Genomic DNA, 262,342 nt, shown 5'->3' with positions numbered 1-262,342 from the left:
TATTCACTAGTGAATAATGAATATTATTATTATTTCATAAACTCATTTATAATAAGTCGTGGATAATAGTATATTATTCAACGAGCATATAATGGTGGCTGTTATTCACGCGGATGAAGTTTATGACACGAGCTGCAGGCGAGTGTCATAAATCATCCAAGTGAATAACAACCATTATATGCGACTAGAATACTATACTTTATCCAGGACAATTAAAAAAAATTAGATAATATTATATAAGTTTCTAATTTTAATGCCAAAAAGAATATTGAACGAGTATAACGAGTAAGTAACATGGAAACAAAACATTGAAATTGTCTTTATTTTGTGCGTACAATCCCATTCCAAGCCGGTTTGAATCGAGCACAGCTCTTGTTTGGAGTTTGGGTCAATATATCAGTGGAAGCGGTGAATAATGAAACCATTATTCACTAGTGAATAATGAATATTATTATTATTTCATAAACTCATGTATAATAATCAAATTATAGACGAGTCGTGGATAAAGTATTTTATTCTAATATGTTTGTAGAGTTGACATTGGCGAGTAATTAATAACATAAGACATATTAATGTGTAACGCTATTTGTATTCATGCGAAAGAATTCAACTGACTTGATTAGGTTTGGTTACTGACTTGATCAGTTGACTTCACTCGCATACTATCACTTTGGAAGAGGTCCGAAAACATTTTACATAGAGCAGTTCTGTTTCTTCTTTAGTGGCTCTGTTTGATTTCAGTTCTATACCTACAAAGGGAGAAGCAATATCGCCAAAACTGTTTACACAGCAACATTAGAAGAAATCTTCCGTCAACTCGACTGGACCAACAAAGAATTAAGTATAGATGGGGACTATCTTAACCATCTAAGATTCGCTGATGACATAGTCCTCATTGCCAATAGTTCTGAAGAACTACAAGCACAAATTAAGGAACTAAATATAGCCAGTAATAAAGTGGGTCTCAAAATGAATCTAGCAAAAACTAAAGTAATGTACAACGAACTGGTAGACAGCAAAGACATTCGAGTAAATAACACAACACTAGAAATAGTAGAAGAATATATATATTTGGGGCAACTAATACAAAGCTCGGGATCTCTACTACCAGAAATTAACAGAAGAATTAAGTTAGCATGGAGTACTTATAGAAGGAACTCAATCATATTCAAATTTATAATGCCACTTTATCTAAAGAAGAAAACATTCGACAAATGCGTACTACCAGTCATGACCTATGCATGCGAAACCTGGACACTTAAAAGGGACATTATAAGGAAACTGCAGGTCGCACAACGCTCAATGGAACCAAATATGCTGGGAATAACCAAGAGAGAGCTTAAAAGAAGAGTGGATACGACAAAAGACCCAAGTAATAGATGTCTTCCACAGAATCAAATCCTTCAAGTGGCAATGGACAGGACACCTGGCAAGAAGGACAGACAACAGATGGACCATGGCATGGTACCCACGAGGAATCAAGAGAACTAGAGAAAGCCCAAACTTGACATGGAATCATGATATTAGGAAATTAGCAGGGATAACTTGGGTCCACATACCCAACAATAGACAACAATTGGGCCCAACTACAAAGAAGAAAAACTATCTCTGCCCTGGTGAACTCCACCATTCTAGAGATTTGTTGACTACCCATTGTTTTGTGGTCGTTCTTTTGACTACTTTTGCAAGTTCTGAATCTATGAATAGCATTGATGAGTCTCGTTTGCTTTGGTTTGTATGTATGTTTTCCCTCAACGGTAGATTAAACAGTATTCTCTAGAGAAAACCTATAGAAGATTGATATTTTGCTTATTTTAGGATGAATGTTACACTGATCTGAAAAGTGGAGCTGAAAGTGGTTGGGACTTCACATCCAGATGGATCTTCGACTCATCTGGTGAACCTAATAATGATCTAACCCAAATAGAAACAAGACGTAACATTCCCGTCGACTTGAACGCTTTCTTGTACAAATCGTTCAAGCAGATGCACTATTTCAACGTAGTTCTACGTCAACAGGCCGATGCTAAGTACTGGTTAGACAAAGCCGAAGAATGGAGGTATAATATGGAGAAGGTGTTATACGATCCTGAAGATGGAATATGGTAAGGTATTTATAAATAATACCTGTACCTTCGAATAAAAAGATAAAGGAAGCAGTATAATACTATCCATGTATTCATGGATGGCGATCCTTGACAGTTCTGTTTGACGATTCATCATAGATAAAGGAAACACGTTTAGATTGGAATGCTCGGCTTGCCGCCTAAACTTATAATTGTTTTGGAGCGCATACGTTGTAGGGCGCTGTTATGGCGGTTGCTAAGAACAACCGCCAAACAAGAACAGAAATAATTTTCTCTTGTCAAAGTCAGAATCTTCAAAAACTATAAAATCTTTCAAAATTTAAACCGCCCTCATTGAAAAAACCGAAAAGTGTTTAAAGTGTCCATTTTCAAAGCAATTAGTGCTGTCTTGTGAGTTTAATTTAAATTTTGTTTACTCAAACTCGAGATAATTGTTAAAAACTGGCATTAAAAACTTAAAAAACTGTGTAAACTGTGAACTGCAAAAACCATCGTGGATCTTGGCATAACGTCGGTGTCTAATGTTTCATAGGTATTTCACACATGTACTTATATAAAATAAAGTTTCTTATATGCAACACACTGTATTTTTTTTAAATTAAAGGAAAATAATAATAAATTTGAATAAATAATGTACAAATAGTACATATTTACATTGTCCCTATGTGAACTTTCCAATCTAAACTTGTTTCTTTTATCTATGCGATTCATTTAACACATTTGAATTTGAATTGAAATTTTATGGATATATACTTAATATATAATATACTTACTAATAATATACTTACTTATTTTATGGATATATTACTTATATTATTATTACTAATATATATTTACTTATATATTAGTAATTAGGATATGTCAGTCATTACTGACTTTACTGATTTCAGTTATTCTAAAGTCGGAAAAAAGAGAATGATGCATTTCCGCAGAGAAATTTTTATGATTTTGTTTTTGGGGAGGCTTCTACAAGAACAGTTAACCTAATAGAAATGCTCATTCAGCCGAAAGTGTCGGCCAAGTACATGCGAAAACTCCTCGCTTCGTGACGTCATTGTAGTCCTTGTCATGATAGTGTGTGTATTATTGGTTGCCGTATGCAAAACATTCATTATTTAGTTTGTTTATTTAAACAACTTATATGTATGCAATATAGAAAATTAACTGTATGAAACGTATTAAATACTCGGATAATGCATTTTTAAGAACAGCAGTTCCCAGCATTACCTTCTGCAGGCAGTCTTTTTAGAGTACTTCCTTATTTTGCTTTAAAATAATTAATAAACAATATCGTAGGCACTTAGTCACAATCCACAACACAAAATGAACATATTTATACATTCTATAACTCTAAAAACTTTAAAAACACCTTTTTCATATTTAAAATCGACAAAATAATTAACTCAAAATTTCTCAACTGTTATTTTTATACTATACGTTATAGGCAACCAATAATACAGACTATCATGACAAGGACTACAATGACGTCACAACTGTCTGCTGAAGCGCGGGAAGTGGCGGACGTACGTCTTATGAGGATGAGCAATCCTATTAGGCTTCTATATACTGGATGTTTTGGTGTTTTTTTTTATAAGCGATTTCAAGTAAAAAAACTTTACCCCATGCCAAAACACCATCCGGTAAGTTAACCAGAAAGGTTATTATTTAAATAAAAATAAGTAGTTTCCCTGAATTGCTTACTAAACAATTAAGGCTTATTGTTATTATCGTTCAATTTTGCGTAATTTTAGGTACGACTATGACCTGAAACTCAATAAACCGAGGAAGTACTTTGCCGCCTCTAATTTTGCACCTCTATGGGCTGACGCTATAGACGACGATGTCAAAAAAGAACGCGGAAATAACGCTGTAAGATACTTAAAGAAGTTCGGAATATTGGATTATCACGGAGTACCATCTACCCTATTTTCATCCGGTAATCAATTAATGTTGTATATTATTTTTTAACCTAAAAAAATTGTGTGTGCACTACTTGAAGTGAAACTTCTTACTAACAACAACTATTACGGTCAAGTTGGCTTTGATCCAATCTATCGTCATACCAAATTTCATTTAAATCGGACGATTCTTTCTAAGCCGAAGGCTATCCTTACCACTTTCCTTTCGCCTTTTGTGTTGCTTGTCGTCTCACTTGTGGTAGAGGTGGGAATTCTCTAGTTCCTTGGGAGGAACTAGTTCCTAAGTTCTAGTTCCTCAAGAGGAATAGTTCCTTGAACTAGGTCTTTAGTTCACAATAGTTCGCGACTAACATTGACATCCCCCTTGCTTGCTAATGCGTTTCGTTGTCAGTCAGAACTATTTACAGTATGATCTGTATAATTTTTATAATGTACGGAGATAAAACGAGACGTAATTGTGTATGTTAAAAACATATAGATAAGTTTTATTGCAGATAAAAAAAAATAAAAAAGAAACTCAAATCAGAGTTTAAAAAAATATATCACAAATCAATTGGAGCAAATATTACAAAAATATTACGAAAAATTGCATTTTTCCTCACTTCAAGCTTTTTGTTTTTGTCTAAAAATTCGGAATATCTACTTCGTTTTATAAGATATTTCTTAATTTTAGGGACCTAAAGTGAAACATTCCCATAAAATATTTAAAAAACAAACTAAAAATCAAAACCAGTATCCACGACAATTTTCTGTGGTAATTACGCCGCGCCGGCTGCGGCAATAGACAAGGCCGAATCCATCGTCGTCGCCTTGTATTATATCTCGGATCTGCCGACTGAATAGATTCCCGTGAATTAGTCTTTTAATATTTCCTCTATGTCCGGATCCGATAACATACGGCTGGCACTCCCCACACCTGCCTAGCATCAATCGCGCTGGCTGATCCATACGTAAACTAGTCTTTTATTTAGTTCCTCTAGTTCCTTTAGGTCCTGATCCGATAACATACGGCTGGCACTCCCCACTCCTGCCTAGCATCGATCGCGCTGGCTCGATCCGTACGTACCATAAACTAGTCTTTTATTTTATTTAGTTCCTCTAGGTCCGGATCCGATAACGTACGGCTGGCATTCCCCACTTCTGCCTACCATATAGGGCTACGCGCGCTGGCAGATCCGTCGCCGTCGCATATTATTATATATCGGTCACAGTCTCGATCCCGGAATAGGTCCTGAGGAACTAGTTCTTTGAGAAACCAGAAACTAGTTCCTTTCATTCCGGGGTGGGAACAGTTCATTGGAACTAGTTCGCTCACGAACTACACATCTCTAACTTGTGGTGTCACGGCCTTGAATTATTACACACATTCGCGCGCAAAGAGGTTTCACTTCGATAATTCAATTCTCCTAAGTTCCCTAGCTAATAATAATATTTTTAACTAAACGTTCTCCAACCCCAATAATATTTTTATCAATAAAAATCATAATACACACACCGGAAAAGTCTAGGGATATTACAATTTTATCCAGCCATCGCCAGTAATTTTATTATTTGCATTTCTAATATAATAAAATTAAAATAAACAAATAGTTTACAGGACGTATTGGAAATAAAAATGCGAAATTTACCGAATTTTTCAAATTTACCTTGATTTATATTGAACTCAAAAAAATACACACATTTTTTTTTATTCTAAACTGTGAATTAAAAGAAAAAAGATAAAACCATTTTTACTTAATAAAGGGTATGGCCTCCTCTACTGTTCATTACAGCCCTACATCGTCTCTCCATGCTCCTGATCAGGTTGTCGATCTCTTCTTGAGGTACAGCCTGCCACGCTGCATTCACAGCCCGAACCAGATCCCTACGAGTTTCACGAGGCATACCCATTCTCAAAATTCTTCTTTGGATCGCGTCCCATACGTCCTCGACGGGGTTTTTGTTTGGGAAGATGTTTAATTGATGACCATTGATAAACTCACTTACCACTCCGGCTGTATGAGGCCGTGCATTGTCATGCATGAGAATAAAGTTTCTCCCAAGATCATTGGCATATGGTAACACGACAGGCTCAAGAATTAAATCACGATATGTGATTCCTGTTAGAAACCTTTCAAGAAAAACGAGATCGGTTTTTCGGCCTAACTGGACTCCTCCCCAGACCATAACTGTTCCACCTTGATAAGGGTGCACTTCCTGAACATGTTCCAACCGAATAAGATTTCCCGGTTCTCTCCATACCCTAAGCCTTCTCGAATCCGGATGAATTCCAAAGCGTGACTCATCCGTGAAAAGAATATTGGCCCGTTGTTCATTCGACCACTGAACATGATCTTGAGCCCACAAATATCGTACCTCTCGATTTCCTCTCGTTAAGGGTTGAGCTCTCCAGGGGCGTCTGCTTCTTAGGTTGACCTCTCTTAATCTATAGCGAACAGTGTCAGGACTAACGGTTACATTATGTGTTTTCTGGAGAATTAAACTAAGCTCTGTTGCTGTAAGAGTCGGTCGGCGTCGAGCATTTAATTGTAAAAAATGATCTTGCTGAGTGGTAATAATGCGATGTCGTCCTGTGTGCCTTTCAGCAACATCACCACTTTCACGGTAGCGTGCACTTAATCGCGATATTACACTTTGCGTTGTATTTAATACTCTAGCTACGTCAATTTGGCGCATTCCAGCTTCGAGCGTACCCATGGCCCTTAGCATTTCGTCTCTGTTAAGATGTCTACGCTCCATAATGTCGTTTATACTAAACAGAGTTATTTGAATGAATTCTGGCCAGTTATCATAAAAACATAGCCAGTACAGGTTAAATTCGAATAATTGATGCTAGGTGCTTTTTATACATTTGACAAAAAATGCACAAACACTTCTGCAAATATCCCAAATTTAGAAATAACTAGTGTGACTACTTCGTTTCAATCGAAGTAGAAAGAATCGGCCTACAAATATGTGGTTGTTTATTCAAACACAAACTATCAAACACATTTATTTTTAACTTTAATAAAATGATATCCCTAGATTTTTCCGGTGTGTGTACTCCTATGTTTTGCATAATCTTATAAGGTACGATTCGCCTTTTATACAAGGTCTGGCAATAGTGCATCGGGCATCTGTGGCTCTTGGAATAAAAAACTTAGGAATTTTGTTTAAGTGCAAAAATAAAGTATGTACTAGGATGTATTTCAGGAAAATAATTTAACTTCTATAGAGTGGCTCAAAAAAGTGTGAGTGGATCGGGATGATTTTTTTTTAAATGGAACACCCTTTATATTACATATTGCATTTTTGGCTTCCTTTCAGATCGCTTTACATAATCCTAAGATATGAATAAATATATTTCGATAGTTTCAGAGATATTAATAAATAAATAAAAATATATATTTTCAACCTTTCTTAAAAAATTATTAAAAATACAAGAACTGTCCTGAAATCAAAACTATATTAGGTATTTACTTTATATGCTCTGTACTTACTTTGCTATAAATATGGTAATCGTAAATTATACAGGGTGTTCAAAATTCTACGTCAAACTTGCTAAAATATAAAATAATTTTTCTTCATTATTATAAATGGAATGCCTTGTATATTATTTTTTGATAGAGAATTAAAAAATGAACGTTTTTTGTATATAGAGTATTTCAACATTTTTAACGGTTTCGCAGATATTCGCGGTCTACTAGTTCATATGGCATTTTGAACAGTATATTTTTATCAAAGTCACCCAATGATTTTTCTCTGATATTTTACCGTTAATAAGAGCCATATGAAATAATACTGCGTGTACCTGCGAAACCATTAAAAATTTTGAAGTACTTTAAATACAAAAAATGTTAATTTTTTAACTCTCCATCTAATAAAAAAATAAAATACAGGGTGTTCCATTTAAAAAAACAAAGAAAAATTATTTCATATTTTAGAAAGCTTAGCGTAGAATTTTGAGCATCCTGTATGATTTAAGATTACAATATTTATAACTAAATTAAAAATAGACCATCTAAAGTAAATACCTAATATAGTTTTGATTTCAAGACAACTCTTCTGAAATATTCGAAATATATTTACTCATATCTTAGGATTACGTAAAATGATCTGAAAGGAAGCCAAAAATGCAATAATATAAAGGGTGTTCCATTTAAAAAAAATCATACCAATCCACTCACATTTTTTTGTGTCACCCTATAGAAGTTAAAATATTTTTCTGAAATACGTCCTCGTACATACTTTAGGCTTGCACTTAAACAAAATTCTCAAGTTTTTTATTCTAGGAGCTACAGATGCCCGACGCACTATTGCCGGACCCTGTATTATAGGAAACTTAACAAAGAACAATTCTAGAGATCTAATTATCACTCTAAATTTAATTAGTAATTAGTAGGCAGTAAAAAACTCCTGAAAAATAATAAGTTACTAAATCAAAGATATACGACTTTCAGGACTGCAGTGGGACTTCCCCAATGCCTGGTCTCCCTACCAGAACATGATCATATTCGGTCTGGAAAGATCCGGCGATGAAGAAGCCCAAGAAGTGGCCAAAATGTTGGCCCTTAAGTGGGTTCAATCCAACATTAAAGCGTTCAACGAAAATAAAGTAAGAATTTTTAATCTTGGTAATTCATATTTTCTTAGTAGTTATATTCTGTTCTTTGAATAAAAATATTAAAAAAGGAACATATCAAAAAAGGTTATCTTTTTTGTAGGTTATGTTCGATTCCTGTTCCCGTATTGGTTTTGGAAGCATCAGTATACCAAGTTATGGTATGGTCTTTTAACTGCTGGGCAAGCGTTTCGCTCTTCCAATCCTTCTTATTGCTCAATACTACATTGACATGTTTGTCAAAGTTGTACGTTCTTGGCATATCGTCCACTGGGAGTTGCAGGAGTGGTACTCATATCTTAGGATTATATAAAGTGATCTGAAAGGAAGCCAAAAATGCAATAATATATAGGGTGTTCCATTTAAAAAAAATCATACCGATCCACTCACACTTTTTTGTGTCACCCTATAGAAGTTAAAAAAAAAATTCTGAAATACGTCCTCGTACATACTTTAGGCTTGCACCTAAACAAAATTCTCAAGTTTTTTATTCTAGGAGCTACAGATGCCCGACGCACTATTGAACAAAGAACAATTCTAGAGATCTAATTATCACTCTAAATGTAATTAGTAATTAGTAGGCAGTAAAAAACTCCTAAAAAATAATAAGTTACTAAATCAAAGAAATACGACTTTCAGGACTGCAGTGGGACTTCCCCAATGCCTGGTCTCCCTACCAGAACATGATCATATTCGGTCTGGAACGATCCGGCGATGAAGAAGCCCAAGAAGTGGCCAGAATGTTGGCCCTTAAGTGGGTTCAATCCAACATTAAAGCGTTCAACGAAAATAAAGTAAGAATTTTTAATCTTGGTAATTCATATTTTCTTAGTAGTTATATTCTGTTCTTTGAATAAAAATATTAAAAAAGGAACATATCAAAAAAGCTTATCTTTTTTGTAGGTTATGTTCGAAAAATATAACTCAATGACCAGCGGTCAGTTCGGTGGTGGGGGTGAGTATCACATCCAATCCGGATTCGGCTGGACCAACGGCTGCATCATGGAGATTGTCGATCACTTTTTTCGAGTCAAAAAAAGAAGACATGTGGATATGCAAGATTAATATTACTATGCTATGTCGAGAGTTACTGATGTTTAATATGAAAGTTCCTTTTTTGAAATAGTTAAAGTTTTCAAGTAGTTTGTTGAATAAAAATAAATGTTTTTATAAATATATTTTTTCTACGATCGTGCAAAAAGTAGCTATTTTTTACACTATCTACTGTGTACTAAAAGTCATTTTTACACTAGTGCAAAAAGGCCAAAAATTTTTGTTCATTATCATGACGTCCATTTTTTTTACTAACATATTTTCGAAATTTTTATATTAAGACCGTGCCTTTACTTTTGGGCCTAGTCAACAGATTTATTAAGTTCTGGTCCCGAAACAGGCCTTCTTGACATAAGATTTGCTTCACCCAAGTAGCATCTATCTGACTTCGAACTAAATCTGACCTGAAGCGACGTCAGACTTTGTGCACATTTAGGTCGGGTGCTGGTGATGCGACCTGTGACGTCGCTTTCCTATTAAAAGCGACGTCGTTGGATCCGAGTCGGTAAATCCAACGATCTGTCGACGTACAAAATAACAACGTACCATTTTTATTAATTTCCCAACGTCGTTCCCACGTTGGCTTGCACGACGTACACCATTAAGTAGCATTTGCGACATAATGAACATTATGAACATAACCTAATAAAAAGTTTTTGTAAACAAACTTAATTTTTTTATTATGCCTAAAAAAACACTAAAAATGCATTTAGACATTCATCTACATTTTACAGAAAGAGGTCGAGGTTTTTGCAAAATAATAATAGTAGTAGTGATGTCTTGCCTCCATCCGTAAATGCTTTTTATCCGGAAGAGATGCTGTATTACACTGGGGCATCTTAATTTCATTTTTTAGCTTAGGAAACCAGCAGACCCCATCCTCCTCCGACATGTGAGGTTAGGCCATAGAGAAAGTTAATAGTTTAGAGAGTGGCAAATCGCGTGGTAAAATGTTGGGAGATTGCGCTTTTGGCGCCCTCTAGTTGGCTACAGGAACGAACTATGAAAGAGCGGGAGATTTAAATTATTATTATACTTATTATTTTTAAGGCAATTAGAGTGCCCTTAACCAAAAACAGTGAAATAAATGGAGATACCTACTCAAATTTTATATTATCACTAGTGTGTACCCGCGACTTCGTTCGCGTCGGATTAATCATTTGTAATGGTGATGATCAAGCAAAGCAAGAATTTCCATTAACATACAAACTAAGATAAAATTTTCTTACATTTATGTCAGCATGAGAAAAAACAATATGGCGATATTATTATATAACTTGGTATAATATTTGAGGGGTAGTTTCATCTCGTTGGAATTTGACTTTCGAAAAATCCGTTTGTCAAAAAATAAGCTTTTTTTCGTCAAGCAGTTTAAGCAGAATCGTGATTAATCAATTACCCAACTTTTGGAACACCATGTGTGATTTTTTAAAAAATTTCAAAATATGTAAAAAACAAAAATCAATTATGCGTGTCCAAGTGTTTTCCCGAAAGGCTCGCCGTATTTAAAAACAAATATTGTAATATTTGTGGGTCGTTTTCACCCGCTTGGAATTTGAAATTCGAAAACCCCTCTTTATCGAACCTCTACACCCCACAGTCAATCCGTTTGCCAAAATCAGCTTTAAACGTCAAGCAGTTTAAGTAGAATCGTGATTACTCAATGGTTATATTTTATGAAACACCCTGTATAAATTTTTAAAAAACCTTAAAATATGTAAACAACAAAATAAAATATACATGTTTAAGAGTTTTTCCGAAAAACTCACCGGTTTTTAAACAAAAAATATTCTAATATTTGAGGGGTGGTTTCACCCCTTAGAATTCGAGTTTCGAAAAATCCCTTCTTATCGAACCTCTACACCTCTAAAGTCAATCCGTTTTCCAAAAATCAGCTTTTTACGTCAAGCGCTTTAAGCAGGATCGTGATTAATCAATGACCAGATTTTTTCGAAACACCCTGTATACATTTTTAAAAAATCTTAAAATATGTAAAAAAGAAAATAAAATATACGTGTTTAAGCGTTTTTTCGGAAACTTGACCGTTTTTTAAATAAAAAATATTCTAATATTTGAGGGGCGGTTTCACCCCTTAGAATTCGAGTTTCGAAAAATCCCTTCTTATCGAACCTCTACACCCTAAAGTCAATCCGTTTCCAAAAATCAGCTTTTTACGTCAAGCGCTTTAAGCAGGATCGTGATTAATCAATGACCAGATTTTTCGAAACACCCTGTATACATTTTTAAAAATCTGAAAATATGTAAAAAAGAAAATAAAATATACGTGTTTCAGCGTTTTTTCGGAAACTTGACCGTTTTTAAATAAAAAATATTCTAATATTTGAGGGGCGGTTTCACCCCTGAGAATTCGAGTTTCGAAAAATCCTTCTTATCGAACCTCTACACCCTAAAGTCAATCCGTTTTCCAAAAATCAGCTTTTACGTCAAGCGCTTTAAGCAGGATCGTGATTAATCAATGACCAGATTTTTTTCGAAACACCCTGTATACATTTTTAAAAAATCTGAAAATATGTAAAAAAGAAAATAAAAATATACGTGTTTCAGCGTTTTTTCGGAAACTTGACCGTTTTTAAATAAAAAATATTGTAATATTCCACCCCCTTTTACCCCCCTTAGGGGATGAATTTTTAAAAATCCTTTCTTATCTTATGTAAACATCATAAAAGGAACCCCTGTGCAAAATTTCAGCTTTCTAGGGTCAAGGGTTTGGTCTGGGCGTTGATGAGTCAGTATCAGTCAGGACAGTCAGATTTATATATATAGATGATATTAAAGGATATAAATACAGCATTTATAATCGTTTTACACCTTTTTATTCAAAGTCTTACAAGCTAATATAAAATTTGACTATCTCCATTTATTTCACTATTTTTGGTTAAGGGCACTCTTAATTTTAATTTCCCTTTTTTATGGGAAAACGATTAAATGGAAAGAATTGAATGGGAATGGAAAGAATGACCAATTATTGTATTTTGTATTAATTTATAATACCCCTATTCTACTAAATATCTAGCTACATTGTACTTACAGTTAAATAGCTACATTGTACTAGTTATATACATATTTACAGTTTTATGATGGCTATTATTTCTTTTCATCGTGCTATCAATTGATTCGCCCGACTTGAGTACTATACCTCGAGATGGCTCCAGGAATTATTTATCTTTACAGGCCTAGAATATGAAGATTCACAGTAGAATTTTTGGTTTTACTGCCTATTAGAAACAAACCTACCCTCCTACATCAAGGGACATACAATTATGCCTTGTTCTCGGCCATGATATTCCTTCCATTCTATATCCAACATCCAACTTAGCAGACCTTCTGGTTCACAACAGGGCCTAGACTGGCCGGATGATATTTTAACAGAATAGCCCTTGATATCTCTTTCACACTTTCAATTAATAATTAAATAGGAGGGCTGGATGGTATAATTTCTAGAAAGAATAGCCTGTGAAATAAAAACTTCCTCACAAATTGGCAACGCTGGAGGTTAGCGTGTTCTTTCTGAATATGCTAAGACTAATGGACTAGTGTCGAAACACAGCTAGATGGACGTATTTCGGCACTTGCGTCGATGCGCTACAGGAACATTTGCCTGCGCGTCGTATGTCTTCTGGCAGTCTTTTAATTTTTCTGTTTGTCTATGGGTTAGGCTTAAAATGGCGTTATGTGTGTTTATTTAAATACTGAAGTGAAAGCAACGAATTTATATGGGTAAACTTTATAATACATCTTATTAACAATACAATGCAAAAAGTTTTATAAAAATTCGTTCACAGTAAGTGAATTCCGAGGTTTGTATCCCATAAGGGCTTAAAGCACTCCAATAACACAGACCATAGACATTTGTTTTAAAGATACAAAATAGAGGCAAATAAAAGAAACAGTGACTAATTTGTCAGGTAAGTTTAAACCCAACTTACATTTAATCAAATACTTTTTAAAAAAACTTCATTACATTTCAGAAAATTTACAGTTTTTTAGCTTGACTAAAACTAAAATATTTACTGATTAATAACACAAGTGCAACAGCAAATTTCCTTTTTTCCTGTTTAAGAAATTCACTATTCGTTTATAATATTATAACAATAACTAAATCTTTGTAACAGTAACATAGACTGTTTACGACTCTTAAAAGCCTACATAGAAAAATACAATACTGATAAATATAAATGTGGTATATCAGTAAGATAATAAATTACCATAATGATCGAAAAAAAAACGGCGTCATAGTAGCTCTTCAAATGGTAATCAATGATAACCGTAACGGTCGCACCAACATAAAATATTATTATATTGTCATTTCAAAGGCTACTGTGACGTGTTTTTCCGATCAAATACGGCATGTTATAATAATAAATAATGGCATATTTCTGTGTGTTTTCTAGCGATACTACAAAAATAATTTAAATAAGCAACTAGAATGGGCTTTACTATATTTTTTTCAAATATATTAGCTATTTGAAAATAAATTATAGATTTTTCTGTCACACTAAACAATGAAAATTTATTCCAAGTTTTAAATACCTCAGATACTACAAAAAATTACGTAAAATAATAAATAATCAGTACATTTGCTCTAGGTATCAAAACAAATATTTTTTAGCCCATTTTATAATTTTATTGCCCAGCAATATCACTCGTTTGAAATTGTATTTTGAAATTTTGATTAAAATACCTACTGAAAAAAAAATAAAACAAATACGACCTAAAATTAATAAAATATCAACGAAAAATGCAACTTTGCTGTGAAACTAATAAGAAGCTTCAATTGGTGATTATTATTAGTATTTTAGTCTGGTAAAAAACGGCAACAAAAACACATAGTCTGTACAACGATCGTTGAATGTTACGTCATATATTGTCTTGCTCTTTCTTTCGCGTGAAAACAGGATGAAATAGATTACACACATCACTACGGAAGTTCGGGAATCATATGCACATTGTTTCCAATAATCACTAAAGAATACGAGGACCAATAAGTCCAAACCGGAGACCAAATTGTTACCATACCTCCAAACAGTGCCGTAGCACATATTTTTCTTAACTTGGCTGCTTGAAGAGAGATTTATATCTAAACGTTATCGAACCCAGTGTGAGTACATATCAATGTAAAACCTCTGTCAGGGGGTAGGGGACTCAAAAAATCATTATCACAGAGCACCACACTTAGACGTTTATCCTTGTCGAAAAATGAAAAATATTAAATAAAATAAGACTGTGTTTAAGAAGTATAAGCCTTTATTGATTAGAACAAAAACGAAGGGTTTTTCTTTTGAGAAAATGGATTGGTTTGCAATTTCAATGAGTATAATTGTTTAATGAATTTTAACAATCCAATTGTTTTATTTTTCCGAGTGGTATGGCTTCCTGGTGTGACTTTTGTCTTTCTGGGCCTGAGGATGGGAATTAAATGAATTCCGAAACATGTCGCCCCAATTTTAAATCAAATTAAATTTTGAAATAAACATCCTAAAAGATTGTGAGTTTCTTGAGTTCCCTACCTCTCGTCAGAGGTTTTACATAGATATTTATATTTTTGATAAATGTTGTCACTACGCCTATGGTGTATGCTGCTTATTTAGGTGCTATTATACTAATTAATTACAAAAAAAACGTAATAAAATGTTAACAAAAGGTACAAAACCAGTATTGACGTATAGCATATCGAATACATATAATCTCAGAAAAATAATTATCAAATTCAATAAGAAAACGCGAAAGAAGGTGGAGTAGACTGTTTATTTACCTATGAAACTTAACTCCTGGCTCTTTTTTAACTTTACGGCTTTTACACTTGAAAGCTGAACTAATCACCATTGTAATAAAGTTTATACAAAGTTTATTAGACACAAGAAACTATTAAAAATCGCTAAAATTGTCGCTGGTGACACATCCGTTCCTCCAAAAAAATGGCGTCTAAGAATACAAATTCTGCTCTAGCCCGTATATTTTCATTACGTGTCCTTGTATTCTCTGTAGTCGTTGATTTCTAATAACTGTCATTTCATATTTGTGGTTTGTGGTTATGATGCTTGTTGCAAATTAAAAATCGACAGCGCAGTCAATCAAAATCTTTGAATAAGAAGACTAAGGAAGGAGCATATCAAAAATCTTAGGTACACCGCGATGGGCCTCAAATATGGCCGACTTAAATTCCGGTTTATCAGTGTCGTTCTAATTTTATTTAAAAAATGTAAAACTATGATGTAGGGTAGACGTGGGGTAGACTCAATAATTTGTTGTTTTATTTTACGTTGTGAATAAATGTTGGTAGTTATTAAAATTGTTATAAAAATATATAATTCTAATAAAAATAGATAAGTTATAATAAGTATTTATTAACACAAACATCCGATACGCTACTGAAGCAGGTAAGTCAAATTAACGTATCTAAATTCTTTGACAAGTAATAAATAAAAGCTAAAATGCAAGAAAAATATATAATTTAGTTAATTTAAGTGAATTTCATAAATGATCGGTTTACTACACGTATATATATTATATAGTCACTTACTAGCGAAAAGTTGTTCCATTATTTCACTCAATTTTTGCCGAGATCTACCGCACGGTACACAACCAACTATTTTAGAGTCTTTTTCGATAAATCGCGATAGTGTCACTGTTAATTTAAGTTCTGCCACAATTTCCATCTAGATTTACTACCTTTATACAACTATCAGTAGTAGAATAAATAATAAATAACATAAAATAAGCTCCGTAAAGACTGACAAACCCACAAAATTTCAAATCAAATTCAAATGTGTCAAATGAATCGTCAAACAGAACTGTCAAGTATCCCCACCCTAGAGAGCTTTTATGGTGGCTTTTCCGCCCACCATGCATGACTACATGGATAGCATTATGCTCCTTCCTTAGTCTTCTTATTCAAATATCAAAATAAATATTCGCTTATTATACAGGGTGGTTCGAACTGTATTCCGAAACTTCAGCAGCATATTCTGCAGATAAAAATAAGTAAAAAAGTTCGTATAAATGTATGTCCTAAAATGCTTAGTTTCGGAGATACAGGGTGTAGAAGTTTCATTTTTATTTCGAGATTTTCCAAATAATTTCTGAAGTAACGTCAATATTTGGATCAAATTTGGTGCCTGGGAGTTTTTTTGACATGAGAAATTTGATTTTGATGTCAGTATGACTTCTACTTATAGAGAGCGCCACCTACATATATGTTTTAACTGTTTTGAAGAGTAATAACTTTTCGTCCGTACCTGTATAAAACTACTGAGTGAAAAAATATACATTTTTATGATTCTTTACGTAAAAAATGTCTCTTGGTAAAAATCGCTACGAGCAACCGTTTAGTCAATACATGTCATTATTGACAAAAATAAACATTTTGAGTAGATAGTTATTTAACCTGAAATTATAAATTTGGGAACTTTTAATTTTTTAAATTAATCATCAATTTTTCTTCGAAAAATATATTATAAACCTTTCTGTTGAACTTTTGGCACAAAAACATTTCAAATTTATGATTTCGTCCTAATAGCTATTTAATTAACATGTTTAATTTATGTCAATGATGACAGGTATTGATAATCTAAATTCCAAATATGTTAAGAACCATTATTCGTAGCGCTTTTTTACTAAGAGACCTTTTTTACGTAAAAAACGTCGTAAATGTACATTTTTTTAATCAGCAGTTTTATACAGGTACGGATGAAAAGTTATTACTCTTCAAAACAGTTTAAACACATGTAGGTGGCGCCCCCTACAAATAGGGGTCCTATTGACATCAAAATCGAATTTCTCATGTCATAAAACAACCAGACGCCAATTTTCATTCAAATATTGACGTTACTTTAGAAATTATTTAGAAAAAATCGAAATAAAAATGAAACTTTAACACCCTGTATTTCCCAAACTAACAGCATTTTAGGACATACATTTATAGGAACTTTTTTACTTATTTTTATCTGAAGAATTTGCTACCGAATTTTCAGGAATACAGTTCGGACCACCCTGTATATCGCAAATTATAATCGTAAATAAAAATTTCGTATCGCAAATTATGAATCAAAACATAACTAAAATCAATTAAAGTCAAACATACTTACTTCAAATTAATAAAATCCGAACGCTCTCAATTACTAATTGCGGAACGTACTTGAAATATTCTAAAACAATATAAACTGATATCAGACACACCCTAAAACGGATATTAGATAAATACCTAATAATGACGTAACGTTGAACGATCTTTGAAGAGATTATATCAAAAAATTGTTTCAACAAAAGGTGCTTAATTGTGTGATCTAAACTAACTCCATTTATATTTTCCAACAGGTAAATAAATAAAATAATTTAAGCAAGGTTGATAGATAAAACGGATATTAGATAAATACCTAATAATGACGTAACGTTGAACGATCTTTGAAGAGATTATATCAAAAAATTGTTTCAACAAAAGGTGCTTAATTGTTTGATCTAAACTAACTCCATTTATATTTTCCAACAGGTAAATAAATGAAATAATTTAGGCAAGGTTAGATTACTAATAGAATTTTCTATTGGCTCTAAAATTTCATGTTAGTTTAGTACCTTAGATCTTATAACATGCATGGAAAATTCTTGTTGAAAACATATCAAAAATGAGAACCTCGAAACATATCAAGATCTTGAAAACGTATAAAATCTATCAATTAGGGGTAGCTGAAATTGGGGAAAGTTGCCTGTTGACCCACTAATAATCTGTTTAGTAACTGGACTTAATCATTTCCTGTCTTTTTCCACCAAATTTCAGCAAACGACAAAACATAGAGAAAGGAAACAAGTTTAGATTGGAATGCTCGGCTTGCCGCCAAAACTTATAATTGTTTTGGAGTGCATACGTTGTAGGGCGCTGCTATAGCGGTTGCTAAGAACAACCGCAAACTAGAACAGAAATAATGTTCTCTTGTCTTAAAAATTTCAATAAAATCTTACATCTGGCCAAAAATCAATTTTTGGTAAGATGTAAGGTCAATTTTCAAAGTAATTATTACTTTCTTGTGAGTTTAATTTAAATTTTATTTACTCAAACCCGTGATAATATTGTGAAAAAGTGGCATTAAAAACTTTAAAAGCTGTGTGAATTGTGAACTGCAAAAACCATCGTGGTTCGTGGCATAATGTCGGTTTCCAATGTTTCACAGGTATCTCATACAGGTAACACACTGTATTTTATTTAAAAAATTAAAAGAAAACAATAATAAATTTGAATAAACAATATTTGGCCAAATAATTCCGGAAAAAGCCGAACGGCTCCGAAATTATCAAAAGCTTTGGAGAGCGACCGTTGCAAGAATAGCGCCAAATAGTATTCCCATTGTCTTTATGACCACTTTCCAATCTAAACTTGTTTCTTTTATCTATGGTGACAAACTTTTAACAAAGATAAGTATTATAATCTCGTGTCGTTTCAGAGACCCAATGGCGAAAATCGAATTTCAAACACTCGGTATAGAAAGAGAGTTGTATGTAATAAGGAGTGTAGAGATGAGGAGAAATATCTCCTATGGGACTTTATTTGAAAAAGTGGTCACAAAAATGGGAAGAATAAGGGTTCACCAATAACCACAGTGGCGCTCATGACGCCTAAATCTAAAAAAATGAAAAGTAGCCATAGATAAAAGAATAAAAGTAACATAACCAAACATTACCCAAAAAAGCTTTGTTTTTATTTTTTAGAATATAAAACAATTTATATATTAGAGGCCCAGTCTATTGCTGCTGCTATACTTATCTCTTTTGAATCATTTCCTGTTGTAAAAATTTTCGACGCATATTTTAAATTTTAGGTTTTTGCTACAGCAGCGCCATCTTAAGTCTTCCCTTTTTATGAAAAGGGAATTTCCATACAGTTAAAATCTCACATGTAAGTTTGGATAAAAAAAAAACTTAATAAAGAAGTATTTAAAAATTAAAATAATGCTAATAGAAGATACGAAATAGTTTTAACCAAAAAACAACATATTGACCAAAAAACCAACTCGCTCTTTATTTATTACGCTTATTCTCCATTTTCTACCAATAGAATACGCTATAGATCACAGCAGTGGGACAAAGCAAAATTCTGGAAACGCCTAGAAATTGAAAATTCATCAATTTTTAAAGTAACTCGCATAGAAAACATCGTCTAGTCTTTCAGGTTGTGTTTTATTTCCGGTTCACTTTGTGACAATTTCCGGTTTGGGAGACGCTACTCTTTCCGCCGTCGCGCTGTCCTTTTTCTCGTTTTCCTTCGTACCCTGGCTCTGACTAGAAGCGGACGCGTGACTGCTGGACCTGGAATGACTAGCGCTCACCGGTGTTTGAATCTGGGGGGTAGGGGGGCTCTTGGTGCCACTGGATTGAGCAGTACCTGCGAATAAATAAAGATCGTGTAGGTTAGGGTGGGTCAAAAAAATCGACTATTTTTTTTTCATTTTATGTTCTGAAAAAAAGGTTGGTAGACACCTCAAAAAAGTTCTTTCCAAGTATGAGCTCTTCAAGAACAGTTAACCTAATAGGACTGCTCATTCAGCCGAAAGTGTCTGCCAGGTGCATGCGAAAACTCTTCGCTTAGTGACGTCATTGTAGTCCTTGTCATAACAGTGTGTGTATTATTGGTTGCCGTATGAAAAACCTTCATTATTTAGTTTATTTATTTAAACATCTTATACAGGGTGTCCCAGAAATAAGTGCAAATATTCTAACTGGTAGTACAGTTCAACCCCAGAAACACGCCTTTGAGGTTTTTTTTGCGAAAAAAAAATGTTGAAAATTTAAAATTTTTCTTGAGTTCGGCGGAACATAGTTCTACATTTATAAATTCATAGACAAATTTCTACTCAAAAAATTAGGAATGTTAAAGTTAATCTTTTATCAGTGCTCATTATTAATAATTAAAAAAAAAACATTAATTATTTTTAATACTTACCCTTTCAATGAAAACTTAACAAAAACCACTAAAAATTAACTAAAACATTACGTTTATGACGTTTACGAAAATCTTTGTTATGCTGCAAAATAACTTTATTTTGGAATAAATTTAATAAAATGATTCATATTATTCACAATCAGGTCACAAAAAGAAATTCCTAAAATGTTTATCGTAATTTAGAATTCAATTCAAGAAATTTAGAAAACAGCCCAACGAATAATCAGTTCATTTTTGTTTTGTTTGTTTTCTTTCATGTTTCTCTGTTTTATTTGAACCACTGTTTTACAAAACACCTTGAAAAGCGCACATTACTTTGAATACCTTTCTGAATGAATAAATGTTGAGAATTATTTTCTCTTATCGCCACTTTACGAACTACTTTCAATCTAAGAAAATACATGTTTCGCTCAACAATTATTGACAACGTATTTTGTTTTTTCGCTATTTTTTCGATGTATTTCGACAATTCCATCGACAGCCTAACCGTCAGCCAAGAACTGCCGCGTGTGAACTGGTCCTTTGACTCGCCGGTCGCCGCGCCGCCGCGCCGTCGTGGCGGGCTTGCGTCAGACGACGATGTTAAGCAACGTTGCCGTAGTTACAATAATTTCAAATTCAAGACATTCGAAGCAATCAAATTCGTATTAAATTTTAAAAATAAAACAGAGAAACATGAAAGGAAATAAACGAAACAAAAATGAATTGATTATTCGTCGGGCTGTTTTCGATGTATTGAATTCTGAATTACGATAAACATTTTAAAAATTTCTTTTTTGTGACCTTATCAATAACCAATTCATTTGTGTTTTGTTTGTTTCCTTTCATGTTTTTCTGTTTTATTTTTAAAATTTAATAAGAATTTGATTGCTTCGAGTGTCTTGAATTTGAAATTGTTGCAATTACGGCAACCTCGCATGACGCAAGCTCGACACGGCGGCGCGACAAAGGAGCAGTTACCAGTGATGCGCCGGCGCCGCTCTCTTAGCCGACGGCCGACGCGACGGTTGGGCTGTCCATGGAATTGTTGAAATACATAGAAAAAACATTTATTCATTCAGAAAGGTATTCAAAGTAATGTGTGCTTTTCAAGGTGTTTTGTAAATCAGTGGTTCAAATTGTGATGAGGCCTATATGAAAATAATCTGTTAAAAGCGGGGACTGTTATTTTAGTAGTTATTATAATAGCATGTACAAGTAAAGCAGCACAGTGAAGTGTATTTTAGTTAAGAGTATATCGAAAATGAAAACTGTCACAGTTACATCGATCTGTCATAAGTATCTTTTTTAATGTTGGGTAAGTTTTTTAATTTTACTTTTTTAACACATTATTAAACATTTAACTTTTAATTTATTTTATGTAATAATATCACAATCTTAAAAATATAATGCATCTCTGCAAACTCCTCAGGTGTTGTGATTTTATGACTTACTTTTAACATATACTTTTTTGTCCCTATGGCAACACAGTGCGTCGAATTAACTGAAATCCGGGCTTGATCCGGGTAATTCGATGTAGTTGGCGATATCTGCCGGCGGTTCTCAAAATGTTGCGATTATTTTTTTAAATTTTCAAAGTTAAATAACTCAGTTATTTTCAATTTATTTTAAAAATGGTAAAGAGAAAATATGTTTATTTTGACCAGATCTACCACCCCTTAAAATATCTGCACTCATTTCTGGGACACCCTGTATATATGCAGTATAGAAAATTAACTGTATAAATCGTATTAAATATTCGCGTAATAATAATTTATGAACAGCAGTTCCCAGTATCACCGCTTGGAGGCATTCTTTTACAGCACTTATATATTTTCCTTTAAAATAACTAATAAACAATATCGTAGGCACTTAGTAAGCACTTAGTCACAATCCACAAGACAAAATGAACGTATTTATAAACTTTGTAGCTCTAAAAACTTTAAAAACACCTTTTTCGCATTTAAAATCGACAAAATAATTAACTCAAAATTTCTCAGCTGATATTTTTATTAGTTTACCATAGGCAACCAATAATACACACTATCATGACAAGGACTACAATGACGTCACAACTGCCAGCTGAAGCGCGGGAAGAGGCGAACGTACGTCTTATGAGGATGAGCAATCCTATTAGTTTACCGTTTTTGTGAGCTCCTAATTTTAATCCCAATAGCCTTTCAGTTTTCTATTTTTTCCTTATTATTAGAAAGAAAAATTCATATCTCGGTATCTACTATTTGGAAAAAATATCTCGTCTCATGCATTTGTAGGAAATTCAATTCTCTACAAAAAAGGTCTCTTACAATTTTTTTGTTAACCTCACCGTTGGAAAGTTATTAAAGGTTGAAGTTTGATTATTTTAAGGCAGATTTCTTTTTTCTTATGAACTTTATAACTCGTTAACAAAAAATCAGTATGATATGCACAACTCAAAGTTTTGTAGGAACTTCACTGCTCTACAAAAATGGTTTCTTATGATTAGTCGATTAAATTAACCGTTAAAAAGATATTCATCGTCAAACTTCAGTACACTATAAATTTGCCAAAATAAAAAAAACTTTGTGATAAAATTTTTCGGATACCCTGACGAAAACTGCGCATCGAAAACAAAGATACCGACAAAAAAGACCACTTTCTTCAATAAGTAGTTTTCAATAATAAAATTTGCGGATTATAGCGTATTTTTTAAAATATTAAATAAAAATATTGATACTATTTGACATTGCGGATGAATTTTGACCACAGATGAACCACAGAACATGCTTATTTTGACAGGTGACAGACAAATTATGACAAGGTTAGGCAGTGTAGTATAACCTCTGAATAAGAAGACTAAGAAAGGAGCATAATGCTATCCATGTATTCATGCATGGTGGGCGGAAAAAGGACTCTAGGGTGGGGATCCTTGACCGTTCTGTTTGACGATTCATTTGACACATTTGAATTTGATTTGAAATTTTGTGGATTTGTCAGTCTTTACGGAGCTTATTTTATGTTATTTATTATTTATTCTACTACTGATAGTTGTATAAAGGTAGTAAATCTAGATGGAAATTGTGGCAGAACTTAAATTAACAGTGACACTATCGCGATTTATCGAAAAACACTCTAAAATAGTTGGTTGTGTAGCGTGCGGTAGACCTCGGCAAAAATGTGTGAAATAATGGAACAACTTTTCGCTAGCAAGTGACTATATAATATACATACGTGTAGTAAACCGATCATTTATGAAATTCACTTAAATTAACTAATTATATATTTTTTCTTGCATTTTTGCTTTTATTTACTACTTGTCAAAGATTAGATGTCAAAGAATTTAGATACGCCAATTTGACTTACCTGCTTCAGTAGCGTATAGGATGTTTATGGTTATAAATAATTATTATAACTTAACTATCTTTATTAGAATTTTATATCTTTATAACAATTTTAATAACTACCAACATTTATTCACAACGTAAAATAAAAAAAAATATTGAGTCTACCCCACGTCTACCCTACATCATAGTTTTACAATTTTTAAATAAAATTAGAACGGCACTGATAAACCGGAATTTAAGTCGGCCATATTTGAGGCCCATCGCGGTGGACCTAAAATTTTTGATATGCTCCTTCCTTAGTCTTCTTATTCAAAGAGTATAACACGCAATTTCGGTAGTATTAGTTTTTAATTAATTTGATCATTGTTATGTAGCTTCATTTCCTTATTTAACCAAAACTCTATATTTATTATACACATTTATCACACACATGTTTAGGACTAAAAAGACTAGAAAAAAAGTTTAAAACATTTCTTTGTTCATAGAAACTCAAATTTGTACAAATTTTCCCGAAACACATGAATATCTTTTAAACGGTTAATTTAATCGACTAATCATAAGTGATCAACAATATTCGCTTCGCAGATGATATGGTCGTGCTGGCTGGTAACATTCTACACCTTCAGAGCATGATAGACTGCAGCGTTGAACATAGCATGCAGTACGGATTACACATCAATGTTAACAAAACTAAACTTGTATTTTCCTGTCCTCAGAATTAATAAGGATCGTAGAACAAGTATCGTCCATAAAGTATCTAGGAGCCCTCGTTAACGACGCTTGCGACCCCAAAACTGAAATTGTAGCGAAGATCGAACAGGCCAGACGTACTTTTGCTTCCATGAAAACCCTCTTCCCCATCCGAGATCTAAGCCTCGAACTGCGCATACGTATGCTGCGTTGCTACATCTATCCAATATTTCTCTACGGTTCTGAGAGTTGGACACTCAATCAGACATTGGAAAATCGTCTCATTAACGCTTCTGAGATGTACTTGTATCGTCGTATGCTGCGTATATCCTGGATGGATAGAGTGACAAATGAGGAGATACTCAGGCGGATGGGCAAAAATAAAGAGCTCCTATCAACAACGAAGGAAAGGAAGTTACAGTACGTCGGTCACATCATGAGGGGTGATCGATACGAGGTGCTCAGACTGGTCATCAAGCAAAATTGAGGGCAGGAGATCAGGGGGAAGAAGGCGAAACTCCTGGCTTAAGGATCTGCGTCGTTGGTTCAGAAGAACATCGATCGAAATTTTCAGAGGTGCGGTTTCACGCACCATCATAGCCAGTTAGATTGCCAACGAAGAATCATAAATAATCATTTTGTAGAGCAGTGAATTTCCTACAGAACCATGAGTTGCTCGTATCATAACGATTTTTTGTTAATGAGTTATATATACTTGGAGAGAATTTTTTGAGGTGTCTCTACCAACCTTTTTTTCATAATATAAAATGAAAAAAATAGTCGATTTTTTGGTCCACCCTAGTGTAGGTCCACTCCTCTGATCCAATGAAAATCAAATCAATATTAATTAAAACAATTGATAGAACATCAACGAATATGTTTCTAAGACCCTATAACTATTACCTGACTGTATTTGCATATGATATTTGTATATATTCTCAGTGGACTCCACGATGCCCTGCGTCAGATTCAAGCTGCGCCCTCTAACGCCCGATTCTTTTGTTTTCGGTGACCACCAGTTTACTAGATTACCGACGATAGGTACATGCCTGATGATACCTTCTTGCCACAGCCTGTCTTCGTTCTCCTTCTGAAGGTCCTTGGTAGCAGTTTCAATGCCTTAAAATAACCATTAATCATCAAAATATTATTAATAAAAATACGCAAACAACAAATATTAGTCTTCAGTAAAATAAGTAAACATATATCACAAAGTCAAAGTAAAAAAAGTAGCCGTGGCAACATTGCGAACGTACATTCGTCAAATATATTGATGACGTGCAAGACAAATTTTATTGATTTTCCTATAGGAAACATCGCTATATTAAATCGAGATCAAAATTAACAGAAACTGTTTGAGATTTCTTTAACAATATCCTACCTTTTTTAACAATTTCGCTCATTGAATCCAATACCCTAGAATTCTCCTCTACCGACTGTCCAATCCTTAAGACCAGGTTTAATAACTCCTCCACGTCAGACTGGGGCGTCAGCATACCAAATCTGACGCACATTAGTCCATCCTGTCCCTCCCCCAAGGAAAAGGCGGAGTCTGTTGACCTTAACGCGTCGACAAGGGCGATGTTCAGATTGTTCAGTTCGTCTTTGGCTTGATCTGTCAGTAGTTCTTCCCAGCCTTCTGGACAATATCTTACACCTCCCATTCCTTAGAAAGATATATAAAATGTGTTAAAGCTGTTATAAACACCGCAGTTGTTTGTTAACAAGTTAAGAGCTTGGCGTTTTGCTTTGTTTGCATTAAATAGCTTACGTGTTTCTTGTAAAAAATCTGTGCCTGGACGTTGTTGAACTATCTTTTTATCAAAAAAATTAAATCGTAGCCTTTCACAAGTTAGAGACAGTGGCATGCTGCAGTAGCGTGTATTATGTCTATTTACGGTTTGTTTACATTTTTCCAGTATACCGATTTGGTCATCGAAACTGTGCGGTCTGGATTTTAACGTGTAAGACAGTGATGTAGACAGCTTAATGGAGAATCAAATGTATTAAAAAGAGATAAAAAAATGGGCCGACACATTTCTTCTGTGCGGTATTGCCGGATTTTGCATCAAAATTTCAAACCGCACAAGTAGGCGTTTACGAAAAACGTTGCATCTCGGGTTGGAACTTTATTTTTCACTATTAGCAAAGTTTACAGAATAAAATATAAGTTCGGTCACTTAGCATCGGCACTTTGAAAATCGCGTATCAAAAGCCAGAAGCCGCCTCGTCCGATACGCCTGACTTCGATGAAAACAGGAGTGGAAGCCGGGGTAAATAGACGCCGCATTTTTACCGATCGCAATGTGCGACAAGGTGCAGGGGAACGTGGAGTATTTCAAAAATACCTAATAGTAAATCTACAAAAGAAAAAATATACTATCAGTTTATTGGTGTATTACATATAAATATTTAGACATGGCAAGATAAAAAAAGATATAGTAAAAATAAAATAAATTTTAAAAACAAACACAAAAAATAAAGCTACACAATATCAACAGTAAATAATGTAAAAGTATATTACGTAACGAGTGTTTATTAGAAAGTGTAACACGAGTTATTTGAAAGTGTAACACGCCGTTTATAACGACAATTTTGACTCGAAATGTGTGTGGCATGAAATTATTCGTAAAAAAATACTTTTTCCAAATATACTAATGAGCCACCCTCTTTCCATTTGAAAAAAAATAAGATATGGTTAAAAATACCATTTGGGCATCTTTTAACCGGCCAAGACAAGACATGGAAAACATTAGACGATCAAATCTATTTTTCCCAGGACTCCTTGATTAAAGTTTTGTTTTTAAAAGAGTTATGACACTCAATATTAAAAGTTTAAAAGATTTTTTTTAAGCTAGAATGCCAAAAGTTGACATATATATTATGTCATTCTATTCAGAGTGTCATTTTTTATCGAATAAAGTAGAAAAATGCCGAGGTTGCCGTTTAAAAATCAAAAGTTGTAGTCATTTTCGGTGAAACCGGAAGTGACCGAAAAAAATTGAAAACGTTAATCAATCCTAATTTAGGTCATATACTAATACACCAAATCTCGTTTTTTTTATCTGAAAAAATAAAAAAGTTATAGGGATAAGCCACTTTTGAGACACACCCAGTATATGATTTTTCGTGTAAAAAAATAAAGTGTTCTTGAATAATTCTAATTAGATATTTTAAATAATTTTTTTCCAGTGGCGAAAAACTCAATATTATTTTTAAGAAATAATAAAAATAATTATGCTTTTTTTATAATAAACTAATAAATTAATTAACTAAGGCTAATGTGATCAGTACCATTTTGCAATGAAAATTAAATAATCACTTGAAAAATAATTCCATATGCATGCGAGACCACTCTGTAATAACGCCAAAATCAGAGTAATACGCCGAACGTGATCCGCCGTGTATGCTGGGTCCAAAGTCCACACACCAGTAATACACTGGGAAACGCGTGCGTGAAGCGGCTTTTGATACCTGCCGCCGGCACAAGTGACAGAACTTATATTTTATTCTGTAAACTTTGCTATTAGTTACTCATCTTACTATAGTTGTATTAGATTATATTTAGTTTAGATATATTATCATCATTTCAGTAGTATACATGAAACTTATATTTTTCTACACACATTTTCCTACAAACGTCAAAACCCGGCAACACTGTATGCCGCTTTTGATTTTGTCTCTCTGTCTGTCAACCGATCATTTATATTATTCTCTGTGAAACGCATTAAAATCCACATCACTTAAATTGAATAACCAGCAGGGTACGTTGTGTCAAAACAAATCAATGTACAGGGTGAGTCAACAATAGAGTAAAGTCCATTATCTCATTTGTTTCGAGGTTAATATAAAATGTTAAATATAAAAGTTATAGTGAAAGTTAAGATACACATTTTAAAATTATTATAGAGTATACAAGGTGCTTCAGAAAAGTGTGGCGGATATAACATGTGTTTTTTAAATGCAACACCCTATTTTTTATTTTATTTTTAGAGTCTGCGTAAAATTCCATAACTTTTTTATATATAATGTTATATACCTAAAATTAATAGTTTTTGTAATATTTCAATTTGTTTTAAACAATGTTAAATTGCAGTGTGGTAAGAAAATTGACAGTGGTGCCATTGTTTCTGAAGTTGGAGTACCAAAATTTGGTAGGAGAGATTTATAGAGATATATTATGTAAAGATATTTTAGTTAAGGTATGGTGGTACGATACAGGGTGTTCAAAATATATTTATGAATTTCAACTATTTAAATTTAAAAAATCTCAAATTTTTAAATGAGACACCTTATATATTATCACTTTTTCTGATAGATTTTACAAAACTCTTCAACTTTTATTAAATATGTCATATACCTATTTTTAATAGTTTGCGATTTATTCCAATTTTTTCTATTTTTACCCATATTTTTAATAAAATTACCCTATAAAATCAAAGTTATCGCAAACTCTCGATTTGGGAAGAAAGTGCGCATCAATAGTCTTCCTGTATAAGCTGTTGCATAATGCGATAGATAGTTCTGAGCTTGTTGCACATATAGATTATTTGGTTCCTTCTATATCGACTAGATCGCATAGAACATTTTATTGTGCTAGAGCCAGAACTAATTTGTTGCTTAAATCTCCAGTTTATGTCATGTGTAGCAATTATAACGTAATATCTGATAAATGTGATATTTTCTTTGATAACTTAAGTCACATAATTGCTTTAGCTAATAATATGCTGCACAGCGGTGTGATTTGAGTTTTTTTTTTGTTTATATAGTGTTTTGTTTTTATAGTTTGTTTATATTTGGATTTTTTTTGTTTTGTTCATCTGTACTTGGTATCTGATTTTTGTATCATTCACCTTTCAGTGCTTTTACTTCTGTTAATTTTAAGATTTAATTTACATTGATATGTTTTTTTTCATTTATTTTTTATTTAGAGGTTAGTGTATTACTAATTTATAGATATATATTGTAAAATTGTCCTATAATTGGTTTGTAACTGTTGGGCAATAAAGATATTATTATGTTCTTGAATCTCGGGCTTTCCGGTATTTAACGTAGTCGCGGACTTAAGTCAAGCGTCAACGCTTTTTACTGTGTATTTAAGACTTGTCGTGTAATATTACATGTGTGGAGGATAACTGTTTTTTGAATGGGTATATAAAGTTTTGGTGCAAGTTCAAGGCCTTTCAGACTATCATGTAATGATTTTGGGATCAGTCCTGTTGATGACACTATTATTGGTATAATTTTTACAATGTCCTGGTGCCACATCTGCCTTATTTCTTCTGCTAGAGGTATATATTTTTCAATTTTTTCAGTGTGTTTCTTCTTGACATTTTGTGAATTTGGTATGGATATCTCTATTAAGTATGTCGTTTTGGTTGGTTTGTGGATGAGCGTGATGTCTGGTTTGTTGTGTGGTGTGGTTTTGTCTGTGATTATATCCCGGTTCCAGTAGAGCTTGGCTGTCTTATTTTCTAGAACGTTAGCTGCTTGATATTTGTAGTATGGTGTATGGTAGCAGATGAGTGAATATTTCTTTGCTATTTCTTGATGGATTATTCTGCAAACATCGTCGTGTCTTTGGGTATATTGTCTGGAAGCAAGTATAGGGCATCCCCCGGTTATGTGTTCTATTGTTTCGGTTTGTGTGTGACATAGTCTGCATTTGTCTGTAGGTGTTTTGGGGTCTTTGATTATGTATTTCTGGTAATTACGTGTGGCGATGATCTGGTCCTGGATTGCTATTATGAAACCCTCGGTTTCTCCAAACAGGTTACCTTGAGTAAGCCATGCATTGGATGCTGCTATGTCAATGTGTGGTTGTGTTAGTTGGTTTGCATGTTTTCCATGTAGGGCTTTGGATTTCCATTTTTCAATTTTAGTGTTTGTTGTTGTAATTGCATCAACTGGTATGAATGCTTCATTGTTGAATTGTAACGGTGTACCTGATGTTGTTAGGTTAACAATGCTTCGGTGTAGTGGGCTGGTAACTGCTTTTTCTCTGAAATATTCTCTGAGTGTGTGTATTTGCTTGTAGTTCATGTTCTTTAGATCCATAAATCCCCTTCCTCCTTCTTTTTCTTTTTAGTGTAAATCTTTCTGTTGCCGCGTGTATATGGTGTATTCGGTACTTGTTACATGTTGTTCTTGTTAACCCGTTTAGTTCTTCTAATTCCGTGTCACTCCATTTTATAACGCCAAATGAATACGTCAGGACGGACGCTGCATAGGTATTTATTGCTTTCACTTTGTTTCGACCGGACAGTTCTGTTTTGAGTATTTGTTTTATTCTGTTTTTGTATTTGCTTTTTAGTTGCTGTTTTATGTTGGCATGCTCTAATCCTGTTTTTTGTAGGTATCCGAGGTATTTGTATGTCTCATCCATTTCCATATTCTGTATGATATTTGAGTCTTGTAGAATGTATTCTTCCTGTATCGAGTGTTTTCCATTTATAATGCTGTTTATTTTACATTTATCTGTTCCCAGTTTCATTTGGATGTCTTCACTGTATGTTTCTGTAATATTGAGAAGGTTGTTGAGTTGTTTTCTAGTTGCTGCATAAAGCTTTAGGTCATCCATATATAGCTGGTGCGAGATGGTAGATGGATGTGTGAGTGAGGATATTTTATAAGCATCTTGGGGCGTTTTGTTGAGTAGGTTCGATAGGGGGTTGAGCGCAATACAGAACCAGAGTGCACTGAGGAGTCACCCTGAAAAATTCCTCTATTAATATGAATTGGTTCTGTGTGGATGAGTTGTTTTTTCATTTTGATGTTTAGGGTAGTTTTCCATGTTGCCATGATTCTCTGCAGAAGTTGTATGATTTGCGGGTGGATTTTGTATATTTGTAGAACTTGTATGAGCCAGAGTGTGGGACGGTGTCGAAAGCTTTCTGATAATCTATGTATGCAAAATGTAGAGACTTACGTTTTAATTTGGCTTGAGTGTGTATTTCTGCATCTATCACCAGTTGCTCCTTGCAGCCCCTAGATCCCTGACAGCATCCTTTCTGCTCTTCTGATATGATGTTATTATTCTGCAGGTGAGTGTTGATCTTTGTTGTTATTATTGCCGTTAGTAATTTATAGGTTGTTGATAAACATGTTATAGGGCGGTACTTAGATGGGTTTGCAGTGTCCGTGCCTTTGGGTTTAAGGTAGGTAACTCCCTGAGTTAAAAAAGAGGGGATGGCTTCCGTTCCTTGTACAAAATTTTGAAATATATTCGTTAGTGGTTTGTGGATGCTTGTGAATGATTTTAGCCAGTTGTTCTGTATTTTGTCGTCTCCAGGTGCTTTCCAGTTGTGTGTCTTGGATATGGCAGCTTTGATGTCTTCTAAGGTGATTGTTACATTTGGCATGGCTGTTGTATTTATCTGCTTGTTTTCTTCTTCTGTTATCCATTGAGCTTCTCTGTTGTGTTCTACTGCTTGTGACCAGATATTTTCCCATATTATTATTATTATTATTATTATTATTAAAGTTGCCATGACAAAACAATTACTCATCTTTAACAACTAGCTTAATAATTAGTTAGAGTTGCTGGTATTAGTTAAAGTCAATTAACTTTACTTAAATAAACTAAAATCGCAGTCGTGAATTTCTTGGTGTATTTCTATATTATAAAAGCGGACACTTGGATTTTCCGTCGGGGCGAATAGCCACAGATTAAAATAATACTAGATTACCTAATAATAAATAATAATATAATATAATAAATATAATAACACATTGGCTAATTCATTTCAGGAAAATTTGTAATTATTATCTCTACCATTTATACTTATTACAATAAATTAAAGTAAAATTAAAATGTTATTCTTAACTTGCTTAACAGACAAGACATTTTGATAATTATTATTTTTTGTCATGGGAATCTCACCACACTTTTTTTTAATGAAAAATAAGTTGGCGTTAGCGAATTCAGAAATTGATTTTACTCTTTGGTTAACATTAACATTTTTCAGGACTGTCAAGTTGACGTTAAAGTTAAGTTATTAGGTGGTCGTCATTAATCATAAATAAAAACAGATTATTGAAAATATTTAATAAGTATTAAGGTATTTTACCGCAGATCCGAAGAGATTTTACTTAAAGGTATTTTATAAACTTTCTCAGTGAGAATATTAACTCCCCTGTTTCTTATATTTTAGTTAAAGAGACGTAAGAACTATAGGAAGTGAATTTTTGTTTTCATGTTTTGACGATATCTGAGAGTTCCTAGAATTATCAAGATTATTGAATAATTACGTTGTTTAATAAGTGGAATTAATAGAAGACTTGGAAATAGGATGATGCGTTTCATGTTATAGTTGATCACCCCATTTCTCTTAATTTATTTTTATTTCAGTACAATTAATCACAAATTGAATTGATGTGTGCAAAAACAGCTATATATTTTCAAACATCCTATTTAAATAGTTCTTTTATATACTGTTAAACTGTATCAACTACAAAGTCTTTAGCAAAAAGTTATAAGGTAATAAATTTCGTAGATATAATTTATGAAAATTTATATGTATATAAAGATTAGAACACAATCCTCTGAGGGAAAAAGAAATACTCAAAAACTAATTAAATCTACTTTATTAAAAATAACAACATTATTAAATTTGTGGTCACACTCCTGTCAGGAAAGCCAGAAATGTTTGTTTAAATATTAACTTATTTTAAAATGCCAGAAACACATCAGAATATGTCACAACCACAACTATAGGTTTAGAATCAGTACTAAATTTTATACCTAGTAAGTGATACGTCAACTAACAAGTACCTATAGGATAAAAAATAATTATTAATATAGAGTGTACTATACGATGTCCTGCTTATTTATGAAATGACTTTCCTTTCAAATGTGAGGAATACCAGTAAAATAAAACATAATTTTTGGTTTGGTTTGGTGTTTGATATTCTAACTACATCTATTACAAACCTTAAGTGCTTTTAGTGAGTAACTGTATTTTTTATTATTCTTTGTGTATCCTGTAAAGTAAAAAATATATATTTCAAGAAATATAAAAACAATGCAATAGATATCAAACAGATTCATAAAAACTACTTACAATTATTGTACATATTATATATTTCAAGTGTTATTTGATCTTTGGTCCCATTACCAACATTACCTTATTTAGATCTTCTCTACTAACTCAACTTTTAAACCTGTTTTAAACCTTCTTTACATTTTAAAACTGATTTACAACAATATGTAATGCCCGCGCTGTTTCCTGAAATATAAGTTTTAATCTATTTATATTTATTATCATATACATATTACAAACCTGAAAATTACTGATACGAGCAAACTTCTCAAAATAATTAGAGACCTTTTTACAAACATCTGGACTAATTTATTTTCACGAATTTGTGGACGAGTCAATGCTTTCTAATACGTTTTTAAGTGTTTTACACATTTTGAATATTTTCCAGCCCATTCCTCAGTTCTTGATCGGTGAAAATATTATTTATAACTATATAATTAGTATTGCAGACTGCAGGTTAAATAAAAGAACAAAATCAAGTAGAATTTGTAAATAAAAACTCAAAAATAATGAAAATATTTATAAAAAGGAACCGTAAACGTCAGACGTCAGTCAGCCAAGTGTCAGAGTTCAATTAGATTTACCACAGATTATCAATTTGAACGATTTGAACTACGGTCGATTTCAGTCTAGAGATTTTCGTTTTTTAAGCCTCCCATACTGAAGTCCGCCATATTGGGAAGTTTTAAATGAATACAAGTATATCTATATTCCACACTTAATAAAAGTTGAAGAGTTTTGTAAATTCTATCAGAAAAAATGATAATAATAATATATAGGGTGTACCATTTAAAAAAATTTAAATTTCTTAATTTTAAGTAGTTGAAATTCAGAAATATATTTTGACGACCCTGTAGCATCTAACTAAAATATCTTTACATAGGTCTCTCCTACCAAATTTTAGTTGTCCAACTTCAGAAACAATACCATCACTGACAATTTTTTATCACACTACAATCTGACATTTGTTTAAACAAATTTAAATATTACAAAAACTATTAATTTTGTAATTAACCGTCCCTATAACTTTTATATTTAATATTTTTTTGTAAACCTCGAAACAAATGAGATAATGGACTTTACTCTATCGTTGACTCACCCTGTATATGGTTAGTATTGGTTAGTCTAGCTTTTAAAGACAGTCCGACGAGAAGATTTATGACAGGGACCGTTATTGTCTGTCACTGTTACTTTTTTATTGTTGTCTGTCAAAATATTCCCTGACTCGTCGGACAGATATACTTACGACTTTATTAAAAGTCATAAAGTCTATGATATAATGTTCTGCTTTTCTATAATATGAAAACAAAAAGATATCCCAACTAAATTACCTTACCTGCCCAGTCTGGCAACTCTACGACCTTCAAAACCGGCGAAGCGTCGACCAATTGTTTGAAGGTCTCTTTGTGGTGTATGGTCGCCCTTAGAATGACCAGCTGTTGCTCTAAACACTGTACAAAAGTCTTGAACTCTTCGAGAGACGGCTGCTGACCGCTGGCGTTCTCAAACGGACAAAACCTCAAGACCACGCCTATGTTTTCTAGTTCGCAGATATCTATAGGTATCTAAGAGGATCATATAACAATATATGTATATATGACGATACAGGATGTCCGAATATTCCGTGGACATTGAACTAATACGTATTTTTGGAACCAAAATAAGTTCATTGGATACAACAATTAAAATCTCTACAAAATTGCTTTGTTTGTTCCTTAGAGGGTATCAAACTTATATCGGTTCTTAAAATATCTTAAAAAATTTATTTATTTTTTTACAGTTTGATGTCCTCTAAAGGACAAACGAAGTATTTTTTATAGAGGTAAATTGTGTCCAATAAGCTTATTTTGATTGCAAAAATACGTAGTTCTACGTACACGCTATACTGGGACACCTTTGTATAAGTCTATAATATATAAAAATAAAATCATAAAAAAATTTAACTGTATAATAGAAGCATATAAATATAATATAAAGAAATAAATACCTGCGGAACATCTAATTGTAATATTTGTCCTAACCATGAATTAAGTTTATCATAATATGGTGGCACCTTCATTAGAATTTCATCTTCTTTAACTTCTGGAGTAAATTGAAAGACTACGCAACAGGCTGTAGATTCAAACAGCATCTAAACATAATAATAAAAGCAGGTTTTTTAATATAAACTCTTAATTAAGACAGTTAAGATTTCCAAAGTATGTCTATAAACTATAGTATTCTTTGGTCTAAATGAAAAGAAACACTATTTTATTTATTATAGCCCCTAACATTTTGCGCTGGATGTGTACCATAATTGTAAGACCCATGATTACCTATGGAGCAGTTACTTGGTACACAGAACTAGAGCAACGTACAGCAAGGCAAAACCTGTGCAAAGCACAGAGACTAGCGTGCATCTTTATCACAGGAGCCATGAGAACATGTCCAACAGCAGCACACACACACACAATGAAGGTCATCCTAAACCTAACACCACTCTACTAACTGGACCAGAACCGTTCTACTTCCCAAGTGGAAACCAACTTAAAGCGGAACTCAAGAACTTGGAAAACTCTATTCGTGACCTGGAATGGGAATCCTCCAACGGTTTAAAACACTCGAAGAAATTTTTCAGAACTTAAGACCGAAAAAAATCAAAGATTTTCCTTGATTTAAGTAAGAAAAATCTTCGAAAGAATAGTGCTGTATGCATGTGAAACGTGGACGTTCAATGCAACGGAAAGTTCGAGGCTAGAGATGATTTGGGAAAGAAAAATACTAAGGAAGATTTTTCGAGGAAAGAAGATAGACAACATATGGACCAGCAGAACAAATGAAGAATTAAAGCAACTGTCGGGCACCCAGTATAACGGAGTAGCAAGAGTACAAAGACTGAGATGGCTGGGACACTTTGAAAGAATGGCTGAAGTAAGAATTCCGAGTATGATAATGAATGATATATATGATATGAGCTTATATATACCTCATACTGTTCGATCGGCAATCCGATACGTTCGTTGTTACGGCTAATTTTATGTATGTGTTACGGTTAAGGTCCGATGTCTGGGTAATGTCGATAAATGTCACAGATAAATCGTTATATGTAGACTGGGCTTTAGACTTTAGAACACCTCTAGGTTTATTTTTTTACCTCTAAGGTTTGCAGTTGTAGACATTTATTTAATTCCATTCCAATTAATTTTATGAAATACTCACAGCTAAACTGGCCGGTTTTGATATGAGTTCGGTAATGGTGTAGGCACCACTCTGACCTCCTGGTTTAGGACTCTGTAAACAAAAAAAGAAAAGCAGAATGTAATAAATAAGATTTTAAATAAAACACTTTAGAATTTGTTTAGTTCTTGATCGTTAATTTGGTTATTTATATAGATATTTTTTTTATTAATGTCATATAAATAAATTTAAGGCGAGAATACACATGCCATCAGCCTGCTCTCGCACTTCTACAAAATATTCACAAAGGTGCTGACAAATCGCCTGTCAAACAAATTCGACTTCTATCAACCCCCGGAACAGGCAGGGTTTAGAAGTGGATATAGTACTGTGGATCACCTTCAGGCAGTCCGCACTCTCGTAGAGAAAAGCACCGAATACAACTTCCCTATATATGTCGCCTTTGTGGATTATGAGAAGGCTTTCGACTCTATAGAGCTACACCATCCTCGATGCCCTACAAAATGCCAGAATAGACTACAGATACTCGGGCATAATATCATCTATTTACAAATCAGCTACAATGACTATCAAACTGGATGACATAAATATCACAAATAATATTAAAATGGAAAGAGGAGTCCGACAGGGAGATACTATTTCTCCCAAACTTTTTACACTGGCCCTGGAGGACGTATTTAAGAAGCTGAACTGGGACAATAAGGGTATTAAGGTAGATGGTGGGATGCTTAACAACTTGCGCTTCGCTGATGATGTCGTTGTCCTGGCCTCATCGTTGGAAGAACTTCAAACAATGCTCGAACAACTTCACCACACATCTACGCAAGTAGGTTTAAAAATGAATTTGTCTAAAACTAAAACCCTAAATGAAAATGAAGAGCAAGTTATTGTTAATGGACAAAGGATTGAGAACGTTAAAGAGTATATATATCTAGGTCATGCCATAAAACTCGGCAAGGAAAATCAAACAACCGAAATTTCTAGAAGAATCAAACTCGAATGGGCAGCTTTTGGTAAACTTAACTTTATATTCAAAAGCAAAATCCCAAATAACCTAAAAACAAATGCGTCTTGCCTGTCATGACCTATGGTTTGGAGACTATGACGATGACGGCACGAAGTAATCACGGCACGAAGTAAAATTAGCACGATAGCTAACTCTAAACGGTCTTGGGCAGGACACTTGGCCAGACAGTCCGAGGAAAGATAGGCAAAAAGACTTCTTTGCTGAAGGCCACGCTTAGCACAAAACGCCCAGTCGGCCGACCTCCTAAAAGATGGACTGATGATATCCAAACCGTAGCCGGTAAGAACTGGATGAGGAGGTCACAGAATCGAAACGAGTGGAAGAAACTGAGAAAGGCCTACATTCTGCAGTGGATGAGTAATGGCTGAGAAGAAGAAGAAGAGCAGCCAATGGTCACTTGCGAGGTACTGGCAACTGGCAACGCGTTGTTATTCGCACACGTTCAAACATGACTTGCATGCTTTTCCCTCCCACCCAGTCGACGCAATCGTGCTACTTGCACAAGAAATCAAACGTCTTGCCATTTACTGGCGTGCTATTTTCTAGAGTGCTTTTTTAGTGGCAGCGAGAGTCACACATGCAAGTAGCACGCATCTTCAAGTGTACTGGCATACTTCTATGCGTGTAACACGCATGCGTATTCTCGGCCTTACAGAGAGTATTTTCCAATAATAAAACGATTAAAAACTTTATTTTTTTTAATGGAACATCTATATATTATTGCATTGCAACAGTGTAAGTCCTGTCAGGAGAGATATTGAAAGACAACATCCAAAAAATGACAGAAAATATAATTTACATGTGCGTTAAAGTGCAGACACAATCGTCACTGACATGTATCTTTCATTTAGACAAACTACACTTCAGACATGTTTTGTATGACATAATCTATGTTTATCTATAACCTTTTCTGAAATATTGACATTTGAAAAATGAAATTTTTTTCTATTTGACATGCAACAAAATCCAAATGATACAGCATAGAGTACAGTAACTGTTTGAATGTTCCTTTTATAACCTTCCTTAATAGTAAAGGAAGAAGCAGAAGAAAAAAAAATCATACAAATTGTCTTTTTTTTTAAATCCCGTTTTTTAAACCTCGTTATCTTAATGCAACAATTGTTGAATGACTTACACTGATCGACTTCTGAACCCTCCATATATAAATACATTTTCATAGATACCTACTCACCAATACTCTTACGTGTCGAAACACATCTAACGCTGAATACAGCCTTTCACTAGCCAGAAAGTTTTCTCTAATCCTCGACAGGAGGCCTTCCTTCCCCAAACTTTGTAGGGCTGCCCAGAGTGGTAAAGAAATAATTCTCCTACTCAGATGGTCGGTGTTCAAACCGGCTAACAGTGGGAGGGTGCTTTCCCTGGTCGCGCCTACTTGTTTACTCCTGTTTGTGTTATTTGATATATCCCACAGCCTGTATAATGTCTAGTGTTTTTGGTTAAAGAAATATACTTAATGTATGTCTACTGTAACTGTGTCTAGAAAGGAATTTCAAGAATGGAGTATACAGACCGGACCACCGTAGTAGTAACATAGGGAGAACCGGACGAATTAGCGTATACCCGTCCGCCGGATAAAAAGCAGGCGAAAAAAAGCGATAAAATAAAAATAGGTAGATATGTGATAAGAATGTTTCAGAATTTGTATTTATTCGTGTTTTAATAGCCAAAACGAATACATAGATTCTCGCGGCACTTCTCTTGTAAAATTTATTTTTTAAGTAAAATAATGGATGTTTACGAAGTTCGTGAGAAAATTCAAATTGTAAAATGGTATTTCCAAAATAGGTCTTATCAGGATATACAAACAATTTTTCCACAAACTTTTGTAAACAGGCCAATTCCAACTTTACCTACTATATCAAGAGTTATTAATAATTTTGAAACACATGGGTGCGTGTCCCCACAAAAACACAAAAAGCCTGATGTGTTGATTAATGAAGAACAGGAGTTAAAGCAAGTGTTCATTTGTGCTACCGCGGATCAAAATCCCACGTTTTCAAGTAATCAAATCGCTGAGGTAACAGATTCTTCACCTAGCACGGTTAAAAGAGTCTTTAAAAAGAATGGATACCGATCGTATGAAGCGCGCAAAACTCGAGAAATTTTCCATGAAGACCAATTTCGGCGTATGGCGTTTTGTGAATCTGTAATAGAAAAGGCCAATTTAGATGAAAATTTTATTCGGCGTATAGTTTACACCGACGAATCAAGTTTTCCTTTATTGAGTCGTCATAACCCTACACAAGTAAGATATTGGTCTCGGGAAAATTTGCACAGATATTTTGTGGTACGCACGCAATTTCCTCAAAAGCTAAATGATTGGGGTGGTTTTGTAGGGGAGCATATGATTGGTCCATTTTTTATAGAGGGTAATTTAACTGTTGCAAAGTATTTGGACTTATTACAGCAGCATATTGTCCCTAGAATTCGTGAGTTATTGGGAGAAAGATTCCACAATGTCTGGTTTCAACAAGATGTCTCGTTTCAACATGAGTCCGATGTAATGTTGTTCAAGGATATTTGAACGATACTTTTCCCAACCGTTTAATTAGTGGAACTATTTTGTGGCCCGCGAGATCACCAGATCTTTCTCACAATGATTTCTTTATGTGGGGTTATGTAAAATCCATAAAGTATATGGTCATAATAGGGCTAATAAGCTAATAAGTAAAAATGCGAGAGGCTTTCCAAACTATTAGCCCTAATATGTTAGCCAATGTCAGACGGGGATTTTACGACCGCCTAGGCTTCTGTCTAGCACAAGAAGGTGGTCTTTTTGAACACTTGTTATAACTTTTTTTTACTTAGAGTAATATTTTATTTTTTTGGGGGGGTTTGGAGAATTTATTTTTAGTTTTGGAAGTATTTTTATTTTAAATGTTACCTTAAGTGAAGGTAAACACTTAAAATAATAAATACTCGGCACTCCTCGCGTCGTATTCCTAGTCTGTCCAACTGACCAGCCGACTAGCCGGCCGTGAATCTCGAGTACGAACGCAAATCGGGTAAACGTAAATTCGTCCGGCAACTTGCTATGTTACTAGTAGCCTGGTCTTCTCTGTATATTTAATTTATTACAAAACACATTCAAATAAACAGCAATACATTTTATAGATCGCTACCTATAAGCTTGGTGCCTTTCGGTTGATTTCAAATCCGACCGCAGCGCTGTACACGGCAGAAATCACAAATTTTCGCTATGTATTCCACGCCGCACAATGGATCGAAGTATAAGAAGATAGGGACATTGGCTGTTTTTGAAGAGTTCCAAATTTAAATATTTTTTTACATATTTGTGTTAAAGAGATACTCTAGTCTTGTAAAACATATACAGTATGTCTGTTTGTTATTTACTTATTGAGCATATGAGCACCAATTGAAGTAAATTGAAAAATCATTCAAATTGGTAGATAAAGAGTCTTACATTTGATTGTAATTTTAAAATGGATGTAAAAGATATTCGTTTGTTATATATAACGACTTATTAGAAGCGTTCTTGGGCTATAGTATTGGACTGTTAAATTTAAAAAAAAGTCACACCAGAAGTGAAAAACTCATTTGTTTTTTATTTATGTCATTAAGACTTCGAATCGATGAATTGATTGCTGGAAAGACTATATATACATTACTCCAAGTTTTGGTTTCAGGAAAAAAAAAATAAATACCGAAAAGTTTAATAAATTTGCAAAAGAGACTGCAGAAGAGTTAACCTTTATGGATGGTATTACATGCCATCTTCTCTACACAAAATTTTGATACACGGAGCAAAAATCGTTAGCAATTTTTGGTTTCCGATAGGGCATCTGTCTGAAGAGGCCTCAGAGTCTAGGAATAAATACTTTCGGAAATATAGAGAATGCCGTTCAAGAAGGTCTAACAGAACTTTTGCAAATGAAGACATTTTACATAATCTTTTGTTGTCTTCCGATCCATATATAACTGATATGCGTAGCTGTGATAAAATTCATAGCGATTTAACAGAGAAAGCAATATCTCTTTTGTTATAATATTTTTGTTTTCTTTTTTATTTAGAGATTAGTTCTTTTGTGAGTCACCCTGGATATTTTGCTAACTATTTGGTACAAAAGGCCATATTAATTTAGATTTAACAGAGAAAGTAATTTCTCATATGTTATAATGTTTTGTTTTCTTTTTTGTTTATAGATGAGCTCTTTTTGTAAGACACCCTGTATATTTTTTAAAATATCTGGTACAAAAGGCCATATTAATTTAGATTTAACAGAGAAAGCAATTTCTTTTTTGTTATAATATTCTTGTTTTCTTTTTTGTTTAGATATTAGTTCTTTTTTTGAGACACCCGGTATATTTTGTAAACTATATGGTACAAAATGCCATATTAATTTAGATTTTTGTTGTATTTATTGAAGTCGTACATAAAAAACAGTAAAATAAAAGCATTAATTTTGAAATAAGTCAATGTCCCTATTTTCCTATGCTTCGATCCATTGTGCGCCGTCCCGGTTATAGTTCATGTTGATCACATTAAAATAATATTGAAATCGAGGCTTTGTCAATATTTAAGTATTTTAGTTTTTTGCTAGTGCCAGTTATTGAAACTATAAAAAACTCAGGTACGAGGTTTGTGTGATGTAACGCTGTTTCGGGTAGTAAAAAATAAGTGAAAAGGAATCCTAACTAGGCGTCGTGTTGTGTTGTGACAATTTCAAATGTTAATAAAATTGGCGAAAAAATGGCGCGTAAAGGAGAGCGTTATTAGGGCGTTGTTGGATGCAATAACATTCTGAACTTTCCCGGATATACAACTCTCCCAAAACATTTTATAGCTTCACAGCTTCTCACACCAATTTGATCAAAAGCAAAAATGGATTCAAGCAGTTCGACGAAACAAGTGAGTAAACAAAGTGCTTGTTACATAATAAAAATATTAAATAGACATACATATACTATGAGAGGATAAAATATAATTTGCAATATTAATGGTATACTTTTTTTAATCAACTAGTGATTAAATGTTTTATGAACATCTTCTGAAATTATAATTACGAACCTTTAAAAAATTTCGTTATAGCCAAAATAGCCCCAATTATGACCCCACTAGCAAAACCGGTGATTAAAATTATGCTCGCTACCGTAGTTGAACTCATCTAAAAAGTTTTTTTTAGCTGGAATAATAAATTTTAATACAAGTTAGTATTAAAATTCAATTCAGTTAATTAATAAAGAAGTACAGTTTTAGAATTTTCACAAATAATAATTCCTAACACTTTTAGAATAATTATATAATACATTTTTCGTATACTCGCTATTTAAACCCGTGTATTTGTATAGTCTGTAAAACGAATAACTTTGAATTTGGCAGTTCCCGCGGGCTTTTCTAGTGTTAATTTTATTAGGTTAGCAACTTGCGGCCATGCTGACGCAATGCCATCTCTAATAGAACAGCCTCGGAGCGAGATTTATGACGTCACGCTAGTTAAATACTACGGATTAATAAATATGTTGTAGAATACATGGAAAATATAATAATTCCTCGTATTTTTGGTTTGAATTTTATGATATAGTTTACATGAAATATACATAATATACACTTAAAACATACAATATATATACCTACTTATTTATAGTAATAAAACTTTCGCAAATAAACTATGAACCATACAAATGCAGCAAATGTTTTACAATATACAAATAATGAATGGGTACATAAGATAAAGGGTAAAATGTAAAATATATTTTAAATTTTGGGGTTTGAAAATCGATCTAATTTAACAAATAACATTCAATATCTACTACTTACTATGGCTGAAATCGTACTCCATAGTCAATGTAGATAGTTTTAGTGTTTATAATGTGTTTAAGTGTTAGTTTATAATAATTTTAAAAATTTGTGGTCATCTTTTAACAAGTTTTTATTAGTTTATTAATTGAAGTAAACATTATATGGTGTGTGGTGTGAATATTTTATATGTAATTTTTGGATTATATTCGACACTATTTTTTCATGACACAACACTGATGAAGGCTATGATGTTAGCCGAAACGTTTTTTAAACCAAAAGAAATAATGAAAAACAAATGAAAACTTAATCAGCGTTTTTTCCGAACCTAAATCACAAGAAAATCAAAAATTTTAGAATATTTTTACATATAAAATGACAGCGATCTTTATTTTATAGCTATCTCTGACGCCTTTTTTCTATGATACTGTATTATTTGCAAATATAATTTTTCGAACATTGATACTTGCAAAATATACATATACGTTTTGTGAATGCAAATAATAATATTTCACAATTAGTAGATATTGAATGTTTCTTGTTAAATTAGATCGATTTTCAAACCCCAAAATTTAAAATATATTTACATTACCCATTATCTTATGTACCTATTCATTATTTGTATATTGTAAAACATTTGCTGCATTTGTACCTATGGTTCATAGTTTATTTGGCAAAGTATTTATTAACTGTATATTATGTATATTTCATGTAAACTATATCATTTTTAAAAAACAAACCAAAAATACGAGGAATTATTATGTTTTACATGTATTCTACAACATATTTTATTAATCCGTAGTATCTAACCAGCGTGACGTCATAAATCTCGCTCCGAGGCTGTTCTATTAGAGACGGCATTGGTCTGATATTTAGAAATATCAAAAGCTGATGACATTTTACTTTTGACAATTGTGTTGATTTTTGCAAGAAGTCACTTGTTTTATTATTTTCCTTTTCTATTTCACGAAAGTAAAAAGAGTTACCTATCTGATTCGTTCAGGCATTCAATTTAAAGAATATCAGTAACTTTTTTGATAGAGGGATTTTATATTTGCCATGTTGGTAAAAAATAACGGTCAAAATTCAAAGTTATTCATTTTATAGACTATATATATCAGTTGTTTACGATATTCTTCGCTGGTGGCAGCACCGGCGGAGAATGCAACAAGCCTATACTTCATAGATTATTGAATTATTGATTAGATACCCGGTAACGTAGAACATTTTCGTTATTCACAAAATAAAAAAAAATATATGTTACCAAAAAAATCACAAATATAAGAAAATAAACGAACTATAACTTTAAATAGGCGAGGCGGTATGAGAAAAAATAAATAAACTGTGACAAAAAGGATACAACATTTGGAAGACCAGGTATACCTAACCAACTTCCTAATGACAAAGTAAAACTGTCTGCAACTGGCGACACCTAAATAAAATAAATACAAAATTTATAAATTTAAATAAAATAATTCATATTTATCCTGAAAAGGCAAAAAACAACAAAAAAATTGTACAAATAAACATGATAAACATACTTACATGACCATTTCTTTGATGACTTGGTAATGTCAGGGCGGCCAAATTATGCCCTCTCAGATGCAGCCAGCAGTCATGTGTCTTGCACAGCTCTTTAATTCTGGTAACATTGTCTACATGGCCTGTTACAGCAGTTCCTACATCGGCGATCACAATTACAGGAGTTCTCCCTGTGACACTGTCATCTGCTAGCATTTTCTGCAATGCTGCAACGTCCATTGTATACTGGGAACCTGAAAGTTACCGCAATTGGCACTTAATAAAAATCAACATCTTGTATATGATTTGCCTTTTAGATGCAGAATTAAACAAATCAACATTTTTTGTATTTAAAGTGTGTTCGCGGTATTATACCGTACTGGCAACTGTTACTTTTGGGTCGGCATTTACATGTGTGGAAGTAAATCGCATAGGGATCTTATTATGTCGGAGTGAGAGAAATGCGACCGACCGACGCGACGCGCGACGGTGTGCTGTTGCGGCGTTGCCGATACGCCTTTCCCTATCAAGTAAAGTAAAATCAAGATCGCAAACCGCTTATTTTTAAAAGACTTTTTTTTCAAGAGATAACTAGATAAAATCATTAGGTTTGTAATGTTTCTAGCTTGCACTTAAAAAAATTCAAGCTATAGGGAAAATTACAACGACTCGTTAATAAATAAACAAATCAAGTATCACGAGACGTAATTAAATCGTGAAGCTGAACGCATGATGTACACCTTTCCATAGAACTTTAAGTACTGACAGAGGTATTGATTGGGTCGACCGGTCAACTGCGACAAATCTGCTATATCCCCTTCCATGTCTCTTAGTGATGTGCACAGTTTCTCGGTTTATTTCGTACGTTTGGCAACGTGTTTACTGTCCTCTCTTTGTTCAGTACATTATAAACGCATTCTACTCTTCTTACATACGGAAATCTCGACCCAAGACTAACCTTTGCCAGCCCTTAGTATACAAAAAATGTTCGTTTTTCAATTATGCATTTAAAAAAATTATATGCAGGATGTTGCATTTAAAAAAACTGAGATATGGCAGTATAAATATTGCAATATTGGCCACGCCAGAGAAAATTACCCTGTATAAAATAATGTGAATTGTCCTTATGTGTGAAATATCCGATTACTTCTGTTATTTTTGGTGTTTAGTAAAATAAAGGTAAATATGAATAAAGTTATATTCAGCACCAAATAGTTTTTACCACTTTTTATATACCGGGTGCGTCTCAAAAGTGGCTCACACCTATAACTTTTTTTTTCAGATAAAGAGATTTGATATGTTAGTATATGACATAAATTAGGATTGATTGACGTATTCAATTCTTTTCGGCCACTTCCTGTTTCACCGGAAATGACTACAACTTTTGATTTTTAAACGGCACCTTTGGTATATTTTTTACTTTATTCCATTGAAAATAACACTCTGAATAAAATGACATACCATATGTCAACTTTTGACATTTTCGCATATGGTTTATTTGAAATTAAAAACATACGGTTTATAACGACAATTTGACTCGAAATACCAAGTGTGTGGTACCAAATTATTCGTAAAAAATGCTTTTTCCAAATATGTTAACGAGCCACCCTTGTTTCATTTGAAAAAAATGAGATATGATTAAAATACGATTCGGGCATCTTTTAACCAGCCAGGACAAGACACGAAAAACATTAGACAATCAAATCTATTTTTCCAGGGCTCCTTGATTAAACATTTGTATTTTTAATACAGCCAAGGCACTCTAGATTGAATTTTAAAATATAATTTTTTATTAAGCGAGATTGTCCAAAGTGGACATATGATATGTCATTCTATTCAGAATGTCATTTTCTATCGAATAAAGTAAAAAAATACCGAGGGTGCTATTTAAAAATCAAAAGTTGTAGTAATTTCCGGTGAAACAGGATGTAACCAAAAATAATTGAATACGTTAAATAATCCTAATTTAAGTCATATACTAACATACCAAATCTTGTTTTTTTATCTAAAAAAAATAAAAAAATAGGGGCGAGGCACTTTTGAGACGCACCCGGTATAACTAGATATCTTTGCTACTATCAATAGGAAAATCTCCAGAAAGTCGCAAACTACACTTTAATTTATATCACGTACTAACATACCAAATCTCCTTTTTTTTATCTGAAAAAATTAAAAAGTTACAAGGGTGAGCCGCTTTTGAGACGCACCCGGTATATGGTATTATTTTTTAATATATATTATAAGTGAAATCTACTGAGCAAAAAATATATATCTACAGCATTTCATTTAAAAAAATACAAGTTTTGTGTGAAAACCAACCTGAAAATCTATGAAAATATTTTTAAATTAGGCGCTACCACTATCCACATTATTTGTAACAAATACTGGATTAGGGAATGCAATCCCGCACCAAAATGTCAATCCCGCAACCCCGCGGGATTAAAGCAATCAATCCCGCGGATCCGCGAAATTGCGAGATTGTAAACAATAGTCATACATTGGGTCCTAAATGGTACAAAAGGCATTGTACATTTTGCATAGGCCCACAATATATTGATATAGCGTGTATCTTAAACTAGCTGTACAGAAATTTGGGTACCGAGGTATACAGGGTGTTCAAAAAATATATTTAATATTAAATAAACTTAAATTTTATTAAAATTTATCTACTTATTTTATAAATAAAAATATTACTCTGATTGAAGTTTTTTTTAACTTGTGTTAGTTATCTGCTTTTAGATACACTCTATATCAATAATTGTTTGGCATATGCAGAATGTACAAAGGTTTTTGTACCATTTAGGGCCATACGTATGACTAAAAATGCATATTTTCCCTAAAACAAAAAAAACAAAAAACTGATCAAATTGTTTTTTCTAATTTCAATACAGGTTCGTCGTACTTGGTAAAAATTTCGATTTTTTAAAAATTGTAAATTTGCGGTAAAAAAGATTCTTGATCAAATTTTCACACTCTTATAAAACACCCTGTATACGGGAATTCGCTAAATATATTTTCGAAAACCACATCAGCATCTTAATCACAATAGATTCATCTAAAACCATGTCCAAACCGCATCCCAAAATCTTTTTTAGTTCAAGAGATATTCTACTTTAAATTTACCCTAAAATTTTGCTGGTCCCAATAAATATGTCCGGCAATTTATTTGACGAAATTGTCGACAAGTACTAGTTAAACGCTTTTGTTCACTTACGCACATAAGTCAGAAAGAAATCTAACAACTAGCCTGTTTGTTTCACTTATTTTTAATGGCCAGGCCGTAAGGGGAATCCCCCAGGTTCCGACCGTCGACGCATCGGCCCGGAACGAAGCGGTTTGATCTTAATCGAGATCGATTCGGTTACCCAGTAGTAATGTTTGGTAATGTGTTGATCCCGCGGAATCTTAGAGGGATCCTGCATTTGCGGGATTGCATTTCCTATACTGGATTAAGCCTTATATAGAAAATTCTAATGGAGTTCATTTAAGACACTAGATCCCCCTGTATATACAACTTTATAATATTAATTATTTATAATATGAACTTTGTGCATTTATATCATAGTTCAAAAATATATATAAATGAAAAAAAAATGTTAAGCAAAGACCATAATCCCCCTAATTCTAATTTCAAAATAAAGCAAATAAAATCATAAGTATAGATTAATAATGTAATGTGATTATATCTATATCAGCAGATTGATAAGGAAAATTGAAAATTAAAGTATACTTAGTACTTGATCTTTTTTTCTATTTTATTTTTAACATTATTAAACCTACCAAAATGTGTATTTACTGGCACAGGCCGAATACAAGCCAGAGGAAGCCCCAACTGTCTACAAAGATGTTGAATAATTCCTAATGGACTTGAAATACTACTATAAATAGTAGGCAAAGATGAAGTAAAAGCTAACGTTCCATCTTCTAAATATCTCGGGTACTTATAGTGCAACATCATCCTGGTTATTCTCACTAAACCCTCGAACTGATCTTCGTGATAAAATGCTGAACAATCTAGAAACCTAGTAAAGACTTTTAATAACACACATGCTAGATACAACATCACATACCCAAATAACTGACTGATCCATCTTGTAGTGTCAGTTGTAAACCTGGTGCTCAATTTTTGTAATATTGACCGATCTAAACCACCACAATAGGCTGCTAAACTATGCGATACCATAACCAATTTTGTAAGATAGTCAAGGTGTAGTGCTGGTACTGGTTCTCCATCTTCGTCAGTACTGATTAAGCCTTGTATAATTTGTATTATCTCATCGGTATGTTTTTTCTCCAGTCCTAAAAATACAGTTGATGGTTTCCGTATGGTTTCGGTTTCAACTGGACTCTCAACTGCTTGTTCTAATCGACTAACTATTTCAGATGCTTCTATTGCAATTTCTCCGAGGTTTGGCTACAAGTAAATTTGCCACATCAATATAAATAAGCGCTATTTTAAGATATCCTGTACTGTGTCATCAAAAATTTACTAATGAAATAGAACGACTTACTACTACTTTCTCTGGAGAGGAGGTCCTCTTGTCGCTTTTAGTGTCCATTACTTGTGTATTATCGGAATTTTGCTGCTGATACAATTTTGTTTGAGGTAAAGAAGCCATCGTGGCAAAATTGATACACCACTTTTTCAAATGTAAACATGATTTAAGTTACGAAGCATTTTCCGTACGATTTTTGATAAGAGACCTTGACTACGTACGTCTTGTCGTAATTCAGGTAATTCCACTCAGCTGATTTCTGTGACGTCTGTCAATGTCATTATTTATCAATTAAAATTTTTAAATATTGTTGATTTAAAAAGTTTAAAAAACATTTTATCAAATGCAAAACCTATGTAAAAATATACGGTACAAGTACATTTATTTTACACTTGATTTATAAAATAATTAGAAATAATAGTTAGCAAATCCATAACTAGAGGGCGCAGATTTGTAATAAAAATTCGATTTTTAAAGTTTAATTAATTTATAAATCTACTATTATAGCATTGATTCTTCTATTTTTCTCCATATTTGCATAAAGTTTTGCTGTTGAATAATTTCTTTTTGAAAATCAAATAATTACGTATTGATTTTTAAAATTATATTACAGATTTCTGTGATAATCTATAATGTCTTATTGACAGCTTTCAAGTACGATGACCTCAAGGTGATGTCATCGAGAGCAATTCTGAAAGAACTAGAGAAATATTACGTACTGTTTACATATAAACAAACCTAATTTTCACAAATAAATGGTTTTGTTATTGACAGACTTGTTATTTAAAACATGAATAATCACTTCCAGACATACTATAAAGACGCAGGTCCTTATTAAGCTCAATATTTATAAGGTAAGGCGTAAGGAAGGTTATCATTTGATAAACATCCTGAGCTATAAGATAATCTTTTATTTGCCAGCAGATCTATTGTATAGATTAGCTGTATCTTAATTACCTTTATATGTACTAGTTCTGAGATATTTTTATTGACTGTTAATACAACTCTCCTTTTTAGTTTACAGTACCTTAATATGTACTTTGATAATATTATACACAAGACAATAGAGTATGATAGAAGGCGTTTCCAGAAGAACTTTTGGACGAAGTTCTAGTGGTACATATAATGTACACGCCTTAGAACTGGCTACGGCAAGAGATCGCAAGCTTAAAGGTCTAAATGTGACCGTTAGGTACCTATATTACTTTATAACCACCTCATGTTCGAATGTTTAGTATAATACTTTGTATTACAGGTTTTTAGATGATACCGATCATGTATTTTATGTTGAAAAACGGACAAAGGGTGCTGATTTACTTGACCAAGTATATCAGCACCTAGAATTGATAGAAAAAGACTATTTCGGTTTGCAGTTCTCGCCAGATGGCTATACTAAGGATAAACCAGCGTGTATAGTATGTATTACATTAAGTTAAATATTTTATTTTTAACCGAAATCATTTTAGCGATGGCTCGATCCGTCCAAATCAATAAAAAAGCAAATGGATAACTGCCAGGAGCTTCATTTTAGGGTGAAGTTTTATGTATCCGATCCAAGTAAATTACAGGAAGAATATACAAGGTACCAGTTCTATTTACAGTTAAGGAGAGATATATTGCAAGGGAAACTATATCTACCTCCATCTACAGCAATTTTATTAGCTAGTTATACCGTCCAATGTAAGTAGTTATAATTTTATGAAAAAATAATTAAAAAATGACAAAAAACAGTATGTTTTTAAACTAAATTATATACAACTGACCATATATGTTTTTGTTCATGTATTTTAGTCATATTTCTTATTGTTTGTTTTTTGTTAGAGTATTAGATATTAGAAATCTCAAAATATGTAGTGGAAATTTTATTGATAATGAGATATCTTATCATTATCTATTTTATCATTTGGTAATTTAAGATATGTTTAATTTTATTGATGTAGTTAACCTGTACATACAGGGTGGCGCCTCCCATAAGAAGCAGAGGCTCCAATAACAATGAATGTTTATAGTGAAATAAAGTTTTGTTAGCACATGTAAATTAATTTAGAGCATTTTCAAAAATATATAGATTTCTACTGGGTGCCCCCAAAAAAAATTACACATTAAAGTTAGTTTTTTTGTAATAAAACACCTTATATATTAATTGATTTTTGGATTCTAGGAAAAAAATAAAGGTGAGTTTTATTAGAGACATTTTCTAAAAATGAAGAACAAGTTTTAAATTTCAATAGAAGCTACCTAAATTGGAATTCACCCAGTATAGCATAACATGTAGTTAAAATATCCATTGTACTTCAAATCAAAACATGATCTGAAAAGTTATACAGGGTGAGATAAAATTATTATTGAACATTTGTCACTTGATCGAACCTTTGTCACAATAATAATCTGGAACACCCAGTATATTATTCAAAATTTAATGAAGAATTCATGTCTCTTCAAAATACTATTAAGGTTGCCTACCTTTCTGACAAAGATTTTCCTAAATATTTTTATTTTCATGATTTGGTGTCAGTAGATTTTTATTATTTAATAAAATCTAGGTTGCTGTGATATGCCTGATGGTACTTCAACATAGATATTAAATTAGTTTAATTTTAACAATTAGTTATCAATTTGTGTTAGCTGTGTCATATTGTATCATTTTTGCAGCAGAGGGGATTGATTAATTAATTAAAATTAATTAAAAACTAATTATATTAATTGGTAAATGCTGCGTGCACATCTTTAATGTGTATTTTATTGGGGACACTGTGTTGAACAAAGCTGTCGTTCTCCTTGGAACCTCTGCTTCTTATAAGAGTAGGGTTGCCAGACGTCCGGCTAAAGCCGGACATGTCCTCCTTTTTTGGCAATTTGTTAATGTCCGGCCGGCTTTTCTTTATGTCCGGCTTTTTTCCATTTTACGAAAAATTGTTAATTAATTTCGATTTTTATAATACTAAAAAGTGCAAAGTGCAACAGCAAACCGGCAACCGGTCAACCATAAAAATCAAACCAAGACCGGTTCATTAGTGTATAAGATAAAAAGAAAATAATTTTATTGAAATTTTAGCTTTGTTCGGGTTCTTGTTATTACCGATTCTGAACCGTCCTAGAACTCTACAGCGCATGCGCAAATGAAATAATGTCTTCATATTTCCTTCTGCGCATATGCATCACAGTTCTAGGACTGTTCAGAATCTGTAATAACAAGAACCCGAACAAAGCTTTTATAAGCTTGTGTAAATGCTTAATAAGTAAAGAAATGTCCGGCTTTTTTATCAAAAATCAGGCTTTTTTGTACAATTGTCCTACTTTTATACACTGTCCATCTGGCAACCGTCCAGAGGTAAGAGGCGCCGTCCTGTATATGATCAGAATCACTTTATATTATCACAGATTAGGTATCCTATAAGTATACAGATAAAAATCTTGTCCCTAATTCGTGGTACGAAAATTGTTTTTTATGGCGATGTGCAAACGAGTCAAATCTCCTGTGCGCAAAAATAAACTCGCGTAAAATAACAATAAACAGCGTAATAGGAAGATATCGCTAAATCGAATAGCGTGCATGGACGTTAATAAGGCCAGGTGTTATTTCCTTTACGTGATGTGGTATTAACTCTCTTCATTTATAGTTATCGGATCGGAAAGAATTCTGATCGCGTCGCGTCCGCTGTTTAAACTTAACCTAACTTTAATTTAAAACTTTGAAATTGTTTTGTTTACTAGGTATTTTAAAACTAAAGGGCTATAGTGCTTATTTCCAGTGCTTTATTGTTCAACGTCTGCCAGTGGGTTTAGGGCAACAAGCAACAAATTCTCTTAGAAGGACTAAGTCGTCATCTGCTGTAAACCTAAGCCTCTTTATAGGTTCTTTAATATTGGAAGAGGTGGAATCCATATTTTGAGCCATATTTATTTAATTAAAACTAATCCCAGCTACTTAAATATCAAATTACCTAATAAAACTAAAGCAATAATTCAAAACAATTCAAACATAACCTAAAATAAAAGATCTCGCCGGCCGGCTCCGGTTGTCAAATACCCGCACATGCCCATTTAAGCAATTTTTAAACGTTATCAGAGGTTATTTAGAAAGAGCGCTTGGTGTAATTGATTCGCAAATTACGTCAGGCGGTAACGTTATTAGCGGGTGTTGCGTTAAAAATTGACTCGCGCATATCGTAACCATGAAAGGTACGCGTAAATACTGGATGACGCTATTCGGTTTTCCGATATCTCTCTAATAACTGTGCCGGTCAGTCGCTGTGCACAATTTTAGAGGCCATAAGTGGGCGTGCTATGTGCGCAAACATGGCGCAAACTAGTCACCTAACTAGTGCCCGATTCCGAAAATTGGAACCAAGAAAAACAATAAAGAAAAAACAAAGATTATAATCTGTATAATCTGTGATATTATTTACATACAAAAAGATCACAAATAATTTAAGTTGAGGAATACAATATTTCTGTCTGAAATCAATCAAAGTGATAGCAGCTTAAATTAAAGATTTATTCACATATTGATGGCTACATTTAAAACAAACATATTAATTTTGATATGTTTTGTAGCCGAATTAGGCGATTACAATCCTGAAGAGCATGGAGCAGATTACTTATCAAATCTCCAGTTGGTACTCAATCAAAATGAAGAAATAGAAAAGAAAATTTCAGAGCTACACAAGTTGCATAAGTAATATTAAAAATATTAATATATAATTATGAATGATTAAAAATAAAAATATTTTTAGGGGACAGACACCGGCAGATGCAGAATTTAATTTTTTAGATCATGCCAAAAGAATGGATATGTATGGAATTGAACTACATAATGCTAAAGTATGTTTTCTTTATTTTAGTTTGTGTAAATTTAATTTAGATGTTAACAAGAAACTACAAAAATAGAAAAATAATTGTATTATAGAGAATTTTTGGTTTTCAGGATAATGTTAATAAAAGTATACAGTTGGGGGTGAGTCACATTGGCCTAGTTGTGTTCCATAACAATATCAAAATCAATACATTTTCGTGGTCCAAAATAATGAAGATATCTTTTAAGAGGAAGCAATTTTTTATACAGTTAAGAAGAGAACCGGTAAGTTTTGTATATTTAAATGAAGAAAATGACATTGAAGTTATATATTTAATCAACACGGTTTTATTTAAAATTGTTTTTATTTATTTCGTTTGAATTACGAGGCATGTTTTTTAAGTAAGTACCGTTTTGCGATTCCGCCGCCGCAGCGCTACGGTCGGCGTTCCGCGCATGCGCGCTGGTTACCTACATATCTTGTCTATGCACAGACGCCAGTACAGTCTGATTCTTCATTGTATACGTTGTTTATTGAGTGTTTAAGATGCCTCCAACAATCGTGAGCCCCGCCGATTGAAGTACGGGCTGTCATACGATTTCTTAGTGCTAAAGGCGTAAAACCGATCGATATTTATCGTGAGATCTGTGAAGTTTACGGACAAAACATTATGAGTGATGGAATGGTAAGAAAATGGGTGAGAGCATTTAAAGATGGCCGCACAAATGTGCATGATGAAGAACGGAGTGGGCGTCCTTCGGTCGTTAATGAAGATTTGGTGCAGAAAGTGGACGAAAAGGTGAAAGAAAACAGACGCTTTACAATTTCATCATTGTGCGACTACTTTCCTCAATGTTCTCGTAGTGTTTTGTATCGCATTGTGACCGAGAACTTGCATTGCCGGAAATTGTGTTCACGTTGGGTTCCGAAAATGTTGACGGATTTGCACAAAACCCAACGTTTAGGCAGTGCATTGACCTTCCTTGAGCAGTACCACAATGAAGGTGAAGATTTTTTAGACAAAATTGTTACTGGTGACGAAACATGGGTGGCCTACGTCACACCAGAATCGAAACAACAATCCATGGAATGGCGACATTCATCATCACCCAAAACAGTGAAGTTTAAGCAAACAATTTCTGCCCGGTAAATCATGTGCACAGTTTTTGGGACAGAAAAGGAGTATTGCTAGTGGAGTTTCTGCCTCGTAATGAGACAATCAATGCAGCATCTTATTGTGAGACATTGAACAATCTGCGCCGTGCAATCCAAAACACAAAGACGTGGCAAGTTGAGTAAGGGTATTGTTTTGCTACATGACAATGCCCGTCCACATGTGGCTAATCGGACCAAAGATCTCATCAAATCTTTTAAATGGGAAACTCTAGATCATCCTCCATACAGCCCTGATCTGGCGCCCAGTGACTACCATTTATTCCTGCACTTGAAGAAACACCTGGGCGGTTAGCGTCTTCAAAACGATAACGAAGTCAAAATAGTTAACAGTGATACAGTGGTTAACCAGTCAGGCGGCAGAATTTTATGAGGAGGGTATTGAAAAACTGGTGCCACGTTATGACAAATGCCTCAATATTCACGGAAATTATGTAGAAAAGTAGATTAAGGTACAGGCTTTCATGTAAAAATAAAATTATTGCGATATCTTTGCACGTTTTTTTTTTAATTCCAAAACGGTACTTACTTAAAAAACATGCCTCGTATATATGTAACCTAAACATGATTTTGTGATACAAAAGTGTGTACTGTATATTATGACATCCTTATTACAAGAAATAATAAGTAACTTTGAAATGTTTAAGCGTTTGACAAAAGGATTATTTTGTATTTGAGATGTGTTTAGCACAACATTTATATGCAATTTTGCCTTAATATTGTCTAAAAAATGGCATAATACAATTTAATAGACAATTATATTGGGCATATGATTCACGTAAAATATATAGGGTGTCCTATTTAAATTAAACAAGTTATTGCCGTTTACAGCTTGTAATTATTTAATATAAATTTTTGGACACTCTGTATAAGGTAGTAAATTTTTTATTATTGCGACACAATATCTGATCAATAAATAATCTTCAGAAAATATTTAGTATTAAAAACTTTGATACCCTTGGAGAAATAAAGCCTTAAATTTTTTACTGCAATTTCATAAAATTGAAAATATTTCAAAAACGGTAAGGTTTAAGTGTGATAAACCTTAATCAAATTTACCTTTATTTTAATCGTAGAATCTAAAAATAAAATAATATACAGGGTGTTCCATTTAAAAATACACAACTATAATATTTTTTACTTATTTGGGACACTCTGTATCTTGTAAAAATAAATTGTAGCTCTAATAGTCCTTCAACAAACCCAGAACTTACAATTTGTAAAAATCTAATTGTTTAGCTACAATACTCCGTGTCGTATGTGGTGAACAACTCTGTATATTAAAAAAAAACGGCGTCAATGACGATGATAATTTTGGCGAGGTCAAGCCCTGGACATCATTTACTTGACCTGTACTCTTCTCTATTTTTTAATTATTACTGCCATTTGGCTTTAGGAAGGTTGAAATTTATTTTTATATTAAGTAAATATGATTTTTAAATGGTGTAGTTTAAAATTCTAATTCTAAATACAGATCTGTATTTGTAACACTTGTACATTGTATTATGTAATAGTAGATATTATGTAATTGGTGTTAATTTTTAGAAGTGTCTAGCCCTAGCAGTCAACTATTAAGCTTGACCAATCAGGTTGGTTAGCGTGGTTATTTGAAGGGTGTTAATTCATTTGTGTTTGGCAAAAACTCTAACGTGATTGGTCGGGCTTAATAGTTGCCTGCTATGGCTAGACACAAGTTCAATTTTTAGTAAGTGACGTCTAGAGAAATATTATTTTAATAAAATTTAATTATCCTGGCGTTTAGTCTGAAGATTATGATACTTTACTTGGCTTCAACATGGACGATTATCGGTCCTCCAAGACTTTATGGAAAACCTGCGTCGAACACCATACATTCTTCAGATTGAATTCTCCTAAAGTCAAAAGAAGATACTTATCTCTAGGATCCAAGTTTACTTATTCTGGCAGAACGGAATTTCAAACAGTGCAAGAAGCCAAACGACGCGGCATATTGGAACGAAAATTCGTCAGATCACCAAGTAAACAATTTGTAAGTACTTGAAAATCATGAAAGGGAATATTTGAACATAGACTAATGTTATATACTAGAGTGATTATATCTACACTGATATAAAACAAATAGGTTCGTTATTTAGAGCCACCTGGGGATCTGAAAGAAACTAATGGAGAGTTTTGGCATAACATAATTTTAGCGTTCCGTCACTTATTAACGTTAAGTAAAACGGTAACATTATTTAAGTTCAAAATTATTCCCTGTAAAATATAAAATAATATATACCGGGTGCGTCTCAAAAGTGGCTCACCTTTATAACTTTTTTATTTTTTCATATAAAACAACGAAATTTGGTATGTTAGAATATGACATATATTGGGATTGATTGACATATTCAATTGTTTTCTGTCACTTCCGGTTTCACCGGAAATGACTAAATCTTTCGATTTTTAAATGGCACCCCCGATATATTTTTATTTTATTCGATAGAAAATGACATTCTGAATAGAATGACATATCATATGTTAATTTTGACATTTTTGCATATGGTTTATTTGAAATTATACCTTGCGGTTTGTGCGGTATAGTCTGTCCAACGAGATGATCCTTGACAGTGATATATGTGTCTGTCATTTTCATTTCAAAGTAGTTTATTTTATTTTACAAAGAAATAAGTTGGTACAACTGGAACGCATAGCAGGAAATTATTATATTTAAAATTTGACTGACAAGTGATTACTTCAAAATATTGTGAAAACTGTATAAAACTGAAAAAATGTAATCGAGTTATTTAATTTAATAAAAAACGGTATGTGTTAATACAAAACAAACAAGAACAAGGCACCACATACCTACCAAAAAAATATAAAAAAAGAACTATTTCTTACTTTCAAGCTTTATGAAACTTCCCGCATTTATGAATATATTTATTAATATAACTTATGTACAAATACAAATTTGTAAAATCCCGCAGGAATAAATAAAACAACATAAATAAAACAAACTATTTTATAATTAATAACACTTACCAAATTTTATAGGTACCTTAAAGGTTGATTAATTAGCTTTAATCTTAATTTTTTAAACCAGTACCTTTGGCATTATTTTTCTTGTGCAGTACTAAAATCCATTATTTACGTATCGTGTGATGTCGATATTTTACAGCTACTTCAGTTTTTAGTATGTGTTTAGAGTATGGTCCTTCTACCATATTCGAGATGCACTTATCTAAGACGAGATGGTAGGCATACGAACTTTAATGATGGTAACTTTATTGGTGTATAAGACTTTTTGCCTGGGCAGCGAGTATTAACTTTTTATTCTTAATCTAAGGTATTAACCATAAACTGTGCTCTGGGTCTACAGTTAATTTTCTCTCGATTTTTCCTCCACTTGACTTCAAAAGACACAAAACACACGTAATAACACGAATCAAAATGCATCATCTTCCAAAACGCAGGATATTTGAAAAAACTGACAAAAGTTGACACAAAATTATAACCTCTAATTTGGCAAGACTTTGACAAGCGTCAAAAATCTAAAGGCGAGTTCATACGCATCGGCGTCCGTTTGTCGTTCATCGTTCCGTCAAACCAATAAAATTGAAATACGATCTGTCATTTTTGAAATAAACCAATAAAACTGGTTAAAAACAACAAGAGACGACGCATGACGGATTTATATTTAAACCCATCCATAGTTAATTTAAAAATTGTTAAAAACTTTTTTTAGTAAAATAAATAGATTGGTATGGGACGTCATCTGCTTTTTTTCTGTCATCGTCTGTCGAAATCTTACCCGAGAAAAAAAACAGAGTATATCAAATTATTCGTAGATATTATTAAAAATACGATTTGTGTATCTTTTAACTGGCCAGGACAAGACACTAAAAACATTAGACAATCAAATCTATTTTTTCCAAGACTCCTTGATTAAAAATTAGTGCTTTTAACACAGTCATGGCACTCTAGATTGAAATTTAAAATACAATTTGTTTTTGAGCGAATATGTCAAAAGTTGACATATGATATGTCATTCGATTCAGATTGTCATTTTCAATCGAATAAAGTAAAAAAATACGCAGGGTGCCATTTATAAATCAAAAGGTGTAGTCATTTCCGGTGAAACGGGAAGTAACCGAAAACAATTGAATACGTCAATCAATCCCAATTTATGTCATATACTAACGTACCAAATCTCGTTTTTTTTATCTGAAAAAATAAAAAAGTTATAGGGGTGAGCTACTTTTGAGACGCACCCGGTATAGACTTGTTTACTACATTTTATGTTTTATTAGATCATTAGAAGTGTAACATAGTCAAGACAAAATTAAAATTATGAATACATACATTTTAAACGCCAACAATAGAGCACATAGCGACTATTTTTTTGATTTAACAAATAAATTATAATATAGTAAAAATATTATAGAATACTAATTAACTGTTACTAAAAATTATTATTTAAAAAACAATTTAAAAATAACTTGAAAATAACTCATCAATATTTTGTCATCTTCATATATAAATTAGAAACCTGTATTTTAATGCCTTTAGCGCCATGCGGAAGAAATTAAGTTTGTAGGTCTATAAAATTACCATTGAGTGTCTAGGGCCTGTCATTGAATAAAACAGCTAAATATAAAAGCTTGTCATTGTAACCATTTTGAAGCACTTTTTTCAGTCAGTTTTGTTATTCCAGGTAAAAGATAAACAGGTATCAAGTGAAACAGCCTCAGTGCCTTCAGCTCGGCCTTCCCGTCCTTATGATACTCATAAAGTTACGTCGACAGTGAAAGAACCGAAAAAAGCGTGGACGGAAGACTCAAAAATCTCAGACGAGTAAGTTAACTCATTTTTTAAATTATTTTATATGCTTAAAAGCCCTAATAGAAGCTTTGGAAGAAGATGTGCTATAGACTTGGTGCATTTCAGTTGATTTCAAAAAATTCCGACCGCGGCGCTGTATACGGCAGAAATCAGAATTTTCGCTATGTATTTCACGCCGTCCAAGTTGCAGTTCATGTTGATCGCATTAAAATAATATTGAAATCGCGGCTTTGTCATAATATTTAAGTATTTTAGTTTTTTGTTAGTGCAGTTATTGAAACTATAAAACAGTCAGGTACGAGGTTTGTGTGATGTAACGCTGTTTCGGGTAGTAAAAAATAAGTGAAAAGGAATTTGAACTAAGCGTCGTGTAGTGTTGTGACAATTTCAAATTATAATTATTTCAATAAAATTACCGAAAATATGTTAACGCTAAAGGAGAGCGTAATTAGAGCGTTGTTGGGTGCAATAACATTCAATAAATCAACTTTCCCGGATATTCAACTCTCCCGAAACAACATTTTATAGCTTCGTAGTTTCTCACATCCATTTGATCAAAAGCAAAAATGGGTTCAAGAAGTTCCTCGAAAGAAGTGAGCAAACAAAGTGCTTGTTACATAATCAAAAATTAAATAGATATATGCTACGAGAGGATAAAATATAATTTGCTTTATTAATGGTATACTTTTTTTAATCAACTAGTGATTAAATGTTTTAGGAACATCTTCCAAAATTATAATTATGGGCCTTTAAAAAATATCGTTATAGCCGAAATAGCCCCAATTATGACCACACACAAAGCAAAACCGGTGATTCAAACTATGCTCGCTACCATAGTTGAACTCATTTAAAAAGTTTTTTTTAGCTGGAATAATAAATTATAACAAAAGTTAGGCGCTCTGAAGATATCAAAATATATACTTTCTTATTTCTATTTTTCGAATTTTCACAAATTTTACTTCCTAACACTTTTAAAATAATTAAATAATATTTTTTTTCTATACTCGCTATTTAAACCTGTGTATTTTTATATACTAGTTGTTTACGATATTGTCCGATGGTGGCAGCACCGGCGCGGCGGAGAATGCACCAAGCTTCTAGTTGGATTATTCCAATTATGGTTCTTCAATTTCTGAAAAATTGCCAATTGATAGTAGTAAATACGGATTGTTATTTAACGATCTGTTTTTAGTAATACCAGGTCTACAACAATAGATGTACTATAGCAGGGGTGTTCAAAGTGTGGTTGATGATTTTTTAGATATTTTTCTGTTGATAATAGCAGGGACAGCTTGTTATTTTGAAATATCAGGTCAGGTGTTTAATAACTGCTGGTTTATTAAAATGTTTTTATTTGTTTTCACAAGTTTCAGCTGGTTTATTAAAATGTGGTTCATGATTTCCTGGAGATTTGTCTGTAGATAGTAAAGATGTCAGTCACTAATTCACAGTTTAGCAATACATGTTCTACAGCAAGTTTTTCAAAATGGTTCGCGAGATTTTTTCATTGAGAATTGTAAAAAAGATTGTTATTTATCGACCTGTTCTTTTAGAACTGTTATTTAGAAATAACAGTTTGCAACTTACAAACACATCTGTTATAACAGGTTTATCAAAGTGTGGTTCTCGATTTACTTGTATTTTCCATTTAGTAGTAGTAAACATAGATCGTTGTTTAACGATCTGTTATTTGAGAACTGTTATTTAGAAATACCAATTCGCAAAAGTGTGGTTCGCGATTTCCTCGAGATTTGCCTGTTGATAGGAAAGGCATTGATTGTTATTACACGAACTGTTTTTGAATATATTGATAGTAAAGACTGGTTCTTATTTAACGACCTCTTATTTTAGAACTGTTATTTAGAAATAGTAGTTCGCAACTTTTCCCAGGAGATTTGCCAGTCGATAGTGATAAAGATGGGTTGTCATTTAGTAATATATCTTATTTTACAATTATTATTGAGGGAATAAAACTTATTACTTTCTAAAAATAACAGTAATAACAGGACACTAAAAACGGTGAAAAGATGTGAAGTTGCGTTTGCCTTGGTAGGAAATGTTACCCGTGATCTTCTAATTTTTCATCTCCTGTTGTGTAACAGCGAATAGTATAACCCGTTATCTGGACAGATTTGCAGAGTATCGGTTGCCGTTGTCAGAACTTGGATGAGTTGCCAGTTATCGTATTAAAGTATTTTTTCGTACGATTTTCTAGACATCTTAGGACAGTTTTCTTTGCCCAATTATAATAGATCAGGTCTACTATTTCTAGCGACGGTGGATTTATTGAACGAGTTCTCGAAGCGCCATTCTCTCCCAGCATTGCCGGGAAAGTAATGAGCTACGCCGACGAAGAGTTTCCGTCCCCTCTGTCCAATGACGTGTACGAGACTCCGCCCTACAGCATCAGTCATTCGCCCACCTCGCACAGCATTGAGGACGCCGTGGTCACCATCGTGCTTTACCCTGACGAAGATGGCAAATACGGTTTCAATGTTAAAGGTAAGTTGGTATAAAGTAAAAAAGGTTATTTTACTTTCCTTACCTCCATAACCTTTTTTTTAAGGCTAAGTAGGTTTAGTTTAGAGATTAAGGGTACTTGCTTTTTAAAATATTTTCTACACTTTCTATTACTCAGTAAAAAAGTTAAAAGTATCTTAACTTTCTCGACTAATTAAAAATTGCTATCACTAATTTTAATGTTCTGGATGCTTACACTAATTTATTCCACTAATTTTGAGGCTCAGAATGAAGCTTAACTGATAGTAAAAAAAACAGTAACAGTTACAACTGTTATTCAGAAATAACAGTTTGGTCACGTCTTGTTCCAATCGTTATTTAAAAATAACAGTTTTCCTCTTCTGGATGAGAATTTGCTCTACTTGCGTTGTTTTTTTTTCAATCAATAACAGGAGGAACTGAAGTAAGTGTCCCGATATTGGTTTCGAGAGTTGCGCCAAATACCCCAGCTGATAAGTGCACGCCAAGACTGTCAGAAGGTGATCAAATTCTACAAATCAATGGTCATGACGTCACGGACGTGTTACAAAGTACCGTGGTGTCGTTGGTTCAGGAGGCCAGAGCGACTGAATCCGGTACTTTTGCCCTTATTTTTCTTTTAAACTACGATTACTATGGTGGCTATTTTTCTTTATTTAGGTAAACTGGTGTTGACCGTAAGACCGAACGTTTTGTATCATGGCGCTGAGGAGTTTGAGGAGCCCCCTTTTCAATATGTACCTGTGAATGATGTAGAGCCAACGATAGGTAAGAGATATTGTTATTAAATATAGTAGAATTAATTATACAAGGGTAGTATTAAAAGTGTAAAACATTTTTTTTTAATCTATTTATTTTTTTATTATTTTCTTTTCATTATACAGGGTGAGTTTCCTACGATGTTCTCTATGGGTATCTCGGAAACAACTGGAGATAGAGAGTCGGTTAAATGGGGAAAGAATTGCAGTTTTGTGGGTTCATAAATATGCGCCTTTCAGATTTTTGAAAAAGTTCATGGCTTACTAGATATTTCGAAAAAAACAAATTTCGGCTATTTCAAAAATTGTCCCTAATTCCGTTATAAGCTATTTTAGATAAAACGTTTTCAGATAAAAGTTGTAGATAATCACATCCTTAGTGAGACCGTGTCCTTCGTTTTGACACAAACATATGTTTTTTTAGATGGAAACCATAGTTGGCTATGACTTCATAAAATGCGCCATTTTTTAAGCTTTTCAACGATATAAGCTATAATATGTTTTCTTCGAAAAATTACTGAGTTATAGCAAATTTTTATCATTTTTAAACAATTTCTCTTAGTTAGCCATGGAAACAAGTTCAATCGCCTTTGCTCTCAGAAATGTGAAGCTGTCACATCCAAACTTTGTAAATTAAAATAAACAAAAATTGTAAATATGCATTTTCAAATGAGGAAAAGCGTGTAGATACTCGCGCATCAATAGAGTGGTTCCAACATTATAATTATGATATAAATAATTTTTAACATTTCTTTCATTATGGGGGGGGGGGCATAATGAAAGCATTATGACCCCCCACACAATGAAAGAAATGTTAAAAATTATTAATATCATAATTATGCAAACTCAGGGATAGGAAGAGGTGGACCAGTTGCATGGGCCTCCTCGATCACCTGACCTATCCACTTTAGATTTTTTATGCCGTATGGTTAACAATAAGGTTTACAAAAGAACTTATGAATTAAGAGAGGCACTCGAAGTGGCGATGGCGGTATGAGAGAAGTTTAATTAAGTCGACCGGTCCTTCTGTGAGAATAGGTAGTAATTCAGTTTTAAAAAGATGCAACTCAAAACAAGGGCGGATTTTTCGAATATTTTCTAAAATAACTTAAAGTGTATGCAGTGATATTATGTTAAGTTTTAGTTTGTATAATGTAAATTGTAAGGAACCGTTTAGTAATATATTCTGACTGTTTATAAGTTATAAATCATAACAGAACAAGAATACCATGCAATCTAATTGAAATTAGTCAAGAAAGATAAGAATTGGCTATAACTAAATTTAACTTTTCTAACATGTCTTGAAAACCGTTCTCTAAAAAACGTAACATTCACCGGTCAACGTATCCTCGAAAATGTATGGTCAAGAAAAGTTGAACCAATAATCTTACACGCTTTTCTTCATTTGAAAAATTCATATTTACAATTTTTGCTTATTTTAATTTACAAAGTTTGCATGTGACAGCTTCACATTTCTGAGAGCAAAGACGATTAAACTTGTTTCCATGGCTAACTAAGTGAAATTGTTTAAAAATGATAAGAATTGGCTATAACTCAGTAATTTTTCGAAGAAAACATATTATAGCTTATATCGCTGAAAAGCTTAGAAAATGGCGCTTTTTATGAAGTCATGGCCTACTATGGTTTACATTTAAAAAAACATGTTTGTGCCATATGTCAAAAATGACAGGCTTTAGAAGAAAACGGAGGACACAGTCTTATTAAAGATGTGATTATCTACAACTTATATCTGAAAACTTTTTGTCTAAAATAGCTTATAATGGAATTAGGGACAATTTTTAAAATAACCGGAATTTGTTTTTTTCGAAATATCTAGTAAGCCATTAACTTTTTCAAAAATCTAAAAGGCGCATATTTATGACCCCACAAAACTGCAATTCTTTCCCCATTTAACCGACTCTCTATCTCCAGTAGTTTCCGAGATACCCATAGAGAACATCGTAGGAAACTCACCCTGTATATTAACCTAAAAGCCAGTATCTGATACGGTTTTATAGAAAATGACACTCTGAATAGAATGACATATCATATGTCAACTTTTGACATTTTCGCATATAGTTTATTTGCGCTTCTTAACGACAATTTGACTCGAAACACCAAGTGTGTGGTACCAAATTATTCATAAAAAATACTTTTTCAAAATATGCTAATGAACCACTCTTGTTCCATTTGAAAACATTAAGTTATGATTAAAAATACGATTTGGGCATCTTTTAACCAGCCAGGACAAGACACTAAAAACAATAGGCGATAAAATCTATATTTCCTAGGCTTCTTCATTAAAAATTACTGTTTTTAACACAGCCATGGAACTCTAGATTGAAATTTAAAATACGATTTCTTTCTAAGCGAAGATATCAAAAGTTGGCATATGATGTCATTCTATTCAGAGAGAGTATCATTTTCCATCATATAAAGTAAAAAAATTGCGAGGGTGCCATTTAAAAATCAAAAGTCGTAGTCATTTCCGGTGAAACAGGAAGTGACCGAAAAGAATTGAATACGCCAATCAATCCTAATTTATGTCATATACTAATATACGAAATGTGTTTTTTTTTATCTAAAAAGGGGGGGGGAATAAAAAAGTTATAGGGGTGAGCCACTTTTGAGACGCACCTGGTATAATAGTTGATAGATTGATTTGGAAGACTGCAAACTACCCTTTTTTATAGCATAATCTATGTTGTTGCAATCGCACTTTCTTGGCGTTTGCTTCAATTCTTCACTAACCTTTGTGACACAAACTTTCCTTTTATTGAGAATTTAAGTCAAAATGTTGCGAACGGCTACTCTTATATCGGAGGCGGTGGGAACAAGCTTTTGCTTCTGCACTTGACTAAAAATATAATACCCACCTATATCTTACACTGCATACCAAAGGGCGCCACTTATTTCAAAAAGATGCTGATACTTTACAAAGGATAGTACAAACTGAAATAAGAAAATTTGTACAAGTGTATTAATTGAATGGAAACTAAAATTAGTATAGCTATTAAATATTTTGAGAAACTGGATCAACCAATGAAACAATTCAAATACCCAAAATTATTTGGCACAGCAGTTATGTACATTAATATACAAGAAATATGTTTAAGAAACTCTATCTTAAAACTTGCTTAAAATTCCAAATCTCAGAAAGATTCAGAATCAGAGAAGATAAATTCAGAATCTCTTCAAAAATCTTTTCAAATATTATTCAAACAATTATAATATAAAAATATACTTTTAGAGACGGTCTTGGTTATATCTGAATAATAAATATTTAAGTTTTTACTTATTTCGAAGATTCATGAACCTTTTTTTTTGTTTATATATAGTTAGGGGGAAACGTTTAAAATCTGTACCCAAGATTGCCCTTACAGGTCAAAGATCGTAATTATATTATTAGGTAACATAAAGATGTTAATCCGAATAATCAATAAATAATAATGTTAAATCCGAATAATAATCAATCAATATAACATGGTTATTTTAATAATCAAATACAAGTGAAATTTAAGCAATGCTGAAGGCACATACTTAAAGTGTTAAAAAAAATATAAAATGTAACAGAACGTTAAATTTTATAAATTAAGAGTTAAAGTAATGCTGAAAGCAAGTACTTAACCAGTTAAATGTAAAATGTTAAGAATAGTTAATTTCTTAACACACTAATGATTATTTAAAATTTAATTAATAAAATTTTAGTTTATTACAAAAAAATATACTGGCCTTGTATACCAAATTATACTAAAAAAAGGATCTTGTTAATGAAAAAATAACATCACTGCATCCATCTTCTCCTCAGAGGGGTGCAGGGCTGAAATCTAACCGAACAAGCTGCTACTGATTAACTCGGTGATTGAAAAACTCGAAGAAAAATTGTAGAAAAACGTTGGGAAAAATGTCTAGAAATACTTGAAGAAAAATCCGAAGAAAAACGTTGAGAAAAACGCTGAGAAAAATCTAAAAAGAAATGCACGGTATTAGTTAACCTTACATTTAAAAAAACTTCGAGCAGCATCGAATTTCGTGGCGGTGCAGAGCGCCGACTTCGTTTCACGAACACTCGATCTCTGCGTGTCGTTATTTTATATCTGTTATTTTTTAAAAGCAGTAACGGTTGCGTTATGTTATTTCTAAATAATTGTTATAAAATAACAGATAGTTAAATAACAACCCATCACTAAATGGAATGTCAAAGAAAATCTTACCAAAACTATAGATCCATTAATATCTCAACAATCAAAAACTATATGGGACCGTCAACCATCTATGGGACAACAAAATTACAATATTTTTCCCATATTGTGAAAAATACCAGCCAAATAAATTTCTCTCAAAAATGGCACGGTGACCTCGACAACGGCCAAATCCGTGGTGACGATTTTGACGTTTCCCGTCTTGTCGATACACCAGGGTACGATCCAATATTTTCGATAGAGAGCGTTCCGAAATTTAAGCGTTGTAGAAATTTAAAATAAAAAGAATATCGATACAATAATAAAATACCGTCTATAATAAAACAAAGTAGCATTTGGAAAATGAAAATGCTACACCTTACTAGAATATTACTTATATGATTCTGTCATATTGCAGGTAGTCTACTGGAACAAAGCATGTATTTCTTGGCTGATGGACTAGCCAGTGGAGCCTTAATCGCCAGATACGAAATGCTGTACAGGAAGCATCCGGATCTAACCTGTAACGAAGCTTTAAAATCGAACAATATTAACAAAAACCGGTATCGTGATATTTTGCCATGTTAGTGAGATTTTATAAAGTATAGTATGCAATATAATACATTTTTTTTGGTGTATTTTCAGATGATCAAACCAGAGTTGTTCTAACTAACGGACCTAATGGTGATTACGTTAACGCTAATTTTGTGGAGATGGTCATACCCAACAGCGATATTAGAAATAGATATATAGCGACGCAAGGTATGATTTAACTTTGTTTTTTGATATAAACTGTATATTTTGATGAAAATATCACTTTTTTTTATAAATACCCACTTCAAACCTAACCAAGAATCCTTATTTTTCCTCTTTTTTTTGTTAGGTCCTTTACAGTCTACAACGGAGGACTTTTGGCAAGTGGTTTTGGAACAAAGGTGTAATTTAATAATAATGCTGACGACCATCATCGAAAAGGGCAGAGCGAAATGTTACAAGTACTGGCCCGGCGTGGGCGAAGTACTTACCATGCAGAACGCAATAGTTAAGTGTACCAAGGAGGAAACCGACGAATCTGGCAGCTTTATTTTCCGCGATTTCACGATAATTGATGTGAAGGTAAGAGATATAGATATTTTCAATTACTTCCTATTGTTTAGTCTGTTCTGTGTTTTTGATATTATCATAAGAAACACATACTGGAATCACAAAGGTTTTCTCAGAACAGAAAAAGGAAATACAAGATATGTAGACATACAAAGAGGTGTTAGACAGGGATGCATATTGTCACCATTATTGTTTAACGTTTATGCCGACTATATAATCCGAAAATCTCTTCAAAATTGTCCAGAAGGGGCTAAAATAAATGGAAAAATTATACACAATATATGATACGCAGACGACACCGTGGTATTAGCAGAATCCGAAGACCAGCTGCAAACCCTAATGGACAAACTGACTGAAGAAAGTATCAGGATGAGTCTAGAGATTAACACCGTCAAGACAAAAACTATGATTTTTGGTTTGGCTAACACAGTCTCTTTTTTTCGCCCATAGTTTTAGAAGAGCTTCGCAGTACAATTAATACCATCAAAAATAAATCCTCTTCTGGGACCGACGGGCTAACTTTAAAAATGTTTGCGAATCTGCCAGAAAGCACTCTGAATCACCTAACAACTTTAATAAACATATCGTTCCAAAATGGTATTTTTCCAAAATGTCTTAAGACGGCAATAATCATTCCTCTGCATAAAGGAGGAGACAAAGATGAAGCTTTTAACTATCGCCCAATTGCACTCCTTCCAACGCTATCTAAGATCATAGAAAGGTTGGTTAAAAGAAGGCTGGTATCTTTTCTGTTTAAGTACAAAATACTTAGTGAATATCAATTTGGATTTCTAAGCAACAAAAGACATCAAACGCCTTAATGCGTTTGAAATGTGGATGTATCGTCTGATGCTGAGGGTAGGTTGAACCTCCAGAACAACAAATTGTGAAGTTTTAAACAGAATGAAAACTCGTGCACACCAATTAAAATCAAAATGTCTTCCTTGGACCTTGGACATATAATGCGGCACTCGGAATGTGAAGAAATACAGCTCATAATAGAAGGGAAAATCGATGGAAAAGGTAGCATAGGGAGGAAAAAGCAATCATGGCTACATAACATAAGAGATTGGACCCACACCGACGGAAACTCTACCTACAACCTAACCTAACCTAACATTTTTTCTATCGGGACGACATGAATTTTTCTATTTATTTCAGCAAAATTTATAAATACATATAATCTGTCCAATGAGGTTGACATATCTATTTTTTTTCCAGAACAATCAGGAATCTTGGATAATAAAACACATGCAGTACATCGCATGGCCAGACCACGGAGTACCCGACTCACCACAGCAGTTCCTCAGGTTCACCAGGAGCGTTAGAGAGCACAGAGTCGCAGACGTACCTGTTATCGTGCACTGCAGCGCCGGCATAGGCCGTACCGGAGTGCTGGTACTGATGGAAACCGCCCTTAACCTGATAGAAGTAGGCGAACCCGTGTACCCGTTAGAGATAGTGAAAGTGATGAGGGAACAGCGTGCTATGATGGTTCAAAATGCTGTAAGTAGTTTTTTCGATTTTTTTTATTTTTTACATACTATTTCAAAATATCCCACTTCTGATGATGTCAATCAATCAATTGCTGTATTCTACAGAGCGATTGACACTGACTAAAATAGTTGGCAATGCTGTGTTAGAGGATTTTAAGATTAGTAATTGATACTAATGCTAAAACAAATTATCCATCGAAAATTTTTAGCAAATTATATCTTCATTGAGGTCAGTTTATTTCGCTTTGTTATTTGTGAAATCGGCATAAACATATATACATTCAGAAAAATTTTTGTTTGCAATTAGTGGAATAAATTTAGTTTCAATTATACTTTATACTTTTTATTTTACGATCATTCACATTGTTTAAAATATGCAATTAAAATTAATAGAATATTTTAGCAACAGCTTGCGTTAAGCTTGATTTTCATGCATCCGTTGTCCGACGATACGTTGATAGATATTAATTTTATTGGTAGAATTCAAAGACTTTGATTGGTTAGAAAACAACGCAGTTTTTAAATTGGTGTCAAGAACGGTAAACTAATAGGATTGCTCATCCCATAGATTTAGTAAGAACAGATATCACATTAGACATTTTAACCCGATCAAACAATCGGAGGTTGACTACGTACTGTAAAAACCAACTGAGATAGAGAAGGCGACATTGCCGCATCTCAAATTTGCGTCTCTCCTCGGTTGCCGACATTGCCGCATCTCCTCAATTTGATTTGCAGAAAAGGTGACTTTAAAACCTTTACTGGATATCAATAAATCTCAATTTCTTAATTAAATTAATAGTTTATTTTTAAAGAAGCATGCGTAATAATATGTTATTAACCAGAGGATATATGCGTTACTATTAAAGGACATGTTTACTGTTTAATGTGCTGAAACGTCTAGAACTATTGGCAACGTCGCTGCTAGTCTTCCAGAATGAAATGAGCCGTCCATCCCACCACCCCTCGCGACGGCCCTTGGTTCGTTATAGCGTACTACGTTTAGCTTGCGGTGTGTTTGAAGTCGGAATCAAGACGAAAGTGAACTTTCAGTGTTTTTAGGTGGTTTTTGTTTTTGTTTGACGTACTTTTGAATCTGCGAATTCAGTATGGTACGACAGTGTCAAGTGTGTGGAAAAATAAGCTCAAATTACCCGAATTTGTCTTTTCACAGGTGGGTATTGTTTTCGTCATTGTACATAGGCGTCCCACAAGGGAGCCTCTCACAATCAAAATAATTTCTAATTATATTTGTAATTAATCCATTAAAACAAGAACGTAGTAGTCAGTAATTGAATTATAATTCGTCTCAATGACTACCTAACTGTTGTAGATCATTATAAATTTGAATATAAACGTTGCATTTGAAATTTTATTATAAGCCAGAAAGTGACATTTTTTCTTAAAATTGCGTCATTTCTGGTCATTATATACGATATTCTAAAGGAATTTTGCTCAACAAATAAACAAAGGTGTTACCCGACCTTTTTTACATTTTATTGCTTTATTATATCTGCCCCTTCGGCCTTGTTTAGACAATTTTTTACCACTGTACAAATACCTCTTCCTAGAGTTATTTGTACGGTGTGTTTACCTTTTTTTTTGGAATGGGACGAATTGTAAATAATTCTTAGGCTACTAGTTTTATACATACCTATATACAGAGTGACCCAGGCCTCCAAAAAAGCTTTTTACCTATTATTACTAGCTGCTCTCGCCACCTAGCACTCGCCATAGTAGTACGTTTTGTACTTAAATGCTATTTTCTGCTTTTATGCTTTTCGTTTGTCGGATTGAGTGTTACAGCAAAGACGGCCTGACGATGGAGATAAATCTCCGAAACCGGTCGTCGAATGGCTGTTCCCTTCAGTCTGATGAACTTAATGCAGAGAATAAGCATATATGTAGGGGTTAGGCCTTAATAATTTTTTGCTTCTTGTATTTTGTTTATTTATACATACCCTACCAAGCCTTGAGCTCCATCTACGGTAACGTAGATGAAGCAAACGTAATTCATTATTATGCGACAGAAATCCCATACTGTAGGAGCACAGGTTTGATACTTTTAATGAATCAATTTTCAATTTTCTCATTAAATATTGATTTTAGGTATAGAATGTTATTAATAATACAAGATTAAACAACTATTACACAGTACTTGGCAGGAAACTATCGATTGCGAACTAACTAAATCGTTACTAATTACTAATTTTGAAGTTCTTTTTAAGATCAAAAATGGTAAAACTAAAACCTAAACTATCATTTCAGATTAAACGGGAAGTTCTAAATAATGTTGCCTATTCTAAACAAGAAAAAATTATTTATAAGTTTTATAACATCTCTAATTAAATTTGGACGAAAAGAATATTTCTGTTTGCTGTAGGTAATTTTCTCAGGGAAAATACGAAAATAAAAATGACTTTTTAAGTCAAAAAAGTCAAAAGGACAAGTTATTCCAAAAAAGGACTATCCTTTTCAAAAAAGGACAGATAGCAACCCTAGGTATTTCTGGAATGGAAATTTAATGGCAAATCTACAACTTTAGTTTGAAAATATGTTCCGGTCACCTATGTTTACAAAAATGTCTAAAATGTGCTTTACCATTGCCTCCATAATCTGAAAAAAAAATGAAAGAAATGTCACCAACCACAAACCTAATATAGAACTGTTTTGGAAGCCTGAGTCACCCTGTGTATATTCAAAAGTAACTGAAAGTTTATATAGAAGTAACTGAAAGTTTATATAGAAGTAACTGAAAGTTTAAATTGAAAATCGACGTTGGAGCGATTTTCGAAAACCACCTACGAACGTTTCAACATAGGTATATGTGGGATATTAATCATATTATTATATTAGACCTTATAACAAAACTCATCTGACAAAAAAGTGTTAATGTAGTATATTAATATGGAGTATAAATTTTACTAATTAATTTACTTTTACTTTACTAATTAAATGCTTTCCAAAAAACGATACGCCACTGGCCATTAGAACAATCGAAATGCTCCTAGTTGCCGGGGTCGGAAATGTTAGATTTCTCTGTCTCTTCTGTCCTTGTTTGACACATTGGAATGTTTGATACACTACCAACGAGTATTTATGAATGAGATGTTCGGTCTATCTTTATAATGTCTTTGGCTCATCCTCATAAGACGTACGTTCGCCTCTTCCCGCGCTTCAGCTGACAGTTGTGACGTCATTGTAGTCCTTGTCAAAGCCTTTGTGGTCTTGTCATGATAGTGTGTATTATTAGTTGCCTATGGTAAACTTATAAAAATAACAGCAGAGAAATTTTGAGTTAATTATTTTGTCAATTTTAAATGTGAAAAAGGTGTCTTCAAAAGTTTTTAGAACTACAGAGTGTATAAATACGTTCATTTTGTGTTGTGGATTGTGACAAAGTGCATACTAAGTGCCCACGATTTTGTTTATTAATTATTTTAAAGCAAAATATGGAAGTACTCTAAAAAGAATGCTTGCAAAAGGTGATGCTGGGAACTGCTGTTCTTAAAAATGCATTATCCGAGTATTTAATACGATTTATACAGTTAATTTTCTATACTGCATACATATACGGTGTTTAAATAAATAAACTAAATAATGAACGTTTTGCATTCGGCAACCAATAATGCACGTGTATGTATTATTGGTTGCCGGATAAGGACTAATAACCATGACAAGGCCTACAATGACGTCACAAAGCGAGTAGTTTTCGCATGCACCTGGCGGACACTTTTGGCTGAATGAGCAGTCCTATTAGGTTAACTGTTCTTGCGTTGGTGTTATTTTATATTTTCGCTTCCATAACGATTTTGCTATTTTACTTATATTTTTATTAAGGTTAAATTAAATTTGTCAAAAAAGTGTCAAAACGTCCGTTATCGTATGAACGGATCCGTTGACAGGCTGAAGTAAAATATTTACGGATGAAAAGTGGCGCGAAAACGCTATGACCAATCAGAGCACCGTCGGACCATCGTATCAACGTATAACGGATGCACGAAAATCAAGCTTTAGTCAGTTGTATCCATAAAAAAAACTAATATTTAGCTTATAAAACAATCAACTTTTGATTTCTAACCACAATTTCTCTTGACGGAAGATATCAAAGGCCAAAATGACATTTCGCGCAAATTTTGAAGTAGAATTAGTGGAAAAGTTAAAAGTTTGTTAACTTTTTCTACTAATTGAAAATGTCTACCATTAATTTTGACGTTCTGAATGACATGGAAATTAAAGTAACAAACTTCTACGCTAATTGAAACCACTAATTTATTCTTCTAATTTCGAGGTTCTGAGTAAAGCTTTAGGGTAAAAAAGGCCCTTCAATTAACCCTGTACTGGGCCTATGAATGGCATTGATTAACCTTGTTTAGCCATTTTATCTGCCTTAAGCCTTAAATTACTAAATTTAACTTTTTTTGCAAGCATTTGAACTTCCCTTCTATTTCTCTACAATTTTGTATTATAATAAAACATTTTTGTTTTCAATTTCAGAGTCAATATAGATTTGTATGCGAGAGTGTACACGCAGCTTATATAGAAAGTACAGCCGCCAAGAAGGATCAGCACGAGAAAAAAGACTAACACAAAACACAATGCAACGTCGTCTATCTAATAGTCGACGTACCAGATTTAATTTATTTTAATACGATGACGATTAACCGACAAAAATGAATTTTAGATAACTCTACATAAGCTGTTTTAAATATTTTATTAAATAAAACAAATCTCTTTTACTAACGACAGTGTTTTATTTATTAAGGAAAGTAACAAATATAAATATTTTAAATATAAAATAATGTGAGGTATGTAGGAACTAGTGGAATGTTAGGTTAGAATCATATTTTGGTGACAGTGCTGACTGCAAGTCATGTCTATTCTGTGGTGTAATTGGAGTCATTTTGTTTCAGTGGATATGTGTTTAGAATATTACATATTATACAATTACATGTTGATGGATATACAGAGAAGACCAGGCTACTAGTAACATAGCAAGTTGCCGGACGAATTTACGTTTACCCGTTTTGCGTTCGTACTCGAGAGTCACTGCCGGCTAGTCGGCTGGTCAGGCAGTAAACAGTTGCAGTTGTGCTTGGACTGGTCGGTCGTGACAGACTAGGAATATGACGCGAGGAGTGCCGAGTATTTATTATTTTCATTTTAAGAGTTTACCTTCACTTAAGGTAACATTTAAAATAAAAATACTTAAATCTTTATTATTTGAGTGTGTTTACAAGCCAAAACTAAAAATAAATAAATTCTCTAAACCCCCCCAAAAAAATATAATATTACTCTAAATAAAAAAAGTTATAACAAGTGTTCAAAAAGACCACCTTCTTGTGCTAGACAGAAGCCTAGGCGGTCGTAAAATCCCCGTCTAACATTGGCTAACATATTAGGGCTAATAGTTTGGAAATCCTCTCGTATTTTTACTTGCAGCTCATCCAAATTATTAGCCCTATTATGACCATACACTTTGGATTTTACATAACCCCACAAAAAGAAATCATTGGGACAAAGATCTGGTGATCTAGCGGGCCACAAAATAGTTTCATATCCACTAATTAAACGGTTGGGAAAAGTATTGTTCAAATATTCTTGAACAATACGGGCATTGTGGGCAGCTGTCATGGGCAGGGCAACCAGCTCAGCAATTTGATTACTTGAAAACGTGGGATTTTGATCTGCGGTAGCACAAACGAACACTTGCTTTAACTCCTGTTCTTCATTAATCAACACATCAGGCTTTTTGTGTTTTTTGGGGACACGCACCCATGTGTTTCAAAATTATTAATAACTCTTGATATAGTAGATAAAGATGGAATTGGCCTATTTACATAAGTTTCTGGAAAAATTGTTTGTATATCCCGATAAGACCTATTTTGGAAATACCATTTTACAATTTGAATTTTCTCACGAACTCCATAAACATCCATTATTTTACTTAAAAAATAAATTTTACACGAGAACTGTCGCGAGAATCTACGTATTCGTTTTGGCTATTAAAACACGAATAAATACAAATTCTGAAACATTCTTATCACATATCGACCTATTTTTATTTTATCGCATTTTTTCGCCTGCTTTTTATCCGGCGGACGGGTACACGCTAATTCGTCCGGTTCTGCTTACGTTACTACTACGGTGCGGTGGTCCGGTCTGTATACAACTATCTAATTGACAAAAATTAGGAGTTAAATATCTAGCCACACAGTATGAAGATTTGTATACACTGATTGTAATATGATGCCTTTCTATATAATAGGTATATCATACTACTGACACTTATTTCTATATAGCTTAAACTAAATTCTGAATCGGAGGTCTGCATGTTGGTAATGTCTCATTACACTCTGACTGATTACGGATTTCTCTATTTTCTGATGTAGCGTCACTTACAGCTGAAAACTAACAGCAAATAATATAAATACACAAACTAACTTATATAATAGTGGTAATTATAAATTTCTGATGTATAGAGGCCTACACCAAAGCCTACACTAGCCATATACATTGAAAACCCAACAAGCAAAATTTCAGTGCAGCAACATTGCCGAAACTTAGCAAAGCAAGATACAATATTTTTTATTTAAAAAATGGTCAAGTTTCCGAAAAAACGCGGAAAAACTCTTAAATACTGTTAAGGTCAAGGTGTATTACTGGTTGCATAACCGCAACGGTGCATTAATGAACCTGGCGCATTCGCCAGAAAGTAAAGAAAATTATAGAATTCTTTAGAAAAATCTAGAAACAACCGCCAGGGGGTATATAAGGCCCGCGCTTTGACAGTTGGAAAGTTTAAAGTTTGAAGTCTGAAGATAGTCTGAAGTCTGAAGTTTGAAAATACCGCGAAATACCGTTAGAGTAATAGTAGTTGCATAAGTTGTATTGTAAATAGTATAAGTTGTGTGTACAGAGTGAAACAAATAAATTTGTTAAGTATTTTATCGTGAGTTTAAATAGTGGACCCACGGAATCCGTAACAATTGGTGTCGGAAGTGCGATTCAAGAGGATTTTAAGAAGAAATTAAGTGGATTGGAAGATTTTTGGACCGGATTAGAGTATTTTTATGGTTGGTACAAGGGAACAAGCGAAGAAAATGGAGGAAGTAAGCAAACTATTAGGCGATTTTATGGAGAATATGAGAAGAGAAAAGGCAGAAGAACAAGAGAAGCTGCGAAAAGAGAAAGCAGAAGAACAAGACCGCCTACTGAAAATTCTGGAAAATCAAGACAAAATTTTCGAAGATTTGAAAATTCAACGACAACAAGACAAAGAAGAAGAACAGGACCGGCTTGAGAAAATTTTAGAAGATATGAAAATTCAACGACAACAAGACAAAGAAGAAGAACAGGACCGGCTTGAGAACATTTTCGAAGATTTGAAAATTCAACGACAACAAGACAAACAAGAAGAACAGGACCGGCTTGAGAGAATTTTTGAAGATTTAAAAATTCAACGACAACAAGATAAACAAGAAGAACAGGACCGACTTGAGAAAATATTAGGTAATTTAGAAATTCGTTTGGAGGAGCGACGTCATAGAGAAAGACAAGAAGATCAAAATCGTCTTAAAAAGAACTTCGAAGATCTGGAAAAAAGACAAGAAATACACCTTCAAGAAGCCGTAGAAGATCTGGAGGAGCGCCTTCAACAGAAAATGGAAAAATTAGAGAAGGACCTACAGAAGACCAAGGCACAAGCAAGGACACCTGGCGTTCCTGGAACTGCAAACCTCAAGGCCCCGACCTACGATGGACAAACCACCTGGACGATGTACCACCGCCAGTTTGAAGCAGCCGCCGCTGCCAACGGATGGTCCGACCAGGACAAAGCAGCGGCACTTGTCATCGCGCTGCGTGGCCCTGCCCTGGAACTGTTGCAAACTATTCCTGCAGCCCAACAGCAGGAATACCAAACTTTGGTCGCTGCACTGGACAGAAGATATGGCGACCAACATCGACGTCAACTTTACCAGGCCCAGATCAAGACACGCATGCAGAGGTCCGGAGAAAGTCTGCAGGAATTTGAAGCAGACTTACGTCGGCTGGTACACCTAGCGTATCCTGAAGCACCGGAAGGATTTAGGGAGGAACTCGCTGCTCAGTGCTTTATCAGCGGACTGAGGGACAACGAATTATAGAGGGCGCTGCAAATATCCCGATTTTCTACCAGCAGCGAAGCACTGGTCAGGGCGCTAGAAATTGAAGCTGCTTTTAGCGCCATCCCTAGACCGAAGATAAGATCGGTAACGGTCGAGGAACATCCCGGAAGTTCTCACATACGTTTGGAGGAGATGTTTAGTAAACTATGTGAGTTACTAGTGAACAAGGGAGTCAACAACACCCAGACAGAGAACCAAAGAAGATTCCAGGATATGAGGTGCTATGGATGCGGCAGGAATGGCCACATCAAACGGGATTGTCGCATCCAAATGCGATTCCTTTCACCATCCAGAGAACATCGGCACATCGGAAGATCCCAGGACATAAGTTGCTATAGATGTGGCAGGAATGGCCACATCAAACGGGATTGCCGCGTCCAAATGCGATTCCGTTTACCATCGAGAGAACATAGGCACCAGGAAATCAACACTAATGAGCGAGTATTGGCTGAAGAAAACAGAGCCCCTAGGATGCTTTCCGTTAGGAGTCTAGGAAAAACCGCTGACAGTTTGGTGATCAACGGGAAAGTCAATGGTAGAAGAATTCGAATGACTGTGGACACAGGCGCTATGGTATCGTTGGTGCGGACTAACTCAGTGCAAGGATTGAAGATGATGCCTCTTAGAAGAAGAGTGTATTTACGTACAGTTACGGGGGAAATGGCCGTTGTACGGGGAGAGGCTTTCATGGAATTGGAGTTAGGGAATTTCAAGTTTCGGCATAGCGTTTTAGTGGCAGACATTGAAGATGATTTTATCATGGGTATGGATGTGATCAGTCAACATGGTTTTTCGTTTGATCACCATAGAAACATCCTGAAAATCGGAAATGAGGAATTTTCTGTATCTAAAGAGAAGAGACCAGGAAATATGGAAGAAAGATCATCGAAAATTGTGATGATACCTGGTGATACCAAGAAGACTGTGTTCGGGAAACTAGAGAAACCGTTGGTGCCGTGTAGGACGGGTACAAATTATCGACAACGAGCCAGATCGACGACGAGCTACTTTGGGCAAGAAAATGAAACATCGCGAAAGCACTATCAGAGTAAGGAATTTTAAACTGAGAACTGACGAACAATGGACGACGATACAGTTGAGGAAAGATCAAATGGAAGATCCAGACATCGGAGCAATACTACGGCTCAAGGAAGGTAACGGCGAGAGACCACCGTGGCAGGATATTGCGGACAGAGGGCTCGTTTTCAAAGCTCTCTGGGCTCAGTGGAATTCACTGGTGATTGAGAATGGATTGATAAAGCGCACGTGGGAAAGTGCGGATGGCAGGACAGTAACAACTCAGTTACTGGTACCAAGGAAGAAAGTCACCCAGGTATTGGAAGAAATTCACGGTGGTAAAACTGGAGCCCATCTTGGAGTAAACAAGACCTTGAGTAAGCTGAGAGACCGTTTTTACTGGGTGGATTATTGCGAAGATGTTAAGAAATGGTGTCAACGTTGTAAGATTTGCGCAGCTAGACAAAGACCAAGTACTCGATCTGGGGAAGAAATGGAACAGGATAGCGTTGGACTGTCGTTCGAAAGAATCGCTAGGAAGGAAAGATTATTGGACATTCATAAGGCCGTTAGAAGTAAGATTGCGCTAGCCAGTGACCGGATGAAAGCTCATTACGACCTCAGAGCTAATTCTACGGGATTTCAACAGGACGATAGGGTATGGTTGTATAACCCACAGCGCAAGAAAGGAAGGTCCCCAAAGTTAACTCCAGCATGGGAAGGTCCTTATACAGTCATCAAGAGGATAAATGATGTTGTGTACCGGATTCAGCGCAGCCCTAGAAGTAAGATGAAAGTAGTTCATCTCGATCGATTGAAGAGATACCAGACAGGAAACCTTGATCGGGACGATCAAATTTGAGAAGGGGGCAATGTTAAGGTCAAGGTGTATTACTGGTTGCATAACCGCAACGGTGCATTGATGAACCTGGCGCATTCGCCAGAAAGTAAAGAAAATTATAGAATTCTTTAGAAAAATCTAGAAACAACCGCCAGGGGGTATATAAGGCCCGCGCTTTGACAGTTGGAAAGTTTAAAGTTTAAAGTTTGAAGTTTGAAGTCTGAAGATAGTCTGAAGTCTGAAGTTTGAAAATACCGCGAAATACCGTTAGAGTAATAGTAGTTGCATAAGTTGTGTTGTAAATAGTATAAGTTGTGTGTACAGAGTGAAACAAATAAATTCGTTAAGTATTTTATCGTGAGTTTAAATAGTGGACCCACGGAATCCGTAACAATACGTTTATTTTAATTTGTTGTTTTACATATTTTAAGATTTTTTAAAAATTTGTACAGAGTGTTTCATAAAATATGACCATTGAGTAATCACGATTCTGCTTAAACTGCTTGACGTTTAAAACTGATTTTTGGCAAACGGATTGACTGTGGGGTGTAGAGGTTCGATAAGGAGGGGTTTCTCGAATCTCAAATTCCAAGAGGGTGAAAACGCCCTTCAAATATTACAATATTTGTTATTTAAGGTTAGTCTTTCGGGAAAACGCTTGGACACGAATAATTTATTTTGTTTTTTTCACATATTTTGAATTTTTTTAAAAAATCATACAGGGTGTTCCAAAAAGTTGGGTAAGTGATTAACCACGATTCTGCTTAAACTGCTTAACGTAAAAAGCTTATTTTTGGCAAACGGATTTTTTGAAAGTCAAATTCCAAGGAGATGAAACTACCCCTCAAATATTACCAAGTTATATAATAATATCGCCATATTGTTTTTTCTGACATAAATGTGAAAATTTTTTATCCAGTTTGTATGTTAATGGAAATGCTTGCTTTGCTTTATCATCACCATTACGAATGATTAATTCGACGCGAAGGAAGTCGCGGGTACACGCTATAGTTATTTATACTTTACCTTGGTGTGTCTTTGACTCATTGAATTGAACGTAGATCCTCTCGTTTCAGATAAAAGACCTGATCTAGGCCATTTAGGCTTTATGCAACACAAATATCTATTGAAGTAGGCTCTGAACACCCCGCTTACGCAATACAAAGCCACAGGATTGACACACGAATTCAGGAAACTGAAATAAATATAATTTAAATAAAAAATAAACCTTGTCAAAAAGATATTGTATCAGATTTACCTTAAGCAAAATCCAAGTATTCTCATTACATGCCACCACTCATTATAATCATCCTCTGCGGTAGGTGTTAAATGGAACCATAGCATAAATACGTGCTGAGGTAGGAAGCAAATGAAGAATACTGGAAAATAAAATGCTTTAAACGCGTCTAAAACAATTATATTAAAAGATAATGTAAATGTATATAATCTGTCAAGTGAGAGAATACGAGTATATGATTTTGACGGACAATATCCATCCTATATTTTATTGACCTTTTATTATTAAATGTTATATTTATTTAATATTAGGTAATCACTTGAACTAAAATTTTGTTATGGTTTATACTTCACCCTTTTGTTATTAAGAATAGTAATGTTTAAAGTTCGAAATTATTTAAAATGAGAAGTTAAAAGCGTTGGATAAAATCTACCCAAAGAGTCAGGGAAAAATCTACAGGCGACTTCCAAAAATTACAGAAAATACAATTTATATTGACTAAATAATACAAGGACACGTAACGCCCAGAGTCATCAGCTGGTCATCAACGACAATTTTAGCGATTTTTAATGGTTTGTGTAGTGAACTTTGTATAAACTTTATTACAATGATGATTAGTTGTTCAGCTTTCAAGTGCAAAAGCCGCAGCGATAAGAAAGAGCCAGGAGTTACCCGTTATTGGTAAAAAACAGTCCACTCCACCTTTTTAGCGTTTTCTTATTTTTCTTATTGGGTTCGATAATTATTATTTTTCTGATAATATATGTACTTGATATGGGCTTACTAGGTTTGTGCCTTTTGTTAACATTTTAATACGTTTTTTTTTGCACCATAGACGTAGTCAAAACATTAATTAAAAATATAAATATCTCATCAAGCAGCTAAGTTAAGAAAAATATATGCCACGGCACTGTTTGGTGACATCGTAACAATTTGGTCTCGGGTATTATTAGTCCTTGTATTCTTTAGTCATTGACAATTTATTCAATCCTGTGAAATAAAATCACAGAGACACAAATGTAACTGCCATGTATTCTTTCGTTGGGCAGACTTTAGTGGGGTGTTGAATGATTTTGTATGACTAAAACACCTTATAATCAAACTTGAACATTAGTGGATATTTTTTATAGGAAATTATTTTAAAATTCATTTTAACTGACAATGCTCAAATCTGTCTGGATGATAACATTTTTGATCGTGTTGTAGATATTTTTATATCTACAACTATCCAGTGTAACGGGATTTGTAACAATAGTATTTAATTTTAAAAAATGTCTATACCTATGTGGCGGATTCATCTCTCCAAAAAAATCCTTTATGGGTATTTCGCCAATGCACTGCAAGGAAATCTACAAAATAAAATAGTTATTTTTTGTAAACACTTCTGGCGTTAAACCTAAACGGACACTGCTTGTCAGAAGTTATGTTTACAGTTATACAAATTTGCCTAACAAAGAAAAAAATGCTTAACGTTTCGGAAAGTTTTTTTTTCTTTGTTAGGCAAATTTGTATAAATGTTTACAAAAAATAGCTATTTTATTTTGTAGATTTTCTTGCAGTGCAGTGGCGAAATACCCATAAAGGATTTTTTTTGGAGAGTATTTAATTTTAATATCACAATTTATGTATATATGATTAACACATTGTTAAAAATAGAAAAATAAGTCTATTATTTTTTTTATTATAAAAGGTTATAAAATTACCTTTTATTTTATATACAAGGTACCGTATGATGAAACGGTACGAATGAAAAAAAATGGCATCAAAAACGGCTAGGGCTTGATCTTTGAATAAAAAAGATTAAGGAAAGAGTATAATGCTATCCATGAGGATGGAGAGCTGGCCCCCGTGGATCCGTCTCAGATACTGGCTTTTATTAAAGCCCCGAGACTGTATGATGAGTTATAACTCAAGAAAGGGGAACACACAATAGATCTGTAAGGTCGCGGTTATAACTCCCCTCCTTAACATTCTACATTCTATTGCTATCCATGTATTCATGCATGGTAGACGGGCAAAGGGCTCTAGGGTGGGGATCCTTGACAGTTCTGTTTCACGATTCATTTGACATATTTGAATTTGATTTGAAATTTTGTGGATTTGTCACTCTATCTATTGAGCTTATTTTATGTTATTTATTTTTTATTCTACTTCTGATAGTTGTTTAAAGGTAGTAAATTTAGAAGGAAATTGTGGCAGAACTTAAATTAATAATAACACTATTGCGATTGATCGAAAAAGACTGTAAAATAGTTGGTTGTGTAGCGTGCAGTAGATCTCAGTCAAAAATCGAGGGAAATAATGGAATAACTTTTCGCTATTAAGTGACTATAGCACAGATAGTAGTCTGCCCAACGATAAAATCCTTGACAGTGATAGATGTGTCTGTCATTTTAATTTCAGTCTAGTTTATTTTAATTTACAAAGAAATAAGTTGGTACAATTGAAACGTATTAACGTAAACTTACAGAAAACGAATATTAGTACCATCCTGGCTACATGCTTTCTGGATTTGACTTGGGCACTGCCATGAGTACTTCTTCCTTCCCCTGGAATATCGTTGGCGCTATTATGAAGCCGAATGGCCATCAAGACGTAAAAGAAGGCTATAATAGTCAAAGGGACCAAATAGTAAATCAAGGACTTGGAGACGACGTTGTATTGCTTGTACATAGTTTCGGTGGCGTTGTCCGGGAATGACGGGAATGGATAGCAAAAAATGATTGTCTTATTACTAAAAAAATAAGAGGACAAATAATATAGAGAGTTTCTATAAGATCTATTAAAAAAATATCACGTTTTTGTTAGCAATCTACAGAGTAGGTTACATACACAGTATTAGGCTATACACAGAGTAGGTATCCTGTTTTGTTGAAAACAATTCTGTTTTTTTGCCATAGGAAGAAAATCTACAGAATAATAAAAAATTGTGTGTGCACATATTTGAAGTAAAACTTGTCCGTCTGTCTAGCTGTCTCTGTCTGTTTGTCTGTCTGTCTCTCTCTTTGTCTGTCTGTCTGACTGTTTGACTGACTGACTGACTGACTGACTGACCGTCCGTCTGTTCCTCAAAACAGCTAGATTCTATCTTTATACCTACTAATGAGTCAAGTACTTCTCATTTGCAACCAAAAATGGGACACTTTGTACAGTGTGGCTCGAATTCGACGCTTATCATTGGGATTTCGGAAACCGTAAGAGATACAGGATCGGTTAAATGGAGGCAAAGTTGCGCAATTTGATGCTCAATAAAATGCCGTATTGCATTTTTATTTTTTATCTTTTTTTTTGCATAAAATATTCTGGTGATGGAATTTTCTGTACGAAACGTTGGCAAATATCAAAGTGACTATATATAGTGTTTTAAGAGTGATGAAAGGATTTAATTAAATTGAAAAAATTAGGTCCGTATTTAAAAAAATTAAGTTGATGATGGTCGCCAGAAGCCGAAACATCAGAGTCAATATTTAATCACACAGAGTTATAGAGCAGGAAAAGTGGCCATGAAAATGTGTTTTTCATTTTAAGTTATCTTAACAAATAAAGCCAGGAAAAAATAGAAAACAAAATTGAAAATTCCGTTTTTTTTCGAATATATTCGGAATTTTTCAAAATGCAATACGGCATTTTATTGAGCATCAAATTGCGCAACTTTGCATCCATTTAACCGATCCTGTATCTCTTAGGGTTTCCGAAATCCCAATGATGTGTGTCGAATTCGAACCACCCTGTACACGCTACAAACACGTTTTATGGTTTAAGAAAAATCAAATTTTATGCAGATAACTTATTATCTATGAAAGCTAAATTTCAATTCATAATAGTAAAAAACAGCGAACTTTTGGTATTTTTAGAAAGAAAATAAAGTTATGGCAAATCGCTTAAGAGGAAAACAAATACGTAGCTGAAAATTAGCTTATAATTAAAAATTCATTTCCAACGCGACCGCTTTCTGATTAAAAGGAAATTTCTTCCCAGAGCCTGACATAAATAAAGAAAAAAACGACTTCAATAAAGTTCAATTTGTATCTTTTTTTTCTTATAAAATAGACGAAGTTTGTTAAAAATTTAAAAAATGGATATAAGAAATGTTGAAATATTGCGGTAGTAATTATTTTTTATTAGATTTTTACTTAACTCGTGTAAACTAGAAGAAGGATGCGAAGAAATACTTTGGTCAAAGAATTTATAAATATAAATCAACTTTTTTCTCTGTAATATTCAATTAATACGCCCAAGCAGCATTTGGACGTCAGGACAACGTTGTGTCACGCGACCAAACGTCGGAGCGCAACGTCGGCACAACCTCGTGCCAACCCTAGTCTGCACTAGTTTGGAGAATAATTTTTGGGTCGAAACGATGTTGGATACCGACGTTGGCTAGCAGCCTAATTTAGTACAAACTGCAACAAATAACACAAAACTATAATAATATGGCGTCTAAGTCGCGTTTTATCCTAAATTGGGATAATTATAGAAAAATATTATTTTTACGATTTAGTTAGAGACATATGTCAGATGGCAGTGAAGGAAAACAAAACAAAAGTATTTAAGTGTGGAGGATGTTTGAAGATCATAATTATTGAAACACTTTAACCGACTCTGTAACTCGTTACCCAAGGCAAAAAAATTAAACGCAAACAACTTTATTGATAAATGTATTGTTTCTACTTTGAAAAATACTAATGGGCCTTAAAATTAAAGAAGTTTTAAAAAATTTTCTTGAATTTCTTTTTTAGTAAAAATGAGAATAATTTATTCGCAGTCGAAAAAATTGTTTCCGCGTGTTGTTTAGGGTCAAATATTTCAAGTTAATGTATTCAAAAAGCAGGAATTGCTATTTTAGGAACGAAACATTTTCTTATTCAACAACATGGCGGCTTTCACTTTGTTGTTTTGGAGATTAAGATGGAGTAGTTCGAGTAGTCGCATGGTAGTCGCATCCTGGACTAAAACAGTCGCAGTTCAGCCTTAACAGGTAGTATACTAGTCGCAAGATTGCCTAATTTAGTCATCCTAGAGTCTAGCTTGTGCCGCCCTCTATATTCTAAATAAACGAGGGAGTGGATAAGTATCGGCAATATGTCGATGTATATTTAAATTTAGTTTTATATGTACCTTTGTTATGTCCCATTTTAATTAAGTTTTTTGTATAAACACAAAAACAGCACTGAACTGTCTGACTGAACAGAACAATGAAGTGAAAATTTAAGATTTAAGGTTATGGTTCAATACAGTTGCAAAAAGGTAGTGGCTCGACGTCCTACCAATGTAAGAATAAGGAAATCTAAACAACGTTGGAATTAGTAAAACAGACGACGCGCGACGTTTGCATAACGTTGGAATCGGTCCTGAAAGTGACGTCGGAAAACTCTTTATTGCCCAAGATTGTAACTACGTTTTCCCAATCACCTAAAGATCACTTAAGCAAAAAGGTTACAAGACAACGTTTATTCGACGTCGCAGGAGCTTTTACTTTGTTGTAGTACTAGTTCAACGTCGGCATAACGTTACAACAACGTTTACATTTATTTTAATAGCCAAGGTACGGAGCTAACTATTTTTTGTAACTAATCCAACGTTGTGTTTAATAAACATATGGTCGCAAGTCGTGAAAATGCTACTTGGGCGGTTTCATAATAGATACACATTGTTATTCGTACCTAACATGGGACCTAACCTTTGATGTTACAAGAGCAAAATAAAACACCACTATACACCAAAAAACTTTAATCATCTACTGATGACGCTCACATGTAAAAATTTTGTTTTAACCATTTGCTACCATGGTTTTGGTGTATTATGGTGATTTAATGTTTTATTTTGCTAGATTTAATAATACATGTCTTTATAGTACTTATTACAAATAATGACTATTTATTAAAGAGTGGATATTTGCAAAATTTACACTTAATTTAGATATTCAGTAATATTATTGAATCATAAGGACGTATTGCTGAATAAATGAGAACATTTCTTACATATCAACTGGGGCATCTTTTAATCGAGAAAATATAGCATCCGGTATAGCAAAACCTGTAGCTAAAATCCATATCATGACGGCACTAACCGCTGTAAGAGGCTTGGTCTGAAATTAAAATATTCATACAGGGTGAGTCTTAATTAAGTGCAAATAGTTTCAGGGCTGGTAGATTGCGATAAAAGAAATATATTTTCCTTCACCGTTTTCCAGATAAGTCCAAAATGAGTTATTCCATTTTGAAAATTAAAACAGACACCTCTGGGGTCGAAATATACCAGATCTAAAAATATTTGCACTTGTTTAAGACTCACCCTGTATATTACAAATATAAAGAATATATATATTTCATATCTCAATTAAACTTTTAGATACGTAATCGAGGTCCAGAGGGCGCGATTTTTAAATTCATTGTTGCGAACCATTCATATTCAGCGCCGTGCTGACTAACTGGAATTTAAATTTCGCACTGGGGATTCAGGTGGTAGCTCTGCTGACATTGTCATTCGTTTTGACACTTTAGTTTTGTATTACTATAAATTTTTGGTTTAAATAAATAGTGTTGTGATACTTTAAGCTTGAAAATGTTTACTAGCAGATTTATCAGTCGAACATTGTTCTTTTTAGAACCTCTTTTATTGTCTAAAAAAAGTGTACAGGATAGTTTAATGGCCGTAAAAAATTCATTGCAACCTTATTAGAATATTTTGAACAGGAAAGCGGTAGTAATGGCCCTTTATGTCCCTTTTATTGGCCCTTAATGGCCCTTTATGTCCTGACTTTTGTTGATGCAAGTAACAACTGTTTATATACTCACCGGCAAAAAAAAACCTGCCACTAAAAACTAGTCCCAATTTCAAAGTTGGATTTCTCGCGAACCACTCATTAGATTTTGATGAATTTTTTTTAAATTGTACATTAATTCTTTCTTAACGGATGCTACGTCAGCAATTTTTATTCCGAATTTATTTTGAGCATATACAGGGCACAACAATTAGACGAAGTTTTTTGCCCAAATTTTGTAACACCCTGTAGGATGCAGCAGGTGTAGTAGTTATTGCTATATCAAATCAAATTGTAGCTTCATCTTTTGTGAGCATTTTGTATTTTTAATCACGACATTATCTCTGTTTGTATTGGAGATACGCTGCTTTAAAACAAACGCCTCGAAAAAAGCTTTAAAAACAAATCAAACATCACAACGGCAACGTAGGTAAGTTTAACCTGAAAACTAACTAAAACATGAAAATTAAAAAAAGGTAAAGAAATTTTAAGGATTTTTTAATTCCAGGCATCCTGAACTGTTGTTCGAAATACAGGGTGGCCGAGGTTAATTGTCACGTCATTCCCAGACTTACTCGTTGACATTTGATTTCGATTAGCAGAAGTACCGTACATGACTGAAAAATGGAATCAAAAAAAAAAAAAAAAATCTTTGAATAAAAAGATTGCTGAAAGAGTATAACGCTATCCATGAGATGGAGAGCTATTCCCCGTGGATCCGTCTCAGATACTGGCTTTATTAAAGCCCCGAGACTGTATGATGAGTTATAACTCAAGAAAGGGGGAAATACACAATAGATCTGTAAGGTCGCGGTTATAACTCCCTCCCAACATTCTACATTCTATTGCTATCCATGTATCCATGCATGGTAGACGGGCAAAGGGCTCTAGGGTGGGGATGCTTGACAGTTCTGTTTCACGATTCATTTGACATATTTGAATTTGATTTCAAATTTTGTGGATTTGTCACTCTATCTATTGAGCTTATTTTATGTTATTAATTTTTTATTCTACTTCTGATAGTTGTTTAAAGGTAGTAAATTTAGAAGGAAATTGTGGCAGAACTTAAATTAATAATAACACTATTGCGATTGATCGAAAAAGACTGTAAAATAGTTGGTTGTGTAGCGTGCAGTAGATCTCAGTCAAAAATCGAGGGAAATAATGGAATAACTTTTCGCTATTAAGTGACTATAGCACAGATAGTAGTCTGCCCAACGATAAAATCCTTGACAGTGATAGATGTGTCTGTCATTTTAATTTCAGTCTAGTTTATTTTAATTTACAAAGAAATAAGTTGGTACAATTGAAACGTATTAACGTAAACTTACAGAAAACGAATATTAGTACCATCCTGGCTACATGCTTTCTGGATTTGACTTGGGCACTGCCATGAGTACTTCTTCCTTCCCCTGGAATATCGTTGGCGCTATTATGAAGCCGAATGGCCATCAAGACGTAAAAGAAGGCTATAATAGTCAAAGGGACCAAATAGTAAATCAAGGACTTGGAGACGACGTTGTATTGCTTGTACATAGTTTCGGTGGCGTTGTCCGGGAATGACGGGAATGGATAGCAAAAAATGATTGTCTTATTACTAAAAAAATAAGAGGAGAAATAAAGAAATAAGAGGAGAAATAATATAGAGAGTTTTTATAAGATCTATTAAAAAAATATCACGTTTTTGTTAGCAATCTACAGAGTAGGTTACATACACAGTATTAGGCTATACACAGAGTAGGTATCCTGTTTTGTTGAAAACAATTCTGTTTTTTTGCCATAGGAAGAAAATCTACAGAATAATAAAAAATTGTGTGTGCACATATTTGAAGTAAAACTTTTCCGTCTGTCTAGCTGTCTCTGTCTGTTGTCTGTCTGTCTCTCTCTTTGTCTGTCTGTCTGACTGTTTGACTGACTGACTGACTGACTGACTGACCGTCCGTCTGTTCCTCAAAACAGCTAGATTCTATCTTTATACCTACTAATGAGTCAAGTACTTCTCATTTGCAACCAAAAATGGGACACTTTGTACAGTGTGGCTCGAATTCGACGCTTATCATTGGGATTTCGGAAACCGTAAGAGATACAGGATCGGTTAAATGGAGGCAAAGTTGCGCAATTTGATGCTCAATAAAATGCCGTATTGCATTTTTATTTTTTATCTTTTTTTTTGCATAAAATATTCTGGTGATGGAATTTTCTGTACGAAACGTTGGCAAATATCAAAGTGACTATATATAGTGTTTTAAGAGTGATGAAAGGATTTAATTAAATTGAAAAAATTAGGTCCGTATTTAAAAAAATTAAGTTGATGATGGTCCCAGAAGCCGAAACATCAGAGTCAATATTTAATCACACAGAGTTATAGAGCAGGAAAAGTGGCCATGAAAATGTGTTTTTCATTTTAAGTTATCTTAACAAATAAAGCCAGGAAAAAATAGAAAACAAAATTGAAAATTCCGTTTTTTTTCGAATATATTCGGAATTTTTCAAAATGCAATACGGCATTTTATTGAGCATCAAATTGCGCAACTTTGCATCCATTTAACCGATCCTGTATCTCTTAGGGTTTCCGAAATCCCAATGATGTGTGTCGAATTCGAACCACCCTGTACACGCTACAAACACGTTTTATGGTTTAAGAAAAATCAAATTTTATGCAGATAACTTATTATCTATGAAAGCTAAATTTCAATTCATAATAGTAAAAAACAGCGAACTTTTGGTATTTTTAGAAAGAAAATAAAGTTATGGCAAATCGCTTAAGAGGAAAACAAATACGTAGCTGAAAATTAGCTTATAATTAAAAATTCATTTCCAACGCGACCGCTTTCTGATTAAAAGGAAATTTCTTCCCAGAGCCTGACATAAATAAAGAAAAAAACGACTTCAATAAAGTTCAATTTGTATCCTTTTTTTCTTATAAAATAGACGAAGTTTGTTAAAAATTTAAAAAATGGATATAAGAAATGTTGAAATATTACGGTAGTAATTATTTTTTATTAGATTTTTACTTAACTCGTGTATACTAGAAGAAGGATGCGAAGAAACACTTTGGTCAAAGAATTTATAAATATAAATCAACTTTTTTCTCTGTAATATTCAATTAATACGCCCAAGCAGCATTTGGACGTCGGGACAACGTTGTGTCACGCGACCAAACGTCGGGGCGCAACGTCGACACAACCTCGTGCCAACCCTAGTCTGCACTAGTTTGGAGAATAATTTTTGGGTCGAAACGACGTTGGATACCGACGTTGGTTAGCAGCCTAATTTAGTACAAACTGCAACAAATAACACAAAACTATAATAATATGGCGTCTAAGTCGCGTTTTATCCTAAATTGGGATAATTATAGTAAAAATATTATTTTTACGATTTAGTTAGAGACATATGTCAGATGGCAGTGAAGGAAAACAAAACAAAAGTATTTAAGTGTGGAGGATGTTTGAAGATCATAATTATTGAAACACTTTAACCGACTCTGTAACTCGTTACCCAAGGCAAAAAAATTAAACGCAAACAACTTTATTGATAAATGTATTGTTTCTACTTTGAAAAATACTAATGGGCCTTAAAATTAAAGAAGTTTTAAAAATTTTCTTGAATTTCTTTTTTAGTAAAATGAGAATAATTTATTCGCAGTCGAAAAAATTGTTTCCGCGTGTTGTTTAGGGTCAAATATTTCAAGTTAATGTATTCAAAAAGCAGGAATTGCTATTTTAGGAACGAAACATTTTCTTATTCAACAACATGGCGGCTTTCACTTTGTTGTTTTGGAGATTAAGATGGAGTAGTTCGAGTAGTCGCATGGTAGTCGCATCCTGGACTAAAACAGTCGCAGTTCAGCCTTAACAGGTAGTATACTAGTCGCAAGATTGCCTAATTTAGTCATCCTAGAGTCTAGCTTGTGCCGCCCTCTATATTCTAAATAAACGAGGGAGTGGATAAGTATCGGCAATATGTCGATGTATATTTAAATTTAGTTTTATATGTACCTTTGTTATGTCCCATTTTAATTAAGTTTTTTGTATAAACACAAAAACAGCACTGAACTGTCTGACTGAACAGAACAATGAAGTGAAAATTTAAGATTTAAGGTTATGGTTCAATACAGTTGCAAAAAGGTAGTGGCTCGACGTCCTACCAATGTAAGAATAAGGAAATCTAAACAACGTTGGAATTAGTAAAACAGACGACGCGCGACGTTTGCATAACGTTGGAATCGGTCCTGAAAGTGACGTCGGAAAACTCTTTATTGCCCAAGATTGTAACTACGTTTTCCCAATCACCTAAAGATCACTTAAGCAAAAAAGGTTACAAGACAACGTTTATTCGACGTCGCAGGAGCTTTTACTTTGTTGTAGTACTAGTTCAACGTCGGCATAACGTTACAACAACGTTTACATTTATTTTAATAGCCAAGGTACGGAGCTAACTATTTTTTGTAACTAATCCAACGTTGTGTTTAATAAACATATGGTCGCAAGTCGTGAAAATGCTACTTGGGCGGTTTCATAATAGATACACTTTGTTATTCGTACCTAACATGGTACCTAACCTTTGATGTTACAAGAGCAAAATAAAACACCACTATACACCAAAACACTTTAATCATCTACTGATGACGCTCACATGTAAAAATTTTGTTTTAACCATTTGCTGCCATGGTTTTGGTGTATTATGGTGATTTAATGTTTTATTTTGCTAGATTTAATAATACATGTCTTTATAGTACTTATTACAAATAATGACTATTTATTAAAGAGTGGATATTTGCAAAATTTACACTTAATTTAGATATTCAGTGATATTATTGAATCATAAGGGCGTATTGCTTAATAAATAAGAACATTTCTTACATATCAACTGGGGCATCTTTTAATCGAGAAAATATAGCATCCGGTATAGCAAAACCTGTAGCTAAAATCCATATCATGACAGCACTAACCGCTGTTAGAGGCTTGGTCTGAAATTAAAATATTCATACAGGGTGAGTCTTAATTAAGTGCAAATAGTTTCAGGGCTGGTAGATTGCGATAAAAGAAATATATTTTCCCTTCACCGTTTTCCAAATAAGTCCAAAATGAGTTATTCCATTTTGAAAATTAAAACAGACACCTCTGGGGTCGAAATATACCAGATCTAAAAATATTTGCACTTGTTTAAAAGTCACCCTGTATATTACAAATATAAAGAATATATATATTTCATATCTCAATTAAACTTTTAGATACATAATCGAGGTCCAGAGGGCGCGATTTTTAAATTCATTGTTGCCAACCATTCATATTCAGCGCCGTGCTGACTAACTGGAATTTAAATTTCGCACTGGGGATTCAGGTGGTAGCTCTGCTGACATTGTCATTCGTTTTGACACTTTAGTTTTGTATTACTATAAGTTTTTGGTTTAAATAAATAGTGTTGTGATACTTTAAGCTTGAAAATGTTTACTAGCAGACTTATCAGTCGAACATTGTCTAAAAAAAAGTGTACAGGATAGTTTAATGGCCGTAAAAAATTCATTGCAACTTTATTAGAATATTTTGAACAGGAAAGCGGTAGTAATGGCCCTTTATGTCCCGTTTATTGGCCCTTAATGGCCCTTTATGTCCTGACTTTTGTTGATGCAAGTAACAACTGTTTATACACTCACCGGCAAAAAAAAACCGGCCACTAAAAACTAGTCCCAATTTCAAAGTTGGATTTCTCGCGAACCACTCATTAGATTTTGATGATTTTTTTTTAAATTGTACATTAATTCTTTCTTAACGGATGCTACGTCAGCAATTTTTATTCCGAATTTATTTTGAGCATATGCAGGGCACAACAATAAGACGAAGTTTTTTGCCCAAATTTTGTAACACCCTGTAGGGTGCAGCAGCTGTAGTAGTTATTGCTAAATCAAATCACATTGTAGCTTCATCTTTTGTGTGCATTTTGTTTTTTTAATCACGACATTATCTCTGTTTGTATTGGAGATACGCTGCTTTAAAACAAATGCCTCGAAAAAAGCTTTAAAAACAAATCAAACATCACAACGGCAACGTAGGTAAGTTTAACCTGAAAACTAACTAAAACATGAAAATTAAAAAAAGGTAAAGAAATTTTAAGGATTTTTTAATTCCAGGCATCCTGAACTGTTGTTCGAAATACAGGGTGGCCCATCGAAAACGTTCCGCAAGGCATAACGGCCAGGGTAATTTTTTTTTCAGAAAATTCAAAAACATGTCAATTTTGTTTGTGAGGGGGACAACTTTTGCCCCAAAAATGATTGCAAAATCTTTAACCCTCTAAGCGGGGGTGTCATCCCCCAATTTTTTTCAAATGGGAAAGGGGGTCAAGTGGTACCGCAATGAAAAGGGCTTTCTATTCTCTACACTTTCCCGCTTCGTTTTTGACAATCGGTTGAGTCATTGAGAAAATATGAAGGATTGAAATTTGAAAAGTTTATTTAAACATTTATCAGAGTAAATGATAAGGATAAATTCCTTCGACCAATTTGCTGTTTTTTCTTATTATTTCTAGATGTTTACGCATTTTTTCACTTGCCGCAAGGTTGAACGATCAGATGCGGTAGTTGCTAGATAGCTGATCAGTGACTTATGCGTTGAAGTTCTTCCCAATATCGTTAAACTTTTTAACAATTATTATGGTGTACTCACTTGCAGAAAAAGTGGAAATAATCGGACTTTATTTTAAAAATAATGAATGTGGCAATCGGTTTGCGCAAATATTCAATGAACGCCATCCTGACAAACACCTTTATGGCAAAATTGTTCGCGTTATGAATAAACAGTAGCGTAGCGTAGGCCCCGCAGCACCCGCAACGGCGGGGGGGCCTCGTGATTTTGGGGGCCCCGCAGGGTCCTCCAATTTTATTTACTAAATACATTTATATACCGGGTCAGTCTGAAAAGTGGCTCACCCCTATAACTTTTTTATTTTTTGAGTTTAAAAAACGAGATTTCGTATGATAGTATATGACATAAATTAGGAATGATTGACGTATTCAATTGTTTTTGGTCACTTCCGGTTTCACCGGAAATGACTACAACTTTTGATTTTTAAATGACACCCCCGGTATTTTTTTACTTTATTCGATAGAAAATGCCACTCTGAATAGAATGACATATCATATGTCAACTTTTGACATTTTCGCATATGGTTTATTTGAAATTATAACTTGCGGTTCGTAACAAAAATTTGACTCGAAATACCAAGTGTGTGGTATCAAATTATTCGTAAAAAAATGCTTTTTCCATATACCTATGCTAATGAGCCACCCTCGTTCCATTTGAAAAAATTGAGATATGATTAAAAATACGATTTGAGCATTTTCTAACAGGCCAGGACAAGACACTAAAAACATTAGACGAACAAATCAATTTTTCCAAGGCTTCAAGGCTCAAGAATTAGTGTTTTTAACATAGCCATGGCACTCTATATTGAATTTTAAAATACAATTTTTTATTAAGCGAAAATGTCAAAAGTTGACATATGATATGTCATTCTATTCAGAATGTCATTTTCTATCAAATAAAATAAAATAATACCGAGGGTGCCATTTAAAAATCAAAAGTTGTAGTCATTTCCGGTGAAACAGGAAGTGACCCCAAAACAATTGAATACACAAATCAATCCTAATTTATGAATATACTAACATACCAAATCTCGTTTTTTTATCTGAAAAAATAAAAAAGTTATAGGGGTGAGCCACTGTTGAGACGCACCCGGATATGAACAGCGTCCCCTACAAATAAAAGGGAAAAAATGAAAAATATTTAACTAATATTTAAATTTTGACTTAATTTAATTTTTAAGCTACATTGTTAATGTAGTATATTTTAATTTTAAACACATATTTTTTAACCAAGTTAATTTAATCATGTATTATTAAATTTGACTAACAATTTTATTTTTTATGTTCCTTTATTATTATTTTTCTTATGTGGAATAAGTTTATTTTTCGTTTTTATATTTTGAATGACTTGATATACCTACATAAAGCTATATTATGTTTTTAGTGTGTTTTTTTATTTTCATATAAGGGCCCCAAAAAAATCTTGCGGGGGGGTCTCACATTTCAAATTACGCTACTGTGAATAAAAAGAGGCAGAGGAAAAATCCTGTAGTAAATGAAGCTATGGAGGTATTCGTTTTGGGTCAAATTGCCATAGATAGTACGCTGAGTACAAGAAAATTAGCCAATGAGACCGGCGTGAATCCTACAAGCGTCCAAAGGATATTAAAAAAACACAAGTTCCACCCGTACAAAATTCAGTTGGTACAAGACCTCAACGAAGACGTTTTAAAATAAAGTAAAATAAAGGTTATTTTTAAAATAGAGTTCGATTATTTCCACTTTTTCTGCAAGTTGAAAAGAACTTCAACGCAAAAGTCACAGAACAGCTATCTAGCAACTACCGCACCTGATCGTTCAACCTTGCGGCAAGTGAAAAAATGCGTAAACATCTAGAAATAATAAGAAAAAACAGCAAATTGTTCGAAGGAATTTATCCTTATCATTTACTCTGATAAATGTTTAAATAAACTTTTCAAATTTCAATCCTTCATATTTTCTCAATGACTCAACCGATTTTCAAAAACGAAGCGGGAAAGTATAGAGAATAGAAAGCCCTTTTCATTGCGGTACCACTTGACCCCCCTTCCCATTTGAAAAAAAATGGGGGATGACACCCCCGCTTAGAGGGTTAAAGATTTTGCAATAATTTTTGGAGCAAAAGTTGTCCCCCTCATAAACAAAATTGACGTGTTTTTGAATTTTCTGAAAAAAAATTACCCTGGCCGTTATGCCTTGCGGAACGTTTTTGACGGGCCACCCTGTATACCCAGGGTATCGGAGACATAACGTTGACTTCGGCCATCCTCAATTAAAGCCACAATACGAGCAACATCCGTTACAGATGGCATTTTTTAATTTGACAACCGTTTTTGTCATATTGCAAATACTCATATTATAAATCCGTTTTCGCGCGCGCCTATGTCGCCTTGATTACTTATACATAAAACTTTCTGCCTGCGAAGCATTTTTCCGAGACGTTCATTTTAAAACAGCATATCTTCAATACAAAAAGAGATAATGTGGTGATTAAAAAAACAAAATGCTCACAAAAGATGAGGCCTCAATGTGATTTAATTTAGCAATAGCTACTACCGCTGCTGCGCCCTACAGGGTGTTACAAAGTTCGGGCAAAAAACTTCGTCTTATTGTTGTGCTCAAAATAAATTCGGAATAAACATTTCTGACGTAGCATCCGTTAAAAAGGAATTAATTTAAAATTAAAAAAAAATCATCAAAATCTAATGAGTGGTTCAATGGCGAGAAATCCAACTTTGAAACTGGGTCTTGTTTTTAGTGGCCGGTTTTTTTTGCAGGTGAGTTTATATTTATAATTATTTTTTTTGTGTCCTAAAATATTTTGATTAAAAGAAAATTAGTATTTTAATAAAGCACGCTTTTAGATGTTTCAAAAAACTTTTAAGCAAGACTTTTTGCAAGATATGTAGATGACATTTTTTGTATTTGGTCAGGCACCGAGAGAAATTTAAACAGTTTTTTAACATTATTAAATTCAATTAACCCGAGAATACAATTTACTATTGAAAAAGGTATTAATACCATCAATTTTCTTGATGTTACAATTATAAAACAGTCTAATAGATTACAATTTGATATTTACAGAAAACCCACTACCACAGACACTGTAATACATAGTCAATCACACCAATCCTGGCAAATCAAAATGTCACCCTTTCATAGTTTAATTCATAGATTGGTAATGTTTCCACTGAGCCCAGAGAATTTTAAAAAAGAGTTAAATATTATTAAACAAATCGCCATCAACAAAGGATATAAGTGTTCCCTTATTGATAATATGCTAAAGAAAAAACAAAAGAAAATATTAATGAAAAAATTTTATTCCGCTAATTCTAAAGACAATAACAATTATCGACTTTTAAACTACATTCCTAATTTAACTAACAAAATATTAAATAATCTCAATAAAATAGGATGTAAAATTATTAACGTAAATAAAAGAAATTTAGGTCAAATTTTATTAAATAATAAAGACAAAACTAATGTCAAAAATAAGTCGGGTGTATATAGAGTGGATTGCAATGATTGTGATGCCGTGTACATAGGCCAAACAGGTAGAAATTTAGATATAAGGATTAAAGAACATGTAAAGTCTATTAATAATCTCCAGCAAAGTTCTGGTCTTGCAACTCATTGTATAGTAAATAATCACAAAATTAATGAAAACTCAATTAAGTTACTACACAGAGAAACAAAAGGTAGACGCTTAAATTACATTGAACAGTTAGAAATACTAAAATCTGTTAAAAACGAAAATAATGTTAACGACCAACAAGGATTTCTAAATTCTCTCTACATTTTTTATTACCCCTATTGTAAACTCTCTGAACCACCCCCATAGCAAATACATATATAGTTACAGTGTAGTTAGACGATTAGTTCTTAAAAAACTCTTGAAAAAGGCCTAACAAGCCGAAACATATATGTAGAGTTAAAGTTACTCTTATTAAAAGTTTTTTGAAACATCTAAAAGCGTGCTTTATTAAAATACTAATATTTCAACGATGTTTCGCAAGGAACCAACCACAGCTTCAGTACAATTTAATAAAAGAAAATATATAAAAGTGGGTAACGCTGTGCCGGTCAAGCTTAATCACGTGACTAAAAGTTTATTTGGTATGAACTTGTAGTTTGGTTCATGCTTCTTTTTGAGAATAATTTGTTTTGTAGTTTTGTCGTTGTAATATGGTCTTTTTTTCTTTATTTTTTTTACTCACCTGTATTCTTCTGAGGGGATTCACAATAGCACAATATCTCTCAGCTGACAATGCTGTGAGTGTGAAAACAGACACCCCAATACTAATATTTTTTGCTGTTTCTGACAGCTTGCACACAACGACGCCCCACGGCCATGACTCTACCGTGTAGAGTATAGATGTAAATGGCACACACGTTATAATGACCAGTAGATCTGCCAAGGCCAGAGAAAAGATGTAACTGAATAAAAAAATTATGAAAATTTATCTAAATAATAATAAGATGGTTGTCTTACATGTTAGGAACGTTTCTCATGGCTTTGTGTCTTAAAAATATTATGACTAGGGTACCATTGCCCAGAACGCCAACAATGAAAATTAACAGAAATAAAATTGGTACTATGTATGTTTCAGGGCGTTCTAGATACGGGGTATAGTCGTTTTCTTCCCTCATATCGTCATCATAGTTGTCCTTATTATTTTCTAAAAAAAATGTGGTCTCTCGTATAGCGTTACCATATTGTACAGGAAGGTAAATATCAAAAATATGATTAGGTACGTGAGAAGCACTATAGAAGATATAACTGTAGAACGATCAATATATTTTTATTCTGTGTTTAAGTGCAGTACAAATAACAGTACGAAATATAACGATATGTCTATTTACTTATTTCTTTTAGTCTTTTCTTATATTTTGACAGCTATGCGTCTGCGAGGGGAGATCATTAGCATGTAGGAGTTCTTTCTTTTGAGTAAAATCAAATATTAGAAGGTATACCGGGTGCGTCTTATTTTTTCAGATAAAACAACGAGATTTGGTATGTTAGTATATTACAGTTGAGGGTTGGAACCTTTGGTGTTAAACAGCAAAATAAAAACACTAAATCACCACAATACACCAAAACACTTTTACTTTTACACTGGACGCGCGTTTCGCTAACCATGTTAGCATCATCAGTAGATGATTATAAACTAAAGTACAATCTACAAGTTGAGCGTTTATATACTCGCCCAGTGGGCACCGAGTGGGCGTGGCAAAAACTAGCCAACCGAGTAAGAGCCAACTGAGCGTAACAGTTAGATTTCCGCCACTAGAGTAGTAGGAACAAAGAACTTGAAGGAATTGGACCGTTGTCTCTGTTCATACTATCTTTACATTTATTAATTCTGATGCTTTCATATGCATCTAATTGCCTGTAATTTGAAACTTGTTTAATTAATTTTAAATTATTAAGATCTATACAATGTTCTTTATCAACAATATGTTCGGCAACGCAAGATTTATCCGATCTACCATATCTTATCTGAGCTAAATGTTCTTTAAATCTAGTTAATATTGATCTTCTAGTTTGCCCAACATATTTCTGATTACAATCTTTACAAGAAATTTCATAAATACCCGACCTTTCCAGTGGAGATGTTTTATCCTTTGGATTACCTAATAATTGTTGTAATTTATTATTAGCACTATACACAAGTTTAAAATTGACATTCTTAAAAATTCCTTTTAGACCACGGATTAACTCTCTATCAAAAAAAAAACCGTGGTTTGGTTTGGTTTGGTTCAGAAATATGTTGGGCAAACTAGAAGATCAATATTAACTAGATTTAAAGAACATTTAGCTCAGATAAGATATGGTATACCGGATAAATCTTGCGTTGCCGAACATATTGTTGATAAAGAACATTGTATAGATCTTAATAATTTAAAATTAATTAAACAAGTCTCAAATTACAGGCAATTAGATGCATATGAAAGCATCAGAATTAATAAATGTAAAGATAGTATGAACAGAGACAACGGTCCAATTCCTTCAAGTTCTTTGTTCCTACTACTCTAGTGGCGGAAATCTAACTGTTACGCTCAGTTGGCTCTTACTCGGTTGGCTAGTTTTTGCCACGCCCACTCGGTGCCCACTGGGCGAGTATATAAACGCTCAACTTGTAGATTGTACTTTAGTTTATAATCATCTGCTGATGATGCTAACATGGTTAGCGAAACGCGCGTCCAGTGTAAAAGTAAAAGTGTTTTGGTGTATTGTGGTGATTTAGTGTTTTTATTTTGATGTTAGTATATGACATAAATTAGGATTGATTGACATACTCAATTGTTTTCGGTCATTGACGACAACTTTTGATGTTTAAATGGCACTCTCGGTGTTTTTTTTTACTTTATTTGACAGAAAATGACACTTTGAATAGAACGACATATAAAAATATACCGAGGATGTCATTTAAAAATCAAAAGTTGTAGTCATTTCCGGTGAAACAGGAAGTGACCGAAAACAATTGAATGCGTCAATCAATCCCAATTTATGTCATATACTAATATGCCAAATCTCGTTTTTTTAACTGTAAAAATAAAATAAGTTATAGGGGTGAGCCACTTTTGAGACGCACCCGGTATATTATAATAACTTCATGGCGTAAATAATAATTATTATTTAGTATATAAAACTTAAAAATATATAACAACAAAGCAAAGGTCATTAAATCTCAAAATACTAAAATAAAAATGTTTTAGTCTTTGATAAAAAATATTTATAAAAATATTTAATGATCATACCTGACTTAAAAGAAAATATTTTACTAACAAATCAACAGCTTTTTCATTCGTTATTAGATATAAATTTACTTAAATCTGTCAACTACCTAATTGTTGATTTTTTCAAGTAGTATTATACAATGTGATAGAGAAAAAAAACGGCGTCAGCGATGGTTAAGAAACGAAGATCACTGTAATTTTATATTTATGTAAAATTATATAGGGAATGTCATCGATGTTCATTTCCAAGCCAATTGGACGCCGTTTTTTTCGATCATACGGTATGACATCATTTATTTCTGCTTGTTACAATAAAATCTGTGTAGTTGCTAATCTATCAAAATATGTGTATCTACATATTTCAAAAAATATATTTCACTTTATTATTCATACAACCCTCGGTATACAAAACAAAATTCTTAATTTTTGAAAAGTTTATCTAAACATAGTTGCTGGAAAGTAGAGTTTGTTAATATAGAACTTTGAATAAGAAGACTAAGGAAGGAGCATAATGCTATCCATGTATTCACGCATGGTGGGCGGAAAAGGCACCATAAAAGCTCTCTAGGGTGGGGATCCTTGACAGTTCTGTTTGACGATTCATTTGACTCATTTGAATTTGATTTGAAATTTTGTGGATTTGTCAGTCTTTACGGAGCTTATTTTATGTTATTTATTATTTATTCTACTACTGATAGTTGTATAAAGGTAGTAAATCTAGATGGAAATTGTGGCAGAACTTAAATTAACAGTGACACTATCGCGATTTATCGAAAAAGACTCTAAAATAGTTGGTTGTGTAGCGTACGGTAGATCTCTTTTTTCACTCAAAAATTGAGTGAAATAATGGAACAACTTTTCGCTAGTAAGTGACTATATAATATACATACGTGTAGTAAACCGATCATTTATGAAATTCACTTAAATTAACTAAATTATATATTTTTCTTGCATTTTAGCTTTTATTTATTACTTGTCAAAGATTAAATGTCAAAGAATTTAGATACGTTAATTTAACTTACCTGCTTCAGTAGCGTATCGGATGTTTGTGTTAATAAATACTTATTATAACATCTATTTTTATTAGAATTATATATTTTTATAACAATTTTAATAACTACCAACATTTATTCACAACGTAAAATAAAACAACAAATTATTGAGTCTACCCCACGTCTACGCTACATCATAGATTTACATTTTTTAAATAAAATTAGAACGACACTGATAAACCAGAATTTAAGTCGGCCATATTTGAGGCCCATCGCGGTGTACCTAAGATTTTTGATATGCTCCTTCCTTAGTCTTCTTATTCAAAGATAAAGAACAATGACTAAAGAATCCAAGGACAAATAATACTCGAGAGCAAATTGTGACGCTGTCACCAAACAGTGCCGTGGCACATATTTTTCTTAACCTAGCTGTTTGAAGCAATATTTATATTTTTTGATAATTGTTTTGACTACGCCTATGGTGTATCATCCTAATTAATTACGAAAAAAACGTATTAAAATGTTAACAAAAGGTACAAAACTAGTATCGACGTATAGCACATATCAAGTACATATAGATGTTAATTGAAATTGAAGAATAATTATCGAATTCAATAAGAAAACGCTAAAAAGTTGGAGTGGACTGTTTATTTACAGTACGTCTGTCCGTTCTGTAGCTACGGGGTATCCGTGAGAGGGGAAACGATATTCTCTCGATGTTTTTCGTAAAAACATAGACGACGCGTCCCATCAACAAAAATTCGACAAATTTGCAAGTAGCCAATAAAATGAGTGGGCGGAGCGATTTGCGGTGACGCACTCGTCAAATCGACGTATAAAATATATTGCTGTTTATTAAAATGTTTTTTGTCCGCATTCCTTTCATAGACACAGATCTAGCAGACGTACTGTACCTATGAAACGTAACTCCTGGCTCTTTCTTATCGCTGCTGCTTTTACACTTGAAAGCTGAACAACTAATCACCATTGTAATAAAGTTTATACAAAGTTTACTACACACAAACTATTAAAAATCGCTAAAATTGTCGCTGGTGACCAAATGATGACTCATTGTTTGCCACCAAAACAAAAAAAAGGTCACAAATTCTGCTGCAGCCCGTATAGGGGCGTTACATGTCCTTATATTCTTTAGTCATTGATATAGAATAATTTTTATACCAAATTTAATATTTCTTTAAAATAAAGTTTTTTCTCTTTGTGTCCAACAAATATATTCATTGCTTTATTTTTTTAATAAATATTTTAAGTTTTTATTTAGTGTCTTTAAATGATTGTTTAATTACTCATTTAATTTTTTTAAATTTTATTTCTTTTCTAATTAATACCTAATGATATACAGGGTGAGTCTTAAATAAGTGCAGATATTTTCATGGCTCCTTGATCTCGATAAAATAAATTTATTTTCTCTTTACCGTTTTTCAAAAAAGTCTGAAATAGCCAAGTTATTTTACTTTAAAAATTAAAAAAACTGTTTTTTTTTGCATACATTTTTAGAACCACTGTTTTTTGTGTTTTTTATCTTTAAATTTAATCAACTTCACTATACCGGGTGCGTCTCAAAAGTGGCTCACCCCTATACCGAGGGTGCCATTTAAAAAGCTAAAGTTGTAGCCATTTGCGGTGAAACAGGAGGTGACCGAAAACAATTGAAAACGTCAATCAATCCTAATTTATGTCATATACTAACATAGCAAATCTCGTTTTTTTAACTGAAAAAATATAAAAGTTATAGGGGTGAGCCACTTTTGAGACGCACCCGGTATATTAATAACCGGTAAACTATTATTTTTTTCAACTGAATATTTAAAAAAAGATCCAATTTTTTTTTCAAAAAATACAAAACTTTTGTATTGTTTTTTTGCGAAAGAAAACTTATAAACGTATTCCTAGGATCGAAATATACCACCTCTAAATTTTTGCACTTATTTAAAACTCTCCCTGTATGTACAATTTATTTAATATTATGCATAGCTTATATACTTTTTTAAAACATAACAATGTTAAAAATTCGCTACAACACTTTTTCTCAAAAAAATAATGGAGGCAGTGATGAATATTTTTTTCTAATTATAATAATAAATTATAACATTTCTAACTAAAGGTTTGAACTTAAATTGCATTTAAGAAACAAATTAATAATTCCTAAAACAAATATTTGTATTTTTTGCAAACAATTTTAAAACTAGAAATTAAATATAGGATTTATTAAAAAGCACGTTAATAATAAAAAGAAAATTACTCTTTAAATATCAGTAAATAAAAACTAAACATTAACTCACCCATTGGAACACTCTCTTGATAAAAAACACTGCAATAATACTTCAAGAGTTGATTTAAATGAAGATCAGACCCGAAGTGGGACTAAGTGAAAATAAATCAGAATTTTTCCGGGTTTATGAAAATGCTACAAACTCTGGCTTTTCGCGCAGCGCAAGGTGTTGAGGATAAATATTTACGATAGAACACTTTCTTCGTTTTTTTTTTGGTTTGATACGAAAAGATACGAAATAAGTACTCGTTAAATATACCGGGAATATACATATACAGGGTGGTGCCTCTCATAGGCTGGGGAAGCTCCAAGAAAAACGGTAGTTTATATCGAAATGAAATTTTGGCAGCATATGTAAGTTAATTGAAAGCATTTTATAAAAATATATAGAATTATACAGGGTGTCCCCCCAAAAAAAGTTAGACATCAAAGTTGTGTTTTTCTAATGGCACACCCTATATATTAATTGATTTTCGGATTCTAGGAAGAAAACAAAGGTGAGTTTTGTTAAAGAAGCATATACCTAAAATCTAAAGATTTTGACATATTTCACATTTTGTGAAAATGAAAAGTAAATTTTAAATTTCGATAACAGCTACCTAAATTAAAAGCATATGTGGAGTTCTACGTCGAGAAGCAGCTATACAATAACTTCTCTCATGTTGTCAACAATAGTTGGTCGAGTGTTGTACACACTGTCTTTAATATACCTAATATCTGTATTTTGCCATGAATGTATAAATAAATAAAAAATGTATATGTATTAAGTACCCATTTATTAATAAATAACGTCAACACCAAAAATAACATGGTAACAACAAACTTATTTTTATTTTAACAAAAATTGCTCTAATGGATTGGATGTACTCCTTGTATGACAGTTGCTTTACCCCGTTTGATCACGTGTGGTATAGTTTTGGGAACCATTCTGAAAAACAAATATTACTTAATTAGATTATTACCTTACTTTAGTCAATAAATGTACAAAAAAGATTAGTATAACTAACATTAATATTCTTTGAGAAAAGGCAGGGGAAAAAGCTATACTTACGTAATACAGTCGATGATAGGACATACTGACAAACAAAGCGTGCACCCTGTACAATCGTCATTCACGTGGGGAATATGAGTCTTTGAATCGAATTCTATTGCTTGATATCCAGAGTCGTTACAGGCCATGTAACATTTACCACAGTTTATACACATATCCTGAAATAGAGTTATTAACAATTAGTACCATAGAAGAAAATATTAATTAAGATATATTTTATATTTAAAAAATCAACAAAGGATCATTGGTCAAAGGCTACACAAACTGATGTCTTGTTATATCGCAGAAGTCCAGTTGACCATCGGTTGACACGGTCCAAGTATTATAAGGCAGCATCCAAGTGTACTTGGACCAAGTACACTTGGATGTTGGCAATTTGATTTCCATGCGTCCGTTATCCGTTGATACGATGGCCCGACGCGACGGCGGCGCTCTGATTGGTCATAGCGTTTTCGCGCCACTTTTCATCCGTAATTTTTTTTATTCCAGCCTGTCAACCGAGAAAGACCGTAACCGTTTTGACACTTTTTTGACAAATTTAATATAACCTATAAAAATATAATAGTACAAGAGCTAGCACCTTCGGAAAAACGAGAATTTTAAGAAAGCTTGTTCTTTAATATGTCTTTTGCTTATGCTCTCCTGACCAAAGTGCGGGCCGTCTGACTGCCGGTAGACTGCTGCGCATCATATATGTAGAGCGTATCCCATTTTTGTGTGTTTTATGGGATTTCTCGTTTATTAGAAGAGATACAATGATGCGATTTTCACATTACTTTGCTACTTTTTTTATGAAACTAAATATGCTACACATAGGTTTGTCCTAGCCTCCTTAGTTCCTGAAATACAGGGCGAATTTGTGATGCGCAGTAGTAAACAGATACTGAATACAGATATAATGCGCAGTAGTGAACGCAACGTCTACCGGCATTCTGTTCAGAATGTAAAAATTTGTTGGGAACCAAAAGAAAAAACTTCATTTTAAAGAAATATTAAATTTGGTATAAAAATTATTCTATATTAATAAACTCTACTTTCAAGCAACTATGTATAGATAAACATTTCAAAAATTAAGAAATCTGTTTTGAATACCGAGGGTTGTATGAATAATAAAGTGAAATATATTTTTTGAAATATACAGATACACAAATTTTGATAGATTAGTAACTATACAGATTTGATTGTAACAAGCTAAAATAAATGATATTATACCATATGATTGAAAAAACGGCGTCTAGTTGGCTTGGAAATGACAGTCGTTAATATAATTCTACAGATTTTATAGTCCCTATAAAATTCTACATATAAACAGCTATCTTCATTTCGTAGCTATCGCTGACATCGTTTTTTTCGATCATAGTGTATAAAAAAATAATTGAAAAAATCAACAATTGGGTAGTCTAACTAAATATGCTACACATAGGTTTGTTCTAGCCTCCTTAGTTCCTGAAATACAGGGCGAATTTGTGATGCGCAGTAGTGAACAGATACTGAATACAGATATGATGCGCAGTAGTGAACGCAACGTCTACCGGCATTCTGTTCAGAAGAGCAAAAGATATATTAAAAGACCAGATTTCTTAAAATTCTCTCTCAAAAACGTTGCTAGCTCTTAGACTATCAGTAAAACAGCGAAATCGTTACGGAAATGAAAATATAAAATGACACCATTCACAAGCAAATAGTATCCGATGAACGGTGGCATGAAAATGTAATTAATTTAAAAACTGCGTAATCTTTCTAATCAGTAATTAGTAATAAGTATTTAAATTCAACCAATAAAATTAATATCGTATCGTCGGACAACGGATGCATAAAAATCAAGCTTTTTATAACTGTACTTACAATAATGCTGCGAGCGTATCATTTCTATGTTGCTTGTCATAACTGTTGTCAAGTTCGAAGGCTTTGAAACATCCAAGTAAGTATACTGGCCACCAACATACTTGGATCATAGGAAGCCTTCCAACTTTACTTGGGTAAAACAGTTAATACGATAGAAGCAGTGTACAAGTGATACGCGCACTGCATCCATGTACGTATACTTGGCATGCATCCGGTTGACTTGTTCCAAGTACACACAGGAGACCATATAAATATAGTAAACGCCACGAATGTTTGGGAGTGATTCTTCGCTTGATGAAGTTAGAATCGACACGCGCGCCATCATTTTTATATTGAAAACGTAAATTTTTACCGCAGACGTAGGTTTTTAAAGGCCCGGTCTAATCATCAGCCTGCGCTCCTCCTACTTATTCTTAAATGTTAGCGTGATTGACAAAGACGATACTATATCGCGTTTCTTTGATTGATTCGTTTTTGTGCGTCAGTCCATTGGTGTGTTTGCAGTGCGACCAATGGGGCATTCCAAGTTATATTTATAACCAAATATATATTTTGACAAGACTTTGACAGTTAAAACAACAAATTACAACAGATTATACATTGATTATTATAATGACTTCAAACACCACGGCACTGGAATTAAGTTTTATGTGACCTTGAACAGATTAGTTCACATGGTAGCGACCGATAAATCACTCCCAAACATTCGTGGCGTTTACTTTATACATATATGCATGAGCTGTGCGTTTAGCAAATATGACACTCAAAAAAATAAAAGAATATAAATATATCAATTTTAAAAATACTTACATCGTCTATTAGTGCAACTACTTGTTGAGTGTTGTTCAATTGCTTGTAAGCTCCGATGTATTTCAAAGCACGACCAACTACGTCACTGACTTTCACTACCTTCTTTTCGCCTTTCTCTTGTTTTGGGTCATCATAGCCCACTGGGCGACCTTCATGATGTTGAATGATAGTTTCTTCGTATTTGTTTTCTTTATAGAGACCCGATATTAATTCTTCTGCTTGCAGTTTATAAGGTCCAAAATTAGGCAGTTTCTGATGAAGGCAGATACAGTTGAAGTAAAGATAATATTTAAAGTTACAGTAATTGAAATAGTTGCGTATAATAGTATACAAAATATGAAAATAATTACCTTCCCATTTGCGTCATAGAGTGGCCTCACTGGCTTTCCTTTTTGATGTTTTGGTGTGGGTGGACTTTGTCCATTCCAGCCTGGTAATTGACCGTCCAGATACAGCAAGGCTTTCAATCCAGTGACGTAGTCCTTTATTAAAGTATAGTCTTGGTTTTGCACAGCGCTACATACCTAGTATAATAGGAATAGACTTTAATTTGTCACTAAAGAAAAATAGACAAATCCATAGAATAGTATCCAAAAAATCCTATATGGGTATTTCGCCACTGCTAGAAAATCTACAAAATAAAATAGTTATTTTTTATAAACACTTCTGCATTAAACCCAGACGGAAACCACTTGTCGGAAGTTAGGGTTACAGTTATACAAATTTGTCTAAGAAACAAAAAAATGCTTAACGTTTCGGAAAGTTTATCTCTTTCCGTCGTCGGAAGCAAAAAAATACAAAGAATAAAGAAAAAAACGATTTAAAATCTTTAAATTCAACCATTCGAGAACACTTTACTTTTTTAAAACAGACACGTCTACAAAAACCAGTGGCGAAATACCCATAGAGGATTTTTTGGAAAGATGAATCCGCCACATAGGTATAGACATTTTTCAGAAAATACTCTAAAGCAGACTTATAGCTTTGATTTGGAGAATTGAGAAGATAGGCAACCTAATGGGCGAATTCGTGACAAGGCTGATTTGATTTCCCCTTACGTCTCAAGCAGTGCTGTACGGTGGAGCCACGACTCTTTCTGCGGCCAACGCATAAAACACTTATTTTTTCTAATTCGGCCCATAAAGGCATATCGACGACGGTGCGGAACTGAAAGCGACAGTGTTGCCATATTAAAATGTGTAATATCTGTAATACATTCGACGAAAATATCTTTGGATGAAAAATCCGCGTTTATGTATCAACAATTTATTCATCTTAAACATGGAATAAGCAACAAAAATAAAAATTCTTTTATAGGTACTGACTATTTCGTATGATCGAAAAAAGTCTTTTAGTTATCTTGGAAATGACGATTATTGGCATTTACTATAATATTTTACATATTAAATAATAGCGATTTTCATTTCCAAGCCAACTCTGTCGCCGTTCTTTGTTTAATCATGTCATATTATATTAAATTATTTAATAACAGAAAATCTGTATTATTAACCTACTGTACCCAAAATACGTAAATCTACTGATTAATCCGTAGTTCTGGCAACAGTGTCTCCGGCGACCACTCACTCTGTCGACTGAAAGCAGAACTACGGTAACAATATCAGCGTACAGCGGCGCAGAGCTAAACTAAATCTCGGACAGGCTTACGGTAACGCCAGCTACATCTCGGACATTTTTCTGTTTTTTTGAGTTTTGTGCCACGAAATCGCCCATAAGGTTGTGCATCACCGCAATGCATTGTAATATGGACGGTCTATAAGAGAATACAAAGACGAGTAAGATATTAACTCTTTTACCTGCACAGCTTGTGCTCCCACTTGCAAATACTCTAAAGTAGTTGCAGCTGATTCTACTCCTCCCACTCCCAATATTGGAAAACCTGGCAATGCTTCGGATATGGCGGCAACTGCTCTTAAACCCATGGGTCTCGTAGCATTTCCTAATAAGAATAATAATTATTATATGTTATATTTATCGCTAATATATACAAAGAAGCCAAAGCACACAAGATTAATGGTATATAAAACAACTCCAGAGTTCCCAAATGGCAAAGGAGTACGACATGGAAAAGCGATATCCCCAAAGCTGTTTACAGTAACATTAGAAGAAATCTTTCGTCAACTGGACTGGACCAAAAAAAAATTAAAAATATATGGAGAATATCTGAAACCATCAAAGATTCGCTGATGACATAGTTCTAATTGCCAATAGGCCTGATGAACTCCAAGCACAGATTAATGAACTAAATACAGCCAGCAATAAAGTCAGTCTCAAAATAAAATTAACAAAAACTAAAGTAATGTACAACGAACTAGTGGAAAGAAAAGACATTCTAATAAATAACACAACACTAGAAATAGCAGAAGAATATACAGGGTGTCCGGAAATTAATGCAACAAAATTTGGTCATAAGTTCTTGAAAAAAAATAGGTGACCCGTATTTTTTATTTTTGGCCTGTGGCTCCCCTTTTCGGATTTACAGCCCCCTGGATTTCGCCCTTAAAAAGAGTTTTTTTTAATATCTCAGGACCCTGTTGGACGAAAATCACTAAATTTGGTACACGTTATTTTACCATAGAATGACAAATTTTGATGCTATTAACTTTTTTATTTTCATCAGTGGCGTCCCTACGGTATTTAAACTAAATATTATTGAAGAAAAAAATGGTACGCCACTGTTTTTCTTAAATAATTATTTTTTTAATTGACTATTTATTTTTTTAAATTATTTTTAAAATCTACACTAAATTTGGAACAAATTTGATCTCTTGACTTTTTTTGGTACGATGCACCGTTTTCGCGTAAAAAAATAAAAACCATTTTCATACATGACCAAATCGCTAAAGTTTTAATGTAAACTTTCATAGCAAAATTTAAAAAAACGACAATTTAGAATTTTGGACATTTTGGTTCGCACTTAAATAGATAATAAAAACAAGAGTGAAAATAAGATTTTGGAAAATTATTTTAAACTTAAGTTTGCCGTTTTAAAAATTTTGCCTTTGAAATTTACGGTAAAATTTTAGCAATTTAGTCATGTATGAAAATGGTTTTATTTTTTTACGCGAAAACGGCAAAACGTCGTAGCAAAAAAAAGTCAAGAAATCAAATTTGCTCGATCAAAATGTAGATTTTAAAAATAATTTTTATTTAGAAAAAAACAGTGGCGTACAATTTTTTTCTTCAAAAATATTTAGTTTAAATACCGTAGGGACGCCACTGATAAAAATAAAAAAAGTTAATAGCATCAAAAAATGTCATTTTATGGTAAAACAACGTGTACCAAATTTAGTGATTTTCGTCCCACAGGGCCCTGAGATATTAAAAAAAACTCTTTTTAGGGGCGAAATTCAGGGGGCTGTAAATCTGAAAAAGGGGGCCACTCGCCAAAAATAAAAAATACGGGTCACCTATTTGTTTCAAGAATCTATGAAGAAGCAGTGCTCATCACGCAGCATAACCGTGATGAGGCTTCCCTCAGTCAGAGGTCCTGTGATGGCTTCCGTCTCAGTTCTCACTGCCGCATGTCGGTCGCATTCCAATAGTACGTGCCCGGCATCCTGTACATCGCCACAAGCTCCGCAGTGAGGAGAGGCAGCTTTTCCGATGCGATGCCTGTAGGCAGCGAACGTACCATGACCGCTCAGAAACTGCACCAAGCAGTAGGTCAGTCTCCCATGGTCTCTCCGTAGCTATGGTCTCAGGTCTGATATCCAGCGCCGAGTCCATCCGCCCCGATCGCTGCTTTGCCATCTTCTATTCCACAGCTCCAGGAATTTTTCTTTTTGTGCCTTGATGGCACCTTTTTCTAGTCCGTAAGATTCGCTCCTATATCTAGCTTGTAGGTCTAGAGGCATTATCCCAACGAGCACTTGTAGTACTTCTGTGGACACTCTCCTGTTTGCCCTGCTTACATACAGGAGCACCGTCCTCTGTGCCCGGTTTAGAGCGTCAACATTCTTTGCCAGCTTTAGAGTGGTTTCTGCCCATGTGGGTGCAGCATACAGCACAGCCGACGCGTGTGCAGTTGCCAGCATCCTGCGTGCCCAATCGCCGGCGCCACCATCGCGCGGCATGAGTCTTGTTAGAGCTCTTGCACTCTCCGCTGCATTCTTTGCCTTTGTCTGAGTGTGGTAGACAAAGGTGCCATTTTTCTCTAGCCAGACGCCCAAGTATTTAATCTCGTCCTTAATTGGCACTTGCACTCCCAGAATGTTGACCTCCAAAGTCCCTACCAGTTTTGTTCTGCCGGTCGAAATGCCGGTTAATCATATTGAAATCTAGAATGTGACTCTATCTAAAGAAGAAAACATTCCACCAATGCAGTCATGACCTATGCATGCGAAACCTGGACACTTAAAACGGACATAAGGAAACTGCAGGTCGCACAGCGCTCAGTGGAACGAAATATGCTGGGAATAACCAAGAGAGACCGTAAAAGAATAGAGTGGATACGACAAAAAATCCAGGTAATAGATGTCATCCACAGAGTCAAATCCCTCAAATGGCATTGGGCAGGACACCTGGCAAGAATAACGGACACCAGATGGACCACAAAAATTACAGAATGGTACCCACGAGGAATTGAGACCTAGAAGAAGACCGAACCTGAGATGGGACCATGATATTAGGAAATTAGCAGAGATAATAATTGTTTAGGGATAACTGTTGGATCCGCATATCTAACAATAGATAACAGTGTGCCCAACTACAAAGAAAGTTTGTAAGGGAGGATACGCTATAATTGGAAATGGTTGAATAAGCTGAAAATGATGATGATGATATTTATAAAACCAGAAAAAACATTTCATTCTTCGTCGATTTCATAGAGTCAAAATACACACAACAAAACTTATATGGAATCACTCTTTATTTCTGATTAAATTTCTTGCAAGGATAAAAATTGGTATACGACTTTAAGGTAAGACTTTTTGTTGTAAATAAACATGATAATAACGAATCAACGACTGCTGCGATTTATTTTCTTTTGAATTTTGTGTTCAGTAGTAAAATCACGATTGACCAGTAATTTTCATTCGATCCAAAAAAAATCAAAAAATGCCTTATGTTGGATTAATAGATGTACATAGGGGAAGAATTATTGCTCTCACCGAACAAGGAATGCCCCAAAGAGACGTAGCAGAGATAGTAGGCGTTACCCAGGGTATTGTATCGAAAACATATGCAAGGTATTTGGAATTAGGAACACGCAAAGACAAAGTCGCCAAAGAGACACAACTGAACAACAAGTCCGCCTTGTGGGCCAAATTGCTAGAATAAATCCCAATGTTTCTCATCCAGAGGTACAAAGACAACTTCTGGCAGCTACAAGTGTGAACGTTTTAGTTGAAACCATAACAAAAAGGCTTCGTGCTCGAGGATTTTACAGTAGGAGAGAGTTACCGGCTAAATGGATGCCTTCAACATCAAAACTGGACAACTGAGAATTGGCAAAATATTCTTTTTTCGGATGAGACCAGAATTGGATCAGATAACCATCGAATTCGGGTTCTCAGAGCTCCAGAAAGACGAGCGCGACTTCAGGCTGCCAAATCTGTACCAAGATATAAAGGAGGAACTATAATGTTCTGGGGAGGTATTATACTGGGAGCAAAAACTCCACTGTTACCACTTCAACAAACTTTAACGGGTCGGAGATATGTTGACTTGGTGCTAGACCCAATCGTTAGTCTTTGGAGAGCTGCAATTGGTTATAATTTTAACTTCTTGTACGATAGTGCACCTCCCCATACCAGCAAAATGACTAGAGAATGTCTTGAAACGGAAGGTGTCATAGTTTTGGACTGGCCTGCATGTTCACCAGATTTAAACCCTTCGAACACTTGTGGGGCTAGCTCAAAAAAAGGGTTAGAGCTCGTCGATACAATCCAGGATATCTTGCACAGCTTATTGATGCAGCATTAGCAGAATGGGGAAACATACCCTAAGACAACGTTAATAATTTAATAAGAAGCATGCTAGCGCGAATAGAAGCTTGCATAAGGGCTAGAGGTGGAACAAGGAATATTAAAATTATCAATTATCTTTTTGTTTTTGCTTTTTGGCCATTAAAAATTTTAATCTTAATTTCATTTCAGAAACCAAAAAAATACCATTTTGTTTATTTCGGGAACTAATTAATTTTTTTTATTGCTATATGGATTATTTTTCATTAAAAGTCATTGGTAAGGCCTGAGTTTATTCATAAACACAAAATTTTCATACGTCTCAAAAATTATGAAAAATAATAGATGATTCCGTATAAGTTTGGTTGTGTTGTATGCCTTTTTACCTGAAACTCCTCCAAATGTAGTTCTTTTTCCAGTTCCCACTCTAGGCCAAGTTAGTCCTTCTGCGTTGATACCCATTAAACCAGACACTGTGTTGATAGCAGACACACCCCAAGCTCCGCCTTCTTTAGCTGCCGCAGCTATGGTAACTATGTTCGTTATATTAGGCGTTAATTTAATAAAAAATGGAATTTTGACTGCTTCTCTGACCCAGCTGCAGATATCTCGAACTAATTCTTCTTTCTGGAGAATAAACAATTTTTAGACTAGTCTCATTACAGCCTAGAGGCAAACTTACTTGACCACAAGCTAGACCCATTCCAGACTCTTTAACTCCATGCGGACAACTGAGATTAAGCTCCAACATATCTGCTCCGCTTTTTTCTGTCTTTGTTACTGCCTCTACCCAGTCTTCTTTTACATAAGCGCACATTACTGATGCTATAATAATCTAATAAAAAATACCGTCACTTTGGATCCAGAAAAGATACTAAATGTTCTTTCTATAGTTCGTACCAATTAAACTTTTAGTCACGTGATTAAGCTTGAGAAGCACAGCGTTGCCTACTTTTACATATTTTCTTGTAATCAAAATATTCTAGGTTATCAGATCAACGAAACTCACCTCCTTAACATCACTTAAGGGACATAAAGGGCTATTACTACCACTTTCCCGTTGAAAATATTCTAACCCAAGCAGCATCTGGACGTCGGGACAACGTTGTGTCACGCGACCAAATGTCGGGGTGCAACGTCGGCACAACCTCGTGCCAAACCTAGTCTACACTAGTTTGGAGAATAATTTTTGGGTCGAAACGACGTTGGATACCGACGTTGGCTAGAAACCTAATTAAGTACAAACTGCAACGTTGTTTAAAATCCTAATTCACAGAAATACAAAACTAATATGGCGTCTAAGTCGCGTTTTATCCTAAATTGGGATAATTATAGTAAAAATATTATTTTTATGATTTAGTTAGAGACATATGTCAGATGGCAGTGAAGGAAAACAAAACAAAAGTATTTAAGTGTGGGGGATGTTTGAAGATCATAATTATTGAAACACTTTAACCGACTCTGTAACTCGTTACCCAAGGCAAAAAAAGTTAAACGCAAAGAACTTTATTGATAAATGTATTGTTTCTACTTTTGAAAATACTAATGGGCCTTAAAATTAAAGAAGTTTAAAAATTTTCTTGAATTTTTTTTTTAGTAAAATGAGAATAATTTATTCGCAGTCGAAAAAATTGTTTCCGCGTGTTTTTTAGGGTCAATTATTTCAAGTTAATGTATTCAAAAAGCAGGAATTGCTATTTTAGGAACGAAACATTTTCTTATTTAACAACATGGCGGCTTTCACTTTGTTGTTTTGGAGATTAAGATGGAGAAGTTCGAGTAGTCGCATACTGGACTAATAAAGTCGCAGTTCGGCCTTAACAGGTAGTATACTAGTCGCAAGATTGCCTAATTTAATCATCCTAGAGTCTAGTTTGTGCCGCCCTCTATAATCTAAATAAACGAGGGAGTGGATAAACTATCGGTAATATATGTCGAATATATGTATATTTAAATTTAGTTTTATATGTACCTTTCTTATGTCCCATTTTAATTAAGTTTTTTTTTATAAAAACAAAAACAGCACTGAACTGTCTGACTGAACAGAACAATGAAGTGAAAATTTAAGATTTAAGGTTATGGTTCAATACAGTTGCAAAAAGGTAGTGATTCGACGTCCTACCAACGTAAGAATAACGAAATCTAAACAACTTTGGAATTAGTAAAACAGACGACGTTTGCATAACGTTGGAATAGGCCCTGAAACTGACGTCGGAAAACTCTATATTGTCCAACGTTGTAACTACGTTGTCCGAATCACCTAAAGATCACTTAAGCAAAAAAGGTTACAAGACAACATTTATTCGACGTCGCAGAAGCTTCTATTTTGCTGTAGTACTAGTCCACCGTCGGCACAACGTTATAAAAACGTTTAAATTTATTTTAATACCCAAGGTAGGGAGCTAATTATTTTTTGTAACTAATTCAACGTTGTGTTTAGTAAACATGTGGTCGCAAGTCGAGAAAATGCTACTTGGGAATAAGACTGCGATGATTTTTTTGCAGCGGCTACTAAGCTATCTTGTACAGTTCGTACTAAAAGAGGTTCTAAAAAGAACAATGTTCCACTGCAAGCTCTGTTAGTAACAATTTTTAAGCTTAAAGCATAGTATAGGGAAATTAGTAGCTTTACTCCTTGTAAAATCTTTTGTTCTTTTTTTACCACTTTATATGACCTTGTTCTCGCGTCCCCTGACCAGTGACGTAGCTGTATAGTCATGGTCTATAACTAGGCAAAGTATAGTCGTGGCACTGGCCATAGTTTCACAGAGATGTATTTAGGAAAATGAGTTCACAATAAAATAAAATAAAAAAAATTAATCATCGAGTAAAAATTTGCTTGAAGACAGAATATTTTCTCATTTCGTGTAAGTAACAATTCTTCTGTATCTGAAAATCTTCTGATGGGAAGAAATGCGGAAAAAATATATAATGACATATTTTTATATTATTATCTATTTCAAAGATTTCCTACAACTTTTTTTAAAATTTAAAACAAGTTTAATTTTAACATTAATGTGTTTGTTTTGTAGTAATATATTGGTTAGGTGATTTTCAATGGATAACTAATACATTGAACAACACATTGTACTAAATAATAAAACAACATATTTAAATTTCAATAATTGCTAATAAACATTACAGATATTTCAAAAGAGAAAAGAAGCAAGAACATGAGAAATAGCATCACTACTTTCTCACGTAACAAAAGAATAATTTTTTAGTTATTGTTACCCGAATTAGCTATATTAGTTATTGTTACCTATTGTCCCGAAGGTACCGAAAGAACCGGGAATTAATAATTTCGAATCCCGGTTCTTTGATATCTCAAAAGAACTGTGAATTTCCGGTTATGAACCCTAGTTACCATATTATCAAGAAATTATGTTTTTTAACTAAAAATTAAAAAAAATTCCAGATTTAAAAAAAAATTGCCCTGTAAAATCCTCATATTTCTGGGGGGGTCAGAATATACTACCCTTAACAATATTTGTACTTATTTAAGACTCACCCTGTATAAGACGATTCACGGTTATAGTACGTTATTGCGTTTCCGGAACCGGAGCTGTTCTTCGGAACCGGTAATTTCGATACCATGCCTCTAAGGAACCGCGATTTCCAGTTTTTTTTCGGTACTAGCAAATTTTTGTTCAGTGATGGTGCAGTTTGTTAAACAGCAAGCAAGGGATGGTTGTCAAAAGTAAAATCGATAAAAAATTGAGGTTTAAATGAAAATAATATCAAATTATTAAGTAGTAATCAGTCATGAGAAAATTAACATGAACACAAACATGATCACAAATGACTCTTAAAAAAAACTCAAAGCACAATTTTTTTAATTATTACTAGAACCAATAGCAGCACACAGTAAGGCCCTCATTTGTTGTCAATCCGTCTCTGTGCTGAGACGCAACGCTAGAACCTCGCAGGGCGACGGACAGAACTCAACTGAAGCGCTCTGCAATCTGCCGATATTCGACAGATTGTAAAAACTGGCAGAAAATATTTGGGAGAGTGCAACTACTCTTTTCCTTCTACTATGCTTAGAGTATCAAAACAAAATTCATTTAAACCAAAAACTCGTAATACAAAACTAAAGTGTCAAAACGAATGACAATGTCAGGAAATAAATAAATAAATGCGGCAACTTGACATTTTTTACAGCAGAGCTGAATCCCCAGCGGGAAATTTAAATTCCAGTTAGTTAGATTGACATTAGAAGTTTAATTGGTATCGCTTATAAGTAAATTGTAAGTTGTTAATCTTAATAACACCATTAATTACCTTTGTTGGGAAGTCTTTTTTCAGTTCCTGGATTCCGGTTAGCCAGTAGTCGAAGTATTTTTCAGATATTACTTCTATATTTAAGAATGAACCTTGCTGAGGTCCGTAGATTGGACCAGAGGTTGTTCCTCTAACTATTCTGGGTGATACATTTGTTATTTCGTTCTTAAAAGAGAAATAGTATATTACATACTTGAAGTGTTTTTTTACCAAAAATCTCGAGATGTTAATGAAAAAATATTTCTGTACTGAATGAAATTCCGTAGTAGTTTTTATCAGTGTGTATCAGACAGTAGTTTTTATCTTTCGCTATCGATAGAGAAAGGAATCTAGCTGTCATCGGATTCTGTAAAGACGGCATTCCATATTATGGAATGTCTTCGAATATATCGTTAAAATATCGATATTTTTTGCATATTACTATTTTCTATGCATACCATGTGACATTGAAATTGCAACACTCAGTAAATCTATATCTATACAATATATAAAATCCTTAAGTGACTGACTAACGATCCTGTTCAAACCACTCAACGTAAGAATCTCAATTTTGGCATAGAGGTTGATTCTAGGGTATAGGTTCGATAAGAAGGGATTTTTCGAAATTCCAGTTCCAAGGGGGTGAAACCACCCCTCAAATATTACAATATTTTTTAGTTAAAAAACGGTCAAGTTTCCGAAAAAACGCTTAAACACATATATTTTATTTTGTTTTTTAAAAACGTATACAATGTGTTTCGAAAAATCTGGTTATAGATTAATCACGGTCCTGCTTAAAGCGCTTTACGTAAAAAACTGATTTTTGGAAAACGGATTGACTTTAGGGTGTAGAGATTCAATAAGAAGGGATTTTTCGAAAGTCGAATTCTAAGGGGGTGAATATTCCCTCAAATATTAGAATATTTTTTTATTCAAAAACCGGAGTTTTTCGGAAAAACCCTTAAACACGTATAATTTGTTTTGTTGTTTTACATAATTTAAGATTTTGTAAAAAATTACACAGGGTGTTTTATAAAATATGACCATTGAGTAATCACGATTCTGCTTAAACTGCTTGACATTTAACGCCGATTTTTGGCAAACGGATGGACTGTGGGGTGTAAAGGTTCGATAAGGAGGAGTTTCTCGAATCTCAAATTCCAAGAGGGTAAAAACGCCCCTCAAATATTACAATATTTGTTATTTAAAAAACGGTTAGTCTTTCGGGAAAACGCTTGGACACGCATAATTTATTTTGTTTTTTTACATATTTTAAATTTTTTTTTAAAAAATCATACAGGGTGTTCCAAAAAGTTGGGTAATTGATTAACCACGATTCTGCTTAAACTGCTTGACGTAAAAAGCTTATTTTTGGCAAACGGATTTTTCGAAAGTCAAATTTTAACGAGATGAAACTACCCTTCAAATATTACCAAGTTATATAATAATATCGCCATATTGTTTTTTCCCATGATGACATAAATGTGATAAAATTTTATCCAGTTAATGGAAATTCTTGCTTTCCTTTATCATCACCATTACAAATGATTAATTTGACGCGAACGAAGTCGCGGGTCCACGCTAGTGTAAATATATTTTATTAATATTTTTGAAAGTGTTTAGGATAAATATGAAATATAATAGCCAATTACATTTTCAAACAAATTTGTTGAAAGGAATTCTTAACAATCAAAAAAAAAGAAACGTCTGTTTTTTTTAAACTAAGTAAATTCTGGTTATTTGTACACAGTCTAGGATAAAAATGTTATCGTTTACTACAATTCATGCAGTCAATCAACCGACAAAACATTATAAATATAGTTAAGCATATACTGGGTGTTCCAATTTCTATGTGACGCAGTGTATTTTTTTATTAGACTAAATTATTTTTAAATGACAAACCTTGTCTAAGCCAAAAGTTTTGGTAACCACAAACCCCCATCCTTGTTCGAAGCATCTTCTGATCATTGCTGGTGTTGTAACAGGTGGTGCAGAAGCTAAACCAAAGGGATTCTCAAATCGTACTCCACAAATTTCTGTTGATATGTCCACGTCATCTATGGGAGTGTGGAAGAGAGGCAACCTCGATGGAGAATCACTAGGAAGATCCTATAACACAAATTTACAATGTGGATCATTTGTTCATCTTATAGATTACAAAAAAGTAGATATACCTGTAAAGAGTGCTATCTTAAAACGTATATAGTAACAATAAAAGTAAACAGACAACTACAAAACTGTAATGGGTCACTAATAGGGTATTGCAAGCTGAATAGATTTATAATGCTAGTGGAATTGACAGACATTTTGATTTAATAAGAACAATTAGAAAAAGGTACCTCTAAAAAGCAGTGTATGCTCCAAGCTGCTGTTTTTCCATCATTGACTGATTCGACTGTTGTTTCTGCAACCCCAGCCATATCTCCTCCTATCCAAACCTTAGGATGCGAACTTTGAAGAGTCTTTGGGTTTACAACCGGAAGATTCCAGTCGTTGAGCGACAGTGGTTTTAGTGCATCCAAAACTGATAAAGAATAACAAAAATTTTATTAATTATAATATAACTGAATACAAGGCAAAGTTAAGACAGAGGGGACAAAAAATTTATTTTGATTTTTAAGGTATTTTCAAAAAAAATCAAATAATAAATTTGTGAGTTCCCATACAGCACGTCCAAATGAAATTACGTTTCTACAAGGGAGACACATGAGAAACAAAATATGTTAAAGTGAACCTAAGTGTTCATCTAGTTCTAACATATACATATGAGATACACGCAGGTTTATGTTGATAGAATTGTGTGATACAGTGTTTACTAGTTGTATCCGTATGCACTCAAGATTCTAAAGAGTTTTTTGTAACGTAACAAATAATTATTAAAATGATGAAATCTGACGTCGGTATATGAGACATACAATGTATAAGTCATATGTATGTGTGATACTTCGTATCATAATTGTGCCTATAGTACACACCTTGTAAAAATGTAACGTATACACATAATATAAATATCTATATAGACACCTTGTAACAGTGTACTGTTGTGTCTACATTCTAGCATGAAATGAAGGTGTGCGCACGCCTGGATAGCCTCAGCGTAGATACACCGACCACGTGTATCTTATGTGTCCTCTCTCCTTTCTCCTTTCTAGGAGTGTTACCAGCCATTATTGTTTTATCATTCGGAAGCTCTATATAAATGTTCTGTTTGTGTGTAGTTTAAAAGAGATTTTAAGGTAAGCTCAAGTTTTTAATTACCTTGTTACACCTTCCTAAGAGTATTATTAATATTATAGCAGCGACTCTTCTCTTACTCGATACCTAATTTACCAAATTTTGACTCCAATGAATGAAAACTCCAAATATTCTCGTATAATGATAAAGAGGTTAGCTCTGCAATATATTTTTTTTTAATTTGGAAATAATAAAAATATAAATGGACCAGAGATAGAAAGATTTAAACACTTCACAGAACTTCTTACGCTGATATTCGGTAAGTTATTGATGGATCAATATACAGATATGTTTAATATTCAATAATCAGTTTCATATAAAATTTAAGGGTGAGATTGTCAATCTGGAAATAAAATACAACAAAGTCCAACAGAGTGCTCGATGAATGAGTATGCTAACAAACCAATTGCTTGGAGAGAAAAGAGGAGAAAAAAATGACTAAACGAGGTCCACCAAATCGTGGCGATATACCAGTGTTTACCATTTTAGTATGTTGTTATACTAGGTACTTATATTTTTAATACATTTTGATATAAATTCTGTTCTTTTACAGTGTTTTCTTACTTCTGGTTTCTGCAGTGTAAATAATTATTATTATTTTGTTATTTGCGCTATTGCGTTCCATGATATAAAGAAATATAATAATTTTATTTTTTAACCACTTAATACATTTTATGGAAGAAAAATGGTACATTTAATACAAAACAAAAATGGAACAATTTTAAGGCTACTTCTCTTGAACTTACGATCGAGATACTTTTGGAACATACAAAGTTTTGTCTTTCTAATTTTCGTTCTAAAAAGATATAATTGGTATCATTGAATAAATATTTCTTAAAAAGAACGAAAAGTTAGGCATCAAAACTTGTATTATTTCCTAAATTCGTTCATAAGAAGTAGTTTTATCTAGCACAAAATGTATATACGAAGCAAAATACATACGTATACACGCGGTAGTCACAACTGCAATGTGTAAACAGAGTTTAAACGTAATACACAGGCACTGTGTATCCGACGGCACACTGTGTATCCCTTACTTTGTGTATACGTAAATGCTATACTGTGGCTACATTGTGTGAGGCGGACGTTTAACCTTTGTGCATACGTGTTGAACTACAATGTGTAAACGTAGCATATTTAAATGTGATTTGATGTGCTGTATGGGTTGCATCATCAGCAGATGATTAAAACTTTTGAATTTTAATGATTTATTTTATTTTGCTGTTGTAACACCAAAGGTTCCAACACCCAACTGTAATGATCAAGTATGTGTATTCTATACCAATTAAACTTTTAGTTACATAATCGAGGGCGCGATTTTTAAATTCATTGTTGCCAACCATGGACATCTTCGGCGCCGGCCGGGCTGACTAACTGGAATTTAAATTTCCCGCTGGGGATTCAGATGGTAGTTCTGTTGTAAAAAATGTCAAGTTGCCACATCTATTTATTTATTTTCTGACATTGTCATTCGTTCTGACACTTGTTTTGTATTACAAGTTTTTGGTTTAAATAAATTGTGTTGTGATGCTTTAAGCTTAAACATTCTTACTAGCAGACCTTGCAGTCGAACATTGTTCTTTTTAGAACCTCTTTTAGTGCGAAGTGTACAGGGTGAGTCAACGATAGAGTAAAGTCCATTATCTCATTTGTTTCGAGGTTTAGAAAAAAATATTAAATATAAAAATTATAGGAACGGTTAAGATACATATTCTAAAATTATTATAGAGTATACAGGGTGCTTCAACAAAGTGTGGCGAATGTATCATATGTTTTTTTATATGCAACACTATATTTTTTATTTAATTTTTAGATTCTGCGTAAAATTTTATAACTTTTTTATATATAATGTTATATACCTAAAATGAATAGTTTTTGTAATATTTAAATGTGCTTAAACAAATGTTAGATTGCAGTGTGATATAAAATTGTCAGTGATGCCGTTGTTTCTGAAGTTGGACAACTAACATTTTGTAGGAGAATTTTATAGAGACATAGAAAAAAATCTATCTAAAGATATTTTAGTTAGATGCTACAGGGTGTTCAAAATATATTTATGAATTTCAACTACTTACAATTAAGAAATTTCAAATTTTTTAAATGGTACACCCTATATATTGTCATTTTTTCTGATAGATTTTACAAAACTCTTCAACTTTTATTAAGTATGTTGTAACGTTTTTAGTTCGTTACATGTCTTTTTTACATATGATATATGATGTCTGGCCTATCATCACCGGATTCCCTCTCGTTCAGGCCGGATAGTTTATTTGACGCGCAATTTTTACGTTCCCTAGTCGCCAACCCTGTTATCGTTCGACACAATCCTGTTACTATTCTGTGAAGGCGCGCGCTGTCAACATCGCTTCTGTCAACTCTCCGTGCTTAACCTCAGTTTGTTTTGACGCTCTGTTTTATCCCAGCTTTTAGAAATGGTGATTATTTAAATCTTGCTGTATAATCTGAATCAGCTGCTATTTCAAAGCAACAGGTAAAGCTGAGTTATTTTCCTTTTAGATTCGATATTATTAGTGAATATTTTGAGGGTAGAGTTACGGATGTCCCAACTTGTATTTGTGTTTGGCTGGCACGTTGGCGTCCCTTTGCTTTTGTCCTCCAGAATGTCATTTGGAAGAAGGGACAGATTGTTTATTATTTATTGAGCCCTCGGAAGTATTTCGAGGTAGGTTCATTTTGTTTATTAGACGGTGTTTGATTTTAAACAAGAGTTTCGTGTTCCTAGGGTCTTATGGACGGACATTGTCTTACGGACAAGTGTCCAAGGTATGGACTATTTTTCAAGGTCCTAGTAGTGTTCTCTTGTGCCAGTATCTGATGGACGGATGTCCCATGGACAAATGTCCCCAGTAGGATTGATTTGTCTTACACATAGAGTGCCCCAGCGTGGATGTGGCTTGAGCCCCGTGCTGCTTCACCCCCATTTCTAAGCCTGGATCGCCGACAGACAGTACAGAGATGCTAGACCTCCTCGCGCTGCTACTGTTTGAAGCAGGGTTACATAAAAGAACAGCTAAGTGTATATTTAAGTTCTAGTTTTGCATTTAACATCTAAAATGTTTTCAGTCTTAAACAGTAACGTACATTTTAAACAATAGCGTACAGACTATATTTAGTGGTTAGATTATTAAGGATATTTATGTCGATGCAGTAGTAAAAGTGTGATTTAGATTTTAGATTTCATAATATCACGCATTGTAATAGTATTACTTTCTATAGACATTATTATTACGCTATACTAACAGATGAATAACGAGATAGATTCTAGAATCTACAGGTTGCAACACATCTGATTTAACACCGTATAAATTTAACAATTTAAAGAAAGTAATGCTACTTTTCCTATATTTTCTATAACGTTACACGCATTGTATTTTCTTTATAATCTTTTCATAGAACGTATTTAATATTATTTACATATATAGTTTTACTCAACAAGTAACCACTATAATAATTATATTAATTGTACAATGCTTTTTACCATCAGAATTCATCACGATTAAATATAGTCATTAGTTTTAAGTATTATACAACTGTGTTTTCTTTCTCTGTACATGCCTGGCGCCCAATATCTATATATCTTTTGTTTATTACTATTGATTAATTTTCTCTCTAGTGAAATACCTTATCCACGACTGCTCTCCGATGAAAAGCTGCCGTTCGCAGTGGTAGTTGTTAAAAAAACGCTACAATGTCATATACCTATTTTTAATAGTTTACGATTTATTCCAATTTTTTCTATTTTTACCCATATTTTTAATACAGTTACGCTATAACATTATAGATGCAATGACAAAAAATAATAATTATTAAAATTTCATGTCTGTTAAGAACAAGATTTAAATTTTGTCTTATGGTGGTAATGGTAGAGGTAATTGTTACATATTTTCCTGAAATTAATTAGTCAATGTGACTGGTATACACGAACAAGCGAAGAAAACCATATTTTTTGGTTCAGTACATATATTTTATAGTGCTTTGCTAAGTACTATAAGAATAGATGTAGATTATCTAGAAAACATCTTCAGTGTGTAATGGGATGGTTTGGCGGCAGTAGTAATATGGGCTTTACGAAATGAATTATAATCAGTCAAACATTATAGTCAGTCACTATATCAATAGTCTTCAACAATTAAGTAATTTAGTATGACCCTAATCTGTCGCTATTGTTTTTAGCGATTTTATTTTATTTGAGTAAAGTTAATTAATTTTAACTAATACTAACAATTGTAACTAATTATGAAGCTACTTGTTAAAGAAAAGTTATAAATAGTTTGTTTTGTCATGGCAACTATGATTTTATAGCGTAATTGTATTAAAAATATGGGTAAAAATAGAAAAAAATGGAATAAATCGCAAACTATTAAAAATAGGTATATGACATACTTAATAAAAGTTGAAGAGTTTTGTAAAATCTATCAGAAAAAATGATAATATATAGGGTGTCCCATTTAAAAAAATTGAGATTTTTTAATTTTAAGTAGTTGAAATTCATAAATATATTTTGTACACCCTGTAGCATCTAACTAAAATATCTTTACATAGGTCTTTTTCTATATCTATATGAAATTCTCCTACCAAATTTTAGTTGTCCAACTTCAGAAACAACGGCATCACTGACAATTTTTTATCACACTGCAACCTAACATTTGTTTAAGCACATTTAAATATTACAAAAACTATTAATTTTAGGTATATAACATTATATATAAAAAAGTTATGGAATTTTACGCAGAATCTAAAAATAAAATAAAACATAGGGTGTTGCATTTAAAAAAACATATGTTATATTCGCCACACTTTTTTGAAGCACCCTGTATACTGTATAATAATTTTGAAATGTGTATCTTAACCTTCCCTATAACTTTTGTATATAAAACTTTTTTGTAAACCTCGAAACAAATGAGATAATGGACTTTACTCTATCGTTGACTCACCCTGTACAAGATAGCTTAGTAGCCGTTGTGAAAATCTCATCCAAGCCTTTTTTAGAATATTTTTAACGGGAAAGAGGTAGTAATGGCCCTTTATGTTCCTTAAGTGCTGTTAAGAAGGTGAGTTTTATTGATGTAAATAATAACTGTTTATATATTTATGATTAATATATTTCTGTTTCCCAAAATATTTTGATTAAAAGAAAATATGTAAAAGTAGGCAACGCTGTGCCGGTCGAGCTTAATCACGTGACTAAAAGTTTATATGGTATAAACTAATTCTAAACTTATTAAACTCAATGAAATGGCCTGTATACTTACTGTCTGGATCTGTCAAATGCGATCCAAAGGCCGATATAACAAAATCAGCTTTGATGGTCGTGAGTTGTTCCTTATCCTGGGCCCATTTTCCATTATCAAGCTGCTCTGAACGACTAAAAGTCATCGAAGTTATTTTTCCATTTTTTAAGTTTACTTTGTAGGGCGATAGGAAACCAATCAGCTCGCAGTATTCCTCAACAGCTACGGATACTTCTTCTGGCACAGCTCTAATATTTTGAAAACCTCTAAAAAACAATTATCCCTTAAACTATATGTAGTTATAGTATTAAAAAAGTTTACTTCAAACACAGACGTGAACATTTTGGCCAACAAAGTTCTATTGAGACCATAGACTTAAAATAAAATATAGACTACACTATTTACATCTCAACGCAGACAAACAAGCTTTTTTTGTACACATGTTTACTTCTGGGTACAGTCGACCTAGCCTTCCTCATCCAGCCTATGTTGTCACGTCTTTAATATTATCAATATTTTTTTTCTTGTTATACACATATATTGAGATATTAATACTACAGTTTAATAAAGTAGATTTTAATATTCCATAGATGTATTAAATAGTCCTTATACTACTAAATTATAAGTCGGATACTGTTTAATAAGGATAAGTTCTTTACAATATGACAACACCGATTAGAGGCGAGGGAGCCTATTCATTCATTTATTACCTTGTAGTACGCGTGGCAAGTGTGCGGTAAAGCTTTGATGCCGCTATGTCCCCGGCTGTATTAACGCATTTTCTTAGTTTGTAGTCCTTAAGTGTTTATTTTATTGACTTTTTCTGTTCAAGAACTATAAAATATGGTTCGCCAGTGCCAAATTTGCAAGAAATTTGACTTAAATAATCCATTTAAGTCTTGAAACGACTTTCGACCGGTAGACAACTCTCAATTTGCCCATTGGGAGCCAGTGGCGTTGTTGTAGAAAGGCGCTTATTTAGATAATATTTTAGTAAAATGTAAAATCTGAATTTTTTCTCATTACATTATTTACTTACTTACATTGTAACAAAGTCATAATTATAACCCTGTTAATAATTAATAATGATTTTATTAAAAATATGGTTTATTCTAAAATTATCTTGAGCATATAAAATAACATACAAGAATTTTAAATTGATATTACATTATGAAACAATATTTTTTAATATACCGGGTCGTCTCAAAAGTGGCTCACCCCCTATAACTTTTTTATTTTTTCAGATAAAAAAAACAGATTTGTATGTTATAGGTATATGACATAAATTAGGATTTATTGATGTATTCAGTTGTTTTTGGTCTCTTCCTGTTTCACCGAAATGATTACATCTTTTTATTTTTAAAGGCAACCTCGGTATATTGCTACTTTATTCGATAAAAAATGACACTCTGAATAGAATGACATATCATATGTCAACTTTTGACATTGTCGCTGAAAAACAAATCGTATTTTAAATTTCAATCCAGGGTGCCATGGTGTTGTTAAAAACACTAAGTTTTAATCAAGGAGCCTTGGAAAAATAGTTTTGATCGTCTAATAGGTTTCGTGTCTTGTCTAAGTCGGTTAAAATATGTACAAATCGTATTTTTAATCATACATATGTCAATTTTTTCAAATGGAACAAGGGTGACTCATTAGCATATTTGGAAAAAGCATTTTTTTATGAATATATGATACCACACACTTGGTATTTCGAGTCAAATTGTCGTTATGAACCACGTGTTACAATTACAATTAAACCATATGCGAAAGTGTCAAAAGTTGACATATGATATGTCATTCTATTCAGAGTGTCATTTTCTATCAAATAAAGTAGAAATATACCGAGGGTGCCGTTTAAAAATTAAAAGTTATAGTCATTTCCGGTGAAACAGAAAGTGACCAAAAACAATTGAATGCGTCAATCAATCCTAATTTATGTCATATACTAACATACTAAATCTTGTTTTTTTATTTGAAAATATAAAAAAATTATGGGGTTGAGCCACTTTTGGGACGCACCCGGTATAATAAAGACAGTACCGAGTTAAATAAATGTAGTTTTCATTTTATCCCCTTCCTATCACCTTCCTTGCTTTAATGGAACAGATTTATGTTTTCTCTATTTTACATAATAAGACATCACTTAACCAGAAAAAAAATTACAACAATCATATTTTTTTTTCTCTCTCTGTCGCCGATTCTATTATATCTGTGGAATAGATCCTGTTTTCATTAATATTAGGGGTTGTAAATGTTTGACTAAATTAATAATTTATTATTAATTTCAAAAATTACGTAATTTCGATTATAAAATTTCTTCTATAACGTGTATTTTATTATGTTTATCCTTTTCGGACTCTAAGACGTTTTTTCTAAACTTTTATGTAAAAAACCTGTCCTAAATCTTAATAAAATATAAAAACGTTTAAATACGATATATTTTTAATTTACTTATAGCTTCATTAAAATAAAAAAATTACCCGGCTATGATACGGAGAGTTCAGGTGTACTTGAGAAACGAAAGACAGTGTTGTGTTTCTCGGCAGAGTCGTCAGGGAACGACCGTTACGACAGAGACAACCTATCTATCGCTCGTGTCGCTCTCGTTATAACCTAAAACAATAACACAACAATAACAAGACAGTGTCTGACCGCATGTTCCAGCTATTTATGAATGAGATGCTCAGTCTATATTTTATTTTAAGTCTATGATTGAGACGCAGTTAAAGTAGGTAACATAAAAGTACATGAGTTAAATAAATTTCGACGCTTCCTATAGGTTTAGATAAATTATGCGAAATGTCCAAAAAAGGTAGATAAATAAATATTCTAAGATCTCAATCAAAACAGCACAATTTACAGGGTGTCCCAGAAATAAGTGGCAAGTATTTTAAGAAAACTGGGAAACTTGGAGAGCTCTTAACAGACTGCGTACGGGCACAGCGAGATCGAGAGACACTCTTGCCAAGTGGGGCTACAATGTGGACTCCAACCTCTGCGAATGTGGAGCACTACAAACCACCCAACATATGTATACTTGCCCACTGTGCCCCGCCAAGTGCACTATAGAGGACCTTATGGCAGCAAAATCGAACGCAATTGACGTCGCCCGCTTCTGGGCAAAACATGTTTAGTTTCCCGTCTCAAATGATGTTTATACATGCTATGTTTGTTTTATATCTATGTTTTAATGTACTGTGGTTTCATGTATAACTTTTATGTTTGCAATTTTACTTATTATTATTATTATATGTAATTATTGTTGTTTTGTTGTTGTATGTGATATTATATGTATATGAAATGTAATCTTGATGATGCTTCTGACACGAATAAATAATATAATTTTAAGGGATGGTAGATCTCGATAAAAGAAACATATTTTCTCTTTATCGTTTTTCAAATAAGTCCAAAATAACGAAGTTATTTTACTTTAAAAACTTCCAAAAAAAATATTTTTTGCCTAAATTTTGAGAACCAATGGATCTTTTTTGGATTTTCTTTCTTGTAAATTTAATCTAGTACCTATGTTGCGATATTATTAAAAAATTTTGTTTTTTTAACTAAAAACAAAAAAATCAGAATTTTCAAAAAAAACTTGAACTATACTACCAGTTAAAATACTTGCACTTATTTCTAGGACACCTTGTATAGTGATCGAAAGCTCGGGTTGTCCACAGGGAAGCTCATTGGAAAAAGCGTAAGTTTAAAGAAGCCATTTTTATAGCAAGCAATAATAGCATTTTTAGCAATCCTAGTACTGAAATACCTACGATATGTCAACCATTGATTAAACGCTCCAATGTATTCTGTGTGGACAACATCACGATTGACTGCACCCAACTTTTCACGGGTGAATGCCTGAACGCACTATAAAAGCACAGATTAATAACAGCTTAGTAGTTTAAGGAATGAGTTTAGTTTGGTTTGTTGACCGAAACGTTGTGTTAATCAAAATAAAGACAATGGAAGTGCGAAATCTTTTATTTTCAATAATGAATCATTATCTACCACATCCAAAGAAAACTTTCTTTACTCTTTTGCAGTCACGGACCACTTTGGCAATTTGTACAATCTCCACGGACCCCTATCAAAAATAATAGAGGAAAATAAAAAAAGCTTTATTTACATAAAAAGAAAACGTGTATTAGTAGATTTATTACACGTACACTAGTAAATTAGTGAGAAGGATGCTGCTGTTTAGCCTCAATGAGAACGTTAAATTGTGGGGCTATCTTCGATAAGGCAAGGTGCATATCATCTGCGACGTTCAATCGCTTGTGACTTTTTGTTTTTATTGAGACTAGAACCGAGAACCCTGCCTCGGGCAAAGGTAAGTAGTAGCAAATGGTATCAGAACTTGACAAGAAGAGGGTAAGCTTGACTTGAAGAACACCAAAACTGCCAAGATCTTTTGCATGAAATTCAGCTGATATTTGATCTCATGTCAATTAAGTCATATTTAATGCGATCTTCATCGCTGATATTATCCGTGTCGATTATAAATGGACCCCGCACCCATTTTTATTTTCAAGAGATTCTAAGTTAAAGTAGCCTTCAAAAGGGGTTTGCAATGTATCCAAATGCTTAGACCCCTTTTTCTGTAGCATTTTTGATATCGTGTTTCCGTCACCTTGTGCTATTAACTCTTCAAACATCGGAAAATTTTCAAAGCTACCAGATTCCGCCCTCTTTTTCCAAAGTGGCAATTTACATATGAAACCTTTCAACCCTTCAGATGGTCACCGAAGAGCCCTGAAGAAACAAGTTAATCTCATTCAATTGAGTAAATATATCTGCCAAATACGCCAGACCCCGTACAAAATCTTCGCTCTCAAGATATTCAGACAGTGAATTTCCTTTATCTTTTAGAAAAAGTAACACTTCTGTTCTCAACTCAAACAATCGCATCGTAAATTGATTATTTTGATACATGTAGACATAACTTCCTTTAGAAATATAGGTAAAGTCCGTGAAGCCAAGGCATGTCGATGTAAGACACAATGAGCTATTATGACATGAGGGATCTCTTTCTTGACCAAAGCCGCGAAACCAGACGTATTACCAAGCATTGCAGGAGCTCCATCGGTGCAGATACTAAGTTTAGTCTTCCAGTCTATATTTTGTTCGTCGAAAAACCTTTTTGTCATTTCAAAAACATATGAAGCTTTTGTAGTCTCCACAAGCGAATTGCAAAAAAAGAACTCTTCTTTAATACTACGTGTGTCTTGTTGTACGTAACGGACAAATACTAAGAGTTGGCTACATTGTGACACATCGGGGTTTTCATCCAATTGAATGCTGAATGGAAACTTGTAAAACATTTGAAGTCATTTCAACAATTCTAGAATGAATAACATGGTTTGATAAGGGAACAGCTTCAACTTTGTTTTTTTATCCTTACGCGCATCGCGTAGTGTTTAGTGATTAAATACCTACTGAATTCGCAGCCCTACACTATTTCTTTTCTTAATAAATATGTTTACAGTTAACTGGCGTAATGCGGATCGCGGACCCCTGATACACATGCTATGGACCCCTAAGGGGTCCGTGGACCATACTTTAAGAAACCCTGCTCTAGAGGTTACTTTAAAAGCTATATACCTTCTAAAAATCACAAATACTTTCTTGGCACCACAACGCAAAGCGGAAGTAGCACAATCAAAAGCGGTATCTCCTGCACCCAGAACCAAAACAGTCCCGTGTAAACTTGGCAACGAAGAAGAACATCCTCCACTTGAACAGATCTTCTTGGAGCTTTTGGATACAGCTGGAAGGAATGATTTTGAAGTGTAGAATCCGTGAGAAGCATCCAAATTGTCAAATACTGAATCTACCTAGAAGATGGATTTTAAATAATGTTTATTATTAAAATTATAACTATTTTTACCTTGGATTGTGGTAATCCGATTGCAACAAATACTGCTTCACATTCGTTCACTAAGTTATTGATGGTGAGGTCTTTGGACGAGAGAGACCGTTGATGTTCAACTTTGATACCTAAATCACGTATCAAGTTCACCTCAAAATCGACTACTGTTTGGGGCAGACGATACTGTGGAATTTCCCAAGTACTAAGGAAAAAACTATCTTTGTAAAACATGTATCAATACAATAAAAATTCTTTTTTTGAACAATTGGAGAAGTTTTTACCTTAGTCCACCTAGTGTCTTTTCTTTCTCGTAGATAGTAATATCAGTGTATCCTAATCTTCCTAAGAAACTAGCACATGATAACGAAGCTGGACCTCCTCCAACTAAAGCTATTTTGGCTGCTGATTTTCGTGGTTTGGGTACAGCAGGATCTCTAGTTTGGGGAATGTTCATTTTGCTAAAAACCTGTGCAATAATGATAATAATATAAGATTAAGAAATGCAGTGCCTATAGAGGGTTCAGCAATAGTGCGTCGGGCATCTGTAGCTCCGAGAATAAAAAACTTGCGAATTTTTGGGCGAACCTAAAGTATGTACTAGTATGTATTTCAGAAAAATATTTTAACTTATACAGGATGCTCCAAAAAAGTGTAAGTGTATTGCAATTATTTTTTAAATGGAACTTAAATATTCCAGATCATTTTACATAATCGTAAGATATGAGTAAACATATTTGGATAGTTTCAGAGATATTAATAAATAAATAAAAAATATATATTTTTCAGTCTTTTTTAAAAAAAATGTTAAAAATACAAGAACTGTCCTAAAATCAAAACTATATTAAGTATTTATTTTAGATGGTCTGTACTTACTTTGCTATAAATATAGTAATCTTAAATCATATAGGATGCTCAAAATTCTACGTCAATCTTTCTAAAATTTTTTCAATAATTTTTCTTCGTTTTCTTAAATGGACCACCCTATATAATAATTTTTTAAAGGTTTCGCAGATATTCGCGGTTTTATATTTCATATGGCATTTTCCACAGTAAATTTTAATCAAAGCCACCTAATGATTTATGTCTCATATTATACCGTTGAAAGAGCCATATGAAATAATACTGCGAGTATATTATGGAAAACCGTTAAAAATTTTGAAATACTTTAAATACAAAAAATGTTCATATTTTAATTCTCCATCTAATAAAAAAATATTATACAGGGTGCTCCATTAAAAAAAAACAAAGAAAAATTATTTTATATTTTAGAAAGTTTGGCGTAGAATTTTGAACACCCTGTATGATTTAAGATTACGATATTTATAGCAAAGTAAGAACAAATCATCTAAAGTAAATACCTAATATAGTTTTGATTTCAGGACAGTTCTTGTATTTGTAATAATTTTTTTCAGAAAGGCTGAAAAAAATAATATATTTTTTATTTATTTATTAATATCTCTGAAACTGTCGAAATATATTTACTCATATCTTAGGATTAAGTAAAGTGATCCGAAAGGCAGCCAAAAATGCAATAATATACGGGGTGTTCCATTTAAAAAAAGTCATCCCGACCCACTCGCACTTTTTTGAGCCACCCTGTAGATGTTAAAATATTTTCCTGATATACATAATAGCTCACACTTCAAGTCTGCACTTAAACAAAATAAAAAAAGTTTTTTATTCTAGGAGCTACAGATGCCCGACGCACTTTGGCCGGACCCTGTATACGATATTGATAACTTAAAAAAGCAGTTATATTAGGTTTGTTCCAACCCCAAGTTTTAGAACGGTTCTGGAACCGTTATGAAATCATTGGGACTAGTCTTATCCGCATGCGTTAACTCGGCACTGTTTTTGAACGATTCTAGATTGACAATTGGTTGGAATAGTTTCGGAACCGTTTTTAATCTGTCTTGTCAAAACACCGGTTAAAATAACCTCACTTTTTGATTGATGTAAGATGTAAACAAAACAAACCTTAATAATATTCTTCACAGATATTCTTATTAATTGTATAGAACAGTGGAAACTGTAAAAAGTGGTAAATTACTACCTACATTAATAAATAATGGAGACAAACCATAATTTTGATAAGTTTCAATTGGTTTACTATTCGTTTTTTTTTGTTAAAAAGTGTGAACTGTAAAATGTTAAACCCTAGCTAAATTAAATAGACAATTTCTAAGTATAGAAAGAATTCTAAACACTAAAACCCATTAAACTCCAAACAAATCCACAAAACAAAACAAGCAAACGCCCCGGCCCAAATGTCAATCAGTTGATAAAATTTACTAACTGCGCATGTCAGTACAAACACCACTTACTGGTAAGTATCGAAATTACGGTTCCGAAACCGTTCTAATAACGATCAGACAATCGGTTGGAACGCAAAGAGAATCGTTCGAGAACAATCCCCATCAAGGTTGGAACGCTTTTAGCCCTATGCGCATGAACGGAACCGTTCCTGAACCTCAGCGGGGTTGGAACAAACCTATTATATTTTAAATAAAACGGAGCTGCGATAAAAAAAATGAGACAATTTGAAGAATATTAATATCAACGTCAATAATATTATCAATACCGAATCTTTTTCTATGACATTCAAAAAAATACCTCTACTGCAAACTGTTGTAAACCACCAATATTGATGGGGCCTTCTTCGACAGCTGACAAATTACATCCACCAACACAAAGGTCACTGGTTGGGCACACCATACCGCAGGTTAGTCCCAAAGGATTATCACTTAATATTGCTTTGGCAGCTCCATAGTAATTACCGTTGGCTATAGATGTTATAAAGGCCTAGGAAGAGGGTAAAAATTAGATTATACAAATACAAAATCATTGAAAATTGTAGATAAAAGCAAGATATTTCTAAATAACTTAAAATATATGTTTTAATTAAATAATCCAGTAAAATTGTATCGCCGTATAGAGAGTGAAAAGAAAAATTACGGGCAAGCTGATTTTTTCAGAGTTTGTCAGCGACTGTCTTCTAAGTGTAAAATTAACAAAATCGGAAATTTTCCCCTTGCGGTTTTTGAGCAATAGGGGTGGTTTTCTTAATACTGTACTACAACAAAATAATTAGACGCAAATTGTACATAAGAACATTCTCTATAAGTTCGCCTAATGATTTTTTTATTTTATTATTTCCGGACTTAGGGGCCGTTTCATGAGCCCTTTGGGGTGGTTTTTAAAAAGTTTGTTTTACAGCAAATTGACCCATATGAAAGTTGTTCATAATAAATGGACAAGCAACTTTTCCTCATGATTTTTTTTTGTAGCTTGATTATTTTTGGAGATAGCATCCAATTCAGGAACAAATTAGGGTAGTTTTAATGCTACTCTTTTTTCAGCAAATTCACCCTAGGAAACTTGTTCAATAAGAGTACATATACTTTTGCCTTATGAACTTTTTTTGTAACTTGACTATTTTTGGAAATAGCTCCCAGATCATGAACAAGTAGTGATAGCTTTAAATGTCTTTTTTTTTCAGGAAATTCACAAGTGCTATTGGAAAATGGATTCGTGTTTTATTTGCAAGAAATTATTGAATGTTGCTGAAATTGTGGACGTTCAGAGAAAAAAAAAAATGGACGCTATCTCTAAAAATAATCGAGCTACAAAAAAATTCTTGAGGAAAAGTTGCTTGTTCATTTATTATGAACAATCAGCTTGCCCGTAATATTTTTTTTCAAATGACAATTTTATTGGATTAAAATGCTTTCTTAGACTTTGTGTTTTTTTATTCAGTCACTGATTTTTTCAAATGGTTTTTAAAGCATGATTTTACCTTAACATCCAATTGTGTGGGGCATGATTTCTGACATGGTGCATCTGCACATTTTAGACATCTAGTGGCCTCTCTAAGGGCACCCCTTTCAGATAACGTTGTAGGCTTAACATCTGAAAAATTATTCTCCAAAGCAGGTGAGCAGCTCTAAAACAAATTTAAACAAATATTTAACAATTTTAATGATAAATATTATGGGGTGTAAAAGATATTAGAATGATAAAAAAACTAGTTTAATAGATTAGCACAAATTTATGGAATTTGAATTATCATATAAGCAATGATACTTAATTAAATCAGCTATAAACAATAAAGAGATATTTACATATAAGTTTTATTTAAAAGTTCATTAGTATGGTTCAATTTTAATCTAAATTACAAACGATGCACTTGAGATTTGAGATAATATGAATTAAATAAAATCAAAATAAATATAAATTAAATAAATAAAAATGTTTTTTATCGAGTAATATCCAATGTTTTCTTATGAATTTTATATATTAATATTATAGATAAACTTAAAAATACCTACTAAATAAATAGATGATAAAGAAGCTTATCTGTCTTAGTCAGTCAAATACACAAAAATATTTTTGGTTCAGTGTTTAAATAATGTTTTCAATTCTAATATCCTAGATTATTAATTCAAAATACGTAGTAATTTAAAAGTATACTGCTCCCAGTTTTAAGTTGTATTCATTGGCAGTTTTAATCTTGGTATACAGGGTGTCCCAGGCTGAGCGTGCATTAGAAGTTTCTAGAGAACTAGAACATCTGGCTCGGAAATTTTTTGCAGATCATAGTTTCGGAATACCGGAAGTTAATAGCAACTTTCTTATTTTAAATGGGTGCCCCCATTTTTTATTACCTACTTAAATTTTCTGTAAAATTTTATGAATTTTGATATTAAACACTCTAGATCTAACATTAACCGATTTTGAGAAAAAAATATTTAAAAATTTTGAACGAAAAAACTGCCGGTCAAAAATATGTGTATAGCCTAAACGTCAAATTTTGTGATTACCACAGCCACTGTACCATAAAGAGAAGACAACAGGCTATTTATTTCAAAAATTAAATTGTTCGAATGTCATATAATAATGGCCGCAGCTGTCATAGAATTGAGAGATTAAAAAATTCTCATAAATCATTTTTTTTCAAATGGAAACCCACTTTTTTCTTTCACTACTGAAATGGCTCTTCAATTCGTAACTTTTTGAAAATACATGTTCTTATACCTAAAATAAATCGTTTTTAAGTTACTTAAGCTTTAGTATTAAAGCATATATTTTTTTTGATTTTAACCAGTAGCCTATGACTTTAAACGTCAAGTGATGTAAAACAATAGATCTGGCCATGTCATATTGTGACGCTTTGTTCAAAAAGCAGCATCATTTCCGAGCCAACTTTGCGCTTTTTTTCGATCAGAAGGAATAATATTAATAATATCAACTATTAGATATCGCTAAAGAGCAAAAATACGAGATATATTTTTATAAATACACTTTTTAAACTCTTAAGCAGGCAGTATTTATAATGTACGAAATTCAAGCAATTCGTTTTCTGACAGATGGAAATAAATTGTCTGACCGTTTGACACTTAATGTCAATGGAAGCTAGATAAAATCAAGAAAAATATACGTATTCAAATTAAATCTTAAATAACTTTAAAACTATTTATTTTAGGTATAGGAACATGTATAGTTAAAAAGTAACGAATTGAAAAACTTTTTCATTAGTGAAATAAAAAAAGTAGGTTTCTATTTAAAAAAAAATGATTTATGATAATTTTTTAATTGCTCAATTCGATGACAGCTACTGCCATTATTATATGACATTTGAACAATTTAAGTTTTTCAAATAGATAGCCACATGTTTTCTCTTTATGTCACAATGGCTGTGGTAATCACTAAATTTGACTTTTACGCTATAAATTTTTTTTTGACAGATAGTTTTTTTCGTCCAAAAATTTTAAATATTTTTTTTTCTCAATAACGGTTAATGTTAGGTGTAGAGTGTTTAACATCAATATTCATAGAATTTTACTGAAAATTTAAGTATCTAATAAAAATGGGGAGCACCCATTTAAAATAAGAAAGTTGCTGTCAACTTCCGGTATTTCCAGAAGTGCCGCCATATTGCAATATTTTTAATCGATAGATCTCATTGTAAAACAATGATGTGCAAAAATCTCCGATCTAGATATTGTAGTTCTCTGGAAATTTCTAATGCACGCTCAGCCTGGGACACTTTGTATACAGAGTGTCAAAAAAATAGTGTATCCAACTTCGGTGGATGATTCTAAAGATAGATTCTAGAGATAAAATTAGCGTAGAGATTACTAGTTCTGCTATCCTTATGGTGCGTCCAGACCTGAGGAGTCGAGTGCGAGACGAGCGCGAGACAAGAGCGAGGCAAGAGCAAGACGAGTGCGAGACGAGAGCAAGACATTTTCTATCCATTTTTTGACGCAAGCCTGCCGCGAGACAAGCGAGTTGGATCATAGTGAAAGGTGACCGGTTTGTGTAAACATTTCCGATTAAAAACCTGCAGCAAATAATAACGCATAAGTAATAGGTACATTTTTGTATCTTTAACATGATATTTGGTTTGTCGTATTTTATTCATCGTAGATTTTTTCCCCTTTTGCCCTTCATTTGTTTGGAGACACGACGTTTTTTACAAAATTCGTTTTTTAGAACAAAATGGTAAATAGAAATGTTATAGGAAAGGTTAAAAAGCACATTTGAAAATTACTGTAGAGTATACAGGGTACTTCAAAAAGTGTTACGGATATAGGTATGTTTTAATGGGAATACACTATTTTTTATTTTATTATTAGATTCTACGTACAATTCGGTAAATTTTTTTGCATAATATATTACCTATACAGGGTTGTTCACTACATACGACACGGAATATTGTAGCTAAACGATAAGATTTTTACAAATTGTAAGTTTTAGATTTGTTGAAGGACTATTAGAGCTACAATTTAAAAATATTTTTACAAGACACAGAGTGTCCCAAATAAATAAAAAATATCAAAGTGGTATTTTTTTAAATGGAACACCCTGTATATTATTACATTTTTAGTTTCTACAATTAAAATAAAGGTAAATTTTATTAAGGTTTATTACACTTAAACCTTACCGTTCTTGAAATATTTTCAATTTTGTGAAATTGCAGTTTAAATTTTAAGGTTTCATTTCTCCGAGGGTATCAAAGTTTTTAATACTAAATATTTACTGAAGTTTATTTATTGATCAGTTATTGTGTTGTAATAATAAAAATTTTACTATATTATACAGAGTGTCTAAATATTTATTTTAAATAATTATTACCTTTAACGGCAATAACTTGTTTAATTTAAATAGAACACCCTGTATATTTTATGAGAGTCGGATGCACAATTTAATTGTCTATCAAATTGTATTATACCATTTTTTACCTATCTCTTCAAGTTTCCCTAGAAAATGCATTTTCTTGTAATTTAGAACTCATTTATCAATATACCCATGGAATACTGACATTTTAGATTATTTTTAAAGATGTACCAAATTTTTAAAGAGTACAGATACTAATATTGTCGATATAATTCGTTTATTTCATTAAAAAATAAAAAAAGACTGTTTAAATATTTGTTATAGACGACCAATTAATGTGATTCCAGTATTCAAAATACATTAATTGACTGTTTGCGTTGATTAATAATAATTGCTCCAAATACTAAAAAAAATGAATTATGTATGTGTATTAGACAGTGTGGTAAAAAACTAACACCTTAAAAATTATATTTTATTTTTTGACGAATGCTTATTTATCACAACAGAGACGTTCATTTTTATAACTTATTATTATATTGATTTCTGATTCAAATCCACATTTAAATAGAATAATTTATTAACGAACACAATTAAGTATGTAATTAATTAGTATCTGGTCGGAAATACTGGTGGTATATTTATATAATTAATATAATCTTTTATAAAGATTTAAATAGTTTTCTTTTTGCATACAAATGGGCAAGTAATATTATCGTTTTACTAAAAACGATAATATTAATAGCCTGTACATTTTGTACATTTGTTGTTTTAAAAACAATCTAAAATGTTAATATTCCATAGGCATATTAATAATATGAGGTCTAAAATAAATGAGGTCTAAATTATAAGAAAATGCATTTTCTACGAAAACTTGAAGGGGTAGGTAAAAAGTGCTATAATACAATTTGATAGACAATTAAATTGTGCATCCGACTCTCATAAAATATACAGGGTATTCCATTTAAATTAAACAAGTTATTGCCGTTTAAATCTAGTAATTATTTAAACTAAATTTTTAGACACTCTGTATAAGGTAGTATAATTTTTATTATTGCAACACAATAACTGATTAATAAATAAACTTCAGTAAATATTTAGTATTAAAAACTTTGATACCCTCGGAGAAATGAAGCCTTAAAATTTATACTGCAATTTCACAAAATTGAAAATATTTCATAAACGGTAAGGTTTAAGTGTAATAAACCTTAATCAAATTTACGTTTATTTTAATCGTAGAAACTAAAAATGCAATAATATACAGGGTGTTCCATTTAAAAAAATTCAACTTTGATATTTTTTATTTATTTGGGACACATTGTAAAAATATTTTTAAATTGTAGCTCTAATAGCCCTTCAACGAACCCAAAACTTACAATTTGTAAAAATCTAATCGTTTACCTACAATACTCCGTGTCGTATGTGGTGAACAACCCTGTATATCTAAAATAATAGATTTTGTAATAATTCAATATGTTTAAAGTATTGTTAGATTTCGGTACGGTAAAAAGTGTCAGTGATGCAAAATTTGTAAATTCTATTAAAAAAATAATAATACATACGGTGTTCCATTTAAAAAATTTGAGATTATTTAATTTTAAATAGTCGAAATTCATAAATATATGTTGAACATAGTATAGCATGTAACTCAAATATCTTTACCTATATCTTTTTCTTCGTCCCTATAAAACTATCCTAACAAATTTTAGAACTCCAATTTCAGAAACAATAGCATGACTGACAATTTTTTACGACACTGAACATTTTTTGTTTAATCAAATTGAAATATTACAAAAACTATTAGTTTTAGGGGTATACCGTTTTAGGTATATAACATTATATCTGGCATTATACATAAAAAAAGTTATAAAATTTTACGCAGAATCTAAAAATAAAATAAAAAATAGGGTATTACATTTAAAAAACCATGTTATATCCGTAACACTATTTTGAACCACCCTGTATACTCTATAAATTTTTAAAATGTGTATCTTAACTTTCTCTACGGTTTTTCTATTTTTTTTAATAATTCTTAAACACTTTTTAATAATTCTCTTTTATATTCTTCCCAAGGTTTTATTTATCGATTGTGAAATATCTACCCACGCATCGTGTTTATTGTTTTTTTTTTAATATTCTCTTTATCTTTAGATCTCTTTATCTTTTGGATTCCATAATATTGGTTTTGCTTTATATAAATCGATGAATTTCACCTGATCTTTTTCCGTCCAAGTTTCCATTTCAATATGCACTAATATCGAGCGAGTCTACCAAAGACACGTCCAGACTTGGCCGCGAGCTTTCTTTGATCGGCCGTCGAAAAACCGACAGGGGACGGATAGCAACGAGGCTCCGTGGGTTGTCTCGCGAGACGGTTGCGAGGCTCTTACGAGACCCGTCCACCCTTTGAAAAACACCGCAAATTTGGAATGTCTCGCGCTCGTCTCACACTCGACTCCTCAGGTCTGGACGCACCATTATAGATACAGTAATTTTAACAATTAATATAAAAAGCTAGAACTTTTTTACGTAATACAGGTGCTCCTCGTTTAGTTCGAAAAGGTGAACGGTTTTCAAGATATTTGAGTTTAAAGATAACGATGCACCGATTTTAGTATTAGTGTTTCTCAAAAGAGTGGTTCTCAAAATTTGAGCAAAATTTTCAAAGTAAAATAACTCCGTTATTTTGGACTTATTTGAAAAACCATAAAGAGAAAATATGTTTCTTTTATCGAGATCTACCACCCCTTAAAATACTTGCACTTATTTCTGGGACACCCTGTATAAATGACAAATATTTATTTAAATAAATAGAAAATCCTCGAATAGGAAGGCAAAACCAAATGACCTTAATATATTTGCCTAGTAAACTCTCGAATTGCGCATTTCGGTAAAAAATTGTACGTTTTGTTTACTTGTAAACACTGATGAAACATTACGAATTATATTCTGTGAGAGATCGTCTTCGGTCTATACAGGGTGTCCCAAATTCGATCATCATCTTTGGGATCTCGGAAACTGGAAGAGATACAGGGTCGGTTAAAAGTGATGCAACTTGATGCTGATCAAAATGCCACCTTAAAAGTTCAACAATTCCGAATACCCACTTCCGAAGATTTTTGAAGAAAAGAAACGAATATACACAGTTTCATTTTATTTTTTTATGAGTACCGGGTGCGTCTCGAAACTGGCTCACCATTATAACTTAGAGAGATTTGGTACATTTGTATATGACATAAATTACGATTGATTGATGCATTTAACTGTTTTTGGCCACTTCCTTTTCACCGGAAATGACTACAAGTTTTGATTTTTAAATGGCGCCCTCGGTGTTTTTTTTTACTTTATTCGATAGGAAATGACAGTCTGAATAGAACGACATATCATATGTCAACTTTTGACATTTTCACTTAAAAAAAAATGGTATTTTGAATTTCAATCTAAAGTATGGCTGTGTTAAAAACACTAATTTTTAATCAAGGAGCCTTGGAAAAATAGATTTGATTGTCTAATGTTTTTCGTGTCTTGTCTTGGTCGGTTAAAATATGCCCAAATCGTATTTTTAATCATATCTCAATTTTTTTTCAAATGGAACAACAAACAAATAATTTAGTACCACGCACTTGGTATTTCGAGTCAAATTGTCGTTATACCACATGTTACAATTTCAAATAAACCATATGCGAAAATGTTAAAAGTTGACATATGATATGACCCTCTATTCAGAGTGTCATTTTCTATGAAATAAAGTAAAAAAAAAATACTGAGGGTGCCATTTAAAAATCAAAAGTTGTAGTTATTTCTTTAGTTAGTATAGTCTTTTCTTTCTTTAGTTACTTTAGTTTAGTAGTCATTTTCTTGAGGTTTATTATATACAGGGTGTTTCAAAACAAATGCGAAAAACTTCAGGGGGTGACTCCTTGTTCAACCATTAGGGAGATATCGCGGTGCAAAAATGGCGGAAAATAATGTTTTTATTTTTTATCTTGAAAACGAATAGAGATAGACTAATGAAATTTTATGGAAGCATTACTGTTACGAAAACACATTTTCTGGTAATTTTTTCACTTTTTTAAAATGAGTGGAAAGGTTTGAAATAAATTACCCCTATCATTCTTGTTAACGAAATTTAGAAAAGCAACACATGCAAAAAAATTAATTTGGATAGTTTAGTTTGTTAAGAAACTTTTTTATCTCTTGTGTTTTTTTGATAAAACTCACCGATTTGAAATTAAAAAATAAAATGTAAAGCATTACGTGTCAGGACAAAAAATCTAGTCGGCCGCTGTCACTTTTTAGGCTGTTTCCTTTGAATAAGAAGACTAAGGAAGGAGCATATAAAAAATCTTAGGTACACCGCGATGGGCCTCAAATATGGCCGACTTTAATTCCGGTTTATCAGTGTCGTTCTAATTTTATTTAAAAAATGTAAAACTATGATGTAGGGTAGACGTGGGGTAGACTCAATAATTTGTTGTTTTATTTTACGTTGTGAATAAATGTTGGTAGTTATTAAAATTGTTATAAAAATATATAATTCTAATAAAAATAGATAAGTTATAATAAGTATTTTTTAACACAAACATCCGATACGCTACTGAAGCAGGTAAGTCAAATTAACGTATCTAAATTCTTTGACATCTAATCTTTGACAAGTAATAAATAAAAGCTAAAATGCAAGAAAAATATATAATTTAGTTAATTTAAGTGAATTTCATAAATGATCGGTTTACTACACGTATGTATATTATACAGGGTGTCCCAGAAATAAGTGCAGATATTTTAACTGGTAGTATAGTTCAACCCCAGAAACACGCCTATGAGGTTTTTTTTGCGAAAAAAAAATGTTGAAAATTTAAAATTTTTCTTGACATTTTCCGGGAAATTTGAAAAAACTTTTTAGTGCCACTTGTTTATTCGCCTGAGATTTCTCTACGGTGTATCTAAACCATGCAGTGTTGTAACCTCCTATGTTATCCACATTCTACATAGTTCTACATTTATAAATTCATAGAAAAATTTCTACTCAAAAATTAAGAATGTTAAATTTTCATCAGTGCTCATTATTAATAATTATTATAGAAAAAAAAACACATTAATTATGTTTAGTACTTACCCTTTCAATGAAAACTTAACAAAAACCACCGAAAATTAACTAAAACATTACGTTTATGACGTTTACGAAAATGATTCATCATATTGTTCACAACCAGGTCACAAAAAAGAAATTCCTAAAATGTTTATCGTAATTTAGAATTCAATATTTGTTTTCTTTCATGTTTCTCTGTTTTATTTGAACCACTGATTTACAAAACACCTTGAAAACGCACATTACTTTGAATACCGTCTCTTATCGCCACTTTACGAACTACTTTCAATCTAAGACATGTTTCACTCAACAATTTTAAATACGTATTTTGTTTTTTCGCTATTTTTTCGATGTATTTTGACAGCCCAAACGTCGCGCGTCAGCCAAGAGTGCCACGTGTGAACTGGTCCTTTGAGCCGCGCCGTCGTGGCAGGCTTGCGTCAGACGACGATGTTAAGCAACGTTGCCGTAGTTACAACAATTTCAAATTCAAGACATTCGAAGCAATCAAATTCGTATTAAATTTTAAAAACAAAACAGAGAAACGTGAAAGGAAACAAACAAAACAAAAATGAATTGATTATTCGTCGGGCTGTTTTCGATATATTGAATTCTGAATTACGATAAACATTTTAGAAATTTCTTTTTTGTGACCTTATCAATAATCAATTCTTTTGTGTTTTGTTTGTTTCCTTTCATGTTTTTCTGTTTTATTTTTAAAATTTAATAAGAATTTGATTGCTTCGAGTGTCTTGAAATTGTTGAAACTACGGCAACCTCGCATGACGCAAGTTCGACACGCCGGGGCGACAAAGAAGCAGTGAGCAGTTACCAACCAGTGATGCGTGGCTGTTTTGGCCTACGGTTGGGTCGTCGACGGAATTGTCGAAATACATCGAAAAAATAGCGAAAAAGCAAAATACGTATTTAAAATTGTTGAGTGAAACATGTATTTTCTTAGATTGAAAGTAGTTCGTAAAGTGGCGGTAAAAGACAATAATTCTCAACATTTATTCATTCAGAAAGATATTCAAAGTAATGCGTAATGTGTGCTTTTCAAGGTGTTTTGTAAATCAGTGGTTCAAATTGTGATGAAGCCTATACGAAAATAATGTGTTAAGTTAAAAATGGGGACTGTTACTTTAGCAGTTTTTATAATAGCACGTACAAGTAAAGCAGCACAATGAAGTGTATTTAGTTAAGTGTGTATCGAAAAAGAGAACTGTCGCAGTTACATCGATCTGTCATAAGTATCTTTTTAATGTTGGGTAAGTTTTTTAATTTAACTTTTAAACATTTAACTTTTAATTTATTTTATGTAATAATATCACAATCTTAAAAATTTAATGCATCTCTGCAAACTCCTCAGGTGTTGTGATTTTATGACTTACTTGTAAACATAGACTTTCTTATCCATATGGCAACACAGTGCGTCGAATTAACTGAAATCCGGGCTTGATCCGGGTAATTGGATGTAGTTGGCAATATCTGCCGGCGGTTCTCAAAATGTTGCGATTATTTTTTTAAATTTTCAAAGTTAAATAACTCAGTTATTTTCAATTTATTTTGAAAATGGTAAAGAGAAAATATGTTTATTTTGACCAGATCTACCACCTCTTAAAATATCTGCACTCATTTCTGGGACACCCTGTATAGTCACTTACTAGCGAAAAGTTGTTCCATTATTTCACTCAATTTTTGCCAAGATCTACCGCACGCTACACAACCAACTATTTTAGAGTCTTTTTCGATAAATCGCGATAGTGTCACTGTTAATTTAAGTTCTGCCACAATTTCCATCTAGATTTACTACCTTTATCCAACTATCAGTAGTAGAATAAATAATAAATAACATAAAATCAGCTCCGTAAAGACTGACAAATCCACAAAATTTCAAATCAAATTCAAATGTGTCAAATGAATCGTCAAACAGAACTGTCAAGGATCCCCACCCTAGAGAGCTTTTATGGTGGCTTTTCCGCCCACCATGCATGAATACATGGATAGCATTATGCTCCTTCCTTAGTCTTCTTATTCAAAGGCTGTTTCTAATATTATTTTATTTGGCATTACTCAACTGCAATACGTTATTATCTTACGATCAATTAATTATTCCGAAGCCTTTTTATGATCTATTTATTAAACATTGTTTTTTTAACGATATACACATAACGCTTTACATTTTATTTTTTAAAAACTAAACACAACTATACACATAACCCTTTACATTTTTATTTTTTAATTTCAAATCGGTGAGTTTCATCAAAAAAACACAAGAGATAAAAACTAATAAACTAAACTATCCAAATTAATTTTTTTGTATGTGTTTGATAAGATTTTTCTTTAAATTTCGTTAACAAGAATGATAGGGGTAGTTTATTTCAACCCCTTCACTCATTTTAAAAAAGTGAGAAAATTACCAGAAAGTGTATTTTTATAACAGTAATGCTTCCATAAAATTTCATTAGTCTATCGCTTTTCGTTTTCAAGATAAAAAATAAAAACATTATTTTTCCGCCATCTTTGTACCGCGATATCTCCCTAATGGTTGACTTTTGACCCAACGTTTCTAAAGCAAACTACCCTTTATTTTGAACAAGGAATCATCCCCCGAAGTTTTTCACATTTGTTTTGAAAACCCTGTATATGTAATAATAAATATTTTACACTTATAGGATTATAAATTAAAAAAAAAAGTTTATAATATCATGAATTACACTAACCTGACATGATTTGCTTTTATTTCTTTTCCAATGACTTTTTTCCTCTTTGGTTGTACTTGAAGGTTTTACGCTGGAATATTGTGGTACCCTAGGATTTAGAGCTAGCAAGTTCTGAAATTCAAATTCAGTTTGGGTCAATCTTCTACATAACTTTCTTTTTTCATAAATAACATTATGGATTGTGGTGAAAACTACCCCCACCCCTACATAAATTTCAGTATAAATATTTTCCAACTCCACCAACGACAGATTTTCTTTTCGTAAAATAGTCCCTCTAGTATTTACTACTTTTCTTGTCTCAAAAAATGCTACATCGCATAGTTTTGGAGAAAAAATTTTTTTGGAGATTTTTTTTCCAAAACAGATTTACAAAATATACAGGGACTTCCAATATTCCGTGGATATAGAAGAACTACGTATTGTTACGGATTCCGTGGGTCCACTATTTAAACTCACGATAAAATACTTAACGAATTTATTTGTTTCACTCTGTACACACAACTTACACTATTTACAACACAACTTATGCAACTACTATTACTCTAACGGTATTTCGCGGTATTTTCAAACTTCAGACTATCTTCAGACTTGACTTCAAACTTGTCCAACTGTCAAAGCGCGGGCCTTATATACCCCCTGGCGGTTGTTTCTAGATTTTTCTAAAGAATTCTATAATTTTCTTTACTTTCTGGCGAATGCGCCAGGTTCCTCAATGCACGTTGCGATTTTTTAGCAGTATGCAGTTATGCAACCAGTAATACACCTTGACAGTATTTTTTGTATCAAAATAAGTTAATTGCACATAATTTACCTTTATACAAAAGTACTTCGTTTGTCCGTTATCAATCAAAAATAAACCCGAACGTTAATTAATTTAAAATTTATTATTTTTTAATTTTTTTATGAAACTTATTGTAAAATATAATAATTTGTGATACTAACATAAAGTTCCATATTTTCGCCAACTAGATTACAAGAGCATAAAAAAGTGACTAAAAATATTTTTTGACAGTCAGCTTGGGAAAATAAATATTTTTCTTAAAAAGTATGCGCGGAGGTTTTCTTACAAGACAATAAATGTAGTAAATACTAGTAAAGACCAATTTACGATAAAAAATCAGTCGTCGGTGTAGTTGGAAAATACTTATACTACAGTTTATGTAGGGGTGGGGGTAGTTTTTACCCTGCTTGTACTCTTTTCTGAATTTTGTGAAAGCCAAATATTAAAGCACTTAGCAAAACTTTCTTAAAATATCTGATGAAATGTGTTTATTTTGTTGTACGTTTGGAGCCCTCTAACGGACAAACGAAGCACTACTGTATAGAGGTAAATTGTTTCCAATGACCTTCTTTTGATTTCAGAAATACGTAGTAGTTCTATGTCCACGGAATATTGAGACACCCTGTATATTTTCTCTTTTTAGCATCTAATTTTTACAATAAAATAGGTCCACGACGACGCTCGATTTCACATTTAATATCTTGATCTCCCGTACTATAATAGCCGTGACCAGTTTGATATTAGCTAATATAATTAATAATAATAATTAACCAGAATTGTTTTAAAAATACGTCTCTAAATTACTGTATACCTAATTATTAAATTATTGTTTCTAAATATGTTTTAAAAGTTAAACTTAAAAACGCAAAATAAAAAATGTAGGAAATATACCGGGTGCGTCTCAAAAGTGGCTCACCCCCTATATACAGGGTCCGGCAATAGTGCGTCGGGCATCTGTAACTCCTAGAATAAAAAACTTGTGAATTTTGTTTAAGTGCAAACTTAAAGTATGTACCAGGATGTATTTCAGGAAAATATTTTAACTTCTATAGGGTGGCTCAAAAAAGTGTGAGTGGACTTGGATGATTCTTTTTAAATGGAACACCCTGTATATTATTAAATTTTTGGCTTCCTTTCAGATTACTTTACATAACCCTAAGATATGAATAAATATATTTCGATAGTTTCAGAGATATTTAAAAATAAATCAAAAATATATATTTTTCAGTCTTTCTCAAAAAAATTATTAAAAATACAAGAACTGTTCTGAAGTTAAAACTATATTAGGTATTTAGCTTTAGATGGTCTGTATGGGTAAAGCTATAAATATGAAATCATAAAAAAACATGAGTGTTCTAAATATCATATAAAATAAATTAAAATATTAAATAATTTTTGTTTGTTTTTTTTTAAATGGAAAGCCCTGTATATTATCGTTTTAAACAAGATAAAGTGAAAGTAAAAATGAAGAAATTTTGTATTTAGAGTATTTTTTTTTAATGGTTTCGCAGTGTAATATCACAATGTGGAGTTTTATATTACAAAAAATATGGCATTTTCCACAGTAAATTTTTATCAAAGCCACCCAGTGATTTTTCTCTCGTATTTTACCATTGAAAGCGCCATATGAAATAATATTACGCGTATTTGCAAAACCGTTAAAAATTTTGAAATACTCTAAATACAAAAAATGTTAATTTTTTAACGCTCCATCCAATAAAAAATAATATACAGGGTGTTCCATTTAAAAAAAAACAAAGAAAAAATATTTTATATTTTAGAAAGTTTGGCGTAGAATATTGAAGATCCTGTATGATTTACGATTACCATATTTATAGCAATGTAAGAACAGGCCATCTAACGTAAATATCTAATATAGTTTTGATTTCAGGACAGTTTCTGTATTTTTAATAATTATTTTAAGAAGGGCTGAAAAATATATATTTTTGATTTATTTCTTAATATCTCTGAAACTATCGAAATATATTTATTTATATCTTAGGGTTATGTAAAGTGATCTGAAAGGAAGCCAAAAATGCCATAATATACAGGGTGTTCCCTTTAAAAAAAATCATCCAGGTCCACTCACATTTTTTTGAGCGACCCTATAGAAGTTAAAATATTTTCCTGAAATACATCCTGGTACATACTTTAGGTTTGCACTTAAAGAAAATTCCCAAGTTTTTTATTATAGGAGCTACAGATGCCCGACGCACTATTTCCGGACCCTCTGTATACCTACATAACCTAACCTAACCTAAACGAGATTTGGTATGTTAGTATATGACATAAATTAAGATTGATTGACGTATTCAATTATTGTTTTCGGTCACTTCCTGTTTCACCGGAAATTACTACTTACAATTTTTAATTTTTAAATGGCACCCTCGGTACCTTTTTACTTTATTCGATAGAAATTAACACTCTGAATAGAATGATATATCATATGTCAACTTTGGACATTTTCGCATATTATGATTTATTTGAAATTATAACTTGCGGTTCGTAACAAAAATTTTACTCGAAATACAAAGTGTGTGACATCAAATTATTCGTAAAAAAATGCTTTTTCCAAATAGCTAATAAGCCACCCTCGTTCCATTTGAAATAATTGAGATATGATTAAAAATACGATTTGAGCATTTTCTAACTAGCCAGGACAAAACACTAAAAACATTAGACGATCAAATCTATTTTTCCTAGGCTCCTTGATTAAAAATTAGCGTTTTTAACATAGCCATAATGGCACTCTAGATTTAATTTTAAAATACGATTTTTTATTAAGCGAGAATGTCAAAAGCTGTCATATGATACGTCATTCTATTAAGAGTGTCAATTTCTATCGAATAAAGTAAAAAAATACCGAGGGTGCCATTTAAAAATCAAAAGTTGTAGTCATTTGCGGTAAAACAGGAAGTGACCAAAAACAATTGAATACGTCAATCAATCCTAATTTATGTCATATACTAACATACCAAATCTCGTTTTTTTACCTGAAAAAATAAAAAAGTTATAGGGGGTGAGCCACTTTTGAGGCGCACCCGGTATAATAGCCTTGACAATTTGATATTATTGAATTAAAAATAGCAGATTTTTAATATTTACATAAAATAACCAATCACAGTAATTCATTTTCAGATATTAGTGGTTTTAAAAGTATTTAAATCAAAATTTAAAAAATATTGATAATAACCGGAACTGTTTTAAAAATACATCTCTAAATTACCATATAATTATTAAATTATTGTTTCTAAACGTTTTAAAAGTTAAACTTAAAAACGCAAAATAAAAAATGTAGTATTTATCTGAAAATTATATGGACTATATTTAAAAGTAATCATTCTTTTTTAATGTGTTTTCGAATATACCTATATTAGATATAATATTGTTTTATTGTATGCCATATAAGTACCTCTATGTCTGGTAAATCTACGCTGACTTTGGCCATGGTAAAACGCACTGGTTTCGACACTGACACAAAATAAACTGAGTCAAATCACTTAACTGTTGTATCGCTTTCACCGTATCAATGACTGTTCTGGACCGTTATCGAAATTAGTTTATTATGATAAGAACCCTCAATTAAATCCACATTTAACAGATAATATTCTTTCATCTGTAGAACGTCGAAAAATGTTGTTTATTTTTGTTAGAAAAATCTAGATGTAAACATTGATTGAATAATATTAATGTTTAGCGTAAAGTTTGCTAATAACGAATTTACATAAAATATAGAATTACATACTGCGCTTCAGTCCTTTATCATAGATAGGCAACTATCTATGATTTTGTGTTCCCGGTACTAGTACGGGGCCAAACGATGAACTTAAAATTTTTGTGCTTAAATTTTTTATGAACAGCTACTAAATATATTATATATATATATATATATATACAGTGTGACCCACTCAAGACCGGGCACCCTCCATAAAATCTGTGTTTATAGTCCGATTTTGATGATTTTTATTTCAAATATAAAGTTTCAAAAAATGTACTTTAGGGCTCAAAGTCATGTTATTTCACAAAAAAACAAGGCCTATTCAAGGCCTATACAAGGTCAATTATTGGCTTCCCTAATTATTTTAGAGAATAATTCTATTCAGATTTATTGAAGAGCACTAAAACCCACATTCAAAAGAATAACTTTAGATATTTTTGATTAGCCCCGTTTACGAGTTATCGCCGATTTCTTTTTAGATATTTTTTCTTTCTTATGGCCCTGTATTTACTTATGAGCACCAGTCAAGGTAAAAGATAACTGTCAAATGAAGTTGTCATTTCAGAAATTTATCTATTTAGTGCTTTATTATTATTATTATTAAAAACTCATACCTACATCGAAAATATTAGCCATGAATTACACTACCGAAGAAAAAGTATTGATGATTAAATGGTATTATCAAGGATATAGTTATCAAAAGGTATCGAACATGTTTGCTGGTCTGTATCCGAATAGACCGATACCTGGAAAATCTACAATCGCAAGGAATATCCAGAGATTTGAGACCGAAGCTACCCTAATAAATAACTGCAGATGTGAAGCAAGGCAGGAGCAAAGAGAAGATGCAAGAAATGATACCGACTTGGAAGTTTTATTGTGCGTGGAAGAGAACGATGGAAAGATCAGCACAAGGAAACTTGAGGATGAAATAGGAATAGATCACACTACAGCGTTTCGAATTTTGAAACGACATAAATACTATTCCTTCAAATATGAGATGGGGACGAAATACGGCGGCAGGCGTTTTGTTTTGATATGATGGAAAGAGCAAACACGGATAGGGAATTTTTAAAAAACATATGTTTCACTGACGAATGCAAGTTTACCTTAAATAATGAACCCAATGTTCAAAATTATCGATATTGGAACAAAGAAAACCAACACAGTTTTGTCGAAACAAGGACGCAATATCCACAGAAAGTAAATGTTTGGGCAGGGATATTCGGACACAATGTTATAGGGCCATTATTTCTTACGCGAAATTTAAATGCAGAATATTATTTGGAACTACTCGAAAATCATATTTTACCTACTTTATATGATGCCGCTAGGAAAAATCAGGAAGTTTGGTACCAAATGGATGGCTGCCCGGCACATAGTACCCTGGCTGTTCGGGAATATTTAGACAATAGTTTTACCGGAAACGTTATTGGCCTAAATCATACAGTAAATTGGCCAGCAAGGTCTCCTGATATTTCGCCAAATGATTTCTTTCTCTGGGGCCATTTAAAAAACAGGATATACAAGGATAAAAAATACCCAAATCTAGACGAGTTTAAAAATGCTATTTCTGCCGAATGCAATAGAATTTCAGTTTACCAACTAGCGAATGCAAGAAGAGAATTTTATGATCGCCTGGGTTATTGTTTAGCAGTCGATGGAGGAATATTTGAACATCTTAAATCCTAAAGTTCTAACAATATAATAGTACCTAAATTAATAAGTTATTGAATATTGTAATAATACTATAATTAACCTTGTAATTGATTACTTTATTTTACTTTAATTCATATTAATTTGTATTTATAAATACATCTTTAAGATTTCCGATGTAGGAATAAGTTTTCAATAATAATAAAGCACTAAATAGGTAAATTTCTGAAATGACAACTTCATTTGACAGTTATCTTTTACCTTGACTGGTGCTCATAAGTAAATATAGGGCCATAAGAAAGGAGAAATATTTAAAAAGAAATCGGCGATAACTCGTAAACGAGCTAATCAAAAATATCTAAAGTTATTCTTTTGAATGTATGTTTTAGTGCTCTTCAATAAACCTAAATAGAATTAATTATTCTCTAAAATAATTAGGGAAGCCAATAATTGACACCATTAAAATTTACTATGTCCCGTCCGACGATGCAACACCCGGTATACATCACTTTTTCAAATACAGTTCATGCTAACATATTAATATCTACAGTTGCCGCATATGGATCGTGCACATTTGATTCATGGGATTTTCGTTTTTTGTCATTTCTTCGTTGACATACACCACATCTTTTTTTTTGGCAATGATTATTCAATTTTCTCTCTTCTGTAAGTAAGAGATTCAGAATCGGAGTTATAGTTACTCTTCGGAGAAAAATCAATGCATCGATGATCTTGACATCACTTAAGTCTATAAGTTCATCAAACCACTCAGTTAATGCTTCCTCAAAATTAGCGTCCCCGTGATGCCCAATTTTTGGACTATCCACTGTCCTAATAATGAAACATTCTTGGCGTGGTGGTGTCATATAGACCCCAATGCAATTTTACCCCCTGCTGGTGCAAACAATCCTTGATAAAAACAGGTGCGCCTTTAACAGTTAACAGCGGCGAGGCCTAAATACATTTAGGCCTCGTAGCATGATAAACGTAAAAAAATTACAGAAGTTTAAATCGTTCTTGGGGTCCGCTAGACCCCACCACTCCAGTTAAGGGTTAAAAAGAGCTCCTATCTCGACGACATGACAACGCTTGTTGAACGCGCTTTTTTAGGAATTACAATAATTGCCTAGTGCAGTTCAAATTTTGCTATATTTTACAATATGTTATCAATAAATAAAAATGGTACATTTCCAAAAAAGGTTTTTTTTGTGTGTTTATGTTCAGAAAAAAGTCCAGAATGAAAAACCGAAACGTCTTTTCATGAAACTGGTTTCAGCTATCCTAGAGTTGAAAAATTGAAAATTATGCGTTTTCGCAAAAAAATTTTCGTGACTCGTGAGTCCTAAAGATTAATTAAGCTCTATTTAATATAAGTATAAAATATAGCCCTTACCTCTGTTGAGTCTATTATTATATGTTTAGCATGTCTACAAAAATTTCGAATACTGGGTGCATAATAATTAAGATGTACAGGGTGGTTCAATAATAGAGGGCCCCGCCCAGAGGGGTATTTCTGTCTTAAAACTGCCCATAAGACGGGGACCATTTATTCTTTGACACTGACATTGCGCGGGCTGTCAAGACGATTTCTATCGAAAAATTAGGTTAATTTTCGTAGTTTTTAGTAAAGGTAAAGAATAATGTTTCCATACCAGTTCTCGGAAATTCCAGACAAGGGACTACTGAAATCCAGACTTGAAACCTAAATATCGAAACGGCCTTATTTTTTTATTCTTCTTGTGTGTATTATTAAGTAAAACATTACACCAACAAATCGACTGGATATATCCGACGTAAATAATAGAAGCCCTAGCGAAACAAAAGGTATTCACAGACCTTATATAGAAACTCTCGCCAATATATGACAAAGACGCCAAAGAGTAATGTTATAACAGCAAGAGTAATGTTATATAAAACAACCCAAGAGTTCCCAACTGGCAAACGAGTAGGACAGGGAAATGCGTTATTCCCGAAGCTTTTTACTGCAACACTAGAAAAGGCCTTCCGTCACCTAGACTGGACCAGCAGCAAAGGAATAAAAAAAGATAGAGATCTTAACCATCTAAAATTCTCTGATGGCATTGTCCTAATTGCCAATTTTCATGAAGAACTAGAAACCCAAATTAATGAACTAAACACTACTAGCAATAAAGTAAGTCTCGAAATGAATTTAGAAGAAAATAAAGTAATGTACACTGGTAGACAGACAAAAACATTCATAATATATAACACAAAACTGGCAATAATAGAAGAATACATACATTTCGGACAACTAATACACAGCTCGGGATCTCTATTACCAGAAATCAACAGAAGAATTAAGTTAGCATGGAGTACTTATGGAAGAAACTCAATCACATTCAAATCTAGAATACGACTCTATCTAAACAAGAAAACGTTCGACCAATGTGTACTACCAGTCAAGACATATCCATGCGACATCTGGACACTTAAAACGGACATTAAAAGGATATTGCAGGGCGCACAACGTTCAATGGAACGAAATATGCTGGGAATAACCAAGAAAGACCGTAAAAGAATAGAGTTGATACAACAAAAAAGCCAGGTAATAGATGTCATCCACAGAGGTAATAGATGTCATCCACAGAATCAAATCCCTCTTGTGGCAAGAAGGAGGAACAACAGATGGACCACAAAAATTACAGCATGGTACCTACGAGGAATTGAGACTTAGAAGAAGACCGAAACTGAGATGGGACCATGATATTAGCAAATTAAGAAGGATAACTTGGACGCGAATAGCCAACAATAGACAACAATAGGCCCAACTACAAAGAGAGTATCTGGGGGTATGGTAGATGGACACATGATCTTATACCAGACATTAACGCCTGGTTAGACAGAAGCTTTGGAGAGACTGACTACTTTCTAACTCAGGCATTGACAGGGCACGGATGCTTTAACAGCTATTTGTATAAAGGGAGAGATCCACCTCAAATTTGTGTATATATTGCAAGGAAGTTGACAGTGTCGAGTACACGCTATTCCCAACTATTCCTCTGCAATGAATGGAAGCAGTTTAGAGAGTCATTCCAACGGGACAGTGGCGGACAAGTCTTTAATGCTAAAAATATGATGCAAGGCCTGAAATATCATGGAAAACTACATATACAGGGTTGTGAACCAGCACCTAAATACCATACCAAAGAACCATAAACCTAATTTTAACGAAAAGAGTTAGTAAATATAGGAAAGGAAATAGCAGGAAAAACTTGTAAAAATATTAACAAATATACAAAAATGAACGTAAATAAAACAACTCTAGTTAAAACAATTCATTTCATTTTATTTTCATATCACATAGTAATGTGAAACTTAGTTAAAATATGTACAGCTAAAAAACACAGGTTTTACTTGTTCTATTTAAAACGTTCAATTTTTTCATTCATCAAGCAATGCAAGTTTCTGTTTTCTGATAAATGGTAAAACCTGAGTTACTTTCTACAGTTTTTTTGGGGAGGGAAAACTTCATAATAAAAAGTAATATTCTCCTATACCTTGTTATTTAGAATATGGTTCTTGAGCGTCTCCTATAAGGTAGATCAAGTACTTTCATAAAATAAAGTTATCAAAACAGTGGTATTATTATGTACAATTCTATCATATAAATTATATATGGTTATACCAATCGATTGAAAAAAAGACGGCGTCAGAGATGGAATGGAAATGAAGATCGATATCATTTCATATGGAAAATGTCATCAATCCTCATCTCATATCCCAGGCAACTATATAAAATATTTGATGATAATAAGCTTTACAATCTTCGTTCATATTAATGAAAACTTCAAAAATATTTGCAGTTGGAGTCACAAGATTCTGTTTAGTATTAATTACTTTTTTTTAGTAAAAGCTTCAATTTTGTTAGTGATCAAGGTTATTTTTAAAGAAAACAATATTGGAAATTTTAAAAAGTACAAATAATCAAGAAATTTCAAAAATTAATCATCAAATGAAGATCAAGAATCAAGACGAACCTGTAAGAAACACCCAGTGTATAATAAATGTATTATGCATTGAACTTTTGACTTATAAAAACGTATTTAATTACAAACAATATTTCAACACGCACAGAACACAATCGTTTATTTTTTAATGCACTTCTTTCATCTAATTACTTATAGTATGATATACGATTGAAATAAAAGAAAGCCAATAAAGATAACACAATGGTAAAGCAATAAACGATCTAAAATTACGTTTCGAGATATGGTTGAATAAAAGAAACAGAAGTCAACACGTGTTGTTTTGAATGATAACAAGTATAGTCTATACAGGAAATCATAATAAATACATTTTTTAATGAAAGGAATACTACCAAGGATTGTGTTGTGTTTTAACAATAGAAGAATATTTCTTTTGGATGGGTTTGTATTCTACATATTCTGAAAAAGTGTCATATTTTTAAAACTAGTGGTTTGTATTTTTTTTGTTTTTTTTTCTAGAATGTACGATATAAAGATATGGAGTTATATGTTAAAACTGTTAAGTAGAATTAATAATTTTGAAAAATTGGTTAGTAATTATTCCAGTGGCATGGCCTAATGGAAGGTAACCCGAAAAGAACGTGTGGTATATGAAGTTTTTGGGTCCCTATAATAATACTTTTTAAAATACTTTCAAAGTTCAACTCTGTACTTTATCACTAATATTTTTACTATAAAATAAAACAAGGGTTACGAAAACCTCTTATTGAATAAATCTACAAAGAATAGATTAAACAAATATATGCATGGACTGCAAAATACATCAGTCATTAAAATATTCTTCCGTTTCCCTCTTATTCTAAGAAGCTAAATTTGACTGCGAATCCGTCAATTTGGCAACTCTGCACACACTCTAGAATGAATTTAGAAGATGTGCATATGCATTATTTATGTTATATTTATATTTTGAGAAATTTTAAGAGTTCGATTTAAGGTCTGCTCATTAGAATCTGTGCCTCTGATGGTATGTACAGGGTGGGTCCAATTGGACGCTTTTAAAGAGAAACACCCTTTTCTATAGGAGATAAATAATATCGGTGTCTGGAGCTCAATTTTTATCAAAAACATCATAATGAAAACAGTACATCGATATCTGTTACGGGAGTTACGGGGTGTTTTTCAAAAATGTGCGTTTTTAACATAAAATTTAATGGTTTAGGTATAATTTTTTAAAAATTGATAATTTAAGAGTTATCAACAGAAAAATTGATTTTTTATTTGGCACACTCTGTATATTTTTAATTAACTGAAAAGAACTTAAAATTACCTTTAGAAAAATATAGAACACTTGATATTTTGTTATAGTCCCCTTCGAAATACAGAATTTTTAAAAGTTCGCCACTTTCAACTAGTAGGCTTTGGACCTCTCATTGATGATCTGCTGCTAATGGAACTCGAAAACATATTTTTCTGGCAAGACAAGGCACCGCCTCAGAATGCTGCAGTTATCAGCAAATTTTTGCAGCCAATTTCGAGAATAATTGAACAGCTAACCAAGATGGTTGTCGTTGGCCGTCGAGCCCGCCGGACTTGTTAGTAGGAGTGTCACATATGTCGAACACCTGCAGCAAAATCCCATGTCTTGGTTTGCCATTTATTTTTATTGTTATTAGATATAGTTTAAATGTGTTGATGTTTTTAAATATAGTTTAAATTGTCATAAAATTCCGCACCTCTCATTGCAAGATTATTTTCGTTTTAATTGCTGCTCACAGATAGAATTTTTTTGCATTACTGCCGGCGCCGTTCAAAGCCTACTTATTCAAAGTGGGCGAATTTTTATAAACTGTATATCTCGAAGAGGAATCGAGCAAAATATCAAGTGTTCTATATTTTTGGAAAAGTAATTTTAAATTTTTTTCAATGAATTATAAATATACAGGGTGTAAACCAATATATACCAAACCAAACCAAACCAATCAAATTTTCTGTTGATAATTCTTTTTTTTAATTCTGAATAATTTAAAAAAAATTATACTTAAATCATTAAATTCTACGTAAAAAGATGCTTTGGAAATGTCTTCATAAAATACAAAATTTTCCATAACAAAAAAGTTACAGCGATTTGATAGAAATGCACATTTTTGAAAAACACCTCGTAACTCTGAAACGACAACAGATATCGATGTACGGTTTTCACCATCATGTTTTTGATAAAAATTGAGCCCCAGACACCGATATTAGTTTCCGCCTATCTCCTATAGAAAAGGGTGTTGCCCTTTAAAAGCTTTCAAATTGGCCCACCCTGTACAGATTGCCCGCCTCGATTAAAAGTACGCTGATAACTGAAACGATTTTAAAGTTCAGTAGCTTCTGTATAATCTTTATATATCGTACATTCTGAGCAATGTTTTTACCTTTTATTTTTTGTCTTTATGCCCAAAGAGTAAAATATGGCAATGTAACAAAATAATCAGGAACATCATTTTTGTCTTTTTTTTCAGAAATTGTTTCATTTCACATATGTTTTAATACATTTTACATACAGAAGTCGTTAGGCATAACAGACCTAATATTTTTACGTGATTTTTAAAAACGGGGTTGTTTATAACAGTACAAATTATTCGTTTTAATCTAAACTTCTAAAGTAACGGGGTATATTACTTTATACAAACTTGTGGAGGGGATACAATATCCACCAAATATGGAGCTGTTTCAGATCTATACGTTATGTATGTACAGAGAGACACATATATATGTTATATGATCGCAAATTGTTACGTATTAGTATCACATTAATTTTAGTTAACCGCTATATTTTGATACATGCGTTTTATAAGTTTTAAAAATAAATAATATTGTTTTTTTTTGGTGGGTATTGCAGAACATAGTTTTTCGTCTATGATTGATTGTCTTTGAATTAGAAACTTGATGGTGCAGATATATTACTATGTTATTGTTATACGAGTATTTATTAATAGCTACAATAACGATGTGTAGCAATATGGACTACATATTATAATATTAGTTGGAAATTAGTAGGTAACATACTAATAAACCCATATATTTTACTTATAACAATAACACTTTTTAAAGTCTTCTTAACTCTAAACTACATTGTTTAAAATAATCTATACAACTTGTTCAAAATTTATGTATAGTTCTTCTCGTGTAACTTTTTCCGCAATGTTGAAAGACGATCCAAGCAAGCAATCAAAATATTGCTATTATTTTAGATAATAATAATAAAATAAAAATAAATGATAGCAGAGTGAAAACATTATTAATTTTTATTGAGGTGTTGAGTTTAAATGTTACTAAAATATATTAAAAAAATTTGTGTGCACTATGTGCACATATTGAAACTTCTTACTAACAGCTATTAAATTGAAGAATTTGAAGGATATTTTTGAAATAGTGACATACAGATTGTTAACTGGACGGTTACTTATTGGGGAACAGAATGGCAACACTGCCTACATTCCAAATGAGTACTAAGCTAAAGGCTTCCTTTCACACGCCAACATGTTTGCGCAAATTAGTTTTGTGCGCGAAAGAGCAAACATTTTGTTTGTACGTAATAATTGGTTTGGACAAATCTGTTCTGTTTTGATTTTTGGTTTGCGGTTGGTGCACTTGTTTGTGCGTGAAAGTGCAATTCAAACCGGTTTCTGCAGTTATCATACACAGCACATGCGTAATGACAATCATGGCATCACAAGTTTAAGAAATAATTCTACTTAGGGGACATGCCGAAATACAAGTGGAGAATTTAAGATCTTCGTAGGATCTCCCCGTAGCCAAAAACCGCAACGTAGCACCAAGCCGTTCATGTGGTGTAATTGCACGTCTCATGACAGTACAGTACGTCTCACAGTGGGGTATTTGACACAGATAGTTGATTTTTTGAAATTTTTTTATGTAGACCTTATATAAATTATTGCTATTTTCAATTAAAGAGGAAATAATATGAACAAAATAAAGGATAATTCGTCGATTCTAAAAAAAGAAAGAAAAATCACTGTTCCAGTGTTTCCACGGTCAATGCCACTAATGCCAGTAGTAATATCGCAACTAATACTACTAATGCTACGACTGATCAGCGAGCAATGCCCATACCACTAAAGTCGCTACTAATGCCAAATTGTGCTATACTGCTAATAGCACTAAAGCGATCGCTTTGTACACAACAATGTCATCGCGGTTTACACCTCGCATTAGTATATCACTGATTGACAAATTAGAGGAAACCAAGAATGTTTTTCTCATTTTATCAGCAAAGTCGCAAAAAGTCGCAGTATTTTATTCTACTGTATGAAAGCCAAATGTTTACTAAGTAAAACGTATATAGACAATATGCTGAATTCTTCGAAATGCGTAACTAAATCTCTAAGTAAAATAAAAATGTCACAAATTTAATCAAATTTTCTTAACGCTTAACTTTTAGTTGCAAAAAAAATCGTTACTATAGAGAATATCAAAATAAATAATACGTTTTTGTAGAATACATACCTGCAGCTTGCCGAGCCATTTTCAATCAAAACAATAATATAAACGTAAAAAGAGCACACGAACAACAACAATTTATAATTTTAAACATAAAATTTAGCCATTTACCTCTTATCTGTGAGAAGTAACAACTTTGACGTTTCGTTGAAACAAATGAATGCAACTAAACACACCCATAGCAACGCCATTCATGGCAGACATGATTTAACTTATCATTTATCTTTTTTTGGGAAATCTTAAACACATTTGCTTTTTCGAATTTCGATCACCTTTTTCATGCTAATACCCCACCATATCTTCCCTCTTAATGATTGGTGTTATTAAACTTAATAATATAAGTTTCCTCGTCCATTCGCAAATAGTTTCGAAAGTCGTCGGGCTCAATCCTTAATTCATTTATTAAATTAGTATGAGCCAATAAAGGTCTTTTTTGTAGCCATGATTTGATGCAGTTGGCGTGTGAAAGGGAGCCTAGCTGCCGACTCGTCCCGTCGCGTCATCTCTCGACGAGCGGGCCGAGGTTGCCATATTTCAACCATAAAGCTCTTGCCGTGAGTAATAAACAAATTAACAACCTGTATTAATATAAATGTTACTCTCAATTTATTTCTGTAATCTGTACAGTTTCTGTCTCCTCAATAGCCTGTAAATTTTGTGGAATATCACCCAAAATACACACTTTTATGCAAATGCCTAATAATGTTAACGCTTAATTTAACGCTTAATAATGTAAACGCTTAAATTTATTTAAGAAGAGAAAAAATTTTGAACCTAACCAACAATTCGTATTTATAGTGGTTTACAGTAATTTTATTAAATTATACGAATATTCTCATTGAATATTGGGTTGAAATAAATATGACCATGTCCTCCAATGAAAATGCGAGTTTCTTAACTCTAATAATTCTAATTCTGAGCTAGCAAATAAGCTAATAAATGTTTTACCTAGACCTTTATTCAAAAGCTACAAACATATTGATGAAAATATGCATTAAAATTTACTTCCTAGCACACAACCAGAGGATATTGGTACCCAGATACAGTATCAAGTTTATTATAATGCTTTTTTAGCTTTAAATCATTTTTTTTGTGTTTTCGTCCTCACCACTTTTTTTCACTCCCGTCGCGCGTAAAGAAATTTTACTTGAAAAAAAATATTAGTAATCGTAGAGAATCAGATGTTGAAATTAATTATCTTCTAAAACAACTTGTATAGATTGATTTGATATCACGACCAATTGCTATTGCAAAAGTATTGCTATATTTCTTGTAACAATAAAGAGTGACGAACCAAAAAAAAATCTGAAACAACTCCATCACAGTATTAGGTTACCATAACAAGGATAACACTACGTTAAGGCTACGACAATAAATGGGTAAGAAAGTGTCATTATTACCAAAATGAAGCCTTTCTTTAACAATGCTTTCTTATTCAACTAAAATCAAACCCTTCTAATGCCTTCCCAAGTAAACAAAAAATTAAATGTTCATTATAAGATTTATAATTAAAAAAAAAAGCAATTCATTATCGTTGTTTTAAAATTATAAAACTTAACTTAATAATGAACGTTTATATTTTTTTGAAAATTTTATTCTCACAATAATTTCAATTACAGATATTTCATTGCTTTTTTGAATAACTTTTTTAGTATCAATTTTTAGAATGCATTATATTAGCTAAATTCCAAATACATACCTGTTCTTTTTAAATAAATGATTAAATTATACATTTTTTACAATTCATACTGATTTTCAATATACACTAATGTACAAAGGCATATAATAATATATAAACTACAACCAGAAACACAATAGGTATGTGTATGATTTATTTTGTCATGATATGAACAATATGAATTTGAGCTTTTATGTGTATATAATTGAGCAATATATTTATTTATAATGTATTAATTTTTATAAAATGTCTATCACATCTTATAATCTATGTGAAAATATTCAAAAAAATCATTTTTACTTAATATTATGTCGATTGTTTTATCAAACTTGTAGAAATTCTAAAAATTCTAAAAAACACAGCAAAATTACCTGATTAAACAAGTTATTAATGATACAAGTTCGATACGAACATCATAATGTAACGCTTAGTTACCCAAGTTTCATGAAAAAGTTCGTATCGAACGTGTATCAATCAAAATTTAATCTTCGACGCCACACGAGGGACGATCCAAAGAGATTTGATTTAATTTAAAATACCAGAGATACCCTCATAAATATTAAAATTCAAAATTATCAGGTGCCCATATTAGTCGACGCCGTGGTAACCGTGCTTGTTGATTGTTTCCATTTTGACTTTGACAACTCAATTATTGATGTTCTAACCGACTAATATATATATTAAGCAACCTGTTGGCATTAATACTTTAGGGAAAATGCCGTATAAAATAGCATTGTTCTTAACTCTTTCAAATCCACAACAATACACTGGACATTGTTTCCGTAGATCGTCTGCGTCGTTGCTTGCAGATTCAGGAGTGGATTTATTAACTGTTAAAAGACATGGTGGTTGGCGCTCTAACACAGTGGCAGAGAGCTATATAGAAAGTTCCAAAGAAAATAAGAAAAAAGTGTCATGTAATATTTTGGGTAACATTTCTGGCAATAATGGGTCTTCAACAAGTTCAAGCACTCAGGAAATAAATTTACTTTCTAAAAATTCAACTCACCTGTCATCGTCTGGAATAAATTTAACCAATTGTACTGATATTATAATTAATGTTTACAATAAATAAACGTATTTAGGTAGCTTTTTTTGCTTGTTTCTTATTTTAAAATTTGCGTGTTATTATGAATTCATAATAGTACTAGTGCTATTATGAAAGCCATAATGGACATCCAAATGACAATGTCAAATGTGTCATAATGACATTGTCGTAGATTAAATGCTTTTTTAGAAAAGGTCGTAGCTAAAAGCTCACCTATTACCTAAGCTTCGTTTTTTATTTCAAGAAAAATTTTGTAAATTGCATTAATTCCTTTGGTTTGGTTTGGTTAATAACCTCAGAATCGTTTTTCTGGGGTCGAAATATACTATCCTTAAAAATATTTGCACTTATTTAAGACTCACCCTGTATAATGGTTTTTGTTCCTATATCGAGAAACTCGACTGCTGTTCGTTAAAAATGTCGAAAAAAAATATTCTAGGTGGCTGAAAATTAACTTTTAATAAAAAAATATTTTGTTATTTTTTCGATAATTTTTGCAGTGGCAAAATACCCCAGATTTTTTCAAGGGTTATCAGAGACTTCCAAAAACATAAGAGGATTATTACTTAAGTTTTGAAACAACATATTATTTAAGCATTCCCGATAATAAGCTCTTTAAGTTTATTTCGCGATTAACTAACTTGGCGCTGGTTCAGTTAAATTAATGACTTGCCAGGTAATTATTTCGGAAAACAGGGCCCGATAAATCGGCTTTTCCGCTTTTCAAATTGCCGAAAATGCATGCAAATTTATGCCGAAAGTTGCCGGAATGTAAATATTTAATGGGGCACACTTCGGACAGATACTCGTCTGGCAACTTAATTCCCAGAAATCACATAATTGAAAAATTTAAACTCGGTTGGTACGGCTTACGAACTGAAAAGCTTAGAAAATTTGCAGAATTCGATTTAGAGCAAGCTTTTGGTTAACATGTTTGTTCAATTAAATAACAAAATACAACATTTTAGTACAGTCAGATGCAAAAAAACGCAACGGAACATTTTTTCATGAAGTTGGTATAATACTTTCCTTATAGGCCAGTAAGGGAGGATAAAAATAGGGTCGTATTACCACCGAATTCTTGACACCCGCACCGATTGACGTGAAATTTTAACAGTGAATAGAGATATATTATGTAAGAAACAAAAGTTACATATAGTAACGATGTATGTTTTCACCCTGGGGGTGAGTGCCACCCCTTCTCGGGGGTGGCACTTACCTACAAAAATAATCCTTATCATTTCTTACGTAGAATTAGTAGTTTTTTTTTAGTAATCCCTTAATTTTCTTTCCAAGTCTTAAGGCTCCCAATAAAATAGATTTCGTAATATTAAAGAATGCATTTAAAATATTAATTAATTACAGTAGGGTAATTAGTATAGTTTTCACACATTGTAAAGACAGAAAAAAAATATACAGGGCAGATCAAAAAGAAACTTTAAATATGCTTTTTTTATTTTTTTACCATCGAAACTCGAAAGTATAATAACAGGTATCATACCAACTATTAATAGAGTATATCATATAAAAATGTTTTGAATTTTTACTAGAATCGACCCTTCATAAAAAAAGACTAGATTTAAGTTTCCCTTTCATCTGGTCTATAAACTATTTCTTTGGTTTTTCTGCACGTGTGCAAAAACTAGAAAATAATAATATTTTAGTGCATTCTACTGATCGCAGCGATAATGATATTATAGGTGGCAGCGACCTGGTCGTCAGTGCGTTTGAGCCCTAACCGCAGTAGTCTACCGGCACACAGTGTAACGAAAACTAAAATAGTGGGACATTGGCATTTTTCTTCAGTTATCACTATTCTTGCTGACATTGTTTGACAGAAATTAAATAATACGACTAGGAATTTTTGCTACAGGGCGAAAAGAATAAAAAAAGGCGTAATGGAAGGTCAAAAAAATACAAGGATTTATAAAAGCACTTTACAGGTATATTTTTTTATTTACAAATAGTTTATAGCTCTTATGGACCAAAAACGTTATCAAATTACTGTCGAACAATCATTTATCTCCCGCTAATATGTCAAAACTCAATCAACATTACTAAATACTCAAATAATCAGGGATAAATTAGATAAGACTGCAAAACTCAAAGAGAACGACACAAGTGGCAAATATCATTTAATAGTATTAAATAATATGATAATATGCGAAAAAAACGTATTCAACTTCAACAAAGGAAACCATAATACACACATCACAAAAAATTTCGCAACACTTATATTTTTCGTAGTATTTATTCTTGAAACGCTTCAAACATTTTTATGTGAAAAACTTAAATCTAAGGTCTGCCTGAGTTATGATATACTTTCCATTCCTTAACAAGTTGCTATTAATGCAAATAACTTTTGAGATTATTGTTAACCAAGAGAATTTAAGAATACTTTGCAGTTTTCCAAATTAATAAGTGATGCGATAATTTATGTGGGGTGTATATTATTCCAAAATAATATAATATGTAAGGCACTTACATAAAACATGCTTAAAAATCATTCTCAATTTTTTCTCCATCCATATACAAGAGCTCTTTCGCTTCCGGAAACAAGTCTACTTTTTTATTTTTAGAGTGCTTTGATCGCAGATGTGAAAGTAGAGGATCTGAATATATCAATAAGTTGTGCAATATATCTTCAATAGTTTGGCACCAACAATGATGCAGCATTGAGGGTGGAGTGTTAAATAAATCGAAGAAAATTTTACCGGTTTGAAAAAATATTCTCTTGAGTAATTTTTCTCCAATGTTGAGATTTTCTGAATTGTTGTAAACTGTCCCCCACCCCAATGTGAGGATGGTTCCTCGCCCCTAAAATAGCATTCAGTATGTTCATAACAAGTGTATAGTTTTTTCAATAAAGAAATTATAGCACAAAAAATTACGGATAAAAACTACGGTCGAATCAATGGAAAACGTAATTATTGCCGAAGAAATTTATTTTTTTCTTCCAGGTTCGGATCTAGGTGGATGAAATTTATATGTAACAGTATACTAGAAGGTTCACTCTATGATATTTTGTATATATAACCTTGCGCGAATGTAAGCGTCTTTTTGAAAGTCATAATAAACATGTAGAAACTAGACTTGAAAAAAATTGGGACATTTTGTTCAGGTTTGTTGTTGGTAAAAGACCTCTCTTTACGGAAAAAATTGTTGGAATTGAACAACACAATGAAACTGAAAATAATAAATTTCATTGTATGAAATTTTTGTACAGATTTGGTAAATTAAGGAAACCATAACTTTAACCCGCCATAACTCCACGACTAAGAGGTCAACTCAAAAACCGGACTTTGGGCTAATGTCCGGCATTTCCCGATTTCGTTACACTGTGCGTCGGGCCATCGCATCGTATCAACGGACGCGTGAAAATCAAGCATTAAGCCGAGACTTTAGTCTTTTCGTGTCCTTATTTATTGGACTAATACTAAATTCTCAAAAAAAAACTAAATGTAAATTAATAGCTACGTTCGAATTATTTCCCATTTCCTCTTCTAATTACTCCTAATTTCCTCCCTTTGAACCAACTTTTTCCTCTAGTTTAAATGATTAAACCGTCTTTACTGGAAACACCGTTTAAATTTTTAAACAGTATCTGACTTTGGCCACTTTTAATTTGATTAAAAAGTTCTCCATCTTGCATTTTTTTTCGCCTTGTATCAAAGTCACTAATTAATTAGTTGAAAAACTTTAACTCTAGAAAGTTTAGCCGTGTAATCATGTTGACTGTACGTTCAATTTAAACTTGTAAACACTATAAATTTTAATTTTTTAAATAAAACTAGTCTGTCTTCTAGTAAGCATTATTTTTGATTAACTTTCAGTTGCTGTAAACTTCCGGATTATGAATTAATATTTTTTTGTCATTAATAACAAAAAATGCAGAGTCACAGATTAACTTACAGATATGGCACTTATTTTATCAGCAATTTATCATATGCATGCGGTTTGTATTCGGTCCCTTTAAACTGGATATTTAAAGGGAACGAGTGCATCTTTGTTTTATTTAGTTTCTCCGTTATGGCATGGTAGAGTGTTACTAAGGTAAATTTTCATGCACCTGTCATCCGTTGATACGATCATCCAACGGCGTTCTGATTGGTCATACTGTTTTCGCGCCACTTTTCATCCGAAATTTTTAAAATTCTGTCGGTCAACGAAGAAAGTTAAAATAAATTTAACTTTTGTAGATGTTATAAACTTTGTGGATAAAGACATGGTCAAGTATTTTTTAAGCGATACAACTTTGTTTACGGGACTTTAACATGGCTTTTCTACTTATTTCTTTTAATAACAATATTATCGTATATATCCTTCTCTCGAAATGGACAACACATAAAATAAGTAGCCAGCAGTGAGATTCTGTAAACTCCGTAGCAAGAAATTTCTTGCCTAGCCTATGTTATTTTCATACGATTGATGAGTCACTAGACAGGAAATATGTTTACAGAATTGCACTGCAGAGAAACATTAAAATATGTTTTGACATTGAAGAGTCAGACCGTTTTAATTAATGCCATTGCGGTAAATTCGCACATTACACAAAAAATCCCACTTCTGATGTAAGAGATCTCTCAGAAAATAAATGTTGTTTAAAGGAAAATAAATATTTAATAGCAACAAACTGATCTCTAGAACGTTTACTTTTAATTAAATAATTAACATTTTCTGTATTATTGCGTAATGCAGTTGTTATGGGCTGACTCTTAAATTATCCTGTTGTTAAGGGAACCATCGATTATAAGGTAATAGATACACAATAGGACCTCTAACACTATCTATACATATTATAGGTCTGTTCCCAGAAGAATCCCTGACTAGTCAGCACGTTTCTCATTGGTTAAAATGCGTAGAAACCTGATTGTTAGTCAGGTTTCTACGCATTTCAACCAATAAGAAACGCGCTGACTAGTCACGGATTCTTCTGGGAACGGACATTATAAAATGCTAATGTTTATCTGTGTCGTCTCTACTGAAGTAACGACTTGCTCTAGAAAGTTGTTTTTTTTTACTAAAAGATAGCTAATTGGCTCTTCTAAGAACTGTCGTCGCCGGATTTTTTGTTTTTTATTTAATTAAAAAAATGTATTTTTTTCCTGATGTCGTGGCGGATGCGCCAGGCTTCAACTAGTTATATTATAAAGTCTATAAACTTAGAAAATCTATAAATTTTTAAATAAAATTTGCGCAGAGAAAAAATATCTATAATTTAGTGATATAACTAAATTATAGATATTATATAAATTATAATAATTATAAATCGTTAAATAATAATCACGTGATCTTCGTATACGTTTTTAATAAATTATTAAATGGCAACCTAGCATTTCAATGTTTACATTTGGCTTGTTTGTATATGTTAATATTTTTTTGAACAGTACGTTTTCTCTATTTATATTCTTTACCTATGGTCAAGACCAACAAGATACTTTTTCATGGCATTTTTTTTTGTTTTGAATTGAAAGCAAAATCTAATGCAGATAATCAATTTTACTTAAATCAATAAGTACTAATAAAGCACTTATTTGTATCATTAATTTATTTATATAAAATAAAAAAGTAAAAAAGATAATAAAAATACTTTTAGAAATAAAAAAGATTAGAATAAAATACTCCAGAACGTGAAATAATTTTTTTTCTAAAATGATTTCATCCATTTTTTCTTTAGCAATCTTAAATCTTTAACCCTAACAAAATTTAGATATAAAGGATCTGGGCACATTACGCTACTTGATAAGGGTATGACATTTAATCATCATATAAATAGCACTGTCTCAAAATATTACCAGAATGTTCAGATTTATTTGAAATGAAAAAAAAATACATTCTTTTTTGAATTAGAGACTTTTTGTTATACCATACGACCGAAAAAAAGACCGGCATCAGAGATGACTTGGAAATAAAGATCTCTGTCATTTTGCATGTAAAATTATATGGTTAATGTCATCGATCGTAATTTTCAAGCCAATTCGACGCCTTTTTTCAATAATACGGTTATATATTGAACTATTCCTATATGGTAGGTATCCAGAACAAAATCTACCAAAAACTGAAAATTAAATCTAATTTTAACTATCAAATCTATCACAATTTCAAGATATAACTATTTAAAATACTTTAATTTAACTCATTTTAAAACAATCGACATAAAAACTAAACTTTTCACTAAATCTTAACTCAAATAATCTAAAAAAACAACACAAAAAACTTATTGTGCTTCTGTATAGTTTATGTATTTAAAATGCTGTAATTTTTCAAAAAAAAAATATTTTAGAATTACTTGTTTCGAACAATCTGCAAGTGCAATCTCGCATAACTAAACCTCAACCATTTCGCTAACATTTCTTTTCATTGTGCAAGGATTGTCTAAAAATATCGTGTGGGTGTTTTTAAACTTATATTACTATTATTACGCTACGGTCTTTATACAACATCACAATATAAGAAAAGAACAAGGGTATCGGGTCTGCTTTTTTTGGCCAAACTCTTCATATATTTAACCACTGTTAGGGCAATCTTTATAATATATGATCCTTATTTAAGTCATTTTTAGTAGTCTAAAATCAAAGACAACCAGTACAGTATTTAATAAAAAGACTAAAGAGTCTATTACGCTGTACTTTCGGGTCTCTCTTAGGGGTCGGATAAAGCGGGTGTGTGGCCGAAGGAAATATATATTATATTTCAGAAATCTGCCTAAGGGTTTGAACTCACTGATGACCAGGTCGCAACTACCTGGCCGTTGGCTGGCCGGATGTATTACGTTTTTAGCTGCGGCCAGATGAACGACCAGTTTCAACAGAGTTGTCAAATCTAACGATTTTTTACGTTTTACCAATTAGAAAATATTGTTTCAGAAATGTTAAAATATCCGAGTTAACTAAAAAGCGAAGTTGCTATTCACAACAAACAAAAAGCATTGTGTACGCGCGACCGACAAAAAGGGAGATATTCTGTTTTTTTTTCTACTGATATGGCGCCCTTATCGACTTTAGAAGTAAATATATTAGGGCGTAAAAAAAGATTGTCAGACACTGGCTCTAAATATAAACAGGTAGAAAGTTTAGCTTCCAGTTATTTCAATGTTTACAATATAACGAAGAATCTACAACAGTAATTACTTCTATTTTTATGAATGTTTAAGTTGCTTTCTTAATTTTTTTTCAAAATAATGTACCTAGTAGAAATATAGTCTAATGAACCCTGTTTGAAAAACGTTAAATTAAATATCATATTTAAAATACAGTTGTCCTCCTTTTACATGACTACAATACAACTAAAAAAACGAATTTAATAAAAAAAACAAGTGGTTGTAGAAAAACTTGAAATATTATTTTTTTTATTTTTTAAACATCCAAACTCAAAGGTATATTAACAAGTATCATACCAACCATAAATAGAGTAGGTATGTCATATAAAAATGTTTTTACTAGAATCGACACTTGATAAAAAAAGGGATTAGATTTAAGTTTACCTCTGATCCTGTCTGTATACTATTTCTTTGGATTTTCTGCACGTGTGCAAAACCTACACTAAAACACTATATCTTATAGAAAATAAAATATTGTGCCTTGAATTTGAGGGATTTCATCTGAAAAATTATTAATTTGGAAGAAAACCGGCAACCAGCGGCAGAAAATAATAATATTTCCGTGCAGTCTTCTGGTGCAACGATTAACGGACGGCCAGGACGTTAGTGTACGCTATATCATTTGATTTAATGGTTTTAGAGGTAGCTGCAGCCTGGCCGGTGCGACCTGGTCGTCAGTATGTTTGAGCCCTTAGGGCGCACACTAACGTCCTGGCCGTCCGTTGGTCGTTGCGGCCAGAAGACTGCACGGAAATATTATTATTTTCTGCCGCTTGTTGCCGGTTTTCCTACAAATTAATAATTTTTCAGATGAAATCCCTCAAGTTCAAGGCACAATATTTTATTTTCTATAAGATATAGTGTTTTAGTGTAGTTTTTGCACACGTGCAGAAAATCCAAAGAAATAGTATACAGACTGGATCAAAGGTAAACTTAAATCTAATCCCTTTTTTTTATCAAGGGTCGATTCTAGTAAAAACTCAAAACATTTTTATATGACATACCTACTCTATTTATGGTTGGTATGATACCTGTTATTATACCTTTGAGTTTCGATGTTAAAAAATAAAAAAATAATATTTAAAGTTTTTCTACAACCACTTGTGTTTTTTATTAAATTAGTTTTTTTAGTTGTATTGTAGTCATGTACAAGGAGGACAACTGTATTTCAAATATTATATTTAATTTAACGTTTTTCAAACAGGGTTCATTAGACTATATTTCTACTAGGTACATTATTTTGAAAAAAAAAATTAAGAAAGTAACTTAAACATTCATAAAAATAGAAGTAATTACTGTTGTAGATTCTTCGTTGTATTGTAAACATTGAAACAAATGGAAGCTAAACTTTCTACCTGCTTATAGGTATTTAGAGCCAGTGTCTGACGATCTTTTTTTACGATGGCCCTAATATGTTTACTTCTAAAGTCGATAAGGGCGCCATATCAGTAGAAAAAAGAAACAGAATATCTCCTTTTTTGTCGGTCGCGCGTACACAATGCTTTTTGTTTGTTGTGAATAGCAACTTCGCTTTTTAGTTAACTCGGATATTTTAACATTTCTGAAACAATATTTTCTAATTGGTAAAACGTAAAAAATCGTTAGATTTGACAACTCTGTTGAAACTGGTCGTTCATCTGGCCGCAGCTAAAAACGCAATACATCTGGCCAGCCGACGGCCAGGTCGTTGCGACCTGGTCGTCAGTGAGTTCGAGCCCTAAGGCTTATCCCGATCCTGTCGTGTTAAGCTACACCCAAAATTCCAAATACACGTGCTTGGATTAAGGCTTGACTAAGGTTTGTAGAGCTTCAGAATTTGCAATAAAATAGCGAGCCATTTGTTACAAAACTATATAAATTATAATATCACTGTAATCACAAAACTTCAATCTCATTCCGTATTGTAACGGAATTTTAAATTATGTCTTTATTTTCGAGAAAATTTAGTCCAAACATAAAAAATATTTTGTTGATGTTTGACCATCAAAATCTTAAAAATAAAGAAGTTGGTTAAAATGTGCTACAATACGGATATAGTATAATCCTTTATCTTTAATCTCCTTCTTCATTTGTGTAAAAATACCTAGCCAGTGTTACATAAAACGTTAAATGCCGAACGTTTATTTTGCTACTTTTTCGGACTAGTGAAATAGACTCTTAAGGAAAAAGTGTCGTACTATTTTTATATTACGTGCATTACAAATGAATTAGACATCATAAAACTCCACTTTTGACAGTTTGTTTGTTTCAATTGACACATTTGAAAGTGATTCGAATTTTTACGAATTTGTTGGACTTTTCTGAAGAGTGAAGTACAAATTTTGAAAGATATTGTGTGTAAAGACTTGAATTATAATGAGATTATTGTGAATCCTAGAAATATAATTTCAAAAATATAAGCTATGCCAATTAAACTTTTAGTTAAGTAATCGAAGGCGCGATTTTTAAATTCATTGTTGCCAACCATGGACACATTCGGCGCCGGGCTGACTAACAGGAATTTAAAATTTCCCGCTGGAGATTCAGGTAGTAGCTCTGCTATAAAAAATGTCATGTTGTCACATTTATTTATTTCTTTCCTGACATTGCCATTCGTTTTGATGATATTTCAAATTAGCTTAAAAATGTATACTAACAGATCTTGCAGTTGAACATTGTTCTTTATAGAATATCTTTTAGTGCGAAGTGTACAAGATAGCTTAATAGCCTTTGCAGAAAACTCATCGCAACCTTGTTAGAATATTTTGAACACGAAAGCGGTAGTAGTGACCATTTATGTCCCCCAAGTGCTGTTAAGGATGTGAGTTTTGTTGATGTAAATATTAACTACTAACTTAAATATTAACCGTTTATATTATGTATAATTAATTTATTTTTGTTTCTCAAAATATTTTGATTTAAAGAAAATATGTAAAAGTGGACAACGCTGTGCCGGTCAAGCTTAATCACATATGACTGAAGCTTCATTCGCAACCTCGCAATTAGTGGTTTCAATTACCCTTTAAAAAACACAATAATAATAATAATTAATAGAACATCCTAGCAACAGATAGAGTTAGTCAGTTGTATCCAAAGAGAAAGCCTAATAATTACATTATAAGACAATAAATTTTTGATTTCTAACCGGAATTTCTCTTGACGGAAGATAATCAAAGCCCAAAATGACATTTCTCGCAAATTTTGAAGTATAATTAGTGGAAAAGGTAAAAGTTTGTCAACTTTTTCTACTAATTGAAAATATTTACCACTAATTCTGATGTTCTGAATGCTTACATTGAAATTAAAGGAACAAACTTCTACGCTAATGCAAACCACCAATTTATTCCACTAATTACGAGGTTCGGAATGAAGCTTAAAAGTTTATTTGGTATGATTTATAGATTATGTCATTTCCTCTGTTTTACCACCCTATTTATTTTGTTGGACAAACTAATTTACATACACCCTGTATACTACGAGTATTCCAAAACAAGCAGACCCGTTCCTATATACCGGTTCCGCACGTACTCAAAAAGTAGCGATACTTTAAATATTTCCTACCCATTTGTTACGTGTCGCAATAAGGCTTTTGGAATTGAACAGTGTTGTTGGTGACGCTAGGTGATATATTTTAGTCTTGCGCGCAGCAGTGCTTGCAGCACCTGCGGCACAGGAACACGCAGCACCCGCACATGAACAGCACCACGGAGACGGTGGCGGCGCCAACGTAGAACCAGTTGATTTTTGGGTCGGTATCACGTATGCAGAGTTCTGGAGACTCGTCGTGAAGACCATGCCCTGAAAGATAAAAAATACTTTAAATGACGCTCAAATTTTCCACAATGCACGTCATTAATCATATCTTAATTGACACTAAAGCCTATAAACATGACTAAATGGAATTTTGGCCAAAAATGTTTAAATTTCTCTTTATTTTACTTTATAGAGCAAAGGATTGTAATAATATCCAGGTCAGCAATTTAAAGATATTATTTTTAACTTTTTTATTATGAATTTGAAATCTAAGTGGTTATTATAAATAAATCAACTTCTAACAAACTATTTTCTAATGCTTTACATGTTTGAAAGGGTTACCACCCTCCCTATTGCACAAATTTACTATTCGTTCAGTTTTATTTATAGCTCTTTGAACATATCTTCTTGATATACTTCCGAATGCATTTTGTACTTCCGTATTCAATGTTTTACCCCACGTCATGGTGAAGTTTGAAGGCTTATCAATATTCAATATCAAAAGCATAGCCGGACTTGAAATTAGTTTAAATAAATTGTGTTGAAATATACAAAACAAAAAAAAAGTATAAAGTATGGCATATCATTGTACTCAGGAGACCGAGTTCATTCAAAAACCGAAATAAAAAATGCAGGTCCGTATCAAAAAAAATTAAGTCGGTCTCTGTATCTCACAAACTATCAGCTAATTTGAAAATCTAAAGATACCATCAGATAGCCCTAATCAAGTGGCTATGAGAAAGTGCAATTACTTTTTTCATTTTCTAAAAAGTAACGACAGCAAAAAATAAAATTAATTTTCAAAAAAATCCATTTTTTCTAAAAAACTCAGCAATCCTTGAAATTTTTGAAAGTTTTTTGATGGCATCTTGGTGAACATCACAATGCGCAACTTTGTCCCAATTTAACCATCTTCTTATCTATTACGGTTTCTGAGATACCAATTTTTTTGTTTTCTTCTGTTTTAAAACCTTTGTTTTCAATCAAGCTACTAATCCAGAAATGTTATGATCAACGCCAAGATGTTTTTGTATGCTTCATAGATTATCAGAAGGCTTTCGACAACGTTAAACACGATATTCTCCTAAACAGACTGCTCGAGATAGGAATAGACGCCAGGATCTATCTTGGCTCACAACCAAACCGCGGAGATAAGAGTTAACAAAAATTTATCCACAGACACCTTCAATGTGTGTCAAGGAGTCCGCAAGGGCTGTATACTGTCACCAATACTTTTTAATATATACGTCGAAAAGATATTTCAAATGGCCCTGGAAGGAGAAAGTGAGAACTCGAGTTCCAATTAACAATATAAGATATGCAGATGATACGGCAATACTAGCACCAACTTTAGAGGATCTCCAGCAAATAATAAATAAGATAGGGGACATGGGAAATCGTTTCGGTCTTAAAATCAACGCTGCTAAGACCAAACTTATGGTAATAGGACGCCAGCCTACAATCAACATCGCATTGACCGTGGATGGAAATATTATAGAGCGAGTTCCACGATTTAAATATCTGGGTGCCATGATCAATGAACGATGGGACTGCGATGAGGAAGTTAAACTTAGAACAAATTATGCAAAGTCAACATTTTTTAAACTTAAAAACTTCCTATTAGCACGCCGTCTCCCGCTAACACTTAGACTATGGGTAGTAAAATGCTACATATGGTCTATCTTACTATACGGCGCAGAAACCTGGTCTCTCAAGGCTAGAACCCTGAACCGCATCGAGGCTTTCGAAATGTGGACTCTCCGGAGACTCTTACGTGTGCCATGGACCGCACATGCCACCAACGAAGAAGTTTTAAGAACTGTAGGCTATGAACGAGAAATGCTTAACATAGTTAAAGAAAGGAAAGTCTTATACCTCGGCCATATCCTTAGAGGAGACAAATATTACATTCCTAAGCTGATTCTACAAGGAAAAATAGAGGGACGGCGAGGCCCAGGAAGAAAACAACATTCCTGGCTAAGAAACATACGGGATTGGTGTAACATCAGCGACGCAGCTACTATATTTCGAAGAGCCGAAAACGGCACTCTACACATTGTATGAAGAGTACAGACAATCGCCAACGTGCGGCTAAGCACAAGGCACAGGAAGAAGAAGAAGAGATACCAATGCTCGTACCTCGAATTTGTAGCACCCTGTATAGTATTTTTTGTAAAAATTAATTATAATCTATAATATTTTTACTATATTAAAATTTATTTGTTAAATCAAAAAAATAGGCGCTATATGTTGGTGTTTAAAATGTATATATTCATATTTTTAATTTTGTTTTCACTATGTTACACTTCTTATGATCTAATAAAACATAAAATGGTAGTAAAAAAGTCTATATTTATTATTTTATATTTTACAAGGAATAATTTTGCGCTCGAATAACGTTACCGTTTTAGTTAGCGTTAATAAATAACGGAACGCTAAAATAGTGTTATGCCAAAACTCTCCATTAGTTTCTTCCGGATCACCAGGTGGCTCTAAATGTCAAACCTATTTGCTTTATATCAGTGTCCAATCTATCTCTAGTACAGGGTGAGTCAACGATAGAGTAAAGTCCATTATCTCATTTGTTTCGAGGTTTACAAAAAAATATTAAATATAAAAATTATAGAGATGGTTAAGATACACATTTTAAAATTATTATACAGTATACAGGGTGCTTCAAAAAAGTGTGGCGAATATATCATATGTTTTTTTAAATGCCTACACCCTATTTTTTATTTCATTTTTAGATTCTGCGTAAAATTTCATAACTTTTTTATATATAATGTTATATACCTAAAACTAATAGTTTTTGTTATATTTAAATTTGTTTAAACAAATGTTAGATTGCAGTGTTATAAAAAATTGTCATTGATGGCATTAATTCTGAAGTTGGGCAACTAACATTTGGTAGGAGAATTTTATGGAGATATAGAAAAAGACCTATGTAAAGATGTTTTAGTTAGATGTTACAGGGTGTTCAAAATATATTTATGAATTTCAACTACTTAAAATCAAGAAATTTAATTTTTTTTAAGTGGTACACCCTATACATTATCATTTTTTCTGATAGATTTTTCAAAGCTTTTCAACTTTTATTAAGTATGTCATATACCTATTTTTATTAGTTTACGATTTATTCCAATTTTTTCTATTTTTACATACTTTTGACTCACCCTGTACATGGCATTTGTATGAGAGGCGCCACTCTGTATTATGTTATGTTATGAGTAGTAAACAAAAATCTCTCAATTATAAAATTCTATTAGTATTAAATAATTGTATTCAAGACTTCTCAAAAATTTACATATATAAAATGCTAATGTTCATCTGTGTCGTCTCTACTGAAGTAACGACTTGCTCTAGAAAGTTGCTTTTTTACTAAAAGATAGCTAATTGGCTCTTCTAAAAACTGTCGTCGCGGCGTAGCCTGATTTTTTGTTTTTCATTTAATTAAAAAAAATAAGTTTTTTTCCTGATGTGGCGGATGCGCCAGGCTTCAACTAGTAAATAATAATTATGAATTACTTACCTCTGGTTTCTGACGTGTTCGGACAATTGAGCACTCCGTTGCACACCAGCCTACTGGGTATGCACAGACCTTGGTCACCCGGGCAGGTGAATTCACAGCCTTCCACGTCGGGACTTCCTCCTTCGGTGAGTCGTGACGTCATCAGAGTGCCGTCCACGTTCCTCGGCAGGTGGAACAGTTCGTTCCAGGTGATTTTGAAGGCGGCTCTTGTCGGCGAGGTGCGACCTAGAGACATGATGAGGCATATAATTATTTTTGTCCCTCATGAAGTTTGTCCCTCATTTAACTGATTATAAAATTCTTGTTGTATGGTTTTTAATCAAGTTTTAAGCTATATTCAAAACCTCGCAATTAGTGGAATATATTTTAATTTTTAAAAAATGCATATATTTTAAATAAGTGAGTTAACATTACACGTATATTTAGTCAAGAAATAGAGTAAAAATCAAGAAGCCTTATTTTGTTTCTAAGTACTTTATTTGTATAAATTTGTTAAACTTTAATATTTTTACTACTACCCAAGTTATAGAGAAAGAAAACTTACCAATAAACTGAATTGTGACTGAAGGATCATTCCCATCCAAGCTAAGAAGGGGTGCAGTTAAGACAGGAAGATCTTTAACTAGAGTTACGTTTTCACCACAAAGTGACAAATATGGATCTACTCTTCCTTTCAAGAAGATGTCCACGATACCATCATCGCAAGAGTTAGAGCTAAACTTAATTCTGTCGAAGTGTAGATAGAGGTCTCTGTCTTTGTTGATTTTTATTTCCCATATACACCTATAACGCAATATTTTATGTATACTCAGGTCTAAATTCAACCAATATACAGGGTTGTTCACCACATACGACGCGGAGTATTGTAGCTAAACTATTAGATTTTTGCAAATTGTAAGTTTTGGGTTCGTTGCAGGACTATTAGAGCTACAATTTAAAAATATTTTTACAAGATACAGAGTGTCCCAAATAAATAAAAAATATCAAAGTTTTTTTTTAAGCGGAACACCCTGTATATTATTACATTTTTAGTTTCTACGATTAAAATAAAGGTAAATTTGATTAAGGTTTAAAGCATTTTAATCTTACCGTTTTTGAAATATTTAGGTTTTTGTCAAAATACAGTAATAATTTTAATGCTTTATTTCTCTAGGCGTATTTAAGTTTTTAAAACCAAATATTGTACTGAAGTATTTCTATTTACCTATTTTTTGGTGTTGCAATAATAAAAATTATACTACCTTATACAGAGTGTCTAAAAATTTATTTTAAATAATAACTAGCTTTAAACGGCAATAACTTGTTTAATTTAAATGGAACACCCTGTATATTTTAGGAGAATCAAATGCACAATTTAATTGTCTATCAAATTGTATTATATCAGTTTTTACCTATGTCTTCAGGTTTTCGTAGAAAATGCATTTTCTTATAATTTAGACCTAAATTATCAATATACCTATGGGATATTGATATTTTTGATTATTTTTAAAGATGTAACAAATTTTTAAAGGGTACAGATACCAATATGGTCGATATAGTTCGTTTATGTCATTAAAAAATAAAAAAAAATGTTTAAATATTTATAAAAGAGGACCAATTAATATAATTCCAGTATTCAAACTACATTAATGACTGTTTGTGTTGATTAATAATAATTGCTCCAAATACTAAAAAACTAAATTTTATATCTGTATTAGACAGTCTGGTAAAAAGTAACACCTTAAAAATTTTATTTAATTTTTGGGCGGAAATAATGGTGGTATATTTAATTAATGGTATAACTCTTCTATAAAGATTTAAATAGTTTTATTTTTGTATACAAATAGGTTGGTAATATTATCATTTTTAGCACCTGTACATTTTGTACATTTGTTACTTTAAAAACAATCTAAAATGTCAATATTCCATGGGTATATTGGTATATTGATAAATGAAGTCTAAATTATAAGAAAATGCATAGTTAGTCATGTGAAAGTGGTACAATACAATTTGATAGACAATTAAATTGTGCATCTGATTCTCCTAAAATATACAGGGTGTCCCATTTAAATTAAATAAGTTATTGCCGTTTAAAGCTAGAAATTATTTAAAATAAATTTCTAGACACTCTGTATGAGGTAGTATTATTTTTATTATTTCAACACAATAACTGATCAATAATTCAACTTCAGTAGATATTTAGTATTAAAAACTTTGAAACCCTTGGAGAAATGAAGCCTTAAAATTTTTACTGCAATTTCAAAGAATTGAAAATATTTCAAAAACGGTAAGGTTTAAGGGTGATAAACCTTAATCAAATTTACCTTTATTTTAATAGTAGAAACTAAAAATGTAATAATATACAGTGTGTTCCATTTAAAAAAATACAACTTTGATATTTTTATTTATTTGGGACACTCTGTATCTTGTAAACATATTTTTAAATTGTAGCTCTAATAGTCCTTCAACGAACCCAAAACTTACAATTTGTAAAAATCTAATCGTTTAGCTACAATACTCCGTGTCGTATGTGGTGAACAACCCTGTATACACAGTCAAACACAAATTCAAAGGTGTTAAAATACTCAAAAACAAAAACTAATGAATTAAATGTTTATGCAAATATTAAGTATATTTAAAAGAAGCATTGCAGTAATTAGTGTGAACGAAACGTTACCTTATGGATTTTGGTGGTTCAACAAATCCGATAGCTTCATAGTATGGATAGTGTATCTCACCATCGGTTGCAGGATACATTATGGCTGGTCCACACAAAGGTCCGTGGACAAACTCGTACGTAGCTTCGAACAGCGGCGCAGAATGTTTGAAGTAACTCAACGCACTATGAGCGCCATCTACGATTAGCTGAAGATTCAGTTGTTCACTTTTTGAGATAATCTACAAAGAAAAATCTGAATAGAATGAGGTACGGAGTGTTCGACAATGATTGAAATTGTTGTCAATACTGTCATAAGGAACCACACTTTTTACAGAAAATTACTTTGGAAATTACTTTACTTTAATTTTTATAAAATAAAAACACACTTTTATGTCTCTAGTCTAGTCTTCACAGAAGGATGTTTATTTTCGAAAAATCGAGTAATGCAAAACTTTTGAATCTAGATGTATTTTGTAGGAATGTCTCATGGTACTTGTCAAAAAACGTAAAAAAAAACAATTCTACATACAGGGTGTCCCAGAAATAAGTGCAAGTATTTTAAGGGGTGGTAGATCTCGTTACTTGGGATTCACAATTCTGAGGTAATAATCGGCGGTTGAAGCGTAGTGCTAGCCACATTACCTTCCTTGTATACCGAACGGCTCTAGTATAGCAAGCTGTACCTTGCTACTCCCAAGGCGTTAAACGCTATATACGGGAGCTATTATTATATAGATCTCGTTAAAAGAAACATATTTTCTTTTTGTCGTTTTCCAAATAAGTGTAAAATAACGGAGTTATCTCACTTTGAAAATTTGCAAAAAAAAATTTTTGCTGAAATTTTGAGAACCACTGAATCTTTTCTGGATTTTCTTTCTTGTAAATTTAATCTAATACCTAATAAATTATGATTTTTAACTAAAAACGAGGGGAGACTTGCACTTATTTCTGGGATACCCGTCACACTAGATCTCTGACTAAAATACTGCCAGTGGTTTGAGGTAAACTTAAATAATAATGAAATATTGGAAAAAACCTTGTTTGCCGGTTAAGGTTGGTTTTATCTAACTAGATATATGAAAGCTATAGAATATGGGCTACTTAAATTCTAAATGTGTTTGCATCCTGTCAAAGCTGCTGTATGGGTTGCTATATCAAAAAGAGAGTAATTGGACCAATATTTCTTATTAAAGCTAGGTAAACAGATAATTTGCCCCAATAATTTGAACCATTGTGTATCTCTTACTGTTTTTGATGTCACAATAAAGAGAGGTAAATTTTAAACACCCGGTATCTGCTAGTGAAAGACAAAAAAAGTTATCCTTCCTGATTTGTTCTTTTTTAGCCTCTCTGTATAGAGTACAAAAGAACAACCCCAAATTTTGCAAAGCATCGTCATTGTAGCTTTTAAGCAACTTATACTCTGTTATTGTGCTAGTAACAAAAAGACATAATGGATTTTTTGTGCAGGTCAAATTTATTACTTCGCTCACAATAGTGTTATTTATTAAAAGCCACTAAAAAAGCTTGAGGAATGACAAGAATGACAAGAAATATAACGCTTTCTGTAGAAGGAAATAAAATATTCTTATTTTATTGGGTTATTATGCATAAGAGATTTATCTTTGTATTTTTTTCACTGCGACATTTATATACCAGGGGAATAATACGCAATATTTTTTTTCTGAAGATTTCCTGGACATTTTAAATAACAAAATGATGAAAGAGACATCCATAGCAATGAATAAACCGGTGAAAGGAACATAGTTATCCTATCTTGGTCCAGAGTCTGTACTGGAAATACCCACATGCATTCCTGCTGCTAAAGAAATATATAAAAACAAAATAAAAAAAAATTGTGTGTGCACTATATTTGAAGTGAAACTACTAACAGCTATCAAATTCAAGGATTTGAAGTATATAGAGGGTGATTCCTGTAAGTCGGTCATTCTTTCGGGTGATGATAGAGGACGTCGAAATATTAATTCTGATATAGCACACTATAGGTCGGAAATGTCTTTTACCCAAGATACAGGATATTAAAGTTTTTGAAAAATTAAAGATATTTTTTAATAGTTTTTCAACAGTTGAAGGTATTGTTATAACATTTAATTGTTAAGAGTCTACCTAATAGAAACACTTTAAATGTAAAAAGAAGAGGTTTTATTTTCAACCAGTGGCGTAGATGTGATACGCATTGGGTAATTTTTGCAAAAAAATAGTACGCGACTGATAAAATATAAAATTTTTAGAGTTTTTTTTATTTACTCGGTTTATTTCCAAGCAAAAATGTTTCATTCATCAAAATGTTTCAAATCATTTTGTCACAATTTAAAAAAAATTAATGAGAATCTTAAATACAGCGAATTATTTTAACTAGAGGGCAGAAAACATATGTGCATCGTCAGCTCCCTTCTTCACTTACATATGAATTTAAATAGGAAGATTTAGTTCCTTAAATAAATTTTTAAAAAATTTAAAATTTATACTAGAATTTTTTTATTGTTAATAATAAAATTCTTAGTTTTAAGGTTATACTAATTCGCTTATTTAAGGTTCTCATTAAAAAAAATAAATTGTGACAAAATGATGTTAGAAAAAAGTTGCAAGATACATTTTTTCTTGGAAATAAACCAAGTAAATAAAGAAACTCCCAAATTTTTGGCGAACAGAGTCGTATTATTTTTTTTGGTAAAAATTACCCGATGCGTATCACATCTACGCCACTGGTTGAAACTAAAACCTCTTTTTTACATTTAAAGCGTCTCTGTTAGGTAGACTCCTATAATAAAATTTTATAACGATACCTTCAACTGTTAAAAACTATTAAAGAATATCTTCTATTTTTCAAAAATTTATACAGGGTGATTTTTAACCTATACGAATAAAGTTGGGAAATTATTGCTGATGACAAATAATGACTTATAATGAAAAAAAAAATATAAATGTAAAATATTTTTAGATTCTGAAATAATTTGGGTTTTTTTCACAAAAATTTATCAACTTTATCAGTAAATACAAATTCAATTTAATGGAATTTACGTTTTTTGTTTTTATTTCAAATAGTGTGTTATCTCCGTAAATAAAAATATTTAGTGTACATTCAATTTAATGAAATTTAAGTTTTTCGTTTTTATTTCAAATAGTTTGTTATCTCCGTAAATAAAAATATTTTACTAACTTTTATTTTCATTGTTAGTCATTATTTGTCATCAGTAATAATTTCCCAACTTTATGCGTATATGTTAAAAATCACCCTGTATATAAAAATTAATATTTCGACGTCCCCCATCATTTCCCGAAAGCATGGCCAACTTTCAGGAGTCACCCTGTATATTTTTTATGAATGTTTTTTATAAACTTCCAAAAAATAGAGTTAATATAAAACCGTATACTATTCTAGCTTTATAATTTTATAATGTTTTTTTAATTTTTATTAAAAAACTATCATTCTCACCCGGCCGTATAGCCCTGGATAGCCTGTGGCCATTAAACCATAATACTACTACATCAATATCTCTGACTACTACTAACTGCCACTAACCAACAATTTGTTTTGTGTGGTCTGTTTTTGTTTAAATATTATCATCATTCATGTTAGGGATTTATTTTTAAATTAATGTTAATCATTAGGCAATCAGTAAACTAATACCGTATGATCGAATAAAAACGGCGTCAGCGATGGCTATGAAATGAAGATCGCTGTCATTTTATGTGTAAATTTATATGGGAAATGTAATCGATCGTCATTTCCAAGCCAACTGGACGCCGTTTTTATTCGATCATACGGTAGAATATGTATTTCTTTTGCATAATAAAAATTGTTGCTCTAAATTTTACATAACCAAATTGCCACTCTAATTCGCTGTCTTTTTTAGACAGATGTCACTTGTCTTGTTATTATTCAATTTATTATTCAAATTCTCAGAATGCTGTTGACCAAAATTTTATCTTAAAATAAAATTTTAATCAATCACAATTGTTTATCTCCATCATTTACCGGATTAATAATACAGAAATTAGAGTTCAATTACAAACAATTTATTATTTATAGTAATTTAAAGTAATTTTATTAAATTATACAAATATTCTTATTGATTATTGGTTTGAAATATATATGACAGTGTCCTCCAATGAAAATGCGAGTTACTAACTCTAAATTCGAATTTGTGAACTGTCATTTGAAAGTGACATCAGTGAACTGACAATTGAAATAACTAGACCGTTATTCAGAAGTTACAAACCTATCGATGACAATATGCATGAAAATTTACTTTCTAGCAAACAACCAGACAATTATTGGAACACATCAAGGTTAGTACAATATCAAGTTTATTAAAGTGATTTTCTTAGCAACGTATGGCACATATCGTTACCCAGTGTTACCACAAGTTTATTTTTCACCGGGGTAGATTATCACGAGATAACGGAGTTAAATTGTTTTACAAAGGGATAGCTGTGGCAACACATATAATTTTGCTGCAACTAGCTGTTCGGCGTCAACTAAAGCTTGCTTAAAATTTCATGTTTACCGAAACTTTCTCAATATGATCCATCTGAAAAGTTCGCTAGATGATGAAATATTTGTCGCAGAACTGAAATTAATTATAACGTACTTAGGTGTCGTTTGTTTTACGCTGGCGCAATTTCACGCTGACGTGATTTATATATTTTTCAAGCAAACTTCCTCTTACATAGCTTAATATTAATTATTTGGGATCTAAGGTAATCTGGGTGTGTGCTTTATATTTCAGTCTTAACATTTGCATTGTTAGAAAAAATTATTATAATTATAAAATAGTTAATTTATTTTTTATTATAAAATATTTTTTATAACATTTCTTTGATACTAAGTAGTACTGTAAACGCAAAACATTTTCCGATGCACGTCATCAATCATATCGAAATTGACACTAAAGCTTAAAGAAATTTTAGCAAAAATGTTTAAAGTTGTTGTATAATTTAAGATACCGAGCAGCTCTTCATTTTACTTTATACAACAAATGATATATGTTATTTAGATTAAAGCTGCAAAAATTAATTTAAAGCGATTTTTATTATCGCCATGTTGGTCACATTGCGCCGCGATCACCAATGTTGTCGTTTATTATTTGACAATTATCATGTCAGTCATTATTTTGTATAATATTGTATTGTTGTTGAATTTTTGGGAATAGCTTCTTCCGATTTCTATAGTCTTTTTTAAAAATTGTACTTTTAAGCAAAAACAGTTCTTTTAAGAACTAAATTTTTATTTTTTGTATTGCATTTCTTGAAATTGTGTGTTAAAAATATGCCAAAGCATTTAAACAGTCGAAGCAAAAAGCTTGAAGCTTTTCTAATAAACTATTTTGAATGAGAACGAAACAATAAAGTCCTTTATTACCCTTGACTGCAGACAGAGAAGTAAGTTTGATTGGTAAGCATTACCACTTTTAAACTTATTTCTACTTATTTTGATTTGTAGCGACTACCTGTTGCCGTAAATTTAAATATTTCTACTGTGAGTGTTAGTGACTACTGTTAATAAATCAATTAATTAGTAAAATATTAATTATTAAATTAAAAATAAAAAGTAAAAATCTTTAAAAAATGATATAATGAATATATTGTTTCCCAATTTTACAATAAGATTCATCTCATAAATCCATCCCAATCTGGCAGCGCTGTCGCCATCGTTTGTCACTCAAAGTTCATCACGTGCATCGGAAATTGTTTTGCAATTACTTTATAAAGGTAGGTTCATATACACACGAATTGTGAAATGCTATTCCAAAGAGACACTGAACCACTGGATTACAACCACTGGATCTTTTCTGGATTTTCGTTCTTGTAAATTTAATCTAAAACCTTAGTTGCCATATTATCAAGAAATTATGTTTTTTTTAACTAAAAATTAAAAAAAATTCCAAAAATTTTTCAAAAAATTTCGAATTTTCCAACTTTTTTTCGTGAAAAAATCCTCATAGGTGTATTTCTGGGCTTGAACTATACTACCAGTTAAAATACTTGCACTTATTTCTGGGACACCTTGTATATATAATAAAATTTATTTTCGAATTTCGCTATTATATGAACGAAAAAGACGGGTTTTCAATTCGGATTTCGCAATTCGCGTGTATATGAACTTACCTTAAGAAAATTATATAATGTCTAATGGTGAATCATGTCCACACAAGTTATGACTATTTATTTTTTTAGGTGGCATTTATTTTGGAAGAAAATTCGTCTACAAATTTGTTTGTACACACCCTTAAACGGCGGCTATACGGTAGCGACTTGCCTGCACGGTAAAGTTTGCGCAAACTAGAAGGAACACTGTGCGGTGTCCACACGATGCAAGTAAGAGCGTATATACATTCGTCATTATTCTTATTCTGAATTTGTGGTTCCGTTTGTGGCCGAAATTCCGTCAAGTGACGAATTATTGTTTTTTATTGCTTATTGTTAAAGAAAAAACAGCAAAATATACGGTATAGATCAAAGTAGAGTAAAACTGGTTTTTAATTAGAAAACCATTTTCTTGTAAGCATCATTTTTTCTGTTTCTATCGGAATAATCTTTCGATTTTATCTTCCATAGGCATGGCAACGATCAATATATTTCAATGAAACTCGTCATAAACTACTTATTGGAATAAGTACGACATTTTCTAAGAGTTGATAACTAATAACACAAAACCCACAAAAGTCACAAAACTGTACCTTGAACTCGCTGAAACGTATGATATCACCCAAACTGGTTTGCGCAAACTAAAATCTTTAGCAGCGCGACGTTTACGCAGGCCGCGCTTGTTGGTTTGTGCGTGCTACCGTTTTACCGTCTACATACAGCGAGTTTCTGATACAAATAGGTTTGTGCAGGTAAGCTCGTGGTAAAGCTTGTACATGTATCCAGCCCTTTACGAATTATTAAACAGTAGTACATAACATAAAAGTATAATTTAACGAGTTAGTGCTTATATTGTAACTATTAAATTGTAACTTGTAACTATTACGAATTCGTAATAGTTCGAAAGCCCATATACGACCAAAATATTTAGTTTTTGATCGTAATAATTAATAGGATGTATTTGTTAGTCCAGTGCCATGTATTGAAAATATAGTCATCAGTAGATATGCCAATGCGACAATGATTAGAGTAGTCATTGACAGAAACCGTACTAGGAGAATTTTGCAAGAATGCATAAAAAAAATCCACTCCTTGAAACGTTTACTCAACATGTAAAAGACCATATCATAAAGTGGTATACTGAAAATTAAAAACTGCAAACCAATGGGCTCCTACCCCAGCATCCTACGGGTAGAAATTCACACTATCGAAAGATACGTACAATTTATCTTATATTAACTATCGGAAATAGGAAACAGCCATCTTATCCGATAGTCACGCAGTACTAAAAGCAATCAACTCAATAACCATCAACTCGAAGTTGGTCAAAGAATGCCTAGAGAAGCTGAACAAATTAGACAAAAAAGGCAATAAAAAAAGCAAACATTCTAGCTAGGAAAGGAGCTTTCTAAGGACTCAAAGATTTTCTTTAATTTAAGTAAAAGCAATTTTCGGATAGTCACGGGGTTTATGACAAGACACTATTTCCTGAAATAAAAATCTCAGTAGGTTGAAACTAAGAAGCAATGACGAATGCAGATTCCGTGGGGAAACATCAGAACACCGCACTGAGTGCGTCAAGAAGACAACCATTCATGTCACAAACTGTGGTACGATTCATATCATCGGAGATGGAGAACTAACCTCTATAAAACAGTCTCAGTTACTGGCTTTTGCCAAAGCCCTGAGAGTGTATGATGAATTACAATTCAAGAAAGGGGGACACAATAGATCTATAAGATCACGGTGACTAACTTCCTTACTCTCATATAATATACAGGGTCCGGCAATAGTGCGTCGGGCATCTGTAGAATTAACAACTCTCCTATAACAGTCTAATTAACAGTCTCCTAGAATTAACAACTTGAGAATTTTGTTTAAGTGCAAACCTAAAGTATGTACCAGGATATATTTCAGGAAAATATTTTAACTTCTATAGGGTGGCTCAAAAAAGTATGAGTGGACATGGATGTTTTTTTAATGGAACACCCTGTATATTATTGCATTTTTGGCTTCCTTTTCGATCAGTTTACATAACCCTAAGATATGAATAAATACATTTTGATAGTTCCAGAGATATTAAAAAATAAATCAAAAATATATCTTTTTCAGCCCTTCTTAAAAAAATTATTAAAAATACAAGAACTGTTCTGAAATCGAAACTATATTAGGTATTTACTTTAGATGGTCTGTACTTACTTTGCTATAAATATGAAAATCGTAAATTATACAGGATGTTCAAAATTCTACGCCAAACTTTCCAAAATATAAAATAATTTTTCTTCGTTTTTTTAAATGGAATACCCTGTATATTATTTTTTCAATAGACGGAGAATTAAAAAATAAACATTTTTTATATTTAGAGTGTTTCAACATTTTGAACGGTTTCGGAGATATTTGCGGTTTTATATTTCATATGGCATTTTCTACAGTAAATTTTTATCAAAGCCGCCCAATAATTTTTCTCTGGTATTTTACCATTGAACGCGTCATATGAAATAATACTGCGTGTATTTGCAAAACCGTTAAAAATTTTGAAATACTCCAAATACAAAAAATGTTCATTTTTAAACTCTCGATCTAATAAAAAAAATATACAGGGTGTTCCATTTAAAAAAACAAAGAAAAAATATTTTATATTTTAGAAACTTTGGCGTAGAATATTGAACATCCTGTATGATTCACGATTACCATATTTATAGCAAAGTAAGAACAGACCATCTAAAGTAAATACCTAATATAGTTTTTATTTCAGAACAGTTCGTGTATTTTTAATATTTTTTTAAGAAGAGCTGAAAAATATACTACATTTTTGATTTATTTTTTAATATCTCTGAAACTATCGAGATATATTTATTCATATCTTAGGGTTATGTAAAGTGATCTGAAGGGAAGCCAAAAATGCAATAATATACAGGGTGTTCCATTTAAAAAAAATCATCCAGGTCCACTCACACTTTTTTGAGCTACCCTATAGAAGTTAAAGTATTTTCCTGAAATACATCCTGGTACATACTTTAGGTTTGCACTAAAACAAAATTCTCAAGTTTTTTATTCTAGGAGCTACAGATACCCGACGCACTATTGCCGGACCCTGTATAATCTAATCTACAACATGTGTTAAATACTTAATTATTTAAGGATTTTAATAAATTGGCTTACCTGAGTTGAGAACGATTGTCTATTACAAATACAAGTGACGTCGCCAGATTGAGCGGCTTTACTCAAAGTTATCGGATACGAAGAATTCGAGCCTGGCGTCACCGGCTCCCAAACCACCAACTTATCAACTCGATCCTCCAGACAGTTTGTACAAGGGCCCGAATTATAAGGATGATCCTGCAAATAAAGTAATAAGAAACAGTTAATCGGGAACTGATTAATTTAGTTAATAAGAGTATCGATTGAAATGTACCGTGTGATTCTAGCAGTTTCAGATTTAACTTTCAAGTAAAGTTTTACTTTAAACATTTATACCGTGCTGGCAACTCTTACTTTTGGGTCGGTATTTACATGTGTGGAAGTAAATCACATAGGGATCTTATTAAGTCGGAGTGAGAGAAATGCGACCGTCCTGTTGGGGCGTTATTGTGTGGTCATATTTCTTCGGTACGTCTTTCCTATCAAGTAAAGTAAAATTACGATCGCAAACCGGTTATTTTTAAAAGACTTTTTTTCGAAAAGATAACTGGATAAAACCAGTAGATATGTTTCTGATCATCTGAAATGGAATTATAAGGATATCGTTAAGGTGTTCATATTTTTTTGTAACCAGAAAACGTCAGTAATCGCGATAATTTAAAAACTCAAGTTTTTAACACGTAACAAGCTATAACTCACGAACCACTTTAGATATTGAAACTTTTTTTTATTTTGAAGTTGGGATCTTTTACAAGATGTTTAAATAATAAAAATTCTATAGGCTTGTTTTTTCCATACAAAAATTTAAAAAAAAACATCCATTTACATTTAGTGCATAGCAATTCTCAGCAATCGTGTAACTTTTTTATTTATAAAGATTTTCACATACTGTCTGCGAAGAAAATATAGCAGAAATATTAAGAAAGTTTAAAAAAAACTACAATCTATTATTTCTAATGAATTTCGAGATATCAATTTTTGAATTCGGTGCTCTAATAGCGTGACCACTGTCAAACACCAAGTCAATTCCACTTATTTTTACCAAAAATGCAAGTGTTACTAACTTGCACTTAAAAATTTACAAGCTATAGGAAAAATTACAACGACTCGTTAATAAATAAACAAAAAATAAAGTATCATGAGACCTAATTAAATCGTGAAGCTGAACACATGAAGTACACCCTTTTCTAGAATTTTAAGTAGTGATTGGGTCGACCGGTCCACCGCGACGAATCTGCTATATACTCTTCCACGTACCCTGTGCACAGTTTCTCGGTTTATTTCGTACGTTTGGCAACGTGTTTACTGTTCTCTCTCTGTTCAGTACATTATAAACGCATTGTACTTTTCTTATGGAAAACTCGACCCAAAACTAACATTTGCCAGTATACTGTGTGACATATAAATGGCAACACCCACTACATGCTTAGATGTATTTATAATGTTTTGTCGGTTGATGAATGCCTGCATGAAGTGTAGTAAACGATAATAACATTTTTATCCCAGTCTGTTTATCAATAATTAGAGTTTATTTAACAAAAAAAAAACTTTTTTTTTTGAGAACTTATTTCTTTTGAGGCCTACAAGAGGCTGTTGCAAGGAGAGTGTTGCAATTTCTATATCACACAGTATATGTTTAATGGTCAAGACATTCAGCTACAGATATACAGTCTTCATAGTTTTTGACGGTTGTTTTACCTTAAAATTGACACAATTTATGGTCAATATCACCCTTGCAAACAGTCTCTTGTCAGTGACAAACCGGTACAAACAAGTTATATCTTCACTCGGTTGGTTCTGTTTGTAGACTAGAGTATTGAGAGGGGACCTCAGAGTTCCTTTCTTCTGTTTCCAGGAAGCAAACACTTCGTCGCACTGCTTTCCTGGTACTGGTTCTCCGAGTTTTGTGTTGTTGAAGAAGTCGTAGTGTGCCCAATAGTACAGCGATGAACTGAAAAAGAAAGAAAAATGTATAAGTTTCATATCTGTTATAGTTCTTTAAACGTATATTTTGAACACCCTGTAGGATCTAACTAGAATATCTTTACATGTATCTTTATCTTCACCTCTATAAAACTCTCCTACCAAATTTTAGTAGTCCAACTTCAGAAACGATGACATCAGTGACAATTTTTTACCTGACTTAAATCTAATATTTGTTTAAACACGTTCAAATAATACAAAAACTATTAATTTTAGGTGTATAACATCAATGGCAGATCCAAAAAATCTGAAAAAAAAGTGTCATATAATGCTGTTTTAATATAAATATTATTTTCAATTTATTTCTGTAATCTGTACATTTTCTGTTTCCTCAATAGCCTGAAGATTTTGTGGAATACCACACAAAATACACACTTTTATGCAAATGCCTAATAATGTTAACGCTTAAATTTATTTAAAAAGAGAAAAATATTTGAACCAAACCAACAATTTGTATTTACACTGGTTAACAGTAATTTTCTTAAACTATACGAATATTCCCGTTGATTATTGTGAAATAAATATGACAATATCCTCCAATGAAAATGCGAGTTGCTTAATTCTAAAAATTCTAATTCTGAGCTAACAAATGAGCTAAATGCTTTACCTAGACTGTTATTCAGAAGCTACAAATTTATCGATGGAAATGTGCACAAAAATTTACTTCTTAGCACATAACCAGAGAATACTGGGACTAGGGTTTCACGAGACTCTCGTAATTCGAAATTTCTCGTCTCGTCTCGATTTCGAGACGAGATCGAGACGAGACTGAGAATTTTTTTTTCGAGACGAGATCGAGAAAATGACTTCGAGCTTTTTCGAGATCGAGAAATTTTTTCGAGATTTCTCGATCTCGAAAAACTTTAAATGCTGCAATAACTCAACAGCTCATAAAAGGCTAGAGAAATGAAATAAAAAACTATCTTGGGAAATGATTTTAATTCATTTTAAACATAAGAAAATTAACAAAGCAAAAGTAACATAACAACGATAACAAAGGTAAAAACACAAATACTTTCATATTTTTAAAGGAAAAAAAGACTCTTAAACTAAAACGAAAAAAATAAGGGTTTAACAGGCATAAAGGTTTGACAGGCGATAGACTAGGGCATTTTACCTCCGCACAAAACAACTAATGTTAAAAACAACAAACAATGACATCAGTTAAGTACAATGCTAATTTACAGTTCTTTATTTACAATTATTACAAATAATCAAAAGAAAACTTCCCCAAAACTGTTCGATCAGTCGGTCTGTTCAGAATAAAGAAATGTAAATATAATATATTCTTGTTCCTATGGCACTATTTTTTATAAATTTCACTATTATATCCTATTGAGTTAAGCGAATCTAAGTACCTAATGTCGAAGAAAAAAAGTTTTTCAATAAAAGACTGTTTCGAGTAAACAAAAATCAGTTTGTTGCACAACGAAGTAAAAATTTTAAACTTTCATAGGTAGCTAGGTAAATTTTAAACCCATATGGGGATCAAATACTAAATTGAAAAATAAAGGAGTCGTTTTGATTTTCGCTTTTTAAAACAATATATTTTTATTTTTGGGATTTTGGGCCAAAGTCTGCGTTTTTTTTTTGTTACACATGGCTTTTAGTTCAATACCATACCTATAATAGCTCTCTATTTTATAACGTAATTTTTTAACAGAAAAAAATTACCCTATCTTTTGGTGCAGACTTTATAACATGATATTTTTTAATAATAATAAATCAGTTATTTATTTTCTAGACTCTCAAAATTTCGAGAATCTCGTATCGAGATCGAGAAATTGACTTAGAGAAAAATATCGAGACGAGAGTTTGTTAATATCTCGTCTCGATGATCGAGAACTTGGCAGTATCAAGTTTATTATAATGCTTCTCTTAGCTTTAAATCAAATTTTTTTGGTGTTTGTCGGATCATTACTCATTACTTTTTTTTCTCGCTAGCTCGCGCGTCAAGGCCATGTCGTATCAAGGCCGTGGTGTGTCATAGCAACGAATTTTTACTCCTACCACGCGTAAAGAAGTTTCGCTTCAAAAGTTATAGAATTTTAAGCAGAATATAAAAATTAAATAAAAAATGGGTGTTTTTTTGAAGCACTCTGTATACTCTATAATAATTTTAAAATATGTATCTTGACTTTCCCTATAATTTTTATATTTAACATTTTTTGTAAACCTCGAAACAAATGAGATTCCCAAAAAATCCAAAAATATACAAAGATCCAAGAATAGACTCTATCGCTGACTCACCCTGTACAACCTAACCAACATAAAAAAAATTACGCAAAAAGGGTGAGACAATGAAGTGAGATATTGCAGACCATGCATACCACCAACATATCATAAGTGCAAGTAGTAGTCGAAAGCTCGGGTTGTTCACAATAAACCTCATTGAAAAAAGCTTAAATTTAAAGAACCTGTTTTGATTTTAAAGAAGTATTTACAAATTAAATTTCTTGTTAGATTTAACAAACTCATAAAACTGCAAGATATATAGACGCAGATAGAGTTCTAAGCCGTCAACTTTGTAGCAAGTAACAATCACAACTGTTCCTATTGATTTTATCAAAAGTTTGTCAAGCAAAATTAATAAAACATCGGAAAGTTCGAAACCAAAAAGCGCACCGACTTATCTCCGAGAGAAAGAGATTTATCAGTTTTTTACTTGGTCAAAGAAACTTTAAATTTACTGACCCAACTTCAAACAAAGTACCGGGCTCAGTAACTTAATATATTTGCAATTGTAGCGATTTAAAAGGGTGGAAAATAATCGGGAATTTGAAAGTTTCACTTTGGAACTTTTCATAAAATTGAAAAAGGTCGGAATGGAGAGTTTGTAAGTGAAATTAATATGTAGAAATGCAATTTTCAGTCATATCATCATCATTTTCAGCTTATTTAACAAGTTCCAATTGCGGTGTAGCCCCCTTACATATTTAGATACTCTCTACAAAGAGAGTAATTGGGCCTATTGAGAGTCTATGGTTGCCTATGCGGGCCCAAGTTATCACTGCTAATTTTCTAATATCATGATCCCATCTCAGGTTCGGTCTTCTTCTAGGTCTTAATTTCTAGTGGGTAGGTTAGGTTAGTCATTCTGTAGTTGTTGTGGTCCACCTGCTGTCCGTTCTTCTTGCCAGGTGTCCTGCTCATTGCCACTTGAGGGATTTGATTCTGTGGATGACATCTATTACCTTGGTCTTTTGTCGTATCCACTCTACTCTTTTACGGTCTTTCTTGGTTGTTCCCAGTATATTTCCTTCCAGTGAGCGTTGTGCAACCTGCAGTTTCCTTATGATGTTCGTTTTAAATGTCCAGGTTTCGCATGCATAGGTCATGGCTGGTAGTACACATTGGTTGAATGTTTTCTTCTTTAGATAAAGTGGCATTCTAGATTTGCATATGGTTGAGTTTCATCCATAAATATTCCATGCTAATTTAATTCTTCGGTTGATTTCTGATAGTAGAGATCTCGAGCTGTGTAAGCAGAGGGAGAAGGGGGTTTCTGCATCAGGAGGATCAGGAGGATCAGAGGATCAAACGCACTGCGCATGCGCGTAAATCAGCTAGGAACATGTAAAATACGCTAATAAACAAGAATAAACAGGTTTGAACCGCTTTGAACACCTTTAAAACAGAAATAAACAGGTATGAACAAAAAATGAACAGGTCTGTTGTTTTAAGCTAAAAAGCGGTTCAAAGCTGTTCAAAAGCTGTTCAAAGCGGTTCAAACCTGTTTATTCTTGTTTATTAGCCTATCTTACATGTTCCTAGCTGATTTACGCGCATGCGCAGTGCGCCTGATCCTCTGATCCTCCTGATGCAGAAACCCCCTTCTCCCTCTACTTGTATATTATTTGTTCCAAATATATGTATTCTTCTACTATTTCCAGTTTTGTGTTATTTACTACAATGTCTTTTCTGTCTACTTGTTCATTGTACAGGGTGTCCCATTTTAGTTGAAATCATACGGTATCTCCGTTATTCGTGAAGATAGAAGGGTGCTGTTTGCACAAACCTGTTCCACTTTTTTGTCCAACGGAAGATGCCGTAAACAAAATTTTCATAGTCCTCTTCGTTTCAGAGCTACAGGGTCTTTTTGAAAATTATGCAATTTAGGACACTCCCTGTATCTGTGTTATTCTTAAAGGTATGGAGACTGTTGATTGTAGAACTTTTTACGTAGAATACAGTGGCGTAGTCTGTTATTTTACGAAAAGAATATTTTTAAAGATATGAACTAAAGTTATGTTTTCTTAAATTGAACACCCTGTATATTTATAAGTTATATGATCTGGCTTGTCATAAGCTGCTCAAAAAGATAACACTCTATATTTATTTTCACTATTTACTGCAATATTTAAAATCAAATATTAAAAGATCATATTTATTAGTAGGCCATGATTGAAAATAAAAGAAACTAAAGAATTATTAAAAGTATACTGCTATCTGTCTCTTGTTTTATTTTGAGAGCCACTAATAAATTCTTTATATATTAGGGAAACTTAACTCTCTACCACTATTTGTAAATCTTGAAAGCTATCGTATCGGAACTTTTAAATATTCCTTTAGCTAATTTACGTAAAACATACTATCAGCCAAGATGGGGCTCCCCCTCACAATTTAACTTACAACAAAAATATTAGAATTTTGTGAAATTATTATTTTTCAAATCAATGAATTGGATCCATATGATGGCCTCCCTGATTCCCGGATTTGTCCGTTCTCGATTTCTGATTTTGGGGATTTTTGAAATATGAAATATATCGTGGCAACTAACACAATGTCGAACACCTGGAAAATGCTTTAATAGTACAAGCTTTTAGATATTTGCAAACCGATCAAACCGTTAATAAATTCGGTTATAAAAAAAAAGAAAAATATATTTAGAGATTCAGTGGTAACATTCAAAAGTAAAATATATCAATTTCAAATAAAATTTTAATATGTGTATGACTATTTTAGTAAATACCATTTTGATTTTAAGAAAATGATATATTTTAAATATTGCAGTAAATAGTTAAAATAAATATAGAGTGATATATATTTATGAGAAGATCATAGCAAGGCGAATCATACGATTTATAAATATACAGGGTGTTCCATTTAAAAAAAACATAACTTTAGTTCATATTTTCAAAAATATTTTTTTCGTAGGAAAACAGACTACGCCACTGTATTCTACGTAAAAAGTTCTACAAGAACCAGTTTTCCATAATAACGGAGATACGGGGTCCCAAATTGCATAATTTTCGAAAAGACCCCGTAGCTCAGAAACGAAGAGGGCTATGAAAATTTTGTTGGCAGCATCTTCCGTTTGACAAAAAAGTGGCGCAGGTTTGTGCAAACCGCATCCTCTTATTTTTACTAATAACGGAGATACCGTATGATTTCAACTAAAATGGGACACCCTGTACATTATTCTTGTTTTTTCTAAATTAATTTTGAGACCTACTTTATTGCTGGCTGTATTTAGTTCGTTAATTTGTGTTTGTAGTTCTTCATATAACAAGAACAATTCTTCATCTAAGCCAGTAAGTTCTTCATTTAAGTCATATAACAAGAACAATTTAAGTTATTCAATTATTTGTTCAAAACAAAAACACTGGACTGTATTTTTAATAAAAAAATATACCTGTAGGTATCTGGTAGATGCACTCTTTTTCTTGTTTTGATGATTCCGGTTTTGTTTTTTTAGTACATTTTTTGTCCTAAGAAGTGTCTTTCTTCTTCATATAGTACCATCTTCTAATGAATGATCTTTTGGCAACAATCGCGGTGAAACAATGTCTGTCCTGTGCAGCTCGAAACAGCTCGTGTGAGTTTAGTTCAGTCCAGTCCAGTCTCGTAAGTTCTTCAACCAAGAGTGTTTGCATCTCACAAGTCCTCTTGTGCTTTCTACCGTTCCTTCTATAACCAACTTTAGAAGCTTTGCTCTACTATTGCGCATGACATGGCCCAGGTATGCTGACTCTCGTTTTTTTATATTTGCAAGTAATTCCCTTTCCCTGTTAAGCCTCCCAAGAACCTCTTCATTGCGTATATGATCTATCCAGTGTCTTTCTTCTTCGTATAGCACCATCTTCTAATGAATGATCTTTTGGCGACGATCGCGGTGAAACAATGTCTGTCCTGTGCAGCTCGAAACAGTTCGTGTGAGTTCAGTTCAGTCCAGTCCAGTCTCGTAAGTTATTCAACCAAGAGTGTTTGCATTTCCCAAGTCCTCTTCTGCCTTCTACCTTTCCTTCTATAATCAACTTCAGAAGCTTTGCTCTACTATTGCGCATGACATGGCCCAGGTATGCTGACTCTAGTTTTTTTTATATTTGCAAGTAATTCCCTTTCCCTGTTAAGCCTCCCAAGAACCTCTTCATTGCGTATATGATCTCTCCAGTGTCTTTCTTCTTCGTATAGTACCATCTTCTAATGCATGATCTTTTGGCGACAATTGCGGTGAAACAATGTCTATCCTGTGCAGCTCGAAACAGTTCGTGTGAGTTCAGTTCAGTCCAGTCCAGTCTCGTAAGTTCTTCAACCAAGAGTGTTTGCATCTCCCAAGTCCTCTTCTGCCTTCTACCTTTCCTTCTATAATCAACTTCAGAAGCTTTGCTCTACTATTGCGCATGGCATGGCCCAAGTATGCTGACTCTCGTTTTTTATATTTGCAAGTAATTCCCTTTCCCTGTTAAGCCTCCCAAGAACCTCTTCATTACGTATATGATCTCTCCAGTGTCTTTCTTCTTCGTATAGTACCATCTTCTAATGCATGATCTTTTGGCGACAATTGCGGTGAAACAATGTCTATCCTGTGCAGCTCGAAACAGTTCGTGTGAGTTCAGTTCAGTCCAGTCCAGTCTCGTAAGTTCTTCAACCAAGAGTGTTTGCATCTCCCAAGTCCTCTTCTGCCTTCTACCTTTCCTTCTATAATCAACTTCAGAAGCTTTGCTCTACTATTGCGCATGGCATGGCCCAAGTATGCTGACTCTCGTTTTTTATATTTGCAAGTAATTCCCTTTCCCTGTTAAGCCTCCCAAGAACCTCTTCATTACGTATATGATCTCTCCAGTGTATTTCTTCTTCGTATAGTACCATCTTCTAATGAATGATCTTTTGGCAACAATCGCGGTGAAACAATGTCTGTCGTGTGCAGCTCGAAACAGTTCGTGTGAGTTTAGTTCAGTCCAGTCTCGTAAGTTCTTCAACCAAGAGTGTTTGCATCTCCCAAGTCCTCTTCTGCTTTCTACCTTTCCTTCTATAATCAACTTCAGAAGCTTTGCTCTACTATTGCGCATGACATGGCCCAAGTATGCTGACTCTCGTTTTTATATTTGCAAGTAATTCCCTTTCCTGTTAAGCCTCCCAAGAACCTCTTCATTGCGTATATGATCTCTCCAGTGTCTTTCTTCTTCGTATAGTACCATCTTCTAATGAATGATCTTTTGGCGACGCACAGTGGGCCAGGGATAGCCTTAGCGATTGAAATGGACCCAGAACCTATTTCGTCCAATTTTTTTCTTTCTTATCGCAGACTGATTAAGTATACCATGAAACATCAGAAAACAAACAAATGAACTCGCTCCGTTGTCATGGTGCGAGTATCAACAATAATTTTGTTAAGTTTGTTGACGCGTCATTTTGTGTTGTTCAATTTATAGAATTTTGCCTGTTAAAACTGGAGCTGTTTTTCAAAGAAATTGTTTTTTTACCAAAGTAAACATGCAAGAAACCAGGGAAGGGAAGTTTTCATATTAATTTTATGCTGATAAGGTTACTCTGAAACACAACTATCCTAAAGAAATCCTACATTTTAAGTAACACCAAAAAAAATTGCCAAATAAAGGGTTTTTTAATTTTATTAAGCAATATGTTAAAATTTTAGCATCCTTTAGGGCCACTGTTACTACCGTGTATTTAAGAAACATCTTATAATGTTTTCTGCAAAACAAAATCTTGCTCCAGCTGCTCCATTTTAAAAAAAATTATTTTTAAATAATTTAAACCGAGTGACACAAAATCGCAACACAAGTTTTCGTTCATTTTTTTTTAACTCTATGATCAATTTTTAATGCAACAAATCTCTTTTTACATTCAATTGATCAGGACTTTTGAGTTGAAGTATTTATTTGCCTGTCACCTTGAAAACTAAGATGGTGGCGAAGTTCAAATGAAAATAAAATTTCACATCCGGGTCTTACTTTTTGCGTAATTTTATTTTGGTGTTTTCAAGTAACAACTGAACTAAAAAGTAGCTTTTTTTCAGAGTTCAAAAATCATTCAGTTCCTATAAGATCTTTATATGAAGTCTGCCATCAAAAACTATTGATAAAAGAAACTTTATATAATAGTCTGTGTGAAAGCTGTAGAAATCAAAACCAAAAACTTATAGGGTCATTGGCAAATAATTATTTTTGTCAATTTCGAAAAAAATGGCAGATTGCTAACCGAAATAAAAATAGATTTATGGTGAGATACGCAGCATGGCTGGAAACAAGTGTAACCATACCTTGCAACAAACCAAGAATTTCTAATGTTGGTCGACAGAAAGTAAAATTTGACAATTTAAGTTATGCTGGAAAATATAAAAGAACAAAAAAACTCCGAGAATTTGAAACCAGTGAGCTTGTGTTTGCTACAGAAATCGGTTTAAGAACTTCCGGTAAGCCTGCAGCTGCAAGTTTATTGGCTCAAGTAGCAAACTCATCAAATGAGTCAGTCAAGCATTTGAAAATATCAAATGATTCAAATAGTAACCAAAAAACAAGTTTTCAAATGTCTCCAGAGAAAGCGCTGTCCCTAATAATAGATACGAATCTTTCTAAGCGACAGTATCAATTGTTACGAAATAATGCGAAAGAAAACAATTTAAATTTATATCCACCATATAATACAATAAGAAACGCCAAACAATTATGTTACCCCTCAGATATCACTGCTACAGAACACTCTGTTTGTGTTACTTTACAGTCATTACTAGATCACACTGTATCCAGATTATTTTTAGTACTTGAGCTTTCTTCCGATAATTTTAATCAAACTAACAACAATTTGACTTTGCTAAGTAAGTGGGGATGTGCGGCAGTTCAGGACAAAAGAGTATAAACAAGGTTTTCAGGAGGGTGATTTTATTGATAGTAATTTATTTTGTCCTGTTTGGTTCCCTTAGCATTGTACTCGAAAGATTTAAAAACAAAAAATTCTTTTATGGCAAAATCCACGACCTTCGTCAACTGTTTATTGCAGGCCTATAAAAATGCAATTTTTAAAAGAAACCATTGAAGTATCTAAAAATGAAAAAAGTAACATGGATAAAGAAATACAACAACTTGTTGAAACTGTAGTTGTAGTAAGTGAGCATTTGACTGCTTACATAAAACATGAGTTAATAATGTCAATGATTGATGGTAAGATGATTAGTGCTTTGACAGATACATCGTCACAAAAGTGTTTTATTTGTGGGGCTTTACCTTCACATATGAATGATATAGATGTTGTGCTGAAAAGACCAATACGGGAGGATAATTTAAAATTTGGAATGTCTACCTTACACGCGTGGATTCGTTGTCTGGAATGCCTGCTTAAGATAAGTTACCGTTTAAGTTTACAAAAATGGCGATGTGTTGGAAAAGATAAAATTGTAAGTCAAAACGAAAAGCAAAGAATTCAAAAAGGGTTTAGAAATCGTTTAGGCATAATTGTAGATGTAGTGAAACAAGGTGTTGGTACAAGTAATGACGGTAATACCGCGCGCAAATTTTTCCAAAATTATACAATATCTGCCGAAATAACAGGTTTGAATCAAAATTTAATATATCGATTCTTTGTGATCCTACAAGTTATTACCAGCGGATTCAGCATTGACATTAATAGTTTTAAATCATACTCCTTAGAAACTAGTAAGCAATTTGTATTTCTTTATCCGTGGTACAAAATGCCTGTCACTATACATAAAATTCTTATCCATGGGGGAGATATCATAAAATCGTTCCTGTACCCATCGGACAATTATCGGAGGAAGCTCAAGAAGCTCGAAATAAGGAGTACAGACGATACAGGGAATATCATTCAAGAAAAATGAGCAGAATGGGAGACTAATACAGATGTATTTCATAATCTATTGATTTCTTCTGATCCACTAATTACAAGTTTAAGAAAACTTAAGTTATCCAAAAAGAAAAGGCTTGTTCCCGAAGCTCTAAATTTATTAAAATCATTTGATCCAAATCCATCATCTTTTTCAACGACAATAATGACAGTAGCAGTGATTCTGAATAGCTGGATCTTTTTCTTAAAAAAATAAGTTAACTTTTGTGATTAGCCTTTTCGGTTAGCCGTTAAATTTATTGTTTTTTCTTAAATACCATATGTTCACTTATAAGAACATTGCTTATGTTATTTAATGTTTTGTTCAATTTCAAACAAAATAACCTATTGTATGATCTTTTTAACTTTATGTATGTAATTCATAATTTTTTTTGAATATCTTTTCGTTTTCAATACACAGGGTGTAGACGTTTTATTTTTAATCGGATTTTTTAAAATCTCAAAAATCCTTTTAAAAATTGTGTTAAAAGTTGGTAGCATTATTTGTATTATTATATATATACTTAGTATAAGTATATTTTTTATATAAGTATTAACGACCTCATTAGGACAAATCGAGACTAAAATCGCAGCTAAAATTATTAAGTACCGTGGCCGTAGCTTTTGGTTTAGGCAATGTTATTGATAAAGATGTACGCCACTGATTTTTCTCTTCATTCTTAATTTTTTTTAGACGAGGCAAATTAAAATACAACTTTTTTTATTTTTTTTAGCACCTTGCCTCATCTTCAAGAAAAAAAACTCTCTATTACATATTCCCTGATTATATACAAATCCATTTAATTAGTTATCATTGACACTCTGTATACCAAAAAAGAGGAGAAACTCGAAAAAATGTTATACTACATCTTCATTTTAAAATTAAGTGAGGATTCGCGCCTTTCATTTTGTTAATAAAGTTATATCCTGTATAGGGAATTTAGGGAGTACCCTGTATACAAATCCATTTAATTAGTTATCATTGACACTCTGTATACCAAAAAAGAGGAGAAACTCGAAAAAATGTTATACTACATCTTCATTTTAAAATTAAGTGAGGATTCGCGCCTTTCATTTTGTTAATAAAGTTATATCCTGTATAGGGAATTTAGGGAGTACCCTGTATAGCAACAATTATAGTTTATTAAAGTCCGATGTTCGTAAAAATTGTATTTATTCATTTTTTAATACATATTTAGATAAAAGTTGTTGACATACAAAAAGAAATTGAATTAGTCAAACTCCTAGTTACTGTTTGACCAGCGGATCTGTAGCTACGGAAGGAATGCGAGAAAAAAAAAATCGATATTGCCACGTTTATCTATAAAATTGCAAAATTGCCAGACATGAACTATAAATTTAATATATTTTTATTATATATAATGTGTTTAGCATATATTCTGACGTATATTACTAAGAAATTTTAACGTAGTTCATATTGTTCGATATGTTTTATTTAATAACTTATTTCTTTCATTCTGTATAATCTGCCTATTATGAAAGTTGAAGATTTTCAACGATATCATTGGCAAACCGGCATCGCCGCGCATGGCCGCCTATTCATCGAACATGATTGGCGAGTACGTCACAGGATTTGTTACCGCTTACTTTAATAAAATTATTTTTCTTACATAGATAAGAAATATTTAAATATTATTTTATCTTCGGGTCTTAAGAGTTTTTTCTCTCTAAGAGTTAATTTTAAACATAAGATTAATGTTAAACATAAGTTCTTTTTACAGTTTCGAAACAATGCATTTTTCATGTTTAAATCGCGAACGGTGAGTATACTGAAATCGTTCCCGGCAATTATAGTAAATACCACTCTGTGTCGTAATTTTGTTAAAGATAATTCTGAAAATATAATCACATAACTTATATATTTTAATACGGAAAATATACATATTGACAGACGTACGGATTTAAATAGCTGGTTTAAGGAATAAGTAGCACATTAAACTTTCAACAAACTGTCATTATAATCAATTACCATCATTTCGTTTTCTTAAATGCGTATTGGCTAAATTTTAATAAAAAATATTCTAGTAATTTATTATTAAAATCTTAATAATAAATTACTAGAATATTTAAAAACAGAAGTTAATAAAATGGATGAAGATGGTAAACATTATTTTTTATTATTATTTGATGAACTAGTCTTAAGTAGTGGTTTTTCAATATTTATAGAGAAATAATTATCAGCTATAAAGATCTTAGTCATTTAGGCCGATCCATTAAAGCAGCAGATCATGCCGTCTTTAAAACAGTTAAAATACCCTATAATTAAATTACAGGGGCTGATTTCAACGACACCAAGGGCTTTAAATAAGTTGTTATCAAAAATTCCTATACAAATGGGTATTTCAGAGTCAATTTTTACTAGTAGGTATCACAAATATGTCCAAGAATATGAAAAACAAGAATAAATATTGTAATTAAATTTTTGACGAAATGTCTCTTCAGTCACATATAGATTACATTTATATCTTGGATATGGTAGTAGGATTTACCAAAAATCTAAATGTGACTAATCATGTCATAGTTTTTATGTTACGGGGAGTTTTCCGTAAATGGAAACAGCCTGTAACATACATATTTAATAAACCTGCTATGCCAGCAGCTGAAATTGTTTTTTACATTAAAATTATAACTGAAAAAGTAATTTCAACTGGTCTGACACTAATAGACTTAATATGCGACCAAGGTCCTAATAATGTAAAAGGTATAAATTTGCTTCAATAATGAAAATTGGGATAAAGGATAGACCAGTTTTACCACTTTTTGATCCACCACATCTTTTAATAAGCACAAGAAATAATTTTTTTAACAAAAGTTTGTTATTTACTGTAGACAATAAAAAAAAATAAGATCATGGTCACATATTATTAAAGCCTACCATATAGACAAATTTATGAGGAAAATAACAGGTCAACATATCTACGAAGATAGAATGAGAAAAATGAAAGTTTCATATTGCAGCACAAATATTTAGTAAAACAGTAGCATCTGCAATAAAATACTGTGCAATATCAGACATAAAATCCGCTGATGGAGCTTCAGAGTTGGCTGCTGAAAAAGTAAAATGTCAAATTATTGACATTTTTTGATAAACTGTTTGACAGTACTAATGGTAGTTTTGGACAGTCAAGTGCAGGAAACCCAATAAGAGGTTTTATGTCCAATAAACCAGCACATGTTAGGTTTTGAAGAAGTGCAGTAAATGTTTTAGAAACCATGGAATTTATAAAATCAAAACCAACAGATAGATCCAAGCCAGCAGTATTAAATGGTTGGATAGAACTATCAAGGGATTTATACAAATAAATAGCATTCTAATGCTTCATGGTTTCAAAGCATTTGCTCCACGAATGTTTAACCAAGAATTTGTATACAGGGTTGTTCACCACATACGACACGGAGTATTGTAGCTAAACGATTAGATTTTTACAAATTGTAAGTTTTGGGTTCGTTGAAGGACTATTAGAGCTACAATTTAAAAATATTTTACAAGATACAGAGTGTCCCAAATAAATAAAAAATATCAAAGTTGAATTTTTTAAAGGGTATATTATTGCAGTTTTAGTTTCTACGATTAAAATAAAGGTAAATTTGATTAAGATTTATTACACTTAAACCTTACAGTTTTTGAAATATTTTCAATTTTGTGAAATTGCAGTATAAATTTTAAGGGTTCATTTCTCCGAGGGTATCAAAGTTTTTAATACTAAATATTTACTGAAGTTTATTTATTGATCAGTTATTGTGTTGCAATAATAAGAATTATACTACCTTATACAGAGTGTCTAAAAATTTATTTTAAATAATTACTAGCTTTAAACGGCAATAACTGGTTTAATTTAAACGGAACACCCTGTATCTTTTATGAGAATCAGATGCACAATTTAATTGTCATCCAAATTGTATTATACCATTTTTTACCTATCTCTTCAAGTTTCCGTAGAAAATGCATTTTCTTGTAATTTAGAACTCATTTATCAGTATACCTATGGAATATTGACATTTTAGATTGTTTTTAAAACAACAAATGTACAAAATGTACAGGCTAGTAATATTATCGTTTTTAGTAAAACGATAATATTACTAGCCAATTTGTATGCAAAAAGAAAACTATGTAAATCTTTATAAAAGAGTATACCATTAATTAAATATACCACCAGTATTTACGACTAAATACTAATTAATTACGTACTTAATTGCGTTCATTAATAAATTATTCTAAATAAATGTGGATTTGAACAGAAATCTATATAATAATAAGTTATGAAAATCAACGTTTCTGTTGTTATAAATAAGCATTTGTCAAAAAATTAAATATCATTTTTAAGGTGTTGGTTTCTTACCACACTGTCTAATACACATACATAATTCAGTTTTTTAGTATTTGGAGCAATTATTATTAATCAACGCAAACAGTCAATTAATGTAGTTTGAATACTCGAATCATATTAATTGGTCCTCTTTAACAAATATTTAAACAGGTTTTTTTATTTTTTAATGAAATAAACGAACTATATCGACAATATTAGTATCTGTACTCTTTAAAAAGTTGGTACATCTTTAAAAATAATCTAAAATGTCAGTATTCCATGGGTATATTGATAAATGAGTTCTAAATTACAAGAAAATGCATTTTCTACGGAAACTTGAAGAAATAGGTAAAAAATGGTATAATACAATCTGATAGACAATTAAATTGTGCATCTGATTCTCATAAAATATACAGAGTGTTCCATTTAAATTAAACAAGTTATTGCCGTTTAAAGCTAATAATTATTTAAAATAAATATTTAGACACACTGTATAAAGTCGTAAAATATTTATTATTGCAACACAATAACTGATCAATAAATAAACTTCACTAAATATTTAGTATTAAAAACTTTGATACCCTCGGAGAAATGAAGCCTTAAAATTTATACTGCAATTTCTAAAAATTGAAAATATTTCAAAAACGGTAAGGTTTAAGTGTAATAGACCTTAATCAAATTTACCTTTATTTTAATCGTAGAAACTAAAAATGTAATAATATACAAGGTGTTCCATTTAAAAAATACAACTTTGATATTTTTTATTTATTTGGGACACTCTGTATCTTGTAAAAATATTTTTAAATTGTAGCTCTAATAGTCCTTCAACGAACCCAAAACTTACAATTTGTAAAAACCTAATCATTTAGCTACAATATTCCGTGTCGTATGTGGTGAACAACCCTGTATAACCAATAATCAAAAATTATTTGATAAAATTTCTTTTGTCAAATAAGACAATATGGCATTAGAAATACAAATCCTATATGTGCTGCTTTTGCAAGTTTTTAGAAAGCCTTAAAAGATACCATCCTGAAACAGCAAATTGTGAGGACGATATGTCACATTGTTTGTTAACATTACGGGAAATGCTACATAGCAATAAAGATAATCAGGAAATTCAAGTACCTGATCGCTGGCATCCACCTACAGTTACATTACAAGATGTAACACAAATTGAAAAGGCTAACATCAGTGGATTTATATGTAATGATTTATTTAAAATATAACAAGTTGTGACATTTGTAAATTAAGTTTGTTACACAACAACGCAGATATTGATGAATTTCATCACAAACTTGTATCTATTAAAGAATACGACCCATTTGTAAAAAAATAGTTTATGCCAATGTTGACCTTATAAAAATTATTATTAAAATTTAGGAGATGCTACAAAGTACCTTCTGCGATTGATAAAACTAATATACGACTCCGAATTATATCCGTTTTAAGATGCAAAAAAATTAATTTTAAAGAGTATCCTCACAGGGAGGAAACAGAAACTTTTATTTTCTCCCACTTGGTCAAAATATACATATATAATTATGTTAAAAAATTAAATAATATATAAATGAGTAAGCTGAATCCTGACAGCAAAAATGTATTAGAAATGAATTGTGTTAAGGCGTAAAGACGTTTGAAACATTTGAAAAATAAATAAAATAATATTTAATTGTGTTTTACTTTACTTCGCCAAATTGTCATATAAATAAGTACAGGCAGTCCTCGATTTACGTCGTTTCGAGTTACGTCGAACAAATTTTTGTCACCATCCCACTGTTTCGAGTTACGTCATTTTTTGAAAAGAACGATCCAAATTTTAAAAGAAGTTTGGACATAAACAATAAAATTTTAACATACAAGCAGGGTTGACAGATTCTGATCCTCATAATGAAAAAGCGGGACGGTGTTGATCATTACTTAATTAGCAACTATTACGACTTTTGACGACGCCCACAATAAAAGTTCCAACCAAAAAATAAATATATACTTGTAAATATATGTATTATATTTACTATTATAGATAGTTAAAAATACTTTTTTGATTAGATAATGAAAAAGGCGGGACCGTAAAAATACTCGCCAATAGAATCGAAAAAATAGAAACAGAACGAACAGTGTTGCCATTCTATTAAATCGAAATTATGTTGGCTTATCCCAAATCCCAAATCTTCTAATCCCATTATCTTGCCTGCTTAATAAAATATTAAATAAAGTATGAAACAATTTTAAAAATGTTTTCTCTAGGCACATAACTTCTTTCTAAAACGAAAAGTAACATGCCAAAACTTAGAAATCATTTCTAAAATAGCAAATGCAATTCTATGAAATGGCAATACTGTACGATCTTCCTAGCAGTCGCCCCGACACCATCGGTCGGTGACAAAGGAGTTAGGCCGAAAAAACTTTATAAGGAGTAGCCGAACAGGGTTGCCGGGTTTGTTAGATTATAATTCCATACGAGAACAAAATTCTCGGTAGATCTTCAACAAAAATCAAAAGTACAGAAACAAAATAAAATATAATATTTAAGTCCAAAATTAGCATTCCTATGTGTCGTAATAATAGATCACTAAAATAAAATACAAATATAATAAATATAACAAGAATTAGAAATAGCTAGGTATATTATTTGATATTAAAAAAAATATTGAATTAAATAATATTAATATATTAATAAAAACATATAAAACTCTAAAAAGTAGGGATAGCAGTCACAAATTAGTGTAGCAGTCACTTTTTACCTTTGTACAAATTTTGATCAGTGATATCTAAAATTAATTTTATTTCAATGGGAAAGCTGTAGCAACTCTCAACTCTTTTTTCATATTAATATATTTTTTTGACAGGAAAATCACTAAAATATTTGTCCGAATTTAGGTTGTTTCTTAACTTAAATTTTGTTTTTTGTTTTTTTTGGGGAAAATATGGGTTCAACTTTAGTAGATGAATGAAACAAAATCTTTTCAAAAGATATCAACTTCTGCGGGCATGTCGCCAATACCGCGCCTAATAAGGAGTAATAAGGATTTTTAGGAATATCTCTGTAACTCTGCAACTAGACAGAACGATGACCTGTATGTGTGTTATTACTAAATAAAATTTAATGAAACAATAATAAAGTCAGATTATACAGATTCCAACGCGGCAGTCGCTTAATTTTTAGTCAAATAAGTCAGCTTTTTAAAAGTGCTTCTATTGTAAAAACTAAAGACGCAGTTGAACATATCGTTAGATTTTTCTTTAAATCGGTAGATCGGTAGCTTACAGACGAAACCGGTAGACCTGGCAACTCTGTGATGAACTAACGGGAGACGGAATAGCGAGTTGCGAAGGCGCGGGAAGGGAAATAAAATAATGGCGATAAATAAAGGGCAGGTGGATGGATATCATGAGTGGATGGGAGGTGGCGGAATTTCCAAAATTTGTTATATTATTGGAGTTTGTCTAAGTAGTACAGACAGTCGTAGTGGAAGTGGAAACGGGGAAGTTATTGTCCATCTCTGTTTAAGCATAGACTTTTTATAGGCGTTTCATTCCAATGCATGTAATTCCTATGCCTAGAGATCAATTGCCGGGCCTGTATATCCCGATCTTTCCAGAAAATCAAAAAGTTTTGGTTGCTCACTTGTAGAAAAAATAACTGACGTGTCTGACGAAAGATTGCAGGTCTCTCTTAGGTTAATTAACTGACTACATTCCTTAAATGACAGACAGACATACAGACAGAAAAAATATATATTCAGACAGACAGAAAAAAACTGTCAATGAACCCAATCAAAATGAACAAAATAGTGTTTACACTGGTGATCAGCTTACTCTCATCTTCAGTTTCAATAATGATGTGGAATCCTAGGACAACCTGGATGCCTGACATTGGAGTGATCACTACACCTCTAGGTTTGGCTATACATCCTAGGAGTTATGGAACATTTAGATTATCAATTGCCTTCAATTATCCAGAAATGCCAGAGAAGATAAAGAGAGAATGCCCTGATCAGATTTTAGATAACAATCTTCTAACAAGGATAAAGAATCTGGGTAACCAATTTGATGACATTATGAAAGTTATGAGTGGGAATTCCACTATGCTTGACTACATATGTCAGAGATATGGAACATTATTATGTTCAGAATATGATACTAATGCATCTACTCACAATAAAAAGAAAAGATTCTTACCATTTTTAGCAGCTGGACTAGGGGTTGCTGGATTAGGGCTCTCTATTTACAACACAGTGAATGAACATGATGTCACTGGAGAAATAAAAATTCTAACTGAAAATATGGAACAAATCGAAAAAACCATAAACAATCTAAGACACACAGATGAATTGTTTATGAAGATGGAAAAAGCAGCTTATTTGCACACTCTACATGAAATAGGAGAGTTAAAAGCACAACTTTCCGATATGAACTGCAAAAATCACATAACCATCGGATTAATAAATGGAATAAGTCTCTTAGAATCAGCTCATGCCAAATTTGAAAGGGTATTACAAGCCATTTTCCGAGCGGAAGTCACCCATGATGTATTCACTGCTAATAATTTGATTCAAATATTTCATGAGAATGAGAATTGGAAACACACTGTATATGGTTCTGATCTAGGTCTTTTTTACCAAGTAGCAAGAATCTTACATCTTAGAACACCTTTACATTATTCTCCTATTCGTAGAATCCTTCATTTATTAGTGAGGTTCCCTATATTAGAAGAAGAAGATTTAGCTCCAGTGATTCGTTTTACCAATCTTGAGACCAGGTTAAAAAATCATTCTAATTGGAAACAAATTGTCCTTCCTTCTACAGTTAGCCTATTCCCATCATCGTCAGACTTTGAAGCTCTTGATATTGACCTTGGCAATTGTCAACAACGAGAGTGGTTATGGATATGCTCCTCACTAGGGACTTCTAGCTCTTCATTCTCTAGATGTGCAACATCACTCTTAAAACAAGAAAGTGAGATCTCTTCATCTTGTCAATACCACAATAAACGTATAAGACCACAATTAATAAATCTGTTTATCCAGTTAAATGAGTTATCATAACTGGATTTGCTCATTATAAGAGGCATTCTGTAGTAGTCCGAGGATTATTGATTGGAGAAGATGTACATGTAGATCAGAACATTTGGACGTATGTGCACATAGGAGATAATGAGAGTTTACTCATAGATCAGATGTACTATAAAGCATCCACTACAGGGGGAGAAGTGCATGTTAAAATGAGTGATTTTGATATACCTGATTTCCAAATGAGTCCATCTTTTAATATAACAGACTGGTTGGACAAGGATGAATTTTCCACTAAGTATGATCATATAATAGCCAACCTCTCAGGTGACTTGCATCTCACATGGCCTATTTTAGGAATCAGTACATGGATAATAGTCTTAACTTTGTTAGTTGGATTATTAATACTCCATATATATTTTGCACAAGGAGAAGACAAAATGGAACTCGTCGAATCCAAGATGTAATAGCTCTAGGAAGAATAGATCCAACAAGTAAGTATCCACAGCCTTTATAGAATAATAACATCATTAATCATATATAGTACTATAAAGGTAATGATTTAAATAATGGTTAAATATAACCCTCAGATAATAATCAGATATGATTTAGTTTATATTATTATGCTATACAACAGTTTTGTGTCTCATATTTAATTCTACCTCGTTTAAGGATATGTTTGACAGTTAAAGGATTACTACATTTATCACATAGAGGCGGTGGTTGGGCCCTTAAGCAAAAATTGATGAGAAAACCTACAATGTCCTAACATGAGTCGGTTAATTACTACGGCTTTTTGCGACGATCATAACTTGATGTGGAGAAACCACAGAAGATTGTCTTTTTGACATTCCAGAGTTTGTTAGGTTCCTCCAGAAGATCCCACTCCAGTTGAACCAGGGATTTGCACAGTCGGGCGATTTTTGTGAGCAGACAACCCGTAGAATAAACAGATAACCTATATGTACCGTTTAGACGTGCATTTTTCGCGTAATGACGTCACGCTTTCATTACCGGTAATGCCCACATGGCTAGGGATCCACAATACAGATATATTGGAGCCTAGGCTAGTTGCCCTATGTCACAAATCCATTATATGCGCTTCCAAAGGAAAAAAAATAAAATTTAAGTTTAAAGTTTACTGTTAGGCCTGTGAGGGGCCATGCGAGTACTTAAGGGTTAAATGTTTTCATGTAATGGAAAGGAGGCTTTGGTTTTCAAATATAATATAGAAACTTGACCGAAAAGGGCCTTTTTGAACTCTTTCTATATCAAATAGGTTGGCTTTTCGCAATAAAGTCAATAGACAGTACAATTACACTTATTAAAACACTCTTATTTTTTTATTATGAAAAAGTTTTAGTGTTACAATTTTTTTTCCGTTTCTTCTCAATAGTTTTGGCGGGAGCGATGAAATTACAGATTCCTGTTAATACAGGAACATATGGTTAATAATGTACAGTTACTATTAGAAACTACTCTATTAATATCTAGCTTTGGAAATTCGAGAAACAAAGAAAGTACTGTGAAGGTACTTCGTTAGTATGAATATTTCTGTCAACAATCGATATTGGTAAATCGTGATAGCCTATACAAATCCGGAAAAGGAAGTGATGCCAAGAGCAAGTGGCAAGTGAAAAAGCTACGGAAGATCGGAGGCCTTGGAGTGAAGAGTATCTCTGAATACAAGTTGAACAAAAGAATGCTCGAACCTTTGTGAGTATTGTTCAGCATTTGACGAATTATGGAAGTTTGGATCCTCAGGTGCAAAATCGCGGACGAGGAAAAACGAATTGAGTACCGAATGTAGGGTGCACCAAAATTAACGCAATATTTAAATTTGCCGCCATTTTTGCAGTAAATAGTTGACAACCCCGAAAAAAATAACAATTTGACAGTTTAACGCTTAGGGTTAGTAAAAATGGAGCTTTATACGATACAATAACGTGGTTTCATTATTGAAAAATATGTCAAAAATAATGATAGTTTGGCGGCAGCAGTTCAAAAATGTTATACGAAATATGGTCAAAATAGTGTTTAAGCCTCGTCAACTGTGAAAAGATTAAAAAACTTCAGGGAGACTGGATTTCTATTTGATGTAAACATGAAAATTCCTCTTCGTACTCTAAATAATCCTCGATCCACTAGTAACTTAAAGTCAAGCTTACATCTGAAAATGTTGACGTAAATAGGAAAAGTCTTCGTAGTGCTTTAAGTCTTGAAAAAGTTGCTTCTTTTAATCAACCTATTCCCCTTGAGAGATATGCTTTTGAAGAGTTAAATATTTGTCAGACTAAGGGCCACTTTTATAAAGTGCTCTTAAATCTAAGATTAATTTTCTACTTAAACCTAATATTAAATCTTAGTTTATTCTGAAGATGTTTAATGCCAATTTTATAATTAAGGTTTAAGTTGCATTTTGCAGGTTGCAGCCGTTGCAGCATTGGCAGATAATCGCCATAATAAATAATGACGAAATTGATGAAACTAGAAACTAACCTAATAAATTGTGATTTGTAATCTGTGTTTGTAATTTTGTTGTTTGATTTCATCATTCATGTTGTATTCTTGTTCTGTGTTCTTGTCATTGGATTTCATAGTTGAGAGTTCTAGTTAATTATTTTATGGTTGAGAGATGTCAGCAAAAAGGAATTCCGAGGCTCAAAGAGCCCCAAATTTTAGTGCGTCGGATATCGAAATACTAATTCAATTAGTAAAAAATTCCCAGTTAATCCTGGAATGTAAAAAGAGCGACGCCGTAACGTGGATGAAAAAAATCAGGCTTGGGAAAGTATTTCTAAGGAGATGGAAGAGTTTACAGGCACAAGCCGAACACCAAAAACGTTGAGAGACAAATACAAAAACTTGAAAACTGAGTCAAAAAAGAAGTTTGCGGACGAAAAATGCCAAACTTTTAAGACAGATGGTGGAAAATTTACACCTGTTGAAATCACCAGCACCGACATGCAATTAAAAGAACTCAGTGGAATGGGTATGACGGGCTATGATATTTATAAGAGATTGAAGGAGAGGGAGAGACTAGTATTACAGAAGGTAAGTAACACATTTCTGGAGATAATTATTATTGATTTTCTGCATGTGTCTAAATAATAATAGGTACTTATATATACATACCTTTTATGATATATAAAACACATTATTAAATTTGTTATGTTTTTGAATTATTGATATCATTTGACTGTTTCATTCTACATTACTAAATGTTTATTGGTGGACTTTAGCAGTAAGTAGGTACATATCGTCGCGTTTCCATGTCGCCTTTCAGACAAAGTGTCGTAACTGACATTTTGCAAATTTTACAGTAGGGCGAAAAAACATCTTTTAATGTGATCTAACAGTCCCCACAGTGTCGTAACTGTAACAGAAAAAGGCTCTATACTGTAAAAGACAAAATAAATAGCAAATCTACCAAAAGTTAATCTTTAGATCACACTAAAAGGCGTTTTCGCTCTACTGCAAAATTTTCAAAATGTCACAACACTTTGTGTGGATGGCGACGATATATAGAATAAAACAATTAAAGTCATAAATAAAATTAGAGTTGAATGATATCCGTACGTATCCCTCAACTGTAATGATATCCGTACGTCAAAGATACAAAAAAGTCAGGGTTGATAGAGGCAAAGCTTTTACTTATTTTCACTTCCTCATTGAGAATAACTTCCCTGTCTCTCTCTCTCTCTTGATGTTTTGTTTTACTTATACCTCAAAGTTTTATCCTAATGTGCACAATTCAAAATGTTAGCAGTATTAATCATTCCTCTGCATAACGGAGGAGACAAAGATGAAGCTTCTAACTATCGCCCAATTGCACTCCTTCCAACGCTATCTAAGATCATAGAAAGGTTGGTTAAAAGAAGGCTGATATCTTTTCTGTTTAAGTACAAAATACTTACTGAATATCAATTTGGATTTCTAAGCAACAAGTCCACAAATGACGCTATGTTTTCCCTCCTTAATAAAGTTTACTCCAGCCTAAACAACCATCACAGCAACAATTTTCTGTGATTTTTCTAAGGCGTTCGATTGTGTAAATCATAAGATCTTAATTAATAAACTGTAGCACTATGGGTTCAGGGGATCATCTCTCGAATGGTTTAAGTCGTATCTGAGCAAAAGAAGTCAACTTGTGAGGGTGGATACCACGTTGTCTTCTAGCAAGCCAATAGAATGTGGAGTACCACAAGGCTCAGTACTAGGCCCTATTTTGTTTCTTCTTTTTATTAACGACATTGCCAACATAAACATCAGTGGCAAAATATGTCTTTTTGCGGACGACACTAGCTTCACTTGGAGCAACAAGGACATCGCGGCACTTCATAGGATTATATCAAATGACTTAATCACCATTAAATCTTGGTGCGATTCGAACCTCCTGAGTCTCAACATTTCTAAAACTAAGGCTTTGTCGTATAAAAACTCGTTGCAGCCTTTTGTACTTGACAACACCACCATTGACGTCGTAAAATCCGTAAAATTCTTAGGGCTTGTTGTGGACAATTCTCTGAAATGGGACATACATATCGAAGCTTTGTCGAAAAAATTGAGCTCTGCCTGTTTTGCATTAAGGTCTGTTTCTAAGGAGCTTAACTTGTCAGTGGCTAGAACTGTTTATTATGCACTTTTTGAGTCGCACCTCAGGTATGCCCTTCCATTCTGGGGTACGTGTTGTGCGGCTCAATTTGACCGCATTTTCAAGCTCCAGAAGAGAGCTGTTCGATATTCACTGGGACTAAACAGCAGAACTCATTGCCGGGGCTTTTTTAGAGAATTAAAAATATTGACTCTTCCTTCCTTATTTATATTTGAATCCGTTTGCCTAATACGTAAACATGTATCAGCTTCTCAAGAAAGGCCATCTCACACTTATCCACTCAGGAACGCGGAGCAAGATCTTTATCTACCTACCCCACGCTCAGAGTTAGTTAAAAGTTCAATATTATACAACTCGAAAAAAATGCACAATCACCTGCCATTTGAAATCAAATCCATAACATCATTTTTTTCATTTCGCAAAGCATTGAACTCTTATTTACTAGACAAGGCTTTCTACGCCGTAATGAATTATATTTGAATTGAAAATCGAATTTGATCTTGAAAACACTGGTCTAATGTTTGCTATTGCTATATTTACTAATGACATCGAAATTAATTTATTTAGAGGTCATTGATATTTTACTATAAACTGGCTAAATATTTTTGAATATTATTTTAATTTTTTTTGTTCTTTGACATTGTAAACATTTATATATGTTTATTTTAACAATAAGACTGACAATATTATTTGTATAATGTTTTGTATTATCTTTTGTTTGTTTGTTTGTGTACCTTGTTTTTTTTACTTTGTTTGTTAGTTTACCTTTGTCTACAAATTGAAAAATTTTTTGACAATAAAGGCATTTATTTATTTATTTATTTATTCTCCACCACGTATTACATCATCACAGTGTGTACCACTTCAATAATACCTAATAATGATTTGAATTTAAATAGTAGCTTAAATGTTAGTTCGACTTATGTACCTGTTTATAAGTGGCAAATTAAATTTTCAAGTTTACCTACTGAGAGTTTCAATTCATTTTTAGAAGAAGTAGAGGAACATTGCTTTAGTAGAAATGTAAATAAAGTACATTTGTTTAGTTCAGCTAAAGATCTTTTCGCAGGCGATGCACTAAGAATGTTTAATTGGTTTAAAATATATGCAAGTAATTAAAAAAGTTTAATTAAGTTAATGAAAGAAGAATATGTTCCATCCGCAGAAATATTAAGCGTACTCAGAGTGTTTCAGAATCAATAGGTTTATACGTAGCTATTATGACTAGCTTATTTGACAGAATACCTACACCTCTGTCAGATAGTTTGCGTCGAAATATTTTACCATTTTTCCAAGAACGGTTTAACAGAGATTAGTAGAACAGCTTTCGAACTTATTGCTTCGAAACATTTACCAGAAAGGATAATTTAAAAAAGCATATGAAGTTATGTACTATAACTATACTACTACAACTGGCTGGCTGTGACAACCTCGACTATATAAGGTTTGATATATATGTAACTGGGATACTTAAATGTGCTTCTGCTTCGGTTGGTTCGTTGGTAGGGAAAAAGACCTCACCCACTTCGCTGCACTCATCCGCTGGTGGGAAGCGTGGTTGTCCGGCTAATGGAGAGCTTGTGAGACTCCGCCAGTCCCAGTGCGTGAGCTACTTTTGGGGAGGGTCAATTGTCGTATCTTCCAGAAGATAACAAACAGCAGTATGCTATTCGACACAATGGTTAAGTACCCAGTTATGTGGTAGTGTTCAACAGTACCAAGTCGACGGTCTGTTTGTTGCCAATAAAATGTACAATGAGAGTCAAACACAAATACATTATACAAAATGCAATATTAAGGGACGATGATTTACATTATAAAAATGTATATATTACAAAATTTACGATATACTAAAAATTAAGGTAATCGACAGATAAGGCGAGAAAAAAAACTAGAAAAATCTTATCTGTCGAGGAGCCCGTCAAACGAGAAAAATAACCACCACAGGGTCCAGGTATGGAGAAGCTACCCTCTGGCAAGTAAAGTTTTTTTTAAGATGACAATACTTGTTAATAATGAAATTATAAAAGTTTTTAAAGACAACCGACCCGGACAAAATGGTATGCATCTTTTTTAAAAAGGCACCCCGAAGTTTCTGCCAGGACAGCAGAATCCGTGGATAAATCAAGAGGCAAACTGACCAAAGAATATATTCAATAGTGGTTCCGAGAACTGGAAATATATTTAGAGGGTATAGACGTTACTGACGTATTGAACGATCCGACACGATTATTCAAAGCGGACGAAAGTGGGTTTAGCCTGTGCCATAAAACAGGAAAAGTACTTGCTCCTAAGAGATGTAAAAAACGTTACGAAGTCAAAAAGGGTAGCGAGAACGGCAATTGCGGATAACATGCCAAAAGACTGGATTTTGGAAAAATCCGACACTGGTTGAATGAGGGCCGATGTTTTTTTGAATATGTTGCGAACGGGTTGCATCAGTGGATTATGGAACATAATATTAAAAAACCGATATTATTTTTGTAGATGGACATCGTTCCCACATGTCAGTAGAATTAAGTCGGTTTTGCGATGAAAATGGCATCATATAGAACGCGCTACCACCAAATTCCACCCATGATGCAACTTGCTGACGTTGCAGTCTTCAAACCTCTGAATGAGTACTGGCGGCAATCTGTCAGAAGCTGGCAAAGCGAGAATGAAGACAAAACTTGAACAAAAGTCTATTTCGCTTCGTTATTCAAACGGGCATTGCAAAACCCAAAAATATCCGAGCATATAAAAAAATGGCTTTAGGCGATGTGGTTTATACTCGTACGATAAGGAGGCTATGGATTACAGCAAGTACAAACACCGGAAAAATCGAGGGATATCATTTTATTAAAGTTAAAAATAAATGTTTTGAATAAACAACCACATATTTGTAGGCCGATTCTTTCTACTTCGATTGAAACGAAGTAGTCACACTAGTTATTTCTAAATTTGGGATATTTGCAGAAGTGTTTTGTGCATTTTTTGTCAAATCTATAAAAAGCACCTAGCATCAATTGTTCGAATTTAACCTGTACTGGCTATGTTTTTAAGATAACTGGCCAGAATTCATTCAAATAGCTCTGTTTAGTATTAAACGACATTATGGAGCGTAGACATCTTAACAGAGACGAAATGCTAGGGGCCATGGGATGCTCGAAGCTGGAATGCGCCAAATCGACGTAGCTAGAGCATTAAATACAACGCGAAGTGTAATATCGCGATTAAGTGCACGCTACCGTGAAAGTGGTGATGTTGCTGAAAGGCACACAGGGCGACATCGTATTACTACCCCTCAGCAAGATCATTTTTTACAATTAAATGCTCGACGCCGACCGACTCTTACATCACCAGAGCTTAGTTTAATTCTCCATGAAACACATAATGTAACCGTTAGTCCTGACACTGTTCGCAATAGTTTAAGAGAGGTCAACTTAAGAAGCAGACGCCCCCGGAGAGCTCAACCCTTAACGAGAGGACATCGAGAGGTACGATATTTGTGGGCTCAAGATCATGTTCAGTGGTCGAATGAACAATGGGCCAATGTTCTCTTCATGGAGTCACGCTTTGGAATTCATCCGGATTCGAGAAGGCTTAGGGTATGGAGAGAACCGAGAAATCTTATTCGGTTGGATCATGTTCAGGAAGTGCACCCTTATGAAGGTGGAACAGTTATGGTCTGGGGAGGAGTTCAGTTAGGCCGAAAAACCGATCTCGTTTTTCTTGAAAGGTTTCTAACAGGAATCACATATCGTGATTTAATTCTTGAGCCTGTCGTGTTACCAAATGCGAATGATTTTGGGAGAAACTTCATTCTCATGCATGACAATGCACGGCCTCATACAGCCAGAGTGGTAAGTGAGTTTATCAATGCTCATCAATTAAACATCTTACCCTGGCCGGCACAATCTCCTGACCTCAACCCCATCCAGCACGTATGAGACGCGGTCCAAATAAGAATTTTGAGAATGGGTATGCCTCGTGAAACTCGTAGGGATCTGGTTCGGGCCGTGAATGCAGCGTAGCAGGCCGTACCTCAAGAAGAGATCGACAACCTGATCAGGAGCATGGAGAGACGATGTAGGGCTGTAATGAAGAGTAGAGGAGACCATACCCTTTATTAAGTAAAAATTGTTTTATCTTTTTTTTTAATTCACAGTTTAGAATAAAAAAAAAATGTGTGTATTTTTTTGAGTTCAATAAAAATCAAGGTAAATTTGAAAAATTCGGTAAATTTCGCATTTTTATTTCCAATACGTCCTGTAAACTATTTGTTTATTTTAATTTTATTATATCAGAAATGCAAATAATACAATTACTGACGATGGCTGGATAAAATTGTAATATCCCTAGACTTTTCCGATGTGTGTATATCCAAAATACGCTGGAAAACATTACTAACGACGACGACGGAAACGGAACCAATGAGCAAGAGGTGTTAACGCCGACCGACTTTAAGAGTGCTCATAAAATTTTAATGGGCTTAAAATCCAACCTTACCCATCGAACGGTAGATGTAGACAAAATATTGTCGGAATTGAAAAAGTTCGAGGAAAGCCTACAAGATCAACCTCAAGAAATTGTAGTTGAAGATGAAAACCTTACCATAGAAGAATATGAAGTAAACAAAGATGGATTTCCTTCTTTGGTCCCAACAAACGAACCCAATATATTACCCGATGAAGAACTCGAAGACAGTGGATCTCGCAACTCCCCATGGTGAGTTGGGACCTGCTACTGAAAGGGCTGAATCGTTTGCATCACCGACTGACGATTATGATATTTTAAACGAAATAAAATTACTCGAAAAACCAACTCCTCATGGAAAGTTTGTACCGTCTGCTGAAAGGACTGAATTATCACCGACTGACGATGATATTTTTTTGAATAAATTAATCCTCGAACCATTGCTACCGGACCGCCCGCACCCGCCCCTTTCCCGTGAACACCGAATTGCAAGATTGACTTTTGCACGAGAGCACTTGGCTTGGACAATAGAAGATTGGAGCCACGTATTGTTCTCCGATGAGGCGCGATTTTGTCTGACAGGTTCAGACAGACGTGTGAGAGTATGGCGACGACAAGGCGAACGATATGCTGGAGTATGTATAGCCGAAAGACTTGCATTGGAAGAGGCTCAGTTATGGCATGGGGAGGCATATCCTTTCAGGCTCGCACGGAGTTAGTGTTCATCTTGAATGGCACTTTGAATACGCATAGGTACATCACCGAAATCCTAGAAGACCATGTTGTACCATTCATGAGTTCTCTAGAAGCGGTTGTCACAGCTCGAGGAGGAAATACTCGGTATTGAAACCTTGAGATAATTTTTCTTTAATTTATGAACTATGCATTATTTCAATAAACCGTTAACAAAACCATAACAACTTTTAAACGATAACACGATAAAATCATGGAATTATGTTAGTAAACTATGCCATACTTAGTAAAAGTCTCTAAAACCCAAAAATTTCAAAAATAATCGCAATTTTGGAGGTGACCCTAATTTTATGCCCGGCAGAGTATATAGTAATTCTTTATTGCTTACCAAAATCCCGTATTAAGTACAACCATGTTTGTCTTTTCTGCCGTATACTCTAATAGTTTATCTCAATAGCTTAATAATTTGTCAAAATAAGTTTTGTATTCTCGCTTTATATTTCTTGTATTAAAAAAACCTAACACAAATATGACTAATCATCATTCAAAATATAACTTGTTTTATATTTATATTTCAAATTCATTTTGTCTTTATATCTTATAAGCTATGGCACAAAGTAACCCCGGTAATCAGCAAGGTATATCGTTTACAGATCAAGTTGGACCTGAGGTACCTACTTACAGAGGATGCAACAAAAGCAACCATCCGGATCGACCTCCTAAAGTAACTCCTACTCCCACTAAACCTACTTGTTCTTAGAAGGATAATGCTGATAAAACATTATGAGTAATTATAGGACGATTATCTCGGACGATTATCGACAAGATAGACTCAAGACTAGAAAGTATAGAAACTCAGCTACAAACTATTAAAGCTATGCTACCGATGATACATGGAGGAGTAAACCAAGGAGGAATGCAAGTGGCCCGTAGAAATAAGCGACCAATATTCGATTAAATAAAAACAACCCTGACTAATCAACATAATTAATCACACTTTGTGTTTTAAAATCCTCACGTTATTGTGTGATAGTTGATTTCTTATCTCAAATTTCGCATTTCTCAGTGTTTCACTTTCCGTATAGTCATGGCTCAAAGACCACCTGCACTCAGGACTCACGGCAAGCTTGACAATCGCGAGTATTGGCACTCAATTTTGGTTGGCGACAACTTCTTGAAGGGGCTGATGTTTCATCACCTAGATGTATATCCGTTCTAAGGAGAGGTTTGGAATGTACGCAGCATTCAAACGCTTGTATATTTGGGATCCTTAGGTAGAAACCTCCACTTGTCCGATAACGGGAGAAGACCAGACCCAACTATCCTTACAATTGTTGCGATTGCAGAAACCCTGTCACCAAGCCTCCCTACGACATTAATCCTCAACAGGCTTGACGCAAGAGCTATATTTGTGCTATCAGTAAAGGTTCTCATAATTTATGGTAACTTAAATGTTTAGTAGTGGTACTCAGGCTGGGTACGTAGCCGAAGTCGAAGACTTTTTAGCAGGAAACCAAAATCATTCGTTGGAGTCGTTGACCTTGGTGATGCGAGGAGGGGATTAGTTGATCCGGAAGTTGAGTTCTCCCAACCAACTGAAACAGCAGTACATCTAAGTATCCTAGTTACCTACATATATTTTACCTTATATAGTCGGCATAGCCCCTTTAAAAACGAGCCAGCACAAAGCGCGCTCAGAATGGTGTGGCATAGCATGGTTGGTCGAAGCCCGGCCGCGGCTGCAGTCGCTGCATTTGTGCGTACAGTTTCGGCGGCTTTGTGACGAGATTTTTCTTGTAAATGGCGAAAATGAAAGTAGGGTACGTGATAGGGCAGTCACACAACTTGCTTAAAGTGAATGCAATTATGATAGCGAATTATTTTGCAAATAATCCGCATTTTGCTGCGGCGGAAATACGAGGCGTGAAAACAATGAGGTAGGTAGATATGTTAAGGTACTAGTAAGAGCTACAAAATTGCTTACGCATTTTTAATATTTTTAGCTCTGTTCGAGAAAATTACGGAGATGCTGCTGTTGGCTATGTACAAATAGTACGTGCAAATAATATTTGCACGATCAAAACAAAAATATGCCCTGAACATCGGGTACGGGCATAGAATTATTCGGTGACTCTTGAGGTAGATGAACAAGTCAAAGAAATAATTCGAGCGGAGTGCGAAGATTGTGCAGCATCTGCAGGTAATTTATTGAAAACTGATGTAAGTGAATCATTAGTAAAAAATTGCTTCATAATTTCTTTCAAAGTGTAGATATCACGTTAATTCAAAAAACAAATTGTTGAGAATGAATGAAGCTTCAATAATTTAGCATCGAATAATTCTATAATCACCTAAATATACAAGAGAATGTTACAACATTTTGCAGTCACATTCTAAATTCACTAAGCATTGAGTGAAATGTCCTGGAAAATCAAACCAAACCAAACCTTATTTGGAGCACCTATACAGATAAAAATTGACCTTCTATAATGCCAAAATAGTGAAGCTTCATTCATTCTCAACGTTTTGCTTTGTGATTTAATGTGATATCTAGACTTTGAAAGAAGTTCTGGGGCTTTGCATGGAAAGCATGTATACAGGGTGGCCCATCGAAAACGTTCCGCAAGGCATAACGGCCAGGGTAATTTTTTTTTTCAGAAAATTCAAAAACACGTCAATTTTGTTTGTGAGGGGGACAACTTTTGCCCCAAAAATGATTGCAAAATCTTCAACCCTCTAAGCGGGGGTGTCATCCCCCAATTTTTTTTTCAAATGGGAAGGGGGGTCAAGTGGTACCGCAATGAAAAGAGCTTTCTATTCTCTATACCTTCCCCCTTCGTTTTTGAAAATCGGTCGAGTCATTGAGAAAATATGAAGGATTGAAATTTGAAAATTTTATTTAAACATTTATCAGAGTAACGATAAGGATAAATTCCTTCGACCAATTTGCAGTTTTTTCTTATTATTCCTAGATGTTTACGCATTTTTTCCCTTGCCAGAAGGTTGAACGATCAGGTGCGGTAGTTGCTAGATAGCTGTTCTGTGACTTGTGCGTTGAAGCGGTTGAAGTGCTTTTCAATATCGTTAAACTTTTTAACAATTATGGTGTACTCACTTGCAGAAAGAGTGGAAATAATCGAACTTTATTTTAAAAATAATGAATGTGGCAATCGAGCTGCGCAGATATTCAATGAACGCCATCCTGACAAACACCTTTATGGCAAATGTTCGCGAGTTAGTAGCAAAATTTCGCGAAACTGGTTCCGTTATGAATAAAAAGAGACAGAGGGAAAATCCTGTAGTAAATGAAGCTATGGAGGTATTCGTATTGGGCGAAGTTGCCATGGATAGTACGCCAAGTACAAGAAAATTAGCCAATGAGACCGGCGTGAATCGTACAAGTGTCCAAAGGATATTAAAAAAACACAAGTTCCACCCGTACCAAATTCAGTTGGTACAAGAACTCAACGAAGACGATTTTGATCGTCGTTTGCAATTTTGTGAAACTATGAGTGAACGAGTGGCGAATGATAATAATTTCCTATTTAATGTGTGTTTTTCGGATGAGTGTACTTTCTTTTGAACGGTGTAGTTAATCGGCACAACTGTCGATACTGGGCTCAGGACAACCCCAGGGTTTTTCACGAGGTGCACACCCAAACCCTCAGAAATTGAACGTGTGGGCTGGTATTTTTGGAAATTCTATTGTGGGTCCTTTTTTTCTTCCTGGAAATCTAACAGGTGATATGTACTTGGATTTACTGGAAAATACCATCGACCCAGCCCTAACTGACATCATAGAGAACAATCCTGATGGATACGTTGAAGCGGAACTAATATTTCAACAAGACGGTGCGCCTCCACATTACTGTCAAAATGTGCGTAATTATTTAAACAATAACTTTCCCGGTCGGTGGATAGGACGAAGGGGTGCAGTTGAGTGGCCTCCCCGGTCACCCGATTTGACTCCTTTAGACTTTTTTCTATGGGGACACATAAAAAGTAAAGTGTATAGCACTCCACCCGCCTCATTAGAAGACCTGCGAAGACGAATTATTGATGTTTGTCGCGAAGTGACCCCGCAAGTTCTTCAGAATGTTCGAGAACGGTTTGAAAATAACTTATTACTGTATGGTGGTTGGCGGGCAACATTTTCAGCATGTGCTTCATTAAGTAGGTAAGTTTTTTTTAATTAATTCAATTTATGCGTTTTTTTGCAAAAAATACTTTTCAAATTTCAATCCTTCATATTTTCAAAATGACTCGACCGATTTTTAAAAACGAAGCGGGGAAATATAGAGAATAGAAAGCCCTTTTCATTGCGACGCCACTTGCCCCCCTTCCCATTTGAAAAAAGTTGGGGGATGCCACCCTCGCTTAGAGGATTGGAGATTTTGCAATCATTTTTAGGGCAAAAGTTGTCCCCCTCACAAACAAAATTGACGTGTTTTTGGATTTTTTGAAAAAACAAATACCCTGGCCGTTATGCCTTGCGGAACGTTTTCGATGGGCCACCCTGTACATTGAGTCTAATGAAAAATAAATGGCTTTACTAATAGGTATAACTGACACACCAAATATTCTACTAGCTGCACACTCAGTAATCCCAAAATCATCTGCAGTGTTCTGCAAATGTTTGGGCCAGTCGAATCTTTTTTAATGTTAGATAGATGTTTATCGTATTCAGGCAGGTGTATTTCTGCAGTAAGTCGATGACAAAACTGCCATACTTTGGTACTCCTAAGTACCTCCTTGTATTTTGCAATATAATGTAGGAGGTATGGTGTAAGGCTATTTTACGCATTTCCTGTGACTGTTGATCCGATATGAATTTTTCTTCGCTACTTGTGCCACTTTCGTCAGAAGAATTTAATGCTTCATATTCTGAATTGCAACATTCCGTGTCTGAAGGTGATTCGCTGCTCTCAGAAACATCTAGCTTTCTCTTGGCGGTTCTCAATTTGATAGGTGATGTTGCCACGCTATACTGGTGTTTTGGTGCAAAGGGGGGACCGGCACTATCTGTTAGTAAGTCTTTCAGCAGTTGGCACTAAATTAATTTACTTCGATAATGTGGTTTCAAATTGACCTGGATTGCCTTTTCTATGCTATTTCGAATCTTTACGGTGTTTTCTTGTACTTGATGCACTGTAGTATCTGCAACATTTCCCTGTTCGTCCAGACGAGCGGTGACGAGTTCCTGTTCAGCAACCTTAATGATTTCTTTCCTTTTTCTTTTTATTGTGGACTCCCGTGGAACACTGCTAAATTTTCGTTTACGGTCGACCTGGCAGTCAAATTTATGGGGTATAACATTTTTTTTCAGGATTTTTTTTTTCACCCACAAACTTCCACTTTACATAGTTTTCCATGTCATGTTCGAGCTGTAAGTAGATAGGTAAATTACTATTAAATAATAATCACAGCACAAATTACTTACATCAAAATGATCTTCACAAACAAAACAAACTATTTTAAGTGCGATATCTTTCGGATCTCGCCTAGGAGCCTTCATCCACACAATACGCACTTTTTCCACAGTCGGAACTGTAAGGAAAACCTTATCGGTAGTCTGTATTGAGGTGTTATTACAATTTGGTACAATGCACCACTTGTAACCCGTTCGTTTCTCCATTGCCCTTTATTTGTTTACGTGTCGTCCGCTCAATCAATGGAGTTTGTCTCGGATATCAACAGGGCCGGGAAACTTTAATACGAAAAAATGTTTTGAAATTTTATATGATTTTGAGCGCCCTCGGACGAGTGGACAGAAAGTTATATATTTTGGTAACAAAATTTTGCGAAAGTTGGCGCATCTGTCGATTTTTTCTCCCTCTTGGCAAACACGTGGCGCTTGCGCAGAACCGTTCCCGCCGCGTGGTAGAGAAGCCGGCCGGCATGACTGCTGTGATTTGTTCCTAGATCTTCTAACGAATTAGTTTGGCCGTTCTGTGTTAGTTTTCTTTGATATTCAAAGCGTTTTGTGTTTTTAATTTACTGCTGTACCGTGTGTGTGTGTTGTGTTTTTAAAAATAATTATGAGCCCGACATATAGAAAATGCTGTGTTCCCGGATGCAAGACTGAGACATTCAAAAGGTAAATAAATACGTATATTTTCTTATAGAATTTGTTTTATGGTGGGTTCAGCTGACTAATAAAATAAGAAATAAAGAATTCTTATTTGAATTTTTAATTCTTTTTGCTTTCATGGCTATACCCATTTAGTTTTTGTTCTTATTCTGCTTTATATGTTATAAAAATTACCGTAATTACTGTTCATGATTAATATATATAATCATTTTCAGCTGTTTGAATGCTCCCAAATAAGATTTTTTTTCATTTGTTAATGATATTTTTATCTTATTAATTATTTAACGTAAATATAATTTTTAATCTTATTTTAGACACCGGATAGCATCCAATGAAGAGTGTCGCTCAATATGGTTGTTAAGAATAAACAGTCCCAAGCTGTTTTCTACAGAATCAATGCCATCATATAGAATCTGTGAAGAACATTTTGAGCCAGTTTGCTTCGATCTAGCGGGGAAACTAAAAAACAATGCTTTACCAACACTGGGATTGCCTTCTTATCAGAAGAGGGATAATGATTGTCTGCATTTTACCGATTCTAATGTATCTAGGTCTACTCCAGATAAAAAAGGTATGTTTTGACAAATATTTTACTTATTATTGTAGTTGTACTTTGTCATTAATAAGATGTGTGCTTTGTATGATTCTAGTAAAATGGTTTAGTCAAAGATTGCTCTATGATGATAAAAGATGTTGATAATTAAGTTATTAAATTCCACTTTAATAATACAATACTTTCTGCTTTTCTGTTTATAGAGTGTTCTAAATTATATTTAGCAACTCTAATAAGGGTGTATAATTTTTTCCAGGTGTGCTAACTTCACCACAAAGCAGCCATTTCCGTCATAGCCCAGTAGGTAAAATTTTAATGCAGTAAACCTTAGACACATCATATCTTACAAAAGCCTCTTTCAACGAGAAACCATCCAGATATATTTAAGAAAAAATTCAAAGTCTGCGAAAGTTTACATTAATGTTATAATCATCTCTTTCGAAAGTGTATTGTAGAGGAGAAAATATATATTATATACTGTAAGCTGTAAGAAAAAACTAACTTTTTGTTTCGATAATTTGCACAAAGTCTGTCACTTTGTCAAAATGTATAAAGTATTGGCTAAAACACAACACTGCTTTTATAGACCGAAATGGGTAAATATAAACTCTAAATGTAGATGGTGAGTATTCCAACATATGAAAGTCAAAGATTTACATAAACAAATTAGCATTTAACAGCCGTTATCATAAGGACCTCCTTTTGAAATGAGACACAGTTACGTGTTTCTTAAGATTTAGAATAAAACTTACATTTCCATTAGAATAGCTTTAGCCAAAATAGAGAAAAATAGGAGACGTTTTTTTTTCTTTTTATATAAAATAACATATTTAATATTAATATATTTCGTAAATTAATAATTCGATTGAAAGGAAGTATAAAATAATTAAAGTTCATTGGCATTTACGCAACAAAAGTAAAGTTTTAAAAATCAAAGTTATAAGCATAATTGGCAATTGCGAAAATATTTCCTTTCAATACTACGAATTTATAAAATCATCAAATCAGCACTAACGCGGTCATCGCACCGGTCATCGCACCGATAGACCAATAATGCTGATTCGATGATTCGACGTAACGAACCAATAAATACAAAAATGTCACCTGTTGGGGGGACAGTCGATAGTCGATAGTAAGTTCGATAAGGTCGCGGTCGAGATTCCGGCATTGGCGTTACACTACCCTGACACTACCCCGAGCCAGTGATGATGTTCGTCCATAAATATAATATGTAAGTACACATTTAGTTTTATAATTATTTTATTATTCGTAGATTAATTAAATTGATTATTAAGTTAAATTGAAGTATTTATTATTTGCTATGCCCCTAGTCATAACCCACAAAATGGGGTGTGACATATGTGGTGGAGGCGCCAAGCTCTCTTTGTGAATAATTATAATAAAATAAAAATTATATAATTAATTAAATAAATATTTTGACTATTTATAATTATATTGATGTTAGTTAATTTACGAATAATAATTATGTTTATGTTTATTGATTTACAAATGCTATTCTTTCCAAGTTATAACTATAATGTTTTAAGATAATTTAATTACAGTATACTACTCCAGTTTTTCTTATTTATTTTTAATTTTATTTCTAAACACGTATTTATAACTTCATATTATCTATGGCAAAAATAAATAAAATTAAGGCTTTAGAATATCTCCGAGATAAAATTACCTTTTATATAAATCAAGGGAATGATAAAGAATAGTTAAAATTCTCAAGAAACTCTTAAAAATTAAAATAGATATACAATGTTTAGAAAGAACGTTAATAGGAAAGACCGTATACAAACTGAGAAAATTAAACGGAGAAATTAAGTATTATGCTGACATTTTAATTGTAAATTGGAAGGAAATAGCACGAGCCGACTTCGAGTTAGAAAACTTCATTAATACAACTGTGCGAATCAGGGTATAATATATAGTATTGTCTATTTAGGTTCCTCGAATCTTATTTTAATTTTTTTTTACTCCATATTTTTACTGTGTGTCTATTTTACTATGTTTCTTGAATATTTTTTACTGTTTATTTGATACCTTTAACCTATAACCTATAATAACCAATTTAGAATTAAAAAAAAAAAAATTGTATTTGTGCGTTAAAATTTAGATTTATACTTATGAGTGATGATAAAAGGGTAACTCGGAGTCAAAAAAATAAAGAAGCTGTAGAAAGTACTCCACCGTATCAAAGATTGTCTGAGATTGAAAATAATTTTAATCCTACTCACAGAAGTACTAGTATTAATCCGTTCCAACCAAGAGCATCTCTGTCACGTAGCCCTGAAAGGACTGCAACTCCCGATACAAATAAACTAAAATGTAGTCTTGTTTTACCAAAATATTGTCAGGAAGAAGCCATACCTTCATCTATAATCGTAACTGATAATTCTGAAATTATTAATTTAAATTCAATACCAGTTACAGAAAATAATACTTGTAAACAACAAACTCAAATTGTTAATACACCTCTAGAGAAACCACGTACACTTAGATTAAATAAAACCGAAAATATGGCTAACGCTAACAACACAACTTTACAAAACGCTCTTGCAGAACAAAAAAACCCGGCAACACCTAAATTTCTTTCACCCCTAATTTTGAACCTAGTCTAGACTCTCCCATTTCATTCATTAAAAATATGACAGAATAGCAAATTGCAATGGTTGGAGCGATGTTTATAAAATTACGTATCTTGGGAATTACTTGCAAAACTCAGCAAATTTTTGGTACACCGAGTACATAGTTGATGACACAAACAATAATAATGATTGGGAGAAAATCAAAAAAGACTTTATAAAAGAATTTAGCGGTGAACAACCGATGCGAAAGTTAAAATTCAGACTAAATGCCAGGAAACAAAACGACAATGAGGATATTAAAAAATATTATTTTGAACTGCGAGCGCTAGCACAAGAAATTGATCCAAACATGGCATTCGAAACGTTCCGTGACCACTTCGAAAACGGACTCCACTCGTCATATTACGAAACATATTATTTGATGAGCAACGCAAATATGACCTACGACACTTTAAAAACTCTTGTGCTTAAGCTAAGTGAAATACGAGAGCGAGCGTTGGTTCATCAAATGACGACACAAACGTCGCTTTTGTCGATTACGGAGAATTCGAATAGGCAGACAAGAACTACATATCAAGATCGGAATAACTATTCTCGGAATGGACGTCGTAATACCCAAAGTAATTTTGGAACATACAGTCGTGGCACATATAATCATCGAAATTCAAGGCCACCTAATCGTTTTTCTAATAATTTTGAGACAAACAACAATTATGGTGCCAGATCAGAACGACAAAATTATAGAGGAGAAACCCAGACCATTCAGAACAACACAAGATTTTCTCCAGGGCAAAGAGGCAGGGGTAGGAACTTTTCTAGAGGTATTCCTAATACAAGATGCCGAGATGGTAGACCAAGATGTACCTCATGCAATCGGCCAGGTCATTATTCGTGTGAGAATGAAAATAACCGCAGCCAAAGAAGAGTGTCGTTCTCTAGAACACCATCCCCAAACGGAGGAGGACGGCTGAATTAGACTGCCACAACAAAGTCGTCCTATATACTGGGGCAGTGAACACGAAATTCTAATAATAAAAGGACATGTAAATAATAATTATAACGTAGATATAATTCTAGACACAGGATCGAGTAAGTGTGTGATCAGTAAGCATCTAGTCAACAAAATTAAGCCCATAAATTCACAAGTTAATTTGGTTGCAGCTGGTGGTTATAGGATAAGTCCCTTAGGTACTTCTGACGTACAATTAAAATTAGGCGAGCTCTCAGGATACGTTTCAGCTCTAGTAGTAGAAAACCTCTCAAGACCTTTGATTTTAGGCACAGACTTCCTGTCAAAAAATAAGGCAAAAATTAATTACGAAAAAGAAACTGTGACATTGATTAGTAAGAATACGGAATTCATTTTGGACTTTAATCGAAAGCAAAATCACAAAGATAATTTTCAGTCGTGCTCTAATTTAGAATTATTAGAAAATTTAGAACTATTGGAAACCGATGCGAACGAAAAACATGAATGTAAGTTAAGTGTAAAAGAAGACTATGTTTTAAAACCTAATGTTGAAATCAGTGTAAAAATAGAAGCAGTGAATAAAATTTTAAATACAGAAGATTTAAACAAATTGTATTTTACAGAGAAAGACGAGTTTTTAAGGAAAAAAGGGATTATTTGCTTGGCCAGTCCTTATTACGTAGGAAATAATTTATTGGTAGATCTGGTAACAAGAAAAGTAATACAATTAAAATATATAAAGGGACTACATTAGGCTTTTTAAAACAACCATGCAATTATAATATTTTAGACTTACCCTTATTACAAATAGAAGAAGAGAAGGATGAGGGTGAAATCGTCACGATGGCTGATCACAAGATCGAACATATAAAAAACAAGAAAATAAAAGATGAATTACACGGACTCCTCGAAGAATTTAACGATGTGTTCTCTAAGTCTCAAAATATATGGGACGAACTGAACTAGTAGAGCACTCTATAGACGTTGGTGATGCGAAACCTATAAAGAGGAAAGCCTACAGGGTGTCTCAAAAAAGAACGAGAAATTATAGACGACCAAATAAAAGAAATGGCGAAGTACGACATAATAAGGCCAAGTAATTCTCCATGGTCTAGTCCTGTAGTATTAGTAAAGAAAAAAATCCGGCGAAACGAGATTCTGTGTTGATTACAGACGGCTGAATGAAGTTACGAAGAAGTCGACTTATCCAATTCCTAATATAGATGACATACTTACATATATGGGTAAAGCTCGGTATTTTTCATCACTCGACATGTTTTCTGGATTTTGGCAGGTAAAAATAGAGGAGGAGTCTAAACCACTAACAGCATTTCAAGCTCAAGGTCATGGCTTGTGGGAATTCAACTACATGAGTTTCGGTCTTTGTAATGCACCCGCCACATTTCAACAGTTAGCTGATAAAGTTTTTAGGGATTTAAAATGGAAAGAAATTCTCATATACCTAGATGATATTATAATTTTTCCCGAAACAATGGAAGAACATTTAAATAAATTAAGAAAAGTTTTTACACGCCTTAGAAATGCAGGGCTTACATTAAAACCCAAGAAATGCGAATATTTGAAAGAAGAAATTAATCTCTTGACTAGTGGTGCCCATTCTAGATTAGTTTAAAACGCTATTAGTTTAAAACGCTATTCCCTCAAAAAAGAAAAAAAAATCTAAATTTCTCGAGAAGAGTTAAAGAGTGTATATATGTATATGAAACGTAAATAACGTAATTATCTTATTAAGTACATATTTAAAATAAATTGATAGATAATTTTATTTTGAAACAAAAATAAACATATAATATAGTGAGAAAAATGAAATCTAATCGTTTAGCGATAATAACATATATGAATATATGAATATACATATATTTCATATTTCTGTATATTATATAATAATGCTAATATATTCGTATAATGATTTTAAAAGATAAAGATATAAGGAGTTAAATAAATAAGAATGTTTATCCTAGGTTTGTTTGTTTATTGGCAACAGCGAGAACACATAACATAAACGAAGAAAATTACAATGTTGAAGTAAGCGCAGGTGCGTACTGGAAACCGTTACCAGATACAAAAATATATGAGGCAACAATTCCGCTAACTTACCAAACAAGTTGGGATGAAGATCAGATTAACACTACCGTGCCATTGAAAAATGTTTGTCAGAACTCTGTTTTGAATGACAAAGAATGCATTATATTATACCAAATGGGGCAACTTTCAGAAGCATTTTCAGAAGAATTTAATATGCTTAATGAAAATTGGAATACTAAGGCGATGAGATACGAAGATCCGCCAACAGTAAGACGAAGAAGAGCGCTAGACTTTATAGGATCAGGATTGTCTTGGTGCTGTGGAGTGGCAACAATGCAAAAATTGAATTTAGTCGAAGAAACTGAGAAACATGTGGTTCAAAGGTTAAATAAAATCAACGAAGGTGTTTCCGAAACTATAAAAAAGATTAGCGAAGACTCGAAACATTTCAAAGAATATGAAAAATCAGTAGCAAAGGCATTTGAAACCACAGAAACTAGAATAAAATACATTGAGAGATATACTGAAGAAATTCAGAAAAACATAAAAAACTCTGTAGACAAACAAGAAGTATTAACGTTAAACATGCTTTATAACCAATATCTAAGTTTAAAGAGAATCGTACTCCTAACAAGAGCATTAAGAAGACATGCCATTATAAACTCATGCAAAGACCATAAAATACCGTCCGATTTAGTTAATCCACGAATTTTAATAAAAGACTTAAACGAATTGAATAAAGAAATATTTCCCTCAGGTCAAGGACTGGCCATCCAAACACCTGAGATATCAAGATACTACGAAATTCCTATTTGCGATTGTTCATTCACAAGTACTAAATTATTCATACACATCAAAGTTCCGATAATCCAAAACAACCGACAATGGCAGTTATATGAGTTAGTAACTACACCATTTGCATGGTTTAATCAGACATGTTCAATATCACACGAACCACTTTACATGGCAGTATCGGTAACAAAACATCTTAAAGATAGCATGAGACAGATATCGGGAACAGGTCTACACCAGTGTAAACCCTATCACGACAAATTGTGCTACATCCCTAGATTCTCTGCAGATAGTCTACAAGGGCCACAATGCGCGAAAAAGTTATATACAGGAGCAACAGTACAAGAAATAAGCCAGTACTGCCCAATGAATTGCCACTCCGCAACAGCGATGATCATATCCGAAATAGACGAGGAAATATATGTACTAACACACATCAAAAACGATTTAGAGATATCATGTGACATACAGACAGGCATCAGCCAATACAAAATATCATCAAACTTTGCAGGTCAAGGCGCTATAAAAATTCATCTACCTTGCAATTGTCATTTACATTCCACTAACGAAATTATTATACCAAAGAAATTTCCGTGCGTAGAATATCTAACTCCATTCAATACAAACGTAGTTCATATTATACCTGCAGTTTGGTCAAATCTAAAATCTTTTATTCTTAAACCAAAGATGTTACACGTCTCTCCAACTTTCAAAAATTTATCTGAATGTTTAAATTCAAACTGGACCCTTCAGGTGCCGCATCTCAACTTAACCTCAACTAAAACTAATATCGATACAGTCATAGATTCAATTAAAAATTCGTTTCCAATATTTGATTCTTATAGTGATACCTATGGCGCTCACAGTGATACTTTATTCATGATATGGAATATCGTATTATCTGTCTTAGTAATATATCTCTTATGTAATCGTAATAGACTAGCAGTTGCAACGTCATTAATTCAAATGGTTCACGGTCAAGGTGCGAAACTTGATCACGACACGTCTCATGACATACTTTTTGGGCTAGTTTGCACTTTTTTCATTGTTTTCTTTTTATGTTTAGTTATTTACTGTATTTGGCATTACTTTATAAAGTTAAAAAGGCAAAATAATAGGCGTTTAAAAAATTTAAATAGATGTAATTTTAACAATGAAAATAAAAATATTAAACTCTCTTGCGTATCTAGCGAAAATCGAACATTTCATTATAATTTAGAGCCAAATGATAATCAGAACCTCCTATCTCTATCTCCTGGGGATAAAATAAATGCAACTATTGAATGCATACAAATAGAATAAGTATTGTGTATACGTGTATTGGAAAGGCAACTCTGTATGCCCAAGTTAGTCTTCTTCAAAATAAAATCAAGATGGAATATTGAAATAATTGGAAAAAAGATATGTTTTTCTTAACATAAAATATTAATGATGTCTTTATTAATGACATGTATTATTGGAGCTCCCCTAGTGTGTAGGTTTTAAATTGATATTTAACCCTAACTGCGCGCAAACTCTAGGACAAATATCAATTTGAAACGAAAAGTATTGAACCACTAGAGTTAATTATTTAGCGCTTAATATAAAAAATAAAAGAAATAAAGTAAATTATTATAAACCCAAATGTAGGTAGGAGATAGAGGGCATACAAATTAGGTAGGAGTGTTCATAAATCCTACAAATTTGCAACGAAAATATAAGTTTATTGTTTGTTTTACGCCCAATCATATAAAATTTTTATATTCTCCCTTGCCGTCAAGAACAAAAAAAAATGATATTCTGAACTAAGTTGAAAAATGAAATTAAACAAACAAACTTAAAATAGGATTAAGTTTGATATACTTTAAGAACTAGTTTATAAGACATAATAATTTAATACAATAAGCTGTAAGTAAGAGCACATATTTACTCTTTGTTCTCTTTTTTCATGTAATTACTGGTCAAAACTGCCAATACCAAGCAACAAGTCAAGGAACACCACTGAGAAGAATCGACGTATGGACTCAACCCCGAAGGAGAAAGAAGAATGTAGTACCACACCATCATGCCTATACGATGCAAACTGCCTACCCTTGTTTATGAAGCTTTGTGAACAGTACACTATGGTAATGCAGTCCGAAGCAAGTAGTCCAATTCAAAAATGGGTTCAGAACGTGCTGTCAAATTTGGTTTGGCGATATAAGCAGCTACAGGAAGAGTTATTGTCTTGTCTAAAAACTGGTCTCTTCTTCGAAAGATGAATTCGACGCCAATCCAGATGACAAACAAAATCATACTGGAATTTTGTTTCCATTGTCAGCCTACACCGATATCAAGAAACAACTCCCTAAGGACGCAAGTATTGAGAAACAGCTTACCAAAACAAAGAGCTTTTCAAAGTGCAGGGAACGGGAGGCATGTGTGCATTCGTTAGGTTTATGATGTGAAGGTGGATACTACAATCAAAACTTCAGTTTTCAGCCTCCGTGAGCAGCCGACGAGATTTGTGGGTGGGTGTTTTATGAACGAAGTCAGTGCAAAGTATTGAAACTTAAAAACTATATAGGTATTGTGCAGTTCACGTTAGTGCCAGTATTAAAAGACATTTTTTTTTGTCTATATGTAAACGGCTAATCGCCATCCTTAAACTTATAGAGAAGCTTTTTTTTATATTTTTTTTTAGTTAGTAATTTCTTTAAAAACATTTTTTTTAATTTTTTTTTAATATTGTATACTTAAAACATTTTTTTATTATGAAACGTTAAGCACAATTTATTGCAATGTATAATAATTATTGTTAAAAAGTATAATTTCATAAATCTTGAATTATCGCTGGGGTCCAGCTTTAGAGGTGCGGGGGAAGTGTCAAGGATGGAATTATTCGATATATAAAATAACATATTTAATATTAATATATTTCGTAAATTAATAATTCGATTGAAAGGAAGTATAAAATAATTAAAGTTCATTGGCATTTACGCAACAAAAGTAAAGTTTTAAAAATCAAAGTTATAAGCATAATTGGCAATTGCGAAAATATTTCCTTTCAATACTACGAATTTATAAAATCATCAAATCAGCACTAACGCGGTCATCGCACCGATAGACCAATAATGCTGATTCGATGATTCGACGTAACGAACCAATAAATACAAAAATGTCACCTGTTGGGGGGACAGTCGATAGTCGATAGTAAGTTCGATAAGGTCGCGGTCGAGATTCCGGCATTGGCGTTACACTACCCTGACACTACCCCCGAGCCAGTGATGATGTTCGTCCATAAATATAATATGTAAGTACACATTTAGTTTTATAATTATTTTATTATTCGTAGATTAATTAAATTGATTATTAAGTTAAATTGAAGTATTTATTATTTGCTATGCCCCTAGTCATAACCCACAAAATGGGGTGTGACAATATATATATATATATATATATATATATATATATATATATATATATATATATATATATATATATATATATATACACATACACATTATATATTAGCTATGAAAATCTAGGATATTAGCTATTTTATTATTATATACATATTTGAGTTATTATTATTAGCTGGTCAGCTAAGTTGATTACTTTCAATGACTTGGAGGTCAACGTTAAATTGGTTGTCGCCTATTTTATGGTAGGAGGCTGGCAAGGCAGCAAACTGGAGGGTACCTAATGAATTGGCCGCTCGTGCCTCATGTATCACCCCCCCCTTCTTTTTCAAAGAAGGAAGGTAAAGACATATTCGAATATCTGTCACAAATATCTGGATACATTCCGTTGTTTGTATCTTTTCCTCTAAGCAAGGTTCAAACGTAAATTTATCCAGAGGTCCTTCTTCCTCATGATTTTCATTTGAAAATCCTTCAGAGGGAAAAATAGTTGATACCTTTTGTACAAGATACCGTCAACCACATTAGGACTATGCGTCCGGTGTCTATAACAACCGTCCATATTTGTTCCATGATATATTTATGAATATTTTTCTCTTCCTTTAAAAGAATATTGAGTCTACGACGACTATTGTTAAATTTTATAACCCAGATATTTTTTTTTAGGAGTTTGATTTCGAAAATATGCTGGACTTCATCTTAACAATTATGACACAGGAGATGATAGGCGACATGCCATGGCTCCTTGGTAAATTAGGGAGTTAAAAGATTTTCTCAAATATAAAAGTTGGACCTTGTTCTGTGCTGAAGCCAGATCATTGGCTAAGACTGAATTCGTCTCCCGAAGAAGAATGTATCATCATCGAAGAGTCGAATGTTCTGTAGTCTCTTTGGATTGCCCTTCCCCCAACAAGCTGCACAAATCGCTAGATTTGGTTATTTTCCTCTTCCTAGTTGCTGACCTTGTGTTCGATCTGTTATGAGATAGTGACACTTAAATAACGACTGTCCTGCTTTTTGAACGTACAGCCTTATAAATATAATGTGTGGAGGAGTTTTCCTGTTGAAATATATCGTTTTAACATTGAAAATGTTTCTGTTATCCTATATAAGGGAGCCCAAATCGAATTAAAATGCTACATTTGCCACACCATGACGTCATATATACAAGGGTATAGGAAATCTCGGCGCAGCGCATAGACAAATTAACAAAAGCAAGACTTTTCAAAGGATTGAGGAAGTCGAATTATTGTTTTTGCGCTGGCCAGTTGAGTCAGAAATCATCGCGCAGTCGCACTCGTCAAACCTAACCTAAATAAAACGAAAAACGTTTTTGCCTTGAACCATCCTTGAACGAACTGTTGAATTCCTGATTTTGCGTTTTGTTTGGTTATTACTATTATTTTATTAGCGTACAAAACGAAAACAAATAATTTAATACATTTTACATTTATGAAGAACATAATAATTACTGTGATTATACATATTATTGTGATTACATCGCTAACGTAGACAAAACAAAGGTCCTACAAATTGACTGTAAGTTATAAGAATCTTTATCTTTTTAATCTTTTTATGATTTGAATTTTCGTGCTTTATATTTTATAATAGACTCGAAATGTTAATATTTTTGCAAATTCTTGTGAAAATGTGAAGTTTATGTTTTTGTTTTATATTTGAAAAAGTTGTATATTTTTAAGATGTTTCTTGTTGTTCCTATTATTAATATTATAATATACATAATTATTTTTTGTACCTTTTGAAGAATAATGCTTTTATTTCGTTTACCATAACTGTTGTTTTTTTATCATCTTTTTTGTTATTTTAATAAGAGGAATACGTTTTCGTTTATTTAACTTTTGTTTTTATATCTGTTATGTCCAGAAATTATTGTTTATTTTACCGATGGAAATAAATTTATTTGATTTTAATAAACGCTTTTTAATTAAACATCCTTGTCTAAAAGGCTACTACAAAATACACAATCCATAAGTAAACCGTCCTCGTCTAAAAGGCCAGTTGACGCAAGCGCGGTAATAAACTCTTATCAAACTTGTTACCGTTTTGCAGTACAGCGTTGACGCGTCTTGCTTTTGTTAGTTTGTCTATGGCGCAGCGGCGGCAGTCGGCCAGCGCGCCCAAAAACCATTACATCGCTAATTGTTTATTGATATATCTTTATTAGTTTAAAAGCAAAAAATATGGGGTTTGCTTTGATACCTTGTCAAGACATAAGCGAAACTTTTAAATTGTTTCTTTTTTTCATTTAGGCCTTCGTTTTTCGTTAAATGAAAGTTATATTAAAAAAATCTATTTTTAAACCAAATTTTCGCATGATTGAAATGATTATTCATGTTTAAAGTTTTTTTTGGTCATAAGCGCTAATGGAAATGTTTTTTGTAAATAATTATAAAAAATTACTCCCTACGAAGACTTTATTGTGTACTGGATCAAAAAATAAGTATTTGTTTTCTCTATACGGTGGTATTAATATATCGATTTTTGATGATAGTGCCCTTTTACCCGGTCTAATTTTGTACTACTTTCGGAATAAGGGTACCCATATCATGTACTGTACTTCCATCCCTGAAAAATTCAGCTTGTGACACCGAAGTGAGAGGTAACGTCAAAATAAGCTTTAATCTACCTACATCATAGGTAGGTGTAGGTTCTCTAGGTATATTCTACCTAGACAGTAGCTGAACTAGCTGACAGTAGTAATTAATTTGTTATCCGATAAGTAGTTGTCATTATATAAGTTTAATCATCTTATACCTCCTATAACGGTAGCTTTTGGATTTTTCCTGATTGGTTTGTTAAACAAAAATATACTGGGCATATAAATGTCTGTTACAGGTTAATTCGTTAAAGAAATATGTTACGATATTGGCGAGTCTGAATATTTATAAAAATTTGGAAAGTAAAATATGTTGGAAAAATATTTAATCCATACATATATAAAAGCTCAAAGGTTTTTTTTGTTGCATCCATCCCACCGAAACCGCTTTACCAATCTTGATGATTCTTTTTTTAAATGAAAGGTATATATGTGTAGATTTGTTATGAAGTATTTTTATAGTACTTAATGGCTATTTCTTTGTGTAAAACGACTAAATACTAAAATATACCTGAAAAACCCCTACACACAATACCTCCAGAAATAAATTATTTGTCATTGTCAGTGGTGTGTCAGTTAGATTATATATTAAGTTTTTAGATATTTTAGAGTGAGTTAATATTGCCGCCAGCAAGCGATTTTAGGAAATTCATCCTCTTAGAGAGTAAAATTATCTTTGTTGAACAGTTTGTTGTATGAAAATTCCTTACTATTTGGTCTAGAAGAATGAAATCCTACAAAAAGAATTAGAAGAAATTTTTGAAATTCATCAACCAAATGGGTAAAGTTAGTAAAAATTTATATAAAACTTGGTGACCTCTGGATTATACACATAAAAATTGTCACAAAGATAAAGCGAATTTATGAAATTTATACTTAGGGAGTAGAATAGGGAATGAAAGTTTGCTGTACGAAAATGCAATAGTATAACATTATAAACCAGACAGTATAAAATTTTATACAGGGGTTTATTTAGTGACATCATAACAAAATATATCTTCCTCAATTATCCTTCAAAGAATAAAAAATAACCTATAAAGAGAGTATTAGGGCTCTTAATAAATAATAAAAAGATGAAAAATAAAAAACATCTATGCTCACTAGCTCTCTATAAAGAAGTAAAAAATCATTTAAATCAATGCATGAACGATTCGAGGTGTAACGCGAACGTAGTCGCGGGAAAAAGCTAGTAATTTATTAAATTATTTTATTTAACTGATTAATTTTCATTGAAAAGGAATTTTGTAATTCGCCACTATATTAGTTAAAAACTAAGAAACTCATATCAAATTTAAGTTTTGCGATTTTGACTTATACTTTTTACAAAATGTGAACATATTTTAAAAGAAAAAAAGCTTTTGATAATATTTGTGTAGATTGACTGCAAGTTGTATAACATAAATTTCTACGACCGGTCTACCTAGTGGTCTGCAGCATCGCCTTGTGGTGCAAACGTGGGCCTATTAATCTGTGATGTGACGCACAACAGCCAAGAAAAACAGAAGCGTGGCTAATAATTTAGTAATTTAAAAAAAAATGTCTTTTAGATACAGTAGTAGGTATTCAAAAGTTTTGTGTTTAAATGGGGTTTGCCTTTAACAGTTAAAAATTATATCCTAAAGTGTAACTTTCCGTAAGAATTCTTTATCTGTCATCGATCATGATCTGTCATCATGTTAACCTGATGTCTTGTATGTTATTTTGTTTTTTTGCTTGTTTGTTTTACGGATAGGTGCGATCGCATAATTATTATTGATAATGTTTTGTTTAATGTTAACATTACTACTTTTTCAGTGAATCATTAAATCTGTTGTTTTTTGTTAAGTTCGTTATTTAAACATATGTATGTAATACACTCATATTAACACTAATCATATTTTTACGTTTTTATTCATCATTTTCAATGCCCCCCCGGTTGCATCTTTGTAAAGGACTGTGAATTTTTTTTTGTTTTTGAGGGTCTAAAATTTTTAGATTTATCACTTGAAATTCTTTTTTTTTATATTTTATTTTCTATTTTGTGAAATCTACTTCTACGATAACGAGACCGAGAACGTCATTTATAAAGGAATCCCTTTCACACGGAGAAGGGCATTCACTAAAATTAAAAAATTGTGTATCATTGAGACAACAACACTTCGGTTATTATAATATTATTTCGATAGCGAGCTCTGGAATATCTTAAAAAAGGAATCCCTCTCACACGGAGTAGAGGATTATCTAAAAGTACTAACCTTTGTCTCGCTATGAAAAGAACACTGGGAGAAGAACAGTCCGTGTTTATACAATATTCCTCATCCCTTTGTTTTCTCCTTTCCTCTAATCCCCACATTTCGGGATGTACTTCTATTTATTTCCATCCAATATTCGTCTAAAAATAAATATTCTAAAAGACTTACATGTAATACGTGTAATTAATTTTTCGATAAGGCTATCGATAACGTATAAAAGAAATCCCTCCCACACGGATTCTCTAAAAGTACGAAATTTTGTCTCACTGGGAGATACAAATATTTGGCACCTAAATATATAAATAATATTCTCTTAAGAGTGAGATCTAAAATCTCATAAAAAAAATCCATTCCAGAGATAGGCATTTTCTAAAAGTACAAAATTTTGTTTCATACCTTATTTCATTGCTGGGAGATAAAACACTTCGGCATTTATAGTACTCTGTTGATTGCGAGATCTAGAATCTCATATAATAGGAATCCCTCTCACGAAGAGAAGGGCATTCTCTGTAAGTACGAAACTTTGTCTCACGGAGAGGACAACAGTTCGATATATATATGTTATTCTCATTTTTTCTTTTTGTCTAATTCCATTGTTTCCTCCTTGCCTCTAATTTCCATATTTCGAAATTTGCTTTTACTTTAATTATTTCCATCCATTATTTAATTTCCTAAAAATAAGTATTATAAGATACTCACAGGTAATACGTGTAATTAATATCTCGATAGGGGATATCAACAATGACTTATAAAAGGAATCCCTCACACGGAGACGGCCATTCTCGAAAAATGAGAATTTGACTCCTGGGTGATACAACACTTCGGCACAACTTCGGTATTTATAATATTCTCTTGATAGAGATTTAGAACCTCATACAATAGGAATCCCTCTCACGAGGAGAAGGGCATTCTCTATAAATAGGAAACTTTGCGTCACTGGGAAAACAACAGTTCGATATTTATAATATTATTTGATAGCCAGATTTCTAACCTCATATAATAGGAATCCCTCTCACGAGGAGAAGGGCATTCTCTAAATAGGAAACTTTGTCTCACTGGGAGAACAACAGTTCGATATATACGATATTCTTATTGCTTTCTCCATTTGTCTACTTCCATTGTCTCCTCCTTGTCTCTAATTTCTACATTTAGAGATTTGCTTCCACTTCAATTATTTCCCTCCATTATTTAATTACCTGAAAATAAATATTATAAGATACTTATACCTGTGATACCTGTAATTTATCTCTCGATAGTGGGATATCAATATTGACTTATAAAAGGAATCTCTCTCATATGGCCATCCTCTAAAAGTACGAAATTTGACTCACTCGGAGATGCACCACTTTGGCATTTATAATATTCTCTTGACTGTGAGATATAGAACCTTATATAAATGAGAATTCCTCTCACAAGGAGAAGGACATTCTTTACACGTACGAACTTTGTCTCACTGAGAGTACAACAGTCCGATATATATAATATTCTTATTGTTTTCTTCTTTTATCTAATTCTAATATTCCGTTATTTACGTCCACTTCGTTTTTCTCTAAAAATAAATATTATACAATACTTACATATTGTTCCTTGTGTTCTACCTAGCTGTAGAACACCGTATATTACATAGTAATATCCAAAATGAGTAGAGAATAAACAAAATGGCTTCATCGATCTACGACGAAGAAATCGGAGAGCTACGATCCGCACTGCACCGTGCACGAAAGACGAATGAATACCGACCGCCGCGCCAGGGCCGGCGCCGCCACCGAGACTGGTAGCGGGAGAGAATTTAGCTTATAGCTTTAAAATTGTGCACGCAGGGACGGTCCTACGTATAGAAAAATCAAGATAATACATTCGGACTGGACGCGAATATAATTAATTTTTAAAGCAAGAAATTGGGCTGTTTTGATGTTCTATTTGTTAAACATAAAATTATAGAAATAACATTAGTTATAGAATATGTTAATGTTTAGTTAAGAATTTGTATTATTATATTTATTGTTAATAAATAAATGAATAATAATAAATAAATGAATAATAATACATGGCATTATAATGAACTAAAATGGATGTTTATGTATACACTTTTTCTATTTTACATTATATAACATATATTGACATCTGTTTTATTAGTTTAATGTTGAATGTTTATAATATTAAAAGCTACTGTTTAGTTTAATTTTTGTGTTCCTTGTATTTCCATCTATTTAAAAATAAATTATTTTCTTAGATATAAGCACCATTTGTAAATAAACCAAGTTATTTGATTATAACTTAGGTTTATTTTGTAAATATTTCAAAATGTTATTGTTTTCTTATCAAATAAATATTGCATTTTATGTATTTTTCATACATAAAATATGTAATATAATAAGAAAGCGATAAAATTCTGAATATTTATATATAAACCTAATTTTTAATCAAATAATTGGGTTTATTTACAATGGTGCTTATATCTAAGAAAAAAAAGTATTTTAAATTTACCACCCTACCAAAATATTGAAAAGAAAGGAATCTGTAAAATATTTCTTTAGTTATAGTAGATACCTGTATTTTAAAATCTTAAATTAAAAGGTGATTTTATGTCCACTCGTCCGATGTCGCCCCGCATCTATTTTTTTTCAAATTTTCCCGACATATTTATTGCATGAGCATGTGTGGGATGGTTAAAGCCGTAAGGCAGGTACCGGGGTGCTTTGGCGCCAATCCCATAATTTGTTTGAAAAAAATTTAACTTGAAAACACGTACCAATAGAGGCGAATTGGTGCGCGCGCCAATGTATACGTACCATTATAGATTTAATTTTAATAGTTTTTAGTTTGAGATTTAATTTTAATAGTTTTTAGTTTGAGATTTAAGTAAATATACCTATATATTATAAAATGCATATTTTTTATATAGTTTGGATACATAGCATAACCCCAATCCCCACCCGCACCACAACCACCAACTGTGGAAATTTGGAGTGATAGTGTGGGACCCATATTTCTCACAATAGGAGTCGACCCTCAGGAAAGAATAGCATTTATTTATTATAGAAATAATTAAGAATAATAATTATTAATAAATGATTATAAACAGAAAAAGTATTGAGGTGTTTTCTTTAGATAGCCCACAATTTAGAGAGAAACTAAAATAGTTACATTTAATTTTTATTTCAGAAAAAAATGTAAAGTTTTAAAATAAACGTTTATTTTAAAGCCTAGCAGTGAGAGTTACAAAATTTATCCATATAAGTTATAATTTTTTTTCAATTCGCACCCGTCTATGGCCACTTCTCGTCCTAATTACTCGGTTTGTCGTGCAAAAAAAAATGTTTGTGTGCAGGTTATGTGAAAAAACGTTTTCAAAAAAGAGCAATTTGACAAGACATATGAAGATATGTGCCAGTGGTAAATTTCTTATTGTATATTTTTTCAAAAATCTTAAATATATTATTTTTTAGTTGAACAAATCCAAACTGCTCGAAGTGACACGACCCAAACCAGTGCGAGCTCTAACAATCGGAAGTAATTATTTTTTTTTTATTTTATACTTTGTCATATAAAATATCTTTTTATTTTATTTTAGATACGTGCAGCGTATGTGGTAAATTGTTCACCAGAAAAGATCATTTAACAAGACATGAGGATATGTAGTAATGGTTGTAAGTGAGTTGGAGTTTTTATTTATTGTATATTTTTTACAAATTTTAAATATATTCTTCTTTTAGTTGAATAAATCCAAACTACTGAAAGTACCACGCCCCAAACCGATGCTAGTCCCAGTAAACGTAAGTAAATATTTTTTATTTTATATTTTACGTTATAAATGCTTTTTTTATTTTAGATTCATGTGAAAAATGCTTTAAAATATTTACCAGAAAATACAATATAAATCGACATATGAAGATTTGTAAAAGTAAGTAAATATATTGTTTTATTTTATATTGTGTAATATTAAATATGTTTTCTATTATTTTATCCAATCAACCTGAACCCCAAAATTTGAAAAGAACACACCTGAAAAGGATGAGCTCTGACACTAACAGTAAGTGACTATTTTATTTTATATTGTGTAATTATAAATATATTGTTTCTATTATTTTTGTCGATTAGTCCGAAACCCAAAATTCAGAGACAGCGCCCCCAATAGCAAAGAGAACCAGACTTGGGTTCAATAACGGTAAGTTTGTAATATATTTTATTTTCTATGTTTAAAGATCTTCTGGTATACTTTTTTTTTAAAAGGACCTAAAGATTTACTTTATTTTTAACGCCTAGTTTTTTAATTTTTATATGTCTGTATATTTTCTAAATCTAACACATAAATATTTCCTTTTTTCAGATTTTGATTTTGCGCTTCAATTCGCGCATGATGTGCTGGGGGATTATTACCCCGGTGAAGATGTAAGTCCTTTCGAGATATTATAGATTTAATTTGAATAGTTTTTTAGTTTAAGATTTATGTACGATACCTATATATTATAAAATGCAAATTTTTTATAGTTTGGATACATAGCATCATCCCAATCCCCACCCGCACCACAACCAGTACCACCAAATGTGTATTGAAATATTGTTCTTGCGAGCAACTTTAGCAGGGTTATATTGGTCACATATTCTGTCCACAATTTGTGACATGGGGTCAACAAATGTAAAAGCTAACCAAACCAAACTAAAGGAAATAGTGTCTAAAGAATATCCTTATTTTGAAATTGATGGAAATACTATTTATAAAGTGTTATATTAAAGGTCAAATAGATCAGCATTTAATCTTGTAAATAAATAGTGTGTTTTACTTTTTGATGAGAGAGGAACATCTACAATATGCAGAACAAAAGGAACATCTACAATATGCAGAACTACCAATCGTATTGCAAATGCTGAGGAATTAGGAGGCGCTTATACTAAAAAGTTGCATCTATAGGGTATAGTCAGAAACTGGAATTGTAAGTCGCTCATGCCCATCCACTAATCTAAAGACATTTATTATAGATATATATTGTTCTTGCGAGCAACTTGCAGAGTTATATTGGTTACATTTTGTTGCCACAATTTGTGACATGGGGTCAACAAATGTAAAAGCACTAAAGGAAATGAGATCAACAATAGAACATCCTTATTTTGAAATTGATGGAAAAACTATTTATAAAGTGTTATATTAAAGGTCAAATAGATCAGCATTTAATCTTGATAATAAATATTGTGTTTTACTTTTTGATGAGAGAGACATAAAGAAACATCTACAATATGCAGAACTACCAATCGTATTGTAGGTTTTGAGGAATTAGGAGGTGGTTATACTAAGAAGTTGTATCTATAGGGTATAGTCCGAAACTGGAAGGCAACCTTTACTGCATATTATTTTGTAAGTGGCTCGTGCCCATCTACTAATCTAAGGATATTTATTGTGAATATATATTGTTCTTGTGAGCAAATTTAGCAGGGTTATATTGGTCACATATTGTTGCCACAATTTGTGACATGGGGTCAACAAATGTAAAAGCACTAAAGGAAATGAGATCAACAATAGAACATCCTTATTTTGAAATTGATGGAAAAACTATTTATAAAGTGTTATATTAAAGGTCAAATAGATCAGCATTTAATCTTGTAAATAAATAGTGTGTTTTACTTTTTGATGGGAGAGGAACATCTACAATATGCAGAACTACCAATCGTATTGTAAATTTTGAGGAATTAGGAGGCGCCTATACTAAAAAGTTGCATCTATAGGGTATAGTCAGAAACTGGAATTGTAAGTGGCTCATGCACATCCACTAATCTAAAGATATTTATTATAGATATATATTGTTCTTGCGAGCAACTTGCAGTTATATTGGTCACATTTTGTTGCCACAATTTGTGACATGGGGTCAACAAATATAAAAGCACTAAAGGAACTGAGATCAACAATACAACATCCTTATTTTGAAATTGATGGAAAAACAATTTATAAAGTGTTATATTAAAGGTCAAATAGATCAGCATTTAATATTGATAATAAATATTGTGTTTTACTTTTTGATGAGAGAGACATAAAGGAACATCTACAATATGCAGAAGTACCAATCGAATTGTAGGTTTTGAGGAATTAGGAGGTGGTTATACTAAGAAGTTGTATATATAGGGTATAGTCCGAAACTGGAAGGCAACCTTTCGAGCAACTTGCAGAGTTATATTGGTCATATTTTGTTGCCACAATTTGTGACATGGGGTCAACAAATGTAAAAGCACTAAAGGAACTGAGATCAACAATACAACATCCTTATTTTGAAATTGATGGAAAAACTATTTATAAAGTATTATATTAAAGGTCAAATAGATCAGCATTTAATCTTGTAAAAAAATAGTGTGTTTTACTTTTTGATGAGAGAGGAACATCTACAATATGCAGAACAAAAGGAACATCTACAATATGCAGAACTACCAATCGTATTGTAAATGTTGAGGAATTAGGAGGCGCTTATACTAAAAAGTTGCATCTATAGGGTATAGCCAGAAACTGGAATTGTAAGTTGTCATCGTTAATTGAACTCTTACAGCTGAAAGGTGTATATTGGAGGTGTTAGACCAACATGTTGTGCCGTACGCGCCATATATAGGGCGAAGTTTTTTGTTGATTGTGATTTGGCCTCAGGTCTCACATTGCTGGAGTTGTAAGAAACTACCTAGAGGAAGTCGAAATCGATACTATGGCATGGCCAGCTCGAAGCCTGGACTTAAATCCTATATAGAATCTTTGGGACACTCTTGGGAGATTACAGGAGGAACGCAACTTGAATACTTTGGAAGACGTACGGCAAAGTCTTATTCGCATATGGGAAGAACTGGACCAAAATAACATAAGATCTCTAATTTTAAGTATGGGCCGTCGCACACTGGTCGAAATCGCTACTTTACAGTGCAAAAATTAGGAAACCCTAAAGGCGCGTAGTTGGCTGTGACCTATGAAATGCGACAAAGGAATGTCTAAAGATGGCGCAGGTGACATATTTTTTGCGAAATAGCTGTCTTTGTTGTATTTTATTAATTAGATAACAGGTAGTAATTGTATGAAGTCATACACGGGAAATTGAAATAATATTTAATTATTAATATTGACTGCGATTTAGTAACGGTCTGCAAACGTGAATCGACGTGTTTGTGATTTATGTTGTTTTGCTGGGAATTTGTAATAGTTAGGACTATTTTGGTGAGCAAATAATTTTTTGTCTATTATTTTTTCAAGAAAACTAAACTGGTGATTAAAACAAAAATTATTTTTCTTTTCTTCAGGTTTCGCAAAGGTAAACCATACCTTGTCCGGTCGTGCTCGATACAATTTTTTTTCATGATTTAGAAGGCTTTTTGGTAAGACATTTTCTTATATAATTAACTGCTACTAGGTGCACGGTTAGGAGTAACACACATTTATCTAATAGATATGTCGTTGACAAGAAGGGAGCTTTATGAAGTTTGGCGACGGGAAAGTGATCTTAAATTAAAAAATTCAGCGGTCCTTTCATATTGTATTCACCGACTTGGTATACCCGAAGACAAAAAAAACCAAAAGTATCTTGTAGTGAAGCGTACAGCAAATAGTTTCACTAGTAAACTGCAAGAAAAGTGGAAAGAGTCTTATAGAATTCTAAGTCGATTCGAAACAAAAAATTCAGATTGGCTAAATGACAACATAGTTTTTGATCTAGATGAATAAGAAATTTTAACACAACCGTCTACTTCCCGAGATCAATTATCGAAAAGTTTTCAAGATGTTAAGCATCGAACAAAGCGTGAGAAAGTATTACTTCTATTACAAAACTACAGTACAGAAGAATTGCTATTGGCAGCAAGATCAAGTCTTCACTCGAAAGGGGACAGGACTGCTTCAAAGTTGATTGAAGAAATAACAGAAACTTCAAAAACGGATTGTTCTAAAACAAAGAAATCTCTTCAAAATCCGAATGGTACCAAAGAAAGTATTAGTAAATATACACCAGAGGAAGCTCTTGCCTTGTTTGTAGATGGAAGGCTTACGAAACATTCATATAATTTAATTAGGTACATTTATCCTTCGTATGGTGTTCTACCAACAGCAAAGAAACAATGAAGAGTCTTTAACAGTAACAGATATAAGCGCTGAAGTGCAGTTACAACCCCTCTTGGACCATACAACACAACGCATTGCCAAGGTACAAAAAGAAGTCCTTGAACAACAAATCGACAAGATAAGAGGTGAACTAACTTCATTAGTGAAATGGGGCTGCGATGTAAGCTCCGGGCATTCTACCTATAAACAGGGTTACGCTAACGGGAGCTGCAGTATGTCTTGTGCCCCTTATAAATATTATGTTTTACTTTTTGTTGAGAGAGACAAAAAGGAACATCTACAATATGCAGAACTACCAATCGTATGGTAGGTTTTGAGGAATTAGGAGGTGGTTATACTAAGAAGTTGTATCTATAGGGTATAGTCCGAAACTGGAAGCAACCCTTACTGCATATTATTTTGTAAGTGGCTCATGCCCATCTCCTAATCTAAGGACATTTATTATGAATATATATTGTTCTTGCGAGCAAATTTAGCAGGGTTATATTGGTCACATATTGTTGCCACAATTTGTGACATGGGGTCAACTAATGTAAAAACCTAAAGGAAATGGGATCAACATAGAACATGGTTATTTTGAAATTGATGGAAAAACATAATACAATTTAAACATATTGAATTTTTATGAAAACGCTTATCTTTAGTATGGTTTTTCCTTCCGCAAATGTCGCAGATCATGTTATTGTTTGCTTCCCTTCTTGACAGTTGACTACGTCCTTGACTGCTATGATATTTTGAGCCGGAAGTTCCTCTTCTACCCTCTAGGTAGTTGACAGGCTCAATTTTGACAGTGGCTTCCTGCATGTCCTTGGCTGCCATCTTGGATGACGCTATTTCCACCATTTTTTCAAATGTAACGTTGATTTTTTCTTCCATTAAACGATCCAAAACAGGCCCTTTTCCAAATCCGAAAAGAAATTTGTCTCTGAGGCACACTTTTAACTCTGCTCCAAACTCACATCCCACTGCTAATCCTCTTAATCTAGCCGCCCACTGTGCAACAGTGTCGCCATCTTCTTTTCTTGACGAATAAAACAAAAAACGTGCGGCGAACGGCGATTGCTGGCACTTAAAATGCTCGTTAAACACTTGTATCATATGACTGTTCATATGACTTTTCTTCTGGTTTTTCCGGACTAACCAAATCAAAAATTAGTTTATAGGCATCTTGGTCTAAACAATTTAATAAAATTGCTTTCATTTTCGACTCCTGAGTGGCCCGTTTAATATCATTGGCCGCAAAATAATTCTCTAGTCGGGCTTTGAATATCGACCAGTCCGAATTTTTTAAATAAAACTCACGTAAGTGTCCAATATTTGCTTTGGCCATGCTGCTTCACTTTACCAAAATCCTCGTCGCCAATTATGTAGTGTACGTTATATGTACTTTAACCACTTTAATTACAAATATTATAATCAATACACTAATAATTTTAATATAGCTTTATTGAAGGATAGAGTAGAAGTGAGCCGTGCCCAGCACCGATGTCTATAGGTGTGGCACACTGCACACGCGCAAACTACAACCACAATAAATAATAAAATACACTACACTATTCATAAAGGGTTATATTGAAGGTCAAATTAATCAGCGCTGTATAGGAACTGTAGTATTTGTACAGGAAGTGGATGAACTATTTGATAGTTGTATGGAAATACGACCAACCCTCCAGAAGGAAGAGTAACAAGCTGTTTCAAAAAATTTACCTTATAGGTGTTATTGGAAAAATGCTTTTCAAAAAATTAAAAGTTGAAAATGTCTGCGTGTCTGCGTTATTTAAAGCAAAAAATTAAACATATCTAAACCATATTCCCAAATAGGCTGACTCTTAGCCTCAATGCAATCTAACAAATTTCGATGTATTTACATTCTCGGAAAGTCTCAACTTTAAGACCTAGAGGTTTAAATCAGGATGAGCTTGAAAATGTATTGTAGCTATTCGAGGAGACTGCAATATAAGTTATAACAATCCAACAGCTGTTCTCTAATTTACCACTAGTTAAAAATCAGTTTGCAAAAAAAATTAAACCACATCATACCTTGACACTCTTTCCTATCACTATCTTGTAATCGAAAAAATCGAGAATAGTACAACATTTTAACGGTTACTCCAGAAATGAATGATACAAACAGTGAAAAAGTGCCATTTAATTCTAGCATAAATGAACATTTGTTGAGACATATAGAGACCACATCAGAAAATTTAACGCATGCCTGATTGGTCCAAACCCCTTCCCAATTGTTAAAAATAAACAAATTTCCTATAAATACCGATGTTTAAGTATATACTTACTTATACTTACTGGATATGATACTATATCCAGTGACTTACGCACAATTAAATCTTGGTGCGATTCTAATCTCCTATGCCTCAACCTTTCAAAAACTAAAGTTTTGTCATATAAAAGTACTATACAACCCTTTGTACTTAATAACACCACTATTGACGTCGTGGACTCTGTGAGATTCTTAGGACTTGTTGTGGACAACTCTTTAAAATGGGACTTGCACATCGAAGCCTTATCAAAGAAACTAAGCTCTGCCTGTTTTGCGCTAAGATCAGTGTCTAAGGAACTTAACTCATCAACCTCTAGAATGGTCTATTATGCCCTTTTTGAGTCGCATCTTCGTTATGCCCTTCCATTCTGGGGTACTTGCTGCGCGACAAAATTTGATCGTATTTTCAAACTTCAAAAGAGAGCAGTTCGATACTTATTGGGACTAAACAGTAGAACTCACTGCCAGAATTTCTTTAAAAATTTCAAAATACTGACTCTTCCTTCCTTATTCATTTTTGAATCCGTTTGCTTAATCCGCAAGCACATATTCTCTATTCCGGAAAGGCCTTCTCACAACTATCCACTTAGGAATGCGGAGCACGATATTTATCTGCCAACCCCGAGCTCAGAACTAGTTAAGGGCTCAATACTGCACAATGCCAAGAAAATGTACAATCATCTGCATTTCGCAAAGCTCTGAAATCATACTTACTGGAGAGAGCCCTATATGCGGTAAACGACTTTTTTGTTGATGTTTAATCATGAACAATTTAGAATTTTAATTTTAATATTTTGATCATCTCACACACTGGTTAAAGGTCTAGTATTTAATATTTTATAACTCTTGATTTTATGTTCTAGATACGCCTGTGTTCTGCAAAGTCCATATATGTTTTATTTGTAATTTTATGACATAATTTTTTTTTTGAATTGATTTGTATTGTATGAAATTTTTTGTATTATTTGTATATTTGTTTTTGTGCTTTTTTTGTTTTGCTTTGTCGATGAAGCTGTTTTGGCTTTTTGTACAATAAAGCGTTGTTTTTTTTAAGTATCAATTTAAAAACTACAAAATTATTTTATACTAATTTCATTAATTTGTTAAAACAAAATATGTATTTCAAAAATTAGAATATATCATAGCACGAAATTTTACTTTTATTTTATTTTTATTGTCAATATAAAAACATTATTAGAATACACAACTAAAATAGTTATTTTTTTAAGTATTTCAAGTTAGTACACTTTTCAATGTCTACACAAGATGTGACAATCTTATTACACAAAAAATAATATTTTTAAATAAGATCTTAACAGTATTTTTTTTTTCTAATAGCATTTTTTAAATATTATAGAATATTTACATATTACATATATTTTTAAGAAATAGACTACCATGTTCGGAATAATTAATAAATAATGGTATATGATATGGTACTCTTTCGAAGCAAGAATTCATATAATGTAGATTATTTTTCCATTTAAGAATATTCATTAAACAATTAAATTTTTTACAGTCGTACCCAGTACCCTGTATGGTCCCAAGACGTTGTATGATCTCTGGACCATGTACAATACCGGCATCATGCGTGCAATGATGTCACAGCAGCCTGTGTCGCTGTAATTTTATGGGGTTAGGTGAACGCCGGTAAAAAACTCGAATTTAAAATACTATATAAATTTAATATTGGTTTACTTTCTGTATGTGTGAAAATCAATAGGTAAATGATAATAATAACAATTTTTTAGTATTCCTGCTACTTTTTGTGGAAATGAGTTTGGAATAAGAGTGTATCCATATGGTTACATTGCCCTGATTTTTTTTTGTTCTATAATTCAGATTTATGGATTTCCTGAATACAAAAGCGACAAGTTCGTTTTATACAAAGAAGTTTATTCTGCAACCCCCACCTCAGGTTTCGGACGGTTCTGATTCTTCAGATGATGAAGAAGATTTGACATTGAAGCAAATTCAAGACAGAATGAAACAAAATGGAAATACAGCTTTAGGTATTTTTTACCTTTCTAAAATTATACATACTCTATACCAGATTTTTGCAGATGATCTAGATCAAGAGTTGGCTGCAAATAACAATGTTTATTCTGACTTTGACGACGATATTGATATGGAACATTGACGAAAAATGACGAAAATCAGCCTGAGCCATTTGCCAAAAAGTTCAGAGAATCTTCGCACATATCCTTTAGTTGGACGAAAGACGACTTACCACAATCATGTGCTTTTGCGCCTTTTACGCCAAATATCAATGACAACGTTTTAGTTCCAATTGAATACTTCATGAAACTCTTTTCCATTGACGTCATCAATGATATTATTGATCAAACAAACCTTTACAGTACACAAGCAACAGGTACTTGTGTCAACACTAATCCTAAAGAAATGACAGATTTTCTTTCTATATTGCTTTACATGGGCGTAATAAGTCTCCCCGCGTACAAAGATTATTGGTCTAATGGTACAAGAGTTGAACAAATCGCAAATCTAATGCCTATCAAGCGTTTCAAAAGTCTTAAGCGCCTAATACATTTCAATAATAATGAAAACATCAACAAAAATAATACAACAGACAGATACGTCAAAATTCATCCGTTGATTGATAAAATAAGGGCAAATTTTCGAGCATTTCATACTAAAAATAATTACTCTATCGACGAGACAATGGTTGCATACAAAGGTACACGCGCTGGAAATCAACGACAATATATCAAAAATAAGCCACAGAAATGGGGATACAAATTTTTTCTCATCGCTGGAGTATCCGGCTTTATACCAGATTTTATTCCATATCAAGGCGCAGGTACATTTGATGAAGGGTCTCATCAAATGTACTCGAAGGGTCCATAAATGAATTGAGTACAACGTGAAATGGGCGTTGGAGCTGGAGTCGTCCTAGCCTTGTCAAAATCTTTGCATGATCCTTGTAATTCAATACTTTTTTTATAACTATTTTGCTGGTCTACCGCTATTTATTTATCTTAGAGATAAAATGAATATACGCAGCCTTGGAACATTACGTTCAAATAGAATTGCTGGTTGTCCCATAGAAACCAATAAGGTCTTGCAGAAACAAGGAAGAGGGCAATTCGACTACAAAGCTGATGCAAAAGGTCTCATTATTGTCAAGTGGGTAGATAATAAACCTGTTCTATTGAGACGCACATCCATGGTATAGAACCAACAGAAACCGTAAAAATTTTTAGCAAAACTGCCAAGGCAAAAGTAGATATTATTTGCCCATCTATAGTAAAAAAATATAACAGGCATATGGGAGGAGTAGATAAAGCAATTGCTTTGATGGGGCTTTACAAAACACCGCATATGGCAAAACGTTGGTATTTCTGTATATTCACGTACTTATTAGATATAAGTGTTGTGAATACATGGCTTCTTTACAGAATTGACTGCTCAGCTATTCAACAAAAGCATATGCCGCTAAAGAAGTTTAGGCTACAAGTTGCAGCTGCTTTAGCTAAATATGGGAAAGAAGCCAGAAAAGGACGACCATCAAGTTCAACAACTAGCGACATTCCGCGTATAAAACGACCTGTAGTTAAAAGGCCAGACTCTACATCAAGAACCGATGGTTTTGCTCATTGGCCCATACACACGACTAAGGGAAGATGCAGACATTGTGTAAAGGGTACTAGCCGACTGATGTGCGAAAAATGTGGTTGTAGACTGTGTCTTACAGAGAGCAAGAATTGTTTCAAAAATTTTCATTTGAATAATTAAAAAAATAAATAAACAAAAGATGTTATCGTGGAGACTATAATAAAAAGAAGAAAGAATTTATTGGGCAAGTCTACAGTAAGATTAGTCATGAGACATGACTAAAACCTACTGACATGACTAAACTGTCTACCCGTAGACACTCACACTGGTATGCATAGTCAGTCGCCAGCGAGTTGACGGAGGAATCGCCCGGCGAAGAGTTGAGAGCGAATTGACGGCGATCTGTTTGCGTTGCATAGTCGTACTCTACTCCGCAGGCTCGCCGGTGTCACGCCGACACCTGCGCGGCACCTTATATACGTATTTTAAAGGTGGCCCATACCAAATATGAATCAATTGTCGCGCTCTGAACAGCGGAATTAGATTTGGACCGCTGTAATCTTTTTATCCGTGTCGTTGAACAGGCGATTTGTGGATTCTTGTTTTTGTTTATTATTATGTGTTATCTTTTCGGTACCGATGGTTTTGGAAAGTGCATAGTTGTTTAGAATAAAGTTAACAGTTCGGGCCGCTTGCAAATACGTTTAAAAATGGCAATTAAATATTCCGTGGCAGACAAAGAACTTTTTATTCAAATTATAGGGAATTACCCCATACTGGACAATAAGAGGACAGACGCTAAGCATACCGAAAAAAAAAAAGAAATGCTTGGGAGAAAAGTACTGTGGATTTCAATGCTGCAACATCTGAGAAGGTATGTATGTATGTAATGAGTAATCCATTAATAAAGGGTACCGGGTATATCTCAGGAAGTAGTAATCAGAGGTTTGGCGTAAATTTTTCCCTAATTAAATTGCCCGAAAAAAAAATGCTGGAAATCATTTTCAAGTTTGTAAAACGTCCGCTACAGGGCAAAGCAACAGTGATCAACTATAAGCATTTCAGTGTTAATACTTATTTGTATTTACAGAGAACAATGACCCAATTAAAAAGGCTATGGGACAAAATGAAGAGAGCGAGAAAGGCTGAGCTAGCCCAGGAGAGACGTGATCTGTTGGCAACAGGTGGTGGACCGCCCCCTGTTCCACCACCGCCTCAACCAGTTATTGATGATTTGGTTCCGCATATTGCATTTGAAGTAGACGTTACAGATGATTCCGATGGAGTTAACTTAAATAAAATAGAAGGTATGACATAAAGTTCTAGTAAATTAATTAGTTGCATGTTGGCTTTCTTTCTTTTATTTAAACGGTAACACTTTCTACTAAAATGAGATAGGTATCTAATGATTTAAGTACTGACAGTCAATATTGATGTTTTAAAAGTATAAACTAAAATTCTTTCAGATATGCACCCACTTGGAACAGCAGTTGACTCATCCTCGGGTCAAAATACATCGCCACTTCCACCAGTGATTGTTATGGAGCAAGGTAGTTTAGCAATGATTTAAGTATTGAAAATCAAATTGATCTTTTAAAATTTCAAAACTAAAATTAAATTAAAATTCTTTCAGGTATGCAACCATCTGGAACAGCATTTGCCTCATCCTCGAGTCAAACTACACCGCGGCTCCCACCAGTGATTGTTCTTGAGCAAGACAAACCTTGTGTATCTACTTCTATGAGGAAAGTATCCCCAGTTTCTTCACAAGGAATTAAAAGATTAGGTAAGTACTTAATAACTCTTAGTGTAAAATATTTAGTGAAATCTGAGTTATAAGCACGCCTTTGGCTCGTACATATTTTTTAATAGTGGCCAATGTTTTCAGGAAAAACAATTCCAAGAGAAGAAATTAAAAATAAACAGATTACAGAACTTACTGAAGCGAGGCTGGCATTAATAAAAAAAGAAGAACAACAGATGGACGAACTGCATAAAATCCGGCTAGAAGAAGCTATTTATAGAAAAGAAGCGGCCAGATTGCAGATGCTTCAGGAAGAATTGAAGTTAAAACAGTTGCAAAATGAGAATTAGACAAATTATTATGTGTTAATCGCGAAGTGTATACGTGAAAAACTTGACTGTGTTTACGCAAAATAAATCCCTTTAGCAATTGCTTATGTATATGTTTTATTCCTCAAAAATTTTTAAAATACATCTTATATTTATTATCCCTGTAGGTGGGTGTTTAAATCTAAAAATAAATTATTTACTACTGGAAATGGTTCCGCACTATGGTTGCCCTCATTAATTGGCCTAAACGATTATAGTTTCCAGCATGGAATGGAATTGCTGGTATATCATCATCAATTTCTTCTGCTGGTTCCATTATTTCACGATGTGTAACTGCTATGTTGTAAAGTACAGCACAGGCAACTATAATATAACAACTCGTAGAAGTTTTATTTACAAGCCCTCTTCGCAAACAAGAAAACATTCGCTTTAAAACCACGAACAAGCGTTCTGCTACATTCCTTGTTCTTATTCGAGCTTCGTTGTACCTTCTTTCTCCTTCGGTTTGTGGGTTTCGAAAAGGAGTTAAAAGATACGGCAGACATGGATATACGGCATCGCCAAGTAAATATGCTGGTAGCTGCCTTCTTTCAAATCTGGTTTTAACAGAGCTTCTGTTAAAATATAGCTGTCGTGGTAGCTTCCCGGATATCTAGCAACAATATCGTAAATCTTTAAATCAGGCCCAGCAACTGCCTGTACATTAACTGAAAATATTCTTTTTCTATTTCTAAAGAGTTCCGCATTCGGTCCTCCTGGATTAATGATAGGGACATGTGTACAGTCAATACAACCAGTCACGTTTGGGAAGTTTCCAATTCTCTGGAAATGTCTTTGAACTTGTTGCAAATTATTTGGAAATCTTATATGTTGTCGACTGTTGGCTGAAATTCTTCTAGTAACTTTCTTTATTACACGGCTTATAGTGGCTTGGTGGAATCCTCTTAAATCTCCACACACTATCTGAAAACAATTAATTTATATCCTATGTATTTTGTTTATTTTTATAAACAGTAATACATTTTTGCTCCCGCTTGCAAATGCTTAAATATTCTCGCCGTTCTTAAAATATTAAGAACTATGCCCCTTTTGTCTAACCTGATAACTATAAATTGTGTTTTAAACATTGCAAAGCGGCGATATCTAGTTGATAATTAATAATGTAAATACCTACTTACCTGGAAACTTCCGGTCGCGTAAAAGCGCAGAGTCACTAGTAAACCTATTATTGGTGGAACAGGCAGCCCCCGATTGGTCGTTTGTTCCTGATCTTCAACTATAGGTAACAAAATATGTTGAACGATAGGTTTCGAGAAGCGAAATCGTTTTCTAAACTCCACATCATTATATTTTTCTATGGGATTTTCCATGTCCCTAATATATCTAAAAATACGTACATATATGTTTAGTTCTTTACTTAATATATTACTACATACCATACTTAACAGTACACATGTGAATTTTTTATCACTTACCTACGTGGTATGTTTATTATCAATTCCAAATCCACAATATCTCTATTTACATTATAAATCATGTCAAAATCGCGAACCATTTTTACCTTCACCTCTAAACTGTACACACAATAATTCTAAACTCGATCAAAACTACCGCAATCCGGCTTTCCGGCGAAACGACGGAGATGGTCTTTTCCACATCCAACAAATCTCCAGCGCGGCGCCGAGGAATATCAAAATGCGCATGCGTCAAGTCGGCGAACGAAGAACTATGCATTACAAATTTCACCCAGCGTACGGCGTTTCTTTGGCGACTCGCTGGCGATTGACTATGCATACCGGTGTCAGTGTTTCTGCCTTCCGGCTTCGTCAATACGGGAGGAATCAGCAACGATGAACCAGCGATCCTGAAAAAAAGAAGGGAAGCAAACGAGGCACAAGGCGCCATTTGCAGCCTGGTTAGGCAGTAGCTTACAATTTGAAGCGTTACTACCAAAAAACCGCTGCGGAGGCGTTCCAACACACCTCGCCGCTATCACCTTGGCCCAGAGAAA

At 32.9% G+C, this 262,342-nt stretch overlaps 7 protein-coding genes and 1 pseudogene across 9 annotated transcripts; 3 read left to right on the top strand and 5 right to left on the bottom strand.

Moving 5' to 3' along the window:
* Window positions 1-1,456: 1,456 nt before the first annotated feature.
* Window positions 1,457-9,782, top strand: LOC115884524 (trehalase-like). The gene is made up of 7 exons (XM_030903128.1): window positions 1,457-1,735; window positions 1,819-2,105; window positions 3,839-4,023; window positions 8,446-8,600; window positions 8,710-8,731; window positions 9,246-9,400; window positions 9,510-9,782. Exons 1-7 carry the CDS (start codon window positions 1,457-1,459, stop codon window positions 9,669-9,671), a joined length of 1,245 nt encoding a protein of 414 aa, XP_030758988.1. The 3' UTR covers window positions 9,672-9,782.
* Window positions 9,783-18,976: 9,194 nt separating this feature from the next.
* LOC115884535 (putative pyridoxal-dependent decarboxylase domain-containing protein 2) lies at window positions 18,977-49,857 on the bottom strand. The gene is made up of 12 exons (XM_030903139.1): window positions 49,659-49,857; window positions 49,218-49,561; window positions 48,928-49,169; window positions 45,172-45,401; window positions 44,987-45,058; window positions 39,037-39,291; window positions 36,839-36,910; window positions 35,628-35,771; window positions 34,977-35,205; window positions 25,981-26,265; window positions 25,503-25,718; window positions 18,977-20,049 (listed from the first exon to the last, which is right to left on the bottom strand). Exons 1-12 carry the CDS (start codon window positions 49,764-49,766, stop codon window positions 19,856-19,858), a joined length of 2,391 nt encoding a protein of 796 aa, XP_030758999.1. The 5' UTR covers window positions 49,767-49,857; the 3' UTR covers window positions 18,977-19,855.
* Window positions 49,858-50,300: 443 nt separating this feature from the next.
* Window positions 50,301-75,193, top strand: LOC115884527 (tyrosine-protein phosphatase non-receptor type 4). Of its 2 annotated transcripts, none has more exons than XM_030903132.1 (17): window positions 50,301-50,497; window positions 50,661-50,835; window positions 50,899-51,058; window positions 51,110-51,323; window positions 54,201-54,321; window positions 54,380-54,467; window positions 54,571-54,723; window positions 57,375-57,620; window positions 60,285-60,424; window positions 62,670-62,914; window positions 63,325-63,507; window positions 63,572-63,679; window positions 68,269-68,433; window positions 68,496-68,612; window positions 68,734-68,966; window positions 70,176-70,460; window positions 74,948-75,193. In XM_030903132.1, the coding sequence occupies exons 2-17, from the start codon at window positions 50,714-50,716 to the stop codon at window positions 75,035-75,037; spliced, it is 2,670 nt and encodes an 889-aa protein (XP_030758992.1). In that variant the 5' UTR covers window positions 50,301-50,497; window positions 50,661-50,713; the 3' UTR covers window positions 75,038-75,193. The 2 variants fall into 2 exon arrangements, with proteins under 2 accessions (XP_030758992.1, XP_030758993.1); XM_030903133.1 differs by lacking the exon at window positions 50,301-50,497 and adding an exon at window positions 50,516-50,608.
* Window positions 75,194-76,747: 1,554 nt separating this feature from the next.
* On the bottom strand, window positions 76,748-99,748 carry LOC115884523 (neuropeptide CCHamide-2 receptor-like). Its single transcript, XM_030903127.1, has 7 exons — window positions 99,591-99,748; window positions 99,316-99,535; window positions 93,339-93,445; window positions 89,808-90,073; window positions 81,735-81,855; window positions 81,503-81,671; window positions 76,748-76,861 (listed from the first exon to the last, which is right to left on the bottom strand). Exons 1-7 carry the CDS (start codon window positions 99,746-99,748, stop codon window positions 76,754-76,756), a joined length of 1,149 nt encoding a protein of 382 aa, XP_030758987.1. The 3' UTR covers window positions 76,748-76,753.
* Window positions 99,749-105,878: 6,130 nt separating this feature from the next.
* LOC115884525 (dihydropyrimidine dehydrogenase [NADP(+)]) lies at window positions 105,879-156,022 on the bottom strand. Of its 2 annotated transcripts, none has more exons than XM_030903129.1 (18): window positions 155,849-156,022; window positions 148,301-148,411; window positions 137,169-137,315; window positions 135,986-136,174; window positions 133,654-133,838; window positions 133,391-133,574; window positions 133,105-133,337; window positions 127,522-127,766; window positions 121,354-121,538; window positions 120,917-121,123; window positions 119,036-119,200; window positions 115,434-115,586; window positions 115,138-115,378; window positions 110,642-110,784; window positions 109,178-109,351; window positions 108,828-109,079; window positions 106,173-106,330; window positions 105,879-106,049 (listed from the first exon to the last, which is right to left on the bottom strand). In XM_030903129.1, exons 1-18 carry the CDS (start codon window positions 155,999-156,001, stop codon window positions 105,971-105,973), a joined length of 3,204 nt encoding a protein of 1,067 aa, XP_030758989.1. In that variant the 5' UTR covers window positions 156,002-156,022; the 3' UTR covers window positions 105,879-105,970. The 2 variants fall into 2 exon arrangements, with proteins under 2 accessions (XP_030758989.1, XP_030758990.1); XM_030903130.1 differs by lacking the exon at window positions 155,849-156,022 and adding an exon at window positions 152,494-152,642.
* A 20,321-nt stretch (window positions 156,023-176,343) lies between these two features.
* Window positions 176,344-200,418, bottom strand: LOC115884522. Its single transcript, XM_030903126.1, has 7 exons — window positions 200,234-200,418; window positions 193,583-193,835; window positions 191,906-192,082; window positions 182,651-182,871; window positions 180,539-180,777; window positions 179,995-180,219; window positions 176,344-176,510 (listed from the first exon to the last, which is right to left on the bottom strand). Exons 1-7 carry the CDS (start codon window positions 200,416-200,418, stop codon window positions 176,344-176,346), a joined length of 1,467 nt encoding a protein of 488 aa, XP_030758986.1.
* Window positions 200,419-259,477: 59,059 nt separating this feature from the next.
* On the top strand, window positions 259,478-260,435 carry LOC115884528. The gene is made up of 4 exons (XM_030903134.1): window positions 259,478-259,565; window positions 259,725-259,808; window positions 259,892-260,044; window positions 260,147-260,435. Exons 2-4 carry the CDS (start codon window positions 259,727-259,729, stop codon window positions 260,350-260,352), a joined length of 441 nt encoding a protein of 146 aa, XP_030758994.1. The 5' UTR covers window positions 259,478-259,565; window positions 259,725-259,726; the 3' UTR covers window positions 260,353-260,435.
* Window positions 260,436-260,507: 72 nt separating this feature from the next.
* Window positions 260,508-262,140, bottom strand: LOC115884529 (annotated as a pseudogene).
* Between the last annotated feature and the right edge of the window lie 202 nt (window positions 262,141-262,342).

Source organism: Sitophilus oryzae, unplaced genomic scaffold (genome assembly GCF_002938485.1).
Source record: "Sitophilus oryzae breed Bouriz unplaced genomic scaffold, Soryzae_2.0 scaffold_297_pilon_pilon, whole genome shotgun sequence".
In the NCBI taxonomy this organism is placed as follows: Eukaryota; Metazoa; Arthropoda; class Insecta; order Coleoptera; family Curculionidae; genus Sitophilus; species Sitophilus oryzae.
The sequence above is the reverse complement of the archived record's forward strand: the minus strand, read 5'-3'. Positions and strand labels throughout refer to the sequence as shown.

Bases quoted from the DNA above. Each gene is read 5' to 3' on its own strand.
- LOC115884525 (XM_030903129.1), bottom strand. From the start codon at position 156,001: ATGGTCCCCGTCTTATGGGCAGTTTTAAGACAGAAATACCCCTCTGGG. The intron at 121,124-121,353 runs GTACCTTTTTCT...TTTGTGTTATAG, and splicing joins GCATACACTGCTTTTTAGAG to GATCTTCCTAGTGATTCTCC. The intron at 106,331-108,827 runs GTAAGTATTTTT...ACTCTATTTCAG, and splicing joins TAGTTGCACTAATAGACGAT to GATATGTGTATAAACTGTGG.
- LOC115884524 (XM_030903128.1), top strand. From the start codon at position 1,457: ATGGCATGGTACCCACGAGGAATCAAGAGAACTAGAGAAAGCCCAAAC. The intron at 2,106-3,838 runs GTAAGGTATTTA...GCGTAATTTTAG, and splicing joins GATCCTGAAGATGGAATATG to GTACGACTATGACCTGAAAC. The intron at 8,732-9,245 runs GTATTGGTTTTG...TACGACTTTCAG, and splicing joins TATGTTCGATTCCTGTTCCC to GACTGCAGTGGGACTTCCCC.
- LOC115884528 (XM_030903134.1), top strand. From the start codon at position 259,727: ATGCACCCACTTGGAACAGCAGTTGACTCATCCTCGGGTCAAAATACA. The intron at 259,809-259,891 runs GTAGTTTAGCAA...AAATTCTTTCAG, and splicing joins AGTGATTGTTATGGAGCAAG to GTATGCAACCATCTGGAACA. The intron at 260,045-260,146 runs GTAAGTACTTAA...CAATGTTTTCAG, and splicing joins ACAAGGAATTAAAAGATTAG to GAAAAACAATTCCAAGAGAA.
- LOC115884522 (XM_030903126.1), bottom strand. From the start codon at position 200,418: ATGCAAACACTCTTGGTTGAAGAACTTACGAGACTGGACTGGACTGAA. The intron at 192,083-193,582 runs GTAAAACAACCG...CTTTATTTGCAG, and splicing joins TAAATTGTGTCAATTTTAAG to GATCATCCTTATAATTCGGG. The intron at 180,778-182,650 runs GTAACGTTTCGT...ATTGCGTTATAG, and splicing joins GAACCACCAAAATCCATAAG to GTGTATATGGGAAATAAAAA.
- LOC115884523 (XM_030903127.1), bottom strand. From the start codon at position 99,748: ATGAGGGAAGAAAACGACTATACCCCGTATCTAGAACGCCCTGAAACA. The intron at 90,074-93,338 runs GTAAGAAATGTT...TTATTTTTTTAG, and splicing joins AAAGATGCCCCAGTTGATAT to TAATAAGACAATCATTTTTT. The intron at 81,672-81,734 runs GTAAATCTGATA...TATTTATTTCAG, and splicing joins ATACTTGGATTTTGCTTAAG to TTTCCTGAATTCGTGTGTCA.
- LOC115884535 (XM_030903139.1), bottom strand. From the start codon at position 49,766: ATGGCTTCTTTACCTCAAACAAAATTGTATCAGCAGCAAAATTCCGAT. The intron at 26,266-34,976 runs GTAAGGTAATTT...TATCTTTCTAAG, and splicing joins AGAGTTGCCAGACTGGGCAG to GAATGGGAGGTGTAAGATAT. The intron at 20,050-25,502 runs GTAATAGTTATA...ATTTATTCGCAG, and splicing joins TCATATGCAAATACAGTCAG to GTACTGCTCAATCCAGTGGC.
- LOC115884527 (XM_030903132.1), top strand. From the start codon at position 50,714: ATGATAGAAGGCGTTTCCAGAAGAACTTTTGGACGAAGTTCTAGTGGT. The intron at 54,724-57,374 runs GTAAGTTTTGTA...CCTGGCGTTTAG, and splicing joins TACAGTTAAGAAGAGAACCG to TCTGAAGATTATGATACTTT. The intron at 70,461-74,947 runs GTAAGTAGTTTT...TTTCAATTTCAG, and splicing joins CTATGATGGTTCAAAATGCT to AGTCAATATAGATTTGTATG.